This window comes from Heptranchias perlo, chromosome 14, assembly GCF_035084215.1.
Source record: "Heptranchias perlo isolate sHepPer1 chromosome 14, sHepPer1.hap1, whole genome shotgun sequence".
In the NCBI taxonomy this organism is placed as follows: domain Eukaryota; kingdom Metazoa; phylum Chordata; class Chondrichthyes; order Hexanchiformes; family Hexanchidae; genus Heptranchias; species Heptranchias perlo.
In genome coordinates this window covers 30,236,828-30,525,185 of record NC_090338.1, presented here as the reverse complement: position 1 = coordinate 30,525,185, position 288,358 = coordinate 30,236,828, and the positions used below count along the sequence as shown (strand labels likewise).

General features: G+C 43.5%; 1 protein-coding gene across 8 annotated transcripts; it reads right to left on the bottom strand.

Moving 5' to 3' along the window:
• Nucleotides 1–92,877: 92,877 nt before the first annotated feature.
• jade2 (jade family PHD finger 2) lies at nucleotides 92,878–260,224 on the bottom strand. Of its 8 annotated transcripts, none has more exons than XM_067996201.1 (14): nucleotides 259,554–260,212; nucleotides 249,252–249,386; nucleotides 235,924–235,998; nucleotides 234,922–235,007; nucleotides 209,827–209,984; nucleotides 173,160–173,350; nucleotides 164,506–164,717; nucleotides 156,812–156,979; nucleotides 152,758–152,874; nucleotides 143,140–143,658; nucleotides 128,616–128,733; nucleotides 112,143–112,271; nucleotides 104,720–105,489; nucleotides 92,878–100,716 (listed from the first exon to the last, which is right to left on the bottom strand). In XM_067996201.1, the coding sequence occupies exons 3-14, from the start codon at nucleotides 235,988–235,990 to the stop codon at nucleotides 100,681–100,683; spliced, it is 2,571 nt and encodes an 856-aa protein (XP_067852302.1). In that variant the 5' UTR covers nucleotides 235,991–235,998; nucleotides 249,252–249,386; nucleotides 259,554–260,212; the 3' UTR covers nucleotides 92,878–100,680. The 8 variants fall into 8 exon arrangements, with proteins under 8 accessions (XP_067852302.1, XP_067852297.1, XP_067852298.1 ...); XM_067996196.1 differs by lacking the exon at nucleotides 92,878–100,716 and adding an exon at nucleotides 247,623–247,726 and having other exon boundaries at nucleotides 103,603–105,489; nucleotides 259,554–260,211; XM_067996197.1 differs by lacking the exon at nucleotides 92,878–100,716 and having other exon boundaries at nucleotides 103,603–105,489; nucleotides 260,135–260,224.
• Between the last annotated feature and the right edge of the window lie 28,134 nt (nucleotides 260,225–288,358).

Below are 288,358 nucleotides of genomic sequence, written 5' to 3'. Positions count from 1 at the left end.
GATAAAGACAGATGCAAAGTACTCATTTAGTACCTGGGCCATGCCCTCTGCCTCCATGAGTAGATCTCCTTTAGGGACCCTAATTGGCCCCACCCCTCCTCTTACTACCCGTTTACTATTTATATGCCTGTAAAAGACTTTTGGATTCCCTTTTATGTTGGCCGCCAGTCTATTCTCATACTCTCTCTTTGCCCCTCTTATTTCCTTTTTCACTTCCCCTCTGAACTTTCTATATTCTGCCTGGTTCTCACTTGTGTTATCAACCTGACATCTGTCATACGCCCCTTTTTTCCACTTCATTTCTTTTGTCATCCAGGGAGCTCTGGCTTTAGTTGCCCTACCTTTCTCCCTCGTGGGAATGTTCCTAGCCTGTACCCGAACCATCTCCTCTTTAAAGACCGCCCACTGTTCCATTACAGTTTTGCCTGCCAATCTTGATACCAATTTACCCAGGCCAGATCTGTTCTCATCGCACTGAAACTGGCCTTCCTCCAGAGTCTAGCAGCACAGGGGCTGGGTTCCAGGGTCCAGCAGCACTGGGTGGGGGCACTGGAGTCTGAAGGTACTGCCAAGGTGCTGCATCTTGCAGCATAGAGGTGCAGTTGCTACATCTGGCAATAATAAGGGGAGGTATCTGGCAGCACTACAGTGGGGGAGGCAGGACCCCAGTTTTGGCAGCATTGAGGCAGGGACACTCAGAGCCGCTGTGCAGAAGCTAAGCTTTAAACTGGCAACAATGGGTCAGGATCCAGTGCTGGAAGAAGAAAGAAGAAGGAACTTTTATTAATATAGCACCTTTCACATCCTTTAGATTCCCCAAAGCACTTCACAGCTAATGAAGTACTTTTGAAGTGCAGTCACTGTTGTAATGCAGGGAAACATGGCAACCAACTTGGACACAGCAAGGTCCCACAAACAGCAATGAGATAGATGACCAGATAATCTGTTATTGGTAGTGTTGGTTGAGGGATACTTGTTAGACAAAACATCAGAAGAACACCCCTATACTTCTTTGAATTATGCCATGAGATCTTTTGCATCCATCCAAGAGGGCAGACTGGGCCTCAGTTTAACGTCTCATCCAAAAGACAGCACTTCCAGTGTGATGCTCCCTCAGTACTGCGCTGAAGTGCCAGCCTAGATTATATGGTCAAGTTTCCGCAGTGGGGCTTGAATCCATGACCTTCTGACTCAGGCAATGGTGCTACAACTGACACAGAAAAGGCAGAAACATAGAGAATTTACTGGGGTTCTGTGTGGGCCTGAACAAACTTGAGCCACTGGGCCTTGATAAAGGTTAGTCCTGATGGGGCAAAACTTAATCAATTATTGATGGTAGAGTTGCAATTTTATGTGCAAGGTATAGTAATTTTTGCAAATTTTTACACTTTGTTACATTATGAATTATATTTTTTAGCTGAGGCGGGCTGAAGGAAAATAATGGCATGAAAAATTTTTCAAAAAGTATTTTCAGCAATTTTACTGATTCAGTTTCTGTTTTTTATTGATAGATTTTGGTCAGCTTTGTAGTTGTATAATTATGATCGGTTGTGGCCAAAAGGATTTTAAAAACATTTTTGAGTGAATTAATTGGTTCAGGCTCTATTTTGCTTTATTGGTAGATTTTGGTTACATTTCTTAGTTACTGAGTTGTGATTTGTTCATAGAATCATACAGCACATCGTGTCCTTTGAAAGAGCTATCCAATTAATCCCACTCCCCTGCTCTTTCCCCAGAGCCCTACAAATTTCTCAATTTCAAGTATTTATCCAATTCCCTTTTGAAAGTTACTATCGAATCTGCTTCCACCATCCTTTCAGCCATTGCATTCCAGATCATAACAAAAACCTGGGTAAAAAATTTCTCCTCAAGTCCCCCCTGGATTTTTTGCCAATTATCTTAAATCTGTGTCCTCTGGTTACTGACCCTCCTGCCAGTGGAAACAGTTTCTCCCCATCTACTCCACCAACACCCCTCATCATTTTGAAAACCTCAAATCCCTCCTTAACCTTGTCTGCTCGAACGAGAACAATCTCAGTGAGATCAATTTGTTGAAGATGAAAATTAAATGAATCTAAAAGTCTGTTACCAAAGTGGAAGCGAGTTGAAAAGTGTGATAGCCAAGTGTGACTGAATGTGATGCCAATGTCTGACACAGTAAGTGTGATGTTACAAACAGGTAATGCGCATGATCATCCCATTATTAGATTATAGATACTTTGCACCGAGAGGTACATTTTCTGAATACACGCTCCTGGTACAGAGTATCACCTGCCAGGAGCACATATCACGGGAAGAGTCCCTACAATTTTCCATCCAAATGGGTATGTGGGGCTTTGTTCCAGGAGTGCATATTCACTGAGATGAGCTACCGACCATATATCCACTCCATCACCAAGACCGCCTACTTCCACCTCCATAACACAGCCCATCTCTGCCCCTGCCTCAGCTCATCTGTTGCTGAAACCCTCATCCATGCCTCTGTTACCTCCAGACTGAACTATTCCAATGCTTTCCTGGCCAGCCTCCCATCTTCCACCCTCCATAAACTTGAGCTCATCCAAAACTCTGCTGCCCGTATCCTAACTCCCACCTAGTGCCCATGACCCATCGCCCCTGTGCACGCTGACCTACATTGGTTCTCAGTTCGGGAACCCCATAATTTTAAAATTCTCATCTTTGGGTGGAAATTGCGGAAGTACAATCCTCCTTAGACACAGGGGTGGTGCCGGAGGACTGAAGAATTGCAAATGTTTCAACCTTGTTCAAAAAAGATGTAAAGATGACAGGCCAGTCAGTTTAACCTCGGTGGTGAGGAAACTTTTAGAAACATTAATTTGGGACAAAATTAACAGTCACTTGGACAAGTGTGGATTAATAAGGGAAAGCCAGCACGGATTTGTTAAAGGCAAATCGTGTTTGACTAACTTGATTGAGTTTTTTGATGAGGTAACAGAGAGGGTTGAAGAGGGCAATGCGGTTGATGTTGTGTATATGGACTTTCAAAACACGTTTGATAAAGTGCCACATAATAGGCTTGTCAGCAAAATTGAAACCCATGGAATAAAAGGGTCAGTGGCAGCATGGATACGAAATTGGCTATGTAATAGGAAACAGAGGGTAGTGGTGAACGGCTGTTTTTCAGACTGGTGGTGTTCCTCAGGGGTCAGTACTGGGAACACTGCTCTTCTTGATTTATATTAATAACTTGGACTTGGGTGTACAGGGCACTATTTCAAAATTTGCAGATGACACAAAATTTGGAAGTGTAGTAAACAGTGAGGAGGATAGTGATAGACATAAAGAGGACATAGACAGGCTCGTGGAATGGGCGGACACGTGGCAGATGGAATTTAATGCTGATAAGTGTGAGGTGATACATTTTGGTAGGAAGAATGAGGAGAGGCAATATAAACTAAAGGGTACAACTCTAAAGTGGGTGCAGGAACAGCAAGACCTGGGATTATATGTACACAGGTCATCAAAGGTGGCAGGACAGGTTGAGAAAGTGGTTAAGAAAGCATACGAGATCCTAAACTTTATAAATAGATGTGGAGATACCGGTGATGGACTGGGGTTGACAATTGTAAACAATTTTACAACACCAAGTTATAGTCCAGCAATTTTATTTTAAATTCACAAGCTTTCGGAGGCTACCTCCTTCCTCAGGTGAACGATGTGGAAATCGTTCCACATCGTTCACCTGAGGAAGGAGGTAGCCTCCGAAAGCTTGTGAATTTAAAATAAAATTGCTGGACTATAACTTGGTATTGTAAAATTGTTTACAATTTATAAATAGAGGCATGCAGTACAAAAGTGAGGATGTTATGTTGAAACTTTATAAAACACTGGTTCGACCACAATTGGAGTGTTGTGTCCAATTCTGGGCACTACACTTTAGGAAGGCCTTAGAGAGGGTGCAGAAAAGATTTACTAGAATAGTTTCAGGGATGGGGGAACTCAGTTACGAGAATGGAGTGGAAAAGCTGGGATTGTTCTCCTTGGAACAGAGAAGGTTGAGAGGAGATCATGAAGGGTCTAGACAAAGTAAATAAAGAAAAACTGTTCCCAATGGTGGAAGGGTCGCGAACCAGAGGACACAGGTTTAAGGTGATTGGCAAAAGAACCGAAGACGACATGAGGAAAAACTTTTTTATACAGCGAGCGGTTAGGATCTGGAATGCACTGCCTGAAAGGATGGTGGAAGCAGTGTCAATTGTGGTTTTCAAGAAGAAATTAGATAGGTACCTGAAGGAGAAAAATTTGCAGGGCTACAGGGAAAGAGTGGGGGACTGGAACTAGCTGGAATACTTTTGCAGAGAGCTGGCCCAGGCTTGATGGGCTGAATGGCCTCCTTCTGTGCTGTAACCATTCTATGATTCTATGTTTCCAAATCCCTCCATGGCCTCACCCTTCCCTATCTCTGTAACCTCCTCCAGCCCTACAACCCTCCAAAATCTCTGAGCTCCTCCAATTCTTGCCTCTTGCGCATACCTGATTTTAATTGCCTTCAGCTGCCTAGGCTCTCAGCTCTGGAATTCCATCCATAAACCTCTCCATCTCGTTACCTCTTTCTCCTCCTTTAAGACGCTCCTTAAAACCTACCTCTTTGATAAGCTTTTAATCACCTGTCCTAATATCTCCTTATGTGGCTCAGTGTCAAATTTTTTTTGATAATTGCTCCTGTGAAGCACTTTGGGACCTTTTACTACATTAAAGGAGCTACATAAATCCAAGTTGTTGTTGTTACTAATCAGACATTTGCAGCAATCACTACTTCTTTCCTAATCAGTACTTCCTGATTTACTTCATGTCTTTTACTGTTTTGAATCTTGGTGGTGTCTTGCACCATGGACTTGGCTCCTTCTCTTAGGTTTCTCCATTAAAGAAAAGCAAGAGTCTTACACACAGTTGACTTTTACTGTTATTGTTGTCTTGTTGGTAGCGTTGACACTTTTTAAGAGGCAGAAAAACATGAGTCATTACAGAAAATATAAAATGCACCAGGTGGCGCTCTCCCTCCTTCAGAGTGGCTGCAAACTTAGATCCAAAGTAAGTTGTGGGTGGGTTGTAAACAGCCATGTCAATCATGATATTATGGGTCAGTCTCTGCTAAATTCTCCAGTAAATTGACTGAAGAAGCAAATACCATGTTGGATGATAATCGATTTACAGCACATTCTGTTTATGTTTTTTGTGGCTTGTCAAAAGCAGCAAAGGAGAAAAGAACATAAAATGACATCAACCACAAGTCAGCCAAGGGTTTTAAAGGAGCAAGCAGTAATTTGGAATGCACTTTAACTATTGATTTCAGACTGAATTAAACCTTTGTTTGTAAATGCTATCAACAAGGGTCAGAATTCTTTTTTTGAAACAGTAAAAAACCACAATGCATGATGCAATTCTGATTTCCTTATTAAAGGGAAATGGCATCCATCTGAATTGCTTAAAGAGATACTGGTTTTGGAAGAGGTGATTGCATGCCATGATGATAGGGCAAGTAAGTTGTGCAATGTTGTGCTCGTGTTGCTAATGTTGTTTTTGTGCCGCTGATTTTACAGAGCTCCACTGGGTCTGTCCAACAACTTGACATGGATGACAATGTGCCGAGTACAGGGCCGATGATCATTTAAAATGCACTTTGTTCCCTTAAAGTTATTTTCTTTACTTTCTCCATTCTTAGATGTCTCTGTGTTGACCTTGTTTTCTCCACTCTCACCTCTGAGTCAGAAGGTTGTGGGTTCAATTCTCACTCCAGATACTTGAGCATGTAATTTAAGCTGAAGCTTCAGTGCAATACTGCAAAACTGCTGCACTGTCTTTCGAATGAGATGTTAAACTTTAGTGCAGTATTGAGGGAGTGCTGCACTGTCAGACGTGCCATCTTTCGGATGAGACAATAGACCGAGGGTCCCTCTTTCCTCTCAGATAGATGTAAAAGATCACATGGCACTATTCAAAAAGAAGCAGAGGAGTTCTCCCCGGTGTCCTGGCCAATATTTATCCCACACCAACCTCACTAAAAACAGATCTTCGGGTCATTATCTCATTGCTGTTTATGGGACCTTGCTGATCGCAAATTTGCTGTTGCTTTTCCTACATTACAGCAGTGATTACAGTTCAAAAGTAGTTAATTGGCTGTAAAGCGCTTTGGGACATCCTGTGGTCGTGAAAGGTGTTACATAAATGGAAGTTCTTTGTTTCTTTTTAAACTGAGGTCCTGACTGCCAACTCCGGTAGAAGTAAAAGATTCCATGGCACTTTTTGAATAAGAGCAGGAGGGTCCGCCCAGTATCCTGGCCAACATTTATCCCTCAACCAACATCACTAAAACAGGTTATCTGGTAATTATCTCATTGCTGTTTGTGAGACCTTGATGTATGCAAATTGGCTGCCACATCCGCATCAGCAAAGTGATGGAAGGTGTCGTCGACAGTGCTATCAAGCAGCACTTACCAATAACCTGCTCAACGATGCTCAGTTTGGTTTCCGCCAGGACCACTCGGCTCCAGACCTCATTACAGCCTTGGTCCAAACATGGACAAAAGAGCTGAATCCCTGAGGTGAGGTGAGAGTGACTGCCCTTGACATCAAGGCAGCATTTGACCGAGTGTGGCACCAAGGAGCCCTAGTAAAATTGAAGTCAATGGGAATCAGGGGGAAAACTCTCCAGTGGCTGGAGTCATACCTAGCACAAAGGAAGATGGTAGTGGTTGTTGAAGGTCAATCATCTCAGCCCCAGGACATTGCTGCAGGAGTTCCTCAGGGCAGTGTCCTCGGCCCAACCATTCTTCAGCTGCTTCATCAATGACCTTCCCTCCATCATAAGGTCAGAAATGGGGATGTTCGCTGATGATTGCATGGTTTTCAGTTCCATTCGCAACCCCTCAGATAATGAAGCAGTGCGTGCCCGCATGCAGGCTTGGGCTGATAAGTGGCAAGTAACATTCGCGCCAGACAAGTGCCTGGCAATGACCATCTCCAACAAGAGAGAGTCTAACCACCTCCCTTTGACATTCAACGGCATTACCATCACCAAATCCCCCACCATCAACATCCTGGGGGTCACCATTGACCAGAAACTTAACTGGACCAGCCACATAAATACTGTGGCTACGAGAGCAGCTCAGAGGCTGGGTATTCTGCGGCGAGTGACTCACCTCCTGACTCCCCATCTACAAGGCACAAGTCAGGAGTGTGATGGAATACTCTCCAATTGCCTGGATGAGTGCAGCTCCAACAACATTCAAGAAGCTCGACACCATCCAGGACAAAGCAGCCCGCTTGATTGGCACCCCATCCACCAACCTAAACATTCACTCCCTTCACCACTGGCGCACTGTGGCTGCAGTGTGTACCATTCACAGAATGCACTGCAGCAACTCACCAAGGCTTCTTCGACAGCACCTCCCAAGCCCGCGACCTCTACCACTTAGAAGGACAAGTGCAACAGGCATGTGGGAACACCACCTGCACGTTCCCCTCCAAGTCACACACCATCCCCACTTGGAAATATATCGCCGTTCCTTCATCGTCGCTGGGTCAAAATCCTGGAACTCCCTACCTAACAGCACTGTGGGAGAATCTTCACCACACAGACGGCAGCGGTTCAAGAAGGCGGCTCACCACCACCTTCTCAAGGACAATTAGGGATGGGCAATAAATGCTGGCCTTGCCAGCGACACCCACATCCCATGAATGAATAAAAAAAAGACACAAAGTAAAGAAATGCAGAAACAATGGCCCAGAGTTTGCTGGATTACGGCATTTCGTGGCATGCCCCGTTAGTTAGATTTTTTTCCTCACCCTTCAGCTCTAAAATATTTTGCACCACACATTTCTGGAAGTTTGAGCTGATAACGGCAGCGAGTTCACCAGGGCATCTGGGATCTTGGTGACCAACAGTCTACCTCCTTAACCAATGAGATTTAGGATAGAGAAAGAAACAGAGGAATGACGGAGAAGGAAATAGGCTGAATTAGAGTCAAATTAGGTACAGAAAGAGAAATAAAGAAAGGGAAAGAAAGATTGGATTAAGAGAGAGAAAAAAGAGACAAAAAGGATAAGTAAGAAAAAAAATTTAAAATTTAAATTTTTAAAACCTTTAGGAACAATTTACTACCTGCAGGATTGCGACTCCACAGTTTCAATTGTTCCCTTACTTAGCCGGAGAGGTTGCATGGCATTGCAGGAACATAAATCTTGTCATTAAAAGAGTCCTTATGTGGTTAAGTACCAGCTCTAATTTTCTGCAGCAAGTTTAATTTGTTTTAACAGCACAAATGCAACAATTTTTTAAACTCACAGGGAGACCAATGGCGAGCTCCCGTTTTCGCGAAGCTAACAGCACAGCAACACAAATCATCCAGCGATTTGTAGCGATTCGCAACTCACCCGGTATCTCTTCCTCGCCACAAATTGTTGGTTATTTACACATTAATAACGGCGTGCGCAATAAACTCGCTGTTATTTTCCCAGCAAATTCTGGTCCATGGTCACAGTGCAAAAGTTGAGAGAACAGCACAGTTGAGAAAGCAAGTAAGAAAGCAATATAGAACATAGGAATAGGAGTAGGCCGTTCAGCCCCTCGAGACTGCTCCGCCATTCAATTAGAACATGGCTGATCTGTACCTCAACTCCATTTACCCACCATTGCTCCGTATTCTTTGAAACACTTACTAAAATCTATAAATCTCAGTCTTTAAAATTTAAAATGACCCAACAACCACAGCCTTTTGGCAGAAAGAGTTCCAGATTTCCACTACCTTTTGTGTGAAAAAAGTGCTTCCTGATTTCGCTCCTAACTGGCCTAGCACTAATTTTAAGATTACCCCTCCTTGTTCTGGATTCCCCACCAGAGGAAATAATTTCTCTGTATCTACGCTATTGAATCACTTTCTCATTTTAAACACCTCAATTAGATCACCCTTCAATCTTCTAAACTGAAGGGATTACAAACCAAGTTTATGCAACCTTTCCTCATAATTTAAACCTTTTAAGCCCTGGTATCATTATGGTGAATCTGCACTGTACCCCCTCCAAGGTCACTGGGCCAGAATTTGCTGTCAAAATAATGGTAAGGCTAATGGCGCTCGCCGTTATTTATGTATAAATGGTACAGTTGAAGGGCAGATGCGCGGTTAAGTGCGAATATCCAAAAGTTGCTGTCCGAGTTGTGCAAAAACGGTATCTCGCCCTTAGCCTCCCAGTTTTTTTTTAGGAACTTGCTGTAATTGCCCATTAAACTTGCCAAAGAAAGTTAAGTCTTGTCATTTTAATGGACGTGATAAGTGTTAATATTCCCAATCAACCTCTCTGGCACTGAAAATCAACTATTACAAGTGTGGAGTCTCATTCCTTCAGGTTTTTAATTTTTCGGGGAGATTTTAAAAATGTCAAATTTCAAATTTTAAAGTTTTTTTTCTTACTTTTCCTTTCTGTCTCTTTTCTCTCTCTCTCTGACTCCAATCTTTCTTTTCCTATCTTTGTTTCTCTTTCTGTACCTGATTTGACATTGAATTCATCCCCTTTAATTCACCCTCCTTCTCAGTCCTTCCTGTGCTTTTTTCTCAATCCTTAGATCTCATTGGTTAAGGAGATACCCCGTTGATAGCCCTCTTCACTCAGGCCCTGTTTCCCTCGCTGCGCGTTATCACCTCGCACTTTCAGCAACTTAGCGGGCAAATATTTTTTAGCTGAAGGGTGCAGGGGCAAATTTAACTGATGGCAAATGCCGTTTGATGCCCTGCTACAACAAATTCTGGCCCAATAAATCCTTCCTGAGGTTCGGTGCCCAAAACTGAACACATTACTCCAGACGGGGTCTGACCAAGGCTCTGTACAACTGAAGCCTCATTTTATTCCAACCCCTTTGAGATAAAGGTCAACATTTCTTTAGCCTTTTTGATTACTTTTTGTACCAGAGCTCTAGGTTTTAGTGATTTGTGTCTCTTTGCACCTCCATTGTTATTAATCTCTCGCCCTTAAGAAAATATTCCGATTTGCCTTTCTTGGATCCAAAGTGGGTGACCTCGCACTTCCCCACATTAAATTTTATATGCCACTCTTATGCCCACTCATTTAGTCTGTCTATGTCCCTTTGTAATTTTATGCTCTCATCTATGCAAGTTACTGTGCCTCCTAACTTAGTACCATCTGCAAACTTGGATGTACAACTCTCTATTCCTTCATCCAAGTCATTAATATATATGGTGTAAAGCTGAGACTCCAGTACAGAATCCTGGGGTACACCACTTGCTATATCCCACCAATCAGAGTATGTTCTCTTTATCCCTACTCTCCGTTTCCTACCTCCCAGTTAATTACCAACTCTAGTTACCCACAGAAATGGCACAAAGCAGTATACTTATCTGATGCAGAAGCAAAAAGAGAGCAAAGTTTTAGTGAATCAGTCAAATCATAAAGAGCAGTGAGAGCAGACCATGGAATCCAATGTGACATGAGTCAAACCAAATCTTTTTAAAAAGTACCAAACGGAAATGCTACGGAAACACACTATACTAAATGTATCTCGCCAGTTTTACTAGTGAATTCACATCTGTGACCTCCACTCTGAGTTAGAAATCTCAACATTATTCTTGTTAGGTCAGGCAGAGGCCTCTGCTGAGTGCCACTATATTAGAGAAAGTTGTAGGAAGGGTGCCTGCCTACCCTCTTTGCCTGAGGAATGGTGCATGGTAGTCATAAAGAGAGGACAAAAACATATACCTTAAAAAAAATGGCTGTACATATCAGATTATTCAATTATTCTGCAGATAAAATTATGTCAATGAAAAATATTGTCTCATAAAGTTTATTATATGAAACCAATGTCAGCATAAACATAATGCACTTAATGATAATCAACAACAACTTGCATTGATATAATGCCTTTAATGTAGTAAAATGTCCCAAGGCACGTCACAGGAGCGTAATCTGACAAAAATTGACACCGTGCCAAAGAAGGAGACATTAGAATAGGTGACCAAATGCTTGATCAAAGTGTTAAGTTTTAAGGAGCATCTTAAAGGAGGAGAGAGAGATGGAGAGACATTTAGTGAAGGAATTCCAGAGCTTAGGGCCTGGACAGCTGAAGGCAAGGCCGCCAGTGGTGGGGTGAAGAAAGTCGGGGATGCACAGAATTGGAGGAACACAGAGTTCTCGCATGGTTGCGGGGCTGGAGGAGATTACAGAGATAGAGAGGGGCGAGGCCATGGATGGAATTTAACACAAGGATGAGAATTTTAAATTCGGGGCGTTAGTGGACCAGGATCCAATGTAGGTCAGTGAGCTCAGGGGTGATGGGTGAACGGCACTTGGTGCGAGTTAGAATACAGGCAGCAGATAAGCACAATTTCATGGAGGGTGGAAGATGGGAGGCCGGACAGGAGAGCATTAAACAAACTCAGGAAGGATATACTTGCAATCTATTTGCTGGAATTCTTTTAGATAATTAATCTTCCAGTTTGAAGTGAAAGGACACACTTTCATTTTGACTGGAGAAAAAGGAGAAGCTGGGTTCAGCTCCTTTTAATCACTTCCCAGCTGATTATAGTTCCCCAGGGTACAAACCATTCATGCACTTTTCCTCCATTTTAATTCCAGTATCCTCTCAGATCACATCCCATATGAGGTTCTGTGTCATAGCCCACTCTATTTTGAAGCCCCTGTCACAGCCCAGTGTCCTGGGAGTTTTTAACACTATCAAGCACTAATCCATGATATCATAAGAAGTGGCCACCATTGCAAGATTTTTTAAATGTATATAATAAATAGATGAACAATGCTAGATATTTGTCAGAGAATTACCAGCAGTAATTCAATCTCAGGAATCAGCTAACAATGTCATGGTTTTGATGTTATCTGAACCCCTCAATTAAATTACTGCCTTGAAATCCCCTCCATCCAGTAAACTGTGACTATAATTGTCACAGTAGTCAGTAAAAAACACTTTTCCATTGTATGAAACTGCAGTGACAATTTGCCACCAACCCTGTATCTGCATATTAATATGATTATGAATTAATTTAATTATGAATTAAAAGTATTGTACTATTATACAACTAAAGAGGTAAGGGACAGTATAAGACATAAGGAAAGGGCATACAAAAAGGCAAAAAAATGGCACAGATTCTGGCGAATGGGAAAGATACAAAGATCAACAAAGGGTCACAAAACACATAGTAAGAGCTACAAAAAGAGAGTATGAAAAGAAACTTGCAAGGGATATCAAAACCAATACGAAGAACTTTTATAGTTACATTAGGAAAAAGAGGGTGGTCAGGAGCAGTGTTGGCCCCTTAAAAACTGAAAGCGGGGATATTGTCATTGACAATGGGGAAATGGCGGACATGTTGAACGATTACTTTGCGTCAGTATTTACAGTAGAAAAAGAGGATAGCATGCCGGAAATCCCAAGAAAACTAATATTGAATCGGGGACAGGGACACGATAAAATTAATATAAGTAAAGCAACAGTAATGAAGAAAATAATAGCACTAAAGAGTGAAAAATCCCCAGGACCAGATGGTTTCCATCCCAGGATTTTAAAGGAAGTAGGTGAGCACATTGCAGATGCCCTAACTATAATCTTTCAAAGTTCTCTAGATTCAGGAACTGATCCTCTAGATTGGAAAATTGCACATGTCACTCCGCTTTTTAAGAAAGGAGAGAGAGGGAAACCGGGGAATTATAGACCAGTTAGCCTAACATCTGTTGTGGGGAAAATGCTGGAGTCTATAATTAAGGATAAGGTGACTGAACACCTCGAGAATTTTCAGTTAATCAGAGAGAGCCAGCATGGATTTGTGAAAGGTAGGTCGTGCCTGACAAACTTGACTGAATTTTTTGAAGGGATGACTAAAGTAATGGACAGGGGAATGTCAATGGATGTTATTTATATGGACTTTCAAAAGGCATTTGATAAGGTCCCACATAAGAGACTGTTAGCTAAGATAGAAGCCCATGGAATCGAGGGAAAAGTACGGCCTTGGTTAGGAAGTTGGCTGAGCGAAAGGCGACAGAGAGTAGGGATAATGGATAGGTACTCACATTGGCAGTATGTGACTAGTGGAGTCCTGCAGGGATCTGTCTTGGGGCCTCAATTATTCACAATATTTATTATCGACTTAGATGAAGGCATCGAAAGTCTCATATCTAAGTTTGCCGACGACACAAAGATTGGTGGCATTGTAAGCAGTGTAGATGAAAACATAAAATTACAAAGCTATATTGATAGATTAGGTGAATGGGCAAAACTGTGGCAAATGGAATTCAATGTAGATAAATGTGAGGTCATCCACTTTGGATCAAAAAAGGATAAAACAGGGTACTTTCTAAATGGTAAAAAGTTAAAAACTGTGGATGTCCAAAGGGACTTAGGGGTTCAGGTACATAGATCATTGAAGTGTCATGAACAGGTGCAGAAAATCATCAATAAGGCTAATGGAATGCTGGCCTTTATATCTAGAGGACTGGAGTACAAGGGGGCAGAAGTTATGCTGCAGCTATACAAAACCCTGGTTAGACCGCACATGGAGCACCGTGAGCATTTCTGGGCACCGCACCTTCGGAAGGACATATTGGCCTTGGAGGGAGTGCAGCTTAGGTTTACTAGAATGATACCTGGATTTCAAGGGTTAAGTTATGAGGCGAGATTACACAAATTGGGGTTGTATTCTCTGGAGTTTCGAAGGTTAAGGGGTGATCTGATCGAAGTTTATAAGATATTAAGGGGAACGGATAGGGTGGATAGAGAGAGACTGTTTCCGCTGGTTGGGGATTCTAGGAGTAGGGGGCACAGTCTGAAAATTAGATCCAGACCTTTCAGGAGCGAGATTAGAAAACATTTCTACACACAAAGGGTGGTAGAAGTTTGAAACTCTCTTCCGCAAATGGCAATTGATACTAGCTCAATTGCTAAATTTAAATCTGAGATAGATAGCTTTTTGGCAATCAAAGGTATTAAGGGATATGGGCCAAAGGCGGGTATATGGAGTTAGATCACAGATCAGCCATGATCTTATCAAATTGCGGAGCAGGCACGAGGGGCTGAATTGCCTACTCCTGTTCCTATGTTCCTACTTCTTAAAATTCATTTCTTTAATTTAAAGCAAACTGTAAGTGACAGAAATGGGTTCAAACCTTGCTGGTGAGGGCCATCTCGGGACGTACACTATTAGACATTTTCCTGCACCCATCAGCTCAAAGATTTTTTGTGCTGTAACTTGCTAGAAGTGCGAGCTAATAACAGCGTGCCGTTATTTTTCCAGCAAGATTTGGGCCAATATGTCATGACCCCTGGTGAGATAGGAAGGATATCTCCAATCACAAAATGCACTGTCACCCACTCGCGACTTTTTATTTCATGAGTTCTCTAATTAGTCATCTCTGGTAGAGGGTTTTTCACATCATCAGTGCTGAGAGGCTGATTCACAGGCTAACTGTTAATGATCCGATTACAACAATTCAATTTAAAGAACAAAACAAAAATTAACCGTACCATTCATCTTATTATACACCTGTATTAGTTGGAAAATTCCCAAATGATCTGTTACTTCTTGATTTGGTAGCACATGTCAATGGCTGTCATTGATGCAAAGACATGAAGAGGATAAAATAAGGATTTATCTGCTTTCTGTCAAACTAAGAAGTTGAGAAACTAGTTCTTGAGTAGGTGTGAGAACGAGCAGTGTGTTAGCCAGGATAGAAGTCCTTACGTTTACATATACAGCCCAACATTTCATACATACAAAACCCAATCACTATCAGCGGTGAAAAGATCACCAAACCCAAAGAGAGAAGGCCACAGATGAATGCTGTACAGCAGCTTCTACAGCTACTAGAGCATTGGGACTCCTCACTGCCAGCCAGTTCTAGTGCCGTCTCCGGGTTCTGCGCTGACATCTTGCCCTTGCTGCTGTTCGCATCTTTCACTGTTTTTTCTGCAACTGCTTCAATGGTATCACCTGGAAAAAAGGTCCAAGAGGCATTCTTTGTTTCACCACTTTTCTTGCTGCAGTTTGTTGGACAGTCATCAGTCTGATAATTGAAGAAGACACCAGCACTATGGTCTGAGAAGGTGGGAACTCCACCTTGGGTCCTATTAACAACTTCTATTTTCAGCTCAGGTGCAGTGCACAGAGAAGCGATGTCATTCTTTTGATCTGTGACACTGTCTATAGGATCTGGAGCAGTAATTGTGAATTCAGCTGCACTTCCAGGCAGCTCTGTTGAACTGGATTCATCTTGATGGTTATAGGATGGTATTTCACAATCAGTGGGCAAACTCACTCCATTCAATGAAGTAACTTCAATAAAGAAAGGCCTCTTATCCTCCATTTGCATGTTTTTTCCAATTTCCATTTTCACAGGATTAATACCTCTTTAAGAATTTAAGGAGAAATGTTACTATATTTCATCATTTCCAGAAGTTTTCTGTAAACAATTTCTGTTAGAATAAGAACAGTTCTACCAAAAAATAGCCAAATCCAAAATTTCAGCTTTAAATCTATATCAGTTACAGACTGCAATGAATTAAAAATTGCTTAAGATTTATTTGAGTGAACAGTGTTTGCAATAAGGCGAGTGCTTGAGAAACCACTTTTCACATAATGTCCAAACCTGCTGCTTTTGGAAAACAGAGCGATGCGGACTGCGAACATGGTAGCAGTGCAATGAAAACTTCTTCAGCAGGGCCTAAATGAGAGGATGAGGTGGTTGGGTTTGATGGCTTTTAATTATTCCTACCTCCTGATATTATTTTGCCATCCTCACAGCAAGGTTAGAACTAGAAGGTTCACTTCAAATTTTATTAGAGCCGATGGCAGAGCCTGCAGGATTTTGATGTTCTGCAATGGGCCGAATGGCCTCCTTCCGTGCTGTAACCTTTCTATGATTCTATGAAAAAGCTAGTGGGTGCTGTTGCCCTGTATGGAACTGTGGCCTTGGGTGATTCTGGGTTCGTCAGGCCAGGGCTGCATTGACTTGGGAGAGAATGGAGAGGTCAGAATTGAATCTCAGGGCGAAGCCATTGGATCAGTTGAGGTTTGGAGCTATGTGGTTGGGAGTGGTTGAGGGGGAGCCATGATTGGGAATGTTCCAGACACTATTGCACTGTAAGAGTAAAACCAGGAAGCACTTTTTCACACAAAGGGTAGTGGAAATTTGGAACTCTCTCCCAAAAGCCTGTGGATGCTGGGTGAATTGAAATTTTCAAGACTGAAATTGCTAGATTTTTGTTAGGTAGGGTTTCAAGGAATATAGAGTAAATTTGGATAAATGGAGATAAGGTACAGATTAGCCATGATCTAACTGAATGGCGCGACAGGCTTGAGGGGCTGGATGGCCTACTCTTTTTCCTTTGTCCCAGATAGGGCTCTGGAGTGGGGCATGAACCTACAAGCTTCTGAGTTAGAGATGAACGTGCTACCACTGAGCCAAGGTTGACACCAGATGGTCATTGCCACTTGTCCAGGGTTGCTTACTTATCAGAAGATTTGTGTTGAAGCTGAACTCTGTGGAATTGTCAGCAAACAACCGCATTTCACTTATGACGGAGGAAAGATCAGTGATGAAGGAGCTGAAGATGTTTGGGTTGAGGATGCTGCTCTGAAGAGCTCCTGTTGTATTGTTCTGAGACTGTGATGATTGGCCTACAGCAACTGGAGGATTTACATCCAGCTGAGAGGGCAGACAAGACCTCGGTTTAATGTCTCATCCAAACGATGACATGTCCAATAGTGCAGCACTCTCTCAGTAGCACTCCCTCAGTTCTGCACTGGAGTGTCAGTCTAGATTTTTTTGTGCTCAATTCCTTGGAGTGGGACTTGAACCCACAACCTTCTGACTCAGAGGTGAGAGTGCTACCAACTGAAGCGCAGCTGACCCCATCATTTGGCTGACCCCATCATTGTTTCCCAGGCTATTTAAGGAAGCCAGGGAGGAAATAACAGATGCTCTGAGGATCATTTTCCAATCCTCACTATACAGGGGAAGTACCGGAGGATTGGAAGTCTGCAAATGTAGTAACATTATTTAAAAAGGGTACGAGGGAAAGGCCGAACAATTATAGGCCGGTCAGTCTTACCTCAGTGGTGGGCAAACTATTAGAATCAATACTGAGAGATAGGATAAACTGTCACTTGGAAAGGCATGGTTTAATCAGGGATAGTCAGCATGGATTTGTTCAGGGAAGGCCATGCCTTACAAATCTGATTGAATTCTTTGAGGAAGTGACAAGGAGGATTGATGAGGGTAGTGCAATGCATGTTGTCTATATGGATTTTAGTAAGGCATTTGACAAGGTCCCACATGGCATACTGGTCAGAAAGGTAAAAGCCCATGGGATACAGGAAAATGTGGCGAATTGGATCCAAAATTGGCTCAGTAACAGGAAATAAAGGGTAAAAGTGGATGGATGTCTTTGCGAATGGAAATCCATTTCCAGTGGTGTGCCACAGGGCTCAGTGTTGGGTCCCTTGCTGTTTGTGGTATATATTAATGAATTGGACTTGAATGTAGGGGGCATGATTGGCAAATTTGCAGACGACACAAAAATTGGCCATGTAGTTGATAGTAAAGAGGATAGCTGTAGATTCCAAGAAGATATCAATGGGTTGGTGGAGTGGGCGGAAAAGTAGCAAATGGAGTTCAACCCGGAGAAGTGTGAGGTAATGCACTTAGGGAAGGCAAGCAGTAAAAGGGAATACGCAGTAAACGGGAATATATTGAGAGGGGTAGAAGAAGTGATAGACCTTGGAGTGCATGTGCACAGGTCCCTGAAAGTGGCAGTACAGGTAGATAAGGTTGTAAAGAAGGCATATGGAATGCTCTCCGTTATTAGCCGAGGTATAGAATACAAAAGCAGCGATGTAATGATGGAACTGTATAAAACGCTGGTAAGGCCACAGCTGGAGTATTGTGTGCAGTGCTGGTCACCACATTACAGGAAGGACGTAATTGCTCTGGAGAGAGTGCAGAGATTTACAAGAATGTTGCCAGGGCTTGAAAATTGCAGCTACGAGGAGAGATTGGATAGGCTGGGGTTGTTTTCCTTGGAGCAGAGGAGGCTGAGGGGAGACTTGATTGAGGTGTACAAAATTATGAGGGGCCTAGATAGAGTAGACAAGAAATACCTGTTTCCCCTAACGGAGAGTTCAAGAATTAGAGGACATAGATTTAAGCTGATTGGCGGAAGGATTAGAGGGGACATGAGGAAAAACTTTTTTACCCAGAGGATGGTGGGTGTATGGAATTCACTGTCCGAATTGGTGGTAGAGGCAAGGACCCTCAACTCTTTTAAAAAGTACCTGGACCTGCATCTAAAGTGCTGTAAGCTGCAGGGCTATGGACCAGGTGCTGGAAGGTGGGATTAGAATGGGCACCTGGTTGTACTTCGAGCCGGCATGGACACGCTGGGCCGAATGGCCCCCTCTGTGCCGTATCTTTTCTATGGTTCTATGGTTCTATGGCTGCTACATCTGTCCCTAGTCTGTCCTCGATGTAACTCGATGTAGTTTATCCCCAGTCTGTCCTCTCTAGCACAGCAGTCGTGCTACAAGGGGATTATTCAGTTCTTGCAGCACAAGACCCTGTTCTCTGAAAAACTAGATATTTTAAATGATGTTTTCAGAATATAGACAAACCTAATTCCTACAATTTACACCATAGAAACTAATTGAGTTTATCTTATTCAGATTTCAGTAACTCCATTGATTCTAATAGAGCTGCAGCTGGGATCAAGGGAAATCTTTTTGTGACAGTAATTATAACAAAGTTTGTAGTAACAAGATTTCCACTATACTTCTATATCTAGGGTTTTTTTGTCAGGGTACAAATCTTTTTTATTTTCCCTCCAACGCTCCTGCTTTCTCCAGGGATGGCTTGCTCTCTGATTTTTCCTCTCCCCTGTGAGGAAGCAGCTAGCTTCAGCTTAGCCCCTCCGCACAGCAGTGTAATAGAGATGGGGAAAAGTATTTGGGATTACAATGTGATCACCCACCCCTAAAACAGCACCATCAGCACTGCATTCATATTCTTCTGAACATGGGTTACCACCATTTCATACAAAGTTCTGCAACTTTTGAACAAAACTGAATGAATTGGTGTCAATGGCAAACTTCAGCAAAGTTGATTGACTGAAAAACTGGGAGACTGTCCAGTACAGCTACATTTTCACAAGAATACAAAGAGGGGCTTTTTCCTTCAATCTTTCTCTAAAGCAGACAGCTAACAAAGGTAGAAATTGATCAATTTTATTTATATCAAAAAATATACATGAAGCATTAACCACCTTCCTTCAGACTGTACTTTATCATTTGAAAGCTAAAGATAGCATCTCCTGCCAACAGTACTTTGATACCTTGACCAGGTCACCAACTTTCATGTGTGGTGCCAGATAGGGAGGGCTGGCAGCTATTTGACCATGAAAGCATTACTGCTCAGCCTGACCCTGCCGATACATTTCAGTAGGAGTCACTGGATAGCACATAGAAGCAGGAGCACTGGACAATTTTTCCCCTTTCTAGCCCTGGAGTGCTGACACCAAGAAATACTTGTTTTTTTTTACAAAAATAACTTTAATGTTTTGCATATTAAAAATACACAATAACAGTTTAGAAATAATAAATATCTCAAAGTGTTGCATTTTACCTGAATGGTATCCTTAGTTTACAAATATCTTGTGTAAGTCAGCCTACCTGAAAAGTCAAAGAGACAGCTCATTGTGCACAGAGAGCGATGATGCAGGAATAGCTCCAGGGCTGTACTGGCAGACGAAAATGATCTCAAGTGATTTCACTCCTGAACTAGCTGCTGTTATCCAGTTATTGTAAAGCATTGTATGATGACGTTTATTCAAGAGTTCAAATAGAGTCCTACCTTCTCTGTGGTTTTCTGAGTCATTCCATAATTCCCTTGTTATTCAAGTTGAAAATCGTTCTTCCCTCCAATGATTCTTTTCTTTTTCTCACACCAATTTTCTCCTGCTTTCTTTCTTCCTCTCCTGAAGGCATTGAGTTACACTGGGAAATTGATTCCTGGTTGAATGTAACTGCCAAATGGCTATTCTTCATGCTTGACTTCAGAAATGGAATTTTCAGCAAGCTACTTTACTGTGGAAGGCTTCAGAGCCAAGCCTGATTCTGTCCTCACCCGATATCCACTCGTGCACATTTTCCAGCAGTCATGGATAGCATGAGGAATGGGAGGTCTGGCTGAATTTTTCTCTCTCTGGTCCAGTGATGGTGAAGCCAGTTGAGGCGAAAAAAGACCAAGGTCCATGTGGTTCGCCTTCTACCATCCCGGTAGTCGCACGCTACAACGATAATGGAGTTAGTGACTAATCATGGCAATCAATCTCTATTAATTAGTGTACAACAGACCCAGACATGAAGCGAGGAAAACCTACCAGTGTTGGAAAGCTTTGGGAACCATAGGTCCAAAGTGATGTGTTCCTCCCGAGCATGCTGCGCTTACCATATATCCCGTCTCAAATTACTCATATACTGGACAAAGTGAAATAGCTTGACATGGTCCATATTATCTAGACCCTTTAGAATCCTAAAAACAGCAATCATATCACCTCCAGTGAGAACGTGTCTAATTTACAAAATCGCACACCATCATCGAACCTCTCCATCACCTCAATCATTATGGTTTCCCTCTTCTGTAAATTTTACCTACAGTGGTCAAACTCACTGCTCTGTGGTTTCCTGGGAAACTTTCTCTACCTTTTTTAAAAATAGGAACATCTGCCTTTCTCCAGCCCCGAGACACATCTCCAGAATTCAGTGATTTCTGGAAGATTTGTGCCAGAGTTCCTGCAGTTTCTTCCCTTAGTTCCAAGCCTTCACTATAGTAAGGTGATTGATGCAGGAGGGCATCGATTGGCTTCTCTAGATGGAATGGCTCCAGTGAGAGATGCGCGTTTTACAAGATATTTTTCTCTTCAGCCATTTGGGCTTCCGGGGGACTCCACTCTGTCTTACAACAGCGGATCGTCTCAAGGCAGGTGAGCCAACACTAATGTACTCTTGCAGGTGCTGGTGGCCCACCCTGACTCCTTCCCCACAATTTTGGATGGGGTCTTAGGCCTTGGGCAAGATTGGGGGTTCTGCTCTGCTGCACTTACGCCAATGTAACGCGATCCCACGAGTTTCCAGGCCAATTTGTTCAAGAGTGTTACTCAGTAAATGCTTCCCGGTAGTTTTTGCACCACATGGAATGAGCACAAGCATTTACAAGGATGTGGTTTTCAAACTTTAAGTGTATTTATTTCCAGTGCTAAATTACCACTGCTAAATTAAGTCAAATTTAACACAAGAATTGATTCTATTTTAAGCTGGTTGAATGGACAAAGTGTTTATTATGATTCTATTTTTGGAGCTGAAAGAAGTAGTGAGCGTTGTTAGTCATAATGTCATGTCCTATTTATAGCATTCATATCATTTCCAAAAACCAGTTTTTAACCAGTTTAACAAGGTTCGGGCAGCATAGAACAATCTTGTGCAATCCTGTTCAATCATACCCCAGGGGAAGAAGAGGGTTGGACAGGCAGGGTGAATGTCCAGCATTTGGCAAGACTTTCAACCAACCAAATTTTAGAATTCGTTTTGTTTAACTGGTGTGAGAGAAATGAACCAGAATGATCACAGTTGCAAGGAGCAACCAGTAGTCAAGATCTGTAACAAAAAGAAAAATCAATCGACCACAGTAAACTTGGTTGAACTGTAAATGGATAAGCCCACAGCCAAACAGTGGGAAGAATTCAAAGAAGTATTTGGTACAATGCAAAACCAGTACATACACCTAAAAGGCAAAAGCTCCACTTGAGTAGTTAAGCAACCATGGTCAACAAATGAGAAGCAGTATCAAGCTAAAAGAAAAGGCTTACACAAATGAAAGAAAAAGTGGAAATCCAGTGGACTGGGAGAGCTTTAAAAAGCAACAAAAGGATACAAAGAAAGTAATAAGAGATGCAAAAAGGAATGTGAAAAAGCTTGGAAGAGATATCAAAGCTAACAATACAAGTTTTTATAAATATATTAAGAGAAAAGGAGTGGGAAGGGGGAATGCGGACCCATTAAAGACAGTTGCATAATGGACAATAAGGAAATGGCAAATTAGTTAAACGAAAACTTTGTATCCATTTTCACAGTAGAGGACTAGGACAAAATACAAGCAATACAATAGAACCTAAAATCAAGTCAAGAGGAGGAACCTTTTGGATTCAATATAAGTAGAAAAATGATAATGGCGAAAATAATGGAATTTAAGATCCCACCCCAGGGCATTAAAAGAAGTAAGGGACAACATAAAACTAAAAGAAAAAGCATACAAAAATGCAAAAAATAACACAGATCCTGGCAACTTGGAGAGATACAAAGAACTGCAAAGGGTGACAAAATGGAGTAAGACCTACAAAAAGGGAGTGTGAAAAGAAACTTGCAAGGGATATCAAAATCAACACAAAAAATTTTTACTGTTATATTAGGAAATTAGTGATCAAGAGCAATGTGGACCCCTTAAAAGTTGATAATGGTGATATTGTAAATTAAAATAAGGAATGGCAGACGTTAAATAATTACTTTGCATCAGTGTTTATAGTAAAGGAAGAGGAAAGCATGCCAGACACCCCAAGGAAACTAATTTTGAATCAGGAATGACAACTCACATAATTAACATAAGCAAATTAACGGTAATAAAGAATATAATGGCACCAAAGGGTGACAAATCCCCAGGACCAGATTGCTTTCATCCCATGCTTTTAAAGGAAGTAGGTGAGAACATTGCAAATGCCCTAACAATAATCTTCCAAAGTTCTCTCAATTCAGGAACCGTTTCTTTAGAATGGAAAATTGCACATCTCACGCCGTTATTTAAGAAAGGTGAGAGAGGGAAACCAGGGAATTATAGACCAGTTAGTCTAACATCTGTTGTCAGGAAATTACTAGGGTCTATAATTAAGGATAGAGTGACTGAACACCTTGGAAATTTTCAGCTGATCAAAGAGAGCCAGCATGGATTTGTAAAGGGTAGGTCTTGCCTAACGAACCTGATTGAATTTTTTGAAGAAGTGACTAAAGTAGGGGACAGGGTAATGTCTATGGATGTTTTTATATGGACTTCTAGAAGACATTTGATAAAGTCCCTCATAAGAGATCGTTAGCTAAAGTTGAAGCTCATGGAATTGAGGGCAAATTATTGACCTGGTTAGGAAATTGGCTGAGTGGCAGGAGACAGAGAATAGGGATAATGGGCAAGTACACAAATTGGCAGGATGTGACTAGTGGTGTCCCACAGGAATCTGTGTTGGGCTCTCAACTATTGACTGTATTTATTAACGACTTAGACAACGGGATAGAGAGCCAAATATTCATGTTTGCTGATGACACAAAGATAAGCAGCATTGTAAGCAGTGTAGATGGAAGCATAAAATTACAGAGAGATATTAATAGATTAAGTGAATGGGCAAAACTGGCAAATGGATTTCAATGTAGGCAAGTGTGAGGTCATCCACTTTGGACCTAAAAAGGATGGTGAAAAGCTCGAAACAGTGGAGGTCCAAAGAGACTTTGGGGTCCATGTATAAAGATCATTAAAATGTCATGGACAGGTACGGAAAATAATCAAAAAGGCTAATGGAATACTGGCCTTTATATCTAGAGGACTAGAATACACATGGGTAGAAGTTATGCTACAGCTATACAAAGCCCTGGTTAGACCACAACTGGAGTATTGTGTTCAGTTCTGGGCACTGCGCCTTAGGAAGGATATATTGGCCTGGGAGGGAATGCAGCGTAGATTTACTAGAATGATACCAGGACTCCAAGGGTTAAATTACGAGGAGAGATTACACAAACTAGGGTTGTATTATCTGGAATTTAGAAGATTAAGGGGTGATTTGATTGAAGTTTTCAAGATATTAAGGGGAAGTGATAGGGTAGATAGAAAGAAACTATTTCCACTGGACTACGGGACATAGCCGAAAAATTAGAACCAGGACTTTCAGGTGTGAATTTAGGTAGCACAGGAGTGAAGTTAGGTAACACTCTGGACTTGGTTCTAGGGAATGAGACGGGCCAAGTGGAAGAAGTGTCAGTGGGAGAGCATTTAGGGAGCAGCGATCGTAGTATCATAAGGTTTAGATTAGCTATGGAAAAGGACTCTGTCCACTCTAATGTAAAAACACTCAATTGGAGGAGGGCCAATTTCAGTGGGATGAGAACAGATCTGGCTTGGGTAAATTGGAATCATAGATTGGCAGGCAAAACTGTAATTGAACAGTGGGTGGCCTTTAAAGAGGAGATGATTCGGGTACAGACAAGGTACATTCCAACGAGGAAGAAAGGTAGGGCAACTAAAGCCAGAGCTCCCTGGATGACAAAGGAGATAGAGAATAAGATGAAATGGCAAAAAATGGCATATGACAGGTGTGAGGTTGATAACATAAGTGAGAGCCAGGCAGAATATAGAAAGTTCAGAGGGGAAGTGAAAAGGAAATAAGAGGGGCAAAGAGAGAGTATGAGAATAGACCAGCGACCAACATAAAAGGGAATCCAAAAGTCTTCTACAGAAATGTTAACAGTAAGGGTACGGTAGCATAGTAGTTATGTTACTGGGCTAGTAATCCAGAGGCCTGGACTAAAATCCAGAGTCATGAGTTCAAATCCCGCCACGGCAGCTGGCGAATTTAAATAAAAATCTGGAATTAAAATACTAGTATCAGTAATGATGGCCATGAAACTACCGGATTGTCGTAAAAACCCATCTGGTTCACTAATGTCCTTTAGGGAAGGAAGCCTGCCGCCCTTACCCGGTCTGGCCTATATGTGACTCCAGACCCACAGCAATGTGGTTGATTCTTAATTGCCCTCTGAAATGGCCTAGCAAGCCACTCAGTTGTAAAATCTCGCTACGAAAAGTCATAATAAGAATAAAACCGGATGGACCACCCGGCATCGGACCACTAGGCACCGGACACGACAACGGCAAAACACCAAGCCCAGTCGACCCTGCAAGGTCCTCCTTACTAACATCTGGGGACTTGTGCCAAAATTGGGAGAGCTGTCCCACAGACTAGTCAAGCAACAGCCTGACATAGCCATACTCACAGAATCATATCTTTCAGCCAACGTCCCAGACTCTTCCATCACCATCCCTGGGTATGTCCTGTCCCACCGGCAGGACAGACCCACCAGAGGTGGCGGTACAGTGATATACAGTCAGGAGGGAGTGGCCCTGGGAGTCCTCAACATTGACTCTGGACCCCATGAAATCTCATGGCATCAGGTCAAACATGGGCAAGGAAACCTCCTGCTGATTACCACCTACCGTCCTCCCTCAGCTGATGAATCAGTCCTCCTCCATGTTGAACACCACTTGGAGGAAGCACTGAGGGTAGCAAGGGCACAAAATGTACTCTGGGTGGGGGACTTCAATGTCCATCACCAAGAGTGGCTCGGTAGCACCACTACTGACCGAGCTGGCCGAGTCCTGAAGGACATAGCTGCTAGACTGGGCCTGCGGCAGGTGGTGAGCGAACCAACACGAGGGAAAAACTTACTTGACCTCGTCCTCACCAATCTACCTGTCGCAAATGCATCCGTCCAAGACAGTATTGGTAGGAGTGACCACCGCACAGTCCTCGTGGAGATGAAATCCCGTCTTCGCACTGAGGACACCATCCAACATGTTGTGTGGCACGACCACCGTGCTAAATGGGATAGATTCAGAACAGATCTAGCAGCTCAAAACTGGGCATCCATGAGGCGCCATCAGAAGCAGCAGAATTGTATTCCAGCACAATCTGTAACCTCATGGCCCGGCATATTCCTCACTCTACCATTACTAACAAGCCAGGGGATCAACCCTGGTTCAATGAGGAGTGTAGAAGAGCATGCCAGGAGCAGCACCAGGCGTACCTAAAAATGAGGTGCCAACCTGGTGAAGCTACAACTCAGGACTGCATGCATGCTAAACAGTGGAAGCAACATGCTATAGACAGAGCTAAGCGATTCCACAACCAACGGATCAGATCAAAGCTCTGCAGTCCTGCCACATCCAGTTGCGAATGGTGGTGGACAATTAAACAACTAACGGGAGGAGGAGGCTCTGCAAACATCCCCATTCTCAATGATGGCGGAGTCCAGCACGTGAGTGCAAAAGACAAGGCTGAAGCGTTTGCAACCATCTTCAGCCAGAAGTGCCGAGTGGATAATCCATCTCAGCCTCCTCCCGATATCCCCACCATCACGGAAGCCAGTCTGCGGCCAATTCGATTCACTCCACGTGATATCATGAAACGGCTGAGTGCACTGGATACAGCAAAGGCTATGGGCCCCGACAACATCCCAGCTGTAGTGCTGAAGACTTGTGCTCCAGAACTAGCTGCACCTCTAGCCAAGCTGTTCCAGTACAGCTGCAACACTGGCATCCACCCGACAATGTGGAAAATTGCCCAGGTATGTCCTGTCCACAAAAAGCAGGACAAATCCAATCCGGCCAATTACCGCCCCATCAGTCTACTCTCAATCATCAGCAAAGTGATGGAAGGTGTCGTCGACAGTGCTATCAAGCGGCACTTACTCACCAATAACCTGCTCACCGATGCTCAGTTTGGGTTCCGCCAGGACCACTCGGCTCCAGACCTCATTACAGCCTTGGTCCAAACATGGACAAAAGAGCTGAATTCCAGAGGTGAGGTGAGAGTGACTGCCCTTGACATCAAGGCAGCATTTGACCGAGTGTGGCACCAAGGGGCCCTAGTAAAATTGAAGTCAATGGGAATCAGGGGGAAAACTCTCCAGTGGCTGGAGTCATACCTGGCACAAAGGAAGATGGTAGTGGTTGTTGGAGGCCAGTCATCTCAGCCCCAGGGCATTGCTGCAGGAGTTCCTCAGGGCAGTGTCCTTGGCCCAACCATCTTCAGCTGCTTCATCAATGACCTTCCCTCCAGCATAAGGTCAGAAATGGGGATGTTCGCTGATGACTGCACAGTGTTCAGTTCCATTCGCAACCCCTCAGATAATGAAGCAGTCCGAGCCTGCATGCAGCAAGACCTGGACAACATCCAGGCTTGGGCTCATAAGTGGCAAGTAACATTCGCGCCAGGTAGAGTGCCAGGCAATGACCATCTCCAACAAGAGAGAGTCTAACCACCTCCCCTTGACATTCAACGGCATTACCATCGCCGAATCCCCCACCATCAACATCCTGGGGGTCACCATTGACCAGAAACTTAACTGGACCAGCCATATAAATACTGTGGCTACGAGAGCAGCTCAGAGGCTGGGTATTCTGCGGCGAGTGACTCACCTCCTGACTCCCCAAAGCCTTTCCACTATCTACAAGGCACAAGTCAGGAGTGTGATGGAATACTCTCCACTTGCCTGGATGAGTGCAGCTCCAGCAACACTCAAGAAGCTCGACACCATCCAAGATAAAGCAGCCCGCTTGATTGGCACCCCATCCACCACCCTAAACATTCACTCCCTTCACCACCGGCGCACTGTGGCTGCAGTGTGCACCATCCACAGGATGCACTGCAGCAACTCGCCAAGGCTTCTTCGACAGCACCTCCCAAACCCGCGACCTCTACCACCTAGAAGGACAAGGGCAGCAGGCGCATGGGAACAACACCACCTGCACGTTCCCCTCCAAGTCACACACCATCCCGACTTGGAAATTTATCGCCGTTCCTTCATTGTCGCTGGGTCAAAATCCTGGAACTCCCTTCCTAACAGCATTGTGGGAGAACCGTCACCACACGGACTGCAGCGGTTCAAGAAGGCGGCTCACCACCACCTTCTCGAGGGCAATTAGGGATGGGCAATAAATGCCGGCCTTGCCAGCGACGCCCACATCCCGTGAACGAATAAAAAAAAATAAAAAAATGGGTAGTAAGGGGAGGGATGGGGCTGATTAGGGACCATAAAGGAAATCTGCTCATGGAGGCAGTGGGAATGGCTGAGGTACTAAATGAATACTTTGCATCGGTCTTTACCAAGAAAGAAGATGCTGCCAGAGTCTCGGTAAAGGAAGATATAGTTAAGATACTGGATGGGCTAAAAATTGAGAAAGAAGAGGTACTAGAAAGGCTAGAGGTACTAGAAAGGCTAGAGGTACTAGAAAGGCTAGAGGTACTAGAAAGGCTAGCTGTACTTAAAATAGGTAAGTCACCTGGTCCAGTTGGGATGCACCCTAGGTCTGGATGGGATGCACCCTAGGATGCTGAGGGAAGTAAGGGAGGAAATTGTAGAGGTACTGGCCACAATCTTCCAGACATCCTTAGATATGGGGTGGTGCCAGAGGACTGGAGAATTGCAAATGTTAGACCCTTGTTCAAAAAAGGGTGTAAAGATAAACCCAGCAACTATAGGCCAGTCAGTTTAACCTCGGTGGTGAGGAAACTTTTGGAAACAATAATCCGGGACAGAATTAACAGTCACTTGGACGAGTGTGGATTGATTAGGGAAAGCCAGCATGGATTTGTTAAAGGCAAATCATGTTTAACCAACTTGATAGAGTTTTTTGATGAGGTAACAGAGAGGGTAGATGAGGGCAATGCAGTTGATATGGTGTATATGGATTTTCAAAAAGCGTTTGATAAGGTGCCACGGGGTCGGTTTGCTATTAAGATTGTGGCCCATGGAATAAAGGGGACAATAGCAACATGGATACAGAATTGGCTAAATTACAGGAAACAGAGAGTAGTGGTGAACGGTTGTTTTTCAGACTGGAGGGAGGTGTACAGTGTTCCTCAGGGGTCGGTGCTGGGACCACTGCTTTTCTTGATATATATTAGTGACTTGGACTTGGGAGGACAGGGCACAATTTCAACATGTGCGGATGACATAAAACTTGGAGGGATATGAGGGATATAGACTTCAAGAGGATATAGACACTCTGGTGGCATGGGCGGACATGTGATAGATGAAGTTTAACACAGAAAAATGTGATGTGATGCATTTCGGTAGGAAAAATGAGGAGAGGCAATATAAACTAGAGGGCACAATTCTAAAAGGGGTGGAGGAACAGAGAGATCTGGGAGCATATGTGCATAAAACGTTGAAGGTAGCAGGGCAGGTTGAGAAAGCGGTTAAAAAAACATACGGGATCCTGGGCGTTATAAATAGAGGCATAGAATACAAAAGCAAGGAAGTCATGATGAACCTTTATAAAACACTGGTTCAGCCACATCTGGAGTATTGTGTCCAATTCTGGGCACCGCACTTTAGGAAGGATGTGAAGGCCTCAGAGATGGTGTAGAGAAGATTTACTAGAATGATTCCAGGGATGAGGGACTTAATTTACGTGGATAGATGGAGAGGCTGGGATTGTTCTCCTTGGAACAGAGAAGGTTGAGAGGAGATTTGATAGAGGTGTTCAAAATCACGAAGGGTCTAGACGGAGTGAATAGAGAGAAACTGTTGCCATTGGCTTAAAGGTCAAGAATAAGAGGGCATAGATTAAAGGTGATTGGCAAAAGAACCAAAGGTGATATTACGAGAAACATTTTTACACAGCGAGTGGTTATGATCTAGAATGCACTGCCCAAGGGAGTGGTGGAGGCAGATTCAATCATGGCCTTCAAAAGGGAACTGGATAAGTACTTGAAACAAAAATATGTTCAGGGCTACAGGGATAGGGCGGGGCAGTAGGACGAGCTGGATTGCTCATGCATAGAACTGGCGCAGACTCGATGGGCCGAATGGCCTCCTTCCGTGCTGTAACCTTCTATGAAAGGGTGCTAGAAGTTTGGAACTCTCTTCTGCATACAGCAGTTGATGCTAGCTCTACAACCTGATATCAGTGCGGGGTGTTCCTTTTATGCCACTTTTGGGGGTGGGCCCAGGGCCAGTTATAGACAAGGGTCCTTGGCCTATTGGGGTCTCCCAAAAAGGCGAGGTGTCCAATGATGCCTCGAGTTCTTTGTCTCTTTGAGAAAAAGGGGTCAGCCTCCCTATTATCTGTGCCCTACCTCTGGTCTTAACCAATCATGACTTTACACGGTGGCTTGAGACTGTTTTTGCCTCATGTTATCGGGTCTTGCCCCGTGCCAAGGCTTGGAATCCATGGTTCCCACGGCCTCCCCAGACTCCCTCAGATTCCAGACCAGATCCTCACTTGACTCCTTCAAATTCCAAGCCAGGTGTTATGGGCCTCCCTTGTATGGCTCCATTATTTATGGTACCCAGTATCTGATAAGGGTCCCAGCTCCAACTGAATCAAGAATCTTTTAGCCTGTACGCATGAACAAGCCAGAAGGTGGAATACGGAGGCTGGGTGCCTTTCTTGCAAGTTGCTGTAATCCGAGAGTCCCTGCCCTAATATCAGTCCTGCTCGCTTCATGCATTCAGCACCAGAGTTTTTAATTACATGCAATCACATAAAAGAAAAAGATACACGTGCAGACGCCATTATAGCTATTGCACATGCCCACCGTACTATGAGCAAGGGCACAATCTTACACTTCACAGGAGCGTTATCAAAGAAAATTTGACACCAAACCACATAAGGAGGTATTAGGACAGGTGACTAAAAGCTTGGTCAAAGAGGTAGGTTTTAAGGAGCAACTTAAAGGAGGAGAGAGAAGTAAAGAGGCAGAGAGGTTTAGGGAAGGAATTCCAGAGCTTAGGGCCTAGGCAGCTGAAGGCATGGGCGCCAATGGTGGAGCGCTGAAAATCGGGGATGCGCAGGAGGCCAGAATTGAAGGAGTGCAGAGATCTTGGAGGATTGTAGGGTATAGACAGATTAAGTGAGTGGGCAATGTTCAATGCAGGGAAGTGTGAGGTCATCCATTTTGGATTCAAGAAAGACAAATCAGAATGTTTACTTCATGGTGAGAGATTGGAATTGTGGAGGAGCAAAGGGATTTGGGTTTCCGTTTACACAAATCACAAAAAGTAATCAAAAAGGCTAATGAAACATTACCCGTTATCTCAAGGGTCTGGAATACAAAGGGGAGGAAGTTATGCCTCAGTTGTACTAAGCCTTGGTCAGACTCCATCTGGAGTACTGCGTTTAGTTTTGGGCAGTACACCTCAAGAAGGATGTACTGGCCTTGGATGGGGTACAGTGCAGATTCACCAGAATTATTCCAGAGCTTAAATGGTTAAGTTATGAGGACAGGTTGCAAATACCTGCCTTAGAATCATAGAATAGATAGAGCACAGAAGGAGGCCATTTGGCCCGTCAAGTCCGTGCCGGCTCTCTGCAAGAGCAATCCAGCTAGTCCCATTCCCCATAGCCTGTCAATTTTTTTTCTTTCAAGTACTTATCCAATTCCCTTTTGAATCTGCCTCCACCACCCTTTCAAGCAGTGCATTCCAGAACCTAATCACCCGCTGCGTAAAACAATTTTTCCTCATGTCGCCTTTGGTTCTTTTGCCAATCACCTTAAATCTGTGTCCTCTGGTTCTCGACCCTTCCGCCAATGGGAACAGTTTCTCTCTATCTACTCTGTCTAGACCCCTCATGATTTTGAACACCTCTATCAAATCTCTCAACCTTCTCTGCTCTAAGGAGAACAACCCCAGCTTCTCCAGTCTATCCATGTAACTGAAGCCCATCATCCCTGGAACCATTCTAATAAATCTTTTCTGCACCCTCTCCAAGGCCTGCACATTCTTCCTAAAGTGTGGTGCCCAGAACTGGACACAATACTCCAATTGTGGCCAAACCAATGTTTTATAAAGGCTCATCATAACCTCGTTGCTTTTGTACTCTATGCCTCTATTTATAAAGCCCGCGATCCCGTATGCTTTTTTAACCACTTTCTCAACCTGCCCTGCCACCTTCAACAACCTGTGCACAGATACCCCCAGGTCTCTCTGTTTCTGCACCCACTTTAGAATTGTACCCTTTAGTTTATATTGCCTCTCCTTGCTCTCCCTACCAAAATATATCACTTTGTACTTTTCTGCATTAAAGTTCGTCTGCCACATGTCCGCCCATTCCACCAGCCTGGCTATGTCCTCTTGAAGTCTATCACTATCCTCCTCACTGTTTACTACACTTCCAAATTTTGCGTCATCTACAAATTTTGAAATTGTGCCCTGTACACCCAAGTCCAAGTTATTAATATATATTGAGAAAAGCAGTGTCCTGGTACCGACCCCTGGGGAACACCACTGTATTCCTTCCTCCAGCCCGAAAAACAACTGTTCACCACTATTCTCTGTTTCCTGTCACTTAGCCAATTTCGTATCCATGCTGCCACTGCCCCTTTTATCGTATGGGCTTCAACTTTGCTGACAAGCCTGTTATGTGGCACTTTATCAAACACCTTTCGAAAGTCCATATACACGACGTCAACCACATTGCCCTCATCAACCGTTTCTGTTACCTCATCAAAAAACTCAATCAGGTTAGTTAAACAGGATTTGCCTTTAACAAATCCGTGCTGGCTTTCCTTAATTAATCCACACTTGTCCAAGTGACTGTTAATTTTGTCCCAGATTAATGTTTCTAAAAGCTTCCCCACCACCGAGGTTAAACTGACTGGCCTGTAGTTGCTGGGTTTATCCTTACACCCTTTTTTGAACAAGGGTGTAACATTTGCAATTCTCCAGTCCTCTGGCACTATCCCCGTATCTAAGGATGTTTGGAAGATTATGGCCAGAGCCTCTGCAATTTCCACCCTTACTTCCCTCAGCAATCTAGGATGCATCCCATCCAGACCGAGTGACTTATCTACTTTAAGTACAGCCAGTCTATCCGGTACTTCCTCTTAATCAATATTTAGCCCATCCAGTATCTCAACTACCACCTCTTTTACAGTGACTTTGGCAGCATCTTCTTCCTTGGTAAAGACAGATGCAAAGTATTCATTTAGTACCTCAGCCATGCCCTCTGCCTCCATGAGTAAGTCTCCATTTTGGTCCCTAATCGGCTCCACCCCTCCTCTTACTACCCATTTACTATTTATATGCCTGAGACGACTTTTGGATTCCCTTTTATGTTAGTTGCCAATCTATTCTCATACTCTCTCTTTGTCCCTCTTATTTCCTTTCTCACCTCCACTCTGAGCTTTCTATATTCAGCCTGGTTCTCACTTGTATTATCAACCTACCAGCTGTTATGCGCCCCCTTTCTCTGCTTCATCTTACTCTCGATCTCTTTCATCATCCAGGGAGCTCTGGCTTTGGTTACCCTACTTTTCCCCCTCGTGGGAATGTACCTAAACTGTATCCGAACCATTATCTCTTTAAAGGCCCATTGTTCAATTACAGTTTTGCTTGCCAATCTTTGATTCCAATTTACCCGGGCCAGATCCGTTCTCAACCCACTGAAATTGGCCCTCCTCCAATTAAGTATTTTTACTCTAGATTGTGCCTTGTGCTTTTCCATTGCTAATCTAAACCTTATGATATTATGATCACTGTTCCCTAAATGTTCCCCCACTGACACTTGCTCCACTTGATCCATTTCATTCCCCAGAACCAGATCCAGCAATACCTCCTTCCTCGTTGGGCCGGAAACATACTGATCAAGAAAGTTCTCTTGAACACACTTCAGAAACTCCTCCCCCTCTCTGCCCTTTACACTATTACTATCCTAGTCTACATTAGGATAATTGAAGTCCGCCATTGTCACTGCTCTATGGTTCTTTCACCTCTTTGTAATTTCCCTGCAAATTTGTTCATCTATATCCTTCCCACTAGTTGGTGGCCTATAGAATACACCCAGTAATGTAATGGCACCTATATTGTTTCTTAACTCTAACCAAATAGATTCTGTCCTTGACCCCTCCAGGACGTCCTCTCTCTCCAGCATTGCAATATTCTCCTTAATCAACACTGCCACCCCCCACCTCCTTTATTTCCTTCCCTATCTTTCCTGAACACCTTGTATCCAGGAATATTTAGTACCCAATCCTGCCCTTTTTTGAGCCAGGTCTCCGTTATCGCCATGACATCATATTCCCATGTGGTTGTTTGCACCTGCAGTTCACCAACCTTATCTACCATGTTTTGTGCGTTTACACACATGCACTGTAAACCTATCTTATACCTTCTTGTATTCACTCTAAGTCTGATCCCACCTAATACCGTACTATTCCTTACTCTAGTGCTATCTGTCTCTCCCAATCCTTTGTGCACCATGTTTCTCCTTTCCAATGCTACATCCTGTGCCCATCCCTCTGCCAAATTAATTAAACCCTCCCCCACAGCACTAGTGAACCTCCCCGCGAGGACGTTGGTCCCAGCTCTGTTGAGGTGCAACCCGTCGGCCTGTACAGGTCCCAACTCCCCCAGAACCAGTCCCAATGCCCTCGGAATCTAAAGCTCTCTCTCCTACACCATCTGTCCAGCCACGCATTCATCTGCTCTATCCTCCTATTTCCATGCTCACTAGCACTTGGCACCAGGAGTAATCCGGAGATTACTACCTTAGAGGTCCTGCTTATTAATCTCTTTCCTAGTTCCCTAAAGTCTGCCTGCAGATCCTCATCCCTCTTTCTACCTATGTCATTGGTATCTATCTACCTGTTCTATCTAAATGGACCATGACCTCTGGCTGTTCACCCTCCCCCCTCAGAATGTTCTGCATCTGCTCAGCGACATCCTGGACCTAGGCACTAGGGAGGCAGCATACCATCCTGGACTCACATCTGCGGCCACAGGAACGCTTGTCAATTCCCCTAACTATAGAATCCCCTATCACTATTGCTTTCCTGATCTTCCTCCTCCCATCCTGTACAGCTGAACCACCCGTCATGCCGTGGACTTGGTTCTGGCTGTATTCCCCAGAGGAACCTTCGCCTTCACCAGAATACCGGTTAGAGAGTGAGATGCACTCAGGGGACTCCTGCACTATCTGCCTGGTCCTCCTTGTCTGTCTGGCGGTCACCTAGACCCTCTCTGCCTGCACTCTCTTAAGCTGCAGGGTGACCACCTCCTGAAACGTGCTATCCACGTAGCTTTCAGCCTTGCGGATACACTGTAGTGACGCCAGCTGCTGCTCAAGCTCCAAAACCCGGAGCTCGAGCTCCTCCAGCTGACGACACTTCCTGCACCTATGGTTATCCAGGAGACAGGAAGCGTCCTGGGGTTCCCACATGGCACAGGATGTGCATTCGATGGGATTGCGGTGCCCTACCATGCCTCTATTTATTAGATTATTAACTCACGTAACAGAAATAAACTAAAGACTTAAAATACTCTTATTATTAATTTACATACTATTTACTTACCCCGATTAACCTCCCCCTTTTTAGTTTCCCAGCTCTTAGTTTAAACCAATGCCCGAGTTTAGAGAGAAAAAAAAATGGTAATACTCACCAACCAATCACCTACTTGCTGTCTTGAGACGTCACCCCTTGGTTTTCTGTTGTTGTTTTTGATCCCTGCTCAGGTCCACCGCCGCTCTGGTCTCGGGCCTCGGGCCTCGGCTCAGGTCCACCGCTGCTCTGGTCTCGGGCCTCGGGCCTCGGCTCAGGTCCACCGCTGCTCTGGTCTCAGGCCTCCGCTCAGGTCCACCGCTGCTCTGGTCACGGGCCTCGGGCCTCTGCTCAGGTTGCCCACCGCTCCGATCTCGGACCTCAGGCCTCCGCTCAAGTCCACTGCCGTTCTGGTCTCGGGCCTCGGGCCTCCGCTCAGGTCCACTGCCATTCTGGTCTCGGGCCTCGGGCCTCGGGCATCTGCTCAGGTCCACTGCCATTCTGGTCTCGGGCCTCGGGCCTCGGGCATCTGCTCAGGTCCACTGCCATTCTGGTCTTGGGACTCGGGCCTCCGCTCAGGTCCACTGCCATTCTGGTCTTGGGACTCGGGCTTCCGCTCAGGTCCACCGCCGCTCTGGTCTCGGGACTCTGGCCTCCGCTCAGGTCTGCCGCCACTCCGATCTCGGGCCTCGGGTCTCGGGCCTCCGCTCAGGTCCACTGCTGCTCTGGTCTTGGGACTCGGGCCTCCGCTCAGGTCCGCCGCCGCTCTGGTCTCAGGCCTCGGGCTTCGGGCCTCCGCTCCTTATATCCCCGCTCTCGGGCCTCTCGTCTCAGGTCTGCCGCTGCTCTGGTCTCGGGCCTCGGGCCTCGGCTCTTTATATCCCTGCTCTCGGGCCTCTCACCTCCGGTCCCACTTAGGTCTGCCACCTTATATTTTCTTTAACAGTTTGAGGGGTGATCTAATCGAGGTGTTTAAAATGATGAAGGGATTTGATAGAGTAGATGCAAAGAAACTATTTCCCCTGGTGGGGAATCCAGAACAAAGGGGCACAATCTTAAAATTAGAGATGGGCTATTCAGGAGTGAAATCAAAAGGCCCTTTTTCACACAAACGTTTCCTATGTTCCTATGATCCTATTAATGCTGATCCAAGTAAACAAAATATTGTAATCATAAATTATGATAAACGACATAATTACTGACCAAATGAGAGCGTGCTGGTGTTAGGCTCAATGTGTATGTGTACCGTAATGTACTGTTACCTGGAATTTTTTATTAGTGCGTACTTAGCTGAGTGGTGGTACCATTTGCTGTTGCTTGTTATACGTCTTACCATTCAGGCCTCTATGATGGGGGACTTTCTTTACTAGTTACCAGTACTAGTGCATGAAAAATGATTTTGGTTTAATGAATTAATTAATTAATGGTGCACAATCTATTTCAACTTTACATGAAAAATGTTTATGTTTACAAAATTTGATCTTTGACACAATATATCCAGTTCACAGCTGTCACCTGACGAAGGAGAAAGCCTCCGAAAGCTTGTGATTTTCAAATAAAACTGTTGGACTATAACCTGGTGTTGTAAGATTCCTTATATATGGATTTCAGCCACTGTATGTATTAGACACATTTCAGAGATTTTAACATATGCATAAACTATTGGATATATAATATGGTCTAATGCAGCTTTACTAGACTCTTCACTGGAACCATTTAACTAGAAAGTTTGGCAGAGACTGGTGGACTAAGGGTTAAATGGCACAATTTTGAAATAGACAACAATACGGCGCCAAAATAAAATTTAGGTAGCAATGACACCGTTTGCTTTTAATGGAAATTTTTTGGATGAATTTATTTTCTTGTGCTTATCAAAGCAAGAGATGTTGATGCTGCAAAATGGAAATCCTTCTAATGAGCCACCCAATGTCAGCATCAAACATTTCCAGGTCAAATATGACACGGCCACTTTCAGAGTAAAACCTCTTCCTCCATTTCAACAATATGCCTTCGCCTTGGTCTCAGAAAAACACCCTTTACTGCACTAATGTGACACTTGCATTTCCCATATGAGCGATCCTTATGGCTGCTCTGAGTGAGTTTTCCAATTCAGTACTAATTTATGCAAAATTAGAGGCAGCTTTCTGACATGGCCCATGTTGATTAGGCAGTGGTTAGATATATCCCCCAAAATCATTTCACATAGGATGATCCAATGCAGAGCACCAATCAACAAAGCCAGTAGAATGTTAAACTAGATAGCCAAGACAGTAGAATATAAGTCAGAGTAGATGATGATCAAACTTTATAATGCTCTGGTCATTAGATTGTACCTCAAATACTGCATCCAGTTCCGGTCACCAGGAAACAAGAGAGACATTCAAGCACTGGACCCAGTGCAGAGATGAGCCATGAGGCTGATCCCTATTGTCAAGGATCTGACTCATGAGGAAAGACTGGAGAAAAATAGGCTTTTCAGCCTAAAGGAGGAATCTGAGAAGTGATTTTATAGAGGTCTCTAAGATTAAGTATGTAAAAAGTTAATCTGGAATATTACTTTCAATGAAACTACGATGGTAGAATAAAGGGATACAGGTTCAAATTAATAAAAGGGTCATTTTAGGACATATATCAGGAAATTCTTTACACAAAGAGTGATCAATGTATAGAATAGAATCCTAGCTGTTGTAAAACAAAAACTCTAGAGTCATTTAATAAACAATTGGATGCTACAATAGGGTCTTGGGACGTTTTTCTACATTAAAGGCATTTCTCCGGGATTTCCACCGATCTTCCGCCAAAGTTACAGTGCGAACCCCCACACAAATTCTACCCCCAAGAGCTGTGCATACACTGAAACAGGTAAACACAGAAAAAGGAGGAAGAAAGAAACACAAATGTAGAGAGGGATTTAAAAAAAGGAAGAGATACAAAGAGGGAGACACCTGAAAAAGTAGAAATGCAGAGAAAGATGGAATAAGGAGAGGGTGCCTACACAGGAGGTTCATAAAACGGCAGGCTCGCTCAGCTCATTTTTAATAATGGAGTCTAAATTCCAATCTTAAAAGATATTTTGATTCCCTAATGCCGAGTAATGATATTCATAAGTTCTAAAATAATAGCTCTCACCCTTCTCTCTAATCTCCTTACAAACACTCAAACAAAATTTATTTAGCCATGCATCATGTTTTAGAAGTTTCTGCTTTATTATTTTCTGAAATCGATGGTGGAATATTTCTATATATTTTAGGTTCTGAATACCTCAGTTACAGAATTAATTTGAAAAAAAACATGGCACGAAGTTCTGAGTTACTGAAACTAAGAGGATGTCTCTCATTTTTTCTTCAGGAAAGATTAAAGCAAAAAAAAACTCCCTCCCTCAAGGGAAACAAAATTGGCAGGGCTCCCAGAAAACCAATGATTAATTTTCTTTTCTTGTCCTTTAACCTCTCCTAAATCGAATGTATGTGCAGTAGCTGTATTCCTTGTAAAAGAGATTCTTTTTAAATCTTATAATAAGCACATGTTTATTAACAAGTTTTGTTGAGATGAGATATTTTCAAGGGCAATAGTAATAAAGATCTGATTATGAAGTTATTAATCCTGTAAATTCTGCTCTTTTCTTTATAGAAAAGCTATACCCTCAGCATTGTGTGGTTCAGATTCAGGATTTGTACTTGATAACTCTCTTGCTCTCTGGATGGGTCTTTTATTGACATGTTTATGTCTCAGTCTCTACGTACAACCTTTCAATACAGCCTCATTCTGGCTACAATTCTCTCCACTTTTAGGGAAATGATTTTCAATGATCAATTCTCTCTCTCTGTCTCTCTTTTTCTCCCCTTCCCCGTTCCTCATTCATAACTCTGTTTCAAACCTCAATATTTTTCTGTTCCTTTATTGAGCTGTTTCTTTCGACTAGCTTTTATGTTTTGTTCTGGTCTTTTCTCTTCCTTCAAAGTTATCGACTTTGGAAGAATGTCTGCAATGGGATGTATAAACAGCAGAAGTAATAGAGTGACAAAGAATGCAAACTACTTCATGCAAAAATGCATTTACCAACATAACAACGATCCCTACATTTCAAAATGGTTGTGAAGCACTTCGGGATATGATACAGCGCTCACCATTGTTAGTGGCAAAATCAAGGAGCAAGTTCCAGCGATCGTACATGCACAGTGAAACGTGGAAATCCGGAACTTGCTCCTCCTGGTTTGCCGTCAATATGACAGCTTCGCATTAAAGGGATATCGCTGGCTGGAATCAGTTGAAACAAGGGACCAGTGCCAAATTGCTCATCTGCCCAGCTGGAAAGTAATTAATATCGACACAAAACAGGTACACTTACAAATACCAGGTCTAAACTAAGTTTTAACAGTGCAGTAAGTCTAAATGACTGCCAAACAACTAAAAATTAACTTTTAAAAATGTGAAGTCTCATTACTCCTTATCTTAATAATTTTTGGTCATTAAAAAAAATTTTAATAAATTAATAAATGTTTACTTTTTTTTACTTTTTCCTTCTGTCTCTTTTATTAAATTTGATTTCTTACCCTTTCTTTTTTTGCTGTCTGTAACTGTTTTTATGACTGATTTTAATGTTGTACCTTTCACTTCCTGGATTTTACGTTCCAGCTTAAAGAATCTGTTCGCAGCTTGTCAAAAATGCTGCGATCTGATTGGTCGAGGGGAGAGAGTGATCCTCTTGCTTCTCCCATGGGTCCTAGCTTCCCTGGAACTAACGCTGGGCTCTTCTCCACTTCCTATTAGAGGAAGTGCACCCAGTAAAGACCGTGGTAAATTAGTGAGTTAGTATAAACCTATGAAGCAGTGTGCACTGTTGATTCACCACTTCGAGCAATTACTGGGCAACTTCTTTTTTTCTTTCTAGATTTATTTACAGCTTATCTGCTTATTTTAGTAAGAAGTGACTCTTATGTTTTAGGGTTTTATGCTAGATATTCTACTCTGGTTCAGTGTCGTGAGCTACTCCTTTAAGTGACCTCACATCCCTTAGAAACTGGAGTGTATCTTTACTTGCCCAATATCTAGGTAAACAATACTAAGATCTACTGCACTCTGGCTTACTGGAATGTATCATGCGGTGCCATGTAATTAAATGTACACACCATCAAACTAAGGCTCAGGCTATAAACCCACAGACAATTTTATTTATTGGTTTATTTATTCTAATAATCTTCAGTATAAACTGTATATTTACAATAGTTTACAAACCTTGTTATTCTCAATAGACCAAATGCAACAAAAATGCTTCTCCCGAACTATCGCTCCTAAAATTGAATCTTGAATACAGTCACTAACTTCTTACATGGCAAAACACTACCTTGGAGTTGGAATAGCTCAATCTTCCAGCTGGAATCAGACTAACTAGCTGGCCTCAGGCAGACTCAGATAAACCAACACTCAAAGGTTTCTGGCCACATAACTCTCAATCAAAGGACTACAGCTAATCATTGATCCTGCCCCTTCTAATAGGTCTGACCCATGTTTCCACCCTAGGCATAGATAAAATCATTTGCTTAGAAATTCGATCATCCTGAGCACTGCACAGGCCTATTTATGTGGTCTCTGCCAGCTCATTATCATGAGTCAGGCATGCAGCCAGCACTACCAGTGCTACTTATTGGCTGCACGTCTGTTTCGGGACCAGGAAATTGGGCTTGACTGATGCTACTTAAAAGCAGCCAGCACCTCTTAAAGGGAAGGTGCACTCTGGCTGCAGACAGCAGGGAAATGTTCTCCAATGGATAAAATGGCTGGAAAAGGTGCAGAGAGAGCACACAGGTTCTCAGATGCAGCTTTGGTGACCCGGGTCCAGGCTGTAGACAGGAGGAGGGAGATCCTATTCCCTCTGAAGGGCAGAAAGCTCTCCAGGCAACACCTCCACCATCAATGAGTACAGCTCACTGAGGAGATCAATGTCAGGAGCATCGCTCCCAGGACATGGTTGCAATGCAGAAAAAAGTTCAATGACCTCACCAGAGTTGTCAAGAGAAGAATCCTACCTCTCACACCTGCACCATCTGCAGCCATACTATTCACAACACTCCCCGCACCTACTTCCTTTCACTCTCCTACATCACTGCGCCACACTTCGCTCCACCTCCTTCTCCTCATATTCAAACACTACACTTCCTACTCTCACCACTATTGCACTTCACATTTTTCACACAACATATGAATTATTCTGATATGACAAGCAGATTCTCTAAACGCCTCACAAGGTTGTTACTAGCACACTCTCTTCCTTGCAGGAGAAGGTCACGCACAACATGCGACAGCATTTACAAAGCAAAATACTGCAGATGTTGTTAATCTGAAACAAGAGCAGAAAAAGCTAGAAATGCACAGCAGGTAAATCAGCATTTGTGAAGAGGCCATTTGGCCCATTCATTCGTCTAGAATGACACTACACTCTCCTCCACCCTCCCCAACCCCGCCCCCAAATTGCTGTATCTATTTGTTTCTTAAATGATTTCAGTGTTTTCGCCTCTGCCATTCTATCTGGAAGTCTACTCCAAGTGTTGATCATTCTAAGCATGATGAACTTCCTGATATCAATCCGAAAATTTCCTTTATAGTTTGAATCTGTATCCCCTTGTCCTACTCCCACAGTTCAAAGTAGAAGAAAATAAAAGAAAGAACTTGCATTTATATAGCACCTTTCATGATCTCAGGGTGTCCCACAGCACTTTACAGCCAATTAAATACTTTTGAAGTGTAGTGACTTCTGTAATGTAGGAAAGATTTATTTTTTCCATACCATTTATTATCTTATATACCTCTAAAAGATCACCTCTCAGATGCCTGTAAAGCCCAAGTCTTTCCAGTCTTTTGTCATGACAGGCCCCTAACTTTAGGGATCGGCCTCATGGTTCTTCACTGCATTGCAAAGTAACTGCAGAATTTAGAAATCAGAAAACAAATCAGAAAATACCACTCAGCAGGTCAGGCAGCATCCATGGAGAGAACAGGCCAGTTAACATTTTGGATGCAGATATTTTGAAGAAGGAGGTAGGGTGGCCCAGTGGTTATGGTACTAGACTGGCAAAGCAGAGGTCATGACTTTAAATCCCACTATGGCAAATGATATTGGGTTCAGTAAGTCTAGTAATTTGTTGGCTGGCATCAGATAAATAAGCATGAAAGATGTGTCAGATTGTTGTACAAAGCCAACTGGTTCACTAATGTCTTTCAGGGAAAGGAGCCTGTCACCCCTACATGTGACTCTAGTCCCACACTATGTGGTTGACTCTTAATGCCCTCTGAAGTGGCCCACATCACCTTCTCATGGCAACCAGGGATGAGCAATAAATGCAGCCTTGCCATTATCATCCACAACCTGAAAATGAATATTAAAAAGTTGCTGCCTGACCTGCTGATTGGTTGCAGCATTTTCTATTTTTGTCAGACGATATTAGTTCTTAGAATTTTTTGATACTGTAGCAATCCAGTTGTGATTGTTTGCAACAGCAATTTGGAGCACAATGGCCATGGCCATTACCATAGAATTACTAATTAAATATGCATGTCCTATCGATGCCCATGCAGACCTTTTGTTTATCCAAAGGATTGGCCATTGTACGTGAACCTGGATTTTATCCCCTGAAGTGTTGTTACTGGTAATAAAGAATCAATAATGTAATATTGAATAAAATGTTTCATGTTTCTCACAGTGTCGTGCATCAAAGTTTGTCACAATTTTCAACCAAAATAAGTGAATGTCACTCCAAGTGAGTGACAGTTGACAGTTCTGCATTAACTCTGTCTTTTTGCCTTCTTGCTGCTGGACATTTACACTCAGTCATGGTCATGGCCGCGTCCTTTGTCTTTTGATGGTGCTCCAGAGGTACACAACCACTTTCTCTGCTTTCCAGTGCCTTCTCTTGCATTTTTTTTTATTCATTCATGGGATTCATTCAAGGCCAGAATTTATTCCCCATCCCTGATTGCCCTCGAGAAGGTGGTGGTGAGCTGGCTCCTTGAACCGCTGCAGTCCGTGTGGTGAAGGTTCTCCCACAGTGTTGTTAGGTAGGGAGTTCCAGGATTTTGACCCAGTGACAATGAAGGAACGGTGATATATTTCCAAGTCAGGATGGTGTGTGACTTGGAGGGGAACGTGCAGGTGGTGGTGCACCCACGCGACTGCTGCCCTTGTCCTTCTAGGTGGTAGAGGTCATGGGTTTGGGAGGTGCTGTCGAAGAAGCCTTGGCGAGTTGCTGCAATGCATCCTGTGGATGGTATACACTGCAGCCACTGTGCGCCAGTGGTGGAGCGAATGAATGCTTAAGATGGTGGATGGGGTGCCAATCAAGTGGGCTGCTTTGTCCTGGATGGTGTCGAGCTTCTTGAGTATTGTTGGAGTTGCACTCATCCAGGCAAGTGAAGAGTATTCCATCACACTCATGACTCGTGCCTTGTAGATTGTGGAAAGGCTTTGGTGAGTCAGGTGATGAGTCACTCATCGCAGAATACCCAGCCTCTGACCTGCTCTTGTAGCCACAATATTTATGTATCTGATCCAGTTTAGTTTCTGGTCAATGGTGACCCACAGGATGTTGATGGTGGGGGATTCGGCGATGGTAATGCCATTGAATGTCAAGGGGAGGTGGTTAGACTCTCTCTTGTTGGAGATGGTCATTGCCTGGCACTTATCTGGCGCGAATGTTACTTGCCACTTAACAGCCCAAGCCTAGATGTTGTCCAGGTCTTGCTGCATGTGGGCACAGACTGCTTCATTATCTGAGGGGTTGCGAATGGAATTGAACACTGTGCAATCATCAGCGAACATCCCCATTTCTGACCTTATGATGGAGGGAAGTTCTTCGATGAAGCAGCTGAAGATGGTTGGGACTATGATACTGCCCTGAGGAACTCCTGCATGGATGTCCTGGGGCTGAGATGATTGGCCTCCAACAACCACTATCATCTCCTTTTATGCTAGGTATGACTCCAGCCACTGAAGAGATTTCCCCCTGATTCCCATTGACTTCAATTTTACTAGGGTTCCTTGATGCCACACTCGGTCAAATGCTGCCTTGATGTCCAAGGCAGTCACTCTCACCTCACCTCTGGAATTCTGTTCTTTTGTTCATGTTTGGACCACGGCTGTAATGAGGTCTGGAGCAGAGTGGTCCTGGCGGAACCCAAACTGAGCATCGGTGATCAGGTTATTGGTGAGTAAGTGCCACTTGATAGCACTGTCGACGACACCTTCCATCACTTTGCTGATGATTGAGAGTAGACTGATGGGGCGGTAATTGGCCGGATTGGATTTGTCCTGCTTTTTGTGGACAGGACATACCTGGGCAATTTTCTACATTGTCGGGTAGATGCCAGTGTTGTAGCTGTACTGGAACAGCTTGGCTAGAGGCGCAGCTAGTTCTGGAGCACGTCTTCAGCACTACAGCCGGGATGTTGGCGGGGCCCATAGCCTTTGCTGTATCCAGTGCACTCAGCTGTTTCTTGATATCACGTGGAGTGAATCGAATTGGAATGAAGACTGGCTTCTGTGATGGTGGGAATATCGGGAGGAGGCCGAGATGGATCATCCAGTTGACACTTCTGGCTAAAGATGGTTGCAAACGCTTCAGCCTTGTCTTTTGTTCTCACGTGCTGGGCTCTGCCATCATTGAGGATGGGGATGTTCATGGAGCCTCCTCCTCCCATTACTTGTTTAATTGTCCACCACCATTTATGACTGGATGTGGCAGGACTACAGAGCTTTGATCTGATCCGTTGGTTGTGGAATCGCTTAGCTCTAGCTATGGCATGCTGCTTCCAGTGTTCAGCATGCATGCAGTCCTGTGTTGTAGCTTCACCAGGTTGGTACCTCATTTTTAGGTAAACCTGGTGCTGCTCCTGGCATGCTCTTCTACACTCCTCATTGAACCAGGGTTGATCCCCTGGCTTGTCGGTAATGGAAGAGTGAGGAAGATGACGGACCATGAGGTTACAGATTGTGCTGGAATACAATTCTGCTCCTGCTGATGGCCCACAGCGCCTCATGGATGCCGAGTTTTGAGCTGCTTGATCTGTTCTGAATTACCCCATTTAGCACGGTGGTAGTGCCACACAACACGTTGGATGGTGTCCTCAGTGCGAAGACAGGACTTCGTCTCCACAAGGACTATGCATTGGTAACTCCTACCAATACTGTCATGGACAGATGCATCTGCGACAGGTAGGTTGGTGAGGACGAGGTCAAGTCGGTTTTTCCCTTGTGTTGATTCTCTCACCACCTGCCGCAGGCCCAGTCTGGCAGCTATGTCCTTCAGAACTCGGCCAACTTGGTCAGTAGTGGTGCTACCGAGTCCACTCTTGGTGATGGACATTGAAGTCCCCCTCCCAGAGTACATTCTGTGCCCTTGCTACCCTCAGTGCTTCTCAACATGGAGAAGTACTGATTCATCAGCTGAGGGAGGGTGGTAGGTGGTAATCAGCAGGAGATTTCCTTGCCTATGTCTGACCTGATGCCATGAGATTTCATGGGGTCCAGGATCAATGTTGAAGACTCCCAGGACCACTCCCTCCTTACAGTATACCACTGTGCCACCACCTCTGGTCGGTCTGTCCTGCAGGTGGGACAGGACATACCCAGGGATGGTGATGGAGGAGTCTGGGATGTGGGCTGAAAGGTATGATTCTGTGAGTGTAGCTATGTCATACTCACATCTCCCAATTTTGTGGGGAGGACTTTGCAGGGTTGATTGGGCTTGGCTTGCCTTTGCCTGTGTCTAGTGGTCCATCCAGTTTTATTCTTATTATGGCTTTTTGTAGCAGGATTGTACAACTGAGTGGCTTGCTAGGCCATTTCAGAGAACAGTTAAGAATCAACCACATTGCTGTGGGTCTGGAGTCACGTATAGGCCAGATCAGGTAGGTTTCCTTCCCTAAAGGACATTAGTAAACCACATGAGTTTTTTTACACCAATCCGGTAGTTTCATGGTCACTATTACTGATACTAGCTTTTTAATTCCAGATTTTATTTAATTAACTGAATTCAAATTCTCAAGCTGCCATAACAGGATTTGAACTCATGACTCCAGATTATTAGTCTAGGCTTCTGGATTACTAGTCCAGTAACATAACCACTATGCTACCGTACCCATATAACCACTATGCTATTGCATTAATGACAACAACATAACTTTTTATAGAGCTAGCAAAATTGCAACACACCATTGTATCCTGAGTAACTAGATATCACTCTTGAAACACTAGCAGCATTTGCAGTGCTGTAGGACTTAAAACAAGTCCTTAAAACTCACAACCTGTAATCAGGACTCCCATGACAATGAAAAGTCTTGTTTACGTCGCTAAAATTATGAAAGATCCAGTGCAATTATCTTATAACCTGATGGATTAAGGGGTAATGCATTGCATAGTATAGAACTGAGACATACAGAGCAGGAACTTTCTAGCTTCAATCCTTGGCTGTGCTGTTACCTGATCCCAGCTAGAGTGGCAATAATTGGTCTCAAGATCCCAGGTCTAAAGAGAAGAAAAATTAAAGCAAAATACTGCGGATGCTGGAAATCTGAAATAAAAACAGAAAATTAGCTAGGGTTACTGATCATTATCCAGTGACCCTTGCTGCAAAGTGTGTGTATGTTTGTGTGTAATATATGTGTGATACCAGTAAAGACAGGATTTGGCTTGGCTGCAACATTAAGTAGCAATAAAGTAGCATGCCTGCACTCACTAACTCGGCTCACACTTAAAGGATGGCTGCTTGGGCAAGGTATCAAATAGCTTTCAACACTTATATAACCATACCCCTGAGTGAATGTCTGCCTTCAGGAGAGGAGGGGACTAAATTAGAAAAAAAAATTGTAATCGTAACATAGCTTCTATCTTGAGGAATTTACCTCAAAGGAGTGTTCATATCATTAAAAGATAATTAATTGTTTACCGACAATTGGAAAATGTCGGTAAACTTGGAGAACTTCTACCAAAATAACTTTGATGTATGTAATGCATACCAAAGAACAATTAAAAATCTATAGGAAATCTTCTAAAGAGGTGCAGACCTTTCTAATTTCTAATTTTCACCTAGGGGATCTGCAATCAAATCCATCCCAACGTGATGGGATGTAAATTTGCTCTCTCTGCTGCCTATAGGGTCCTACATGAAATAAGTTTGGACATTATCAACCTATTTAGTAGTCAATCAAGGTCATGGCACAAAACTATTTGTCTACTAATGGATAACTACTGGAACTGGACTCCCTGACTACTGAGACTCAAATGACAGTACAGCATTGTTCTCTCTCTTCCTTCTATCCCCACTGACTTACATGCATTAAAATAATAGTGTGAAAAAAATCGATATATTAACAAAACCACCCAGTGTTGGCAGCACTTGAGCATTGTTGACCTGATACATTTAAATCAATTGAAAAAGTCAAGTTTGCCTTGGTAAATATGCAGCTGACAGGGTGCAAATTGTTTTGGACCAAAGATCAGTTCAGATCATTGATAAGATGCTCTAGTAACAGGTTTAAAGCAATTGGCTGTAACAAGATGGTGAGTCATCTATTGAAAACAGGTTGAAGGAGACTGCGGCTGTGGCAGGAAGTGCAGTTACTTGAACGGTGCAGTTTAGTCAACGCAGCCAAAACAGTGAAGGAACAAAACATGTTTTAAACAGCAAATATTAAAAGCAAACATGTTCTGTACCGAGTCTTGGCTAGAGCAGTAGTGGAGCATTCTAATTTACTTCAATGTGCCTGGGCTAAGGAGGAGAAAAATTAGCCAGTGTTCTCAGGGAAAGGGGAGAAAATTTGGAATAACAAGTATGAGAAAAAAGGATCACTTCTCTTACCCCGTTTATCCCAGCAGACATTGCAAAAAGCTGAAACCACATTTCTTCTGATGTGCTCACCAATGTGGCCTCACCAGGGTAGTGTCATCACTACTTAGCTGTCGTTAAAGCTTATTGCCCCAAATGAAGTTCTGGCTCCCTTTTCTCATAGTTACTATCATAGCTGTGAAATATTGAGGCAGAGGTTTAACCCTTACCATCAACTGATGTATACAATAGAGAATAACTCCCAGCCAATGCAAAAATATTTCAATATTATTTACAAAATATAGGTAAAAACTATTCAGTTTGAGCTAACAAATGGTAACCAATGTTTTCTTTCAGCAGTTCTTGGTCTATTCCCACAGGGAATCTCTCTCAACGAAGGAAGCAGAGTTAATTTTTGAGTTGCTCTTATGCAATCCCTGCCAGTGCTTGCCTTTCAACAGCATGTGGGTAAGGAAGAGATGAGTTCTTGCTGCAAAGGTGACTAGAGTCAAGGACGTGCTGGATGGTGGTTGCACAAGCTGGGCGTCGCCAGAAGCCTTCATTGCCCACATGTCCTGGCAACAGGTCTATCCTGCTGCTGATGCCAATCGAGAAATACAACCCACTCTCGGCCCTGACTCTATTAGCTCTATCGAAATTGGTCAAGGATGTGAAGTGATTCCACATGGATGTTTAGAGACTCATACTGAGGAGCAGCTCCATTTGAACAAAGGTGAGAACAGACAAACCTGCTTACAACTTGAACCAACTCTCAGAAATTCCCTCCATGCTATTCCAACTCTACACTGTATTATTTGTACAACTTCCATTTCCTCGCCTTCATCTTCATCAGGACACTTCCTGGCAGAACATTTCACCATCCGGCATAAATAAGCATTCTCAGTGGTAGATTTTGTATTCAAAGAACCTTCCGTGCACTACTGGGAACTTAAGGTGGAGAGAGCAGCATAGCGCACTGTCATCGAATAGTTATTTGAGCCACTTCATGGATCTCCTAGGCGTAAGTCCCTTTCACGGCCAAGATAAAACCATTGTGCCTGCAGTTCCTCTTCCACTATTTTAATGGGCTGCTGCTCAATTTCTAGTTACTCTTTACACCAACCATGTGTACCTTTGGTCACCTGGTGCACAAGGTGAGCAGCTCAAAGGACCTCTGGATGGATCTGCTCCTATGCGTGGTGAAATCCACAGTGTACAGGTCTAGGATGCATAAGATAACCAGGAAGTGTCTCTGACTGCTTGCACATGCTTCAATCTCTGGTATAACACAGAATACAAACACGCAGTGTCTACCAGCTCACTGGAAGCTTTTCGAGACTGGTGGGCACCATAAGATATTGACTGTTTATTGGGCCATACCTCCAAATTATGATCTAAATTTTTATTCACACACATTTGTTTTTTAGTTTGGACAGGGATAACGAGATGCCGAGCTAAAGACGGAGAGATAAAGAGTGGTTATAGGGTTACTAATTCTGGTTGGACGTATTTCTGGAGGCTTGATCATGTGACATTTGATAACGTGGTGTTTGATCACATGGTGTTTGACCATAGTTTGCAACTGTTATTGCACTGAGAATTACTCCCCATTATTGAGCAAGTGTGGACAGTTCTATTGGACAACGTTCCTGCTCCACAGTTCTGGGACCGTTGTATTGGTTCACAAACCTTTCAGAACATTTACATGCTAGTGCAAAGGGAATGCACAGGAGGCTTCAGCCTGATCCCCTAGCAACACCTTAGCTTGAGCTGTGGAGGAGAAAAATTTCAAACTGATGGAGCGAGAAGTCCCACCTGAAACACCATCACCTTCACCTATAACAAATACTGAGTCAGCACTTTATGTTATATCAACAAATGTGTCCATACCTCTCTTTAAACAATTCTTAAATATAATAATAATACAAACCTCAAGCTGTAGCTTCTCATAGATACAACTTATCGATACTCAGCTATACAATGCAATCAATATTAATCAGCAGGTGGTCTGGGACCTGCTCACTCCCACGTCCGACTGTGGAAATCCACCTGTCACAGGGAGGGAAGAAAAGCCAATCAAAATATAAACTTGCTGCTGTTGCCAAGCCGTTCTAATCAATCATAATCAACTAATGAAAATTTTATTGCCTTTGAGGAACGGGGTGGGGGCAGTTTGGTCTTTCTGTCTTGTTGGGTAGTTTTAAAAAACTTTTTCAGGCAATTGCCAGAAGAGAAGCTGTGAGCTAACCTGCATTATATTAAAGTTCAACAAAAACACTAACATTGGCTTGGCACATAATACAACCATTTGCCCAGCACCATGGAATACTTAACAACGGGAAAGCAATATAGGTTAGAGGTCATTCAAAGCATCACCGTGACGCGCGATGGCATGAACCTACTTCTGCATTTTCTCCTGGATTGCTTGCATCAGTACCTGGGAGATTTTACTCCCATTCTGGGAGACTCCCAGACAATACAGGACGGTTAGCAACCTTATGGGGTTAACAAAAACTTTGTCAAACAGGTGGGTTTTAAGGAGGTCTTAAAGGAGGAGAGAGAGATGGAGAGGCTGAAGTATTTCAGGAGGGAATTCCAAAGCATATGGCCTAGAAGGCTGAAAGCACGTCCACAATAGTTGGAACAAAGGTGGGTCAACAGCTCGCTAGTACTTCATCCTAATGACCATTCCTCATGTATCAGCCTAGAAAGTGATCATCAGCCAGCTATTCAATAGAGGTGTGGTGGGTGGGTGGGGGTGGGGGAAGAGAAGGTACTGTACATCCAAATCCATTGTATATCACTCAACATCCATACGCATGCACTCTCCAGTTCAAATCAATGTGCATTTGGACATGAATGATATAGTCCTGTCATATGTTAATAAATGGAAAAAGATTTGCATAAAGGCATTTTGCATCAAGCAAAATTTTATAAAATTAATCAGTGAGATAACAACCAATCAATGAAGCCTAAGGACACATCATAGAGTAAATTTTCTAATCATCTGCACCAGATGTGCAAGTGCAGAAGGGTGCAGAGAATTGGAAAATTGGAAGTGCAGTGGGTAAATGCATCATGCGGTGTGGCACTGAGACACGTGGACTAAAACGGTCCCATATTTGATTCCTGAGTTAACTGATCTCTCTACAGTTGGCCTCAGTGACCCTAGGCAACGAAGAAGGACTGCCCATAGTGTGAAGCTCATCCATATAAACTGGGCTTAGCACAACTGAACAGAACTGGCCTGCTTTAGTAAAAAATATAAACCAACGTTTTTTCATTATCACCATTTGTCTACTTCTGTATTTAAGATCTGGCACACATTTTTAGTCTTCTGCATTAGATCACTAAATCCTTTAGTTTCCTTAGCAACATATTCCAGCAGTCTTGACAATTGGCGCTGCACATATTGGATGAAGGACAAGTTCATGAGGGGCAATATCCTCATGTGCATTGACACGTCGGGCTGTTCATACCCAAGGAGAGGTATCTATAGACCATGCCTGTCCTACCTGTGTGTGCCAGATGAGATCAGTTTTCACTGCAGAGGCAGTGACAGAGCTATACCACCTTCTGCCAGCTGACTTCAGCCAGCCTGAATAACTGGGATGGCTCTTTCCATGACTGTGACAGTCACTATGGCATTATACTTCTGTGCAACAGGATCCTTCCAAGCCATCACTTGGGACCTCAGCCATGAACCCAGTCTACAGTTCACACCTGTATAAAGCAAGTGACTGATATTATGTTTACCAGGGGAAATACCTTTATCACTTGCGCAGTAGAGAAGAGCCAACTGGAGAGGACACAGAATTTGTACCAGCTAGTAGGCTTCTCAATAGTCCAAGGTATTATAGATTCAACCCCCATGACCATCAGGGTTGCCCACATTCAACCCAAATGCATACACAAACAGGAGGGAAATGCTTGGGTGGCTTCTGAACACAGAAATGTGATCTTGCACATTATCCAGAGAGTACCTATGTTGCTTTTATTACTCAGCAATTCATGTTGCTTGAATTATTTGGAGGTTTTGAGAGAATGAACAAATGGTTATTGGCAGACCAGGGCTCACGACCCCAATTGGAAGCACCCTCACAACAGCAGAGCTCAAATACCTGAGTTATTATGGAGCACACCTTAGGAACACTAAAGCTACAATTCTGTTGTTTGGATTATTAGGAGGGGTGCTGCTCTACAGTCCAGCCAAAGTCTCCAAACTCATCACCATCTGCTGCACACTGCACAATTTTGCCATCCAATGAGGAGTAAGCTTGCAGTTGGATCATGAGGAGAACCATGGACCTGCAGGGCCCACAAGAACAGAATGAAGGAGCAGAGGAGGATGACATGGTGGGATAATCGACGGGTAGGCTGGAGACCCTGTCCCAAATCCCAGGGATGGGGTCGTTTGCATATCCTCATTCTCAAATTTACTTCTAGGTCATTATTTAGGGAGCTATAAAGAGACCACAGCAGGCACTGGATGGGACCTTGCGCATACCCCAAGCAATATGGCCTTTATAGGAACATCCAAGGGTCGCTGCAGCTGAGTTCAATGGTACATTAACCTGGTACCACTTAGTTCAGGTGGAACAGACAAGAGACATGTTGTCGTATAATGGATGGCCTACATTAGTGAGGAATATTTGAGAAGGTAGTGCTGAAAGATTCCAGAGGCCAACCAGGCAGGGGATGAGTTCGTTTACAGCTTTGGCTAAGCTTAATAGCTATGCAATCATCAGTTTGCAAGTAACTTCTGCTCATTCATCTCTCCAGCTCTGATCATTGATTATTTCTTTGTTTTCTTGTTGCATTTATGTCCCTAATATGAAGTAGTGCTTTGACTGTATCAAAGGTGGATTTTACTCATTTTAAGGATTAATTTCCCAGGCAAAGTTCAAGTAATAGTGTATGATGAGTGAAAGGCTAATTTGTATTACTCAGCTAGCCGAGTGATGGTTAGCATGTTTACAGCATTGTCACAGGGATCTGGGAATTTTATGGGAATGAGCTTTATTGCCCTTTACAGCTGTTAAATTGGAAACTGATTTTTTCCAACTGGACACAGATGTGTGTGTGGGAACTATAGCCAATAGCTTGCTGCTATTTTCACCCATTATGTGGTTAGAGAGTCAAGCCCACAACATCCTGGCCTGGTGTGGATGTGTCTGGCGTGTGGGTTAGATTCCATTGGATTCAACTATGCATCATGTCTGCCACATAGGTCCGTATCCTGAACGGAATCTTAGAAGGGAATGTTCTGATTGCAGTCCCTGATCATAAATGAACATTGAGCCAATTGATAGATCTGGCTTCATATGGCCTACTTTGGAATCCTGCAATTCATGGTTACGTGGACACTCTTGATTTACATACTCCACCCGATGCTCCTCCACAAATGAGGGAAGGAAAATTGTGGCAACAGAAGTGAGGTGAGAGAGTGTCCCTGATTTACAAGGTTAACACGTGGAGGGAAGAATTCAACAAGATTTTATTTATTGGCTGACCAACATCAAATGGGAGAGATATTGCTGAATTATGAAATTCATGGCAAATTTGCAAAGGAACTGTGATAATAGAATGCTGAGTGAAAATTGATTCTTCGTTCACTTACCACTTAGTGACTGGATCGTTGGAGCTACTGGGCTCTCTTTCTTACAGGGAGGATGAGGACGCGTGCTACTGAAAACAAGTCTTTCTTGCCTTCTTCTGTAATGTGTGGAAAAGTTGCAAGTTTGTATTAGTTGATACTGGACATTACTTGGACTTAAAATGTGCCTGTGTATATTGAAGGTTGCAAGGAGGTTTTCTAGTTGATTCCCCCCTCATAATCTCATGATGTAGTGACCTTATTATAAGCAATTTTTCATTGTCTTGTAGCTCTGGAAGTGATTCTCCATTCTGCTTCCAGATTAATCTTTTCCTTCTACTAACTGATGATTCATCTGTTCCAGGGTGTAGTGGAATCCCTTTGTTGAAAGGGGTTTTTATATTTGTAGGAAGATATGCTCGCTCCCTGTTAATATCAGCCCAGGTCCTCCACCATATGATAATGAAAAGAGGATGACTATGATTAGCAATTTCTCTAGCATATTGCATGCTAATTCAGCCTTGATTCCCCATTTCCCTGCTTCCCAAAGGTCTGGCTACTGTTGTCTTTCATACCTGCACTCTGGGCAATCTGTTCACACTAGTATTTGGGAAATTTACATGTGCAGTGACTTTCACTGATGGAAATGTCAAACTTCCTTTCAGCAATGACATCAGACATTGATTTTTGATGCAAACAAATATTGCTGTCACGTAAACTAATACATATATTTTTGTAGATATTATTGATGATATACATCAAACTTGTACTGCAGTGGGTAGACAAGTTGGCAAGTAACGCAAAGACTGCTGCAAACTTTTTAAAGGGATATGAACACCACTGGAAAATTATTGGTATAATTTCAAACAATAAGAAAGACATATATTTTTATAGCACCTTTCAGGAGTACATTCCAAACGCTTCACAGCCAATTGAGTACTTTTTGAAGTGTAGTCACTGTTATAATGCAGTAAATGCGACAGCCAATTTGCACACAGCAAGGTCCCACAAACATCAATGTGATAAATCACCAGATAATTTGTTTAGTGATGTTTTGGTTGAGGGATGTGGGCGTCGCTAGCAAGGCCAGCATTTATTGCCCATCCCTAATTGCCCTTGAGAAGGTAGTGGTGAGCCGCTTTCTTGAACTGCTGCCGTCCGTGAGGTGAAGGTTCTCCCACAGTGCTGTTAGGTAGGGAGTTCCAGGATTTTGACCCAGTGACGATGAAGGAACGGCGATTTATTTCCAAGTTGGGATGGTGTGTGACTTGGAGGGGAATGTGCAGATGGTGTTGTTCCCATGTGCCTGCTAGCCTTGTCCTTCTAGGTGGTAGAGGTCGCGGGTTTGGGAGGTGCTGTCGAAGAAGCCTTGGCGAGTTGCTGCAGTGCATCCTGTGGATGGTACACACTGCAGCCACTATGCACCGGTGGTGAAGTGAGTGAATGTTTAGGGTGGTGGATGGGGTGCCAATCAAGCGGGCTGCTTTGTCCTGGATGGTGTCGAGCTTCTTGAGTGTTGTTGGAGCTGCACTCATCAGGCAAGTGGAGAGTATTCCATCACACTCCTGACTTGTGACTTGTAGATGGTGGAAAGGCTTTGGGGAGTCAGGAGGTGAGTCACTCGCCACAGAATACCCAGCATCCGACCTGCTCTGGTAGCCACAGTATTTATGTGGCTGGTCCAGTTAAGTTTCTGGTCAATGGTGACCCCCAGGATGTTGATGGTGGGGGATTCGGTGATGGTAATGCCGTTGAATGTCAAGAGGAGGTAGTTTGACTCTCTCTTGTTGGAGATGGTCATTGTGTGGCACTTGTGTGGCGTGAATGTTACTTGCCACTTATCAACCCATGCCTGGATGTTGTCCAGGTCTTGCTGCATGCGGGCACGGACTGGTTCATTATCTGAGGGGTTGCGAATGGAACTGAATGAATTACAGGGTGAATACATCACTTTCAGTCACTCGCAGGTCTGTTCTTTCTCCCCCTGTAGGAGAAGAGAGTGCAAAATGCAAGGTGCAGAACTGGAGGTGGCCCACCAATAGTGAAAGTGACAGATGTGGAGAAGGAGGCCATGACAATAAGTCGGACCATCATATGCCTATCTATCGGAGATGGAGAGACTAACATCCCCCAGATGGGTGGTGACAGAACTTTAACATCTTTCACACACACAATGAACTGATTTTATCAATGACGTAACTGTGCCAGACCTCAGTATGGTCATTGGAAAGATTGTCACTTTTGCGATGAATCATTAATATTGATTTCTGATGTCTTCAAGGGCTTTTACGCCTTCACGAGGTATTAACAGAAATGGAAGAAAGTGATTCCTCAGAGGAGCTCATTCCTTCTGAGGGTGCTCTGTCACTGGACATATAGCCGTGCACCAGCGCAGATACTCACACTTCACTGGGTCCTGTTAGCCAGTTAGTTAGGTTGCCACCTACTGATTCACCACTCACAATTGAGCACGAGCAGACACTGGCAGCAGGGGCAATTGTGGAGAGACCATGTCGGGGGGCACACTCCAATATAAGAACATAAGAAATAGGAGCAGGAGTAGGTCACATGGCCCCTTGAGCCTGCTCTGCCATTCAATAAAATCATGGCTGATCTTCTACCTCAACTCCTTTTTCCTGCCCTATCCCCATATCCTTAGATTGCCTTAGTGTCCAAAAATCTATTGATCTCAGTCTTGAATATACTCAACAACTGAGCATCCACAGCCCTCTGGGGTCGGGAATTCCAAAGATTCTCAACCTTCTGAGTGAAGAAATTCTTCCTCATATCGGTCCTAAATGGTCAACCCATTATCCTGAGACTATGACCCCTAGTTCTAGACTCTCTAGCCAGGGAAAACAGCCTCTCAGCATCTACCCTGTTAAGCCCTTTAACAATTTTGTACGTTTCAATAAGTTTTTATACTTACCTCTCCAAGCTCTGCTCAGCTGGACATAGATGATGAACCCCGAGGACCATCGTTGCGAAGGAAGATGATAGAGGTGCAGCAGCAGCTTCGTGAGGTCATGGAAAAAGTGCCAAGCACACTCTCCAGAATAGCGGAGAGGGTGAAGGAGTCCAACTCCATCGCTGGTGGATTGTCGGTGCAGGTAAGTGTGAGAATGTCTGCGATAGAGAGAATGGTAGCGTCCATTGAGTTTCAAGCATGGCTCTCAAATGAGTCCATGCAGGCCATGACAACGGTCGTGCAGACTCTGGATGCCAACATGTCTGCTGCCTTAAACAGGCAAACAGATATGTTAGCCAGGGCCTTACAATGCGGCACATCTGCTCACCAACCTGCTGGCCAGCAAAGTGGTGGGAGTGATGCTGCGCTGGCCCGGGAGAGGGGTGATGGCAAAAGGGGACATGGAAGTGGGGACTCCACTGAAAGCGCTCCCACATCTCACCCGTTGCCGCCCTCCTCAACCAGTACCTGCAATGCTGTCTCCTCTCCCGATGGCCTAGTCTGCCCCTGCACAGGTGCAGGTGGAGCAATCTTTGGCGGGGCCTTCACGGACTCCAAAACCCAGTGGTTGAGGCCGAGAGCATCTCAGCAGTCAGGGCAGGGATCTGAGCAATCTGCCAATACCTCTGCTGATGCCACGGGGGATGCACCATGTAGAAGTGGTAGAAAGAGAAAGTCTAGGCAATTGTAATTCACCGAGGGCATGCACAAGGGTGTTTGACGAGCTGTCATGTTGGGCGCGTGTGCAATTGGTGTAGGCGTGGTTGAAGGACTGTTTTTGTGCAAAGGGACGGGGAGTGTTGGTGGTGGTGGTTGTTCCGGCGGCCTTAGGATTTCAAAGTCTTCAATTTGCTCATCACATTATGAGAACCTGTTAGAGATGAGGGAATCCCTGGCATCACGGGCAGCAATGCACACAGCTGCTCTGGCAATGGGTTCCTCATCTTCATTTTCCTCCTCCTCAGATGTACTGTGGAATAGATCCATTGCGACCCCTATCTTGATCTTGCCAGTTTGGGGGGCTCCAAAATGTAGGCAAATTTGTCTGAACACAAGAATTCTCAGTCTCAACAATGAAATCTGTCTAAACACAAAGAACTCCGAGTCAAACGTTTGTGTAAGAGAACTCAGTGCCCAGCTACAATACCTCATCTTTCATTGGGATGTGTCAATCACTGGTTTAAAGGGCCAAATGAGCTTTGGCTGCAACTCATCTCCGTTTCAATGGCGTGTTTCAGAAACCATGGGAGACACGTTCAGGAGTAGTTAAATCCGTTTCTGTTGCAGAATCTGCAAAAAGTTAAGTACTTAAAGTGTTCCAGCTACCTGAATTGGCCCTTTAAATATCGGCCCGCCGGCTTTAAGTGGGGATGGGACTTCCGAGTTTCTATTGAGCGCACGCACCCTAACATGCCTGGGTTAAACCCGAAAGTGGGCACATTGGAGCTGAGATGTGGTCCGGCTCCAAAAGGCTGCTATTTTAACCTCCCACCTGCCCCCAACCCACTCGTTCTTGGGGGTTAAAAATTACCCCACTAATGTCGATCAATGGAGGCATGGTGACCTAATTTGTATTATGAGAATATTATTGTGTTGCTCACGTGTGATATTCTTTATTAAGTCAGTGACGTGATTTTTTTCCTCCCTCCATTTTCTGGAAATATTAATAATCCGCCTTTCAAATTTGCTAATGTATCTGTTTCCACAGTACCTATATCAACAGTAGATACATCAATGACCACGGTGACAAAGTGATTGCTTGTTACACAAGGCATAATGGTAACCTTTATTTTTAATTAACTTCCAGATGCAAAGGATTAAATCTTTGTGACTGAGCCACTTATAATCTATATGTTGCCAATAGTGACAGGAAAAAAAATGGTGTTACAATTTTATATTTCATAAACAATATTTCAATGAAATTGACTTCCAATTTACTTGAGTAATAATACATAGTGAAACTGAATTCAATTATAGCTTTTTATTGATTATTTTTAAAATTAAAATGACTGCTCCAAAATATCCCTCACTCCTACAATTTCTCTCCACGGCCACCATGAAACTCATTCTGAACTGACAAAACACCTTTCAAAGTTTTCATTAAAATAACTGCATTATACAATTGACCAGCAAGTAGAAGGCATGTTTGTCTTTAAGTGGATAGTGCACCACGATCACAGTCACAGAGGGTGTCATTTGTGACTTTGGTTTGGGGAAGGGACAGAAACCTGATTGGAGAAATTCAAACATGAAGTTGGAGAAAAGATGGTCATGGATTTGGGAGGCAACAACACGTTCAGAACTTTGCAGTTGAAAAAGAGGTTGGAGATGGAGTGGTAGTTTGCAAGGACAGAGAAGAGGAGGGTGCCACTAGCAGTTTTGAAAGAGAGAGGGACAGTACCTGAGGAAAGGGAAGCATTTACAACATTAGCTAGAATAGTGGTCAGGAAGGGAAGTTGGGTGGTTATCAGTTTAGTGGAAATGAGAACAAGAGAGCAGGGGGTGGGTCTCAGACAAGATGAGCTCAGAGAGGGTATGAGGGGGAAATATGTACTAGAGAAAGACACAGATTCTGAGCTAGGGCAGGGGGAGGTTTGATTTGTTGGGCAAGAGGAGGAAGCAGCAAATTTAGTTAGGGGATAAATGTTCATCTGGACACTGGACAAACTCCCCTGCCAAGAGATCTTTTACATCCATCTGAACAAGCAGGCAGGCCCTTGCATTAACATCTTAGCTGAAGGACAGCACCATCTGACAGTGCAGCACTCCCTCACTAGTGCACATCAGCCTAGATTTTGAGCTCAAGTTGCTGGAGTGCGACGTGAACCCACAACCTTCTAACTCAAAGGCCAGAGTGCTACCCACTGAGGCAAGGTAGACATCTTTTGTTGGTGATGGAGGGACAGGAATCATTTGTTTAAATTACTCACGTAGGCACAGCACACAAATCAGTAATGATCCTCTCCTCTACAATTGGGGTATGGTTCTTGTACACTGCAAGGATCATTGTTAGCTTTCATGCAATATGTACTTTACATGTATGTGACAGTTTTTCCCTTTGATTTTTCTCCTCTTTCTTTCTTTGTACACAGTCTGAGAGAAGAGTTAATAAACAATTGAATTTCACAGGATCCCTGCTGCTGTTTTATCTGCATGTATGAGTAATCCTTCCAGGGCTGTCACTGCCACTGGAGAGCACATCCTCAGGAACTGGTGACTCGCAGACATGGAATTTCCCAGAATGTCCTTTAAAAAATAAACTTGATTTAATTCCCCCCTCCTTTTCTTTTCCATTAGGAGCCCTCCCTCTCTCTGAATTCATGTACTCTCTCTCTTTCATCTTCTACACCCTCTTTTGGCTGAAATATCTTCTCACTCAATCGGTACAGTAGCATAGTGGTGATGTTACTGGGACCAGTAATCCGGAGTCATGCGTTCAAATCCTGCCATGGCAGCTGGGGAATTTAAATTCAATTAATTAAGATTTTAAAAAATCTGGAATTAAAATACTAGTATCAGTAATGGTGGCCACGAAAGTATCTGATTGTCGTAAAAACCCATCTGGTTCACTAATGCCCTTTTGGGGAAGGAAACCTGCCGTCCTTACCTGGTCTGGCCTATATGTGACTCCAGACCCACAGCAATGTGGTTGATTCTTAATTGCCCTCTGAAATGGCCTAGCAAGCCAGTCAGTTGTAAAATCTCGCTTAAAAAAAGTCATAATAAGAATAAAACCGGACAGACCACTGGGCACCGGACAAGACTAAAGGCAAACCAAGCCCAGTCTGACCCTGCAAAGTCCTCCTTACTAACATCTGGGGACTTGTGCCAAAATTGAGAGAGCTGTCCCATGGACTAGTCAAGCAACAGCCTGACAGAGCCATACTCACAGAATCATACCTTTCAGCCAACGTCCCAGACTCTTCCATCACCATCCCTGAGTATGTCCTGTCCCACCTGCAGGACAGACCGACCAGAGGTGATGGTACAGTGATATACAGTCAGGAGGGAGTGGCCCTGGGAGTCCTCAACATTGACTCCAAACTCCATGAAACCTCATGGCATCAGGCCAAACATGGGCAAGGAAACCTCCTGCTGATTATCACCTACCGCCCTCCCTCAGCTGATGAATCAGTCCTCCTCCATGTTGAATACCACTTGGAGGAAGCACTGAGGGTAGCAAGAGCACAGAATGTATTCTGGGTGGGGGACTTCAATGTCCATCACCAAGAGTGGCTCAGTAGCACCACTACTGACTGAGCTGGCCGAGTCCTGAAGGACATAGCTGCCAGACTGGGCCTGTGGCAGGTGGTGAGCGAACCAACACGAGGGAAAAACTGACTTGACCTTGTCCTCACCAATCTACCTGTCGCAAATGCATGACAGTATTGGTAGGAGTTACCACCGCACAGTCCTCGTGGAGACTAAGTCCCGTCTTCGCACTGAGGATACCATCCAACGTGTTGAGTGGCACTATCACTGTGCTAAATGGGATCGATTCAGTACAGATCTAGCAGCTCAAAACTGGGCATCCAGGAGGTGCTGTGGGCCATCAGCAGCAGCAGAATTGTATTCCAGCACAATCTGTAACCTCATGGCCCGGCATATTCCTCATTCTAACATTACCAACGAGCCAGGGGATCAACCCTGGTTCAATAAGGAGTGTAGAAGAGCACGCCAGGAACAGCACCAGGTTGCACCTAAAAATGAGGTGTCAACCTGGTGAAGCTACAACTCAGGACTACATGCATGCTAATCAGCGGAAGCAACATGCAATAGACAGAGCTAAGCGATTCCACAACCAACGGATCAGATCAAAGCTCTGCAGTCCTGCCACATCCAGTCATGAATGGTGGTGGACAATTAAACAACTAATGGGAGGAGGAGGCACTGTAAACATCCCCAACCTCAATGATAGCGGAGTCCAGCACATGAGTGCAAAAGACAAAGCTGAAGCATTTACAACCATCTTCAGCCAGAAGTGCAAAGTGGATGATCCATCTTGGCCTCCTCCAGGTATCCCCACCATCACAGAAGCCAGTCTTCATTCCAATTCGATTCACTCCACGTGATATCAAGAAACGGCTGAGTGCAACAAAGGCTATGGGCCCCGACAACATCCCGGCTGAAGACTTGTGCTCCAGAACTAGCTGTGCTTCTAGCCAAGCTGTTCCAGTACAACTACAACACTGGCATCTACCCGACAATGTGGAAATTTGCTCAGGTATGTCCTGTCCACAAAAAGCAGGACAAATCCAATCCGGCTAATTACCGCCCCATCAGTCTACTCTCAATCATCAGCAAAGTGATGGACGGTGTCGTCGACAGTGCTATCAAGCAGCACTTACTCACCAATAACCTGCTCACCGATGCTCAGTTTGGGTTCCGCCAGGACCACTCAGCTCCAGACCTCATTACAGCCTTGGTCCAAACATGGACAAAAGAGCTAAATTCCAGAGGTGAGGTGAGAGTGACTGCCCTTGACATCAAGGCAGCATTTGACCGAGTGTGGCACCAAGGAGCCCTAGTAAAATTGAAGTCAATGGGAATCAGGGGGGAAACTCTGCAGTGGCTGGAGTCATACCTAGCACAAAGGAAGATGGTAGTGGTTGTTGGAGGCCAATCATCTCAGCCCAAGGACATTGCTGCAGGAGTTCCTCAGGGCGGTGTCCTGAGCCCAACCATCTTCAGCTGCTTTATCAATGACCTTCCCTCCATCATAAGGTCAGAAATGGGGATGTTCGCTGATGATTGCACAGTGTTCAGTTCCATTCACAACCCCTCAAATAATGAAGCAGTCCAAGCCTGCATGCAGATGGTAGTGCAGTTGATGTATGTATTGACTTTCAAAAGGTGCTTGATAAAGTACCACTTAATGGACTTGTTAGCAAAATTGAAGCTTAAAGGGGCAAAGGCTGCATGGATATATAATTGGCTAAGGGACAGAAAGGGACAGTTAGTGGTGAACAGTTGTTTTTCAGATTGAGGGAAGTGTATGGTGGTGTCCCCCAAGGGTCAGTATTAGGACCACTGCTCTTTTGGACATATATTAATGACCTGGACTTGGGTATACAGGGCATAACTTCAAAGTTTGCAGATGACACAAAGCTTGGAAATGTATTAAACAGTGAGGAGGATAGTAATAGACTTCAGGAGGACATAGACAGGCAGGTGAAATGGGCAGGCACATGGCAAATGAAATTTAACGCAGAGAAGTGTGAATTGATTCATTTTGGTAGGAGGAACGAGGGGAGGCAATATTAACTAAATGGTATAATTTTAAAGGGGGTGAAGGAACAGAGAGGCCTGGGGGTATATGTACACAAGTTTTTGAAGGTGGCAGGACAAGTTGAGAAGACTGTTAAAAAGGCATACGGGATCCTTGGGTTTATAAATAGAGGCTTAGAGTACAAAAGCAAGGGAGTTATGCTAAACCTTTATAAAACACTGGTTAGGCCCCACCTGGAGTATTGTGGTCAATTCTGGGCACCACACTTTAGGAAGGATGTCAAAGCCTTAGAGAGGGTGCAGAGGAGATTTACAAGAATGCTACCAGGGATGAAAGACTTCAGTTACATGGAGAGACTGGAGAAACTGGGGTTGTTCTCCTTAGAGCAGAGAAGGTTAAAGGGAGATTTGATACAGGTGTTTAAAATTATGAAGGGTTTTGATAGATTAAATAAGGAGAAACTATTTCCAGTGGCAGAAGGGTCAGTAACCAGAGGACACAGATTGAAGGTAAGTGGCAAAGGATCCAACGGCGACATGAAGACATTTTTTTTTACTCAGCGAGTTGTTATGATTTGGAATGCACCGCCTGAAGGGGTGGTGGAAGCAGATTCAATAGTAACTTTCAAAAGGGAATTGGATAAACACTTGACGTGGAACAATTTGCAGGGCCATGGGGTAAGTTCAGGGGAATGGGACTAACTTGTTAGCTCTTTCAAAGAGCCGGCACAGGCACGATAGACCGAATAGCCTCCTTCTTTGCTGTATCATTCTATGATTCTAGTCACCCTCCACCTCTCCCTCCTTCTTTAGGACCTTCCTTAAAACCTCTTTAACCACACTTTGGTTCACCCCTCCAAATCTTTTCTTCTTCGGCTCAGCATTCGATTTTCCTTATGTTGCTATTAAGTACCTTGAGATGTTTTTCTACATTAAAGGCACTGTATAAATGCAAGTTGTTCTCCTCCTCATCCTTCTCTCCCTCTCAGGGATTCACCCTACTCATCACCGCTATCAACATTGCACCCCCAGATTCAATTCAATAAAAGTGCAGTCAAATAAACCAAATTTTCACTTCAAACTAAATTTTACACATATGTTGAAAAATCTTTTACATAAATTCAAGCCATCAAAAGGATTAACTGATTAACTGGGTGACACTTCATACCTTACAGTCATCCAATCCAATATGGGGTTTCCATATTTCTGTCTCTGCAACTGGGAGATGTGACGTAGGCAGCACCTCAAGTTCAGCTCATGCTGAGTTCGGTGTAGTTGGATCAGCCCCAGGGGAGCACAGACCTTTAGAAGGCCTAGATCGAAAATATTTAACAAAGTATTTTTGGATTCTAAACCCCATTGACAGTATTGTCCCAGAGCTTCCCATAAACATAAGAACATAAGAAATAGGGGAGAAAAACATAAGAAAAACAAATGAAAGTGACACACTCATTCACAGCAACTCAGAGTTCAGTTCAAATGTTTATATTTAAATTGTGGTAAATGTACCAGAAGTTATTGAACCCGTAATAATATAAAATTAAGAAGATGCAGACAAAAAAAATCAACAAAATGTGATGGATTGAATGGTGTCTAATGTGTAAGGCACTACCAGGAAAGGCTAATTATCAGTAAAGATTAGAGGGATGGCCCCTCGCAGAAATATTACCATTTTACTCTCTTATTTTAAATTAAAAGAAACCTTGCATGAACTCTTTTTAAAAACACACTTTTGACCTATCCAGTCATGGCTAGAGAATCTCACCGCAATGACTTCTCTTCCTGCCCCCTCATCGTTACCTCTAGAGTCCACTAAGGATGTATCCTTGGCCCCTTCCCATTTCTCATTTACATGCTGCCCCCAGACATCATCTGCAGACACAACATTAGATTCTACATGTAAGATGACGACACCCAGCTTGACCTCACCACCACCTCTCTCAACCCCTCCAATGACTCTGTTGTCAGACTGCTTCTCTGATATCCAGACTTGGATGAGCCAAAATTTCGTCCAATTAAACATTGGGAAGACTGCAGCCATTGCCTTCGGCCTCGGCCACAAATTCCGTTCCCTAGCCATGGATTCCATCCACCTCCCTGGCCACTGTCTCAGGCTGAACCAAACTGTTCACAACCTGGCGTCCACTTTGACCCAGAGCTGAGCTTCCAACCCCATATCCTCTCCATCACAAAGACCATGGGGTCAATTTTCGGATGGCTGAGCAGGTGCGTTTGTGGCGGGGGGCTCCTAAAATTGGGGTTTCCCGGAGCAGGTCTGGAGCCCGGCTCCAACCCGCCCACTTCCGGGTTCCCCGATGACGCGAATCGGTGCGCGCGCCCTCCGCATGTGGGACTCCCACCAGCAATCAAAGCCGGCGGGATCCCACTTAAGATCATTATCTGGGTACTTGAGGTCATTTACAGACCTCATTAGTTGGAGATTTTAGGAGGATTCGGATTTTGGACTACCCAGAGCATGTTTCCCATGCTGGGGGAAACACTTCCTGTTTAAACAGACGTGTTGCAGCCAGTAGCCAGTGGCAGCTGCAAAGGTCCGTTTAACAGGTGCGGGGTAAACCCTCATTCATTGCAGCAGGGCACTCTGTCACCTCAGACAAAGTTTTGCCTGCCACACAATTGTCTCCACACTCCAAATTATTAAATGATATCCTAAACTCTGCTGTCCAAACACATTTACCTACTTTGTGGACCCCCTCACACTCACACCGTCAGGATGAGCTGGTGGGGGGGTTCCATTGCTGCATTCATCACTCCATTGGAGGACGAGCAACATCACCAGCCTCGCCAGGCACGCCGTCCACCTCCGCCACGTGGAGCTACACAACACAGTGCTGTGCAACAGGCATCTGCACAATGTAGTCGTGTAACTACACATACACCCACTGTAGGGTGACCCAATGGGTGGCATCAAGGGTGTTCATGGAAAACCTCATGACAGGGCATTACTGCACAAGCCAGTCAAGAATGGCCAAGACGTGGCAGTAGTGGTGACAATATAATATATTATGTGAGTTGATCAGAAATCAAATATAAATAAAAACCATGACAAATCCTCGAACGCCCTTGTGCATCCTCTTCATGCTCACGACACGTTTGCCTTACGCTTCGTACTACACATATGTGATGCATGCCCTGTGGCTGCAGCACAGGTCGTGGCAGGTTGGGTGAGGCTGACCGTGAAAGAGATGCACGAGAGGGTGAGTATGAGATAGAGCCATGAGACTGTATGAGGATTAGGTTGAGTGGTAGTGGTGGGATGAGTACTGGCGAGGTGAGTAAGTGCAGGTAAGATGAGGATGAGCTTCGAGTGGCTGTGAGGAGTGATGTGATGGAGTAGTGTTGGCAGTGCAGAAGGAGATGTGGGGTGAGGGCGGTGATGTGGCAGACGGAGTGTAGGGGAATGAGTAAGTGTACTCACTTCGGCTGACCTACTTAGGTCATTGAAGCGCCTCCTGCACTGTATGCAGGTGTACGATATGTTGGTGGTGCAGGTGACCTCCTCTGCCACCTCGAGCCAGGCCTTCGTGGTGGCAGAGGCAGGCCGCTTCCTCCCGCCCGCCGGGGGGAAGATCTCTGTCCTCCCCCTCCTCCTCACCCCATCCAGTAGGACCTGGAGTGAGGCATCATTAAACCTGGGAGCAGCCTTCCCCCTCGGCTGCTTCATGCTGTAATTTTGCCTATTTTCAGCAGCATCAGTCAGTGGAGGACTGCCCCTTTAAATCGGGCTCCTCCAGCTGACAGCCTATGATGCGAGTGCGCAGTCCGCCTGCTGCGCAGCTTTCCAGCGGGAAACCCAGAAGCAAAGGTAAGTGGCTTCAATTTACTTATGATCGCGTGCCAAACCCACCGATTTCACTGGGCGTGTTACCCACGCGCCGTCGACCCCCTGCTGCCAACCCGCCTCCATCCTAATATCGGGCCCCACCTACTTCCAGCTCTATAATATCGCCTATCGCTTCTGCCTCAGGCCATCTGCTGCTGAACATCCATGCATTTGTAACCTCCAGACTCGACTATTCCAATGCTCTCCTGGCCGGCCTTCCATCTTCCACCCTCTATAAACTTAAACTCATCCAAAAACCTGCTGTCCCTATCCTAACTCGCACCAAGTCCCGTTCACCCGTCACCCATGTGCTCACTGACTTACATTGTCTCCCGGTCCACCAACGTCTTAAATTTAAAATTCTCATCCTTGCGTTCAAATGAACTCCATGGCCTCACCCCTCCATATCTCTGTAACCTCCTCAAGCTCTACAACCCTCTGAGAACTCTGCTTTTCTCCAACTCTGGCCTTTTGTGCATCCCTCACTTCTTTCACCCCACCATTGGCAGCAAAGCATTTCAGCCATCTAGGCCCTAAGCTCTGGAATTACAAACCTCTTCGCTTCCCCACCTCTCTCTCCTACTTTAAGATGCTGCTTAAACCTCACTGACCTAGCATTTGGTCACCTGTCCTAATGTCTCCTTCTTTGGTTTGGTGTCAGTTTTTGTCTGATTACGCTTTGGGACGTTTTACTATGTTAAAAACGTTATATTATTGCTAGTTGTTGTTGAGATGACTTTACAATTGAATGTGGGATGAACTGTTATAAGTTGTAAGTAATCAGCACTCCCTTTACAGGTTTCTTTTTCCACCAAGAATCCCAATCAAGTCTTTGAATTTTCTATAAGTTTTCGGCACACTGGGGGCATTCTCGGGGGTGGGCAGGGCTGGAAAGTGGAACAGAATCTGTTAACATCAAGCACTTCTCTCTGTTTGATGTTGGGGTGGGTGGGGGTTCTTGTGACTGTTCCCTTTGCAGCTGTGTTAAGAGAAGGAAATGGGACTGACAGGATGATGTAATCTGGTGGAATTCCTGCCAGTTCTGCCTCTGGTGCTCCCTACATGAAGCTGGTGTATAGGACTATCAGATGGTGGAAATAGGACCCAACAAATTTGGAAAGGAAGTTTTCCTCAAGGCAACTGGTTTGGAAGTGATTGGCTACACTAACCCACCCACTTTAATCAAATAGCCTGACCCTGGGAATTACAATAGTGTCAGGGGTACAAGTTGGCTAGTGGATGGAAGTTTCCCTACAATGATAATGGATTTTCAATCCCTCTATTTCTTGTATATATTAGCAAGTGTCCTATGGCATTGCTCATAATAAGTCAGAGGATGTACTTTTTTTAAAGTTATGAACATTATACCCTGTATGTATATGTCCCTTTAAAGCTACAAAATCTAATTGCTGTTAAATAAAGACTGTTCACACAGATGTCAACTAAGAACAGGTTAATATATAAAAATTACCTTACATAACTTCCCAGCTTTTCTACTCAACAGCAAATAATTGGTGTTTCACTCACCCACAGCAGCTGTATAAACAAATCGTACATAAGTAGCTGGTAGGGTGAAAAGTAAATACAATTGTGAGTACTCATAACTCAAGGTTGACAGTACTAACCAAGTGACACCCAGGCATGACAAAAAAGCATACAAACAAATTGTAACACTGGAAGTAAGTGTGACAAACAGGAAGTACACACAAGATGCCAAACTTTTAAGTTATTACAGATATTATCCTGGGGCTAAGATGATTGGCCTCCAACAACCATCTTTTTCTGTGTTAAGTATAACTCCAGCCACTGGAGAGTATTCCTCTTGATCCCCATTGACTTCAGTTTTACTAGGGCTCCTTAGTGCCACACTCAGTGAAATGCAGCCTTGATGTCAAGGGCAGTTCCTCCCACTTCACTATTAGGAAATTATTTATGTCAGGGAAGGGCTGGACAGCACAACCCAACTGAATGCAGCCGTATGAGATGGATGCTGACTGTGCTTTACATGACTAAAGGCCGTCTCAATCCAACGGGGGAGAGGTAACACCCCTGGTGAGGAGAACTCTGCTGTGATCGCTCATGAAAATGTATTTTTCTTACAATTTTCTCCCCTCTCCTGGAATCCACATTTCTAATAGGGCTTGCTGTAAAACAACCAGAAGCAGGAATTCATAGAATCATAGAATTGTTACAGCACAGAAGGAGGCCATTTGGCCCATTGAGCCTGTGCCGGCTCTTTGTAAGAGCAATCCAGTTAGTCCCATTCCCCCACTCTTGCCCCGTAGCCCTGCAAATTTTTTCTCTTCAAATATTTATCCAATTCCTTTTTGAAAGCCACGATTGAATCTGCATCCACCATTTTTTCAGGCAGCGCATTCCAGATCATAACTACTTGCTGCGTAAAAAAGTTTTTCCTTACGTCACCTTTGGTTCTTTTGCCAATCACCTTGAATCTGTGTCCTCCGGTTCTCGACCCTTCCCCAATGGGAACAGTTTCTGTTTATTTACTTTATCTAAACCCATCATGATTTTAATTCTGGCCAATTTTTCCCCTTCCCTAACCTAGGGGCACTGCAGTCAATGTTAGTGTCCCTACTGTTGCAGTGGCTGGGAATTTATCCCATACAGCACAGAACAGGAATCAAACCTGAGACTTTACTTTGAATCATTTGAGATGGCTTGTCACATCTCAGGGAGCCCTGCAAATACTGATGAATGGGATATAAGATTATTACACTAGCTTGTATTACATAATTCTGCTCAAAATTCCTTATTGATCTGTTGTAAGTATGCTTTGTGTGTAGTTGGAAATCAGTCATAGGAAAATTGCAGACACAGGCAACACTATTGATTTCATAGAGAAAAAGATTGGTAAGACAATCAAAATATAGATTGATGCCATCTGAGGGCCCAATCCTAACGATCCCTCAACTGTGTTGACTTGGTATCCCATGATCACCTTTAATGGGAGGCTCCTGACAGCTGATTAGAATTGAACCTTGGAAACATGCTTCTCAAAATACTCGCTCTTAGCACAAATTAAACTAATCGGTAATATATATTTACACAATTGATCCCAAATTGTACAAACAATAGTAAATTAATCCTTTGCTTTCTAAAAGGAGACACCTGTAATCCAAGACACTTAGCAATCATTTGTTTAACCAAAAAAAAGCAAGTTTATCATACAACTGATAGTTTCACACTTAACAGGCAGGACAGAGGGGGAGGGGGGAGTAATTCGACTTGCATCCAAAACGGGCACCAAACAAGCGTCCCAACGCAGGTTGTGGCCTGACAAATTCCAGCCAGCACTGACGCCAATCCGACCTGCAGGTAGGTTCCGGGGGGTGAGCCTGGGCCGACAGTGGCCTGCAGTATTTTTGTAGACCAAGCAGGAGCACTCCTGCTCCATCTGTCTTCACAAAACTATAACTTTTAAAAAGTTTTGTGGCAGTTTTTTGAGTGGCCTCCGGCGGTCCCTTTAAGGAGCTCTGGTCAGGCCGCACAAGACCTGGTACAACTAGGCGGAGCTTGAATGATGTAAACTCCACCCATTTGTATCTGAATTTAGCATTGGGGTTCTACAACCAGTGTAGGGCCCTGATTTGCATAGCTAAGCGGCCTTACAGCTGTTTCAGGCGGATCGGCTGCTCGCCCATATACGGGCCTGTCTGAATATGGCATCAGCCAGGACTTTAGCTTCAATGGCGCGGCTGAGGTGAAACCATCCCTCCCCCCTCCCCCCAATTTTCCTGCTCCTTCCTGTTCCACAAAGAAATATTGGGCCTTCCCTTCACCGGCCATTGCTCCCCTTCCCCAGCTGTGATTCCCCCCTCCCCTCCAGATGACTTACCTTAGAGCTGGGGATCATTCCCTCGGGTCCCTGGTGTCAGCCTCCAGCCGCCTGAATTCCTGCTGCTGCCCACCAGCCTCCATATCGTTCCTGGCAGGTTTGGGCGAGAGTCAGCATTCCAACATTTAAATGAGGCCCAAAAGTTAAAATGGCCCTGGCTTCACGCCAGCGCAGTTGTATATGCGTGTCATTCACCTGTCGCATGACGCACTTACGCCGCCAATTAAAATTGAGGCTCCCATGTGAAATCCATATTTTCATGGATTTCATCGGTTTATGTTAGGTCTTCAATTAAAACTTGAAAGCCCATACCCTTATTCCCTCCATTTTAGCAATAAGACTCGCAGGTCTCTGTACTTGAAATGCAGCTATGGGTGGATTCAGGGAGGGCCTAGACGGCTGAAGGCACAGCTGCTAATGGCAGGGCAATGGGAGTGGGGGATATTTAGAATCATAGAATCATAGAAGTTACAACATGGAAACAGGCCCTTCGGCCCAACATGTCCATGTCGCCCAGTTTATACCACTAAGCTAGTCCCAATTGCCTGCACTTGGCCCATATCCCTCTATACCCATCTTACCCATGTAACTGTCCAAATGCTTTTTAAAAGACAAAATTGTACCCGCCTCTACTACTGCCTCTGGCAGCTCGTTCCAGACACTCACCACCCTTTGAGTGAAAAAATTGCCCCTCTGGACCCTTTTGTATCTCTCCCCTCTCACCTTAAATCTGTGCCCCCTCGTTATAGACTCCCCTACCTTTGGGAAAAGATTTTGACTATCGACCTTATCTATGCCCCTCATTATTTTATAGACTTCGATAAGATCTCCCCTTAACCTCCTACTCTCCAGGGAAAAAAGTCCCAGTCTGTCTAACCTCTCCCTGTAAGTCAAATCATCAAGTCCCGGTAGCATCCTAGTAAATCTTTTCTGCACTCTTTCTAGTTTAATAATATCCTTTCTATAATAGGGTGACCAGAACTGTACACAGTACTCCAAGTGTGGCCTCACCAATGCCCTGTACAACTTCAACAAGACATCCCAACTCCTGCATTCAATGTTCTGACCAATGAAACCAAGCATGCTGAATGCCTTCTTCACCACCCTATCCACCTGTGACTCCACTTTCAAGGAGCTATGAATCTGTACTCCCAGATCTCTTTGTTCTATAACTCTCCCCAACGCCCTACCATTAACGGAGTAGGTCCTGGCCCGATTCGATCTACCAAAATGCAGCACCTCACATTTATCTAAATTAAACTCCATCTGCCATTCATCGGCCCACTGGCCCAATTTATCAAGATCCCGTTGCAATCCTAGATAACCTTCTTCACTGTCCACAATGCCACCAATCTTGGTGTCATCTGCAAACTTACTAACCATGCCTCCTAAATTCTCATCCAAATCATTAATATAAATAACAAATAACAGCGGACCCAGCACCGATCCCTGAGGCACACCGCTGGACACAGGCATCCAGTTTGAAAAACAACCCTCTACAACCACCCTCTGTCTTCTGTCGTCAAGCCAATTTTGTATCCAATTGGCTACCTCACCTTGGATCCCATGAGATTTAACCTTATGTAACAACCTACCTTGCGGTACCTTGTCAAAGGCTTTGCTGAAGTCCATGTAGACCACGTCTACTGCACAGCCCTCATCTATCTTCTTGGTTACCCCTTCAAAAAACTCAATCAAATTCGTGAGACATGATTTTCCTCTCACAAAACCATGCTGACTGTTCCTAATTAGTCCCTGCCTCTCCAAATGCCTGTAGATCCTGTCCCTCAGAATACCCTCTAACAACTTACCCACTACAGATGTCAGGCTCACTGGTCTGTAGTTCCCAGGCTTTTCCCTGCCGCCCTTCTTAAACAAAGGCACAACATTTGCTACCCTCCAATCTTCAGGCACCTCACCTGTAGCGGTGGATGATTCAAATATCTCTGCTAGGGGACCCGCAATTTCCTCCCTAACCTCCCATAACGTCCTGGGATACATTTCATCAGGTCCCGGAGATTTATCTACCTTGATGCGCGTTAAGACTCCCAGCACCTCCCTCTCTGTAATATATACACTCCTCAAGACATCACTATTTATTTCCCGAAGTTCCCTAACATCCATGCCTTTCTCAACCGTAAATACCGATGTGAAATATTCATTCAGGATCTCACCCATCTCTTGTGGTTCCGCACATAGATGACCTTGTTGATCCTTAAGAGGCCCTACTCTCTCCCTAGTTACCCTTTTGCCCTTTATGTATTTGTAGAAGCTCTTTGGATTCACCTTTGCCTGATCTGCCAAAGCAATCTCATATCCCCTTTTTGCCCTCCTGATTTCTCTCTTAACTCTACTCCGGCAATCTCTATACTCTTCAAGGGATCCACTTGATCCCAGCTGCCTATGCATGTCATATGCCTCCTTCTTCTTTTTGACTAGGGCCTCAATCTCCCGAGTCATCCAAGGTTCCCTACTTCTACCAGCCTTGCCCTTCACTTTATAAGGAATGTGCTTACCCTGAACCCTGGTTAACACACTTTTGAAAGCCTCCCACTTACCAGACGTCCCTTTGCCTGCCAACAGACTCTCCCAATCAACTTCTGAAAGTTCCTGTCTAATACCATCAAAATTGGCCTTTCCCCAATTTAGAATTTTAACTTTTGGGCCAGACCTATCCTTCTCCATAGCTATCTTGAAACTAATGGAATTATGATCACTGGTCCCAAAGTGATCCCTCACTAACACTTCTGTCACCTGCCCTTCCTTATTTCCCAAGAGGAGGTCAAGTTTTGCCCCCTCTCTAGTCGGGCCATCCACATACTGAATGAGAAATTCCTCCTGAATACACTCAACAAATTTCTCTCCATCCAAGCCCCTAATGCTATGGCTGTCCCAGTCAATGTTGGGAAAGTTAAAGTCCCCTACTATTACCACCCTATTTTTCTTGCAGCTGTCTGTAATCTCCTTACATATTTGCTCCTCAATTTCCCGTTGACTATTTGGGGGTCTGTAGTACAATCCGATCAAAGTGATCTCTCCCTTCTTATTTTTCAGTTCTACCCATATAGACTCAGTGGGCGAACCCTCGGATATATCCCCTCTCACTACTGCCGTGATGTTCTCCCTAATCAAGAACGCAACTCCCCCTCCTCTCTTACCTCCTGCTCTATCTTTCCTATAGCATCTGTACCCTGGAACATTGAGCTGCCAGTCCTGCCCCTCCCTTAAGAGGCCAGAGTTGGAGAAACATAGAGTTCTCAGAGTGTTGTAGGACTGAAAGAGGTTACAGAGATAGGGAATGGCGAGGCCATGAAGGGAACTGAACATGGGAACATGAGAATTTTAAAATGGAGGCATTGGACCAGGAGCCAATGCAAGCACATGGGTGAGTGCGACCTGGTGTGGGTTTGGATATGGGCAGCAGAGATTTAGATGAGCTCAAGTTTATGCAGGGTGGAGGATGGGAGGCCGGTCAGGAGAGCATTGGAATAGTCAGGTCTGGAGGTGACAAAAGCATGAATGGGGGTTTCAGCAATTGATCGACTGTGGCTGAATTGGAGATGGGCCATGTTATAGACCTATGCTGTACACTCTCCATGGCTTTGACGTCCTTTCTAAAACATGGTGCCCAAAACTGCCCACAGTACTCTTAACAATGACCGAATCATTGCCTTGTACAAATTTATCATTACCTCTTTACTCTTGTATTCTATGATACTATTTATAAAATACAAAATGCTACAGGCCTTTTATCTGGCTTCATCTACGTGCGCTCACACGTCCAAGAAATTCTATACTGGCACTCCTAGATTTCTCTGTTCCTCCACACCCTTTAGTATCTTTGCATTGATTTTATACTTCCATTCCTTGCTCCTCCTAAAATGTATTACTTCACACTTCTAATTTAGTTGCATCTGCTCAATCTGCAAACCCGTTCGTGTCCTCCTGAAGTTTTTTAGTCCTCCTTGCTGGTTACCAAACCCCTTAATTTTTGGTGTCAGCAAATTTTGACGTGAGCCCTATGCTGAAGTCCAAACCATCTATATGTATATTGAGGACAAAGCTGGACTCAGGTGCCAGAGTTAAAACGTCAGGGCGCTACTACATTTCCACCTAGTCGCTACATTCCAAGCTTTCCATCAGAGTCTGTCACCTCCAGGAATAGCTTGCCATTGCCCAATCTGAGCAACACCCATGTTAACCCTTATCGACGACAACAACTTGCATTTATGTAACTCCTTTAATGTAGTAAAATATCCCAAGGATATCCTTTGTTTCCTGTCTGTCAACTAAATTTCTATCCATGCTGCGAAAGTTTATCTTAAACCATACACCTGAATTTTTGTAACAAGCCTCCTGTGATACCTTATCAAATGAAGTTGGCCCTTGTGAAGATTTTGCCTCAAAGATTATAGATCCCCTTCAAAATACGTAATTATGAGCCTTGGTAGTTCAAGATTGCTAAAAATGCTGTTCACATTCCAAAACAATGAGTAACGTCTGGAAATAAAGTAACAATGTTTAGTAGAACAATGTTTAATAGAAACTGTTAAGGAGCCCTAGTAAAATTGAAGTCAATGGGAATCAGGGGGAAAACTCTCCAGTGGCTGGAGTCATACCTAGCACAAAGGAAGACATTGCTGCAGGAGTTCCTCAGGGCAGTGTCCTAGGCCCAACCATCTTCAGCTGCTTCATCAATGACCTTCCCTCCATCATAAGGTCAGAAGTGGGGATGCTCGCTGATGATTGCAGTGTACAGTTCCATTCGCAACCCCTCAGATAATGAAGCAGTCTGTGCCCGCATGCAGCAAGACCTGGACAACATCCAGGCTTGGGCTGATATGACATTCGCAAGTGACTTTCGTGCCAGATAAGTGCCAGGCAATGACCATAGAATCATAGGATCATAAAAAGTTATGGCACAGAAGGAGACCATTTGGCCCATTGTGTCCGTGCCAGCCGAAAAAGAGCTATCCAGCCTAATCCCACCTTCCAGCACTTGGTACGTAACCCTGAAGGTAATAACACTTCAAGTGCACATCCAAGTACTTTTTAAATGAGTTGAGGGTTTCCGCCTCCACCACCCTTTCAGGCAGTGAGTTCCAGACCTCTACCACACTCTGGGTGAAAAGATTTCTCCTCAGCTCCCCTCTAATCCTTCTACCAATTACTTTAAATCTATACCCCCTGGTCACTGACCCCTCTGCTAAGGGAAATATGTACTCCCTATCCACTCTAGCTAGTCCAGTCATAATTTTATATACCTCAATTAAATCTCCCCTCAGCCTCCTTTGTTCCAAAGAAAACAACCCTAACCTATCCAATCTTTTCTCATGGCTAAAATTCTACAGCCCTGGCAACATCCTCGTAAATCTCTTTTGTACCCTCTCTAGTGCAATCACATCTTTCCTGTAATGTGGTGACCAGAACTGTATGCAGTACACAAGCTGTGGCCTAACCAATGTTTTATACAATTCTAGCCTAACCTCCCTGGTCTTCTATTCTATGCCTTGGCTAATAAAGGAAAGTATCCCATATGCCTTTTTAATCACCTTATTCACCTGTCCTGCTACCTTCAGTGATCTGTGAACATGCATTCCGAGGTCCCTTTGGGAGGGAGAGAGAAAACAGGGAACTACAGGCCAATTAGCCTGACATCAGTTGTCGGGAAAATGTTGGAATCCATTATTAAGGAAGTGGTAAAAGGGCACTTAGAAAATCATAATGTGGTTACGCAGAGTCAACATGGTTTATGAAAGGGAAATTGTGTTTGACAAATCTATTAGAGTTTTTTTGAGGGTGTAACTAGCAGGGTAGATAAGCGGGAAACCAGTGAATGTAGTATATTTGGATTTTCAAAAGGCATTCAATAAGGTGCCACACAAGAGGTTGTTACACAAGGTAAGGGTTCATGGGGTTGGGGGTAATATATTAGCATGAATAGAGGATTGGTTAACGGACAGAAAAGAGTAGGGATAAATGGGTCAGTCTCAGGTTAGCAGGCTGTAACGTGGGGTGCCACAGTGATCGGTGCTTGGGCCTCAGCTATTTAAAATTTATATTAATGACTTAGATGAAGGGACCATATGTAATGTATCCAAGTTTGCTGACGGTACAAAGTTAGGTGGAAAAGTAAGATGTGAGGAGGATGCAAAGAGGGTGCAAAGGGATATAGACAGGTTAAGTGAGTGGGCAAGTAGGAGGCAGATGGAGTTGTGGGGAAATGTGAGGTTATTCACTTTGGTAGGAAAAATAGAAAAATGGAATATTTTTTAAATGGTGAGAAACTATTAAATGTTGATGCTCAGAGGGATTTGGGTGTCCTTGTACACAAAACTCAGAAAATTAACATGCAGGTACAGCAAGCAATTAGGAAGGCAAATGGTATATTGGCCTTTATTGCAAGGGGGTTGGAGTACAAGAGTAAGGAAGTCTTGCTGCAATTGTACAGGGCTTTGGTGAGACCACACCTAGAGTACTGTGTACAGTTTTGGTCTCCTTACCTAAGGAAGGATACACTTGCCTTAGAGGGGGTGCAACGAAGGTTCACTAGCTTGATTCCTGAGATGAGAGGGTTGTCCTATGAGGGAATGTTGAGTAGAATGGGCCTATACTCTCTGGAGTTTAGAAGAATGAGAGGTGATCTTATTGAAACATCTAAGATTCTGAGAGGGCTTGACAGGGTTGATGCTGAGAGGCTGTTTCCCCTGGCTAGAGAGTCTAGAACTAGGGGACAGAGTCTCAGGGTAAGGGGTCGGACATTTAGGACTGAGATGAGGAGGAATTTCTTCACTCAGAGAGTTGTGAATATTTGGAATTCTCTACCCCAACGGGCGATGGATGCTCAGTCGTTGAGTGTATTAAAGACTGAGACTGATAGATTTTTGGACTCTAGGGGAATCAAGGGATATGGGGATCGGAGGGGGAAGTCGAGTTGAGGTCGAAGATCAGCCGTATGGCCTACTCCTGGTCCTATTTCTTATGTTTCTTAAATTGTTCTTGGGGGAATGAAAGGAGACCAGGTATCATGATGGAGGAGAGGAGACTGGCCTGCATTCCATGGGGAATGGAGGTTAAAAAGGGCACTGTACAGATTCGCAATGGGGGAGGGGGAGGAGAGGCAAAAATGGAGGTAAACGTCCAGAGCTGAGGAAAGGAGAAAAGCCCAGGACTGTAGGAGAAGGATTGAGAGAGGAGACGGGTCAGGGTCACAACAGAAGAGAGGAAAAGGAAGGAGAGATGACTGGGCAGGCCTTTGGTAAGTGAGCAGAGGTGTAGGGGGATTCCAGGAGCATGATTAACTCAGCAGTGAAACATTGCAGCACAGTTAGTGTCTGAGTTGCAGAACTGTTTCTTGTAGAATGTCAGGCTATTTTAAATATTTAAAAAGCAGCCGCTTTTATGTCAACTATTTAATATAGTGCAATCTTTTGTAGCTCTTTAGTGGAAAAAAATACATTGCATAATATCCCCAAACCCTTTTATGCTAGTCATTGTTGATATATCTTAACAGTTTTGTATGTATCATCATATATTTGAAGGTTTGTGACAGCATTTCTCTAAGCTGTAAGTCTTATTTTGCATATATTTAATGTACAAAAATGTGTTGAAAAATAATTGTTTGAATTAGTCAAGCACATCCTTCACAATTGGTTTAAATGGTCATTTACTCCTTGAATGATTAATTATGCATCACAACTGTGATTAATTAACTGGACATACGTGAATTGTGGCAGTTTTACCAAAAATAGGGTTAATATCAAAATAATCATTCATCATAAGCACTAAGTGGGTGGTAACAGTACAGCTAACAGGATGATTCCACCCCATGTTTTCCTGTGCAGCTTTGAAATGCTTCCTGTACATTTTCCTGTGCACTGTCAGAATATATATCTATATATATATAGATAGATATATATTTATTTATTCGGATGTGTATTTGCATGTGGATACACACAAGAAATATGTATTTATGAAGTTAAGCAGAGTATTTATGAATTATAGAGTGGTGGAAGACTATTCAACCCCAGTCTTACCTTACCTTAGATATGGGGACGATGCCAGAGGGCTAGAGGATTGCAAATGACACACCCCTGTTCAAAAAATGGGAGAGGGATGAACCCAGCAATTACAGGCCAATCAGCCTAACGTCGGTGGTGGGGAAACTTTTAGAGGCTATAATCCAGGACAAAATTAATTGGCGCTTGGAAAAGTTTGGGCTAATAAATGAAACTCAGCACAGAATTGTTAAAGGAAAATTGTATTTGACTAACTTGATTGAGTTCTTTGATGAAGTAACAGAAAGGGTTGATGAGGGTAGTGCAGTTGATGTTGTCTATGTGGACTTTCAAAGGCCATTTAATAAAGTTGATTTGTTAGCAAAATTAAAGCCCATGGGATTATAGGGACAGTGGCAGCATGGATACAAAATTGGCTAAGGGACTGAAAGCAGAGTGTAGTGGTGAATGGTTGTTTTTCAGACTGGAGTGGTGTTCCACAGGGGTCAGTATTAGGACCACTGCCCTTTTTGATATATATTATTGACCTGGACTTGGGTATAGAGAACTTAATTTCAAAGTTTGCAGATGACATGAAATTCGGAAATGTAGTCAACAATGTGGAGAATAGTAATAGACTTCAGGGGGACGTAGACAGACTGGTGAAATGGGCAGACACATGGCAGATGAAATTTAATGCAGAGAAGTGTGAAGTGATACGTTTTGGTAGGAAGAATGTGGAGAAGCAATATAAACTAAATGGTACAATTTTAAAGGGGGTGCAGGAACACAGACACCTGGGGGTGCACATACACAATTCTTTGAAGGTGGCAAGACAAGTTGAGACGGCTGTTGAAAAAGCATATGGGATCCTGGGTTTTACTAATAGAGGCATAGGGCCCGATTTTAGCACCCAGTCCCGGGTGCGTTCTCGGCGGGGGGGCCTCTAAAATCCCAATTTCGAGGAGCGGGACCGGATCGCGCCTTGATCCCGCCCACTTCCGGGTTCCGCGCTGACGTGCGGGGGTGCGTGCGTTGGCCCCGCTGGTGGGAATCCCGCAGGCAATTAAAGCCAGCGGGGTTCCACTTGAGTGTATTTATCTTGGCATTTCAGGTCATTAAATGACCTGATTGAGCTGTTTATTTAACAGGTGTGGGATTTTACAGTGAAATGAGACTGTTTCCCATACTGGGGGAAACACTCACACTCTCAACGGATGTGTTGCAGCCAGCAGCCTGTGGCAGCTGCCAAGGTGCATTCCACAGGTGGGGGGGGGGAGAGCCTTCACCAACGCAGGAGGACACTCCGTAACATTGGGCAACGCCTGCCCTCCACCACCCTCCTCCAAGCAAGAAGATTCACCGGCGTGGAAGTGCAACCCCTGTGCGAGGACACACTTTTCTAGCGTGCACAACCCCGCAAACCTACACCTGCCAGATGGGTGCTGCGTTGACATCCTCGGAGGACGAACAGCATGACCAGCCTCAGCAGCCTCGCAGTCCACGCCGTCCGCCTCAGAGACGTGTATCCCCACAACACGGTGCTGTGGCACATCCACCTGCACAGCAGGATGGAGGGCATCCGCAGAGAGAGATGCGTCGCAGGAGGCACTACCCTCCGCACAGGGTCTACAGACCGAGGCTCAGCTTCATGGACCTCTCTGAGCAGCAGTGCATACGTAGGCTCAGAGTCACTCGCCAGGTAGTCGCCGACATCTGCAGCCTCCTCAATGACGATCTGCTCCCGGATGGACCAAGCAGCATCTTCTTACCCGTCGCCATCAAAGTCACCACTGCCCTCAACTTCTTCGCCTCCGGATCCTTCCAGGGTGCCACGGGGGACATCACTGGGGTCTGTCAGTCGTCTGCACACAAGTGCATAAGGCAGGTCACCGATGGGTTGTTCCGCAGGGCCTCGACCTACATCAACTTCGCCATGGATGAGCGCAGCCAGACGGAGAGGGCGGTTGGATTCCATGCTGTGGCTGGCTTCCCACGGGTGCAGGGTGTAATCGATTGCACCCACATAGCAATACGGGCACCTCCACATGAGCCAGGGCTGTTCATCAACAGGAAAGGGTATCACTCCATGAACACCCAGCTCATTTGTGACCACCGCCAGAGATTCCTACACGTGTGCGCCAGATACCCTGGCAGCTGCCACGATGCCTTCGTCCTCAGGGAGTCCACCGTCCCGCCCCTCTTCCACGCACCCAACGCCGGCAACGGCTGGCTCCTTGGCGACAAGGGATATCTCCTGCACACGTGGCTTATGACACCTCTGAGGAACCCCATTACCGAGCCGCAGCGTCGGTATAATGACAGCCACATTGCTACCAGGTCTACAATTGAGCAGGCTATAGGGCTGCTCAAGATGCGCTTCAGGTGCCTTGATCGTTCCGGGGGAGCACTCCAATGCACGCCATTCAGAGTGGGACGAATTATAGTTGTCTGCTGTGCCCTGCATAACATGGCACTACAGAGAGGGGTGCCGCTGGAGGAGGCCCCATGCACACCCGCCACCCACATTGAGGACGACAATGAGGAGGAGGAGGAGGAGGAGGAGGAAGAGGAGGAGGAGGAAGAGGAGGGAGAGGAGGAGGAACGACCCATGCGCCGAACACCGGCTCACGGAAGGGACATATTGCACAAGCCGCAGAATTATGGACAAGAGGTGGCTGCATTGGTGAGAAAAAGTGAGTTTATTTTGTGGTGACATTCAAAGAGTGGAAATTAAAAAAAAACAAATAGACAAACACCCTGGTGCAATCCCTGTGTGCTCACGGAACTTTAGGCTTTCGTTTTCGGGACCCCCTACGTGGTGCTACCCCTGTGGCTCCAGCAGAGGTGGTGGCAGGTTGCTCCTGTTCGTGCCCTGACCGGGTAGATGCTTTGGGCCGACGCCCCCTGGGTTTCGGTGCCCGTGAGGGCACCTCCACAGACTGCTCCTCCTGCACTTGTGCAGGGGCAGACTCGGCCACCTGGAGAGGATGGACTATTGCAGGCACTGGTTGAGAGGGGGGCAATGGGTGAGACGTGGGGGCGCCTTGAGTAGCGTCCACACTTCCATTTCCCCGTTCACCATCTTCCCTCTCATGGCCAAGGCCCACATCACCCCTTCCACCCTGCTGGACGGCATTTTGGATGACGTGGGTGAGACCTTGCAAGGCCACCTCCAATGTATCTGTCAACCTGTTGATGGCGGCAGAATGTTGCTCACCCTGAATCCGAACAGCCGTTGTGAGGGCCTGGATGGACTCATTGGTGAGCTGTGCGTGACGCTCGAGGGAGGCTAGCCTGTCCTCCACCGCAGACGTTCCCACACCTACCCGTGACACTATCTCAGAGATGCCTTCACGTCCCTGCGACACTATCTCGGCGATACCCTCCTGCACCTGTGCCACCATTCCCCTCATGCAGGAGTTGGACTCCTCCATCCTCCGTGCGATTGTGGAGAGTGCGCGTGGCACCTCTCCCAGTACCTCAGCAATGTTCTGGTGCCCCTCGACGACTCTCCTTTTGACAGGTGGCCCCCTGGGTTCAGCATCTGGGTCCGGCTGAGCAAAGCCTGGAGAAGAGTGCTCCCACCGACGCGGACCCTCCATGTGCGCGGTGACTCACCATGTGCAATCCCAACTAACTGAGGGGGGGGACCCACCGAGGTGTGTGTATCTGCGCTGGTGGATGCAAGGCTCACGTGTGACGATGCACCCTCAGAGACGGGCATGTCCTCTGAGGAATCGCCCTCAACCGAAACGTCGATCGCAGACGGCCCTGCAAGAGAACAGAGGGAAATATCAGGCATGTGACCAAATGTGGCGGTGCGGCATATGCCATGTGATGCTAAGATCATTCGCGATCATGAGTGATGAGTGCCAGCTTTCCCTTACCAGCCGTTTCGCCAGAACCAGACTCGCCATCCGCCATCGACAGGCAATGCAGCGTGCGGCTGATCTCCAGTGCCTCGACCTCGGCGTCTGTCAGGGCCACCTTGTGTGGCGGGCCCCCTCCGGTGCGTGCCCTATCGCGTGCGTTCCTGGCCCTCTTCTCCTGTGAGGGCAAAACACAAAAACGTTATTGAGTGATGATTACAATGTGAGACGCTTCAAGCATTGGTGTGAGTGGGTTGAGCGTGTGCCAGATGGATGGGAGGATGCGTGTGCCACATGGCCATCCCATTGTATGGGCATTGGGGTGTGTGGTAGTGGTCGAGTGGGGACAGGGACGGTGGGTACGTGCAGGCACTGTGAGGATGATAGTTGGGTGGATGTGAGGATTGGTGCGGGAGCGCAGTGCTGTCAGTGGAGATGGGGTTGTGAGGTGTTTGAGGTGATGTGGAAGACGGAGTGACGAAGAGTGCGTTAGTGTACTCACTTTCCCGGACCTGGTGAGGTAATTGAATCTCTTGCGGCACTGAATCCAAGTGCGGGTGGTGTTTCCCCTGCTTGTGACCTCAGCGGCCACCTCCTCCCATGCCCTCTTGGTGGCGCTGGCAGGGCACCTCCTTCCATCTGTGGGGAACAGCGTCTCCCTCCTCATGCGGACCCCGTCCAGCAGCACCTGGAGGGCGTGGTCTGTGAAACGGGGAGCAGCCTTACCCCTGTGCTCCTCCATCCTTCATGGAGTATACTTTGTGGCTGGAGGGGCTTTGGTGGACTGCCCCTTTAAATAGAGCGCCACCATTGCTCAGACGTCAATGCGCATGCGCAGGCCGCCGGCACGCAGCTGAGAAGCGCGGAACCCGTAACTGCCGGCTAATTACATCAATCATCCCGCGATCGCGCGCGCAACGCACTCAATTTGGACGGCGCGTTTTCCTCGAGCCCGACTGACCACCTGCTGCCAACCCGCACCCCTGGTAAAATCGGGCCCATAGAGTACAAAAGCAAGGAAGTTATTCTAAACCTTTATAAAACACTGGTTAGGCGTCAGCTGGAGTACTGTGTACAATTCTGGGCACCACACTTTAGGAAGGATGTCAAGGCCTTAGAGAGGGTGCAGAAGAGATTTACTAGAATGGTGCCAGGAATGAGGGACTTCAGTTAGGTGGAGATACTGGAGAAGCTGAGGTTGTTCTCCTTAGAACAGAGAAGATTAGAGGAGATTTGATAGAGGTGGTCAAAACCATGAATGGTTTTTGATAGAGTAAATAAGGAGAAACTGTTTCCTGTGGCAGAAGGGTCGGCAATCAGAGGACACAGATTTAAAGTGATTGGCAGAAGAGCCAGAGACGACATCAGGAAACATTTTTTTACACATCTGAATTTTTATGATCTGGAATGCACTGCCTGATAGGGTGGTGGAAGCAGATTCAATAATAACTTTCAAAAGGGAATCTGATAAACACTTGAAGGGAAAAAATTTAGGGCTATGGGGAAAGAGCAGGGGAATGGGACTAATCGGATAGCTCTTTCAAAGAGCTGGCAAAGGCACGATGGGCCGAATGGCCTCCTCCTGTGCTGTGCCTACTATGATACTATGATACATGCACTATTCAGTAGGGATCACTTCATAGTGATCAGGTCTCATTTTTTCTTCTCAGTACCTCTGGGACACTGAGGACAACCATAGTACAGATGAGGGATTGAACTTGCAATCTGCCTGTCTTAACATAATAGTGCAGTACATGCTGCAGTTATCCAATAATCCATCAGTGGATCCTGGTGGTTATTAGTTTTAAGCTAACAGTCTTAGGCTTTGCTGAACACCTCCGCTCTGTCCTCAAGTGTGACCCTGACCTTTGGTCACTTGCCATTTTAATTCCCTTTCCCACTCCTACTCTGACCTCTCTGTCCTCGGCCTCTTACACTGTTCCAATGAAGCTCAATGTAAGCTTGAGGAACAGCACCTCATCTTTTGTTTAGGCACTTTACAACCTTCTGGACTCAACATTGATTTCAATAACTTCAGATCATAACCACTGCTCCTATTTTTTCGGTCAGCTAGTGCTGGTAATGGTTCTGCTGCTGCCATTTACAGCTACTCCTGATCAATCTTTTGTTTCTTAACCTGTCCCATTACCACCTTCCTCGCCTTCCACCATCATCCCTTTTGTCATTTAATCACTCATGCCCTCCACCCTATCAGGGACCTTCCCTTTTGTTCTTTGCTCCCTCACCCCATTTCCCTGGCTCTGTACTTGCTCAAAAACTTTAACTCTTTTAACATCTTCCAGTTCTGACAAAAGGTCTTCGACCTGAAACATTAACTCTATTTCTTTCTCCACAGATGCTGCCTGACTTGCTGAGCTTCTCCAGCATTTTCTGTTTTTATTGCATTAATATAGCATCCTTAGGAACATAGGAACATAGGAACAGGAGTAGGCCATTCAGCCCCTCGTGCCTGCTCCGCCATTTGATAAGATCATGGCTGATCTGTGATCTAGCTCCATATACCTGCCTTTGGTTGCCAAAAAGCTATCTATCTCACATTTAAATTTAGCAATTGAGCTAGTATCAATTGCCGTTTGCGGAAGAGAGTTCCAAACTTCTACCACCCTTTGTGTGCAGAAAAGTTTTCTAATCTCACTCCTGAAAGGTCTGGCTCTAATTTTCAGACTGTGCCCCCTACAACTAGAATCCCCAACCAGCGGAAATAGTTTCTCTCTATCCACCCTATCCGTTCCCCTTAATATCTTATAAACTTCGATCAGATCACCCCTTAACCTTCGAAACTCTAGAGAATACAACCCCAATTTGTGTAATCTTGCCTCGTAACTTAACCCTTGAAGTTCGGGTATCATTCTAGTAAACCTACGCTGCACTCCCTCCAAGGCCAATATGTCCTTCCGAAGGTGCGGTGCCCAGAACTGCTCACAGTAACCAGGGTTTTGTATGGCTGCAGCATAACTTCTGCCCCCTTGTACTCCAGTCCTCTGGATATAAAGGCCAGCATTCCATTAGCCTTCTTGATTATTTTCTGCACCTGTTCATGACACTTAAGCTCATCTCACTATGCTACAGCTTCAAAGCTCTGTTCAACTCCAGTAGAATGATGTGGTGAGTTCCCTCCATCTATGCAATGAAAATGGAGCTTGTCAGACTTCTTTAGAAGCAACCACTGTGACGGGACGGAGATCATCAGTGGTGACATTATCCCCGATACCGTCATTGCTTTGTGATTTGGGACCTCAATGAAAATGTACCTCCTCTCTGTTTATTTACACAGCGCACAATAAGGTTCCATTCTGATTTTCAGTGACTTGGGGCCCGATGTTACCAGGGCTGTGGGTTCTCGGCGGGGGGGTTATCGGGTGCGTGGGTAACGCGCCCGGTGAAATCAGTCAGCATGCGCAGTAAGATCTGTCAGCTGAAGGAGCTCTATTTAAAGGGGCAGTCCTCCACTGACAGATGCTGCAACAAACAGAAAAAATTACAGCATGGAGCAGCCCAGGGGGAAGGCTGCTCCCAGTTTAATGATGCCTCACTCCAGGTATCAATACATGGGGTGAGGAGGAGGGGGAGGACAGAGATCTTCCCCCCAGCGGGCGGGAGGAAGCGGCCTGCCTCTGCCACCAGGAAGGCCTGGCTCGAGGTGGCAGAGGAGGTCACCAGCACCACCAACATATCACGCACCTGCATACAGTGCAGGAGGCGTTCCAATGACCTCAGTAGGTCAGCCAAAGTGAGTACACTTACTCATTCCCCTACACTCCGTCTGCAACATCACCGCCCCCACCTCACATCTCCGTAAGGCAAACGTGTCGTGAGCATGAAGGGGATGCACAAGGGTGTTTGAAGGTTTGTCATGGTTGTTACTTATATTGAATTTCTGACCAACTCACATTACATATATTGGCACCACTGCTGCCATGTCTTCGCGAATCTTGTCTGGTTTGTGCAATAATGCCCTTTCCTGAGGATCACTATGATGACCCACAACTGATATCACCCATTGTGTCACTGCAGAGTGGGTGTAGGTGTATTTGCAGGGCTCTTTTGTGCAGACGGCTGAGAGACGTCGGCGATGTCCCCGGTTGCACCCTGGAAGGATGCGGAGGAGAAGTTGTTGAGGGCAGTGGTGACTTTGACAGCGACAGGTAAGAAGATGGTGCTCGGGCCAGCCAGGAGCAGCTGGGCATGAAGGAAGCTGCAGATGTCCATGACTACATGTCGAGTGACTCTGAGCCTCCGTGTGCACTGCTGCTCAGAGAGGTCCAGGAAGCTGAGCCTCGGTCTGTGGACCCTGTAGCGAGGGTAGTGCCCTCTGCGACGCATCTCTCTCTGCGGTTGCCCTCCCTCCTGCTGTACAGGTGGATGTGTCACAGCACTCTGTTGTTGAGCTCCACATGTCAGAGGTGGACAGCGTGGATGGCGAGGCTGGCGAGGCTGGTGATACTGTTCGCCCTCCGAGGAGGTCATGACTGCAGCTACGGCGGCCCCCATCCGGAAGATGTACATCTGAGGGGGTCCGCAAGGTAGGTACATGTCTCTGGACCCCGGGGTAAGTGTCCAAGTTGGTGACTTTGATTGTCAGGAGGAGGGTGGTGGAGGCCAAACTTTGTCCCAAGTGACAGAGTGGCCTCCTGCAATGGGTAAGGGTCTCCCCCTCCCCCCACCTGTCAAATGGACCTTTGCAGCTGCCACAGGCTGACAGCTGCAACAGGTCCATTTGAACTGGGAGTGTTTCCCCCAGTGTGGGAAACAGTCCCAGTTTGCTCTAAAATCCCACCCCTACTCACATAATCCCTTAATCAGGTCAGTTAATGACCTGAAATAGCAAAATAAATACCTTCAAGTGGCATCCCGCTGGCTTTAATTGCCTGCGGGATTCCCACCAGCGGGGGCTGCGCGCGCACGCCGGCGCGTCAGTGGGGAACCCGGAAGTGCGTAGGTTCGAGGCGGGCTCCGGTCCCGCTCTGGGATTTCCCGATTTTCGGGGCTCCCCCGCCAGGAACGCACCCGATAGCGGGTGCTAAAATCATGCCCCTGAACTCAGTTGTTTTGCCCAGGTGTTTTAAAGTTGATTAGCGCCAACTTTAGCAAAATAATGTAAAGGGTATTCTGGCATTAAACTGGTGGTGTAAACCTTATTGATCGAAATGATTCCACTCGCCTTCCCATGTGTAGTCTCAAGTTTTAGGTCAGTTTTGCAGTGGCATGACAATTCAAGTCACATCAACGCAGCCATAATTATTCTGTTTCTCAAATAAAGCATAGTTAAGTAAAGAAAGAACTTGCATTTATATAGCACCTTTCACGACCTCAGGACGTCCCAAAGCGCTTTACAGCCAATTAAGTACTTTTAAAGTTCAATCTGAGGGTCATATATTCAGAATACGTTCGAATCGAATGGGAACTTCTCCCCTCCCACACTTTCTCCAGCTTCCTTCCCTAGGCCTCTTACTATTGCTGGTACTAACAGTGGCTTCTGCCAGGCTAATAATTACAAAAGGAGTGGATGGTATCATCCCTTCCAGTAACCTGGCAGCATGAAAGATACATGTGTTCAGCCTTTTTAAAATTGAGGCTGCCACTCATCATTTCCAAAATTATTTTCTGCTCCCCAGTAGCTCAGTGACCTTATCTAGTAAGTAGCTAAGTCACACTGAGCAGAAAGGTCCCAGGTTAAATCCTTGATCTGTGCTGAGTTAGGTAATCTCTTGCCCTCAGCACAACTGGGAGAAGAAAAATCAGACAGTTCCTGCTCCTGATTGATAACCTGTGACCCCTTCCTGGAAGTGCACATGTGGACTTTTAGTGAGGACATGGCTTGAGTTTGTCGGTGGTGTCTCCTAGAGTTAAATAGCCTGCTGATATTCATCATTAGGCTTCATACATGAATAATGGTCATTTGGGTGAGTTCACTGAGGATGGCCAGCACTTTGCTCTGTATCAATGAGCGGAAGGGAGAGGTAAAGAGACATCAAGTTGTGGATAAGCAGCAACTTCTTCCAGCTTAACAGTGAAGATATGCTTTTTTGGCTCTCCCAGAAACTCTGCAATCTGACAGTGTGCAAGCTCAGTGTCTTGTTTAACCCTGAGCTGAACTTCGATGCCCACATCCTATCCATCACCAAGACATTCTATTTTCACTTGTCCCTGTCTTCTCTCACAACCACTGAAACTCTCATCACCTCTGGGCTTAAATTCTCCAACATTCTGCTTGCTGGCCTCCCAAGCCTCAGCTTACAGACACTCTAACTTGTCCAAGATTTTGTTGTTTCTATCCAAATCCTAAGTTCAGTTCACATGTGACTCCACTAACTCCCTGTCCCCTGACATATTGATTTCAAGATCTAAAATTTCATCCCACAATACCTCTACAGCCTTGGCCAGGCCAACAACCCCACTCACACTGTTCTTCTGACACCGGCCTATCTCCCTCCCTCCCTTCCACCTTGATGGAAGTCTTCAGTCATCACACATTTGCACTTTGGAATTATTTTCCTAAACTTTCCTGCTTTGCTACATCATTCCCCTCTCTTAAAAACCCTCAAAATCAATCTATTTGAACACTCCTTTGGTCATCTCCCTTAACTCCCTTAACTCGTTTCCATTCCTCGCCCATCCTTCCCGCCATATGAGGTAAATCACGGAGATATTTCACTATGTTAAATGTGCTTTATAAGTATAAGTTGTAATTTTTTACCTTTTTTCTCCTAATTGGGTTTTCCATGTTGCATGCAAACCCTGGCCAGGGCAGCAGCCAGGTGTCCTGCTGAACCTCCCCTCTGCCAATTCTGCTCTGAAGCTGGCTCATGGGAGGTGTGCATGAACAGCCAGGATAACTCTTTCAATTTTCCTTCCGTCCCTGTGAGAAAGCGTATCACCTCCATCTTCTATAGCCCCTGAACTGTACAACTTGGCAACTCTTTCATGTGGAAGGTGCACTACCACTCCATCACAAAGCAAAGATCACCACTAGCACTACAAACACATTGGGCATATTTTTTACTTGGAGCCGGGCATCTCACACATCCGCAGATATTCACATGGGGAACCCGGAAGTGAATTGAGTGTCACAATCTGCGGTTGCAACTCAATTGAAGGTAAGTATTTGAGCTTCCGCGTTTCCCATGCGCCAGGCAGCCAGATTGACAGGCTGGCTGTCTGTTGACAGTGAAAGGAGCTGCAAATCATGGGGGGGTGGGAGGGAGCGAGAGCTCATCGGGCTTGGAAAAAATCAGAGCTGGGAGGAGGGGACGTGGCCGACAATGGAGCGGGGGGGCGGGGGTTGTGGTTAGCCAGCATTGGACATCGGTGGGGGGGGGTCCAGCCAGCAATGGAGATCAGGGGGATTGCGGGGTTCCTGTTGACCAGGTGAGCTTGTTGGGTCTGGATGAAGCACTCCTGCTCCTCCGGCCCACAAGCAGTTCAATAGGGGCACTCAACTCATGGATCCAGCCCTTCCTGCACGCTTTCACCTGATGTGAATCGGAAGCGATGAGCAACTCGAACAGGTAAGGTTAAATTTATTTTAAGTGTCCAATACACAAAATATTAAGTACCTCAAGTATTTCAGTAAGGTACATTGGCCCTTTTAAGTATCGGCCCGCTGGCTTTAAGTGGGGGCGGGACTTCCTGGTTTGTGCTGTGCACACAAATCTGCCTGTGTTAAACCCAGAAGTGGGCGAGTTGGAGCCGGGATGTGGTCCTGCTCCAAAGATCTGTTGTTTTAACCTCCCACCCTCCCCCTACCCACCCATACCATAAGGCCATAATAGATAGGAGCAGGAGTAGGCCATTCGGCCCCTCGAGCCTGCTCCGCCATTTAATGAGATCATGGCTGATCTGATTTTTACCTCAACTCCACTTTCCGTCCTTTCCCCATATCCTTTGACTCCCTTGCTGATCAAAAATTTGTCCAACTCAGCCTTGAATGTATTCAATGACTCAGCCTCCACAGCTTTTTGGGGTAAAGAATTCCAAAGATTCACAACCCTATGGGAGAAGAAATTCCTCCTTATTTCTGTCTTAAATGGGCGATCTCTTATTCTGAGACTATGCCCCCTAGTTTTAGATTCCCCATGAGGGGTAACATCCTCTCAGCATCTACCCTATCGAGTCCCCTCAGAATCTTGTATGTTTCAATAAGTCCTCCTCTCATTCTTCTAAACTCCAATGAGTAAAGACGCAACCTGTTCAATCTTTCCTCATAAGACAACCCTTCCATACCCGGAATCAACCTAATGAACCTTCTCTGAACTGCCGCCAATGCAAGTATGTCCTTCCTTAAATAAGGGCACCAGAACTGTACGCAGTACTCCAGGTGTGGTCTCACCAGCACCCTGTACAATTGTAGCATGACTTCCCTGTTTTTATGCTCCATCCCCCTAGAAATAAAGGCTGATATTCTGTTTGCCTTATGGATTATCTGCTGCACCTGTCTGTTGACTTCTTGTGTTTCATGTACGAGGGCAGCATTTTGTAGTATTTCTCCATTCAAATAATATTTTGCTTTTTTATTTTTCCTCCCAAAGTGGATGACTTCACATTTTCCCACATTATATTCCATCTGCCAAATGTTTGCCCATTCGCTTAACCTGTCAATATCCCTTTGCAGACACTTTGTGTCCTCATCACAACTTGCTTTTCCACCTATCTTTGTATCATCAGCAAATTTGGCCACAAGATACTCTATTCCTTCATCCAAGTCATTGATATATATTGTAAATAGTTGAGGCCCCAGCACTGAGCCCTGGGGCACCCCACTAGTTACAGATTGCCATTTTGAAAATGACCCTTTTATCCCGACTCTGTTTTCTGTTAGTTAGCCAATCCTCTATCCATGCCAGTATATTACCCCCAACACCATGAGCTCTTATCTTGTGCAGTAATCTTTTATGTGGCACCTTTATCGAATGCCTTTTGGAAATCCAAATCTACTGCATCCATTGGTTCCCCTTTATCCACCCTGCCCGTTACTTCCTCAAAGAACTCTAATAAATTTGTCAGACATGATTTCCCCTTCATAAAACCATGTTGACTCTCCTTGATTGTATTATGAGTCTCCGAATGTCCTGCTACTACTTCCTTAATAATGGATTCTAGCATTTCCCCAATGACAGATGTTAGGCTAACTGGTCTATACTTACCTGCTTTCTGTCTCACTTCCTTCTTGAATAGGGGTGTGACGTTTGTGGTTTTCCAATCTGCTGGGACCTTTCCAGAATCTAGTGACCCGTTCTTGGGGATTAGAATTTACTCCATTGTATTGTACATGACTCCCCAAAGCTCAATGAATATCAGGGCACTCTGTGGAACGATACTGAGCCATACTGATCAGGAAGGTTACAGGTTCAATCTTTGGTCTACATACAAACATACGAATTAAGAGGAGGAGTAGGCCATTCGGCCCCTCAAGCCTGCTCTGCCATTTGATAAGATCATGGCTAATCTGATTGTGACCTCAATCCTACTTTCCTGTCTACCTACTATAACCTTTGACACCCTTGTTAATCAGGAATCTATCTGACACAGCCTTAAAAATATTCAATGACCCTGCCTCCACCACTCTCTGGGGAAGGGAGTTCCACAGACTCATGACTCTCTGAGAGAAAAAAATTCTTCTCATCTCCATCTTAAATGGGAGACCCCTTATTTTTAAACTGTGGCCCCTCGTTCTAGTCTCTCCCACAAGGGGAAACATCCCCTCAGCATCTACCTCTTCTAGTCCCCTCAGGATCTTATATGTTTCAATGAGATCACCTTTCATTCTTCTAAACTCCAGTGTATAAAGGCCCAACTTGTCCAATCTTTCCTCATAAGATAACCCCCTCATCCCAGGAATCAGTTGAATGAACCTTCTCTGAACTGCCTCCAAAGCAATTATGTCCTTTCTTAAACAAGACCAAAACTGCACACAGTATTCTAGATGTGGTCTCACCAATGCCCTGTACAACTGTAGCAAAACATCTCTACTTTTATATTCCATTCCCCTTGCAATAAATGACATTCCATTTGCCTTCCTAATCACTTGCTGTACCTGCATACTAACGTTTTGTGATTCATATATTAGAACACCCAGATCCCTCTGTACCTCAGAGTTCAGCAATCTCTCTCCATTTAAATAATGTACTGCTTTTCTATTCCACCTGCCAAAGTGGACAAGTTCACATTTTCTGTGTTAATCATTGATCCTTGCTGGAAAGTGCGTACACATGGGTGCTGACTGATGCCAGGGCTGAACTCGGCTGTGATTTTTAAAAATTTGTTCATGGGATGTGGGCGTCGCTAGCGAGGCCAGCATTTATTGCCCATTCCTAATTGTCCTTGAGAAGGTGGTGGTGAGCCGCCTTCTTGAACTGCAGCCTCCCAGGCTGAGGCTGTCACTCAGTGTCTCACCTCCCAGCTGAAGAACTTCTTCTTGGATGAGTTGTTGGTACACGTACAATTGGAATCCAGCTTGATTCATCGGCTTCAGGAGAAGAAGGAAAAGAAGTGGGAGAAAAAAAAGGAAAGACGACTGTTTATTTGTAAAACACTGCTTTATTGATTGTATGCTGCCAATGAACTGACAAATGCCAAGTTGTCAAACTCAGTAATCAGCGATTTCTTTCTCTTTGTGTACAGGGTCCCTCTCTGTACAGAGTCTTTTTCTCTCTCTCTCTCTACAAGATCTTTCTGTGTCTCTGTAGAGGGTCTCACTCTCTCAGGGCTCTGAAGTGCAACTTTGCTCCAATTGAGATCCAAAATGGAATAATTAGAGAACTTGGCGATTCCAAGTCGACACTAACAGCAATGCAATTACACAAAGTAACACAACTTCTGGTACATCATATTGCTTTAAAGGTCGCTGACATGGAAAATGTACAAAAGATTAATAGGTCTGCAGTTTATACGATTTCTTTTGCACTAATGGAAAATACATTTCTTCTCTACAAAGGATTTATAAGTACTCTAATACAAGAAAATAAATATTGCAAAAAAAAGCCAAAAATAATTTAAAATAGCATTTCTTCTTTATATATATCATCTCCATTATTCTCTTTATTATTAACAAATGGCACATTGCTTTTCCTTGAAACAAAAGACACACAAGGCCTCCCACTTGCCATAGTTGTGTGACCTCCAGGAGCTCACACTGAGTTTTAATATTTTACATACAGCGCAGACAGCAACTTAACTTGGACAACAGACGCGATTCCTCTTTCTTTTGCGTTTTCTGTAATGAGTACATATGATGGAAGAAACTACTCAGCAGGCAGTATGGTCTAGGATTGGAATACAGTATCAGCAAACAGCGTATGTGGATATATTGTAACTAGTTAAGCACATTGAAACAAGCACTGGTAGAAGGCAGTGTGTTCAGTAAGGTCTGGAGTTCCTATGGTACATACTGTTGCTACAGTCTAACAAAATCTGAATATGGAAAACTTATTTTCTCTTAATGTTGTCTATATCTCTGTTTACACTACATTACCGAATCTATATGTTCTTTACATTAATACGGCAAGCACAAGTAATCTACAGAGTCTAAATCTGACTCCATTCAAGAAACTGATTCAGAATTTCCTTTCTGAAACTCTTGTAATTTTATCAGTTTCTTCAGTATGTTAGTATCAGTCATGAGCTGAGCATTCAATAGGCTTGTGTAATGACTCCAAATCAATGATCAAGTGTGAAATATTTGTATTAGTCTATGTATCCTATATCTGGGAAATTATATCAAGCAATCACCAGGTTAGACACACTGGCTACCCTTTCTTAATCAAGCACTGTTGTATCCTTTTTTATATTTATTACACTGTTCTTAGAATTTCTTAGTTGCAAGCTATTTCTCAATAAAAAGGCAGTGATACCTTCAGAATCAGTAATCCTGAGTTGCGAACACTATCTGACATCAACGATGCACTGGCAGATATTGTCTGCACTCAGATCTGCCAGTTCAAAAATAAATTTCATGAATAAAATCACATCCTAAAATTAAAAGACCACATATCATTAAAAAGTAACAGATAGGGAGCAACTTCAAGGCTAGAATATAATCAAGAGTCGGGTGACAGCTATACATTGCTCAAGCTCACTTACAAACCCCTGAGCCTGTGATGCACTCCTGAATGCCTGTTATTACAGATGCAAACCAACAGAAATCTCTGTATTAGATTCCGGTCTGTAACGCACTCCTGGATATCTGTCATTACACACACAAACAATGAGAACCACTCAATTAGATTATTGGTTACAACTTGCTCCCAGAATTCCTCATTCTCCACATAAACCACCTAAACCCCTTGTTTAGAGTCCACTCTGCAACTCACTCTTGTACGTTCATCATTTTGTGCACAGCAGAGACTCTTATCAACCAGACTGTTTTTCTAAACACAGCATTCCCTCTCTACACCCCAAGAGCTTGAGAAATAGCAAAGACCAGAAGAGTGCCTACATCTCAGCTATATCTGATAGGAATGCATAGAGGACAGTCATGCCATTCCAGGAACACACACTGGGAATGTAACAACCACATCAGAATGGGAAAAGGTAAACCAGGCTGGAGTAAATCACACAGGTGCTTGAAGGGAACATTACCATCTTTTCAAAGAAAAAAGTTTCAGAAACTGTAAGGTACGTGTCAGTACCATGATTCATGGTAGCCCAGTGTGACAGATATTTCTGAAAATGTATTTTTGACCTCTACAGTGTCACATTCAGAAAAAAAAATTACTTCTTTGGTGAGCTCTTCATTAATCAACGTAAGCCTGAAACATTTTCCAATTTTTGACAATTTAGCTGCTCCCAGGTCAGGTACAGTTTAAATTAAGATGTAGCATAGAGCTCTCTCCCAGCCTCAACCCCAACTTACTCCTAGCTTTTCCATTTCCCACACCAGTTATCAATATGACTGACAGGAAGATTGCAAATTTTATGACCAATTAGGGTTAGTTTTTCTTTATGTATCTGCACCTACTAAGAACTGAGTTGAGATTGCCTATGCTAATTTCACTTAGGCCCTTACAGGCAGCAGAGAGAAAAGACCATCATTCCATCAGTCCAAACTCAATTCAAACCCAGGTCCCAGACATGAAAAGACAGTGTGCTAACTGACTGTATACTGAGGTCCCTCATTTTTTTCTTCTCTTAAAATGTTTATTTTCCCACATTTAATTATCCTAGAATAACATCTACACTTAGGTCGGTCCACATTACTTATGAGAATATGGTCTACCTGCAACATTCACATGGGACCTAACTGTGTTAATATGTTTATAATAAAATATAGCTTTGGAATTTATCAAAGCCACATTCAGAAGTTGTTTGGATAAATCATACAATGTATTTGTAAATAAGCATCTTAGGAAGATCTTGAATGTTTACACCAGGCAAATTTTTTAAAAGTTGAGGTATTTACTCCAAAAACAGTCCATTGCTTTGACCTCATCTATGGTGCCATAAACTGGATTACTGCGTTTTTAGAGCCCTGGGATAGGATTTCCACGAGAAAAGGCCTTGATAAGAAGAAGCTAGGAGAAGAAAAGGCCATTCAGCTCACCTTTCTATCAATCTAACTCTCCCATTGCATCTAGCTGTATTTTTCTGTTTCTCCCATCCTGAACAGAAGGTTAATAAAACATGAATCACTCTTTGACTAAAGAAATTCTTCCTACCCTATTTGTTTTCAGTAACTGTATACATTTCACCAATTTTACTTCCTAAATAAAATAGATGGATGTGTGACTTCTACACTAGATTTCACTTGCACCCTCTCGCCTCCTCAATTTATTTTTTATTACAAATAAACTCTCAAACCCTATGCTTGGAATCATATCCATTTCAAGACCTAAAAAAATGATACATTAACCTTGATAGCCATAGATCCTTTAAACCATACCTGAAGTGTCAAATTGATTAGAATCTTATATTAATCCTGCTAATAAACACAATTTTTATTCTAGATGTGAATAATTATTTAGCTGAGAGGAAGGTACGGAACAAATGGCAGATAAATGGAAACAGATCTACATCGAGAAATCTGAAAGGATATAAACTGTACCAATAAATAGCATTTAACTCAGACATATTTTGGTTGTTTTACTTTTGTTGCAGGGCTTTGTGGATGAAAAGGTCCAGGGTGAAAACTATTGGGACAAGCAGGAGTCCATAAAGCACCACTGTTGCAGGTTTGCCAAGTAACTGAACAGTTGGCGCACTTGTGCTCCACAGGAATTTAGATCAGCCTGTGATTTTCCCAGAACACAATCACCATGCTTTTTCTCCCTCTCAACTGTTCTTTTGGTCTTAAGTGCGTAGCCACGTGATCTCTACCGTCAGTTTTAGATTGCATTGGTTGTGAGAGCAAATCATTGCATGGGATAATGAGATTCATAGTGGGACATGAACAGCATTGACTGAGAGATGAAGCGAGAGTAATTGTAATATGGGACCTCCTCCAACATCATGGTGCGTTTGATAGGTTAACTGGTAATTCATTCAACTGTATGCGTATCAAGTTAAAGTGAGACGTGCACACTTTACAGACTGAGATTTCACTCTAACAATCACCAATTTCTAATGACACGTTGCACAATGGCTAGGTATTAGTAAATGCAAAACCAACTGTTTTAGGTGCATGAATGCAATAGAAGAGCATTGCACAATTCTATAACAGTGAGGAACACTGGACTGATTCCTCCTACACTGAATATCTCAGCTGTGGGGAGATGGTCAATGGCCTCCCCAGGAGAGGAGAAGCGAGAAAATCAGAGGACCAGTCATGCCTGGGTCATTTTCATGTATCCCTTGTGGTGAGCTCAGAGCAATATCAGGCAGTAGATCATTTTCCTCTCAACTGCAGGTAATGTTTAGTCCAGGGAAACTGACGAGGTGCCTGGGGACTAATAGAAAATACAGGGCCTTGTATGCTCACAATAAAAGGATTTTTACTTCAGTGATGGCTTCATCTAACGTCTTTTTGGCAACATACGGATCACATATATTTTCTATGTTTTAAAGGCATTATTGACTATGGGCCAATGCAAATACATTACTGATTGATGGCTTTAGTACTCCTAAGATGATTCATTACATGGGAATTCCTGGGGAGCTGATATATCATTCCTTTGGAAGGTAACTGTCAAAAGCACCAGAATACTTAAATAGCTGACAAGTATTGCAAATACTAGCTGCCAGCAACCCTGCTTCTCTAGAAAGGACCAAGTGGTCTTTATACAGCCTAGGAATCATTACCCTTTCTAATAAGTTAACCTAACAGTGCAGGAATCAAAAAGAAAATGCTGCTTAGTTGGATATGAATATCCAGTTAAGCTTTTTCTTATCTTCTCTGACCCTTTCTGGAGTCCCCATGCTCTATGCTTTGGCTAAGAGGTTGTATGATCTGCTCCCAACAAAACCAATTGCTAGGAGGTGAGTAAGGGTGGTCCCAAGGGGCTGAACTTTCCTCCGATTTCCTTTCGCCTCCAATTTCTACTCCCTCTCTGTGCAGAGGCAGCCGGCCTCCGATGACTCCTGAACATATCACCAGCTCAACATGTTGGGCCCAATACTGCATGTTATCACATCAGGTTTTTGACTGGCCCATTACAGAGTCCGAAGTAAAAGACACACCCAGTTACCCCAGATTACATTCTTGTCTTACGACATTCCTGGCTCATATTCTTATCGAAATCAGACAAGGCACTGTATCTATATTGAACTCCTTATTGTGATACTAACATCCTCTTGCAGTGTGAGCGATTACAATTGTCAGGTTTCACTAAAGTACAAATTACACGTTAATGATACAGTAATCACTGGTTTATAGTGTACTAAATCCTGATTATTGCATCATCAGGACATTCCTATATTATTATGTTGTTTCTTACCTATTTTAAATGGAATTTCACACCAAGTATAATCTATGTACCTCCTTTTCACTAAAACACAGGCTCCTTGCAGAAGCGTCACTATTTCCTTCTAACTTCTTAGTAAGGAATTCAATTCTAACCCTTTCACGACTTAAGTGACACTACCTCAGAGAAACTGATGCTTTCCATCGCATTTTTTTGAACCAGAAGTTCTCTTTGTAATAATGTGTCAGCTTTTGTTTTTGAGGGTTCAGTTTGCTGGTCCTGGTGGCCGGATTATGTGTCTCATTCTTTCCAGACTGCCTCAGTTGGTAATGTAATGAAGTAACACATCAGGATCAATTTGGGATTTCAGCACCTTGCCACATTTAATTGTTAATGTGACAACAATTAAATTCTCACTTAGGGTTTTAAGGTATATAGTGTGTTCAGGGAGTCCAATCTCTACAGGAAGCAATCAATGCCAATATTCTCAATCAGGTTCAATGAAACCTACAACCAATACCTGAATCTCTGCAGCAGTACAGTACATGCACTAGCTAATTTGCTGTCACTATATGTCATAGTAAAGTATCTCTTTAAGTAACAAAGTGCAGAAACAGTCAGACTTTTTAAAATTAGTGATATCCATGTAGAAGGACACTGACACTTTTACTGATGCCCCTTTCCCCAATTCTCTCCTCTTTTCTACCCCTCCTCTCCTAAAGGTTCATACTGGGGATCACTTCCCGGACACCGTCCATGCCCAAGTGGCCAATCCACATATGTGAGCTTAGACAGCGAGTACTATGACAATTTGACTGGGGTAGGCTTAACAGCTGAGCCCTGTCCTCCCTCAATGTTTACACACATTAGACAGCAATCAGGAATGACAACACTAACTGAGTTTGCCCCCCCCCCCCACTCCCTAGCTCAGAGACACTAAGGCTAATTGTAACATATCTGCAGCTACTCTGGCTAAGATCAGCATAAACCAAGGAATCAAACCTGGAACTTTCCTGGTCTGCGTGGCTCAATAGCACACTATGGATTTACCGACTAAACCATATGAAGTCCCATGAAATACCCATGTTCAAGGGCACTAGCATCAATTCAACTATATTAGATGGTCAAAGACACTGCTATTGGTTTAAATATACTCATAAAACAGCCCTGGCATTGGTCAATTGTTGGAGGATCTAACATCTTGTCTTGCCTATTTCAACTTTCATTTATTTGGTGTCATTTTCACATATGAATCAAATGTTCATGAGCTGTAGAACATCAATATAGCTCATAATAAGCTGGAATGGTAAACTTCAGATGAAATGTATAAATTACCTTTTTTTTGTACTTTGTTGAAGTATTGTTATTGGTACAGAAGCGTATTTGTAGAGACACTGGTAGCCTTGACAACATCACACTACAGTTACATAGGGATCACCCTAAACTAAATGGGATGCCCAGAGAGAAGCAAAAGTGGGAGAATGAGGCTTCCTTGTTATGGACGGTAGTGGTTCTTCCAGTCTTACTCTGCTCACTGTGGCGCCTCATGTGGCACAATACAGGTGCTGACATCTTCAGTTTTCCAAACAAGAAACCTCTTAACCAGAACAGGTACCCTCACATGTAATTTACACGCTTTTTTCAAGATATCCATGTCCGAGGAGAGATGCTGGTGGCAGTTTAAAAGGCATCCCAATTATTTTAGAGAGAACCCAGCTCCAGGTGTGAAAGTAATGCAGCTACTCAACGGACTGACCCACGTGACAGCAATGCTAAACATTTTAGACAATGCAAAGGAGTCAACACCTGTTGACAGTTTACTTCAAGGCAAGAAATAACAACTCTAGTTTAACATAAAGAGTTAAATCAATGAACCCTGTTTTATCATTTCTCGCAATTCTAAGGTGTATTTTTAACTGGCGAGTTTCACAGCAATGCGTTTTGAAACAGGCCCAGGATTAAGACCATTTTAGACCGGTTATGTTATCTGGTGCAGCAGGAGTGGTTTATTTGAGACGGAGTTCAAGGTTTCAACACGATACAATGCTGCGAAACCCAGACTTAATCCTGAGCCACAGCAGATCTGACCTAGAAGTGTTTATTACTGCCAGTGAATACAAAAATGGAAAAAGTAGTTTTGCTGCTCTTGTGAATATATAGAACTTATTTAACTTGAGATTGAGTGCATCAAAATGGACTGCGAGTAGGTTCTATATTGTGCATTTTAATGGAGTCTGTTGAAGTTTTAATCACTGAGGAACTCAATTATTCATCATGGTCATGCTCTACTTTGTGGCCAGATCTACAAAGCTGCTGGTGCTAAAAACCACAAGCAACCACGCCTCAAGATTAGGGCCCAGTCATAGTGGTTTCTTATTGACAAGTAGTGCTGTAACTTTGGATTAGATACCTCTGGTTAACAACACGTCTTGTGAGTTTTCAGGAAGTCCCAGATGTTGTCAGGAAGTTCTTCTTGTAAGCACTTCCTATTGTTGACAGGAAGTTCCTGGCACAAAAGCCTTCTGTGCAAGGTATATATTCCAAGAAAAAAAATGGAAAAAATAGTTAGACCACACCTTTATTAAGATACCCGATGATTAACATGATTAAGAAAAAATAAGGACCAGACCTTATTTCTTATATCGGACTTGTTTTTAAGTGAACATTAAAAGCTGCCCAAAACAATTTGTAACATTTCAGCTTACAATTAAATTTGAGTTGTCTTCTTTCTTGGGCACCTGAAAAGCCTTCTTTGAACTTTCTCACCATAAACTTGATTGTGGTTGTGAAGCTTAAGGGCTATAACTGTTGAAGTTTGAAATTATTATTACCATACCACAGAGTGCTAACAGCAAACTTTATAAAATCTTTATTCAATGTGAATACTTTAACCTAATTGTCTAAAGATTTCTCCTGAATTTCCAGTGTCATATAACGGAGATTAGGGAGGGAGTTCCAGAGTATAACATTGATTTGGCTGATGGTGCTGCCACCAAAGAGAGAGGGGGGATACACAAAAGGCCAGAGCTGGAGAGCTGAAGGGTGTGGGAAGTGATATAAGGCTGGAGGAAGTTGCAGAGATAGAGTGGAGTGAGGCCATGGAGAAATTTGATGACAAAGAACAAAGATTTTACATTTAATATGCTGGGGGACAGCAATGTAGGTCAGCAAGGACAAGATGATGGACAGGTGAGGCCGAAGCCAGGAAATTCCTCGGAGCTGCTTCAGCTTCTCTCGCGTTACTTTGTCGGAGGTGTGGCAGAAACTCCAATTTGGCGTTAAAAAAAAGGGGTTTCTGCTGCACTTCTGGCTAAGTAACGCCGGTGGCGCGTAAGCAGCTCCGAGGAACTTTCCGGCTTTAGTGTGAGATAGGTGGCCCACACTGATCCATTTTAGACCAGTTGGAATTTATGGGGCCAGTGAAGAGGACATTAGAGAAATCAAGCCTAGAGGAGTCAAAGGCATGATTAAGGGTTTTGCAGCAGAAGGGATGAGGTGGGGTGGAGGCAGGCAAGATGGTGGAAATAAGCAACCTTGGTAATGGACAATCTTGCATTGGGGTTTGAAGTTCAGTTCAGTTTCGAATAGGACGCCAGGGTTTTGCACAGCCTGAGCAAGTGGCTGGGGTGGAGAATAAAGTTAATGATAATGGTGCAGACTTGTGGGGGCTGAAATTGATGCCTTCCCAATGTTCAGTTGGTGGAAGTTGCGTTTCACCCATGACTTGATGTCAGATAGACAGTCTGATAGCACAGAGGTGATAACAGGGTCAAGAGAAATAGTGCAGAGGTAGAGCTGGGTGTCATCAGCATACACATGGAAGCTGACCCCATGCTTGTCGATGACATCCCTAAGGGGCACGGACTAACTGTGCTGGACCATATGTATCCTGCCTTTCCAAACTGAGGAAATTTTGGAGTATTGAGGTTTGTCCTTTGGATTTAGCTTTCATTCACCCAATTGTCCTTAAAAATGTACAATAGTGAGTTGGGTGCTGATCATAGCATTAAAATGCCATTAGAAAGTTCGATACTTGAGAGGGTTTTACCAAGTAACACACTAGTGTATAGGGGTATAACAGTCCTGTGTACATATTATACAATACTCTGTGTGTTACTGGGTAGAACACACCTGAATATACAATAAATTACAGTCTGTGTTACTAGATTTAGCATTCATCTGTGTAATACATTGTGTGTTACCTGGGTATGTCATACATAATAGGGCTGATTTTAACTCCAGCCATGAAACATGCGGGCAGCAGGCAGTACTTGTGCCCAATGAGACCTGGATTGAGGTGCATGCTCCGAATGGACATCCTTGCCGCAGCGTGCCAGCTCTGGGCCAGCACAGTATCTGTAGTCCTGGAGGCTGACCTGGCTGGCAGGCAAGCAGGTGGGAGGGGAGGGAAGGGGAGGAGAAAGGAGCCTGGGGCAGCAGTGGCCCACATTATTTGTGTGGATCCCTGAGTAGCACTCCTGCTCCTCCTGAAATGATTATTTATTTATATTTTTGGGGCCTCTTCCTCTTCACTACATGGTTCAACTGGGCGTAGTGAGCACAGCGCACGCTCCACCCAGTTGTCCCTTTTAATTGCAGTGGGTTCCTATGTACCATCATAGGACCCCATTTTGCATACAGTAATGAGGCTGCCGACTGATTCAGGTGAGCGCCCATGGAAGACCCTAGCAAACATGGCAACAGAGCAGTAATGGGGTAGTAAGTGGGCCACAGCCATTTTAACTCCATCACCGCCCCCGTTACTGCGGACGGAGTTAAAATTAGCCCTAATAATCATGTTATGTCACTCCTGTACACATATACATTGTGTGTTATTGGGCATATACTCTAGTACATATCATAATACACACTGGCCCTGAAATTGTGCCTTGGGATACCAGTGTATGGATGCTAATGTGTTTGTCTGAAATTCCTCTTTGTTATTTTAGTGGAGGTGTTAACCTATTTATTTTTAAACAGGTTAGTTTGTTTGTTAAAATAGTGGAGAGTTGACTTTCAAACAGGTTAACATTCATACTCTTATGGCATAACTTCAAAGCCTATATATGTGTTACTGGGTATAACACTCAGATGTATTACATCATAATACACTGTAATAGGGTGTAACACTCCTATATTATATCATAATACAGTGTGTAAGTGTATATCACACCTATAGCATTATATAATAAACTGTGTTACTGGGTATGACACTCCGGTCGGTATATGTTGTATCAGATACTGGTGCAGTTTTCTTTTTAACACCTGGCTACTTTCTAAAATGTACAAAAAAAATTCCCTTTTGCTTTGCAACTCTTGTACGGCCTATGAAGTCAGCACTTTACTTAATATGACAGACTTCCAAAAAGTGCATTTTGTGCTTTTTTTATTATAAGATGAATGCCACAAAAAATCTAAGCATCTTTATTTTTCTACAAGTCTTTCCTTGCACTTTTATCTGATCACCTAATGGGAATTTTTTTTGTTGAAAATCTTAATCACAGGTGCATGACATCTCTCACCAGACTGCCAACTTGTCAGTATGATGCAGTCAGACTGCAAAGTGGGATACAGCAATGAACGCTCCCCACCCCCAAAATATTAAGTAGGGTGACTGTTTAGACCCTTACTTCTTTATGACCGTGCAGAATAAGAAACTAAACTCGGCATTGTTTCTACATCATATGTAGGATAACAGACGGCTGGTGGTGAGTTACGAGGCAGCAATTCAATCGAGAACTCCTGACGATGCCACAAACCATGAGACTAAAGCTTGAAGGGTTTATGGATGGTAGCATACCTCTTTCAAAGACTGAATCCCTGCCTTAAACTTATTGTCAACCATTTTGCTTTATAATATATAGTGTATAGTTTCTTCTGTTTTTTTAAGTAAGACTTCTTTTTTGACTTCTCCTGCTGTAACGCAGCAATTGAATAGAAGCAGCACAATGCAGAAGGGAAATAAAAATGACAGTGATGTAATACCTGAAGGTACATGGCATCACGAGTAGCACACTAGTAACATGAAAATATTTCTTCGCAGATCACCAGGGCATAAACTACACACTATATACTATATTTAGTAACTTTGACTGCATGCTGGTTTATTATAAGGGCTTCTACTGACTAGAATTTTAAAAGTTCACTACACGCAGAGATATTCTTGTTAGGCTGGCAGCTGTAGGGCAAAGAAAAGAGAGGCAGTGACACTGAAACTTTAACCATTAAGTTGGAACTTGCAGAGTAAGCATTTCATAGGTCAGAATACCAACAGAAATGAGTGCGAGAGTAGTAACTAGGGATTTGACCCCACTGACTTATTCTTTATCCAATTACTCTGGATACTTAGGAAGCCAGAATGCTCCTTCTGACAACCTCTCCACCGCATTTTCGGTGTACAACCACGCTTTCTGAATTCAGCCGCTGAAGCCGTTGCGGCCGGTCAGCCATAGATTCTGTGTCTGAGTCACTCATTTCAGCATCAGAAAAATAGCCATCAGTCTCATTGTCGAAGAGCAGCTTCACCTTTGATGTCTCTTTGGGCTTTTTTTCTCTGTCTGGGCTCATCTGCTGGTATCCGTTTCCCAGATCCTGCTTCTGCACTTGTGACTTCCTGCTGCTTTCTCTTGGTTTTGGAATCTTGAAAGTTACCCAAGATTTGGGATTTGTGGATGTGTTAGGCACTTTAACTGAAGAACAGGGTTTAGGTGAAGCAGATTCAAAATAGTCCAACGTTTCACCAATTTGACTGATATTCCTTATCGGTGATGTACTGGGGAGAGCTGCCTTGGAACTGGAATGATGTGAGGCCTGCTTTTTGCTGGTCTTTCGCACTTCGTTGGCCCTTTTGTGACTTCCATTGGCCTTTGACCCTAGTCCTTTTGACCCATTTGTGCAAATGTCCTGGGTGGAAAGTTCATTTGGGTTATCAGGCCAGGATGAGCTGTCTAGCGGATAGTCCAGCTGCTTCTTATGTTGGTTCTTTGTGTGAATGATGCCTGCTCGATCTCTCAGAGATTTAGGCTTTCCGTCTTCCCCTGCTTTGTGCCTGGATTTTTTTTCCAGTGCATAGGATGGTTCCGACTGAGGATCTCCGGCACGGTTCATTGAGCCTATGCTCAATAATGACTGCTCATCGTGCAGAAGTTTATCTGACAGGAAGCTTGTTGTCTCCTCATTTCCTGAAGTGCTGTGTAAAGACCAGTGGCTCAGGAGATTTTCTGTTTTAACCTGAACAGTCTGGGCCAGCCAACTCTGCAAAAGTTCCCCATCCAATGAAATAGAGGACGACAAACCTGGAAAAGAAATGGCATAATAAGCAAGAACTAAGTTTTATACTTTATTGTGGTCAACATACACATGCATAGAATAAAGATTCTGCTCTCCGCTACTTCTCAACTACAATTCAGAATTATTCAATTTCAGGTCAAAATCTTATCACACTCACCTCAGAGTAAAAATTCATGAATTTCAACATGACAGCAAAGCAGATTATTTTGCTTATTTACAGGGCCACATCCAACAACAAATTCATGAATTCATTTTATTTATTATTTGGCTCCCAACGAACAAGTTATTGCAACAATATTTTTTCTCCTCCAAATTCCCCCCCTACTCCTGAATGTGGAGATTTATTTTAGGATAGGAGGGCTGATTCTGCAACAAAGCAGAAAATAGCTTTTGCTCCCAGTGTTCAAGTGTGCACCCCATGCTAATAGAGGGACAGCCCCCGCCCACCAGATCCCACAGAGTCAGCTAATTTACATCATTTAAATAAGCTACCCATGCAGTTTTCCTATGCATGGAAAGAGATGAATCATCCTGGGGAGGGGAGGGGGCTAGGAAAATTGGGATGGTGGTAAGACTTAATGGGAACCAGCAGTTTCTTAGTGGAGACTTACTAACAAGACAGAAAGGCTGGAGAAGCTCCCAGAAATGAATCCGTTAGCGAAGAGAGCTTGGAGGTTTTGTTGGAGGAGATGCTCTTGAGGAAAGTGGCAATTTTGGGGCAGAGGAAATCCTCCAAATATAGCCAGTGTGCAGCAAAATGGCAGGGGTGGCAAATCACGTGAATGCTATCTCCTCAGTGCATCACTTATGGGGGCAAATAAGAAAAAAGTTCTCCGGACTGAGGAAGAATACCAAGGTACAGAAGACTATCAGGTGCTCACTAAAAATGAGGAGAGGGTTGTATATGCATGTGCCTAGTCCACCATCTGCTGTCACATCTGCAATGCAGCTTGCAAAATAATGGTCCCACATCTCACTTTTTCAATCTCCTAAATATCTGAAGCAGCACCTCCAAACTGATGGCTACAAAAGAGACAAGGTATCCTTTCATTCACACAGTGCTGGCATGTTTCACTGTTATGACTAATCCTTTACAAAAGAAAAATCAAGCCATGGTACCCAAGATATTGAGGTAACAGAGCTGGAGCAATGGAGAATATAGATTTGATCACAGTTCCTACATCCCCCTCACCAAGACCACCAGTTCTTGATCATAGCCATGTTGCTTTGTGGTGACCCTGAAAGGAGGCCGACACTTCTGCACAAGGCATGGGAGAATCAAAATGATTGCTCTCTGAGATAGGGCTGTTCATGTAAGACCTTTTAATGTCAATGACTTCTTGATGCACCAGTCAGCCTGGCTGTGCATCAGCTTCAGCCACCGCATTTGAAACTTTCTACTAAACCGTCCTCATTTCTGTCATTTGAAGTCAGTGCACTTGCTATGTGCTGGAGGCAATGTTATTTTTCTAAAACACACTTTTGCCATTCGGAATTTTTTTTTGGCTTGCAATCTGAAATTCCTGTCTACAAATAGCAGATGTTTTGGAGAACCAAAGGAGACTGTGGGCATGTGAACTCATTACAACAATTTCCACGAGTGACTTGTTTTGATGGTTCTAAAAGGTGCAATGTCTGTGCTCCTGTAAAATCTTTCCTATGAAAATCTCACTTTAACTGGTCTGGTTGGTTGAAATTGCTGTCATGCCCTTCTGTTGCTAGCTTATTTCCTTCCTGCCAGCCTCCTTCTCCACCTGGGAAGTGGTTTAGACATTGGGGGTGGGTTAGGTCTCAGATTGCTTGGTATTTCCTCAGTCAGAGCAACAGTTGTTTGAATAGGTGCTTCAGCTATGTATTTGTGGTGAGGAGTGCTACACTTAGCAATGGGATGCATCTTCTTGCAGCTAGTAGCAAAGCCTGTGCTAGCTGGTGGAGATCTCTCACTCTACAGTGAGTAGGCCCACTTGTTCCTTGACACAACTGAACTCTAGGGACCAAAAAGAATCAACCTGCTTCAGCCCTTAAAACATATTCCAAGTTCAAGCAAACCAATGTTGGAAAATTCCCCCCATTGTGTTTGCAGGGAGGGCATACAAATGGTGGAATATTTTCATCATTTACACCTTAGCAACACTGGCCACTAGGAACTCCTATATGTTCCAGGCATCCGGCATTGCTATGGCATACGGAGGGGGATTTTAATATTTAAAGGGCCCCGCGGCGAGTTAAGTTGGTCACAGGGCAATCGATTCAATTCTGCAAAATCTAAAACATCCTCTCAGTTGTCCAGAAATAAGTGACCCTGATGCATTGTGGCAAAGGCCTGCTGCAGGCATTTATCATTTTCATCCGCAGATAGGTGTCCCAATAAATGTGCGAATCCCCTTGGGAACCCATCTAAAATATGGCAATTATCCTGACCCCAGAAAATTCGCTGAGGTCAGGGCGGGCCATTGGAGTGGGTGAAGCCCTGTGCCGGAATTCCACTAAGATGGGAAATCCTAGACTATGTGACCAAAATATACAAAGAACATACAATAATATATATATGTGAATGTAAACTCTTGAAAGTACAATACGTACTAAAACAAAATCCCACTTCTGAAACATCAAAAGAATCATGAATGATAGACAAATACCAGAGACACAGGACAGTGACATGCAGTGCACATGCGGGTCAATCGATGTGTGATTGTGCCTGTGGCTTCTTATGTGGTGAGTTCCCAGGTTTGGCTGGTGATCAGAGGAAGATGCTCCCCTCAGAGAGAGGTGTTTACTCTGGCCATTCCTACTTGGTTCTTAGTGGCTTTTTACACTGGACGGAAAAAAAACATATAACTGATTTTCACATACATCACCATCTTTGATTTGCTCACATGTCAAGGTATTATTGACTCTGCAAAAGCAGCAACAAAACAATACCAAGAGCAGTTCCATTTTATTAATGAGCGCAGTACATTAAGCTCAGCAACCCCCTGCAAGAAGGCTGCATGTAGATGGTGGCAGTACAACATAAATCAGTGGGGCTTCTATCAATATACTGTTTGTGGAGGTTGAGGGTAAATTTGCATTAGCTGACCTCAGATAGAGTGGTGGTGGGGAAACAAATGGCTACAGCATCCCTGGGCTGAGCGGATGGGTATCCCCTGGGCTTCCATTCCTGTTTGCCATCTTGTGACCCTTTCAGATTCCGCGCCCATGGCCAAGCTTTTGCTAACATTCACTGTCCAGGTTCACAAGTGAAGAACAGCTAGTTGGGCAAGATACCAGTGAGCTTGTAGGAAGAAAATCGTGGGGAAAAAGCAGCCTACCAAAGGTTATGGTTCTGACACTCTGCACCACAGTAGTAGAATATGGGTTGACACTTGCAACACAGGAGTTCCCAAAGAACTGTTAGATGGAGATTGGGGAGCATAATGTCCTTTCACCTCTACGATTCTTAATTTCCAAACCAGACTGATGGAATGAAAGTTTCCATAACCCCTGCTGTTCGTAAGGACACTCAACCCAGTTGCTTGTGGGCAACACAAAACAGCCCATAGCTTGGTATAAATCTGGAATTCTCAATTAAGAGGTTACAACGATGGATGGTTGGTAAACGGAACACACGATATCACACTTTTGCAGTAAAGGGTGCTTTTCTGTTGCGGGAGAGTAGAGGAAGCTTTATTCTGCACCTGCACTTTACCTATTGAATCTTTTCCCTGGGAGAGTTTAATGGAGCTTTACTTTGCACCTATGTTATATCATTTACTGTAAAGCACATGGTAACTCCCACCCTCCTGTGTAAAATGTCATATGTTACATAGGAAACATAGGAACAGGAGTAGGCCATTTAGCCTCTTGAGCCTGTTCCGCCATTCAATGAGATCATGGCTGATCTGTGACCTAACTCCATATACCTGGCTTAGCCCCATATCCCTTAATACCTTTGGTTAACAAAAATCTATCAATCTCAGATTTAAAGTTAACAATTGAGCTAGCATCAACTGCCATTTGCAGAAGAGAGTTCCAAATTTCTACCACCCTTTGCGTGTAGAAGTGTTCCCTAACATCACTCTTGAAAGTCCTGCCTCTAATTTTTAGGCTATGTTCCCTAGGCCTAGACTCCCTAACCAGCGGAAATAGTTTCTCTCTATCTACCCTATCAGTTCCCCTTAATATCCTGAAAACTTTGATCAAATCACCCCGTAATCTTCTAAATTCCAGGAAATACAACCCTAGTTTGTGTAATCTCTCCTGGTAATTTAACCCTTGGACTCCAGGGTATCATTCTAGTAAATCTACGCTGCACTCCCGCCAAGGCCAATATATCCTTCCTAAGGTGAGGTGCCCAGAACTGAACACAGTATTCCAGGTGTAATCTCACCAGGGCTTTGTATAGCTGTAGCATAGCTTCTACCCCCTTCTATTCTAGTCCTCTAGATATAAAGACCAGCAATCCATTAGCCTTTTTCATTGTGTTGTTGGATTTTCCCTCTATGATTAGGGATCCAATTCAAATGCACCAGGTTTCTCTCCACTCCCACTCCCTTTCAATGTGTACTGTTTCACCAATGCATTACAAAATCAACACACCATCCCTGGACATGCTCACATTCTGTTGCCTTGTATATCGCCATCTCACACTCGAAATATTTTAAAGATTTCCTCTCCTCTAATCCCTTTCCTCCGCAAGTTTCATCTTAGTACATTGACTGGAAACAAACTTATTATTTTTCACACTTGCATGTGTTGCTTAGCACTTATCCATTTTAAAAGGTATTTTCCATCCATTAGTGGAACCGCTGAAGCACTCTAAATGTCGCTGAATAATATTTATCTCTGTTACCTCCCATACAGAGCTAGTTCAATGGGAAATACAATTCTCCTAATCAAGGTTGTTTATAGAAATAATAACACTATCAGTGCAAGGCCCACTACTTTTGTACAGATCTGACAATATCCATTTGTTATGATCTCACTTTCTAATTGTCGGACCAGTCTTTGATTCACTTCACTAATTCCGTAAGCCCTATCCGCTTCACTAGCGGTCTCTTACGACTTTCTTTGTCATATGCCTTTGAAAGGCATCATATACAGCTACTAAATTGCTATCATTTACTGAGTCGCAACCCTCAGTAAAGTACAGTAGACAGACTGAACAACCCTGTGGGTAAACTACACTGGCTTTTTATCTCTGTGGTATGAGTTCCAATCTTATCCAAATTGACTCCTGGCTCTGCTGGCTATAAAGATCCTAGATACAATAGCTCCAAAATTCAGTTCAGGCCCAAAACATAGGAGGGACTGCAAAATAGAATGGAACCCATCCAAGGAATTCCAGTGGTGACACATGGGTGAACCTTCCGCTCAAACCTCCACATCAAAGGAGCCTGTCTGGGAGGGGTTCCCGGACTATCCCAGAATTCCACCTATTACACCCTCAGTAAGCCTCAACGGAAGTCTTGGTTAAGAGTTGGAAAGAGTTCCATGAAAGTTCCAAGAAAGGCTTTTGAAGTCTCCGAAACATAATTGATCTTGAAGGGGGACTGATTATTTTTGTTATGCTGGGAATTGGCTCCTTTAGAAGAAGAATTTTTAAACTCCTCTTTGTCTTTGGCCCTGAAAAGGCCTCGGGCACCTCAGGCGGAGTGGCTGTAGGCCTTTGAAGGGTGGGTCAGGGTGGGTGAAACTGAAGTTACCTTGAAAGTATTGGCGGTCCGCCCCAACTATGCTAATGACCCCGTTCCTGAAATTTGGAAAGGGATCTGCATCTTTGGGGATCAGTAGCCTTATGGTCCACTTTCACCAATGGAGCAGGCCGATTGGATTTTCAATCCCAATGAATTTAAGTCTCAGTTCAGTGTCTAGGGAATCTCACTCAGACAGCCTATAAGGATTAGTTAGAATGGGAAGTGAAAAGATCTACTGAGGTGCACAAATATAGCCATGTAGAGCAATTTATTCCTTTCTTTCCTCCTTGCAAATTATCTTCCTATATCCATGATCCTCTTCGGTCTAGTTCATTGATTTTTTTTTTAGAGATGCCATAAATTCATTGCACATCTTCCAGGAGTAACACTACAGTAGTGTAGACGAGGATTCTTCCTTCCGTCCTTTCCCCCTGCTCTAGGCTGGTCTCTCTCCCTTCCTAAGTTAGAAGGGTAGAAGACATATTTATTTTGGCCTTGCTATCAGTGGCATGCAAGATGTAATTTAGAATGCTGTGTCACTCAAAGCTCTCAAATCAAGCTCACCAAGAGGCCTGCTAAAGTCATGTGCGTCGTCTCATACAAAGACGTCACATCAATGTTACACAACATGTACAAAGGATTTGACATTCTGAATATCTTGCATCAATACTGCTTCAAGTGCTGAGAAAAAATTCATATATTAAAAGTGAGCAGATGATCCCTCCCTGTTTAGAGTTGGCTGCCAGGGAATGTGAGATATTACCTGGTTTACCTCCCTTCTTCTGGGGAAGAAATGGGCTTGGTGGCTCCCCTGGCAAAAGATAATGTCTTTGACACGTAGGGAATCTTATGAACAAAGATCTCCCACCGCCACGCACCCCCCCACCCTCCAACTAAGACGCACATGGCACTGGACTACTAGCATGTTGCTGTTCCTTATTTTTCTTTTGTTTTAAACAACAATGAGCACCTAGATGACTTACCAAGTTGCTTCAATAAGGACCGTGTTTCACTCTTTAACTTGCCTTTCTTCTCAAGACTGCCCTTTGATCGGTTCTTCCCACGCTCCTTTGGATCACTCAGTTTTCCTTTTATTTTTTTTCCAGAATATCCTAGGACAGAGAATCCAACACAGAATTTCCCAAATCTGGTAACATGGATGGCTGCTGTATTTATTTAATGGAGAAAAGACTGTGGGAGCAGGGTGAAGATCTTGTGTGAATGTTGCAGAATCAGATCCAGGTAAAACATCTGAAATCTGAGTTTAGACAAATAGTGCCCAGGCAACAAAGTGGTGCAGCTCACTGGAGCACTGATGTGCAACATTACTGAGCAGGACATTAAATATCATGACTGCAATCGTCCAGATGATCTTAGTCACAATGCTGTAGGGAAGTACTGAGCGAAGCCAGAGAGGGAGTCATCCTTATGGACAGTCTCACAAACCTCTTAGTACCCAATTCCGATTGGAGAAACTCAGGAGCAGGTTGCTTGTCCATCTGTTTTCTTGGCTATAGTTAGTGGGAGAAAAATAAATGGAATTTTTTTTTCAATTCTTTTATTTAAAAATAAGAAGCATTCCCTGATGGTTGTAACAAGAGCAGTGTTATTCAAACATAATATGCTTGAAAGTGGGTTATTGTGATGTCAGCCAGTCCCAGCTACCTAGAAAAACATAAGCTCAGAGATGAAAGTACAGAGGAAGCTGGTTTGTCAGACAATCACAAAGGCACATAACAGATGACCGGGGTTCCTTATTTATGGCTCTATTACCCATCTTCTGGAACTTCAAATGTAGGTGGATTTTACAGCTTCATCAGAAAGCAGCCTTCAGTTCCTGTTTTTGAATAGCCCACTTCCTATACTTTACTCACATCAGAAATTCATAATTGATCAGTAATAATATTCTGTTGTGCAATTACTTGCAGATTTTTATCTACAGTGGAAGTTTGTCCAGGGTGTAAAATATTTCAGATTGTTATTATGTTTGATCTGCTGTAATTCAGTAAATTATTAAAATAAAAAGCATCATAGAACAAGCAACTGCACACAGTTTAGGATGCAAGCATGGTGATGTCTAATCTGGACAAACTGTCAATTAACAGGAGTGAATATAATGGCTGTGTATAGAGGACTGTTCAGACGTTTCAATTTTTATTCACCCATTGGAGTTCCTCGATGAGTCAGTTGGTAAATGTAATGTCTGATGTAGAACTGTGCTACAAGTGTGTGCATGTTTGCCTGGCTCAACTATGGCTGGTTAAATAGCCTGCTGATGCCTGAAGAATAGATGCTTGGGCAGGGTACCCCTCAGCTGTTGGTGCCCATGGAGTTGTACTTCAGCAGAAAAGGGGCGAGTAGAGAAAATCAGAGGGGTTAGTGGAAAAGAAAAAAAATGATTAGGTAGCACAGCTGACTGCTGTATTAACACAAAAGGACAGACAACCTGCTCCTACGATGCTCTGAAATCAGCTACAGATACAAATGCAGGAGCCGCCCTGAGGCTGACTTTCCCTCCCTCCCTTTAGTGTTTCCGTACAGCTGACATTAGGAAGTTCACCTATCTCACCATTCCTTGACACAACCCCATGATACCACCTTCCCCTCAAAAAAAAGTTTTTGAAGAAAGCTTTCTCTTAAATAGTACCTTTCACGTCCTCAGGACATCCCAGAATGCTGCACAGTCAATTTTGAAATGTATTCACTGCTGTAATGCAGGGAAACACAGCAGCCAATTTGTGCGCAGCAAGGTTCCACAATTAGATAAATGACCAGATACTCTGTTTTTGGCGGTGTAGGTTGAGGGATAAATTTTGGCCAGGATACCAGAAGAACTCCCCTCCCACTTCTTCGAACAGTGCTATGGGATCTTTTATATCCACTTGAGAGTGTGGACGGGACCTTGGTTTAACATCTCATCTGAAAGACGACATCTCTGACAGTGCAGCATTCCTTCGGTACTGCACTGAAATGTCAGCCTAGATTATGTGCTCAAGTCTTTGGAATGGGGCTTGAACCCATGACCTTCTGACTCCGACATGAGGGTGCTCATCACTGAACCATGGCCGACACCATCAATAACGAATAATATCAACACAGAAACTTATTCAAAAGAAAAATAAAGTTGTGGTGAAAACTATCCCATGTTAGAGCTGTTTACATGTCCAGCAGAGAGTTAGCATTCCAAACAGACAGCACAAAGAGTGCCCAAATTCAAAAGACTCTAGCCCCGATGTTAACTCAAGGTAGGAATCGGGCAGGCGTGGGGCAAACCTGGATATTGGAACTCCCAGGCCTCATCTGCATGCCACCGGCCAGTTTCCCCACCCGAAACCAGCGGGAAATCGGAAGCTGGCCGGTGAGGGGCGATGTCAGGTGGCCACTGCCGGGGACCATAGGAACGGTTACTGGCAGTTAGATATTTTCAAAGAAGGACCCCATCGGTTTCCGGCAGCTGTCCCTTTCGGCGGGTGAGGTGTGCATTTTACTAGATGTTACTAGCACATTTAGAAAACTGAATATAATACATTCAGCATACCATCCCCACAAGCGATCCACACATAACACCCTTCCCAAGGGATGCACTCAGAAGGAAGCACATTCTGGTCATCCCCTTGCATTCAACTGTTCAGGGTGGCAGTCACCATACCACAAAAGAATAAAACAGACTTCACTGTCCCCGGACGTCTGGGCCTATCCAATGGTGAGTGAGCCCCCCCAACCCCCAAAACTCACAGCCGAGCACCATTATAACTGCTATCAGTACCATCTCCCATACAAACGCCCAGACTACTCTCCAAGAAAGAAAAAAAACTTGTATTCATACAGCACCTCATCACATCTTCAAGAACAGCAAGGTCCCAGGCCTGCAGTAGAGCTTGGGGTTTTACCCCCACGTGCAGGCTTAAACCCCTGCCAAGTGATCGGCCTGCACATGGAGTATGTTGGGCCAGTTAAAATGACTTGAACCCTGAAATAGAGGCAGCTTCAGGCCAGGTTAGCCGGAGCACTCTGCTTGACGTGCACCCAGGGGAGGGGAGGAAAACTGTTCCCTATATATCATATCATACCTAAGCACTACATCAACACTGCAGCAATATTTTCCCAACAGGTTTATTCCTTGGAAATTAAATACAAGAATCTGAACTGACTTCAACAGTGAGGTTGTCCATTTCACACAACTCTTAAGCAGTTTTGAATGGGGTGCTCAATTCATCCAGCAGCGTTTTAATGACATCATCTGGGATTGGGTATCTTTATGATGACACATGAAAGAAGACTCATAGTGAGGGAATCAATGGAGCAATTACTCTTAACAAGATATTCTAATGAACATCAGATGCTTATCAAATCTCTTCACAGACTCACTTTTGTGCTGCTGCGGGATGCTAGTAAGCACCGTCAGTCTATCAATTAGTTTCAGTCCAGACCGGGATCTACGAACCCTAACAACATCAATTACAAAGTTCGACATTTTTCTTAAGCGTGAAATCAACGAAAGCAGATAACAAACTTTCCGGACTCAATACTGATTTCAATAACTTCAGATCATAACCACTGCTCCCATTTTTTCGGTCAGCTAGTGCTGGCAATGGTTCTGCTGCTGCCATTTACAGCTACTCCTGATCGATCTTTTGTTTCTTAACCTGTCCCATTACCACCATCCTTGCCTTGCACCAATATCCTTTTTTGGCATTTAATCACTCGTGCCCTCTACCCAACACAGACCTTCCCTTTTGTTCTTTCCTCCCCTCCTCTCCCTCCTCCTTTTCCCTGGCTCTGTACTTGCTCAAAAACTTTAACTCTTTTAACATCTTCCAGTTCAGACGAAAGGTCTTCGACCTGAAACGTTAACTCTGTTTCTTTCTCCACAGATGCTGCCTGATTTGCTGAGCTTCTTCAGCATTTTCTGTTTTTATTTCAGATAACAAACACTGTCTATTAATACTGAGTCCCAAGGTACCATGTTTCGATTGCTGAAAATTCAAAAGGAGTAGGTCCTCTGAGTGCTTGGTGGCAGAATGGTTCAAACACAGAGATGCTGATATTTCAACCAAATAGATTTTCAACAGCCTAAAAAGGTACAACAAAGCAGCTTGCAGTAAACTTGGTGAGATTATCAAATTTCTGCAAATCAATGTAGAGTACTGGCAGCAGGTTGTGTTTTTGTAAGTTAGAACAAGGTGCCGCAGGTTCTCAATTGTCTTGTGGCTAAGTTCAAAGATTGGTGTGATACTGAATCACAGAGAGCAGGAAGGTCACAGATCTATGCTGAGTTAGTTAACTTTAAGACAAAAATAAAACAAAATTATATAAATACCACAAATCATTATGGTCTATAAATAGGCAATATCCTTCATGCAAGTAAAATAAAAAATGACTATTTTTCCCAGTTTCCTGTTAGTCGGTCATGGATATCAGGATAATTATCTCACAGGCAGGAAAAGATATTTATTATTATTTGTACTAGCATATCAAAATACTGACCTAATTATCATACAGAATTCATATTCCAAAGTGTTAATTATACTGTTGCATAGCAAATACAGGTAACCCTGATTGGGCTGCAGCACAGGTGTATTGGGTGGAAAGAATTCTAGTGACCAGCTAATCAAACGCAAACACATCAGCCAAGAATATCTTTATTGAAACTAGTGATCGGATGGTTTATAACTCTAGGACATACCATCAATGGACAACTGATGAGTGAAAATGAAGATGACTTCCCCATTAGCTCAGCTGGTTAGTGCAGTAAGCACCTAAACCATATAGACTAGGACATCCTTCGATACTATTCTCCACTCTGTCCCGAGTTAGCTAACCTTACCTGGGACAGCAGTAGAAGCATTCTAATTGGCCTCATTGAGTCATGGAGGGTAAAGTCGGTCAATATTCCTGCTTCTAACCGTTATCTAGTGATCCCTGCTAGAAGTGGACAGTTGGTGAGGACAGGAATGGGCTCAGCTGTGACGCCTGCCGGTGGCTAAATAGCCTGCTGACACTCGCTATCAAGATTCACACACATAATAATAGCCTTAGGGGTTAGGTACTGTGTGGAACTGTGCTGCAGTGAAGAGCAGATACCTTCAGGGAGGAAGGAGAGAAAAAAATGAAGATGACTTTCCATCATTGCCAGAGGAAGGATTTTGAGTCTTGGAGTCCATTCAGACGCAAAGTCCATTGCTTAGGAACCCAATACTGGAATCCAGGTTTCAAACTAAATTGAACAATAGTGTCTGCTCTTAAATATTACAGGAGAGTGTTTACTAACAAATGTTTACATCTAGTGCAGATCATCAATATTACACTAACTATTTATATTTGTTCCAACTTGGATATCTTAGGATAGATTTTCCAATCGTGCATTTATTTGTTCTGCAGTGAGTTATGAGCACCAACCTCACCGTTAGTGTGCTCACCCTGCTTGATTTTTCAAATGTCCCCTTCATTTACATAATGTGGGTGAGCTCCCAGGTCACACTGGGTCTGTCGTTGCGAGCTCACTGGGGGAGGAGATGGAAAATTGCTGTCACAAATTCAGGTAGGTCATAGATACCTCCTCTGATTCTGTATGTCAGTCACACCCTTACGCAGCCTGAGCATCTTACTTTTATGGAAGTTGACTCAGACTGCCCTATATCTACTTGTATGAAAGCATAACCCAGGAATGTAACAATAGAATTGCTTTGTGATCTGGACTGGATACATGTATCTTTTGCACATGTAGTTCTTCAAAATCTCTGAAGGTGGACAGAGTGGCTACTTAGACAAGACTTGATATGAATTGTTAAACAGCATTATTTTCCATCAAATGAACAAGGAAAACAGTTATGATTCGATTCACTTATTTCCATCAATACAACTTGTCTTTGCATAATATAAAAATAATGCTATTCTACGCCACTTTAATGGCTCATATTGCTAGACTTAAAGCTAATTTTCTAACTTCTCTCTTGTATTCCATCCTTTTCACTCTCCCTTGCTACCTGCCTGTTCACATATCGGTCTTAGTTTCACCTCCTTGTCCCCACAGGAAGCTGGGGCCTGGTTCCCAAACCCTCCCTCTCCAGGGATTGGCCAGAAGAGCTGCTAATGAAACCTGCTACTGCGCTCCGTCCATTTGAAACTAGCTTCACACGAAGATCAACAGGGAGGGACATCCCATTGAATGTTTATTGGGAACCCCTGTTAGAACAACTCCCCTGTTGTTTCCCCATCATCCTGGGTAAAGGTGTCAGTGTTTATCTATAATTCAGCAAATGGTTGTAGCCTGTGACCTTCCTTTTTCAACTTGTGCAAATCCACATTTATTTTAAAACCCAACACTTAAAAGTAACTTATTCTCAAATCTTTTCAGGGAAAAATAATCAGATTACCCTAAAGCATGACACACTTAAATGAACTTGGAAAGAACAAAAAGCGACATTCTGCAGATGCTAAAAATCTGAAACAAAAACAGAAAATGGTAGAAAGACTCAACAGGTCTTTCAGCATCTGTTCAAAGAACAGATAAGTTAACGTTTCAGGTGCAGACACTTTAAATAAACATGGAGGCAGGAAACAGAGTCTTTGGCCAAGAAATGGAGCAGTGCAACTACTTTGTTTGGTGACTGGCGAAGTGGAGGTGGTGTTACACGAGGTGACAGTGAGGAGGGTGGCTTTGTTTACTATTCCAGTCTCTGGTAGCTTTATGATACATGTTGGTCACAGGTGCTTGCAGTAGATTGCACTGCTCTGTCACTTCCTCTTTGATGATCTAAACCACCTGCAGAGCTCCTCTACCAAATGCAGATAGATGTTCCTCTGCCTGGAAATGCAGTACAAGGATACTGGTAGATGGGCATAGTCTATCTGTGTAGCCTGACATGTGTTGACATCCCTATGTTGCTCCTCCTCTACTTCCTCCGAAAAGCATAAAGGGAAGTCCCTTGGGGCAACCCCACTGTACCAACATTGCAGATGTCCAAACAATGGGAGTGCCAAGACACTTGACATAAAGCAGCCTCAGCTGCTAAGCACTGAGAAGGAAAAATTGAACATAAAAGCTGGAAAATCAGGCTCAAAACAGCAATAAATCGTTCAGTCCTACAGTACAGCCCCTAGCAACTCACTAGGCCCATTTTATATGGGCAAGTCTGTGACTCAGTGCTTTTCTATTGCAAACTCCTGAAAGCGCGTTGACAGCTAAATTATGTCATTGAAGCCTTATTAAAATGATGGAACTGGGAAACTGATGAGCACTTCCAACGTCACTTGAAAAGACAACTGGAAAATTAAGTAGTGTGCTAAATGAGAGGACATCTGGTGTAATAAATCTCCTTCCATATTTCTGATTGATTCCACCTGATAAATAGTAACCAATCAGAAATTCTACCATCTTGTATTCTTTTTTTTGTGTGTAACAGGAATGCCAACCATCCAATGGACGTTTGGGCACATGAATGGATCTAACATTGGTTTCCACCATGTCATTAATATTAAAGTAGTAGATTGTTGGTAAGGTCAAAGTTCACATAAACCAGGCAGCATCTGAGATAGACAACCAAACACTGAAGGCCAAACTGACTACTGGTTTTTATCATGTAGAAATGCCTAAGATAATGGTAATCAATTGGAAATATGGGTGGAGATTGGTTATGACAGATCTCTGCCCATTTAGTGCTTCATCTGATTTTCTAGTGACAGTGAATGTGGAGACTGTTGAGTGGAATTCAACCAAGAATAATGCTTATCATAAAATGAAGATTGGAGGCAACACAGCTGTGGCAGCTTTTTAAAAATTGCAATGGTAATTTCAAAATGGAGGTTCAAAGTCAGCTATGTCTGAAAACCAAACTTGACACTCCCCTTATATTGATGAATCAACAAAATGAGATCGGTATGCAGCCAAGCACCATTACAAAAGACTTACTGCAACATTTTAAGTTTGGGCATATTCCAGTGAGATCGGGAGGATACTTGAGCGTAATTTGACATCGGCCAAACAGGCGCAACATTAGGTGCATTTTCAGGTCTAACCTCTGGGTTGTTCTCATGGAGGAAACTCCAGGTCTATTTTTATTTCACACATTTCTGCCGCTCTACTCTTTACCTCTCGTGCTGTTTGATTTGCCTAACCTCTCTTGCTTCTCTCTGGCATGGTCCCTCTCCTGCTTTTCCCTCAAACGCTAGTAAAGCTCGTTTATATTCCATTTGCCACAGCTACCATATCGTAGAAAGCTAATCGTCCGACTGTAGAATTAGTGCTACTCCTCAAAAATAAACAAAAAACTCAAACAAAAAAAATCACAGCAAAATGAAAACACTGGCCCTTAGGCTTTTTTCCTGAGGGTAAGACTTCTTTTATAGAAGACATTTTCTTTGTTTCCACTTTCTTCGGTCCCCTTGTATCACCTACACTGTCAATGCTGCCCTGAAAGCAGCCACTAGGAGGTCTACAAGAGCAGCCCAGCTCTACTTTCAGTTTTTATTCCTTCCTCACTGGGAAGCATTTGGCTCAGTCTAAGGTCAACTTTCAATTTAATTTCCTTGCTGCAGGAAAAACCTTCTGATTACCAGTAGCTGCACTCACCTGGCACCATGGATTCTCTTCCCAAAGCCTTGATTTCGGTCAGTTGCTGCTTCTCCTGCAGAGTGCAAGTGCGCAATTCCACAAACTAGCTTCCCTTCACGACCTGCTGCTCTGATCCCCAAGGCAACTGCTTCCCCTCTCCCAGTGCAGCCACTATTGCCATTCCTTTTCCTAGAGACAGCTGCTGCTGTCTCTCTATTGTAGATCATTGCTAAGGTCCGTCTCTTAAGGCTGCCACCATATCACCTTTCTACAGCACTGCGACCACTGTTTCTTTCTTTAGCCATCACTAACACTTCACCATTCCTGGACCACCGCTATATTTTTTCTCCTCAAGCCGCCACTTCTGCCAGAAAATGACAACATCTTCCGCCAAGGGCGATGGTGGCACCATAATACATAAAATCCAACCTCCGGGCACAAATTCACATCACTGCCTGCAGAGGTTAGTCAACACAAAACTGATGGAGAACACAAATTTCAAGTTACAAATTATTTTTAAACTGGTTATGCAATCAGAAGATTGCGCAGTCAGCTGCTTAATAAGGATCTTACTCCACTCACCAGACTGACCAGTATCTGGTCAGCCTTACTTGTGAACTAAAAACATCAAGCTGTCTGGTGTTCACTGTGTGGATTTCAAACGCTGATAAGGCAAACTTTAAAATAACAAACACCCACACAAGAACAAGATTAGACAGCCCCACGTCACTCTTTGCAATTAGTCTCAACCCTGTTGTAACAAAATGTACAACTGGAATTGTACAGCAATCACAGGAAGTGCCCGACGTCATCCAAATTTTCCAGCTATGAACTGGCACATATACAATAATAACACAAAAATGGAGTTAACTCATTCAGCGCTTTCAGCAGCATGTGGTGAAGCAGCACAGTTAGGAGAACCCCCCCCCCCCCCACCATTTCACAAAGAGCAGGATTTTTAATTTTGCAAGCTCTCCGCTACATATTAAATACATGAAGTTGTAACCATGAGTTAGTGCTTTTAGGAGAGGAAAAACACTCGTCCTACACACACATTCATACACAAACCAAAGCTAGGGCAGTGGATCACAGATGTCAACCTTATGTCAGCAGTAGCACTCTTGCCTCGGAGTCAGAAGGTCATGGGTTCAAGCCCCACTCCAGTGAATTAAGCACATATCTAGGCTGGCACTTCAAGAGTGCTGCACTGTCAGAGGTGCAGTCTTTCGGATGAGACGTTAACTGAGGCCCGATCTGCCATCTCGGGTGGATGTAAAAATGCCATTGCGCTTTTCAAAGAAGAGCAGGGGAGTCCTCCTAGTATCGTATCCTGGCTAACATTTATCCCTCACTCAAATAAAACAGATTATCTGGTAATTTATCTAATTGCTGTTTGTGGGATCTTGCTGTGTAAAACTGCCTGCCACGATTCCCTACATTACAACAGTGACTACACTTCAAAAGGTGCTTTGGAACGTCTTGAAAAGTACTACATAAGTGCAAGTTCTTGTTACAGCCAAGAGTTTACTACTGATTACACTGCCCTGTGGAGTTATTTGCACCTTTAAGATAATGGCAGCGTTGTTCATAGAATCATAGAAAGGTTACAGCACGGAAGGAGACCATCTGGCCCATCGAGTCTGTGCCGGCTTTAAGAGCAATCCAGCTAGTCACACTCCCCCGCCCTATCCCCATAGACCTGCACTTTTTTCTTTCTTTCATGTACTTATCCAGTTCCCCATGATTGAATCTGCCTCCACTACCCACTCCATCAGTGCATTCCAGATCATAACCACTCGCTGTGTAAAAAAGTTTTTCCTCATGTCACCTTTGGCTCTTTTGCCAATCACCTTAAATCTATGTCCTCTGGTTCTTGACCCTTCTGCCAATGGGAACAGTTTCTCTCTATCTATTCTATCTAGACCCTTCATGATTTTGAATACCTCTATCAAATCTCCTCTCAATCTTCTCTGTTCCAAGGAGAACAACCCCAGCTTCTCCAGTCTATTCATGTAACTAAAGTCCCTCATCCCCGGAACTATTCTAGTAAATCTTTTCTGCACCCTCTTTAAGGCCTTCGCATCTTTCCTAAAGTGCGGTGCCCAGAACTGGACACAATGTTCCGGTTGTGGTCAAACCAGTGTTTTATAAAGGTTCATCATGACTTTTGTCTTTGTACTTTATGCCTCTATTTATAAAGCCCAGGATCCCGTATGCGTTTTTAACCGCTTTCTCAACCTGCCCTGCCACCTTCAATGATTTGTGCACATATACCCCCAGATCTCTCTGTTCCTGTACTCCTTTTAGAATTATGCCCTCTAGTTTATATTGCCGCTCCTCGGTCTTCCTACCAAAATGTATCACCTTGCATTTTTCTGCGTTAAATTTCATCTGCTACGTATCCGCTCATTTCACCAGCCTGTTTATATCCTCTTGAAGTCTATCACTAACCTCCTCACTGTTCACTACATTTCTAAGTTTTGTGTCATCTGCAAATTTGGAAATTGTGCCCTGTACACCCAAGATGAAGTCATTAATATATATCAAGAAAAGCAGTGGTCCCAGCACCGACCACTGCACACCCCTCTCCAGTCCAAAAAATAACCATTCACCATTGTTGGGCAATATAAGGGTAAACATGTATTTGTTTTAGTCTCATTTCACCACCTAATAATCTAGGGTAAAACAGCTATGTCCTGATTGGATTATGGTGTCTGAACATCACTGCTGCTTAATCACTGAGTGGCATCAAAGATGATGCTTGAGCCTGTAGACTAATTCTACTAGCAAAACCTGACAATTATAGGTGCCATGAGCAGCATCTTTCAAACAGCCTGGGGCACAGAACAGAGCTTCCTCAAAAAATTGTTCTGTCAAAATAGAGAGAGTCCTGAGTATTCCTTAATAATACCACTGCTTCAAACAGGACGATCTGGTGACATGATGAGGCTAATACCCATGTGCAGTTTTATTAATCTGTCTTCAGCGAGGATGTCACCACTTGTCAACTGCATGGAGCATCAGAGAGTTTGATGTTCACCATCACACTTGCTAACAGCAAAATATTTTCAGCGATCTTTTTAAGAATAGTATCTCATATATGAGGTACAACGGTGTTAGCTAAAGGCGCTTTTATATTTGGCACTTTGTAGTTTGGATCGAGGCAGAGTGAAGTCTGTGTGCTGTCTCCATGCATTTATATCGCTAAAGTCAGGTCCCTTGTCCTGACAGCAGCATCGTAAACCCATGAAAATGTGAGCCAAACTTCAAGAGAATCAAATAGGAAGGAATCTTAAAGATTTTCTTCTTTTACCCCTCACTCCATCAATTAAAACAATGCACTAGTTGCTAAAGCTTGGGAGGAAGAGGAAGATAAACTCTGGACAATAACAACTGAATTTTGAAGACTGAGTGATTCCTACACTTCCTGTTGAGCAGTTCTCTTCCACCCTCTCCACTGAGAAATTAGAAGAAATAAAGGACGATATCTGCACAAGAAAAGACCTTTTGCCAACACTGGCAAATGACTGCAGAGGAATGAAAACGCTCAGCCAAACCACATCTGGCTTTGGGAATGACGAGGCAAAAGGTAAACTGGGTAAGTCAATGAGTTATGTTACAACTATGTACAAATGGTGCCTTGCGCCCAACACCAACCTTGAAGTTGCTGTCCCAGCACTTGTCTTTTTCCCCAAGTTCTGTTCTATTTTTCTAAATGACTTTTGTTGCAAGGAAATGCAACTTGTGGTTATAATGGGGGCCACCCCTTCGGTTATCAATTTGAGTCATAAGTACTGTGCAGTTCGAAATCTATTAAGCATTTTATTTAATCACTTCTATTTTATGCTTTATATCTTTTTCTTTTTTAGCAGGGTCAAGCAGCTAGCAAGCTGTTCCAGTACAGTTACAACACTGGCATCTACCTGACAAAGTGGAAAATTGCCCAGGTATGTCCTGTCCACAAAAAGCAGGACAAATACAATCCGGCCAATTACTGCCACAACAGTCCACTTTCAATCATCAGCAAAGTGATGGAAGGTGTCGTCGACAGTGCTATCAAGCGGCATTTACTCACCAATAACCTGCTCACCGATGCTCAGTTTGGGTTCCGCCAGGACCACTCGGCTCCAGACCTCATTACAGCCTTGGTCCAAACATGGACAAAAAAGCTGAATTCCAGAGGTGAGGTGAGAGTGACTACCCTTGACATCAAGGTAGCATTTGACCGAGTGTGGCATCAAGGAGCCCTCATAAAACTGAAGTCAATAGACCCAACCATCTTCAGCTGCTTCACCAATGACCTTCCCTCCATCATAAGGTCAGAAATGGGGATGTTCGCTGATGATTGCAGAGTGTTCAGTTCCATTCGCAACTCCTCAAATAATGAAGCAGTCCGTGTCCGCATGCAGCAAGACCTGGACAACATCCAGGCTTGGGCTCATAAGTGGCAAGTAACATTTGCACCAGGCAAGTGCCAGGCGATGACCATCTCCAACAAGAGAGAATCTAACCACTTCCCCTTGACATTCAACGGCATTATCATCACCGAATCCCCCACTATCAACATCCTGGGGGTCACCATTGACCAGAAACTAAACTGGATCAGCCATATAAATATTGTGGCTACAAGAGCAGGTCAGAGGCTGGGTATTCTGTGGCGAGTGACTCACCTCCTGACTCCTCAAAGCCTTTTCACCATCTACAAGGCACAAGTCAGGAGTGTGATGGAATACTCTCCACTTGCCTGGAAAAGTGCAGCTCCAACAACACTCAAGAAGCTCGACACCGTCCAGGACAAAGCAGCAGGCTTCATTGGCACCCCATCCGCCACCCTAAACATTCATTCCCTCCACCACTGGTGCACCGTGGCTGCAGTGTGTACCATCTACAGGATGCACTGCAGCAACTCGCCAAGGCCTCTTTAAAAGCACCTCCCAAACCTGCGACATCTACCACCTAGAAGGATAAGGGCAACAGGCGCATGGGAACACCACCACCTACACGTTCCCCTCCAAGTCACACACCATCCCGACTTGGAAATATATCGCCGTTCCTTCGTCGTCGGTGGGTCAAAATCCTAGAACTCCCTTCCTAACAGCACTGCGGGAGTACCATCACCACACGGACTGCAGTGGTTCAAGAAGGCAGCTCACCACCACCTTCTCAAGGGCAATTAGGGATGGACAATAAATGCTGGCCTTGCTAGCGACGCCCACATCCCATGAATGAATAATAAAAACATTTTTTTACTGGATGTACCTGATCCTTCTTTAACATCTGGTTAGAGTGCAAGTCCATCTGGTCAAGTTAGGTGCATGTCCAAGAATCTTCTGTAGGCGGGACATCCCAACTAAGAAGAGCTGGGGAGTTCTCCCCAGTGTCATGACCATTATTTATCCCTCAACCAACATCAGTAGAAAAAAAGATTATCTGGTCATTATCAAATTGCTGTTTGCGCACAATTTGGCTGCCACATTTCTTACATTACAACTGACTACACTTCAAAAAGTACTTCATTGGCTGTAAAGCACTTTGGAATGTCCTGAAGTCGTTATATAAATGCAAGTCTTTAATGCTAAAGAAAGTTCTGAGCCATTCACACAGTCCAATGTGTAATTAAGAAAAGTCAGAGTAGTGCTGATGTTCTGTCACTAGCTGTTTCAGAAAGGACTCAAAAAGTTATGGGAACTTAAAAAAAAACCCAGGTACAGAAACTTAGCATAAACAGATATGGCGGGCAATTCCCTGAACAAAGTTTGAGTGTGCCACAGTAACGAGAAGAAGGATGGTTATGAGTGTAGTCATCAGGCCCAGGATTTTATCGCTGACAGATTTGAATTGCAACTAACTGCAGTGCTCATCTTTTCTTTCCCTGAATGTCCTATGAAATCTAGAAATGTATCTTGAAACCTAAATCACTGTAAATGTGCTGACTGCTAAACTAGCCCAAACAGACCAGCTCAGTCCCACATTCTATCTCTAGTCAGTGCTGAGTTAGCTGACTCCAAATGGTGTGGTGGTGAGACAACTACAATTAGTCTTAGAATCCCCAGAGAGCTGGGGAAGAGAAGAAGAAGAATCAGCCAGGGGCCCTGGACCCAATCTCTATCTATAGTGGCCACTACTGGAAAGTTTGCATTTGTATGGAAATTAAGAGCAGACAGGGATGGGGTTGGCTATGATGCACGCAGTCACTCGTTGTGCTAAAAGCTGCAGTCTAGGCTCACACAAAAAGAATGGTCTCCTGGGGGAAGTAGCAAACGGCTGCCTGTGAACAACATCCTAGCATACCAAGGAGAAAAAAAAACTGGGAGAAAAGAAAGCTGACATCCCAATCTGATGTCAGAAACGTAATCTTCTGGCTTTGCTAACAAGACACTTTAAACAATGCTTCAAACTGTTATGTGAACAAATGCCATTCTCCAACAATATCCCAAAAATAGCAATGAGATAAATGACAGTTGACTTTTTTTTCTTTTTGTTTAGCATAGGTTGACTAGTCAGAAGATTATGGGAGGAGAACCCACATAATCGGGGTTTGAGCTCCTAATCTAGACTGACATTTCAGTGCATCACTGAGGAACCCGCAGCATTGTCAGAGATGCTGCCCTTCTGAGGAGACATAAACCAAGGCCCCACTGGTCGGTTCTAGTGGCTCAGGTGGACGTTAATGATCCAATGGCACTTTTTCGAAAAAAAACAGGGAATTCTCCTGGTGCCATGGCCAACATACAGCCCTAAGCCCATACCATGAAACAAACACATTAACTGGTCTCATTGCTGCTTGTGGGACATAGCTGGCAAGAAATGGCTGCAGTGTTTACCTGTACAACAGTTACGTGCTTCAAAAGTAATTCATTATGATACAAAGTGATACACTACTATACAAATGCAAGTTTTATTTATCTATTATTAGATCAGTCATTGTGACACCGCCGTGCCTGAGGTGGATAAATCTGAGGATGAGTGAGTAGTCTGCTGAGAGGAATATCCCATTTCATAAAAATGACACATAGAAATTCAACCTACAATCCTGTCCAATACAGTTACTGTCGATCCACATTCAGGTACACTGGCAGCTGTAACACCTTCTCATTTGAGTTTAGATCCTAGACATATTGTGGGTGTTCATTCAAAGAAGTCACAAATTCCGATTCAGATCGACAATGCTATGGGTTGTTGGTATTTAAAGCCTTTTTGTTTTCAATGGTTGTCTCAACACATTGACATGGCACATTCCACTCAGCCACTACTGCATTAGTAAGACACTCCCATTTGGATTCCAATGGTTTTACATCAGTTTTAATCAAAATTGTAACAAAAGAGTCATAATTACAATGTGCAACTAAAATTCTTTTATTGACTGCTTTAATTGTCGCTGCACCACTTCATGTTACACGTTCTGTGAGACTTGAAAAAGGGCTAGAAAAGTAACAAAATATACTTACCAGGACAAAAAAGGTACAAACACACTCATGTCAGCCTTGACTCAGTGGCATCTAAATCAGAAGGCTGTGGGTTCAAGCCAAAGATCCCATGGCAATGCTCAAAGGAGAACAGGGAAGTTCTTTTGATGTCCCGGTCAGCACTTTTCTATCCCTCAACCAATAGCACCAAAACAAATTTTCTGGTCCTTTTTCTTTCTGTTTGTGGGATCTTGCTGTGCACAAATTGGCTGCTGTGTTTGCCTAAATAACAACAGTGACTACACTTCAAAAGTATTTAATTGAAGTCAATGGAAAGGATAATTGGGTGGGGTGTATGACGAGCGGCTGATCCGATATCTCCAGTTTTACACCATCACCGAAAATTAGCCTCTGGCTGTTTTAAACCAGACAGCACCTTGTGGCCAAGAAAAGGGAATTAAGGTAGAATAAAGAGGCTTGATTCAGCAGAGCCCTACCTCGATGGAGATTCTCTTCTATCAGTTTGGTTTGATGGTGGAATATTTGTTCCTGGAGTCTGCAGACTGATCGTTTCATTTTCTCCCTCCGTGTCACCATGTAGCACAGATTTCTAACCTGTTAAAACAAGCACATTTTTGCCCTTTTGAACACTTCACACTGGAGCATATCAAAACTCCATTAACTCTCAATGTCACATGGAATGCTCATAGACTGCAGAGTCAATTTAACTCCTGATTGTTAGGATCGATAAACACATAACAGGCCCTCACACATCCCAAAACAGTAGAATTAGTTATACAGGGACACTAACAGACCCATCTTTTGTTTCTTTACTTGTCCCATTACCACCCTCCTTGCCTTGCACCATCATCCCTTTTGTCATTTAATCACTCCTGCCCTCCACCCTATCACAGGCCTTCCCTTTTGTTTTTTCCTCCCCTCTCTCCTTTCCGTGGCTCTGTATCATACTATCATAGTAGATACAGCGCAGGAGGAGGCCATTCGTGCCTGTGCCAGCCCTTTGAAAGAGCTATCCAATTAGTCTCACCCCCATGCTCTTTCCCCATAGCCTTGTAAATTTTTTCCCTTCCAGTATTTATTCAATTCTCTTTTGAAAGTTATTACTGAATCTGCTTTCACTACCGGATTTCGTGTCATCTGCAAACTTTGAAATTATACCCTCAATACCCAAGTTCAGGTCATTAATATATATCAAAAAGAGCAGTGGTCCTAATACAGACCCCTGGGGAACACCACTACATACTTCCCTCCAGTCTGAAAAACAACTGTTCACCACTACTCTCTACTTTCTGTCCCTCTGCCAATTCTGTATCCATGCTACCACTGTCCCTATAATCCCACGGCTTTAATTTTGCTAACAAATCTTTATGTGGTACTTTATCAAATGCCTTTTGAAAGTCCATATACACAATATCAACCATACTACCCTCATCAACCATCTCCATTACTTCATCAAAGAACTCAATCAAGTTAGTCAAACACTATTTTTCTTTAACAAATCCATGTTGACTTTCATTTATTAACCCATACTTTTCCAAATGCAAATTAATTTTGTCCCGGATTATTGTCTCTTAAAAAAGTTTCCCCACCACCAACGTTAGGCTGACTGGCCTGTAATTGCAGGGATTATCCCTCTCCCCTTTTTTGAACATTTGCAATCCTCCAGCACCGACCCCATATCTAAGGAGGATTAGAAGATTGTGGCCACAGCCTCCGCAATTTCCACCCATACTTCTCTCAGTAGCCTAGGATGCATCCTATCTGGTCCGGGTGACTTTTCTACTTTGAGTACTGCCTCTTTATCTATTTTTCTCCTATCCAATACTGATACTACCTCCTCCTTTACTGCTTGCTTAAAAACTTAAATCTCAAACTTTTTCCAGTTCTGACAAAAGGTCATCGACCTGAAACATGAACTGTTTCTCTATCCACAGATACTGCTTGACCTGCTGAGTATTTCCAGCATTTTCTGTTTTTATAATAGAATTTCTGAAATGGTTCAATGATGGGGGCTTTGGAGTAGTGTCACATGAAAACTCCCAACCGACCTCATTTCCTAAGTAAACACATGATACTGACGTGACAGATTTATCGTTGTACCAGTCGCTGTAACTGCTCTGGAAAGAGCATGTAGGGAGCAATAGAAAATATACTGACATAATCAATGTTAAACAAACAGATGTAAAAGTTAAATCTACTAAAATAACTATGACCTTTAGGACACCCTTGAACGGAGCTTTTTCTTACTTTACAGAACTTTGGGGTAATCTGAGGGGAGTTTCTTTTTTGCTTTATATTTGCTGGTGAATTTTGTGTTCATTAAGCTGAGGAATGACACTTTTCCATTTTGGGCCTGTAGTGTCAACATCAGAAACTCCCAGGTCAGGTATAACACAAATTAGATGAACAGTAAAGCTCTCTCTACATCAAGCTCAAAGGTCAGGTTTAGTATGAGCTTCAAACCACCTGCTCCAATCACAACAGAATTACCAATGAGACAATTATTTTGTCACAGGCACTTGATGGTTACACCGTGATGACTTGCTACGTGAAATAATGAGACTCCATCAGTACTACTTAACAAAAGATCAGTCATATAGACCCATTATTAAGGGATAATATATTTAATGTGATGTACTTTCTACCACTTTGTTAACACAAAACTAAAAACGTTTTTAATATTCTCTTCCCTGATAAAAAATATTCCGTTGTCCCTCTTGATTGGCTACTGAGCTGACGTCAGCCATGGACATGACAGTGAACAGCTCGAATATAATCAGCTCAAGTTGGCATCTTTTGTATATAGGAGTAGTTTGTTGTCGACATTCAAACAAAAAAAGTACTTGAAAGGAAAACATTTTCAGGGCTACGGGGAAAGGGCAGGAGAGTAGGACTAGCTGGATTGCTTTTGCATAGAGCCGGTGCGGACTCGATGGGCCGAATGCTGTAACCTTTCTATGATTCTATGAAAAATGTTGGATCCATTTAACACCATAAGGAAATATAAAAAGGACAATGGGGTAATTTTCACTTTGGCAACCTGTTACACATCCCAGCCGATTTCAGTTGAAGTCAATACAAAAGGAAAATTGGGCAGGGTGTACAACGAGCAGCCTATCCACTATTGCCAGTTTTCTGCCCAGGCCCAAAGTGAAAATTACCCCCAATATTCTTATCGGGTAGGGGAATCTGCTTTTCTTGGCAAATGGCTCCACCACTCTATTTCTGATTTACTTTCTATCTTTACCCACATATTCCTGGTCACCATGGGCCATGCACCACCTGCTGCCGAGAGGGTCGGTAGCTTACCTGTTTCCAGGCTTTTAGCAATGGCATTCTTCAGCATGCCACAATATAAAAACTAGACTCAATCTTATTTTCCCCCTGCCACACCCAGCAGAGGAGCATCTGGTCTTTGTCTGAGGTTTCTATACAGAAGCACAGGGAGAGGTCAGCAACTCAACAGTTATGGGATACTGTAAGTGCAAGGACACATCCCACTGTTCCCTGGTTCCAGATATTGTAGTAGTGTAAACAGAGGTCTGGAAGCAGATCCCCTTCCTGCCCCTTGACTGGGGAAGTTGTGTGACAGAAAAGTGAAGTATGGAAGAGGGGGAAAGAAAATAAAATAATTCACAGAAAAAGTACCATAATGGCAATACTTGGTCTCAATTTGGCATCTACTATAAAACAGCTCTCAATGTTTAACCAAGATTGAACACTAGCTCTAAAAGCATACAGCTGTTTAATAACAATGCAACAACACTGCTATAAATAAGCAGCATGTGTAATAAAAATAAAACCTGTTACACCATCATAATAATTAACTGTAATTCAGTAAAGCTGTAATTACAGAACTGCAATGATTTATAAATGTCTGGCAGTATTGTGTAATGCAAAATCTGTGGTACCAACCTTAAAAGGAAACAGTGATTCTGGTGAGCAGTGGTGTGACTGTTAAAGGAGATGGTAACTCTGGTGGGCAGTGGTGTGACTGTTAAAGGAGATGGTAACTCTGGTGGGCAGTGGTGTGACTGTTAAAGGAGATGGTAACTCTGGTGGGCAGTGGTGTGAATGTTCAAGGAGATGGTAACTCTGGTGGGCAGTGGTGTGAATGTTCAAGGAGATGGTAACTCTGGTGGGCAGTGGTGTGAATGCTAAAAGAGATGGTAACTCTGGTGGGCAGTGGTGTGAATGTTCAAGGAGATGGTAACTCTGGTGGGCAGTGGTGTGGATGTTAAAGGAGATGGTAACTCTGGTGGGCAGTGGTGTGAATGCTAAAAGAGATAGTAACTCTGGTGGGCAGTGGTGTGAATGTTCAAGGAGATGGTAACTCTGGTGGGTAGTGGTGTGAATGTTCAAGGAGATGGTAACTCTGGTGGGTAGTGGTGTGAATGCTAAAAGAGATGGTAACTCTGGTGGGCAGTGGTGTGAATGCTAAAAGAGATGGTAACTCTGGTGGGCAGTGGTGTGAATGCTAAAAGAGATGGTAGGGGAGATTTTCCCCGAGTCTGTGCCCTCCCACACTGGGTCACCTGGGAACAGCAAATATGTGAAAATTGGGCAGGTCATAGCACATGCCTGTAAAGGAACCCACCCAATTTTCTCCCTTAATCAGGCGAGCTCCTTTACTGGCGTATGTTCTGAACTGCCCGATCATTCGATATTCATTGCGTCCAGTCCTTTCAGTGCACCTCAGCGTAGAACCAGTAAAATCTCCCCTAGTAACTAAGATTCGGTGCTGTAGGTATTAAAAGGAGACGGTATTGCCGGTGGTCAGTGCATGGATATTACTGTGCTGTTACTCCAGATTAGAAAGTTTATGTATGTAGGGCTTATTGCAGTTAGATTTAAAAGCCTCTACTTAAGGAGATCAGCTGCATCTGTGATCATCTACTTTTAACTGTGTCCACTCAGTAACTTGATCCCAGTGAGGCAGAAACCACAAGTGAGCCCAGATTGAGAGTTAACATTGCCCAAGTTGTCACAAGCACGATAATCAGGTCATATGTGGATGTGTGGGGGGGGGAGGGGGGAGAAATGAGATGGTGAGAAGGTTGTCTGTAGGGGTTTACAATTCACTGTAATCATCGTGATATGCTTTTAATTGCTTTTGTGAGGAGATCTACAGTCAGTAAACATTAGTGAGCGGCTCAGTTTGTTTAAGATAAGTCCTTTGGTTCATGGTGCTGAATAATTATTTGAAGGAGAGTTGTATGATGCTGATCTCGCGATATATGTTTGTTATTTTGATTACAACATAAAATATTAACAATTTACTGTAAACTTTGCATCTGTGATCAGATCTATTGACTGAGTGCTGCTGAACTAACTACCATCAAATTTATAAAAACCTTTATAACTTAAAAAACAAACAAATTATATATTATTGTGAATCCGGTATTCATCAAGGTAAGGGATGTCAGTGTTAGGAAATAGAACATTTTCTAACGAAAGGCATTAAAAACTCTCAGGCCAAGTTTAGCATAATTTGGATGCGTCGTAAAATTACTTCTACTTTTGTCTCAGAAGTGAGGTAAGATTTCCTCAGCATGTTGCAGGATGAATTAAGTGAGGCTGCACCCCCGCTGAGCCTGGCTTACAGCAGTCATGGGCTGAAGAATGGTGGCTATAATATAATAGCTCAATCTCTGACCTATGCTCCAGTCTAACGACGCTCTCCACTTGGAGCACAGCCTTGCTGAGTTTGTCCTTCTGTGTAGCAAAAATGTAAATGTGCCCCTTATAAATAAGTTTATGATTTTGTGAGACAAAGCACAGAAACAAACCTTCCCTAATGTGCCTAACAGCCAGACAGTTTGGTTTCCCACGTGAGGACTCCTCGTGACACCTCTCAGTGGGTTGCCAAATTAGCTCCAATTTTGTGCTGTAGGGCACGCCGATTGAGAATTGGGTTGAAATGGCCCAACTTATTTCAGATAGAACCAGCACGATCAGCGGAGAAAGGAGGCTTTCCTTCCATCAGCCTGGTTGGATTTCAAATGCAGACCTCAGACGTGAAGGCAAAATGCAGTACGGTATTTTGCCCTTCCCCCTAGGTCCTGCAGTTGAATGCCGACCGGTTAAGTACTGATGAAACACTTGTGTTTGGGATTTAATATACGATTTCAAAGCCTCAGAGCTTGCTAGACACTAAATGTAAAGGGGCCCTCAAACTTTGCCTGGCCACTGGAGCCTCAGTACACATTGTGTGATTTTCAATTCTCCCTTCCTCTGCCTCTTCCAAGAAACCTGACTTCAATTTGGCACATCCCGACATAGCACTGTTCATATTGGAACTTAGCAGAGTGTGGGATCCAATCCGTGTCCTTGCACACAGTGGCACTGGGGACCAATGCACCGCCTTCTCATTAAATAGCAATTTGTAGGACTTATTAAAGATAACTCAGCAGCTAAAGTCAACCTTAACACATGCTCATATCATCAAACAAAATGGATTTCAATGAGAATTTTAATACACTACATGACATTTCTTTTCCACTTCCTACTCTCCCTATTGTCAGAAGAATTTGGAGAAATTTACAGAGGCCAGCTTGTACTTTAGTGAATGGTGTTGGCCAGGGGCAGCAGAAAACTACTGAGTTTAATTCGAATTGCGAACAAAGAGACTGACTTTTGAACTGAAGTGACCTGGAGTTCAGTCACTGGTTTGAACTGGCCAGAACCGGTTTGAATTCGTTCGACTTCTTAGAGGGACAAAGGAGCTTTGATGAGACACCAGTCCTAATATTTAGAAAAGGAGTAATGAGGTGATGCTACCTCGCCCCTTGGAACAGAGCCAATCAGGGGATGACACCGACCACTCGAGGAACTTTAAGCCAACCGGAGAAGACAGCATCATTCGAAAAGACAGGCTTGAAGTTAAAACTGAAGAATTGCAGGCTTGGTGCCAGTGTTTTTGAGGAAAACTCCGGAGACTAACCATTGCGGAAGTAGGGACCCTACATCAGGGACGTAGAGACTACGTCAGGGACATAGAGACGACGTCGAGAGAGAGAGAACGAATCGCCTGGCCAGCGTTATCTCTCCTTTCCGGGTAATGTAATATCCTTTCTATTCTGTGACCACTCAGGGAGTGTTAGTCAGAGAAACCTAGTGGGTGTGCGTTTAAATCCTAGTTTGAGTATAAAACTGTATAACCTGCTGTAAACTGCATGCCTATATCTAACCAGACGTATAAGCGGTATGTACATGATCTAATAACGTTAATAAAGCGAATTGAGAATTAAGAGAGAATTGACTCTTCTGCTCTGTGTATTAAGCCAATAATTGTAACTGGTGACTTCCGGTCAACACTTCGTTGGGTAATATTACTTTCAAGCCATAACTTCTTCAAAAAGCACATTATCAATGGAACTTATTCTAGTCTTCAATTCAAAGGGTCAATTATTACGTTCACGAGCACTAAAACATCTCTGTGCTTCCAATGGCAGTAAATCAAAGATGACCTTTTATACAATGTGTGTGGCAAAGCTAATGATTGCCCAATGCTCCTTAGCGTCACATTACTCTGCTGCTTGGTATCCAAGGCATTGGCTGTTTACATTGCTCCACCACTCCACTTCAGAATCATACTTGCACTCAGTGCCAGCTCTCCTAATGCATTAACTGATGTGCTTTTTCTACATTCAATAGTTTCCAAATAACTGTTTTGTAAGTGACATCAAAAGCAACGAGATTTGCTTTTCATTATAGCGTCTCCAATCAAATGTAACAAGGCACTACTTTCTGTGTCTGGTCTGAAGCACCACATGTATAATAAAGGATGACATAAGGACAGTAGTGAGAAAGGATCTTGGCCCGGAGGATCAGGAAGTAGAATCAGTATGGATGGAAATAAGAAATAACAAGGGGCAGAAAACACTGGTGGGAGTAGTTTATAGATCCCCTAATAGTAGCTATACCATTGGACAGAATATTAATCATGAAATAATAGGAGCTTGTAACAAAAGTAATGCAGTCATCATGGGAGACTTTAATCTGCATATAGACTAGGCAAATCAAATTGGCAAAGGTAGTTTAGAAGACGAGTTCATGGAATGTATTCGAGACGGTTTCCTAGAGCCATACGTCATGGAACCAACCAGGGAACAGACTATTTTAGATCTTGTATTGTGTAATGAGATAGGGTTAATTAGTAATCTCACAGTAAAAGAACCTCTGGGGAAGAGCGATCATAATATGATGAATTTCACATTGAGTTTGAAAGTAACGTATTTAAGTCAGAAACTATAGTCTTGAACTTAAATAAAGCCAATTACATAGGTATGAGTTGTCAAGGTACATTGGGAAAATAAATTAAAGGGTTTGACAGTTGAAAAGCAATGGCAAACATTTGAAGAAATATTTCAATACTCTCAACAAATATACATTCCATTGAGAAATAAAAACTCCACGGGAAAAGTGATCCACCCTAACTAAAGAAGTTAAGGAGAGTATTAGATTGAAAGAAGAGGCTTATAATGTTGCCAAGCAGAGTAATAAGCCTGGGGATTGGGAGAGTTTTAGAAACCAACAAAGGACGGCCAAAAAATTGATAAAGAGGGAGAAAATAGAATATGAAAGTAAACTAGCAAGAAATATAAAAACGGATTGTATGAGCTTCTACAAGTATGTAAGAAGGAAGAGAGTAGCAAAAGTAAATGTTGGTCCCTTAGAGGCCGAGACAGGAGAAATTATAATGGGGAATCAGGAAATGGCAGATGCGTTAAACAAATATTTTGTATCTGCCTTCACAGTAGAAGACACAAAAAGCATACCAAAAATAGTGGGGAACCAAGGAGTAAATGAGAATGAGGAACTTAAAACAATTAATAGCACTAGAGAAAAAGTACCGGACAAACCAATGGGATTAAAAGCTGACAAATCCCCTGGACCTGATGGCTTACACTCTAGGGTTCTAAAAGAGGTAGCTGCAGCGATAGTGGGTGCATTGGTTATGATCTTCCAAAATTCTCTAGATTCTGGAATGGTCCCGGTGGATTGGAAGGTAGCAAATGTTACCCCGCTAATCAAGAAGGGAGGGAGAGAGTAAACAGGGAACTACAGGCCAGTTAGCCTGACGTCGGTCGTTGAGAAAATGCTGGAATCCATTATTAAGGAAGTGGTAACAGGGCACTTAGAAAATCATAACATGATTAGGCAGAGTCAACATGGTTTTATGAAAGGGAAATAATGTTTGGCAAATTTATTAGAGATTTTTGAGGATGTAACTAGCAGGGTAGATAAGGAGGAACCAGTGGATGTAGTATATTTGGATTTTCGAAAGGCATTCGATAAGGTGCCACATAAAATTGGTTGTTACACAAGGTAAGGGCTCATGGGATTGGGGGTAATATATTAGCATGGATGGAAGATTGGTTAAAAGGACAGAAAACAGAGAGTAGGGATAAACGGGTCATTCTCAGGTTATAGAATCATAGAAGTTTACAACATGGAAACAGGCCCTTCGGCCCAACATGTCCATGTCGCCCAGTTTATACCACTAAGCTAGTACCAATTGCCTGCACTTGGCCCATATCCCTCTATACCCATCTTACCCATGTAACTGTCCAAATGCTTTTTAAAAGACAAAATTGTACCCGCCTCTACTACTGCCTCTGGCAGCTCATTCCAGACACTCACCACCCTTTGAGTGAAAAAATTGCCCCTCTGGACCCTTTTGTATCTCTCCCCTCTCACCTTAAATCTATGCCCCCTCGTTATAGACTCCCCTACATTTGGGAAAAGATTTTGACTATCGACCTTATCTATGCCCCTCATTATTTTATAGACTTCTTTAAGATCACCCCTAAACCTCCTACTCTCCAGGAAAAAAAGTCTCAGTCTATCCAACCTCTCCCTAGAAGTCAAACCATCAAGTCCCGGTAGCATCCTAGTAAATCTTTTCTGCACTCTTTCTAGTTTAATAATATCTTTTCTGTAATAGGGTGACCAGAACTGTACACAATATTCCAAGTGTGGCCTTACTAATGTCTTGTACAACTTCAACAAGACATCCCAACTCCTGTATTCAATGTTCTGACCAATGAAACCAAGCATGCTGAATGCCTTCTTCACCACCCTATCCACCTGTGACTCCACTTTCAAGCAGCTATGAACCTGTACTCCTAGATCTCTTTGTTCTATAACTCTCCCCAACGTCCTACCATTAACGGAGTAGGTCCTGGCCCGATTCGATCTACCAAAATGCATCACCTCACATTTATCTAAATTAAACTCCATCTGCCATTCATCGGCCCACTGGCCCAATTTATCAAGATCCCGTTGCAATCTTAGATAACCTTCTTCACTGTCCACAATGCCACCAATCTTGGTGTCATCTGCAAACTTACTAACCATGCCTCCTAAATTCTCATCCAAATCATTAATATAAATAACAAATAACAGCGGACCCAGCACCGATCCCTGAGGCACACTGCTGGTCACAGGCCTCCAATTTGAAAAACAACCCTCTACAACCACCCTCTGTCTTCTGTCGTCAAGCCAATTTTGTATCCAATTGGCTACCTCACCTTGGATTCCGTGAGATCTAACCTTATGTAACAACCTACCATGCGGTACCTTGTCAAAGGCTTTGCTAAAGTCCATGTACACCATGTCTACTGCACAGCCCTCATCTATCTTCTTGGTTACCCCTTCAAAAAACTCAATCAAATTTGTGAGACATGATTTTCCTCTCACAAAACCATGCTGACTGTTCCTAATCAGTCCATGCCTCTCCAAATGCCCGTAGATCCTGTCTTTCAGAATACCCTCTAACAACTTACCCACTACAGATGTCAGGCTCACCGGTCTGTAGTTCCCAGGCTTTTCCCTGCCGCCCTTCTTAAACAAAGGCACAACATTTGCTACCCTCCAATCTTCAGGCACCTCACCTGTAGCTGTCGATGATTCAAATATCTCTGCTAGGGGACCCGCAATTTCCTCCCTGACCTCCCATAACGTCTTGGGATACATTTCATCAGGTCCCGGAGATTTATCTACCTTGATGCGTGTTAAGACTTCCAGCACTTCCCTCTCTGTAATATGTACACTCCTCAAGACATTACTATTTATTTCCCCAAGTTCCCTAACATCCATGCCTTTCTCAACCGTAAATACCGATGCGAAATATTCATTTATGATCTCACCCATCTCTTGTGGTTCCGCACATAGATGACCTTGTTGATCCTTAAGAGGCCCTACTCTCTCCCTAGTTACTCTTTTGCCCTTTATGTATTTGTAGAAGCTCTTTGGTTGGCAGGCTGTAACTAGTGGGGAACTGCAAGGATCGGTGCTTGGGCCTCAGCTATTTACAATCTATATTAATGACTTCGATGAAGGGACCGAGTGTAACGTATCCAAGTTTGCTGACGATACAAAGCTTGGTGGGAAAGTAAGCTGTGAGGAGGACACAAAGAGTCTGCAAAGGGATATAGACAGATTAAGTGAGTGGGCAAGAAGGTGGCAGATGGAGTATAATGTGGGGAAATGTGAGATTATTCACTTTGGTAGGAAGAACAAAGAAAGAGTATTTTTTAAATGGTGAGAAACTACTAAATGTTGGTGTTCTCAGAGACTTGGGTGTCCTCGTACAAGAACCACAAAAAGTTAGTATGCAGGTACAACAGGCAATTAGGAAAGCAAATGGCATGTTGGCCTTTATTGCAAGGGGGTTGAGTACAAGAGTAAGGAAGTCTTACTACAGTTGCACAGGGCTTTGGTAAGACCTCACCTGGAGTACTGGGTACAGTTTTGGTCTCCCTATCTAAGGAAACATATACTTGCCTTAGAGGCAGTGCATTGAAGGTTCACTAGATTAATTCCTGGGATGAGAGGGCTGTCCTATGAAGAGAGGTTGAGTAGAATGGGCCTAAACTTTCTGGAGTTTAGAAGAATGAGAGGTGATCTCATTGAAACATATAAGATTCTGAGGGGGCTTGACAGGGTAGATGCTGAGAGATTGTTTTCCCTGGCTGGAGAGTCTAGAACTAGGGGGCATAACCGCAGGATACGGGGTTGGCCATTCAAGACTGAGATAAGGAGGCATTTCTTCATGCAGAGGGTTGTGAATCTTTGGAATTCTCTACCCCAAAGGGCTGTGGATGCTGAATCGTTGAATATATTCAAGGCTGAAATTGATAGATTTTTGGACTCTAGGGGAATCAAGGGATATGGGAATCGGGCTGGAAAGTGGAGTTGAGGTCAAAGATCAGCCAAGATCTGATTGAATGGCAGGGCAGTCTCGAGGCTGCCGTATGACCTACTCCTGCTCCTATGTCTTGTGTTCTTATGTAATATCATTTAAAAGGTTCTCGCCCAAGCATTTTTTTGAATTATGTGAGGCTGACAAACCACTCTTAAGAATAATTTTTCTGATTTTATGTTAATCTATGTTAGGGTCTTACACAAAATAATTTCTGCAGTGGGCAGCGGGGTAGGTCATGAGTTCATACTCCCAGATTTCCTGCAGAGTTGGAACGTGGGTGGGAAGAGGGAAGAGCATGATGTCACGCAAAGGCCATTCACTTCCTCTCTTCCCCCATCTCCACTCCAACAAAGAGGGAAAAATCAAGGTGCAGAGGGGGGAAGTGACTCCCAGTTGTGGTCTCACGTAACAATCTAGTGGCTGGGTGGTGAGCAGCACTGGGCTGGAGAGACTGCATGGTCTGGGATGTCTTCAAAGAATGGATGAAAATTAAAATACAATTTGATGATCAAGTGATTTCTTGTTAATTGAGAAACAGGGTAAAGAACCAAGGGCCATAGTTCACAACGTCAGAAAAGTTGTAACGAGTAGGGGAGAAGATGAGATGAATCAGAAAGTTAGGTGATGCCAAGATTGTAGGAGAAATGGTAAACTGAGGAAGGCAAGGAAATCTACAAAAAGATAAGGGATATTACTATGATAGGTATTTAAACACCAATACAATTTAACCAGATATTTCCACTTTCTCCACATTCCCTCTTTGATTTTCTCTCCTTAATCCTCCTGTTTTGAAGTTAGTGACCAAGACCAGGGTCTACATTTGCAGATGCCAGCAGTCCTCTGGTTCTTTGTCAAATTACCATTCTTTACATATGAGCCTGGACATTTAAGTGTTGGCAGGCTCTTCCACTATGGGAGCATTGCAACCCAGCCAGATCCTGTCCTTCACTCAATGCTCACATGCGTACACTTTCAAGCAGGAGACCCTGCAGATCTTTTTGTAACCCTTTGCCAGGAACACTGGTTATGATTGTAATGCTCCCACTGTTGTCCAGGCTGAAATCAGCTAATTCTACATTGAGCAGGGATTGCACCCTGGGCTTTCTTGCTTTATGTGGCTCACTGGCGCTCTACACTTTGAGAGTGTTTTTGAACACTGACATCAGAAATGTTTCAAAGTCAGGAATTTACGAATGACTTGCAAAGCAGTTTCACTTTTGCTATGGAGCAAGGGCAAGTTCCACCTCTCATTGTGCAAATCTAATTCTCCAGCACATAGAAATCAAGCAAGAAAGCAAGTGCAAGAAATAGGGTCAGGAATAAGAATGTGAATGCAAACCATTTTAAATGGGAGTAACTTGGAAAAATTTCCTAACAAGCTCAGAGCAGTAGGTAGGACTGTGACAGATTTCACAGGCAGCCCATAAACAGAGCTTTCTGTCAAAGAATATACTGTGAAAAAGTCAACGTGTGTCAGTGTATCGGTGAGTTATCATTCCCCTGCCTCAGGACATACTTAGTTGACCAATACTTCAATGTAAAAAAATTTTTACACAATATACTCATCAGTCAGATACAGGGTATTTAGCGATATTGTGTAGCCAACCACAGACAAATAATGTCTTTGGAGCTGCTCCCGCACCACCGCCGTAACTTTGCCGGAAGTGCGGAGGAAACCCCACCTGTGTGTGTAAAACGGGTTTCCGACGCACTACCGGCAGCGCAGCTCTGAGGAAATTCCCTGGTCGAAGAAATGAGACAGAGATGGAGAGAGAGACATAATCAAGGAGAGAGATATGGGTTGGGAAACACATATGAAGAGAGAGAGAGCAAGAGAGAAAAAGGGACAGGCATGCAGAGGCAGCGGGAAATACAGTCAACGTGATAGACAAAAAAAAATGAGTCAAGAAAATACAAAGGAGAACATGACAAGTGAACAAAAAAAATCAAATTAAAAAAAGGAAAAGCAAAGAAAGGAAGAGGAAAAGTGTATACTAATGTGTAGAGCCACAGAATGATGAGGCAGATTCAGTGGGAGGAGTTTTAATCCACCTCATGGGCACAGGAAAAGCTCACAGTTAAAATAGGCTGGAAGTACTTACCACCCTGTTCCCGCTCAATTACTGCCCAACGCTGTTTTAACCATACACCTTTTCTTTAAAAAAAAGGTAGCCAAGGTGCCTGCTAGAAACATCTCATGGGCACGTGCAATTCAGGGTCCTATGATGTCATTAGCACCACAACACGTTTTTTTACACCAAGTAGCCTAGGTGGGGGGGGCGGTTTCAGAGGGCTACTGGAAGTAGAAGCAAAAAAATCTCTTTTGGGGAGCTAGAGCCACAGGAGATTATTTTAATGTATTAACATGGAATGGGATAACAAGGGATCATTTCACCATTTCCACATGCACCAGCTTTCAATTTCAGCCAGGCAGACAACAAAGGTGTAAGTTATCCCAGACCACCACTGCATTTCCCCTAGAGTTACGTTACAGAACGTGATTGTGTGTGTTGTGTCTGTGTGTATGAAGCCACAGTGTTGGAATCAATCACTGATATTAATTATTATTTTCTATTAAATTTTACAGGGGTGGGTTCAATTTGTTTTATGTTGGCAGTTGCAATCAGTACCAACTATTGAGCCTCTGCACATTCTTAATGCACAAAACAATCCACACCAGTGTTAAAGACTATGGCGGTTGTTACTGTAAGGTTCAATAAAGAAACAGGTAACTACTGATTTCATAGTGATCTGTATGAAGTGTAATTAACTTTAAAGCTCATACCCACCCTCTCCAAATCTTGACGAAGGTGCGTGAAGAGCCGCAGGCGTCGGTATAAAATGTCCTGCTCCTGCTGGGCGAGATTGTCCACTTCATCCGTTTTTGGAGCCAGGAGTGGCTGGTTGAAATTTGACTTTCTCTTGAGCCTCCAGTACTGGTAGAAAAAATCCACCAGGACGTCAGACATTTGCAGCTGCTGTGCCACGTCTGAGGGCTTCACCAGTTCGTAGAACTCCTCCTCAAGTTGTTGCAGCTTCTGTTTTCTCAGGCTCGCCTTCTCCAGGTCACGCTCACTTGGATTCACCTCAGCTGTCCCATCAGTGGTTATGGTGAGCTGCCGTGCCTCGCTCAGTTTGCTTATTGCCTCATCCCGTTTGGCAGAGGAGTTGGTGATAGTGCTGCTGTGCTCCAGGCAGTAGGACTTGAACTTGACTTCATCATTCTCTGCAAGAATAGTCCTCATTTCCAAGTTGTGGTCAAATGCACATGTCACATGGAATGCCGTTATACAGGAAGCCATTGAGCACTAGAGGGGAGAGCAAAGGTAAATCTCCATCAATGTAATGCTACTCCTCTTAAGTAGATCTCAATTTGAACAAAACTACCTGCAGGATTTTTTTCAGTTTATGATTTTCAATTCTGCAATGGTTTCACCTCCCATTCACCAGGTAAATCCATTTTCCTGATGGTGCCCTCACACTGGCAGTGCAGCCCCATCATGGACAAGTGTCTAAAACAGAGCTTAAAATACTAACTCACAGCCTATAAGGAAACAACATTCAGTCTTTGTGGGGTTTGAATTATCTCACTCTTTTGCACCTACATTTGACTATATCAGGAGCAAACAGTTTGAGCATGATGATTTGCTAATTTGATGAAATGCAAAAAGCAGCTTCAAACATTGGCATGAAATTGCTCCATTTATGAGACTGATTTAAATGCTCTCTAATCCAATGGACGTGCTCCAATTTCTGCTTTTTCAGTTAATAAGTCTGATCAGGAACTGTTTCTCTTAAATCAACTTTAAAAAGCCTTCATTCAACTACAAGAAACGGTCAATCTGAGTATCAATTCTGCAGAAGCAGAATAGGTTCAAGATTGGTTTCCTCTAATTGAACTAGAATGAAAGGTTTTAATAAGTAGAATTAAATAATGATAATACTTTTGATAGCACCGTATCACATCAAAGTGTCCCAAAAGTCCTTTACAGAGCTATTGAAGCATAGTAACCATCGTTACATAAGCAAAAACTGCAAGCCATTCCAACACAGCAACATTCCACAGACAACAAGAAGATTGACAAATTATTTGATTTATTTGGTGGTATTGACAGGAAAGAATGATGGCCAAATATAAGAACTCCCTTTTTAGAAAAGTCCTGTGGAATCTCTAATGCCTACCTGAATAACCAGACAGCATCTTGGTATAACATGCCATTTTAAAGATTGAGAACTTCCTTAGTACTGCATTGGAATATCAACCCAGATTTTGAATTGAAACGCAGGTATAGGGCTCGGAGTAAATAATTCAGATAACTGACTATTGTATTGTATTGAACAATGCCAATTCAATATGGAATCTAATATTATTATACAAGTTAAAATAATTATATAAATAGTGAATGCTAACAGGTCCAACTAGTTTGGATATCCTGTCAGTTTAAACAAGAGGTGTTTGGATGAATGGCTATCTACTGCATGAACTATAAAATATTTATGTTTCTTATCAGTTACTGGAGCCATTATGAACGAGTTCCTGTCATAAAGTCCAGCAGTACAAGTCCGATCAAGTACTATTGTAGATGACTAATATATTAGTCTAGTATTGTAAGACTTTCAAGCAACATTATTGGGCACCTGTTATAAGCAGCAGTGAAGGTGGCAATTGTTGATGGTAGACAACACACACACACACACACTCAGACTTTAATTTGTCTCTGTGGGAGAACTCAGCTGAAATGTGTTTCTGAAGTTGTTTAAAGGAAATGAATGGAAAACTGCAGGTTCCAAACAACTTCTATTTAATACCCAGCAAGATTCTGATGTCTGTACCAGGCCTCCACAGGGTAATAAAATCCATTTATGTGGTTCTTTCAAAGCAATTATTGTTCCTATTTCTAACATATCAGTAGGAGACAACCCACTAACCAAATATTGAATGTGAAAATTAATTTTTTCTAAAGGTTTTCTTTAAAGTTTTTGTTTGGCTTCCAATGGCCCAGAAAGTTAAATGCACCACCTGGTGTGCTACTTAGCCAAATAGAGGAGTAGGGTCTCAGGTTCGAACCCTTCTTTGTGTTGTGCTATCTAGTTTAAGCCAGGCCAGTCGGGGGCTAAAATTGCTCTCGGTATTCTTCAATTCAGCATGGGAAAAATAACGCATAATAATGGCAAGAAAGCAGAGGGTTGGGCAGTGTCTGTGGACATATGCTCAACAATCAGCATATTCAGGAAAGGAAGGGCTAAAAGTGGTGAGAATGTGGAACTCGCTATCACATGGGGTGGTTGAGGCGATTAGCATAGATGCATTTAAGGGGAAGCTTGATAAGTACGTGAGGAAGAAAGGAATAGAAGGATATGCTGATAGGGTGAGATGAGGTAAAGTGGGAGGAGTTTCGAGTGGAGCATAAACATTGACATTGACCTGTTGGGCTGAATGGCCTGTTTCTGTGCTGTAAAATTCTAGGTAATAGAAAAAAAATTTAAAAAGTGAATGCATCCAAAACTATTACAATTCATTAAAACAGGAAATTTCCTTAACGTGAAAATATTCAAACCAAGCCGCAGTAACAAGGTGAGCACGTTCTAAATTAGCCCATGTTTTACAGGTACGTATGCCTTTTTCTCTCCATTTTTTTCTGGCAATGTTGTCTCCACCCCCCTCCCCTCCAAGTGTTGACTCCTAGATGGGTTACAGTTCCACAGGTAATGGTCAACTTCAGGTACCTCGCCAAAGTGACCATTCTTCACGTATGAGCCTAGACAGTGACTATAATTAGACTGTTCATCTACAGGTGGCATAACACGCAAACCTGATCCTGGCTTCACTCAATGTCTACGTATCTGCACTTTCTAGGAAGAGTCACTGGACAGAGATCGGGGTGGGGGTGAGGGGACAATGGGCATGTGACAAACTCGAAAAATAAATCCTTACTGTTCCCCACGCGATAATTGATGGCCCATAACGTGGCTTCCAGTTTTGGCATCTGAAAGCTGCGCAGCAGGCAGACTGTTCATCCACATTACCTCCTGTCAGCTCAAGTGTCTGTATTTAAAGGGCCACTGCATCAATGGCTTTTGCTGGACAAAGGAGCAAACAGGCATAATGGCGTGGCAGAGGGCCAAGCCAGTTCCACGATTCAGAGGCGCCTCACTTGAGGTGCTGCAGGCAGGGGTGAGGAGGAGGAGGGAGACGCTGTACCCAACGGACAGAAGGAAGTGTCCTGCCTCTGCCACCAAGAAGGCCTGGCTCGAGGTGGCAGATGATGTCACCAGCAGAAGTAACATCTCCCGCACTTGGGTCCAGTGCAGGAAGTGCTTCAATGACCTAACTAGGACAGCCAAAGTGAGTATACTTACTGATTCTCCCGCATTCCGTGGTGCACATCACACCCCCGGACGGGTTGCACCTCAGCAGATCCAGGACTAATATCCTCGCAGGGGGATTTGCTACTGCTGTTGGGGAGGGTTTAAACTGGTGGCAGGGGGATGGGAACTTGTGCGGGGAGTCAGAAGAGAGTAAAGTTGAAAGGAGCAAGAGAGGGGAGGACCCAGGGGAAATTTACAATACAAATAGTACAAATAGTTGTTAAAGAACAAGTGAAAGGGAAAAGCGTAGAGCAGCAGAAAGAGAGTGTACTTTAGGCACTATAGAGAAAGTGAAAACTAGAAGGTGTAAAGCGATTAACCCAGCATCAAAGCTGAAGGATAGGCTAGTGTGTGTGGCCCAACTAAGAGTTCTATATACAAACGCATGGAGTATAAGCAATAAATTAAATGAACTACAGGCACAAATTCAAATTGGAGGGTATGACATGATAGCTATTACTGAGACATGGCTGCAGGATGGTCAGGATTGGGAACTAAATATACCAGGTTATAAGGTCTACAGGAGAGATAGGGAAAATGGAAGTTTGGAACTCTCTTCCGCAAATGGCAATTGATACTAGCTCAATTGCTAATTTTAAATCTGAGATAGATAGCTTTTTGCCAACCAAAGGTATTAAGGGATATGGGCCAAAGTCAGGTATATGGAGCTAGATCACAGATCAGCCATGATCTTATCAAATGGCGGAGCAGGCTCGAGGGGCTGAATGGCCTTCTCCTGTTCCTATGTTTCTACGTTCCACCCCCCACACTCATTCTGCACTGCCAAGCCTACTCCATCACATCACTCCTCACACCCACTTAATGCTCATCGTCAACTTACCTTCACTTCCTCAGTACTTGCTCACCTCCCCATTTGTGAACCCACCACTACCACTCACCCCAATCCTGATCCAATGTGATGTCTTGTCTGATAGTCACCCTCTGATGCATCTCTTTCAAGGTCAGCTTTTCCCAAAACAATACATTCACCGGCTGACCACTTCACCCTCACTCACTCACACGTCTGTACTTTCTCCCCTTGTAGGAGAAGAGAGCGCAAAATGCACGGGAGAGGGCGAGGACGAGGACTGCAGGGGGGACACAACAAATAGTGGTCCTCACAGAGACAGAGGAGGAGGCCCTGCAGATCAGCCGGACGCTGGAACGCCTAGCTGTTGGGGATGCCGAGACTGGCACCCCACAACTTTAACATTCATCACACGTAACGTGAATTGATGTTATTAATGATTGGCATGTTGAATACCTCAGTATGCTCATTGCAACATTAGACATCTGTGATGATTCTTAATATTGCCTTCTGTTCTCTTCCAGGCCCTTCAACAACCAAAATGACGGGAGAGGGCGATTCCTCAGAGAAGCTCCCGGCCTCTGAGAGCGCACCATCACGTCTTAGCGAGCCATCCACCAGCGCAGATACTCACACCTCGGTGGGTCCTAGCAGTCAGTTAGTTGGTTGGCACCTGGTGAGTGACCACACACAAGTGAGCAAGAGCAGACAGTGGTGGCAGGTTCAGCTGTGGAGAGTCCACGTCGGTGGGCGCACTCCTCTCCTAGCTCTGCTCAGCTGGACGCAGATGCTGAACCCCAGGGGCCATCCTTTAAAAGGAGAATGATCAAGGGACGGCAGCACATTTGCGAGGTACTGGAACAGGTGCCATGCACACTCTCCACAATAGCGCAGAGGATGGAGGAGTCCAACTCCTGCTTTAGTGGAATGGTGGCACAGGTAAGTGCGGGAATGTCTGCGATGAAGAGAAGGCTAGCCTCCGTTGAGCTTCAAGCACGGCTCACAAATGAGTCCATTCAGGCCCTGATAATGGCCGTGCGGACTCAGGGTGAACAACATTCTGCCGCCTTAAACAGGCAGACAGATACTTTACAGGTGGGCTTCCTAGGTATCACACATGTCCTCCAAACTGTCCTCCAGCAGGGTGTTAGGAGAGATGTGGCCCTGGCCCAGGAGAGGGATGATGGCAAAAGGGGACATGGAAGTGGGGAGCCACTGAAAGCACTCCCACGTTTCACCCGTTGCCCCCCCCAAACCAGAACCCACAATGCTGCCCCCCCTCCAGGTGGCCGAGTCTACCCCTGCCCCGGTGCAGGTGGAGCAGTCTTTGGCGGGGCCCTCACGAGCTCCAAAACCCAGAGGGCGTAGGCCAAAAGCATCTCAACAGTCAGGGCATGAACATGAGCAACCTGCTCTGACAGCCTGTCATGTTTTTCATTTGTATTTGGTTTTTGTTAAATTCACATTAAATGTTAGCATTCTCACCACTACTGCCACGTCTTGCCCATTCTTGACTGCCTTTTGTGATAGTGCCCTTTCATGTGCTTCATTATGAAGGCGAGCCTTGATGCCACCCAGTGGGTGCGTTTACAATGGGTGTATGTGTAGTTGTAGGACTGTTTTGTGTGGTGGGGGTGGGGGGTGGTGTTGGTGTTGGCGCTGCTCTTTGCAGGTGGTCTGAAGACTGGACTTTCCTCACTTTGCAGATGTCCTTATGAGAATCGATCATATATTAGTGACTCCCTGGCCTCACGAGCAGCCAGGGGAGCAGCTGCTCTGCCAATGGGTTCCTCCTCGTCCTCGTCCCTCTCCTCAATGTTGATGGCAGATGTGGATGCTGGATGAGGGCATGGGGCCTCATCAGCCGGTAACTCTCATTGTTGCACCATGTTGTGCAGGACACAACAGACAACTATAATTCTACCCACTCTCACTGGTGCATATTGAAGCGCTCCTCCAGACCGATTGAGGCACCTAAATCGCATCTTCAGCAGTTCTATCGCATGTTCAATGACCGATCTGGTGGTGATGTGACTGTCGTATCAACGCTGTGCCTCGCTGATGGGATTTATCACAGGTGTCATGAGCCATATGTGCAGGGGGTATCCCTTGCCCCGAGGAGCCAGCCCTTAAGGCTGTTTGGTGCGTGGAAGAGGGCCAGGATGTTGGAATCCCTCAGAATGAAGGAATCATGGCAGCTGTCGGGGAATCTGGCACACACGTGAAAAAATCTTTTCCGGTGGTCACAAACGAGCTGCACGTTGATGGAGTGATACCCCACTTTCTGTTGATGAATGGTCCTGGCTCATGTAGAAGTGCTCAGATTGCTACATGTGTGCAACCAATTGCACCCTGTACCCGTGGGAAGCCAGCCTGACAGTGGAAACCCACTGCCCTCTCCGTCTGGCTGAGGTTGTCCATGGGGAAGTTAACGGCATGGGACGCCCTGCGAAACAAACCATCGGTGACCTATCTTATGCACTTGTGGGCAGATGACTGAGAGACCCCAGCGATGTCACCAGTGGCGCCCTGGAAAGATCCAGAGGCGAAGAAGTTGAGAGCAGTGGTGACTTTAACTGCCATTGGCAATGCGATGCCACCAGGCCCAGCCGGGAGCAGCTCTCTATGTAGGAGGGTCACTCTCAGCCTTCGTAGGCAGTGCTTCTCAGAAAGGTCTAGGAAGCTCAGCCTCGGTCTATAGACCCTCTCACAAAGGTAGTGCACCTGTGACATCGGTCCCTCTGTTGTTGCCCTCTCTGCTCTTCTGCAGGTCCCTGTGGTGCAACTCTGTGTTGTGGAGCTGCAAGTGGTGGAAGTGCACGCCGTGCCTAGTGAGGATGCTGAGGTCCCCCTCCTTGGATGTACTGGTGAATGCATCCATTGCGCCCCCCCCATCCTGATGATGTCAGTTTGAGGGGGTCCAAAAAGTAGGTAAATATGTGTAAACAGAACAATTCTGAGTGTGAACCAAGAATTTTCAGTCTAAACACAAAGAACTCCCAGCCAAAAGTTTATCTAAGAGAATTGAGTGCCCTGCTGCAATCACCTTTTATCTCACCTTTTATCCCCATCTGTCAAACAGGAATTTAAATGTCCAAATGGCTGCCAGTTGCAACCCACCTAGTTTCCCACGGCGTGCTTCACACAGTATGGGAAACACGTTGAGGCAGCGTTGAAATCACTACCCAGCATGATTAACAACATTAGTGAAGATTCTAACAACTTTAAGTACTTTAATTCCAGGTTTAAATATCGTCCCGCTGGCTTTAATTGCCGGCAGGACTTCCGGGTTCGTGAACCGCACACACCCAGATGGGTCTGTGTCGTGCGCATTTTTCGGCGGGTTGGAGCCAGGATTCCTTCCCGCTCTGGAAATGCCCGATTTTGTTTGCCGCCCCCGCCCCCAACGCACCTGGACTTCAAAGTTAAAATCGTGCCCCAGGAGTGGGAACCCAGACCAATTTTCCTCTTGCTAACCCAGGAGTACTGTGGCAACCTGTAAAACTCCTACCATTACCCAGGCTAAGATCAGCTAATTCACCGCAGACTGGGATCTAACTTGGAGCATTCATGGTTTGTATTGTAGTAGGTACAGCACAGGAGGTGGCCACTGGCCCATCGTGCCTGTGCTGGCTCTTTGAAAAAGCTATCCAGTTAGTCCCATTCCCCTGCTCTTTCCCATTGCCCTGTAATTTTTTTCCCTTCAAGTATTTATCCAATTCCTTTTTGAAAGTTACTATTGAATCTGCTTCCACCCACCTTTCAGGTAGTGCATTCCAGATCATTACAACTCGCTGTGTAAAAAAATGTTTCCTTATGTCACCTCTGGCTCTTTTGCCGATCACCTTAAATCTGTGTCCTCTGGTTATCGACCCTTCTGTCGCTGGAAACAGTTTCTCCTTACTCTATCAAATCTCCCCTTAACCTTCTCTGTTCTAAGAAGAACAACCCCAGCTTCTCCAGTCTCTCCACATAACTGAAGTCCATCATCCCTGGTACCATTCTTGTAAATCTCTTCTGCACCCTAAGGTCTTGACATCCTTCCTAAATTGTGGTGCCCAGAATTGAACACAATATTCCAGCTGGGGCCTAACCAGTGTTTTATAAAGGTTTAGAATAACTTCCTTGCTTTTGTACTCTATGCCTCTATTAATAAAGCCCAAGATCCCATATGCTTTTTTTAACAGTCTTCTCAACTTGACCTGCCACCTTCAAAGATTTGTGTATTTGCACCCCCAGGTCTCTCTGTTCCTGCAACCCCTTTAAAATTGTTCCATTTAGTTTATATTGCCTCTCCTCATTCTCCTTACCAAAATGCATCACTTCATACTTCTCTGTGTTAAATTTCATCTGCCATGTGTCTGCCCATTTCACCAGTCTATGTCCTCCTGATGTCTGTAACTATCTTCCACATTGTTTACTACATTTCCGAGTTTCGAGTCATCTGCAAACTTTGAAATTATACCCTCTATACCCATGTCCAGATCATTAATATATATCAAAAAGAGCAATGGTCCTAATACTGACCCCTGGTGAACACCATTGTATGCTTCCCCCCAGTCTGAAAAACAACTGTTCACCACTACTCTCTGCTTTCTGTCCTCTAGCTAATTTTGTATCCATGCTGCCACTGTCCCTTTAATCCCATGGGCTTTAATTTTGCTAACAATTACATTATGTTGTACTTTATCAAATGTCTTTTGAAAGTCCATTTACATAACATCAATTCCACTACCCTCATCAACCTGCTCCGTTACTTCATCACCATCACCTTCTCAAGGGGCAATTAGGGATGGGCAATAAATGCCCACATCCCATGAACGAGTAAAAAAAAACTCAATCAAGCTAGTCAAACACGATTTTCCTTTAACAAATCCGTGCTGATTTTCATTTATTAGCCCATACTTTTCCAAGTGCCAATTTATTTTGTTCCAGATTATTGTCTCTAAAAGTATGAGTCAGCTATTCAATGCCTTAATAAGCTGTCACCATCAGGAGTGCCCAACACAGTTACATTCTCTTAAATTTTAACAAAGATGTAAATTCTCCTGTCCACTATCAGTTGGAATGAAGGTTCATGCTGAGGTAGGAAGCAGGGAGTTAATTAATGCACAAGGCACTAATCTGGGGCTTTCATCACTTCTTTGTCCCCTATCAGCACAAAATACACTGCAGTTCTGATTGTAGTCACGGAACAATTCTGCAAATGAATAAACTTGTTCATACTGACCTGAATACATGTCCCAGTCCGTTCACTGCATAGGCTACAAGCCAGAGCCCATCTGCTAGCAGGAATGTGTGACACCTTCGTAATGGGTTCCATCTTCTCAGGGCAACCTATACTTACCTAAAAATATTGAAACACAGTAAATCTTAAGGCTTAGTCATTTAATTAAACAGACAATGTAATTTTGGGGAGTATTTATCCTCAAACGCCACCCATCCTTGACTTTCTTCCCATTTATACACCTTGGTCCTACCAGGCCAAACGTCCCTGCCACCATGAGGACAAACAGCAGAACTTTTTCAAGGCCTCTGCCTATGTCGCATTTGACTGGCCACTAAAATACTCTCGCCTGATTCATGGAGATACTGTAGCCTCAGCCCAATCGACAGCTAAATAGTCAGAATTGGGCTTTGAACCTGACTAGTCCCAGTCTGTGGTTCAATGCAATGGTGTTCCAATGCTGTACGTATATTTTATAAATTAATTTCTACCCTACTCCATTCCTCAACCAGAAGGGCGGCTGTCATCGGCTCTCAAGTATTGGGAATGTGACTCTTAAAATGGGCATTGGAAAGGTGCGGAGAGCGCCGTGAGTTCATTGGCCTCTGACAAAAGGGTGAAAAGGAGAGGGAATTAAAAAAGAAATCACGATCAGTCTTCTCTCCCAAAGCTAGCAACGTGCAAACAAAGAGCAGCACATTTAACAGACTGTGTGGTGTTTAAGAGACAAAATAAAGCAGATACTAGAAATTTGAAATTAAAACAGTAAAGCTGGAAACACAGAGGCAGGCTGATTATTTAGATTCTATTCAACTTGTTGCACATTTCCATCACATTCTGGATTTATTACTGTAAAATTTGATTTGTGTGGATTTAATAGACTTTCATTATATAGAACTGTGGCAACTAATTACTTTGTTGAAGCATACACTAATTTTGGTGGGAAAAACAGCACCCATCGAAGTGAGGCATTAACATCAGTGCTGTGAACTTGAATATTCTTCTACTAATGCCAGTTCTGAGCACTACTAGGTTGATCATAATACAGGTTAATATAGAGTAATATTTCCATATTTGCAGAGGAAGCAGTTCCAGAGCAGGTATCACACAGGTTAGATGCAGGGTATAGCTCCCTCTACTGCCCCAACTTTGTTCCTTAATTCCAGCCCCAAACTTGTGACACGATTATCCTTTTGATCATTTAAAACTTGCAGCTGAAGTGCTTTCAGGTGAAGCCAAACTGCTCTTAATGGCAACAGCTGTACGGTAACCAGGAAATGGCACGAGCTCACTTAGCTCATTTGTGTCACCTTTCTAGCCAATGTACACGAGCCAACTACCCTACTAATAGCAAAAGCAAAATACTGCGGATGCTGGAAATCTGAAATAATCTGAAAACAAAACACCAGTATCTTTCAGCAATTATTGTAATTAGAATCGGCGGAACTTAATTTCAACAGAAAGATTACGTTAATTTGGAGTAATGCCTTGTGCGATGCAGACACGTCTGCTTTATGTGTTACACATGATCGTCCTGACTCACAGTCTGAGAAACTGTGCAATGGCAAATATGTAGAAGTTAGGCCTCGTCCTTTGCCTATTCTAAGTAAAATGAGTAAGAGCCCCAAGCATTGATCAGATTCTGCTTTCACAGAATCGTAGAAAGATTACAGCACCAAAGGAGGCCATTCGGCCCTTCGAGTCTGCACCGGCTCCATGCAAGAGCAATCCAGCTAGTCCCACTCCTCCGCCCTATCCCCGTAGCCCTGCAAATTTTTTTCTTTCAAGTACTTATCTAGTTCCCTTTTGAAGGCCATGATTGAATCTGCCTCCACCACCCCCGCGGACAGTGCATTCCAGATCCTAACCACTCGCTGTGTCAAAAAGTTTTTCTTCATGTCACCTTTGATTCTTTTGCCTCTGGTTCTAAATCTATGTCCTCTGGTTCTTGATCCTTCCATCAATAGGAACAGTTTCTCTCTATCTACTCTATCTGGACCCTTCATGATTTTGAATACCTCTATCAAATCTCCTTGCAACCTTCTCTGTGCTAAGGAGAACAATCCCAGCTTCTCCAGTCTATCCACGTAACTAAAGTCCCTCATCCCTGGAATCATTCTAGTAAATCTCTTCTGCACCCTCTCTAAGACATTCACATCTTTCCTGAAATGCGGTGCCCAGAACTGGACACAATACTCTAATTGTGACCGAACCAGTGTTTTATAAAAGCTCAGCATGACTTCCATATTTTCGTACTCTATGCCTCTATTTATAAAGCCCAAGATCCCGTATGCTTTTTTAACCGCTTTCTCAACCTGCCCTGCCACCTTCAACGATTTGTGCATATATACACGCAGATCTCTTTGTTCCTGTACCCCTTTTAGAGTTGTGCCCTCTAGTTTATATTGCCTCTCCTTGTTCTTCTTACCGAAATGTATCACTTCGCCTTTTTCTGCGATAAATTTCATCTGCCACATGTCCGCCCATGCCACCAGCCTGTCTATATCCTCTTGAAGTCTATCACTATCCTCCTCACTGTTTATTACCCTTCTAAGTTTTGTGTCATCTGCAAATTTTGAAATTGTGCCCTGTACACCCAAGTCCAAATCATTAATATATATCAAGAAAAGCAGTGGTCCCAGCACTGACCCCTGGGGAACATCACTGTACACCTCCCTCCAGTCCGAAAAAAAACCGTTCACCGCTACACCCTGTTTTCTGTCACTTAGCCAATTCTGTATCCATGTTGCTACTGCCCACTTTATTCCATGGGCCGTCTTGATGATAAGCCTACCGTGCGGCACTTTATCAAACGCCTTTCGAAAGTCCATATACACCACATCAACTGCGTTGCCCTCATCTACCCTCTCTGTGATCACATCAAAAAACTCCACCAAATTAGTTAAACACGATTTGCCTTTAACATATCTGCGCTGGCTTTCCCTAATCAATCCACACTCGTCCAAGTGACTGTTAATTCTGTCCCAGATTATAGTTTCTAAAAGTTTCCCCACCACTGAGGTTAAACTGACTGGCCCATAGTTGCTGGGTTTATCCTTACACCCTTTTTTGAACAACCTATCCCAACCAGCGTCCCATCCTCTTTCTCCCTGAAATGAACAGGTTTGCCTATGTTTAGTTGTGTACAAGGCTAAATTATAGTAACTTTATTCTTTTCTTTTTTAGGTGATTTTTTGTGTTCACCAAGATAAGGGATGCTAGTGCTATGAAAAGGAATACTTACTAATTTCAGGGTGCCTAGTGTCAACACCAAGCACTCCAAAATAAGGTATTGCATAAGATAGATTCAGAATAAGGCTTCTTCTACTCTCCCCCAACAATGAGCCTTAACAGAGAACCTTAAGAGCATGCCATACTGCACCAATATGATGTTTACATTTCCTACCCTGGCCATTCTTATGGCCTCTGAGTAAGATTGCTAGTTCAGTACCAAATTAAGCACAGTTCTGTTGCATTGGCCCACTCATGAGAAAGGAGGGTTGAGACAGTCCCCATTCATTTCACATAGGACCCTTGCAACCAGCTGAGAGAAAAGACTTTCTTCTTATCATTTTCCGCTGCATTCAGATCCCAGAGGTGAGAGAGTTGTGTCTGACCCATTACAGCATCTAATTCTCATGTGTAATTGTTATCCAAGTAACCGGGCTGTTAAAAAAATGTCCGTAAGTTATCCAGAACAGTATCGTTGCAACATTAACCGTTCCTACGTTACAACAGTGACTACACGTCAAAAGTGCTTAATTGGCTGTAAAGCGCTTTGGGAAGTCCTGAGGTCGTGAAAGGCCCTAGATAAATGCAAGTCTTATTTATCTATATTGACTTGCGATCCTCTGAATATATGATTCTAGCCAACTGTAGCACGATCAAATCTTTAGCAACAAAGACAAACCACTCATCTAGTTTTCTACCAATCCATGAATTTATTCTGTTTGGTTAATTGGAAGAGCAGTTGACAGCCCCTTCTCTGAAAGTTTGATTATGATCATGTGTTCATTGAGACCCCTGTTGTTAATCTCCCCACAGATGGATGTCTTACTTCAGGTATCCATAAGGCACAGCTAACATGGACCCACTTCGTGCCACTGCGAGTTGGCTTCAAAGCTCCTCCTCTCTTGGGACACAGCAAACACTTTGGCTGAACGCCCAGGGCACACGTCCGACACAACCAGCTGCCAAGGGGCACCTTCAGGATTCCATAACAAGCCTGTCGTGATTTAAAAATAGCAAATGGTCAGATGTCTCCTGCAAGAACCCAAGCGAGTAAACTCTTTTGTGCAGACACCTGCGAGCCAAACTGTCAGCTGTTGCAATCCAGTCAGCATTGAGCTGAAATGCTTAAAAAAGTAACCGTCTTAACCAATGATGGAATCAATAAGCAAATGAGACATGTAAAACTAATTGGGATTTTATTCTCATACACCACGGACCTCATTTAAATGCTTCTCTCCTGGAAACACACAACAGTTACAGTTAAGATAACCAATTACTTATAATAACTAAATACTTGGGGGGGGGGGGGTAGAATTTCTGCTTCGTTCTCCTGATCTCCTGCAGTAACGTTGGAGGAAAATTGTCGGAAATAGCATAAACGGCTGCTTCCGCTGTCTCTCCGGAGTTTTTGCTGACATTCTGCTGAAGTTATGGCAGGAGATCTGAAAAACTCCCACCCTGGAAATTCAAGGATGGGTGCTGAGTCAGTGATATCACAAGAATCAGCACCATTACAGTCAGCTTCTTTATGAGAAATACCGACCTCAGGCCACAACGTCCTGGTTCCGATGGTTTACTTTCACACGCTCAAAGGTTTACCAAGCGGTGATCTCGATGTGTACTGGCTGATGTTGAAGCTGAACCATTTAGCAGTTGGTCATCCCAGTGGGATTTAAGGTAAAAGCATAAGCCTATACCCTGAATATACATGTTTGAAACCTGATAATTCCTGAGCTGCTAGGGCAAGGCAAATGTTCTTTTAAGTTTGACAAAAATGAAGCATTTTATCCATGTAGGATTATTTATTGAATTCTTGCTTGCCAGTCACAGCACATGCAGGGGCAAAATTGCTAATTATTAGCCATTTCTGCAAACAACAACAGTTTGCATTTATATGGCACCTTCAATGTGAAGCATCGTAAAATCATAAGGGAAACAGATGTCAAATTGGAAATGGAGAGATTAGGAGGGAGTGGCTAAATGCTTGGTCAAAGTGATGGGTCTTGAAGAGGTTTTTAAAAGGTGGAGAGAGAGAGTTTGAGGGGCAGAGAGGTTTAGGAAGGGAGTTCCAAAGAAGAGGATTGAGGCTGCTGAAAGCTGTAGAAAAGACACATCCTAAGACCAGGTGAATTACAAGAATCGATTGTTGCCACTTTCCTTGGTTGGGGATCTGTCTAACAGGTCATTCAAAGTGTTTGGAACTGATCAGTTAAGTCATTCCATTCAGTTACGAACATCTTGTGGAGCTGAGTACAGTACAGGTTTATTTGGCAGCTGTATTTGTTGGGCAAACTCCATTTAGAATCCTCTGAATGACTGATTAGTTAATGTAGTCTTAAAGTCCTTTTGTTCTGGCTTATCTTCAAATAAATCTAGAACTATATCTGGGCTTTATTGAAACCAGACAGCAGTCTGAAATCAGCAGAGAAAAGGGGCAGGTCTGTGACTCTGGTAATGTAGAACCAACCTAAGAAGTAAAAGGGACTGTGTCATAGGTTAGTTTTATGGTGAGAACTAGCATGGGGAAGTACCTGTTGTTTGGGAACTTTGAGGAGATTAGTGGTTTGTAATTACTGTAAATATACCTTTTGTACTGAGTACTGTTCAAGTACCTGTTTAATGCTCAGTAAGTTTGTCTAGTGGTTTATAGCCTGAGCCACACTCTGATAAAGTTCATATTCATCCACCCACCAAAGTCAAAGACCATGTAGTGGCACGTGATATATTCCAGTAAGTCCGAGTATAGTGACAAGGATTCTTTGTTTGACCCCTGGGTCTTGCTACATTTAACTAAATATTGACAAGTAAAGGCACACTCTGGTTCATAGATGACTTGAGGTTCACTTAACCAAGTGGCCAAAGTCTCTAAACTCAAGGAAATATTGAGCGTAAAAACCCCAAAACATAACAGCAAAGATGTACAATGCAGGATGCAAGGTCAGATAGATATTTGTTTGATGGTAGAAACTCTGTAGAACCTTTCCCTAGCAGTGTTTGACATGAGACTAAATGGGTATGGTGCAGTCCATGACACAGAGACAGAGACAGACACACACACACACAGACAGAGATGGAGACAGAGAGTGAAAAAGAGAGAGACACACATACACACAGACAGAGAGACACATAGACCGAGACACACATACAAAGACACAGAGAGAGACACACACACACAGACACTGAGAGAGAGACAGAGAGAGAAAGAGAGAGAGAGACACACACACAGGTAGAGACAGAGAGAGAGAGAGAGAAAAACACAGACACAGAGAGAGACACACAGACAGACAGACAGACACACACACACACGTAAAGACAGAGAGAGAGACAAAAAAACACAGACACAGAGAGAGACACACACAGACAGACAGAGGGACAGAGACACACAGACAGACAGAAAGAGACACACACACACAGACAGAGAGAGAGACACAGACAGAGAGACACAGAGAGAGAGACACACACGGACATCCATGGACACACAGAGACAGAGACACACGCACATACACACAGACAGAGAGACACACACACAGACACAGAGAGAGACAAACAAAGAGAGAGAGAGAGACACACACACACACATACACAGAGAGGTAGAGAGACACAGACACACACACACAGAGAGAGAGAGACAAACACACACAGACACAGAGACAGAGAGAGGAGTGAGAAAGACAGACAGAGAGGCAGAAAGACAGAGACAGCAAGAGAGAGACAGAGAGAGAGAGAAAGACAGAGACTGAGAGAGACAGAGACACACACACGCACAGACACATACACAGAGAGAGAGACACACACACAAACACACACACAGATAGAGAGACAGACACACACACACACACACACACACACACACAGAGACAGAGACACAGACAGGGAGAGACAGGCAGACAGAGAGAGACAGAGAGAGAGAAAGATAGATAGAGAGAAAAAGACAGAGAGAGATGGAGAGAGACACACATGGAGAGAGACAGACAGAGAGAGAGACAGAGAAAGAAAGACAGAGAGAGACAAATTAGAGAGAGACAGAGAGAAAGAGAGGGACAGAGATAGAGAGAGAGACAGCGATAGAAAGGCAGAGAGACAGAGAGAGAGAAAGAGAGAGACAGATAGACAGAGAGAGACAGTCACGCAGAGAGAGAGACACACAGATACAGAGAGAGAGACAGACAGACACGCACAGAGAGAAAGAGAGAGAGACAGGCAGAGAGAGAGAGATAGACAGACACTCACGAAGAGAGAGAGTGACAAGACACGCAGAAACAGTGAGACACAGACATGGAGAGACAGATAGGCATGCAGAGTGAGACAGACAAACAGACAGACACGCAGAGAGAGAGACACACACAGACACATGCAGAGAGAGAGAGAGACAGATAGACAGGCAGTGAGTGAGAGAGGGATAGACAAATGCAGAGAGACAGACAGACATGCAGGGAGAGGGAGAGACAGACACGCAGAGAGAGACAGACAGACACACAGAGAGAGACAGACAGACATGCAGAAAGACAAACACACAGAAAGAGATAGACAGACATACATGCAGAGAGAGACAAACAGATATGCAGAATGAGACAGACACGCAAAGACAGAAAGAGACAGACAGACACACAGAGACAGACAGAAACACAGACATGCAGAGAGAGACATGCAGACAGACAGAGACACAGACAGACAGATATGCAGAGAGAGAGAAAGACAGGCAGAAAGAGGGGAGAGACAGACACGCAGAAAGAGAGGGTGAGTGGTAGAGACAGACAGATAGACCCAGAGAGAGAGACAGACAGACACGGAGGGCGAGAGAGAGACAGACACAGAGAGAGAGAGAGAGACAGACAGACAGATGGACAGACAGACAGGGAGAGAGAGACAGACAGACACATGCAAAGAGAGAGACAGACAGACAGACACGCAGAGAGAGCGAGACAGACATGCAGAGAGAGAGAGACAGACAAACGCAGAGAGAGACAGACAGACAGGCAGTGAGAGAGAGAGAGACAGACACATGCAGAGAGAGAGAGAGAGACACAGACAGACATGTAGAGAGCGAGACAGGCACACAGAGCGAGGGAGAGACAGACAGACAGGCAGTGAGAGAGAGAGACAGTCACACACACAGAGAAAGAGACAGACAGACAGAGAAAGAGAGACAGACACGCAGAGAGAGAGAGAGAAAGAGACAGATAGACACGCAGAGAGAAAAAGAGACAGACACGCAGAAAAAGAGAGACAGAAAGACAGACACGCAGAGGGAGACACAGACAGACACGCAGAGAGAGACAGACAGACAGACAGTCAGGCAGTGAAAGAGAGAGAAACAGACAAGCAGAGAGAGAGACGGACAGAAAAGCAGAGAAAGAGAAAAAGAGAGAGAGAGACAGGCACGCAGAAAGAGAGAGAGCGACAGACTCAAGAAAGAGAGAGAGACATAGACAGTGGGCCCGATATTAGGGGGGAGGCGGGTTGCCAGCGGGGGGTTGACTGGGCGAGTGGGTAACCCGCCCAGTAAAAGCGATTGTAAATAAAATTAAGCCATTTACCTTGGCTTCTGGGTTTCGCGCTGGAAAGCTGCGCAGCGGGCGGACTGCGCACCCGCATCATAGGCTGTCAGCTGGAGGAACCCTATTTAAAGGGGCAGTCCTCCACTGACTGATGCTGCAGAAAGGAGCCAAAATTACAACATGGAGCAGCCCAGGGGGAAGGCTGCTCCCAGATTTAATGATGCCTCACTCCAGGTCCTACTGGATGGGGTGAGGAGGAGGGGGAGGACAGAGATCTTCTCCCCGGCGGACGGGAGGAAGTGGCCTGCCTCTGCCACCAAGAAGGCCTGGCTCGAGGTGGCAGAGGTGGTCACCAGCACCACCAACATATCACGCACCTGCATACAGTGCAGGAGGCACTGCAATGACCTAACTAGGTCAGCCGAAGTGAGTACACTTACTCATTCCCCTACACTCTGTCTGCCACATCACCGCCCCCACTCCACATCTCCTCTGCACTGCCAACACTACTCTATCACATCACTCCTCACACCCACTCAAAGCTCATCCTCATCTTCCCTGCACTTACTCACCTCACCAGTACTCATCCCACCACTACCACTCAACCCAATCCTCAATCTCTTGGCTCCATCTCATACTCACCCTCTGATGCATCTCTTTCACACTCAGCCTCACCCCACCTGCCACTATCTGTGCTGCAGCCACAGGGCATGCAACACGTATGTGTAGTACGAAGCGTAAGGCAAACGTGTCGTGAGCATGAAGGGGATGCTCAAGGGTGTTTGAGGGTTTGTCATGGTTTTTACTTATATTTGATTTCTGATCAACTCACATTACATATTATATTGTCACCACTACTGCCACATCTTGGCCATTCTTGACTGGCTTGTGCAGTAATGCCCTGTCTTGAGGTTCTCCATGAACACCCCTGATGCCACCCATTGGGTCACCCTATAGTGGGTGTATGTGTAGTTACACGACTACTTTGTGCAGGTGCCTGTTGCGCAGCACTGTGTTGTGTAGCTCCACGTGGCGGAGGTGGACGGCGTGCCTGGCGAGGCTGGTGATGTTGCTCGTCCTCCAATGGAGTGATGAATGCAGCAATGGAACCCCCCCTCCAGCTCATCCTGACGGTGTGAGTATGAGGGGGTCCACAAAGTAGGTAAATGTGCTTGGGCAGCAGAGTTTAGGGTATGATTTAATAATTTGGAGTGTGGAGACAATGGTGTGGCAGGCAAAACTTTGTCTGAGGTGACAAGAGTGCCCTACTGCAATGAATGAGGGTTTACCCCGCACCTGTTAAATGGACCTTTGCAGCTGCCACTGGCACATCTGTTTGAAAAGGGAGTGTTTCCCCCAGCATGGGAAACACGCTCTGGGTAGTCTGAAATCCAAATCCTCCTAAAATCTCCAACTAATGAGGTCTGTAAACGACCTCAAGTACCCAGATAATGATCTTAAGTGGGATCCCGCCGGCTTTGATTGCCGGTGGGAGTCCCGCATGCGGGGGCTGCGCACGCACCGATTCGCGTCAACTGGGAACCTGGAAGTCGGCGGGTTGGAGCCGGGCTCCGGACCCGCTCCAGAAATCCCCAATTTTAGGAGCCACGAACGCAACCGCTCGGCCATCCAAAAATTGACCCCAGTATGTTGAAATGATGGGCTTGACGGGCTAAATGGCTTTCCGTGCTTTCTATCATTCTGCCAATGCATCATCATCATCAAGCATTCTCATGTCAGGTGCAGCATGAGTTGGATGCAGAGTAAAGATCCATTTACTCGGCCCCAATAATTTTATTTAACCCCAATCTCAGAACAGCATTCTCTGTTCCCACATCAGCTATCCTTATGTGTTATGCAGCCAAGTCTTTTTATTCCCTGTGTATTCTTTCCCCTGTTAGTTAAACATAGAGAAGACCGAAGCTATCTTATTTGGCCCCTGCCGCAATCTTTGCATCCAGACTGTTCACAACCTCAGCGTCCTATTCAACCCTGGACTGAGCTTCTGACTCCGTCAAAAAGGCCACCTCCATAACCGCTCGCCTCCGTCTCCATGCCTAATTCAGCCCATCTGCTGCTAAAATGCTCGCCTATGCATTGGTCACCTCTAAATGTGACTATTCCAATGTTCCGCTCGCCGGCCTCCATCCTCCACCCTCCGTAAAAATCAGCTCATCTAAAACTCTTATCCCGCAGCAAGCCTCACTCACCTATGTCCTTGCTGACGTACTTTGGATCCTGGGCCAGCAACACCTCCAATTTAAAATTCTCATCCTCGTGTTTAAATCCATTCATGGTCTCGCCGCCTCCCTATAACCTCCTCCAGCACTAAAATTCCCCACCTTGAACTCTGCATTGCTCCAATCCTGGCCTCTTGTCCCTTCCTTCGCTGTACCATTGGCGACTGTGCCTTCAGCCATCTAGGCCCTATGGTCAGGAATTTCCTCCCTAAACCTCTCTGTCTCTCCACCTCCCTCTCTTCCTTTAAGACCTTCTTTAAATCCCACCTCATTGACCAAGCTTTTGGTCACCACACCTAATATCGCCTTCTTCGGCTCAGCATCCATTTTTGTTTGGTTATGCTTCTGTGAAATGTCTTGCAATGTTTTTCTACATTAAAGGCACTACATGAACGCAGTTGTTGTTACTGGTGTTCCTTCTTAAAATCGTTGCTGCTGCCTCCTGCTGAGGATTACAACCACATCCAAAGTGGCTCTTACTCCCTCAATCAGATTGGCAACAAGCAGACATTTCTACAAACCAGTGACAGGTCTAAATTCTCTGCTCGCAGCCACCTTCCCAAGATAATATTATTCATATTCATCGTTTAAACATTTTTTTAAAAATCAACAGAAAAACAGAATATAAAGAATGTTAACCACAATTATTTGCAAGTGTTTTCTAAGGGGGATATGTTATCCTTAACTTTATATTAGGTGCACCTGGGGCATCAACCACAACACAAGTTTCATATATAAACATCTATGGAATACCAGGACATGAACAAACTGTGGCTATTTACCTGGTGAACGCAGATGTTGCATTTGTCACAGAAAACCATCTCATTACCATCCTCCCCTTCCGGGGAGCGGCACACATCACACACCACATCCTCATCGTATTCAATCCCGAGTCCCTCTTCCGTCTCAATTGCCAGGTTCATGTTCTCCTGGCACTGATTTTCCAGCTCCTCAACGATCCTTTCCATCATCAGCTCATCAACTTCAAGCATTCCTGGGAAAAAACAACACAATTTCAGCCTCTTTAAAACGATGTGGACTTTAGCAAATATCTTTTTTTTATAAAATCTATTTTAATAAAATCAGAAAAAGGCCATTTAGTCCATCAAGCATAGCCCATCGATTAAGTGTATTTCTGGCACCAGAGCAAACCATTTTAAATCACTAAGTTATATTAATAGTACTTAATACAGGGTTCATAATTCTATCGCTGCTACAATTGTTTGGAGTGAGTTTCAAATGGTGTCTGAGGAGACACGTAATTGAATTGGGTGTCCTGCCTTCCTGTCACTAGCATCAACACATTAATATATCTCTCCCTGAGGAGTTTACAGTGTGGTTTAATCACAGAAAGCTGTTAAGTATTAAATCAAAAAATATGTCTGCAGAAAATTAAAACATCTACATTTTAGAATATTCAAATCCTAACACTGATGGTGCAGTCTTATTCTTCTATTACACGCCCTTGATTAGAATTTTCTTTCAATTCCACCTCCTGACACCAAGGTGTAGATTTTCCACCTTTCCTCTACTGATTTTTCAGCAGAACGGGAGTGGGTGGGAGCGAGAGATGGATTAGGGGCCCATTCAGATCACCTCCCATTTTTACAGATGTCCAAATTCCCACTGGAAATGACAGGCGACATACAATACATCTATCCCTATACGGTTGGGTATGCTGCAATGGTATGCAAATAACAGAAATACATCATCGAATATCATTTCTGTCATTTCATCATAGCAACACTGGGCTCCAGGAATGCCTGTGGTTAGATTTTAATAAGGCTAAAATGGCCATGCAATCGATTGCATGGTATATATTTTTTTGAAAATGTTCATTTTTTGAAAAAAACTTTTAAAAGGCCGTAGAGACACCCCTGGCCACACCATGCTGCAGCAAGTCTGAGGCTTTCAACAGCTATTCCTTGCATCACCTCAGGTTCATTCCCTAGTTAAGACCAGGGTGCCCCAACATCGTCTAAATGACCTGACCTCAGAAATTCAACCAAGGTCAGTTTTTTTTTTATTCGTTCACGGGATGTGGGCGTCGCTGGCAAGGCCGGCATTTATTGCCCATCCCTAATTGCCCTCGAGAAGGTGGTGGTGAGCCGCCTTCTTGAACCGCTGCAGTCCGTGTGGTGACGGTTCTCCCACTGTGCTGTTAGGAAGGGAGTTCCAGGATTTTGACCCAGCGACAATGAAGGAACGGCGATATATTTCCAAGTCGGGATGGTGTGTGACTTGGAGGGGAACGTGCAGGTGGTGTTGTTCCCATGCGCCTGCTGCCCTTGTCCTTCTAGGTGGTAGAGGTCATGGGTTTGGGAGGTGCTGTCGAAGAAGCCTTGGCGAGTTGCTGCAGTGCATCCTGTGGATGGTGCACACTGCAGCCACAGTGCACCGGTGGTGAAGGGAGTGAATGTTTAGGGTGGTGGATGGGGTGCCAATCAAGCGGGCTGCTTTATCTTGGATGGTGTCGAGCTTCTTGAGTGTTGTTGGAGCTGCGCTCATCCAGGCAAGTGGAGAGTATTCCATCACACTCCTGACTTGTGCCTTGTAGATGGTGGAAAGGCTTTGGGGAGTCAGGAGGTGAGTCACTCACCGCAGAATACCCAGCCTCTGACCTGCTCTCGTAGCCACAGTATTTATATGGCTGGTCCAGTTAAGTTTCTGGTCAATGGTGACCCCCAGGATGTTGATGGTGGGGGATTCGGCGATGGTAATGCCGTTGAATGTCAAGGGGAGGTGGTTAGACTCTCTCTTGTTGGAGATGGTCATTGCCTGGCACTTATCTGGCGCGAATGTTACTTGCCACTTATCAGCCCAAGCCTGGATGTTGTCCAGGTCTTGCTGCATGCGGGCTCGGACTGCTTCATTATCTGAGGGGTTGCGAATGGAACTGAACACTGTGCAGTCATCAGCGAACATCCCCATTTCTGACCTTATGATGGAGGGAAGGTCATTGATGAAGCAGCTGAAGATGGTTGGGCCTAGGACACTGCCCTGAGGAACTCCTGCAGCAATGCCCTGGGGCTGAGATGCTTGGCCTCCAACAACCACTACCATCTTCCTTCCAGCAGCAGAAGCTCTGCCCTGCCCCACTTCCACCTGCTTTACAGCCGAGCAGAAATCAAGTGCAAAATACCTGCATACAATTTATTTTAAAAATAATAATGATTGCATTGAAGTACTACATACAAGAATTTAATGCAAATGATTAACAAGTGCACTAATAACACACAGAGGGGACACAGCACACTTACTGTTACTCGATGGCTCTAGTGGATTTTAGGGGCAACCAGTGTCCAAAGGGAAAGAAGTTAAATTCTCATTCCTATACATAACCAGCATCCTCTGCAGCATTCAATATTATTGCAGTTTCCAATGGAAACTTTAGTCTTTCTGATAAGTAGAACATTGCACAACTGGAAGCGATTAGAAGGCAGTAACTTTTTTTTATATTCATTCACGGGAAGTAGGCGTCGCTGGCAAGGCCAGCATTTATTGCCCATCCCTAATTACCCTTGAGAAGGTGGTAGTGAGCTGCCTTCTTGAACCGCTGCAGTCCGTGTGGGGAAGGCTCTCCCATCGTGCTTTTAGGTAGGGTTCCAGGATTTTGACCCAGTGACGATGAAGGAACGGCAATATATTTCCAAGTCAGGATGGTGTATGACTTGGAGGGGAACGTGCAGGTGGTGTTGTTCCCATGAGCCTGCTGCCTTTGTCCATCTAGGTGGTAGAGGTCGCGGGTTTGGGAGGTGCTGTCTAAGAAGCCTTGGCGAGTTGCTGCAGTGCATTTTGTAGATGGTACACACTGCAGCCATGGTGCACCGGTGGTGAAGGGAGTGAATGTTTAAGGTGGTGGATCAGTGGAATTTTCTGAACTTATCTTCTATGATCTCTAACCAAGAAATAGCCTATATTTATAACAGCAGGATAATATAAGCAGGAAAGTTCTAACAAGGCAAAGCACCCTCACCCAATCACATGAATGATTTTCCTGTGATACACTTGGGACTAACTTTATAATCTTGTGGTTTTGATGAAAGGTCTTCGACCTGAAACATTAACTCTGTTCCTTTCTCCACAGATGCTGCCTCACTTGCTGAGCTTCTCCAGCGTTTTTATTTCAGATTTTCAGCATCGGCAGTATTTTGCTTTTGTGATAATCTTGCAATCCCTCCCCCTTCTATGCGATGCAAACCTCAGTCAGAAACACAGAGTATGAGTATTTAGTGGGGCGCTCTGCAGCATAAATGCAGACAGCTCCAATATATACTCCCACACACATCTGAACTCCGAGAAAGTACAGAGCTCACTGTGCTTTCAGCTCATTGGGTCGTCTCCTCTTCCTCAACAATAGAGAAAAGCTACGCAACAGAAACCCACACCCGTGTCGATCTGTATCCAGCACTCCCACGGTAACAAATCAAACAGTGAAAGAAAGGGATCACTCTATGAAATCCCCCCTTGCAAAGGGTATTTGTGCAGAGGGGCAATTACTTAATTGGAACTGTAACAGCTGAGAAACATCATTCTTTAACTGTTACCAATTAACTAATTGTGCCTCACTATCACTGTTTTCTGCTACAGTAGTTCCACAGAATAATATGTAATTAACACAACGAAGTGCAAACTGGTCAATTACCTTACAGTTACTCATTAGAAGGATGTGGCCATCAACAATCTAGTTAATGGTTAGATAGGTGTCTGGTGGGCTTTCTCTTTTAGTTTAAATATATCATATAAAAGCAGTATTTTGTAAGTCAATTCAAATGAAGCACAATGGCAGAGGTGTGAAATTTTTGTACATTGTCACTTGAACTGTGAAAAGCACTGAGCTTTAAAACTTGTGTCAGGAGAGCATTTTGAATTATACATCAGGTGACGTCCTTGTAGTTACAGATCAGTCACTGTGGCAGTGAAGAGACCTAATTGAAGTGAGGAGTAACATAGGGTGTTTTGGGACTACATTAAACATACTGACTTAAGTGCAATTTTTTTCCTATAGCACATTAATACTAATGCAATAAATATGCCCAATGAAAAAAATATTCCAGCTAAAAAGTTTTGGTGATTTTTTTGGTCAATGTAGGTGATGAATTTTAGTGCTAGGGAATGGACATTTTCCACTACTTGCACCCATTATCAGCATTAAGCACTCTCAGGTTGTGTATAGGACAAGGTAGTTGCAGAGAAAGTCCTCTGCTTTGCCCCCATAATGCTCCTTTACAATCTTGAAAGAGCATATCCGTATTGCATCATTGTGATCCATCTATTTCCCCACCAGCCAACCATTGTGGCTTCTTTGAATGGGAATAACAAGTTAATGCCAATTAATACTGAACTGTGGGTAGTTTGCACCTGGGCATTTACACCCACTAGGAAAACTGCCCAACTTAATTTTACCCAGAACCATTACACTTGGCAGAGAGACTTTCATGATCAACAGTTTGGTCTGCAATGGAGCCCAGGTCCCAAAGATAAAACGACAGTGTGAAAATACACCATCCTAGATTTTCTGAACAGCCTTATTTTAACACCAATGTTACTCTATCCATTTTAAGTGGGTTACTGCAGTAGTTAAAATATTGCTGATTAGAAAATCCACAGTGCTAGGCCATCTCCACCTCCCCCACAGAGTTGGACACTGTAATCATGTAAACATTCCCAAGTACATGGACACATCCTGTACGCAGCTGACACTTCAGGTTTTGTTCTAAAGGCATTGTATAGTATTTATAGAGCAGGAAAAATATTGTGTTGCTCTCATTCATAATGTACATTTTCAGGAGCCTTGAAATCTACACTGACAAGTTTAGACTAAGATGTTTTTATTTAAAGGGGCTGTACCATCATTGTGCAAAAGAAGGACTTCCCAGGAGCTAATCAAGTATGCCTTTTCTTCAAATGGCCTTTCCTAATTTCAATATGACAGTGTGTTGGATGGAGGTAGAAGGTCTCACGAGTCATAGACCCAGTTAGTGCCACCAATAGCAGCACTTCTGCTTATCACTAACAAAGAAACCACACTCTTTGCCATTCCCACCAACAGTACAGATTACAAAACAAGCAAGCACCAAAACTCAAAGATTTTGGGCTCTATTTTCGCACCCGCGATCGGGTGCGTTCGTGGCGGGGGGGTTGCAAAAATGCAGGATTCCCGGGGCGGGTCAGGAGCCCGGCTCCAACCTGCCCCATTTCCGGGTTCCCCAGTGACGCGCTCACATGCGCCCGCATGTGGGACTCCCGCCAGCAGTTAAAGCCAGCGGAGTGCCACTTAAAGTACTTGAACAGGTATTTCAGGTTGTTTACAGACCTGATTGACCTGATATTTTAGGAGGGATCGGATTTTGCAATTAACTGAGACTGTTTCCCGTACTGGGGAAAACACTCGCAGTTGAAATGGACGTGTTGCAGCCACCAGCCTGTGGGAGCTGCAAAGGTCCATTTGACAGGTGGGGGGGCGAGACCCTCACTCATTGCAGGAGGCCACCCTGTCACTTTAGACAAAATTTGGCCTCCACCACCCTCCTCCTAACAATCAAATGCATAAACTTGCACACTTACCCCAGTGTCCAAACACATTTATCGACCTTGCGGATCCCCTCAAATGCACATCTTCCGGATGGGGGCTGCCATAGCTGCAGTCATGACCTCCTCGGAGGGCGAACAGCATCACCAGCCTCGCCGGCCACCTCTGACACGTGGAGCTCCACAACACAGTGCTGTGACACATCTACCTGCACAGCAGGAGGGAGGGTATACCGCAGAGAAAGATGCTTCGCAGAGGGCACTACCCTCGCCACAGGGTCTACAGACCGAGGCTCAGCTTCCGTGGACATGTAGTCGTGGACATCTGCAGCCTCCTTCATGCTGAGCTGCTCCCGGCTGGCCCAAGCACTATCTTCTTACCTGTCGCTGTCAAAGTCACCACTGCCCTCAACAACTTCTCCTCCGCATCCTTCCAGGGTGCCACCGGGGACATTGCCGACGTCTCTCAGTCGTCTGTACAAAAGAGCCCTGCAAATAAACCTACACCCACTCTGCAGTGACACAATGGGTGGCATGAGTTGTGGGTCTTCATAGTGATCCTCAGGAAAGGGCATTATTGCACAAACCAGACAAGATTCACAAAGAAGTGGCAGTAGTGGTGACAATATAATATGTTATGTGAGTTGATCAGAAATTAAGTATAGGTAAACAGCATGACAAACCCTCAAACACACCTTCATGCTCACGACACGTTTACCTTACGCTTCCTACTGCACATATGTGATGCATGCCCTGTAGCTGCAACACAGGTAGTGGCAGGTTGAGTGAGGCCGACCGTGAAAGAGATGTATGAGAGGGTGAGAATGAAATAGAGCCATAAGATTGCATGAGGATTGGATTGAGTGGTAGTGGTGGGATGAGTACTGGCAAGGTGAGTAAGTGCAGGTAAGATGAGGATGAGCTTTGAGTGGGTGTGAGGAGAGACGTGATAGAGTAGTGCTGGCAGTGCAGAAGGAGATGTTTGGTGGGGGCGGTGATGTGGCAGACAGAATGTAGGGGAATGAGTAAGTGTACTCACTTCGGCTGACCTACTTAGGTGATTGAAGCGCCTCCTGCACTGTATGCAGGTGCGCGATATGTTGGTGGTGCTGGTGACCTCCTCTACCACCTCGAGCCAGGCTTTCTTGGTTGCAGAGGCAGGCCGCTTCCTCCCGCCCGCCTGGGGGAAGATCTCTGTCCTCCCCCTCCTCCTCACCCCATCCAATGATACCTGGAGTGAGGCATCATTTAACCTGGGAGCAGCCTTCCCCCTGGGCTGCTCCATGCTGTAATTATTCCTATTTTCTGCAGCATCAGTCAGTGGAGGACTGCCCCTTTAAATAGGGCTCCTCCAGCTGACAGACCTTGCTGCGCGAGCACAGTCCACCCGCCGTGCAGCTTTCCAGCGGGAAACCCGGAAGCACAGGTAAGTGGCTCCAATTATCCTGTAATTGCGTGCGGAGCACCCCGATTTCACCGGGCGCGTTACCCACGCGCCCAGTCGACCCCCCGCTGAGAACTTGCCGCCCTGCTAATATCGAGCCCTTTGTATCAGAATAACCTGTATACATTGGACCTCTTTAAAAGCTGACAAGCACTTAAGTCATGATAAGTATGCGAGGTTCAGACTGTGCTCCAGTGCAGTGAAGAGAATCCAAATTCTACAACATACCAGATTTTATCAATGAGTTCCACTCCCCAAAGCAGAATTTCAGATTATCAGAAACTCAAAGATTTTTTTTTCACCATCCAATCCTTAAATGCTGGGGATTGCATCATAAGTACAGTAACAGTTCAATGGTCTCTTGAAAGTCCATGTTACGTCTCTATATAAAACTGTACTGTGCATACCCCTGTAGAAAGATAAGATATTATAGTTGAGCAAGAAAAGTACATACTGTACTGACTCTTTTGAGTGTTCTGTGTGTATCAGTGTTAGTATTAGTGTGTGCGTGAGCTTGGGGAAGGGAATCTCAGCTCCCTTGGGACTTTATGTGTGTGTAATTTCTTTTATTCATTCATGGGGTGTGGGCATCGTTGGCAAGGCCAGCATTTATTGCCCATCCCTAACTGCCCTTGAGAAGGTGGTGGTGAGCCACCTTCTTGACAACTGAGTGGCTTGCTAGGCCATTTCAGAGGGCAGTTAAGAATCAACCACATTGCTGTGGGTCTGGAGTCACTTGTAGGTCAGGCTGGGAAAGAATGGCAGGTTTCCTTCCCTAAAGGACATTAGTGAAGCAGATGGGTTTTTACGACAATCCGGTAGTTTCATGGTCACCATTACTGATACTAGCTCTTTATTCCAGATTTTATTTTAATTAACTGAATTTAAATTCCCCAGCTGCTGTGATTTGAACTCATGTCTCCGGATTATTAGTCCAGACCTCTGGATTATTAGTCCAGTAACTTAACCACTATGCTACTGTACCCTGTAATTTAAACTTCAAGAATAAAAAGTCCCAGGCATGGTTGGTAAAGCAATAATGCTGTTTTGTTTCCAATTATGGCACTACTTCACCCTTAAGCAGCAATTCCTTTTTAAAGAATATCCAACTTGCTTACTTTTAGCACAGGCAGGGATGGTTTTCCTGCGCCTATAAACGATTTGTATTCACAATGTACTTGAGAGATCTATAGTTGATTCCTCTCAAGAGCGAGGTTGAGTTTTTCAGCCCATTCAACCACAGAGCTGCATGCAGAAAGAGTAAATCCCAGAATGCTGAGCCATGGCAGTTTGTGAACCTTATCAACAAATTGATGGCTGAAAAAGCAACAAGAAACTGAAGGAAATCTACTAACAGAGTGCCAATCTGTTAGTGTTACATTTGAATATCATTTGGCACCGATGGATGAACACTACTTCTGAGCTACCACCTTCGCTGGTACGAAAAGGCAAAAACAATACCTGCTTCTCGAAATTCCGCATTCACCAGTTCCAACCAGTAGACATCAACCTCGTCAAGGTCATAGCGACATGTGCTCCTTGGAGGCAACTTCATGTCCACATAGCCAGACTCGGAGGACTCGCAGCCAGTTAGAGTTTCCAACATGTGTTCTGTTGGAGCCAAAAGTGTTTTCTCAGATTCTGGTAAAACCCTATAGAAGAAGCAAATGAGGTCAAAAATTAAATGGCATTCTATAAACGGCATTCTATCACAAACAATCTCATCAGGCCACAATTCCAATCTTGTCTTTCCTTGATGCTTATATGTGGAAAAAGTCCAACATGAACCTTGCTAATTTAGAACGGTCTATTGCGATTGACATACATGTGATTTGGGACCAGTTTGTTGATGTTCAATCTGGCATTGAAAGGAACCACAGCACTGCACCACACTGGGACTGCTTCAGCCAGGCCAGTATCACCCCTAGAAGGCATACCCCTGTGCCAGTAATAATACTGGAATCCATCAACACCCAGTTCACTGGCTTGCTGCAACACTCAAGTTATTTGCTCCTGCAAGATGATGCGCTTCCTTCCTCTGTTCATTCTTGTAACTGGACAGATCAGGATTCTTTCAAGAGAACTTGTTTACCCAATCATATTCTATATTGGCAGTCTGAATGCAGCACTGGTCCCAGTGTATTTTGGCGCACTTGCACACACTGCACTCAAATACTCAGCAACACACTGCGTGATCTCCCTGCCGGTACGACAAAGTAATGCCACCGCAAGTTATAGCCAGAGATTAGCCAGCAATGGCTTTTTCTCAGTCCCCTGCACTGTCACCTCCAGAGTATCCCAGGTTTCCATCCTTGTCTATATGTTGCCCCTCCGTAACATTATCCAATGACATGATGTCAGCTTCCACATGTATACTGACAACATCTAGCTCTACCTAACTGCCACCAACCTCAACTCCACAATCACCACTGTACTAACAGACTGCTTGTCTTACATCAAGTCATGGATCAGTCAGAATTTTCTCCCACTTCACACTTGCAAAATTGAGGCTTTCCTATTTGACTCCCACTAAAAATTCCATCCCCTTGTCCCTGAAGTTCGCTCAGACTGAACCCAATGGTATGCAACCTTGGTGTCCTGTTTGACCCTGAGCTAAGCTTCAAACTCCATTTGCGTTACATCACCAATGTTGCTTATTTCCATTTCTACATCACCTGTCTCAGCCTTTAACTCACCCTCACCAATACTGAAACTCTGATCCACGCTTTTGTGATTTCCAGGCTTGACTTCTCCAATACGCTCCTCACTAGCCTCCCAAGTTCTACTCTACATTAACTCCAATTTGTCTAAAGTTCCATTGCCTGCAACCTGTCCAACATCCCTGTTCTCACCGACCTCCAATGGCTCCCTGTCCCCCAACATAGTAAATTCAAAATTTTCATCGACAAATCCCCAGCCTATCTCTGCAACTTTCTTTAGGCTCTGACCTCCTGTCTTTTGACACTGGTCTCCTGTGCATCCACTTCCTTCCCCCCCACATTAATGGTAGAGTTCTTCAGCCACCTATTACCTGGAACTCTCCCTAAACTCTCCGTCTTGCTACCTCTCCTCCTTCAAAAATCACGCCATCAATCATCTGTCCTAACTCTCCTATCTGCTCAGTGTCCATTTCTTCACTGTGAAGCACCTTGGAACACTTGCTGCATTAAAGGTGCTGTGAGAATGCAAGTTGTTGTTGGTTATGCCAATCAGTCGCAGTAAGAGTTCATAACTGCTATCCATCCTGGTTTCAAAGAGTCAATGTTCAAGAAGGGAACTGGCTAAGCCCATCAATAAGAGCGTGAACTTTGTAATATTTTCCAAGCTGGCATCTGATATTCAACTTCTGTGATTGATGTTACTGGTGATGGAGGTATGGTCAGCAGAAGTTTATCCTCAACAGTGATAAGATAATATAATAAGATAATCCTTGGGCAGCTAGAGTAAGAATTGTGGCCTGGAGGCTAGTCCTCAATAGGAGAGCTACAGAGTCAAATGTTTGGGATATCTTAAAGACAAATACCCTCCTTCAGAAAACAAAATGAGCACTTAAAATATGGAAGCCAATCAAAATGTCTTCTATATGACAGAGAACCCTGTTCCTCCCAGTCACGTTGAGAAGTTTAGTTTAGATTCTGGCGTTTAAAATTTTTAATAGAGACTAAAATTATAAAGAATGATATTACTTGCAATAAATTAGAACAAGGGCATCTTAACCTGTAAACACATCACATCCTATTCATCTGCACAGCTGGAACCCTGGATTCACAGCAGTGCTGTAGAAGTTGCAGTGGAGAGGGTGCAATCTTGCATATCTTTTGGGTGTGACCAAAAATCCAGTCCTACCTATATAAGGTACTTCATGACATCAAAAAGATCACTAGCTGAGCCACAGCCAGCTCACTGCCTCCACAATCTCTTTCTGAGAAAATCATGTGTTTCCTAAGGCTGAACCAGAAGAAATTTTCCAATGTGTGGACCCTGTTCCTGGTAAGCAACATTCACCGTGTAACTTTGGCACCACCCAGAAACACACGGCTCACACCACCCAAATGTGTCATAAAGTTATGATGGTACAACCAAAAAAGCCATTGGATGACAGCTCAGTTGGTAAGCAGTACATCATAACACAGCAACAGCTCCCCAAAATCAGTTGCCAGGGTCATCCACTAGCCAAGGCACACTGTGATGTTTACTTATTGCCACCCTGCACCATATAAACTGGATTTTGTATATTGTATACTAGGGATGTCTAAACTGTAGCCCATGGGCGACATGTAGACCCTGAGCCCTGACAATCTGGCCCTCAAGTCCAAAGAAGTTCAGTCCTATTTACAATTATTTCTTAGTCGCTGTTTTGTCCTGTTTGAAATTTGTAGGGATGATGTTTGGAGAAGGGCTGTTCATAGCGCTGATCCCTCATTGATGGATAAATCCGAAAACAGAGGACCTGTATCTGTTAGTATCAGCAACTTAAGATATGTGCAACTTAATGGGAACTTTATATGTAGGCGCAAGACTCCATAATATGCATCCATGTTGTCCACAAAGACAAAATGTTTGCACGCTCCCACTATATACTATAAGAACATAAGAAATAGGAGCAGGAGTAGGCCAATCGGCCCCTCGAGCCTGCTCCGCCATTCAATAAGATCATGGCTGATCTGATCCTAACCTCAAATCTAAATTCATGTCCAATTTCCTGCCCGCTCCCCGTAACCCATAATTCCCTTTACTTCCAGGAAACTGTCTATTTCTGTTTTAAATGTATTTAATGATGTAGCTTCCACAGCTTCCTGGGGCAGCAAATTCCACAGACCTACTACCCTCTGAGTGAAGAAGTTTCTCCTCATCTCAGTTTTGAAAGAGCAGCCCCTCATTCTAAGATTATGCCCCCTAGTTCTAGTTTCACCCATCCTTGGGAACATCCTTACCGCATCCACCCGATCAAGCCCCTTCACAATCTTATATGTTTCAATAAGATCGCCTCTCATTCTTCTGAACTCCAATGAGTAGAGTCCCAATCTACTCAACCTCTCCTCATATGTCCGCCCCCTCATCCCCGGGATTAACCGAGTGAACCTTCTTTGTACTGCCTCGAGAGCAAGTATGTCTTTTCTTAAGTATGGACACCAAAACTGTATGCAGTATTCCAGGTGCGGTCTCACCAATACCTTATATAACTGCAGCAATACCTCCCTGTTTTTATATTCTATCCCCCTAGCAATAAAAGCCAACATTCCGTTGGCCTTCTTGATCACCTGCTGCACCTGCATACTAACTTTTTGATTTTCTTGCACTAGGACTCCCAGATCCCTTTGTACTGCAGTACTTTCCAGTTTCTCGCCATTAAGATAATAACTTGCTCTCTGATTTTTCCTGCCAAAGTGCATAACCTCACATTTTCCAATATTGTATTGCATCTGCCAAATCTCCGCCCACTCACCCAGCCTGTCTATATCCCCTTGTAGGTTTTTTATGTCCTCCTCACTCTCTACTTTCCCTCCCATCTTTGTATCATCTGCAAACTTTGATATGTTACACTCGGTCCCCTCCTCCAAATCATTAATATAGATTATAAAGAGTTGGGGACCCAGCACCGACCCCTGCGGAACACCACTGGCTACTGGTTGCCAGTCTGAGAATGAACCATTTATCCCAACTCTCTGCTTCCTGTTAGATAACCAATCCTCCACCCATGCCAGAATATTAGCCCCAATCCAGTGATTCTTAATCTTGAGCAATAATCTTTTATGTGGCACTTTGTCGAATGCCTTCTGGAAGTCTAAATACACTACGTCCACTGCTTCCCCTTTATCCACCCTGTACGTTATATCCTCAAAGAACTCAAGCAAATTTGTCAGACATGACTTCCCCTTCATAAAGCCATGCTGACTTTGTCCTATTAAATTATGTTTATCCAAATGTTCCGCCACTGTCTCCTTAATAATAGACTCCAAAATTTTACCCACCACAGATGTTAGGCTAACTGGTCTATAATTTCCAGCCTTCTGCCTACTACCCTTTTTAAATAAGGGTGTTACATTAGCAGTTTTCCAATCTGCCGAGGCCTTTGCCGAGTCCAGAGAATTTTGGAAAATCATTACCAACGCATCCACAATCCCTTCTGCCACTTCCCTCAAGACCCTGGGATGTAAGCCATCAGGTCCAGGGGATTTATCCGCCTTGAGTCCCATTAATTTACTGAGTACCAATTCCTTAGTGATTTTAATCGTATTTAGCTCCTCCCCCCTAGAGCCCCCTGTTTGTCCAGTGTTGGGATAGTCTTAGTGTCCTCTACCTATGCATGTAACATTTTATGCATTGCAATTATTGTAATTGAAGAACAATTTTAATTTAAAAAAATATAAAATTACATTGGAAAAAGGGTGAAAAATAACTATGGACCCAAGATGGGAATAAAAGTAACACCCCTCTCCCAAAATATAAGTAGTTACGATATTTTATGGGTCAGAGTTTCAACAATTTGAGGCGTGGTGTTCCAGGGACATCATGTAAAAGTCAGTCTTTCAGGAGGAACTCCGAGACTTCCTGTCGCTGATACCATTTCCTTCTTTATCCACAACACTCCGATTGCTTGCCCTGATAGAACTGATAGTCAACAGTGTCCCTGCCAAGTGTTTAATCCCCAGGCAGTTTAATCTGTGAAACTTCAGAGGGTTTATGAAATAAATTCACATCTACCAGTAGCCTGTATAGGTTAAAGCTTGGAGTAAGGCTGCCCACCCTCCTTCTTGGGTGGCCAGCAACATGGACAGCTCACAAGGGGAAGAGCAGAAAATAAATAAGTACTGTTTAAAATAAAAAAAGAGAAAAAAGCTGCAAATGAATACTAAACCTTGGACGATGGCTATAAAGCTCTCAAGCTTCACTCTCATGAGTTGCAATATATTTTGAAACCTAGATTGGATTAAGATGTGTAATTAATTCTTGGATATCCATTATTCTATATAGAATCATAGAAAATTTATGGCACAGAAGGAGGCCATTTGGCCCATTGTGTCCGCTCCGGCTAAAAATGAGCCACCCAGCCTAATCCCACTTTCCAGCACTTGGTCCGTAGCCTTGAAGGTTACGGCACTTTAGGTACATATCCAGATACTTCTTAAGTGAGATGAAGGTTTCTGCTTCTACCACCCTTTCAGGCAGTGAGTTCCAGACCCCCCACCACCCTCTGGGTGAAAACATTTTTCCTCAGCTCCCCTCTAATCCATCCACTTTAAATCTGTGTCCCCTGGTTATTGACCTCTCTGCTAAGGGAAATAGGTCCTTCCTATTCATTCTATCTAGGCCCATCATGATTTTATACACCTCAATTAAATCTCCCCTCAGCATCTTCTGTTCAAAGAAAACAACCCCAGCCTGTCCAATCTTTCCTCATAGCTAAAATTCTCCAGTCCTGGCAACATCCTCATAAATCTCCTCTGTACCTTCTCCAGTACAATTACATCCTTCCTGTAAAGTGGTGACCAGAACTGTACGCAGTACTCAAGCTGTGACCTAACTATTGTTTTACACAGTTCTAACATATCCTCCCTACTCTTATATTCTATGCCTCGGCTAATAAAGGGAAGTATCCCGTATGCGTTCTTAACCACCTTATCCACCTGTCCAGCTACCTTCAGGGATCTGTGGACATGCACGACAAGGTCCCTCACTTCCTCTACACCTCTCAGTATCCTCCCATTTATTGTGTATTCCCTTGCCTTGTTTACCCTCCCCAAATGCATTACCTCACACTTCTCCGGATTGAATTCTATTTGCCACTTTTCTGCCCACCTGACCAGTCCATTGATATCTTCCTGCAGTCTACAGCTTTCCTCCTCACTATCAACCACACAGCCAATTTTTGTATCATCTGCAAACTTCTTAATCATTCTCCTTACATTTAAGTCCAAATCATTAATATATATCACAAAAAGCAAGGGACCTAGTAATGAGCCCTGCCGAACCCCACTGAAAACAGCCTTCCAGTCACATAAACACCCGTTGACCTTTCCTTCCTGCCACTGAGCCAATTTTGGATCCAACTTGCTACTTTCCCTTGGATCCCATGGGCTTGTACTTTTTTGACCAGTCTGTCATGTGGGACCTTGTCAAAAGCCTTGCTAAAATCCATGTAGACTACATCAAATGCTCTAGTCTCATCGACCCTCCTATATATAAACAAACTGAAGATGAAACTCTTGATTTATATAAGTAGCATAACAATGGATTTCCAGGTGAGAATCTGCAGCTCCCTCCTAGTTACTTATTATTCGACATATACATGGGCCCCAAATTTCCTTAGCATACATGGGGCAGAAGAGTATAAGACAGCGACTGGTAGGGGCGGAAAATGGAAATGACAGGTCTCCCTGAAGATCTGGCAATGCAAGTTTCTTGTGAGCGCAGAGGAAGGTGAAACTTCCATCACTTCCCTCCCACCCCAGACATCTGGCAATCAAAGAGAAAGTAGGACCAGCAGCATGGTGTCATCTGTCAAATTTCCAGCTGCTCCTCCCTCCTGAGTGCCACTTGTACTGGACCCTGGCAAGATACCAACGTCCAGTACAAAGGAATGGTGAAGTGAGGCCGATATCATGGCCTGGAACATCCTAGACAGTTGATGCCTGAACACTTTAAATCAGCCCTCTTATAAAGGGGGCCAATTTCAAGAAACCCTAAAACTTTTTAGCTGGTCCTGCCTGCTACACGTGTACATTCTGGGAAATCATCATACATCATGCCACGATGCATCTATTGTATGCTGGTCAACAGTGCCACCATTATTTAATGGCATTTTTCAACCTAGATAGATGGATGGATCCTGGGCGAGCAGAGATATCGAGGCAGAGTTTCAATTTACCGCCTCGGTATAAAACTGGAGTTGTGGATGGGCCACTCATTATCAAAACTGTCTGTTTTTTATTTCCATCGATTCGCTGGGTGGACAATCTGCAGCTCCCGTTTTACGCCCAGGTGGCAAGTTGAAATCTACTCCATCCTCTGGAACGGTGTTTGATCACACCAGTGTGGAATCCATGAACTGCAGCAGAAAGAAAATATAACGAGGCAGGTACCTCTGCAAGGATACAAATTAAGCATACAACATGTTGAAACAAAGATCCCACGGTCTGGAGAGGTCCATTAGTGCTTTAATGTATAGCTCCAGAAGAGTGTACTGTATGTTGTACACTTACGCTATCAGGAGAGAGTAACCATGCAGCAGATTCAAGAAGAGGGTCAGAGGAAACCAGAGGATGACAAAAAGAATGAACCCGAGGCTTAGGAGTTGCCAGCTCTACAGAAGCTTCAGTGAGGAAGATAAATTTAACAACATTTAATGGCGAGCTATTTCACTTGAACTTTGAAGTTACCCCAGCACTAGCATTCCTGGATCGTGTTCCCAATGAAATGATGCACCAAACCCAAATTACATAACAATCCGATACTTCATCTCACCACCATGCATTCACATCCATTCATCTCCTTCTGCAGAAATGTGGCCCGTGTGTCTCTGCACAAGGTCCAAATCCAAATCCAAAGATTTATTAGTGCAATAGAGTTTGTTGTGCTGTCAGTGTCTCTTACTCCAATGCTTTCCCTTTGCAACCGTGCATGTAGATTGTATCCAATTGCCCAATTTAATGCTCCTTCTAGTTGTTATCTTTGTGGGGGAAGGAGAGGTGGCTGGCTGCTGGATGCACGAGTGATTCCTGGGTTGGTGGTAGCTCTGTAACTTCTTCTGCTGGGTCGTAAGATGGTCCTTCAATTGCAGGTTTCACTTCTGCTACTGCGGTGACTGCCTGGGTGCGCTCGCTTTCATTTGAGTGGAATGGCTGAGTGGCATGAATGTACAGTCACTCTGAAAGACAACATCTTCATCCATGCCTACTCCTATTGTGTCCTTGCTACTGGGAACTCCCTCAGAATTTTCTGTGACCTATGAGGGAATAGGGATGAAATGAGGTCATTAAAGCCCCATGTCAGGGTACAGACCAGATGGTTTCCCAGCACAGTGAATCTGGACAAAACAGTCTCACAGATATTGGAGCCCAAAGTCTCTATAGCCTCACTACAAGTGTGCTTAGGACTTCTGTTAAAGGGAGCTCCACTGCAGATGACCCTGGAGGTGCCACGAGTTCCAGGGTAGACTGCAGTTCCATGAAGTGGTCAATCATCATAGGACAGATACTGGTAGTGGACTCCTCGTTACTATTGGTCACTCCTTGCTGGGTGCTTAGCACACTTTCAAAGGACTTGATGAGTTGACTGCGCTCAGAGAGTAACATTCTCTTGTACACAGATGGCATCAATCCCAGAACTCAGAAGCTGAGGAAGGCTTTGAGTCGGCCCTCTGGCCTACTCATTCCTGCTCCTCTGCTGCCATTTGTACATGCTCCTTCCCAATCATGCTGTGTGTTTCCCTGCTCTAACACTAACTCAAAACCGGAGTAGATAACCCTAGGCTGGAGTTTGCTGCAGGTGGTGTGATTATCACTGAGTGGAAGGCACTGCATCTTCAGGCCTTGCAATTTGATGGCCATCAACATACATATGGAAATGCAATAGGAAAAAGCGTTTAATCCGATCAAAACTTTATCCTCGTGAAAAATGTCACTTGCTAATACATGCCATGCTACAATGTTGGTGCCAGTTACGTTTCCTATTGACAAAATGAGCGTCTGCGACAAATTCATGGCAGGAAGAAAAGGCAGCAGAGATAGGTAACCAGCCTGGAGATTCAGGTTGGCCATCTTCATGGCCCTCTACAAAGGGCTCTATAAGACCTGCAACTGAAGAGTCACTTCCTCATATGCCCCGGGGCTTTAGGCTGGAGGGGCTGCAGCCAGTTGTTTGATTCTCTCTTCTGGGGGTTTCCTTTGTCAGCAATCATTTTCTGCAAGCGATTGGTGACGAATGTTTAATGAGCCCTGTCACTGTTGTACAATTGGCCACTCTGCCTGCCAAAACAAAAGTGCAAGAATACGCAGCATACAAGTGGGTGTTGGTGGGATCAGTTTAGGTCTTAATTTTTCTGATGATTCAACAACATCACTGAAAGGTTTACTTGGAATTTATGTGTTTGTATGCAAAAGGCTAAACGTTTCCCAAATGATCAGCTTTCGTCCAATGTGAGATTGCAGCTGGCTGTGATGACAGTGTGTTGCTGTCATGCCATATCATAGCACTGGAAACAGAAACATTCAGTGGGCACATACCTTGACAAATGTGTAAACTTCCTCCACATATCAGCCAAGGTTCTTCTCACTGAAGAAACTGCTCTGCCACCTCTCCCCACACAGCCCGGACAGCTGCCTTGAGGAGAATGCCGCAACTCTCCTCTCCTTCTCCTTGGAGAATGCAACTCTCCTTTGCTTCACTTCTTGCAACATTATCTCCAGTTACTCTGCCTGTAATGGGGGAGTTACCCCTCCTCCTGGTCCCCTGCACTCTCCTCGGCCAGCTTTAATATACCAGCAGAAACAATTTCAAAACACTGTCATTGCAAAGCACAGAAAGTGCAGGCGATTTTTAACACGCACACCAGATCCCACCATCCTCCCCTTCAGGAAACCAGCGCATGGACCAATCCGCGCTGGGAGGGCTGCATAATTATCAAAAATTAGGGGACTCAATATATCGGGAGGTCTCCCACACCCCGTGATGCGAGATGCGCTCACACACTTCCAGGTGCACTGCCGCTGTGCCACAAGCAGCAAATCTCCCCTCGAATCTCATGGGAAGCTGGTGTCTTAAGGGTTAACTCATTTTTTTATGTAAAACAAAATAAGCCGATGCTTGGAGCTATTGGGAAATCAACATTACACAAGATCCATGAGAGAGAGCGAGAGAGAGACTGAAAGAAAGAAAAAGACTTGCATTTATTTAGCGCCTTTCACAATCTCAGAACGTCCCAAAGCACTTTACAGACAATGAAATACTTTTGAAGTGTAGTCACTGTGGTAATGTAGGAAATGTGGCAGCCAAGCTGCGCACAGCAAGATCCCACAAACAGCAATGTCATAATGGTAGAGGCTTTCAAGATCATGAAGGGTTATGATAAGGTAAACAGTGAAAGATTATTTCCACTGGTCAGTGAGACAGTAACAAGAGGACAATAATTTAAGATTATCACAAAAAAAATCAGAGTTTAGAGAAAGGGTGGTTACAATTTGATATTGTCTGCCACCAACCAGTGATTATGAATGGAGTATATGTAGTATGTAAATTATTTTAACGAGTTAGCTAGTTGCTCGAAAAAGAGGAATGGGGAGCAAGTAGGAGGGTGGGAAAAAAATACCAGGTCAGAACTGAGGGCCTGAATGGCCTGTTTCTGTGCTGTAAAATTCTGTGATTCTATGTGCACTTCTTCAGGGTCATTGAAAAGCAATCAGAAGATAAACCCTATCCGGGCTGATTTTTCTGCTAAGGTCAATTCTTAGCTGACAGCAACTACATCAGCATACACAAAAAAAATCAATTCTGGGACCTTCTTGATCTCTATTGCTTAGTTCCACATTGCAACTCACAAAGCCAGTAGGAGAGCTCTTAGATCTAACTTTTAAACAGAGCGTCCATTCGCCAGAGACACAGAGATTTTCTGTGATAGCTCTCCTCTCTTTCTCAATATAAAATCATCAATGGTTTACATTGTTAGTGGCTGTTCTTAAAGGAAAATTCCATGTAAACTGCATAAAAATCATAAATATGAGACTTATCTGTTATCTGAACATTCTTAATGAAAAGAAAAATGCTGATTAAAATCACACCATATTTTGACATTTAGTCTTTTACTCCAGAAACAACCATCCTGTAGCCTAGGATGACTTTGGGCATCCTTTCAACACCTAGGTGCTTGTAAATGGTACGGGACCATGAGGGAGTGCTGGACTTCAAGCTGGCATTCCATTAGTTTCCATTCGTTTCAGCACTGGAATTAAATTTAATAACAGTAGAAGGAAGATGAAAAATGTAAAGGGATTGCCTACCGAGATGGCACAAGACAGTTAAAATATAATTATATTTCACTACAGCGTTTTTCTGAAGTCAAGGAGGTGCTAGGCATCGACACATCACATTTCTAAAATGCGGAGATAAATGGATAATATATATCCAAGCAGGTTATGTAACCTGAACTGTGAGTGCACAATAAGATGAGTAGAATATTAATAAGCAAGGCTTGAGATTGGAAAGAATTTTTCCTCATAGGCCAGTGAGTATGTAGAAAAAGCGCCCAGTTAATATTGTTAAAACTGTATCAATTATCTCCTCTAATATAGCTAGATGAATATCTGGTTCGAACAGGATTGAGGATAAGAAGGAAAATTAACATTGAGATAACTGAATACTCTGTGGAACATAATGGTTCCTGAATCAAAAGCAAAATACTGCGGACGCTGGAAATCTGAAATAAAAACAAAAAATGCTGGAGAAGCTCAGCAAGTCAGGCAGAACCTGTGGAGAAAGAAACAGAGTTAATGTTCGACCTGAAACGTTAACTCTATTTCTTTCTTCACAGATGCTGCCTGACTTGCTGAGCTTCTCCAGCATTTCCTGTTTTTGTTATAATGGTTCCTGAGCTGCTGGTGTCACAGAAATCTTATACAATGCAAGGCAACTAATCAAGAACCAATTTGTTTTTATTTTTCATTATCGGGATCTGGGTGTCGCTGGCAAGGCCAGCCTTTATTGCCCATCCCTAATCACCCTGAGAAAGTGGTGGTGGACTTTCTTCAACCGCTGCATTCCATGTGATGAAGGTGCTCTCAGACTGATGTTAGGTAGGAAGTTCATAGCCATTTGATACAACTGAGTTGCTTGCTCGGCCACTTCAGAGGGCAGTTAAGAGTCAACCACATTGGTGTGGGACCGTAGCCACATGTAGACCAGACCAGGTAAGGACGGCGGACTTCCTTCCCTAAAGGTCTTTAGTAAACTAGTTGGGTTTTTACAACAATCCAACAGCTTCCTGATCACTTTTTTACTGATACCAGCTTTTTATTTCCAGATTTTAAAACACTGAATTCAAATTCTTAAACTGCCATGGTGGAATTTGAATTTACGTTCTCTGGATTATTAGTCCATGACTCTAGATTACTCATCCAGTAACATAACCACCACACTACCGTACCCATTATGGTAATCTAGTGCTTATGTAGAATGTAAAATCAGACAGATATTCTGAAAATTTGCTTTACTTACCTTTGGGTAGGAGAAACTTTACAAAACCTTTCCTTGGAAAATGAAAAATGGTTGGGTAAAGTTCACAATAAAATGGATTGTATGTAGTCTGTGATAGGAATGGGCTTGATGAGTAAAATAGCCTTTTCTCATTTCAATCTTAAGTTCCTTTGCAATGTTTGAGGACCATGTAGACCAAAAATACAAGGACTACAATACTGCCAATGAACAAGGCATGATGTGGAGATGCCGGTGATGGACTGGGGTGTACAAATGTAAGGAATCTTACAACACCAGGTTATAGTCCAACAGTTTTATTTGAAAATCACAAGCTTTCGGAGGCTTTCTCCTTCGTCAGGTGAGTGTCGGATTCCTTGAAAATTACTGCATATATAGTCACAGAACAATGCCTGGTGATTACATATAATCTTTCCAACTGCCCATTATCAAGGCAATCAAAGGAATTGAAAAGTGTTCAGACAGAGAAACATTAGATACCAGACTACTGAATATACAAACGGCCAGAACCAAAGACAGGGAGGGGGAGAGAGAGAGAGAAACATCCGAAAGGAAGAGAGAGAGAATGACCAGTTGTATTAAAAACAGATAACTTTTTTTTCGCTGGTGGGGTTACATGTCGCGCTACACGTAACCCCACCAGCGAAAAAAAAGTTATCTGTTTTTAATACAACTGGTCATTCTCTCTCTTTCTCTTCCTTTCGGATGTTTCTCTCTCTCTCTCTCCCCCTCCCTGTCTTTGGTTCTGGCTGTTTGTATATTCAGTAGTCTGGTATCTAATGTTTCTCTGTCTGAACACTATTCAATTCCTTTGATTGCCTTGATAACGGGCAGTTGGAAAGATTATCTGTAATCACCAGGCATTGTTCTGTGACTATATATGCGGTAATTTTCAAGGAATCCGACACTCACCTGACGAAGGAGAAAGCCTCCGAAAGCTTGTGATTTTCAAAAAAAACTGTTGGACTATAACCTGGTGTTGTAAGATTCCTTACAAATGAACAAGGCAAGCATTTCTGAATGTAAAAATTTCATATCAATTGCAGGCATGTTTAAAATCTTTTTTTTTACTGTTGCAAATCTTCCTCAGAGAGTTTAACAGCTGGAACTGCAAGAGTTCAAGTCTTGTACATTAACTTGGTTCATTCACCAAGGACTCAATGCTTAGTGCCAGTAAGGGAAACCAGAACTCTCTACACAAGGCATATTGGAATCACAGTTCATAGTATTGTATATGGCAAAGAGTATGGCAGATACTCATATCTTTAATGCAATGCAGCTAAATAAAATTTCAGTAAAAGATTTTTAGCATCAATCAACAATAAGTCTGGAACTAAGTCACAGATCGGAACCTGGATAAAGTAAACTAATGTGGTCTAGCTCGGTTGATGCAAATTTGGAAATATGCCAACTTTTCACTCTGGCACCACAATGGATGGGGGAGAGGCCAGCAAAATTCAGATCCTAGACTCAATTATCTTGGCTCAGTTTGGATCAATGTTTCTAGTTGTCAGACATTTACAAGAGTTTAAAAATCTTATTCCAAATTTTCATGAGTCCCATTAAATATTGCCAACAATAATGCTAAAGGGCAGTATCCAGAATCACACATACCACCCATCAACCTTTCCACCTCCTCTTCTTCCTCCTCTGCCGACATCGGAAGCACTGCATCAACATTCTGATGATATGTTCCACCAGAATTTGGATAGAGACACAATTTTCTTTCGGCCTCTGCACAGGAGTCAAAAGCTTTTGCAACAAAGGGTACCCCTGATTTCCCAGCAGTCATCCTTTAAACAGTTGTAGCACCGTAGATTTTTCGCAAGATTAAAGCTTCATGGCTGCTGCTGGGGAATCTTGCAGTCACTTGCATTGTTTGGTTGTGATGGTCCCAGACCATTTGGATTGACTGAATGAAATCCTCTGCAGTACATATATGCTATGGGTTTGATGTTTGGCACCCTAATGGCAACATGGGGCTATCAATGTTGCCCTGCACTTCTGGGAACCCTGCCACCAGGTAGAAGTGTTGGGCCCTCTCAAGTTGTTCTCTTCTTTCCTTTGGGAAAATGACAAACGTGTTGCTACTGGCAAACAAACACTGACCTGTTTGATGCATCAGTGTACAACAACTTGACTGATCTAACAAATATGAACAGTATTGATTTGAAATAGTCAGTAGTATAAAAGTTCAATGCGGTGTTGACTTCACATACAACAGGCAGGGCTATCCCTGTGTCGTCTGAAGGTCAATGCTCCAGTTGATCACACAACCAGGTTACCACCTCTCTACTGAATCACAGTTGGCAAAGGCAGCTCTCATCTGACTCAACCAAGTAGTTGTGCCTGGGTTGTATGACATAATTCCTGGGCCACCTGCAGATCAATGCCAGGTGCCTGCCGCTGGGTAACGGGCGCCTGCCATGGCAGTGCTCCCGTGTCTCCTCCCTCCACGGGAATTCCTCCTCCAAATCCAGCAGCGCTATTGGCAAGCCCAATGAAATGCTCATGGTCAGCACAGCTGGCCTGATGCAAGGATGAACTGCTGGCAGCAGGAATAATACTGTGGGAGGTGTTCAGCAAAGAAGTGCTGAATCGAAGGACAACAGCAAGCAGTCATGAAAGCAATGTAGTAGCTTAAATACACAAAGTTCAGCTTGTCAAGTCAAAAACAGCAGTCGGAATGCAAGTCTCAAAAACATGGCAACTTAGCCCTACACGGGATCAACAGGTTGCAGGTCTCCCAGCACCGGATTAATGCGGGCTTTCAGTGAATCAAGAGCTGCACTGCAAAGCAGCACCGGAAACTTGGCGTTCGACCACTTCCCAACATTTTACATAATTTTGTATGGGCTAATGAGGCCACCAGACACACAAAGCGCTGCCCCAAAATCTTAAAATACTTCTGCTCCATGGAATCAAGAACTTAGTACTAAGTGTACTAAGGCCTAGGCACTTGACTCTGCAGGCCATGTACATTGTTAGCGAGGGGCCATTCCCCAAGCACAACACTGTGGAATTGGTCCTGTAGTTATGTGACAAATGGTGTAGCCCATGTACACTGGAGCCTCAGCTTTTCTCCATAGATATCAATGACTTGGATGTAGGAATAGAGAGCTGTATATCCAAGTCTGCAGATGACTCTAAGTTAGAGGGCACAATAAGTTGCATGAATGGCTGCAGGGAGTTACAAAGGGACACAGACAAAGTGAGTGGCCAAAGCTATGGCAGATGGAGTTCAATGTGGGAAAGTGCGAGGCCATTAACTTTGGATCTGAGAAAGACAAATCGGAATATTATCTTAATGGTAGAAGACTAGGAGCTGTGGAGATTAGCAAAGAGATTTAGTTGTCCAAGTACACAAATCATAAAAGCTAGTGCACAAGTACAAAAATGAATCAAAAAAGCTAATGGAGTGTTGGCCTTTATCTCAAGAGGATTGGAATACAAAAGTGAAGAAGTGATGCTTCAATTGTACAAAGCTTTGGTAAGAACCCATCTGGGGTACTGCGTTCAGTTATGGGCACCAAACTTCAGGAAAGATAAATTAGCCTTGGAAGGGGTACAGCACAGATTCACCAGAATGTTATATGGGGGTAAAGGGTTAAATTATAAGGCCAGGTTGCATAAACTTGGCTTGTATTCACTTAAGTTTAGAAGGCTGAGGGTGATCTAATCAAGGCATTTAAAATGATTAAGGGATCCGATTGGGTAGATACAGAGAAACTATTTCTTCTGGTGGGGGAATCCAGAACAAGAGGGCATAATCTTAAAATTAGAGCCTGGCCATTTAGAAGTGAAATCAGGAAGCATTTTGTTACACAAAGGGTAGTGGAAATCTGGACCTCGCTGCCCCAAAAGGCTATAGAGTCTGGGTCAATTGACATTTTCAAGACTGGGATTGATAAATTTTTGTTAGGTAAGGATATCAAGGCGAGTAAATGGAATGATGTACTGAAAGCCATGATCTAATTGAATGGCGGAACAGGTTTGATGGCCCAAATGGCCTTCTCCTGTTCCTATTTCCTAATGCATTCACAAATTATCAAGTATTCACTTCCATCTGACAGACTTGTGAAAGTCCCATGTAGAGCAACAACCAACCTTGTGAGATCGCCAATGCAGCCAGACTCTTGGACCTGAGAGGCATGACCACATTATCCTGAGCTCCAAACCTTTACCAACAACATCAGTGTGTCAATGTATTCTCCAGTACATACTGTCTAACAAAACTGTACTACAACTTCACAAATGCATTTGAATTAACTTCCTCTCTACTTAATTATGGTGAATGGTTTCTTACAAGTTTTTAAAGCACCGTTGGGCATTTGTAGAATCCAGTATTATTTCTGCACAAGGTATTAAAAAAATATAAGAACTTTCTGAGGTCCCTGGTCCTTTCCACCTAGAAGGCAAGGTTGTTTCTATCATCCACGCTGTGTATCATCTTTCCCTTGTCTAGCCGGTGAGATGCTTGTTGGAAAAAGGATAATAGTAAAAGTTGAAAGCAGTAAAACTATAACACCACCCTGGCCAAAGAATATGGGTTTAGATGAAAGACTGTTTATCCTTATGCCTGATGAGGTGGGAGGCTTCAGTTACTAAGGTCTGCACGTTCCCCTCCAAGTCACACACCATCCCGACTTGGAAATATATCGCCGTTCCTTCATTGTCGCTGGGTCAAAATCCTGGAACTCCCTTCCTAACAGCACTGTGGGAGAACCGTCACCACACGGACTGCAGCGGTTCAAGAAGGCGGCTCACCACCACCTTCTCGAGGGCAATTAGGGATGGGCAATAAATGCTGGCCTTGCCAGCGACGCCCACATCCCGTGAACGAATTTTTAAAAAGTACAATATTTTTCCTGGTTGAAACCAAGCTAAGATCAATAAATGCATTAAGTCTACAGAAACCATAAAGGCAAGGGGCGGTAATTTTGACAGCTGGCATGGCGCTATCAGAATGTCCGTACTCTTGGTTCTGTCTCTTCTGGTCTTGAATGGGTTCTATCAACAACAACTTACATTATCACATGATGAATTTCAAAATTAGCTGGTACACTTCATTGTTGAATAATACAGACAAGGAATGACAGAATAAAAAAATAATTTTTTGCCTGTGATAGCTGTCACCTCTGAATACGCAGAGGTTAAATGGTGAAACTAGTGGAACTACTTTCTCACGAGCAAAAGCCAATATTGGCTCAGATTTTGGTGCTTTCTCAGTATCTGTCTTATTATTTGAGAGGAAAATGGTTTTTTTTCTAAAGGTACATAATTTTCTAAAGCCATTGTATACTTTGATTGTACAGTGCTCATGGGAAAGTACAACGGATTTGTTATTCACCCAGACTGGCGGTGGCAAGGGGTCCTGTCTCGATCAGCTAGTGCTCCTGTTGGTTGGGTGGTGTCTTTTCCCAGCTTTAGATGGGTCGCTATCGCTGGCTTAATCTGCCTCCCACATTATTTAATTGATTTTTCCTTGGTAGGTAGTTTAAGTGTGGAGGGGCAGAGGAGAGGAGCAGGGCTTGATCCAGTATTCTTCCAGGAAAGTACCCAAGGCTACTTGGGAGTTCCTATATCTCTGAACTTAAAAACCAGGGACACTTTTCAATATGTAGCACCACGAATGTTCAAATAATCTAATATTTTATCTTGTACCATCATTTACATGCTTCTGATGAGTTTAATGCATTATTATGGTTTCCACAAATCCAAATCCAAATTAAGGGAGTTTTGATCTGGTATGTACTTGATTAATTTTTTCAAGCCTCTCGTCTGAGGGATTAACATGCTTCAATGTGCATTTTGATGACAATTAATTTAAGCCCTAAACTATACAATATATAACACAAACTGCAAATAAACATTGGGAAGACCAAAGCCATCATTTTCAGCACCCATCTGAAGTTCCACACCCTTCACTCTATTCCCCTCCCTGGCTGCTCACTCAGGCTGAAGCAGGCTGCACATAACCTCTGTTTGACCAAGATGTGAACTTCAAATCCCATATCCTATCCATTATCAAGACCACTTACTTCCAACACTTCATCACTGTTTAACTATGCTCCTACTTTACCTGCCACTGAATCCCTTATCCACGCTTTCATCACCTCTAGACTCAATTTCTCCAACACCCTCCTTGCCAACCTCCCAACCTCTACCTTCCACTGGGACAAATTGAGAAGGCTATTAAAAAAGCATATGGGATCCTGGGCTTTATTAGTCGAGGCATAGAGTACCAAAGCAAGGATGTTATGCTAAACCTTTATAAAACACTAGTTAGGCCTCAGCTAGAGTATTATGTTCAATTCTGGACACCACACTTTAGGAAGAATGTCAAGGCCTTAGAGAGGATGCAGAAGAGATTTACTAGAATGGTGCCTGGGATGAGGGGCTTCAATTATGTGGAGAGACTGGCGAAGCTGGGGTTGTTCTCCTTAGAAGATAGAAGGTTAAGGGGAGATTTGATAGAGGTGTTCAAAATCATTGATGGTTTTGACAGAGCAAAAAAGGAGAAACTGCTTCCTGTGGCAGAAGGGGCGGTAACCAGAGGACACAGATTTAAAGTGATTGGCAAAAGAGCCAGAGGTGACATGAGGAAACTTTTTTTTACGCAGCGAGTAGTAATGATCTGGAATGCGCTGCCTGAAAGGGTGGTTGAAGCAGATTCAGTAATAACTTTCAAAAGAGAATTGGATAAATACTTGAAGGGAAAAAATTTACATGGCTACGGGGAAAGAGCAGGGGAGTGGGACTAATTGGATAGCTCTTTCAAAAAGCCGGCAAAGGCATGATGGGCTGAATGGCCTCCTCCTGTGCTGTACCTACTATGATACTACGAACTCCAAGTTATCAAAAATTCTGCCTCTCGCACCCTGTCCTCCACTAAGCGCACTTCACCCTTGTCCTCGCTGACCTACACTGGCTGCCCATCTCTCAATGGATTCAAAATCTTTGCCCTCATCTACAAATCCCTCCATGACCGCACACTACTGCAACTTTCTCCAACTATGACCTCCTTTGCACACCCCCCCACCTTAATTCCATCTTCAGTGGCTGAGTCTTCAGCCATCTCTGCTCTACTCCCTGGAATTCCCTCCTTTTCTACCTCCTTTTAAAAGCCTTCTCAAAGCATATCTCTTCTGCCAAGCTTTCAGTCACCTCTCCTATCCCTCTCACTAAAGCTCACAACCCACTCCTTTTCGCCTTTCTGAAGTACCTTAGGATCATCTTTCTACATTAATAACACTATATAGATGCATGTTGCTTTCGAGAAGTGTTTAATAAATTAAGCATTTCAAACATCCCCCAATTCCTGAAACTCCAAAAACAAGTCTTTGGACCAATGGTTTGAGGTCCAGAAGACATTTTGAAGTTCAGGGAAGAGGGTCTAGTCAGGATAGTGGCATAAGATTGAAATCCACCCACAAAATTGGGGGCAGTTAAGGGTTACAGATATTCCCCAGTTCCAGGCTGAAGCCTTGGCACATAAATCTATGTATAAAGTGTCTTTCACAACTTCAGGGTGTCCCAAAGCATTTTACAGCCAATGAAGTACTTTTGAAGTGTAGTCTCTCTTATAATGTAGAGAAATGGGGCAGACAATTTGTACACAACAATTTCCCATAAACAACATCAAGATAAATAACCAGATAATATGCTTTAGTGATTTGATTGAAGAATAAATGTTGGCCGGACACCAGAACTCCGCTGCTCTTCTGCGATTGGTACATGGGGTCTTTTACATCCACCTGAAAGAGCAGATGGGGTCTTCTCATCCAAAAGATGACATCTCTGACAGTGCAGCACTCCCTAGTACTGCACTGGAGTGTCAGCCTAGATTATGTGCTCTAGTCTCCAGAGTGGGGCTTGAACCCACAACCTTCTGACTCAGATACAAGAGCACTATGACTGAGCCAAGGCTGATACCTTGAAATATGAAATAAACACCTTCTGCAAAAGAATTTTTAAGTTACACAGATCATTTTCTTCCACAGGTCTATGGTTTTTTTCCCCTTTTATTAGATTCACATTATTCACAATACCGCTCTGTATCAGCTGATTACAACAATAACAACAATATGCATTTGTTTGGCACCCAAGCCAGGAGATTGCTTCGGGCATTTAACAAGAAGAAAGAGGATGGGAGGGATGAAAGATCATCAACCTGAAACATTAACTCTGTTTCTCTCTCTATAGATGCTGCCTGACCTGCTAAGTGTTTCCAGCATTTTCTGTTTTCATTTCAGATTTCCAGCTTGTGCTGTATTTTGCTTTCGTATTATGGGAGAGACTTGGGCTGGGGATAGGGAGACGAAAGCACGGTTGAGGAAGCTGTTGAAGAAAGTCAGAGAGGTAGCGAGGCGGATTGCTGTAGGGAGAGAGTTTCAACGAGCAGGGGCGTGGTGACTGATGAATTTGTCATGAATGGGTAGGGCAACGGAAGCTGGGGACAAGCAGTAAGCCAGACTTAGAGGAACAGAGAGTGCGGAGAGGCTAGAGGGCCGGAGAAAAGGGAGCAGTGATGCCATGAAAGGATTTAAAAACATGAGCAAGGACCTTGAGATCAAAATTCTGGATGATGGGAGGCCAGTGGAGCTTGGCAAAGACAAGGATAGATTTGTGGGAATTTATCTGCGAATGGACATGGATTAAATGGGAGTTTGGGAAGGATGGAGATATGGAGGCTGATGAGAAGGGCATTTGAGAAACCAATGCACTCTATGAGAAAGCATCAATTAGGCTTTCAGCAGTGGAGGTAGAAGCGTAAGCAGGTAATGGTCCCGAGAAAATGCAGTTCTCGTGACTGACCAAACCTGGGGCATATAGGTCAGCTCAGGCTCAAGCCAAACACTGAAGTTCTGCATCTAGCCTGAGTGGGCAGCCAGAGAGGTTGATGGAAGCTGTGTGGGTGCTGGGGGAAAACAAAAGGATAGCATTAGTTTTGCTGCTGTTGAGAAGGTGGACATTTTAACAGACGCACTTAGTGGGAAGGGAGTGATTCCTAACATTCTTTTCTCCCAGCTGGAGTGTTCTGCCACTAAAGGCATTTCTGTTTGCCCCAGGAACACAGTGAAGCATAGCCAGTCAACGGAAACCAAGACCATTCATCAAATCATGAGCCGGTAACTCCGACTGAGGAGGTCATTTGAATGGGAATCCAACACGCTACTGAATGAGGGAAGGAGGGGGAGGCGAGGAAAAGGTTTCTTATTTATGCTAAAGTAGGGTTCAATTTACTCATCGTACTGTCAACTAGAGGAAACAAAACAAGAAAAAAGTACGGTTTTAGACCTGAATGAAGTCGGAAAATAAAACGCCTCCATTTTATCAAATGTCAAGTGTGATATGGGATACACAGCGATAACTATTATAGTTCCGATCACATCTTCCCACACCACCCATGGCTCATGTTTTCAAAACACTGGCAGGTGTCATTGCTGCCTCTTCAACCAAGACTGCTCCCCTGAATCTGAACAAAAAACAAGTAAACTCTAAAACTAGGACGCATTACCCTCAATGATCACAAGTCAAGCTGTGACAGCTATTACTTTAATTTACTTTGAAATGCTGTCAAGTGCAGAACGCAACAATATATATGTTTTGCCAGTGAGTATGAAGAGCAGAGTCAAAAATCTCTTGTAATTGTTCCAGCACTTTCTCAAAAAAATTCAAAGCAGTCAGTGGATTATTTTATTATACGTTCATAAAGTACAAATGACGATGATAAAATTATATTTCAAAATAAAAGGTATGTCTTGTAAATGTCTGCAAGGCTGGTGAAATTAAAGGTCGTTTGATAAACGGTATGTAATATGTGCAGGACTGAATGGCTGCTAAAAGGATTCCATTTTGTGCTGCTTCCGACTGTAACATGCCAGTGTGGTCTGATGAAGTATGTTGAATATGTTGCTGAGGAAACATGTGGCTTCTCTTGGACACTTATTGAGGTTACCTACAAAAATTATTCCCCCAATTCAACATATTCAAGTAGATATTGATGCTATTAATCAAACAAAGAGTGCAATCGAGATAGAATTCATTCACATTTTCCACTGACTCAGTCATAAGCCACAAAGACCTCTGAAGGCAGGCATACAAAATCTTGGCAGCTGTCCAGTGCCTTGTTCTGCATCTTGACTATGCTTCAAAACAGTAAAACACTCTTCCACACTGTTGAGAAAAAGAATCAGACGGCCATCGGTGTAAGCTTCTGGCAGACCCGTCAGCTTCTGCTAGGCTGAGGTTATCGCTGTTAGTGTGCGTCAAGTGGTTAAAAAGAAAACGGTACAAAAATTACAGTCAGTGGCTTGAGGAGTGCTATTGGACGTGGGTGTTGCAGTCTGAGTCAGGGCAAAGCCATTATGACTCACTGCTTTCTGGGAAGGTTAAAATTAGAGAAAGGATAGGAGGATCAGGCTTACAATATAAATCGAAGAGTTAGTAAATACTGTAAGAAATCCAGCTGGAGGAGTTCCAGAAAACACATAATGCAAAGAAAAGATACTTAATTATCACAAAGTAACTGTATAAATTACCAATTTCATAAAACAATTTATCTTCTGTGGGTAACAGAATTGATTTAGGCAGAATATGAGAACAGCTTTTAAATTGAATATACCCTACCATTGGCTGTATTTTTATTTCTCCCTGCTTCTTACATCCTCCACCCCATCCCTTTAAATGTAAAAACAATACAAGAGGCTGCTCTCGAAAAACTAACAATCCTTTTCCTTGATTCCTCGATTCAGGCATCCAGCTGAGATGGGGAGGTCACTATAGGAGCTATATCGTGATGGACATTGAAGTCCCCCACCAAAGTATGTTCTGTGTCCTTGCTACCCTCAGTGCTTCCTTCAAGTGGTGCTCAACATGGAGGAGGACTGATTCATCAGCTGAGGGAGGGCGCAAAGTGGTAATCAACAAGAGGTTTCGTTGCCCATGTTTGACCTGAAGCCTTGAGATTTCATGGGGTCCAAAGCCAATATTGAGGACTCCCAGGGTCACTCCCACCCGACTGTATACCACTGTGCCCCCACCTCTGTTGGGTCTGTTCTACTGGTGGGATAGAACATACCCAGGGGTGGTGATGGAGGAGTCTGGGATGTTAGCTCATAGGTAGGATTCCGTGAGTATGAATATGCCAGGCTGTTGCTTGACTTGTCTGTGGGACAGCTCTCCCAACTTCAGCACCAGTCCCCAGATGTTAGTGAGGAGAACTTTGCAGGATCTACTGGGCTAGGTGTGCCTTTGACATTGTCAATGCCTAGGATGTAGAAGAGTGGTCCGTCTAGTTTTATTCTTATTCTTTTTTGCAGCAGTTTGATACAACTGAGTGCTTGCTAGGCCATTTCAGAGGGCTTTTGGAGGCCCGGCCATTTTGGGAGCCGCCTTGGAGAATGTTTGCGGCGTAGTGAATGGGGGGGGGGGGGGATAAAGACCGAAGCAGTCCTGTCCCAAGTGGGGGCCCCCCGCTTAACATGGAGCAAGAGAGTTGAGGCCTTTGAACAGTTCACCCGCTGTTGTTGATCTGAAGATTGAAGTTGGAAGAGTCAACCACGATGATGTGGTACTGGAGTCAGTAGTGTCCATAGAATACAAAGGGGAAAAAAACAGGGTTTCTATTCCTGAAATGATGCTGCAGGTATGCGAATGTTGGAATAGGACAGAATCTGGCACACGTGTGATGCCCCCACAGTTGAATAGCCAACTGAAGGGCCCTGTCTTAGTTCATGCATAAAAAGGCCTCCTGTGCAGGGGAGAAAATTGGGGGTGGGAGAAGGAAGAGGCCCTTGTATTGGGAAGTCTAAAGAACTGGAAATGGTATAGTACATGAGAATTTTGTGTCTGAAGTAGGCCTTTGTTTTCTCTGGAGTCAACTATAGTCCCTGGATACAAGGCTAGAAATGGAAAAAGATCCCCTGACCTCCTGCTCCTTTAATATCAAAGCTGTTTGTGCAGCTCAGGGGTTTTCAAACAAATCAACAATAATAAATCCAGCTGTTCTATCCAATAGAGTGTGTATAGAACATCAAATGGGCTCTTTCAATAACTAAGAGTTCTTTTTGAAAACTGCAAATTCAAAAATTAAACCCAGCAATGAAGTCATTCCTATTATTATATTATCCTTCTTTCCACTTAACTACTCTGAATGCTTGTCAGCTGTTTCTTATTTCTTTGGTTGCAGCATTCTGTACTCACTTACTTAGGCCACCTGGGTTGCCATGATATATTTCTGCTGCCAAGGACTGTGGGTAAATAATGTCACTTGCAGACTCTGTTCCTGTGTAACACTTACCCCTCCCCCCGCCACTGACAGTAGCATCTAATTTAATAAGAGATACCACAGGATGGAGCTGACACGCATGAACTGTACCTCCATCATTAATGCAGCAATACAAATACAGTATGTTGTGGCCTAAGTAAGTGAGCAATAGTATTCTGACCAGAGGAACAAGAAGTAGTTGAGATCAGTAAATAAATGCAGAATGATGCAATGAAAAAAACGACAGCTCTACGAAGGTTCTCTTTGTTAAAGATACATAGTTGTAAATCTTCCGCTAATGACAGTCAAATACTGAGCGACCTGGAAATTGGAATTCTTTGACTGAGATGTGGCCGTGTGATCTGCTCACAGGTCTCTCTCAACACTGATTTTATTAGCAGGTGCATGACAACAATCTGGGGGAAAGAGCATTCTCTCCTCCTCCCCAACTTTCCCTCTCTGAAGTAATTTGCTCTATTCACTCCGTCCCCTACAATGGCATGGTAAATACTAGGAAGATATAATCACCATGAGAGTAATCGCAAGTGTGAACCGATGTCCTATGCCTCAGTGGCGCAGAGTGCCAGAGCACCAAACTGCTATGCCAGCATGCTGCCAGGTTTGGCAAGCCACATGCTACTGGTGCCATTGAAAGTACTACATACTTGGCTTCAGCATGACGAGAGAATCTCAATCATATTCCAATTTAGGGGTTTATCAAACCGTTTATCAGATCTCTGAATCTGCCAAGTTGATCTAAATGTATCCCAAAATGTCAAGTATACATAGGGGTAACAATCAGATTGGACTTTAAGGGCTCACTCTTCCTATCTAGTCCTGGATGAAAGCCCTGTTTTCTAGCTAATACAAAATCTAGTTGCCAACAGTTGGAATTCTACCCTCTCTTTTGCCTAATTCACAAAAAAGTGAAGTTTTTAAGAAGTCAGGCAAGGAGCTACTGTGAACACCTAGCAAGGCAAATTTCACTTACCTAACTGGCTTCAGGATCTACACGCATGCAGCATTTTTTCTAGTTTACTTTATTGCTTCCTCCCTCTCCTTTGAATCTCCCAATGGCGCTCAACTTTTGGCCTGCTTCCAACCATAGCCAATGCCACTCTATAGCTGGCTGCGAGAAGGTGCACAAAAGCAGCTATGGGTGACTCACCGTTCAGACCTTTCCCTCCCTCCTGTGGAGAATCATCCAACCTCCACTCAATCCATGGCTGCAATTGGTCACCATACCATCATAATAGAAAATAATCACATTGCACCCAGAACTTAAGTTAAGTAAAAACAAGTTGGCAATGCTTCTGTACATAATTAATTCCATTACTAACCCTTCCTTTTGCAGTTCATCACAAAAGAGACACGGCTGCACATATATGTGCACTGATGCTCACACAAAATGAAATGGAACAGAATTCACATGTCGCTTTTTGGAAGTTACCTTAAAGACCACCATGTCATTTTGAAACACATCTGCCACTTGAAGAATGTGGTCTGCTGCCTCAGCCTGACTTTTCAAGATCTCCTAACCTCCCTTCGTGAAATAATCAAAGTAAGGATGGAGGGCAAACCTCTTAACAAACAATTTGCAAACCACGAATGGCATCCATGAATTAAAGGATTTGCATCCTACAAATAAACCACTGCTCTTACTTTGATTTGTTGGGAAAGACACACAGATGCCAAAACACCAGTGAAGTAATCCTAACAAAGAAATCCCAACTACCTCAAACAAAATCAAGAGCCCATTTACAATCCTGCAGTTGTTGCTCAAGCTAATTTCTCCATGAGGAAGTCATTTTACCTACTGAGTCTTGCTGATTTCTCTGGATCTTCTCACTGAAAATAGTGTTGTCCAATGTGTTAAATGTTAGCTAAAATTGTGAAGAACTCTACATCATCACAAAGAACTCATTGGGAATTTGGTTCCAAATTCATTTTGGAAAGAGCCCTGCAGGCAGCAGAGAGAGAGGACTTTTATCCTGACAGTTTGGGTTGAATTCGAATCCAGGCTCCAGCAGTAAAGGCTAACCTGCTGTACCACCAAGTTAACTAAATGTGCAGTCCTCTTTCTGGGAGTTTGGATTTCTTTAACTGAATCCTTTCATTGACAAGTCTCCCTATTATATTCTGTTATTATATTCTGCTATATATCACAGTTCCACCCAATCCAGCACGTAAGCAAGACAGGAATATCACAATGTGTAATTTGCCATAATATTTTTTTTCAATGTAAAAGTTTTGGTTGGGGAAATGTGTCATTAATGATCAATATGTAAATGTCTGACCAACTCCATAGGATTCACCAATAACTTATGACTTTTTTCCTAGTCATTGTCAATGGTGGGGGGGGGAGAAGACTTGTGTAAAGGCTGAACTCAATCCACAATAAGGTGCACATATCAGAATTCAGATGTGATCGTCTGATTGGATGAATCCATTAGCAACTAAGTTCTTATCAAACTTTTCAGATCTATGAACTATCCCATAAAAGTTATCCCATGTAACAGCATGGGATACCTCCTAATTAGGGAGAATCAGTAAACATATCAACAGTCAGTGTTTCATGCTGACAGTCATTGTTTTGGGGACCCAGTCAGCATGTCAGACTCTGCTGACATAAATCAGCTCAATTAGCCCTGTCTGCTAATGCATTTTATAGTCTTTGGTGAATTATTGTGCTCCTAAAGGCAAGCAAGTACGCACTGACGTTCATACGAACGTACGAATTAAGAGCACGAGTAGGAAATTCGGCCCCTCGAGCCTGCTCTGCCATTTGATAAGGTCATGGCTGATCTGATTGCGACCTCAACCCTACTTTCACATCTGCCTACTATAACCTTTGACTCTCTTTTTAATCAGGAATCTATCTAACTCTCTGTCCTCTTCACAACTTACTTTCCTACCTACCTTTGTGTCATCAGCAAATTTAGCAACCATACATTCGGTGCCTTCATCCAAGCCATTGATATAGACTGTAAATAGTTGAGGCCCAAGCACATATCCCTGTGACACTCCACTCGTTACATCTTGCCATCCTGAAAATGACCCATTTATGCCTACTCTCTGTTTCCTGGTAGCTAACTAATCCTTTATCAATGCTAATATGTTACCCCCTACACCATGAGCACTTATTTTGTGTAGTAGCCTTTGATGTGGCACCTTGTCAAAAGCCTTCTGGAAATCCAAGTACACCACATCCAAAGGATCCCCTTTATCCACGTTGCTTGTTATTTCCTCAAAGAACCCTAATAAATTAGTCAAACACGATTTCCCTTTCACAAAGCCGTGTTGATGCTGCCTGATTGCATTGAGATTTTCTAAGTGCCCTGCTATAACCTCCTTAATAATAGATTCTAGCATTTTCCCTATGACAGATGTTAAGCTAACTGGCCTGTAGTTTCCTGCTTTCTGTCTCCCTTCTTTCTTAATAGAAGAGTTACATTCACTATTTTCCAATCTGATGGGACCCTTCCAGAATCTAGGGAATTTTGGAAAATTAATTCCAATGCATCTACTATCTCTGCAGCCACTTCTTTTACACCCCTAGGATGAAGTCCATCAGGACCTGGGGACTTGTCAGCTTTTAGTTCTAATATTTTTTTCAGAACCCTTTCCCTGGTGATTGTAAATGTTTTAAGTTCCTCCCTCCCTTTCACCTCTTCATTCACAATTAGGGACACACTTCTGACATGCAGTGCCAGCACCAAGAAAAACATTCACAGTGAAATTCTACTCTGCCCCAACCTGATGCCTCAGGCCAATCAGAAGAGCATTCACTACTGCACCGTACAGCATTTCAAATTCTCACACCTTCCTTGTGGCCTCCTTAGCTGAATGAGTGAGATTGCTAAATTAGTGCTGAACTGTAGATAGTTTGTGATGTGTGCCCACGCTCACTAGAAATTGGGTAAAGTCTGTCCCAAATAAGTCTTTCATCTTACTACTTTGGGTTAGATTCAAATGCAGGCTTTGATTGTGAAACAATAGTCTCCCTATTGTATTCTATTATATTCTGGTATACATCACAGTTCCTCTCCCACCACAATGAACTGCTCTACCCAGTGCCCACTACAAGGTGCATTCACTGCTTAGAGGAAAATTCAAGGCCGATGTTAAGCAAGTTGTTTTCATTTCTCTCAAAATCAATCAGAAGAGCATCCCCTACTTTGGTTTATTTTGAAATGTGTTATGTACAGACATTGCTGTTTTCCAGTTTTCTCTACCCCCCACCCCCCACCTCACATCCACCCATTATCTCCTGAAGGCAGTGGCTAATGATGCTGTATGATTATACTGGTGTCAGCAATCCTTCAGGTTCTGGTCCCTGTGGTCATTCATTATATGTGAGTCCAGAGACCAGAGAGAGAGAGAGAGAGAGAGAGAAAGAAAGAAAGACTTGTATTTATATAGCACCTTTCATGACCTCAAGACATCCTAAAGCGCTTTACAATCAATGAAGTATTTTTCGAAGTGTTCACTGTTGTAATGTAGGAGCAGCAGATATTTTAACAGTGGAAGCGATCATAGGAACATAGGAACAGGAGTAGGCCATTCAGCCCCTCGTGCCTGCTCCGCCATTTGATAAGATCATGGCTGATCTGTGATCTAACTCCATATACCCACCTTTGGCCCATATCCCTTAATACCTTTGGTTGCCAAAAAGCTATCTATCTCAGATTTAAATTTAGCAATTGAGCTAGTATCAATTGTCGTTTGCGGAAGAGAGTTCCAAACTTCTACCACTCTTTGTGTGTAGAAATGTTTTCTAATCTCGCTCCTGAAAGGTCTGGCTCTAATTTTTAGACTGTGCCCCCTACTCCTAGAATCCCCAACCAGCGGAAACAGTCTCTTTCTATCCACCCTATCTGTTCCCCTTAATATCTTATAAACTTCGATCAGATCACCCCATAACCTTCGAAACTCTAGAGAATACAACCTCAATTTGTGTAATCTCTCCTTGTAACTTAACCCTTGAAGTCCGGATCAGTGCAAAAACCCAATTCTAACCTCACTGAAAAGTCCTTCCAAATGACTTGCAACAATACTGGATGTGACTAATTCTGATGTGAATTTCAGGCACTTTGTGACAGGTGCTCAGGGTCTGATCTACTGCTCAGGGTGGGAAAATTTCCCTCTCCCAATTTTAGTGAAAAAGTCAACAACTTTTTTGATAAAACTATTGACGGAATTTCAACCTCTGGGCCTTTTGTCCGTCAATGCTTCTAAACTGGGCACAGCAATTCAAATCTCACATAACAATACTTTCAGATACACTATGTCAGCAAGACAAGAGGGCACAGGTTCAGTAAGGGCTGTAGGATAAACGTCAGGAACGCAAGCATGGATTAACAGCTGGGACAAGTTGCCAGGAGGGGAGGTTGAAGCCAAGGCACTGGCCATTGAAGAAACAAACATATGCTGCAATGGAATGATGGTAGGAGTTGGTACTCTAGAAGGATGAGATCAAATAGGCAGAAGAACCTTCTTCACCTGAACCTGTCATACAACTCCACACACAGCGACTCAAAAGCTTTGCAGTGACTCCAATACAGCAACTCACAGAGCTTCATAGTGACTCCTAACATAATGAACGATGGAACTTCAAAGTGGTTCGTGGAACTTCAGTGATTCCTGATTTAGTAGTTTATACAGCTTCACAGCAACTCTGAAAACAGTGACGTACAGTTTCACAGAGTCTCCCAACACAATGATCAACATTCACTTCAAACAGAGTGGGGTCAACTTTCGCACCCCCCCCCAATGTATCGATTCTGCCCCAAGTTAAAATCAACCCCAGTGATTCACAGAACCTCTCAGTGTCTCCCAGCACTGTCTTGACACCGTCCCACCAATTCCCAGCACGGTAATTCCCAGCTTTCCAGCACAGTAATTCAGAACATCCTAACACTCAACAAACCAATTCATAGCTTTCTTCAGCATCCCATTACACTGATTCCCACAGCTTTCTAACACTTCCTCATCTCCTCAGGAGGCAGACATCATTGCATTTCCCCTATAGTAAATCAATTGAAAGTTCCCAATCAGGGTAATATTGTCACAGAGGTGCAAGTCGTCTTTAAACATTTTGGCTACCATCCATTCAAACATCTGCTTCCATCAGGCAACATTTAAAAAAAACATTTGAAATGTTGGCTGAAGAGTTCCTCCGATTGATGTAGTTCCAACAAGTAATTGGAAAATCCAAAAAGCTCCATTAATTGTTCTTTATAAGCATGTATACAATTTCCCTACACCTAGTGCACAAAGGAAATCTCCCCCTTTCTGGAATAGAGTTACAGATGGAATTCTGTCTTGGGAAATATTAGAATTCTGGTTGAAGCAAACTTCGGAGCTACGGAGAAATAAACTGCAGGCATGGTACCACTTTTACCGAGTAGAAATTAAAGCAGCAGAATGCCTGGTGGTTATGCTCATGTCACCAATGTTTGCAGAGTGGGGTTCCAAGTTATATATTTGTATCCATGCAGGAATCAATTGTTTTCTAAATCTAACCAGCGATGAAAAAAGTTCGAGGAACTTGAACCCTTTTAAAAAAAATATGTACTTCAATTTCAATTTTTTTCACTTGAGGTTAGAGATATCAATGGTAGGGAATGGACCATCAGCATTGAATACTCACAGGTCAGGTGTAGGTCAGTAAAGTTCCATCTACAGTAGCCCCTCAAGCAATCCCAGTCCAAGTATAACAAGGATTAGCTGCAGAATAAAGCTCCATCTACTCTGCTCTAACAGAATGTCTTAATCTTAGTTTTAGATATGTCCATTGCTCACACATCCTACCCTAATGACCCTCTAAGTGAAATGACCAATTTAGTGCCAAAGTGTGGCCAGTTTTGTGCTGATGGCCTGTACCTACTGGCACTTGAATTGATACTGTCTCATACTCAATTTATATGACAGTCAGCAGAATGAAAAGGCTTATCAGTCAGAGCTAGATTTGAATTCAGATCCCAGAGATGAAAGATGCATTGGTAACTAAATGCATCATCCAGTCCCGTCCTCCTCATCCTAAATTATGGATCACAATCCCCTTCTAAAAGGAAGTAGCGAACACTGTTAAAAAACTTGTTGGCCAATTTTAGTGGCACCTGCAAAACTCTTTTAATTGTGGTGGTGAGTCAATCAAATAGAGAGCATTGTTACTGATGGTGTGACATCATCACAAAAAAAATATAATGTCCAGGAAAATTAAAAAGCACAAACGGTGCAGTGGAAAAGCTGTCCTGCCCCCCACCACAGTAGCACGGTAGCTGAATATTTGGATCAGTCTCTTTCTCAAGAACTAAGCCTCTCAAGAAATTCATCAATTTGAAGATTTGAACAGGGGGCAATCACAGTTTTACTGAATTATTTCCAATGCAAATCATTACAGTTTCTTGTGGCAACCTAAAGGGGTCCTCATGGAATGGCACCTCTTCAAAACAAGTCCTGATGGTAAGACTCCCTCTTAAAAAGTAGTTCTGATGGCGAGGCTTCAGCCTTTGAAACTTGTTTTAATTGTGAGACTATCTTCCCCTATCTTCCAATTTTCTCTCTAATTTCCTCCCCTTCCCCTACTCTGAAGATGGAGTACAGTTTTGAAGGTGGCAGCACACTGCGATACTTCACACAAATGCCCATTCTTCAAGTACTACCCTTAATGGTGCATTGTCCTGTGGGGAGCATTACAACCCTATTCTAACCGCAGCATCTTTACACACACACTTCTAGCAAAAAGAGAATCATGTTGAATTTTTTTTCCTAGCTTGGAGATGCTGTAGCCAACTGTAGCATCCTACAGCTGCCCCAGCTGAGATTAGCTAACCAAGGACTGACCACAAATTGAACATGGTTCTGTACATCTTGGTCTCTTCCCCTATCTTCTCCTCCGAGCACCTCATCTTCTTCCAGCCCTTTGCCTCTCCTTTAAAATCCTTGTTCTTTATTGCCCCCTCAAACCTCAATTTATGAGTTTCTCCCTGAGATATTGCCCCTTTCTGCACTGAGCAATGACAACCTCAGTGATTTTAATATCCATCCTCGTTGCCCTTGCCTTCCTGCCTCTGATTTCAACGACGCACTGTCCTCTCTTGACCTCTGCCTCCATATAAATTCTCCTAACCATATTCCCGACCAGCCCATCGAACTGACCATTTCATGTGGCATGTTACACAAGGTAAGGGCTCATGGGGTTGGGGGTAACATATTAGCATGGACAGAGGATTGGTTAAAGGACAGAAAATAGAGAGTAGGGATAAACAGGTCATTCTCAGGTTGGCGGGCTGTAACTGGGTGGGGTGCCACAAGGAGCAATGCTTGGGCCTCAGCTATTTACAATCTATATTAATTACTTGGATGAAGGGACTGAGTGTAATGTATCCAAGTTTGCTAATGATACAAAGCTTGGTGGGAAAGTAAGCTGTGAGGAGGACCACAAAAAGTCTGCAAAGGGGTATAGACAGGTTAAGTGAGTGGGCAAGAAGATGTCAGATGGAGTATAATGTGGGAAATGTGAGGTTAATCACTTTGGTAGGAAGAATAAAAAAACAGAATATTTTTTTAAACGGTGAGAAACTATCAAATGTTGGTGTTCAGAGAGACTTGGGTGTCCTCGTACAAGAAACACAAAATGTTAGTATGCAAGTACAGCAGGCAATTAGGAAAGCAAATGGCATGTTGGCCTTTATTGCAAGGGGGTTGGTGTATAAGAGTAGGGAAGTCTTACTACAGTTGTACAGGGCTTTAGTGAGACCTCAACAGGAGTACTACGTACAGTTTTGGTCTCCTTAACTAAGGAAGAATATACTTGCCTTAGAGATGGTGCAACGAGGGTTCACTAGATTAACTCCTGGGATGAGAGGGTTGTCCTATGAGGAGAGGTTGAGTAGAATGGGCCTATACTCTCTGGAGTTTAGAAGAATGAGAGGTGATCTCATTGAAACATATAACATAACAAGAGGAGGAGGCTCTGTAACGGGAGGAAGAGGCTCTGTGAACATCCCCATCCTCAATAATGGCGGAGTCCAGCACGTGAGTGCAAAAGTCAAGGCTGAAGCGTTTGCAACCATCTTCAGCCAGATGTGCCGAGTGAATGATCCATCTCGGCCTCCTCCCAATATCCCCACCATCACAGAAACCAGTCTTCAGCCAATTCGATTCACTCCACATGATATCAAGAAACGGCTGAGTGCACTGGATACAGCAAGGGCAATGGGCCCCTACAGCATCCCGGCTGTAGTGCTGAAGACTTGTGCTCCAGAACTAGCTGCGCCTCTAGCCAAACTGTTCCAGTACAGCTACAACACTGGCATCTACCCGACAAGGCAGCATTTGACCGAGTGTGGCACCAAGGAGTCCTAGTAAAATTGAAGTCAATGGGAATACAAGGGAAAACTCTTCAGTGGCTGGAGTCATACCTAGCACAAAGGAAGATGGTAGTGGTTGTTGGAGGCCAATCATCTCAGCCCCAGGACATTGCTGCAGGAGTTCCTCAGGGCTGTGTCCTGGGCCCAACCATCTTCAGCTGCTTCATCAATGAACTTCCCTCCATCATAAGGTCAGAAATGGGGACGTTCGCTGATGACTGCACAGTGTTCAGTTCTATTCGCAACCCCTCAGATAATGAAGCAGTCCGTGCCTGCATGCAGCAAGACCTGGACAACATCCAGGCTTGGGCTCATAAGTGGCAAGTAACATTCGCGCCAGATAAGTGCCAGGCAATGACCATCTCCAACAAGAGAGAGTCTAACCACCCCCCCTTGACATTCAACAGCATTACCATCGCCGAATCCCCCACCATCAACATCCTGGGGGTTACCACTGACCAGAAACTTAACTGGACCAGCCACATAAATACTGTGGCTACGAGAGCAGGTCAGAGGCTGGGTATTCTGCGGCGAGTGACTCACCTCCTGACTCCCCAAAGCCTTTCCACCATCTACAAGGCACAAGTCAGGAGTGTGATGGAATACTCTCCACTTGCCTGGATGAGTGCAGCTCCAACAACACTCAAGAAGCTCGATACCATCCAGGACAAAGCAGCCCGCTTGATTGGCACCCCATCCACCACCCTAAACATTCATTCCCTTCACCACCGGCGCACTGTGGCTGCAGTGTGTACCATCCACAGGATGCACTGCAGCAACTCGCCAAGGCTTCTTTGACAGCACCTCCCAAACCCGCGACCTCCACCACCTAAAAGGACAAGGGCAGCAGGCACATGGGAACAACACCACCTACACGTTCTCCTCCAAGTCACATACCATCCCGACTTGGAAATATATCGCTGTTCCTTCATCATCGCTGGGTCAAAATCCTGGAACTCCCTTCCTAACAGCACTGTGGGTGAACCTTCACCACATGGACTGCAGCGGTTCAAGAAGGCGGCTGACCACCACCTTCTCAAGGGCAATTAGGGATGGGCAGTGATGCCCACATCCCATGAATGAATAAAAAAAAAGTCTGAGGGGGCTTAACAGAGTAGATGCTGAGAGATTGTTTCCCCGGCTAGAGAGTCTAGAACTATGGGGCATAGTCGCAGGATAAGGGGTCGACCGTTCGAGACTGAGATGAGGAGGAATTTCTTCACTCAGAGGGTTGTGAATTTTTGGAATTCTCTGCCCCAGAGGGCTGTAGATGCTGAGTCGTTGAGTATATTCAAGGCTGAGATGGATAGATTTTTGGACTCTAGGGGAATCAAGAGACATGGGGATCGGGCGGGAAAGTGGAGTTGAGGTCGAAGATCAGCCATGATCTGATTGAATGGCGGAGCAGAATCGAGGGGCCGTATGGCCTACTCCTGCTCCTATTTCTTATGTTCTTATGTAGCATCTCTACCCTTATGATTTCGATCACAGACAAAGCCATCTCTGACCACTTCCTTGTATCCCTCACCATCCACATCTACCTATCCCCTTCCAACCCTTCCGCATCCACTCCTGGAAAAAACTCTCCCCCAGGTCATTTATAATTGCACTTTCAACCTGCCTACTGCCTAGCCTTTGGCCCTCCATTCACCATGATACTACTGCAGCTGTCAATCTCCTCAACCACTCCCTCTCCTCCACCTCTGATGCCCTCTCCTATCCTGGTTGTTTCCCCTGATATGGCCACCATCATCACCCTACTCAATATCCAAGAGGCATGCCTCCCAAATCCGTACCCATCTTTCCCACATCCCCATGTTTGAATTTCCTCAATCATGTTTCCGTCCCTGCTCCCACAGCATTGAAATGGTCCTAATTAAAGTCCCAAAGACATCCTCTGTGACTGTGACCATGGTGTCCTATCCCTCCTCAACCTCTCTGTAGCCTTTGACTCGTCCACACCATCCTCCTCCAATGCCTCTTCTCAACTGTCCAGTTCAGTGGGACTGCCCTCGCTTTGTTCCACTCTTACCTATCCAACCATAGCCAGAGCATCTCCAGCAATGGCTTCTCTTCCCACATTAAAGGCAATATATAAATGCAAGTTGTTGTTGTTGCTACCTTTACATCCTAATACCAAAACAATGTACTCTAACAGATTATCTAATTAAACCACGCGACAAGTTCTGTGCATTGTTTTATCTGTTTGCCCAAACCTCATCGGTACTGATCACTCAGGAGTTCCAGGGAGTAAACAAAGCCGACTGTGACCTACCTCACCACTGGTTCAGGGATAGACTCAGTATTAGCTGGAACCTGAACGCCCTTTTCCCATTCCTGTCGCCATGAGTCAGCTAGTATGTAGTACTCATCCACATTTAGTTGATATGACTCGGGGAGCTTCATGGCAGTGATCAGGTCCGTTCGAAAAACCTTTTGGAAAAAAGCAAGAGGCAAAGTGTTAAGTTTTTATTGTTTCCCCTTATGGTCTCTTTATAGCATACAGCTATCTCTGTATGAAAGGGCGAGGCATTGCAATCTGCTGCTATGCCTGCTGCCACACCATTCTGACACCAGTTACAAGCCCAGGAGGTGGCTTCCTTTGATTTTTCCCTTCCTTTATGGAAAGGATGGGGGCGGAGGAAGAAGAGGATCTGGCTCTCCACTCAAACTGTTGCATGGCATACGATCTCACAGCGAAGTTACTAATGTCAACCGTCCACCTCATACTAACTACTGGTATCACCATTATATAAATTACATAAAGAAACCTGAGCTGAAAATCCATGGGGGTGGGGAGGGAGGACATCCCAGTTTAAGTGCCAGGATGTGCCCACCCAGGTGTTCCACCCTTGACTTGCACAAAGTTTACGAGGTATGGGGAAGTTCCCTAATGTAGCACCACTGGCAGGTGCCTGTTCAACTAGAGGCACATCTAGCCTGCCTGCCTGCCTCATCCCACAGCGGAAAGATTGCCAGTTCCTGGGGAGGGGAGTGCCGAGTCCCCTTCTTGGATAGCATTTTACTTGGTCTTTTGTAAAGGGACTGCATTTAAATACTTTTTTAAAATTGCACTCCATTGCTTCAGGATCCCAGCCTAATTGCCAGCCCTTCCACCACACTCCTGTCGAAATTACGATGGGAGTGTGCCAGAAGAGCAGTGAATTATCACCCCTGGAGACAAGAAGAGGCGGCGATTTAACGTAGATCTTAAACTAATACTCAGGATAAATTAGTGACATAATGTCAAAACTTCAAACCCTGTATTACCACAACCTCTGGAACGTAAGATTCAGTTCAATATTTTCTGAACACCCACCTAACATTTGAATCATTTTGAGAATTAACAGATGTTGTATTTAGTTTGAAGTTTAACTGAAAATTAAATATAATTTTTTTCTTAATAAATTGTCATAAGGGATCAGCTTTAGGAAATCTGAATTTTATGGAAGATTATTGGGTCTGAGAGTCAGCTCTCCTAACATTGCCAGTAAGAGGAATACAGAGCCTAGATTTCATGCCACATTCTGCACAACTTGGGGCAGTAATCAGGTAGGCAGGGACAGGAAATAGACAGGGATCCATCACGCCTGATCCCTGATCATGTTAACGCCCCTCTAACTTTGCACTGTCATTTTCAGCAGGTGGTGAAATGCCCACATTTAAATTAGCCAGTAATGACTAACACATCTGGCAGCTGCATTAACAGTCCTGTCTACATCCCCCTTCCCACCACAAATATGCCATCATCTACAGACCCTTCTCTGTGCACATCAATTTTCACAGCTACCATTCATTTCACCTCATCAAAGCTGCTTCCAAACATTGCCAAGAACAATATCTGTATGCACAACTTTAGTGCCATCATCATTTTATTGACAGCCACATTGCATGTGTGCATGCCTAATTCTTCTTACCACCATGCTTCCCCTTCATGATAGAGTGTGCTGTATAAACCAAATCTAATGCTTCTACAAGGTGGCAGGCTGTTGTGCTGGTGCAGATGCCTCTTGGGACAAGGGGGACTTTATCTCAGGGCAGCTGGATCCCGAGATGAACCCGCTACAGGCAGCACCTATTGTTACATCGGTAGCTTGGCCTTGTGCCATTTTGGCCACAAGTGCAGGCAATGCAGAGAGCTGATGGAAGGACACCTCGTTGCCATCCTGAGAATGAGCAGCATCATGCACACCTATTCTTACCATGCCACTTGTACCGAGCACTGAATCCATGTGGCCACTGATCTGTGGGAAAACAGGTCTAACGGTACCAATGAGATTTAGTAAAACTCAGGTGTCAGCATGCAGGCCATAATGGAGGTCAGGACAGGTGAAAGCAGCATGCAATTAAAAACCGTGTACGGCTTATAATGGGGTGAATGCATTTAAGGCTGAGAGTGAACAAACACTTCCAGTTGAAGGCTGGCGATGTCTCCTATACATTTCTGGTAAGCAATTTAAGCATTTCACTACTTTGTGAGGGGGAGATCATTGCCAGTGGCAGACGTGCTTAGTACAGTGTATTCTTGGAGGGTATGGCTGGCTCACTTTACCTTACCTGCCCTGATAAGGTCATTAAACTTTTTCCAGCACTCAGTTGCTGTGCATGGGGCATTGGGAATTGGCACCGACTGCCTTTGCTACCTCCTGCCACTGCTGCTGTGCTGTTCTTCTTGCCTACCTGTGTGGCTCCATGTCACATGGTACCTCCTTCCTCCACCTGGCTTTATGTAAAATAATTTCTAGACCTTCAGCACTGAACCTGGCGACTCTGTGCCCTCCTACAGACCTCACATACATTCCTGAGGAGTGTAAATTTTAGTTTTGCTTCCAAAACCATTTTTGTTGGTGTTGCTTTTTTAAGTTGCTGCAAAAACACATTAGTTTCCACCTCCCACCCCCCCCCCACTCCCCCACTAATCGTGAGCTCCCAATGACTGCCGTCCATAATGCTGGGAGCTCACTAACAATATTTAAATTTAGGCTGCCGCTGGAAACTGTGACAGGGTCGGGCCACTTCTGGTCAGGTGGGTGGATTCCCACTGTGCCATATTTCCATTTGAGATTTCGCCATAGTGGAAAATCTAGCCACAGATATAATACAAGGTCTCATTATTCCTAAATGTAAATATTTGATTTGATGTTGATATCTAAATAGCAGTGTTTTGTATCCGCTTATTTTGTATAAGCAAATCCCCACTTAGTTGGACTTGCCCACCTCCTGAAATTCTCATGTTTGCCAACCTAAAAAAAGCTGGCAGCTCTTGGCCAATATGCCAAAGTAAATATAAATACAGCTCACCACCCCCCACCCCCACCCCGACAAGAGTACAAATTTATTTTTTCTGGCTGTGCAACATGTCCATCATGTATAGTGGCATGTTATACTCAGCGCAGTTTTTCTTTCTCAGAACAGAAACAATAAAGCAGGCAAGGGTCACCTCATTTACATGGTGCTAAATGCAATTACAACAGTCAGAGTAAGTCGGATATCACACATTCAACAACCCCCCAACTACATCACAAAACCGGTCGGAAGGTGTACGTCATTCCACAGCCAGAAAGGTAAGCAACCTGAATATGAAAATAACTAAATAAAAATATTTTTACAATATTACATACAAGTCCTCCATTTAAAAACACATGTGCCGTATGGATTTTATAAACAAAATAAGCACCAGGGGCTTGTGATTTATGAAGATTAAATCGCTCATGTCATAGCCATCATAACTCATTTACTCTTTAGTTATGTGGTTAGCATTCCTCAGAGGTTTATTTTCAGAGAAGCACTGCTCAACAACATCTATCAACATCTCAGTTTTATTCCCTTTATTTGTTAGCTATCTTCTCTTCTCCGTTCAATATCTTTGCACCATGCACATGCACATTACAACATTATGCAGCAATAGAAAAATCTCAGCTATCCCAATGGCTCAGTAGGCAAAGACACTGTGTGGTGTGTTCTTGAGTTATGAAGAGCAAAAAGGCCTCAGGTTCCATCTCTACTCTGTGCTGAGTTATCCGATCTCATCTAGGACAATATTGGGTCAGGTTCCACTGTGATGTCCCTTACAGTTGAATATCTTGCTAACTCTTACTATCAAGGCTACACATGAAGAATAGTAACTTGGGTTGAGTACTGGAGAGCCGCTGGTGCCCATGGATCCAAACCTCAAAGGCATTAGTCACTGCCTTTGAGAAGGGGGAAAAAAAATGAGAGGAGAAAAGAAAAAGTAAAAAAACTAAATCTACTTGGAATATGCTGAGCAAATGTCAAATATCCATCACACCTTCATTACTTTACCAGAGACTTGCAGCAATGCTTTTCTAAATGATGAATTTCACTGCAATGTGATTATGCCACTGAACCAAACCTAATTAATGCCTACGAGCTGGGACAGAACAGCCTTATTACACAGGCACGTTGCATAAAGATTGCTTTTCTTCACTTCACAACATCAAGTCTGAAGCAACTCACTTTTTCCAAGACTACAATACCTAAAAAAAACCCAGTTAGAAGTCTAGTCAGACTTAACTTTTAAATTTTAACTTTTAAAATCCCTAATATTTTCAAAACCTACACAGAAAACCACTGTCTGATCATTATTTTGGGTGGGGGGGGGGGAGTGGGAAGAGAGAACGTCTGTTTGTCAATGGAAGCTCTACACATTTTGGTCCCAATTTTAACTTGTTGCGTGAATCAGGCGGGCAAGCAGGTGGCAGGGCAAGCAGGAAGTCCCCATGATGTCACCAGCATGAGGCCACAGCAATTTTAACTCTCAGGCCTCATTTCAACATGATTGACAGGCTGCCCACCCAATCACCTCGGGAATCGGACAGCCGCCCCACCGGATGTGCGCAATTTCCGGCAGGCCTCTGGAGGCCTATTTAAAGCAGGAATGCATCTCTTAAAGCAAGGCTGCATACGCTGCTTTGAATTACATTTCAATAGGGCTGGATACAAATGCAATACAACTGATATATCACTACATTATACCAAGGGGTTGTTAGTTTATTTACAAAGTTATTGCTTAAGTACAGTAGTATAATATTACTTCTGTTTATCAAATACAATGAAGTATTAGAGTAAAGCCTGTTCTGTCAACAGGAGTAATGTCACTATAAGCCCTGCCCAATAACAGAGAGGGGGATGTCAATTATTTAAAGATATGTAGATTATTGAATGCTGAGTTGTTCAAAAAGCTATCTTTGCAGCAACTTTACAAGCTTTACTAAATCTTCTTATTCACCATAGATCACAAGGTAGAACTGAATCCTGGATTTAACCAGGAACTTACTATAAGAAATACAGTAACACAGGTAAGACATCATTATTCAGCTAAGCTGGGGAAAAAAACACAAAAGCTGGAAATATTAATAAGTCACTGGTAACTCCATCAGATACTGTAGAGCCCAATTATTTCACACAGTAAGCTAGGTTTTTTTGTAACTTTTCTCCCTTTTATTGGTCCAGCTTCTTCGTTCCCTGTACCATATGGCATTTCCTGATCAAAACGGCGGCCAGACAATCTGTTCCCAGGCCTATATGCGTGGAGAAGCACAGACGTGACACTCCAGATGGCTCAACCTCTGGTTTCCCCTCTCCCCTAGTTTTCATTTGACATCACACAATGGAGTATGGCTGATATCTGAGAGTTGACAGTCACAAAGAGTTGTTCTATTATTCCATGGCACAGCATGTTGGGAGATCCAAAACATTGCGCTATCATGCTAACCTTACGTGTACATCTTTATCTGCAGCCTTTTTTCCAAAAGCTTTGAATTGCAGAAAGACCTTGACACAATAACAGTGTCTGTGTGAGTGAGAGGGCGAGAACAAATTTTTACCAATGTCTGAAATATTAACATTTTTCAAAAAACCTCCATGTGATTGCCATGCTGCAGTTCCCACCACTAAGTTTCTCAATCTTTGGTCGTGTTTTTGCTGCTAATTTGCTGGAATTCATCCATTTTTCCACAAAGGAGGGAGAGAAAACTGTCAGGTGACTGTTGGAGAGGGAGACTAAAAAGAGGGAGAGTAAATTAAAAATGGAACTAAAATGTGGCACAGCATGAAACCCAAATGCTGTCCACCATTGAATGGTAAAACACTTGCAATCCTTACCTCAGTGGTACCGCTGTAAGACGAGCTAAGCAGCGATCAGGAATTTCCACAGAGGGAAAAGGAAATCAAAGGGAGGGTGGTCCCCTTCCACATTCTCGTACTGGCCAGTTTCAGAGAAGTAGGGAGGGGATTTTAATCCCAAAGAACAGGTGGGTTGGGGGCAAATTTAAGTAACAGCTTTTTGAAGCACGACCGCAACCCGGTTCTAATGAGCTCACTTCCGGGTTTAACATGGGATTGTTAAAGGGCCAATTTACCTCATTGAAATAGTTGTGGCACTTAAATTTTTGTTGATTCCAAGTCTGAAACGAATTTTACTTCACCTGCACAGGTTTCCCACGGCTTCTGAATCTCGCCATTGAAATGGAGGCGAGATGCAGCCAAAGATTGGCCCTATAAATTTGTGATTGACACATCTAAATAACAGCTCAGGTATTGCATCAGGTCTCTCATTTCTCTCAAGCAAATGTTTGGCTGAGAGTTCTTTGTGTTGGGTCTCTAATTGAGTGATGGCTGGAAGAGTGAATAAAGATTCAGAAAATAATCAATTGTTAACATCCGGAATCAATCTTGAGTATGTGCACAAGTTTCTATTTTCAAGAACGACGACAAGATTGGAAATATTGGAATATTCTGCAGTGAAGTTGAAAGAATCAGAACTTAGCTACTTTGGTAATAGAAATTCCTGCAATCCAAATATTTTTCCAATTCTCATCCATTCTTTATCCTTGTGTGGTCCATCTCATCCCTTCTTTTTCTGTCTTTCTCTCTCTCCATCTTTGACAATAAGAACATAATAGGAGCAGGAGCAGGAGTAGGCCATATGGCCCCTCAAGCCTGCTCTGCCATTCAATAAGATCATGGATGATCTTCTACCTCAACTCCACTTTCCCACCCTGTCCCCATATCCCTTGATTCCCATAGTGTCCAAAAATCTATCGCTATCAGTCTTGAATATAATCAACGACTGAGCATCCACAGCGCTCTGGGGTAGAGAATTCCAAAGATTCACAACCCTCTGAGTGAAGAAATTTTTCCTCATCTCGGGCCTAAATGGCCGACCCCTTATCTTGAGACTATGACCCCTAATTCTAGACTGTCCAGCAGGGGAAGCAGCCCCTCAGCATCTACCCTACCAAGTCCTCTAAGAATTCTTCTAAACTCCAGAGAATATTGGCCTATTTGACTCAATCTCTCCTCAAAGGACAACCCTCTCATCCAAGGAGTCAATCTAGTGAACCTTCGTTGCATCCCCTCTAAGGCAAGTACATCCTTCCTTAGGTAAGGAGACCAAAACTGTACACAGTACTCCAGGTGTGATCTCACCAGAGTCCTATATAATTGCAGCAAGACCTCCTTGCTCTTATACTCCAGCCCCCCTTGCAATAAAGGCTAACCTACCTTTTGCCTTCCTAATTGTTGTACCTGCATGTTAACTTTCTGTGGTTCGTGTACAAGGACACCCAAATCCCTCAGACTACTAACATTTCTTAGTTTCTCACCTTTTAAAAAATATTCTGCTTTTCTATTCTTCCTACCAAATTGGATAAATTCACATTTCCCCACATTATACTCCATCTGCCACCTTCTCGCCCACTCACTCAACCTGTCTATATCCCTTTGCAGCCTCTTTATGTCCTCCTCACAGCTTACTTTCCTACCTAGCTTTGTATCGTCAGCAAACTTGCAATTACACTCGGTCCCTTCATCTAAGTCATTGAACTATATTTTAAACAGCTGAGGCCCAAGCATCAATCCTTGCAGCACCCCATTAGTTACAACCTGCCAATCCGAAAATGACCCGTTTATTCTTATTCTGTTTTCTGTCCATCGACCAATTGTCAATCCATGCTAATATATTACCCCCAATCACATGAGCCCTAATCTTGAGTAACAACCTCTTGTTAGGCACGTCATCGAATACCTTTTGAAAATCCAAATATGCTACATTCACTGGATTCCCCCTTATCTACCCTGCTAGTTACACGCTCAAAAAAACTCTAATAGATTTGTCAAACACGATCTCCCTTTCATAAAACAGTGTTGACTCTGCCTAGTCATATAATGATTTTCTAAATACCCTGTTACTACGTCCTTAACAATAGATTCTAGCATTTTCTCTACTACTGACGTCAGGCTAACTGGCCTATAGTTCTCTGTTTTCTCTCTCCCTCCTTTCTTGAATAGTGGGGTTCCAATCCATGGGGACTGTTCTAGAATCTAGGGAATTTTGGAAGAGCAAAACCAATGCATCCACTATCTCTGCAGCCACCTCTTTTAAAGCCCTAGAATGTAGACCATCAGGTCCAGGGAATTTGTCAGTTTTTAGTCCCATTAATTTCTCCAGTACTTTTTCTTTACTAATATTAATTACTTTGAGTTCCTCACTCTCATTAGACCTTTGGTTCCCCACTATTTCCGGTATTTTTTTGTGTCTTCTACTGTGAAGACAGATACAAAATATTTGTTTAACCTCTCTGCCATTTCCTTATTCCCCATTATAATTTCTCCTATCTCTGCCCACGTTTACTTTCTCTAATCTATTCCTTTTTACATAATTGTAGAAACTCTTACAATCTGTTTTTATATTTCTTGCCAGTTTACTCTCATATTCAATTTTCTCCCAATTTAACAATTTCTTGGTCATCCTTTGCTGATTTCTAAAGCCCTCCCAATCCTCAGGCTTACTACTCTTTTTGGCAACATTGTAAGCCTCTTCTTTTAATCTAATGCTATCCTTAACTTCTCTAGTTAGCCACGGTCGGATCACTTTTCCCATGGAGTTTTTATTCCTAATAATTATGAATTATTTCTTTAAATGTTCGCCATTGCTTATCTGCCGTCATATTTTCTAATCTAATTTCCTAATCGACCTTAGCCAAGTCGCCCCTCATACCTATGTAATTGGCATTGTGTAAATTTAAGACCCTAGTTTCAGACTTAACTACATCACTCACAAACTCAATATGAAATTCTATCATATTATGATCACTCCTCCCCAGAGGATCCTTGACTATAAGATTACTAATTAACTCTGTCTCAATACACAATAATAGATCTAAATGAGCCTGTTCCCTAGTTGGTTCCTCAACATATTGTTCTAGAAAACTGTTTCGAATGCATTCCATGAACTCGTCCTCCAAACTACTTTTGCCAATTTGGTTTGCCCAGTCTATAAGATTAAAGCTCCCCATGATTATTGCATTACCCTTGTTACATGCTCCTCTAATTTCCTGATTTATATTCTGTCCAACACTATAACTTCTGTTAAGGGGCCTATAAACACCTCCCACCAGTGTTTTCTGCCCCATGTGATTTCTTAGCTCCACCTATATTGACTCTAAATTCTGATTTTCTGAGCTAAGATCCTTTCTTACTACTGCCTTTAACTCATCCTTTATTATCAGGGCAATGGCCCCCCTCTCCCCCTCCTTTTCCATTTTGCCTATCTTTTCTAAAAGTCAAGTACCCTGGAATATTTAGTTCCCAAACTTGGTCACCCTGCAACAACGTCTCAGTAATGGCTACTAGATCAAACCCATTTATCTCTATTTGTGCCATTAATTCATCTATCTTGTTACGAATGCTTCCTGCATTCATGTATAGCGCCTTTAATTTTAACTTTTTACTATTTTTTCCTCATGTGACCTTAGTCACTAATGCCATATTACCTTTGTTAAACTCTCTGTCCCTTCCTGACAGACACTGCTTATTTTTACCCAAATCGTTACTCTCCTCTACAGTCTTGACTTTTCTCTTTAGACTTATAAACTTACCCTTACCTCAACGCTCCCCCCACTTATTAGGCTTTCCATAGATTTTTATTACAAGCTCGGACTCCCACAACTATCTGGATTGTGTTTCCTCACTCCCCACTTCCAGTAAATACTTAATCCCTTTCTCTAATTTTCTCCTTTTCTGTCATATCTGCTCTAATAAATCTGCTTTCCACACCAGAGTTCCTTCTTTTTCCTCAGCTGAATCTTCCCTCAGCAGCAGTTGACAGACCCTTTGATTGAATCCACCATATTTCCCATAAGCAACAGAAAATAACTGCCAGGGACATCCGTTATGCTTTTCATCTTTTAATGCTAGTGCTGGTTCTGTTAGGAATTTGAAAATATGAATGTTACTTATATTCACTGAGCATCAAAGCATTTCTCTGCTGCTCACCCTGGAATAATGTTCCTTATTCCTGGCCTGAAACAACATGCCCTCCTCCCCGTGCAGTCTCTATGCAGTGGGTACTGCAGTGGGTGCGAGATGCTGATGGCTCCCAGTGACTCCCTGCTCAACTTCAGTACATTGGCTGCAGGTCTTTCCTTGTTTAATATTGGTATGTGTTGTCTGATGGCTTCTCCCCACCAATATACAGTCAGTAATAAAAAACCTAAAGTTCTCTGTAAACATAAGGAAGTGTAAAGTACCTTAGAAGTACAGCAAGATGTGTAACCTGCAAAGACAATTTTTTTAAAAATTCGTTCATGGGATGTGAGCGGCGCTGGCATTTATTGCCCATCCCGAATTGCCCTTGAGAAGGTGGTGGTGAGCCGCCTTCTTGAACCGCTGCAGTCCGTGTGATGAAGGTTCTCCCACAGTGCTGTTAGATAGGGAGTTCGAGGATTTTGACCTTTGTGCTAGGTATGACTCCAGCCACTGGAGAGTTTTCCCCGATTCCCATTGACTTCAATTTTACTAGGGTTCCTTGGTGCCACACTCGGTCAAATGCTGCCTTGATGTCAAGGGCAGTCACTCTCACCTCACCTCTGGAATTCAGCTCTTTTGTCCATGTTTGGACCAAGGCTGTAATGAGGTCTGGAGCCGAGTGGTCCTAGCGGAACCCAAACTGAACATCGGTGAGCAGGTTATTGGTGAGTAAGTGCCGCTTGATAGCACTGTCGACGACACCTTCCATCACTTTGCTGATTGTAAACAATTTTACAACACCAAGTTATAGTCCAACGATTTTATTTTTAATCCCACAAGCTTTCGGGGGCTTTCCCAATTAAAAATAAAATCATTGGACTATAACTTGGTGTTGTAAAATTGTTTACAATTGTTAACCCCAGTCCATCACCGGCATCTCCACATCACTTTGCTGATGATTGAGAGTAGGCTGATGGGGCGGTAATTGGCCAGATTGGATTTGTCCTGCTTTTTGTGGACAGGACATACCTGGGCAATTTTCCCCATTGTCAGATAAATGCCAGTGTTGTAGCTGTACTGCAACAGTTTGGCTAGAGGCGCGGCTAGTTCTGGAGCAGAAATCTTCAGCACTACAGCCGGGACGCTGTCGGGGCCCATAGCCTTTGCTGTATCCAGTGCATTCAGCTGTTTCTTGATATCATGTGGAGTGAATCGAATTGGCTGAAGACTGGCTTCTGTGATGGTGGGGATATCGGGAGGAGGCCGAGATGGATCATCTATTCGGCACTTCTGGGTGAAGATGGTTGCAAACGCTTCAGCCTTGTCTTTTGCACAAAGAGGTTGGAGATTGGAAGACGAGATCGGAGGTCGCTCGAAGGTGTTGAAGAGATCGGAAGTCGGGTGGGCCACCATCGGGGTCGGGGGGTTGGGTCCAGCATCGGTGGGGGGAAGGGAGGGATCGGCAGATTGCAGGGCCATGTTGTGCCAGGTGAGCTTGTTGGGCCTAGATGAAGCACTGCTACTCTTCCGAGCCCACAAGCAGTGCAATAAAGGCACTCACCCATGGATCTGGCCCTTCCCTCCTTCTTTCACCTGACGTGAATTGGAAGCGATGGGAAACCCTAACAAGTAAGGTTGAAGTTGTTTTACTTTTGTAATACACAAAAAATTAAGTACCTCAACTACTGCAATGAGGTACGTTACCCTTTTAAGTATTGGCCCGCCGGTTTTAAGTGGGAGTGGGACTTCCAGGTGTCAGTTGTGTGTGTGCATCGAAACGCACCTGGGTCAAATCCGGAAGTGGGCGAGTTGGAGCTGGGATGCGGTCCTGCTCCAAAAATCCACTATTTTTACTGCCCACCCGTCCTTGGGGGTTAAAATTACCCCTCATGTATCAGTGAGCCTTGGTATCCCTGTGGTGGATGCATTTCAACCTCAAGGTTAGATGAGCTGTGCATTGCTGATGTAGAAGATACAGAGTGGGAGACAGTAGAATACAAGTTTATTCCATGGACAACCTAAAAACACAAGAATTACTAAATTATGAGTGAATAACAAAGGCATTCTTAAACTAAGTATTTCTGTGCCATCCTCCACTTCTGGATTTTTTTTCACCATCTGATTTTGTTTCTGGATGCTAATCTACTGTGAATTAGAATCCAGAAACAAAATGGTTGACAAATGCCACTTGCTAACTCAGGTGCCCGCTGACTGAGGAAGTAGCTCACATCCACTTAAGTGGGTGTCAATCTGATACCCAACTTGAAATGTTAGATCTCTAAGGACAGAGGAAAAGGAAGTACAGGGCTGTGAATCAAGGGAAAGAAGAAAACAAATGGACTTGTTGAGTCAACCCACAGTAATTCACTACAGCCAAGTCACGTCCAGTGTTGTGTAAATTCTACATTCTGCATACCGGGTGAAAGAAACTGTTACAATGCCGAAATTACTTTGCCAAGACCTGGTGGCTAAAACTAATTTGCGGTGGGCTAATATCTTTTTTGACAGCTCAACCCACAAGCCACAATTGTGAAGTTCAGGAACCCACCCCCTACCTCTACAAATCATCTGACTCACCCGAGAGACATGGAGTTTGTAATTCGTATTTAATTGACTCATGTAAGAAAATATCCTTTGCCTGGTAACTCGACTGAAAGCCAAGACTATGCAGTCTGAACTGATGAATCATTCCCTATTGGTATTGGCCCAGTTCTACTTAATTCTTCACAAGTTGTGAGTCTAGTAAAATAAGATCTTATTTATTTTTTACTTTCTTTATTTTGAAGAGGAGAGACATTTTTTTAGGATATTTCCCCCTTTCCGGTTTCCCTGCATTATACACCATCTCTTCATCGCTCCACCATTGGCAACCGTGTCTTCAGCTGCCTAGGCCCTAAGCTCTGGAATTCCCTCCCTACGCCTCTCCACCTCTCTCTCCTCTTTGAAGGCCCTCCTTAAAACCTACCTCTTTAACCAAGGTTTTGGTCACCTGCCCTAATATCTCCTTTTGTGGCTCGGTGTCAAATTTTGTATGATAACAATCCTGTGAAGCGCCTTGGGACTTTTTACTACATTAAAGGTGCTATATAAATGCAAGTTGCTGTTGTTGTTGATGATAGACAAAACCGATGGATGTAAAAGATCCCATTTCGAAGAGAGGGGACGTCGCCCCGGCATCTTCGCCCATATTTATCCCTCAACCAACTTAAAACAGATTATCTGGTCATTATCACATTGTTGTTTGTGAAACCTTGCTGTGTGCAAGTTGGCTGCCACGTTTCCTACATTAAAACAGTGACTACACTTCAGAAAGTACTTCACTGCCTGTAAAGTGCTTTGGGATGTCCGGAGGTCGTGAAAGGCACTATATAAATGCAAGGCTTTCTTTTTCTTTCATGCTATTCCAGAACAGCATATGAGGGCAGCACACAGTAACTTGGCTCTCCCTGGCTCTTCTCTGATTTCTGTTTTGGTTCTCCTTTCTCCCTGTACTTCACATAACTGTCAATCCTAGGAATGTAGCATTTTCACTTTGCTCTGCACACTGTCATTAAGTGTTTCCACAACAGGGAAATAGATTTCTAATGATTTCTGGAGCAATCTCCTTGTAGTAGAAGTGCCGACCCATATGCAGTGCATGGCACAAGATGAAGCCACTCTCGCCCTCAGTCAGCATGGGCACACAGCTGAAACGAACTAGGTTAGCCTAATATTTGATAAATGAAGGCCTGCTGATCCAGTCAATTAACTTTTTCTGGCCAGATTCAATGTTGAGGTGCAATCTGTCTATGCTCTATAGCCCATAAGATCCAGCACACAAGTTGCACCTTAACAGAACTTGTTGCGACCCATGACATAACTCCACCACCTGCGTACCACGGCTGCAGTGTGTACTATCTACAGGTTGCACTGTAGCAACTCCCCAAGGCTTCTTCGGCAGAACCTCCCAAACCCGCAACCTCCAACACCTAGAAGGACAAGGGCAGCAGGTGCATGGGAACAGCATTATCTTTAAATTCCCCTCCAAGTCACACACCATCCTGACTTGGACATATATCGGCGTTCTTCCATCGTCGCTGGGTCTAAAATCCTGGAACACCTTCCACAACAGCACTGTGAGAATAGTTTCACCACATGGACTACAGCGGTTCAAGAAAAAGGCTCACCACCACCTTCTCAAGAGCAACTAAGGATGGGCAATAAATGCTGGCCTTGCCAGTGGCGGCCACATCCCCAGAATGAATTTACAAAATGAATCAAAGGGTGCACTGGTGTGATTACTGCTGCTCCAAACACGAGTGCAATTTCTACAGCAGTTTGACCAATACTTTGGCTTTTATAAGAACAGAAACTGCTGGCAGTACACAGCATATCCATCAGCAACCAAAAAGGAGAAGAGTCAGGTTAATGTTTCCCCTTCGTTAGAACCGTTTACCTTTCTTTTCCATTTTTTTTAAGATGCTGATGGACTTTGTGTGTATTTCCAGCAGTTTCTTTTTTGATTTCAGGTTCCCAGCATTTGTATCTTTTTTTAAATCCACAACAGCTTTTAGGATGCAACATGCCTACTCTGTAATGCAATTCTGTAGCCTACAAATAACAACAGTGGACAAGCATCTTTATATGGGATGGAAAACAAAATTTCTACATGAAAGTGACATACAACCCTGCATTAGCCCTGATGCAGCTGACTGATCCTGTGCTGTTGTAGATAGGCTAACTGTTGTTGTTTGCAGTGTTGTTTCTTAGCAACATTGATTACTTCTCATTATGATGAAACCCAAACGGTCTCCTCATCAATTAATGCCATAGAAACTGCTTGTCACAAAAAATACTCAATATAATAATGACAACAATGTTTAGAGTTTGGAAGGGGAAAAAAATTGAATGTTTATCTATATGAAGATAAATAAGTTATTCCACTACAGTATTATTACATAATTTTCTTGTCAGTATCTTTAAACCTGTAATTAGTCAGAAGTTATGGATTTTATATTGAAAACAGCATGTGGGGATTAAAGGTCCAAAAAGAACTGGAAAGCCTATGACGGTTGCTGTTGAATAAATACATTGAGAAATTGGAATAGATTCAAAGAAGGACAACAAGAATGGCAGCAACTCTTAAATCAATGAATGGTGAGGTGCTGAGAAAGATTAATCTGTTTTCTTTAACTAAAAGATGCAGGAGGGACATGATCCAAGTTTTAAAATCACAAGAGCAATCAGTGAGGTGATTACAGAGAGATTCTTTGTATTGAACCAGAAGAAAGAGAGGCCAGGATTATACGGTATGGGAAAATTTTGATAAGTATGACTTACGTAGTAATTGCTTCACCTTTGAAGTCAATTAAGGAATAGAATGCCTCTTTGCATGGTGAGCATGAACTCGGGTGCAGTTGGCAAAAAATCAAATGGGCACATTCCTGCTTCAACAGGGAGGGAAAGGCTATGTATGGGCTTTGTGTCAATGCAGGAGGACTATAAGATGTCACTTGCACTACATCTGCAGTGTCGCTGCAAAGAAGGTTATTGTTGCACCAATGCTGTATTTGCAGTGTAAATGTAGCCTGATTCTGCAGTCAGGGCCCAACCTGTCACCAGGGCAAAGAGGATTGAGATGTCCTAGAGGTGGTATCCTGCTCCACTTTACTTCGGAGTTAGTTTAGGCCTTGATATTTGTTTTACACTTCATTCGTTTAGCACCAATGCTAAACTTGTAGTGTGAATACATCAGTCTGAGAGAGTCGAGAACAGACTTGAAGCTGGGTGGGCTGAATGCTTTTCTTGTTCCTATTTTCTTATGCTTTAATATCAGCTCTTCTTATCTGTCGCATGAATACGACCATGGAAGTCAAGAATATAATGATGTGATTATTGATGTGTTAACTGACCAGAATCCCACACAAATGAGCTACTGCTGGATTATGAACCCTTTCCACAGATATGATGATGCAGAACCTCTTGGCAAATTAGAAGCTCTTGGCACAGTGCTACGTTCCAGTTGCTCTAAAGCAATTCCCATTTGTTTTTCTTTGAGGAAAATACTCAATCTAATTAAAAAAATTATGCTGACATTTTTTGCTGTAAATATTATCATGAAATGGTTAACACCCTATTTGAAGATACCATCTATGCATGGTTTCTAAGGATGGGCCTGGAAATATATTACATATCTTTGCTTAGCTAGGCCCCTGACTCCATTGAAAGCAGTAAGTAGTGGACTGGGCCATATGCCAACATCCTTCCTCATTGCTATAGGAGATCAAATATTTCCTTATCTGACTCATGAGCACCCTACAGCAGGTGAGTCAAACACAAGGTATTAGTCCTTTCATTACTGATCATCCTTCATATCAGTCAAAATATGCACAGATTCTTGGAGTGATAAAATGATTTTCCCATAACTTCATACTGGATTGAACAAATGAATGGTTTGTAAATCCTTCACTCACAACATTTTATTAAGTAACATTTTTCAGAGGAAGAAACCTGTAGGGAGAGAAAATGGTGAGATAAATGTGGATGGCCCCAGCAAAATCTATCAGATAATGCTATGGTGCGGTATTCAACCATGTGATTCCCACAAGAACGAGTTCCCAATCCCTGGTGAGTCACCATTGGAAACTGATGAGGCAAAGCACCTCTTAGATAATGAAGCAGTCCGTGCCCACATGCAACAAGACCTGGACAACATCCAGGCTTGGGCTGATAAGTGGCAAGTAACATTCACGCCACACAAGTGCCAAGCAATGACCATCTCCAACAAGAGAGAGTCTAACCACCTCCCCATGACATTCAACGGCATTACCATTGCCGAATCCCCCACCATCAACATCCTGGTGGTCACCATTGACCAGAAACTTAACTGGACCAGCCATATAAATATTGTGGCGACAAGAGCAGGTCAGAGGCTGGGTATTCTGCAGCGAGTGACTCACCTCCTGATTCCCCAAAGCCTTTCCACCATCTACAAGGTACAAGACAGGAGTGTGATGGAATACTCTCCACTTGCCTGGATGGGTGCAGCTCCAACAACACTCAAGAAGCTCGACACCATCCAGGACAAAGCAGCCCGCTTGATTGGCACCCCATTCACTACCTTAAACATCTACTCCTTTCACCACCGGCGCACTGTGGCTGCAGTGTGTACCATCCACAGGATGCACTGCAGCAACTCGCCAAGGCTTCTTCGACAGCACCTCCCAAACCCGCGACCTCTGCCACCTAGGACAGGGCAGCAGGTGCATGGGAACACCATCACCTGCACGTTCCCCACCAAGTCACACACCATCCTGACTTGGAAATATATCGCTGTTTCTTCATCGTCGCTGGGTCAAAATCCTGGAGCTCCCTACCTAACAGCACTGTGGGAGAACCTTCACCACACGGACTGCAGCGGTTCAAGAAGGCAGCTCACCAACACCTTCTCAAGGGCAATTAGGGATGGGCAATAAATGCTGGCCTTGCCAGCGACGCCCACATCCCATGAATGATTAAAAGAAAAGCTACAAACAGGGAGTGAGAGAAGAACAAGAGAGTCAAGCAGTCGAATCGCCCTATACTCAAACTAGCACCAGCTCAGCAGTGGCACTGGTAAAGAGGCTTTGGGGAACTTACCTTTGCACTCCTATCATGTAGAGTTTAATGGACCAAATCAATTTCCATTCATTCCCATTTGGAAGGACCCAATTCAAGTACAATAATGATATTTCTTGGCATACTAATTATAGATTTATTAGCATACTTTTTTTAAACTATAAATCACTTTATCACGTCAATAACTTTGCTCAGGCCTGTAGCATAAGACAACTTTGAAGACAGTGGCTGGTCATTCACTGGTCTTACAAAGACCTCTTGTGAAATCTGAGAAACCAGCAGCCTGTTACTGGGGAAGCACAGCCCTGTGCACCTTCAATTGCCTGATAATGTGCTTTCAGAAAAAAGTCATACTATTACAGCACCGGATCCAGTAATGCTACATTAAACCTAGCCCCACCTGCACAATTCACTGTGCTACCCTTTCACGTATGTAATAGCAGCACCACAGTGCTCGGCACCCCATGCACAGTTAGAAAAGTTTAAAACCTAATGTCATTATACTGAAAGTAGGTGATGTATTATGCAAAATAATGTTACTTGGCAAAGAGTTTAAGGCTGTATTTCAATCTCGGACATTTGCTGATGCTCAAAAATCACTTGAGTTTCTTGTCTTCTGGTTTGTGATGTCATGTAGGCTACTAAAAGTGTTTGTTGTCTACAATCTATTGCCTTTTATTTAACCGATTCTCTGTACAATATTATTGTGCACTCACTTGTTACAGCCCACATTCATTCTGCACGCTTGCAGTATCATAAGACTTTGTTCCAGTATCTGTAACAGCTGCTCAGCAACATCAACCAGAGTCTTCAATCAAAAACCCCCCAATTCTGAACAATATTAGGATTTTTTGGGGGAGGGAGTTAATTATTTATAGATTAATAACTTTATTCAGATCTCACCACCTCCTCACTTTCAGGTTTATAATGGCTATACTTATCTCTCATCCTCCAATGATTGTGGTGTACATGGAGGGGCGTTGAAGGCAAAAAACAGTTCCTCCCATCACACAATAATGTGGAAAAATAAACAGAATCCTTTAGAAATTGGGACTATCGAGATAACAGTTGTGATCTGTGAAGGACGAAGCTCATTGTTTAACTGGACAAACCAAGGAGATAAATATTTTGTGGTAGGGACACGCGTTCTCCAAGGCGGCCTTCGAGACACACGACAACGCAAAATCATCGAGCAGAAGTTGATAGCCAAGTTCCGCACCCATGAGGACGGCCTCAACCGGGATCTTGGGTTCATGTCACGCTACACGTAACCCCACCAGCAAAAAGGGGGAAAAAATTTATATGTTTTTTAAAATTCTCTCTCTCTCTCTCTCTGCCATTTTGAGTTTCTTTCTGCCTGCCTGTGTAATAGACACAATGTATATCGAGTGTACTGGGATGTGCTGTTCTCCGTGACTGGCCTGTTTGAATAACAACGACACCTTTTGATTGGTGTGATGCTGTCCCAACATAGTATAAGACATGCGATTTGAGAACCTTTTCATTCATTCATCTGACGAAGGAGATAATCTCCGAAAGCTTGTGATTTTAAAATAAATTTGTTGGACTATAACCTGGTGTTGTAAGATTCCTTACATTTGTCCACCCCAGTCCATCACCGGCATCTCCACAATAATTAGAGGCAGGAAATGCACCATAAAATCCAGATCTATATGTCACACCTTTACATGAGGTTTCATGATCCGTGACTGGTCAGATTTTGTTAATCAGCCAGCAATCAATGTAGAAGTCACTAATACAATCAATAAACCAGATTTCTGGTCAAGTATATACCTATATTGTGATGCACGTATCATACTGAAAGCCACAAAAGATTAAGCATGCCTTATCCTTGTAGACAAGATTTGTAAGTCTGGGAATAGTCTAGAAAATAAATATCAAACAGCTTGTGAAGGATTAGAAATATATTAAATATCAAGCTGTATTTCTGGCTGCTAATCTCAGTTCATTCGTCCTTACATACTGGAAGCATGGCACACTGTTTGTTTTCTTCTCAGGAGAAAGGCGTGTCCCTACCACAAAATATTTATCTCCTTGGTTTGTCCAGTTAAACAATGAGCTTCGTCCTTCACAGATCACAACTGTTATCTCGATAGTCCCAATTTCTAAAGGATTCTGTTTATTTTTCCAAAGTTCAAACTTGACAAATAGAAATAAAAGGTATTTTAGAACTGCATGATTCAGTTCTGTACTATACTGTCAGGAAGGGGTCGAAGTGCGCACACCACAGACATTTACTATGACCGGGAAATCAGATATGGGTGTGGTATCATCCTGCTCTTAAACATATCAGTGAATGACGTCCCTTGGGGAATTAGCAAACCATTATCACAGAACAGTGGACTAGATCATGAGAGAGTAGACCGTTTTCAGAATACTCTACCCGATTACTGTCACAGCAGAGCAATGATAAATGCAACCCGTGATGGACAAAATGCTCAGCTGCGCAGATTGAAAATGAACAAGACTGTTGCTTCTAACTCAGGAGATGTTTCACAGAGTGAGTCACCTCTGGCATTTAGAACAAATCTACATCTAGCTTATTCAATAAAGCTTCTCAGCACAACCTTAGTCGCATTACCTCTGCTGTAACAAGGATGGTGACAGAACATGGTTTTCTCATGCCACATTTACTTCACTGCACTAGTCAACGGTAACCCCAATTTCAATGCCAGCACTGTGCAGTAAAATGAGGTAATGCAACTGGACTCTGCTTCAACAATAGTTCATGGATTAAAATTGCACATTCTAACCGCCACCTGTGTAAAGACTTCTTTCTAACCTCCCCTTTAATTCTTTTTGTGCCCTCTTGTCATTGACTTATTGACCACTAGGAACAATCTATTACTATTTACTATACCTGATCAACACCTTTTATAATCGCAATAGGGTTGCCAACCCTCCCAGATTGTCCAGGAGTCTCCCGCAATTGAGGATTGGTCGCTCGGGTACTGCTGCAAGTAACCCAGGAGAGAAATCTGCAAAGTCAGCAAAACTCGCCTGGTGGCTGCCACTGCTGTATCTGGTGAATCTGCTCCATGACATCGACAGACTGAGGGGACAGTTCGGCTTCATACCGTAAAACTGGGGAGCTTTCGTGGGAAACTGACTAAGCGGGCCATTTCACCAACCCCCCCCCCCACCCCAACGGGAGAGCAGCTCCTGGAAAGAGGCAGTGAGAGGAGAGAAGAGGACTGTTGTCTTGTGGCTGTGACCAGCTTCAACACGAGCACTGAGCTGAGAAACCATGGGCTTGGACCCGATTCCGGAAGCAGTGTCACTTTTACAACATGTACAAGAGAATGGCGAACTTCGGTTGTGAATCCAGAGGGAGAGTGAAGGTAAGCGTGCCTTAAAAGGACCGCGCTGCCAGACATATCTGGCATGCAAGCCCGAAATTGTTCCTTCTGTGAACAAAAAAGCGAGTTTTAATTTCTCATGTAAGGTAACCATAGAGTTGTAATTAATTACCAGCGGTTCAAGAAGGCGGCTCACCACCACCACCTCAAGGGCAATTAGGGATGGGCAATAAATGCCGGCCTCGCCAGCAACGCCCACATCCCATGAACGAATAAAAAAAAATATGACAGGAGTAGCATTGCAAACAGCAATACAGCATCTACTTTTGTTGAAAATCAGATAACGTTGCAAATGGAATAATGTTGGAGCTTCCAAAGGCAGGATGGGCCAAATGACATCCATCTGTACTGTACATTCTACAGAACTACTTTTAATCTGCAATGTTCTGTTCCTCTATGCAGAAATACAGAGTATGGGGGATGGGGGAAGGGAGAAAAGAGATATAGTTCCAGAGAATACCTCCTGAATAAAGGTGGTATCACTATACAATTGAATTTGATATTAAGTTTGAGAGGGAGAAGTGAGAGTCACTAAGCAGAGTTTTAAAATTAAGTAAGGCAAACTTCGAAGGGTGGCCTTCCGGTTCTCAGAACTTCTCACGAGACAACAGCTCGCACAAAACCATGACCAAAAGCAATCAACAACAGGGGACCCAACCATTATAAGGTTAAATGTAATAAAATTTGCAAACTGCAGCCAAGTGTAAAATGGTCAGACATCATGCGATCAAACCTGGAGGAATATGTCCAACGAGAGTTGGCAACCCTAAATCTTAAAGATTTCTATCAGGTCACTCCTTATCTTTCTCAGTTTCAGTTCAAAAAAAGCCGTAACGTCTCAAATCTCTCTTCACAACTGTAACCCCCTCATCCAAGGTGACATCCTAAAGAATAAACTTACTGCATATATCCACGATAGTGCAGATTGTACCTGGCCTGCAAAAGTAACAGGCTTGATGGGCAAACAACCTTTTTTCATTCCATACTTAATGAGATTCTTACTCTAATTCATTAATTGTCTCACAGATGAGAGATAGCTGTGACTCGAATTTCTCTAATAACCTTTGAATAAACAATGGGGTGTTTAATGAGAACCACTGTGGCTGAGCAATGAAGGTCATAGAAATCATAATTCAGGTCTGAAATCAAAGAACCCCTTACATTTGTCAGTCACCCATGCTGTGAGATCCTAGTCAGCACTTCATCGATTAAAGTGCCAAAGCAACAATGCATGGACTTAAAAACCAAAATGTAAATTATCAGTGATTATCAGTGAATATTGTATAGATCTGACAAGTTAAGTGATGCACAAGATATACTCCACATAAATTCTCAGTCTTCTGACAGACTTCTCCAACTCCTTGATTCAAAGACTTATCTCTGAAATCACCTTTAAGCCTATTTGGCTTTACCCAATGAGTACATTTCGGGCCTACAACATCACCACACAAATCACACAAAGGCTTGTTTCGTGTTCAGGCCTGTTGGCTTTTAAAACCTCATCTAATGTTTTCTGGCATGATGTACACTGAACGAATGCCAATGGGATTTACAATGTTTTAAATACTTTAGTGAATGTCTTTTTCTCTTTTGCAAATCTGTATAAATTTAATCCTTTGAAAACTGGAAGAGTATCTCAAACTGGATCACTGCTCCTTCTTCTACTTTCTTTTGATAAAAGTAATAATATTTTATCTTACACTATGTTTGTCAATAAACAGATTTAGTAACTGTTATACTGATCATGGTTTGCATTGTTCAGCACAATCTAAGCTTTTAACATTTCCTCAAAATATTATCTCTCCCACGGTTTAGAGATTACTCAGATCAATTTGATCCAAATTATTTTCATTATTTTGCAAATTAGCTCTCACGCCCCACTGATAAAGCAACAGCACACTTTTCTCAAGGGTTTCAGAATCTTGTTCTATGTGATTGGGGGAATTAGTGATCAAGCTAATCACTGTTTATGTTACAGACAGCAAATGGAGGCACATGGACAAGTTAACAGGCAAAATGCATCGAGGGATTATCACACACAATCACATTTTACCAGGCACACTTTCTCTCCAATTAGGAAACTTATCAATGCTGGTATAGGTAGTACACTGCGTACCATTGACAAATTGTGCTAATGGCACCTAGTGGTAGTTAACAGATACTGTAAGCACTTCTTAGGTGACTGAATGGACTATTGATTGCTAGGCAAGAAGCATTATATATACACCTTTTCCTCTCCTATGTGCTAGCTTCTTTAAATAAATAATTCATTTATTAAAGCAGTAGGCAATCTTCCTTCTCTAAGAGGCATGCCAGGAAATGTTGGACTTCTGGGGGTTACAGGCCATTTAAATTGCACTTGAGAAGTGGTGCTAATTAAAGGGATGGCTCTCATGGAGGTGTGGGGTAAACAGAGGCATGGAACAGAGAATCAGAAGAAGGAGAACTAACTAGATGGATGAGAAGTAGGAAAACAGGGAAAAGGCACTGAACCATCAAGAAGCACCAGGCCACTAGGAACACAGGGATCAGAGGCATCAAGCAGGGAAGTCACAGGGTTAAATCAAGGACAGAATTAAGTACCATGTATAAATATGATTACTGCATGACAGAGATCACCTTAATTATGCAAATCATCGTACCACTGATGGAAATCATTAAAAAAAAATAGCAGTCCCAAAACAACACTTAAATCTCATTCTTTCTGCTGATATCAATGGGCCTTGCAAATACAAGTTACTGCTGGGGTCTTCCCCACTAAAATGAGAGCAGGACAGGATAATAACATAAATCACATCCCAAACTGGGCCAGGATGGCTGGACAGCCATGTGCGGCCTCTACTCATTATCACATTATGCCCCTATGATTAGATTTGTAGCCTTTAAATCCTCTTCAAACAGCAATTTGATTGAGTACTAGGAAGGTAGTGAGTGTGATCAGAACCATTTAAACATTGCACTACTGCACTGCAGCTGGCATCCTGTTACTCTGTACCGCCATCTGTGAAACCATCACGAGGAAAACAAAAAAAAAACTCACTGAGTTTCACCCAGAATTGTTATGTACTTTTTAACAAACAAACTGAAAAGCATCAAAGGTGGCCTATGACAAAATTATTTCCCCTCATGACAATTCAGTGAGGTTGTACTGAATTCTCCTGGACCACATAGTAGAAACTCCACTGTACACACAAACAGTTTAACATTCATTTTTCAAAAGACTTACTTTTTTTTAGAAGTAGAAAGTGTTGTTATTATTTTTATATATAAAAATGGGCAATTATTAGTTGATATTACATAAACCATGCTGATATTTTACCTTTGTTTTTTTAGAAGTGCTCTGAATAGGTATCTTTGCATCACTTCCTGTGGTGCACAGAAAGTTGCACAGTAACACACCCATACAAAGTAAAGCATTCCCTTTACCCAAAACGTCCAAAGACACGAGAGGCAAGGGGGTGAAATTGGTCTTCAGAGAAAGCGCAAAATGGGCCATGGCGAATCAGCAGCCCATTTTACAACACGTCAGATTTTTCTTTTCCAGTTCAGTCAATGAGAAAGAACATCGGGCGCAGTGTGAAATGGGCAGCAGATTCACTATCGTCGAAGACCAATCTCATCCCCAAGATCTTGAACCTAGGAGTCCATCCAGACTCCCAGGTCCAAGGAGTCTACTATTGAATTCAATGAATTCACATGGAGCGATGATGATGTTCTGCTTTACTGATATGAAATGATACTTACTATTTGTCCTAGTGACATCCAATTGCAGGACATCAAAACTGCAGAAACTGTTATTTTTAATGTGTTGACAGCTGTTCAATTTGTATCATTTTTGAAGCGTACATATTGTACGGATATCAACCGGCAAGAACGTCTGAAAGAACTATTCATTAATTCAACCCAAAAATCAAACTGCATTGGGTCATAAATGTGTTTTAAATCAAACCAATGAGCTCCTTTGGATGAAGTTTAAAAGTAAATTCCTGACCCTCCCTGCTAATTGAATGAAAAGCAGTGCTGATGATAGACAAGAAGTCCATGCCTGACCATTGCGTTGAAATGGATATATGCTGAAGTAATAAGAGGAATTGACAAGAGAACTGTAAAACAGACTAACATACCTCTGAAGGTTTCTTCTCTTCCTGTCTTGTCCAGGGGTGCTTTGTATTTGCTGTTTTAGAACTTCGAGACCATAATGTTATGTGACCTTGGGAAAGGAGGTCAGAGAGAAAAAGTTACTCTGGTGATGACAGTGAAAGAGAATTGTGCACATTAATCTACGCCATTGGATCAATAAAACAGAGCAATGCAAACCAATTGATTTAGGAGGTGCTACAGATCTATGGTAAAAGCCCTTGCTCAAATAAAAAACAATGGAGAATCGCTGGCATCATCTCAGAGACTGTCTGCCTCAGTTAGTGATGATACAATACAGCTGCACTATGTGAGCAACTGAGAACACTTTCAGGATTATGTCCCATTTCATAGTTCACCTCTCATTTCCTGGCCAAGAGGATGGGCGGGTGACCTGTTCCCAAGCCTCTGCCAACATTGCTCTGCAATCATGAGGGTGAAAGAGAGAGGCCATCTTCTCCTTCTTCGGTGTAAGGGATAGCTCAGTCTCAGCCAGATACCTCTCTCCAACAGCTCAGCAAAGATCAGAAACACGTTGTCCCAGAACTGCAATGCAAAGCATTGTTCTATCACTCTGTAGCGCAGAACATTACAGTACCAACTCAATGAACTGGAGCACCAATTCCTAAAAAGTCTTCAACTAGAGTACCAACTTCTAATTGAAGACACTTTTTAATTAAATTATCACTTTATCTTCTGGTGTTAAATTCTTATGTATTTAAAGATAATAATGACATTACAGCTTGTTTTATGCCAGGATAGGCAGCATTGTTGAGCTGATTATAACATTTAGATGTGGCTCATGATTGAATCACGAGAAGGGTACATTTGCAAGTTTCCACATCCATAATCGGAGTCTTGCTAGATAGGAGCATGGATTTAAAAACAAATTTGAAAATTCTTGAACCGCCAATTCTTAGAAAAACGATCTGTGACATTTCACTTTGTTTCCTACAAAGGACTTCAAGTTCCCGGATCGAGCTTCTTACTGTCAGTGGTGTCTGAGTCCTCACTGCTGGTGGAAAACTTCCTCCGTTTCATTATTTCATTATCCATCCGGAGATCTGCAGTAATTACAAACAATCTTTGTCAATTCCAAACGAAGGTTGCAAGATGTTACCAAAGTGACAGTTTTGGGATGAAACACCACATTGAAACAGGATTCAGACTAGAGCTGGGTTTAGACCCAATGGGAATATGCATTCTAGAGATTTATAACAACAACAGCAACTAGCACTTATATTGAGCCTTTAATGTAAAAAAAACCCAAGGCACATCACAGAAGCCTAATCAGACAAAAATGAATGCTAAGTCAAAGGAGATATTAGGAAGGGTGACCAAAAGATAGGTCAAAGTGTGGGTTTTAATCAGGGTTTTAAAGGAGAAGGAGGTGGAGAGAGTTCAGGGAAAAGCTACCAAAACCTGGGGCCTCGATGGCTGAAGGCACGGCTGCCACGGTGCGGTGAAGGGAGGGGGGATACACAAAAGGGTAGAATCAGAAAAACGGAGAGTTTGAGGGTGTTGTAGGGCTGCAGGAGGTTACAGAGATTAGTGGGGGGGGGTAAAGTCATGAAGGGATTTAAACACGAGGAAGAGAATTTTAAATCTGAAACATTAGGGAACCTGTAGGTCAGCAAGGACATAGTTGATGGGAGAGTGGGCTTGGTGCAGAGTAGGTTACGGGTAGCAGAGTTTTGAATAAGCTGAAGTTTATGGAGGATGGCAGGCCGACCAGGAGAGCATTTGAATATTTGAGTCTAAAGGCTCTAGAGGATTTCGGCAGCAGATGTCAGGGCAGAGGCAGGGATGGAGACGGGCGATGTTATGGAGGTGAGAATAGGCAGTCCTTGTGATGGAGAGAATTTGGGGGGGGGGGGGGGGGTGCTGGAATCTCAGCTAAGGGTCGAATAGAACACCGAGGTTGTGAACAGTCTCGTTCAATCTGAGACTGTGGCCGGGGAGGGGATGGAATCGGTGGCGAGGGTACGCAGTTTGTGCTGGGGGTCGAAGACAATAGCTTCAATCTTCCCAATGCTTAACTGGAAGAATTTGTGGCTCATCCTAAGACTGGCAGTAGGAGAGAAAACAGACAGAAACCTGCATACCAGCTTTCAGGTACTTGGGGCCAGAATGCAGATCATTGAAGTCTTTCAGGGTTTTCATGGCTATCATTAGACCAGCTATTCCGCTGATTAATGGAAAAATAGATCCAGGGCCCCGTACAATGGTGACACTTGCATGAGGCTACCATTTCTCAGAATAGCAGCACATGCCATGATTCTGACTTATTCCCTCAGAGTACCACGCAAGTGGCAAAGTGGCACATAGGAGGCAGGACCAGGCTGTCCAGGTGGATGCTCAAGAGATGCAGCCTGCAGCAGGTCCTTCCCAGGACCAAGCTGGCATGAGAGGAGGGCCATCTCAGTGCCATGAGCCTTTTGAACCTCATGAGTAACCAAACACATTTCATGATATTAGCCTGCAGGTTTCACCAAGTAGAAACACTATAATAGGAAAAAGGCACATTTAGACATCCAGGGAAGCACAGTGTGAACAAGGAGTACCATGGCTATTGATCACTCTGAAATTGGTTACATTTAAAGAGAAGGTGCATTTATCTCATGCTCATGCATTCACAGAGATGTCAAATAAGAGTGAAGGCATTCATCTTGTGCTCATGCATTCATGGGGATTGCAAAGGTTTGCAAGGTCAGTGAGAAGCAAAGATCTGAGATGCTATGAGGTTTCAGGATATGTACTGCATTGAAGTAATTGTCATTTCTCTGCAGCCATCAATGCGGAGCCCTCCAAGTGAGGGTCCTTCTGATGATTTACTTCACACTCCTCCTCCTTCAAAGCAACTGATTACCTTCCCAGGAATCTCCATATGCAGGCCTTTTTGAATGGCAAAGTTGCACATGGCACATTAAGCAACAGCTATGTGAGATACACATTTGCAGAGCTCCTCCTATTCTTTCAAGGCAACAAAAATGTCCCTTTAAGTCCCCAATGGACCTTTCAATGATAACTCTGATAGAGGCATGTATCTCGTTGTAGCGCCCCTCAGCTGCTGTTCTTGCCACATGCAGATGGATCATTAGCTAAGGTGGCAAAGGTTACACTTTGTCACCCACAAGCTATTCAGTCACTTGACTATTATCAGGGAACAGCTCAGGGATGGCAGAATTCCTGAGGATGAAGGCATCATGGCAACTTCCAGCATTAATGTGCGGGATTCTTTACAATCAGTGGTTAATTGTAGGAGCTTGCAATGTTATATGCATGCCATCTCTTGCGCCCTGCACTTTGGAAAACCCCACAGCATGATAGAACTGGATTGCCCTCTCACGCTGCTACCTCGCTGTCATGCCAAGCTGGATGAATTCTGCCGCTCTCCTAAAAAATTTGTGCCAGTTACCCGACAAATGTATGTCTGGATGGCAGCTTGGGTGATATACAGATCTCCTGTGATTGCTTGAAATGAGCCAGTAACATAAAATTGAGTGCAGTGGTAACTTTCACAGCCACTCTGCAGTGCAGCCATTACAGAACGGAAATCCAGCGTAAATGGGTCCTGCCCCAATTTTTGAGCCTCATAAAGCAAGAGTGCCATTCCAGCACTAATGATGCACCACAAGTGGCATTTAAAATCAAGTCCATTGTCTTTATTTTTATTGTTATTTGTGTTAGGTTCTTTCCTTTGGCTTAGCTAATTTTCCTTTCCACTGGTTATTTTTCTTTTCCTGTTTTAGCTGTTCTTCCATCACATCCCCATCCCATTCCCAAGTTGAAATGACAGTCATGTAATCTGCTCCCCTACGTTCCTGTCAATGTCGTTATCAAGCTTGTCAGTATGAGGGTGCCCTATGTGACTTCCAAACCAATTTTCTTTCTCTTCCTGTGACAAAAGTTGTTAGATCTCTGCTCCTGCCTTTCTGCCTTTTTTGAATCAATGCCACAACCCCACCCCAATTCAGTACTTCATCTCCATCACCACCTCTGCTCAATACTTAAGCTCAAAAATGATTATTGGTCATAACAATGGACAAATTCTTAATGCATTCATATGACAGTCCTCTGTTATTTTAACAGAAAAAGGAGGTTTATGACAAATATTTATGACAAAAGTAAGTTTATGACAGAGAATACAGTAGAAAACCAGGCAGACTAGAGTGCAGGGGGAAATTGAAAAAGGAGATAAGAAGGGCAAAGAGAGATTATGAGACAAGATTAATGGGTAACATAAAAGGGAACCCAAAAATCTTTTAGAAACATATAAAAAGTAAAAGGATAGTTAAAGGAATGGAGGGACCAATGAGGGGCAAAAAAGGAAATCTTCTTGTGGAGGCAGAGGGCATGACTGAGGTACTGAATGAGTACTTTGCATTTGTCTTCATAAAAGCAGAAGATGAAGTTATTGTTGCAGTAGAGGGGAGGAAGTAGCGATATTGGATAGGATAAAAATAGATAGAAAAGAGGTGCTAAATAGGTTGGCATCACTCAAGTTAACAAGTCACCCGGTCCAGATGGGGTGCATCCTAGGTTGCTGAGGGAAGCAAGGGTGAAGATAGCGGAAGCTCTGACCACAATCTTTCAATCCTTCTTGGATATGGGAGTAGTGCCAGAGGACTGGAGGATTGCAAATGTTACACCTCTGTTCAAAAAAGGGGAGAGGGATAAACCTGATAACTACAGGCCAATCAGTCTAACATCAGTGGTGGAAAAACTACTAGAGACCAGTGTCAAGGACAAAATTAATTCTCACTTGGAGAAGCATGAGTTAATAAGGGACAGCCAACATAGATTTGTTAAAGGCAAATCGTCTCTGACTAACCTGATTGAGTTCTTTGATGAAGTAACAGAGATGGTTGATGAAGGTAGTGCAGTAAGAAAGAGAAAGAACTTGTATTTATATAGCACTTTTCACGACCTCAGGACGTCCCAAAGCGCTGTACAGTCAATAAAGTACTTTTGAAGTGTAGTCACCATTGTAATGTAGGAAATATTACATGTTGTATATATGGACTTGCAAATTGCATTTGATAAAGTACCACATAACAGACTTATTCGGAAAATAGAAGCAAATGGTATTAAAAGGATGGTGGTAACTTGGGTTCATAACTGGTTAAGGGATAGGAAGCAGAGAGTAGTGGGGAACGGATGTTTTTCTGACTGGAGAGAAGAATGTATCCCCCAGGGGTCGGTATTAGGACCATTGCTTTGCTTGTTATATATCAATGATCTAGACTTGGGTATAGGGAGTATAATTTTGAAGTTTGCGGATGATACAAAACTTGGCAACGTAGTAAATAGTGGCAGACTTCAGGAGGGCATAGACAGACTGGTGAAATGGGCAGACACACAACAGATGCAATTTAATGCGGATAAGTATGAAGTGATGCACTTTGGGAGGAACAACATGGAGAGACAGTATTATCTAAATAGTATTATTTTGAGGGGGGTGCAAGAGCAGAGGGACCTGGGGGTGCATGTTCACAAATCTTTGAAGGTAGTAGGGCAAGTTTATAAGGTGGTTAAGAAAGTGTATGGGATACTTGGCTTTGTAAATGGGGCACTGAATACAAAAACAAGGAACTCATGCTAAACCTTTACAAATCACTGGATAGGCCTCAGCTGAAGTATTGTGTACAATTCTGGGCACTGCACTTTAGGAAGGATATCAAGGCCTTGGACAGGGTGCAGAGGAGATTTACCAGAATGATACAAGGGGTGAGGGATTTCAGTTATATGGAGAGATTGGAGAAGCTAGGATTGTTCTCCTTAGAGCAGAGAAGGTTTAGGGGAGACCTAATAGAGATATTCAAATTATGAGGAGTTTTGATAAGAGCAAGTAGAGAGAAACTGTTTCCTCTGGCAAGTGGGTCGGTAACAGATTTAAAATAATTCACAAACGAACTAGAAGAGAAATGAGAAATTTTTTCACACAGAGGGTTGTTAAGATCTGGAATGCACTTCCTGAAAGGGTGGTGGAATCAGATTCCATAGGAACTTTCAAAGGCAATTCGACATGTATTTGAAGAGGACTAATTTGCAGGTTTTGGGGAAAAAGCTGGGGCGTGGGACTAAATTGGACAGCTGTTTCAAAGTGCCAGCACAAGCACGATGGACCAAATGGCCTCTTTCTGTGCTGTAAGATTCTAGGGCCAGGGTTTTAATATGCTGGCAGGATGTCAGCTTGCGGTGGTGGGGTGGGGGGGGGGGGGGTCAATGGGCGCGAGGGAGATCCAAAAAAAAATCCCTACCTTTCCCCACGCGATCACGACTTAATTGATGGCCCTTAACTTGACAACTAGGGTTGCCATCAGAAAGCTGCGCAGCAGATGGACTGCGCACCCGCATGACCTGCTGTCGGATGGAGTATTTAAAAGGCCATTGATGCAATGGCTTTTGTTGGAGAAAGGAGGATTTGCAAATAATGGAGCATCATTGGAGCAAGCCTGCCCGAAGCATCATTGGAGCAGGCCTGGCTCGAAGTGGCAGAGGAGGTGACCAGCAACGGCAACGTCTCCTGCAGTTGGGTACTTTAGGAGTGTCCTCACAAGGCATCACACATGTCCTCCAAACTGTTGTCAAGCAGGGTGGTAGGAGTGATGTGTGCCTGGCCCAGGAGAGGGATGATGGCGAAAGGGGACATGGAATTGGAGACGCCATTCAAAGTGCCCTCCCCACCACCCCAACCAGTACCTGCAATACTGCCTCCTCTCCAGGTAGCCGAGACTGCCCCTGCACAGGTGCAGGTGGAGCAGTCTTTGGCGGGGCCCTCACGGGCTCCAAAACCCAGAGGGTGTAGGCCGAAAGCATCTCAACAGTCAGGGCATGAACATGATGGACCTGGTACTACCTCTGCCGCAGACACAGGGGATGTACCTCGTAGAATTAGTAGGAAGCGAAAGGCGAAGTTTTTGTGATCACAAAGGGTATGCACAAGGGTGTTTGACAGATTGTCATGTTTTTCATTTCTCTTTGTTTTTTGTTCCATGCATATTAAATTTTATAATTCTCACCACCACTGCCATGTCTTGCCCATTCTTGAGTCCCTTTGGTGAAAGCGCCCTTTCACGTGCTTCATTATGAACAGCGAGCATTGATGCCACGCAATGGATGCGTTTACAGTGGGTGTATGTGTGGTTGTAGGAATGTTTTGTGTGGGGTGGGGGTCTGGTGTTGACCGTGCTCGTTCTGAGAACTTGACCATCCTCACTTTGCATATCTCCTTAGGAGAACATATCAAATATTAGTGCCTCCCTGGCATGACAAGCAGCCAGGTGAACCACTGTTATGCCAATGAGTTATTCCTCCTCCTCCTCCTCTGCAATGTTAAAGGCAGATGTGGATGCTTCATGAGGGCAAGGGCCCACATCCACTGGTAATCCTCTCTGTTGAACGATGTTACGTAGGACGCAAAAGACGACTATAATTCTACCCACTCTCGCTGGTGCGTACTGAAGGGCTCCCCCAGATCGATCCAGGCACCGAAACTGCATCTTGAGCATTCCTATGGCAAGTTCAACGTCAGACCTGGTGGTGATGTGACTATAGTTGTACCACTGCTGTGCCTCGCTGGTGGGGTTTCTCAGAGGTGTCATGAGCCACGTCTGCAGGGGGTTTCCCTTGTCTCCAAGGAGTCAGCCCTTAAGTCTGTTTGGTGAGTCGAAGAGGGCCGGGATGTTGGATTCTCGCAGAATGAAGGAATCATGGTAGCTGCCAGGGAATTTGGCATACACCTGCAGAAATCTCTTCTGGTGGTCGCAAATGAGTTGCACATTGATGGAGTGATAACCCTTTCCGTTGACGAACAGTCCTGGATCATGTGGAGGTGCTCGGATTGCCACGAGGATGAAATCAATTGCACCCTGTACCCATGGGAAGCCAGCCACAGAGTTGGAACCCACTGCCCTCTCCGTCTGGCTGATGTCGTCCATGGGGAAGTTGATGCATTGGGATGCCATGCGAAACAATCCATCCATCACCTGTCGTACATACTTGTGAGCAGACGACTGAGAGACCCCGGCAATGTCACCGGTAGCGCCCTAGAAGGATCCAAAGGAGAAGAAGTTGAGAGCAGTGGTGACTTTAACTGCCACGGCCACGCGATGACATCAGGTCCAGCCGGGAGCAGCTCAGCATGAAGGAGCGTGCAGATGTCTGCGACCACCTGGCGGCTCACTCTCAGCCTTTATTGGCACTGCTCTTCAGAAAGGTCCAGGAAACTGAGCCTCTATCTGTAGACCCTCTCACGTGGATAGTGCCTCCTGCACGTTGGGCCCTCGGTTGTTCCCCTCTCTGCTCTTGTGCAGGTTCCTGTGGCGCACCTGTGTCATGTGGAGCTGCAAGCGCCGGAACTGCACGCCGTGCCTGGTGAGGATGCTGATGTTCCTCCTCCTCAGATGTACTGGTGAGTGCATCCATTGCAACCCCCATCCTGATGTCAGTTTGAGGGGGTCCAAAATGAAGGTAAATATGTCTGAACACAAGAATTCTTAGTGTTAACAAAGGAGTCTAAACAGAAAGAACTCCCAGCCAAAGTTTTGTCTGAGAGAACTGCTGCAAAAACTCACCTTTTATCCCCATCTATCAAACAGTGATTTAAATGGCCAAATGGCTGCCGGCTGGAATCCGCCTTCATTTCCATGGCGTCTTTCAGACACCACGGGAAACACGTTGAGGCAGGGTTAAAATCATGTCCCAGCCTCAATACACAAAATATAAACTAGTTAAAGTATTTTAATTCATTATTTAAATATCTGCCCGCTGGCACTTCCGGCTTCCTGATCCGTGCGCGCACCCAGACGTATCTGGGTCATACGTGTTTTTCAGCGGGTTGGAGCCGGAATTCCCTCCCGCTCCATAAAAATGCGATTTTGTTTGCCCCACCCCCCCGCCCTGAATCCACCCAGACTTGGCAGTTAAAATCCTGCCCTATGATTCTAACAGAGTTAAACTGTTTATTTTAAATAGCTCAATGTCTCCATTTCAATAGCAATCTCATGCAAACGCATTAATAATTCAAACACTATTGTCACCAACAATAACTTCTACCCTCTAATTGCCATATCCACTCCACTGAGCATCTCAGTCTCTTCCCCGCTTAGCACCTCGTATCATCTCCATTCCAACCTCTGGTCAGCACCTTGTCTCTCCCCATTTTGACTCGTCTCTCCTCGTTTGGCACCTCCAACAAATAATTGTTCATTTCAAATTGCCTCTAAGATTTCACCTTATCAACAGTCAAATAAACGCTAAACCACTTTATTTCGGTAATATTAACTATATATTATACATATACAAAGATTTACAACTGCTTGCTCTCCTTTCTTCCCTGCATTCTCTATCTTTGCTAGTTTAACTTTAATTTTATATATTTTGGGGTAGAAATTCATTTTAGGTGATAGTGCTAACCGGGCGTTATCACATGAGCCGACCGTTCTACGCCCCAGGTAATATTCAGTTCTACTGAAGTCAGTGGAACTGAATATTAAGCGGAAAGTATAACGGGCAGACAACACCATACTGTCCGTTTTGCACCACTGCCAAAGATGAATTTCTGCTCTTTTGTTTCTAATTATAGATTATGGAACAGTTCCTGCAGATTGGAGGGTGGCAAATGTAACCCCAGTATTTAACAGGAGGGAGAGAAAACAGGGAACTTCAGACCAGTTAGCCTAACATCAGTAGTAGGGAAAATGCTAGAGTCTATTATAAAGGATGTGATAACAGGAATCTTAGAAAATATCAACGGGACTAGACAAAGTCAACATGGATTTATGAAAGGGAAATTGTGTTTGACAAACCTACTGGAGTTTTTTGAGGATGTAACTGGTAGAATAGATAAGGGAGAACCAGTGGATGTGGTTTATTTGGATAAAGTCCCACATAAGAGGTTAGTGTGCAAAATTAAAGCACATGGGATTGGTGGTAATATACTGGCATGGATTGAAAATTGGTTAACAGACAGGAAACAGAGAGTAGGAATAAATTAGTCTTTTTTGGGGTGGCAGGCAGTGACGAGTGGGTCTCCTTACCTAAGAAAGGATATACTTGCCATAGAGGGAGTGCAGCGAAGGTTCACCAGACTGATTCCTAGGATGGCAGGACTGTCATATGAAGAGAGATTGGGTCGACTCAGCCTGTATTCATCCGAATTTAGTAGAATGAGAGGGGATCTCATTGAAACATATAAAATTCTGACAGGGCTAGACAGACTGGATGCAGGGAGTATGTTTCCCCTGGCTAGGGGGTCCAGAACGAGGAGTCACAGTCTCAGGATACAGGGTAGGATGTTTAGGACTGAGATGAGGAGAAATTTCTTTACTCAGAGGGTGGTGGACCTGTGGAATTCTCTATCACAGAAGGCTGTGGAGGCCAAATCTCTGAATATATTTAAGAAGGAGCTAGATAGATTTCTAGACACAAAAAGCATCAAGGGGTATGGGGAGAGAGCGGGAATATGGTATTGAGATAGAGGATCAGCCATGATCATATTGAATGGCGGAGCAGGCTCAAAGGACTGAATGGCCTACTCCTGCTCATATTTTCTATGTTTCTAATTCCTTACAGGGCCACAATTTCCAGATAAACGCAGCCAGCGGGTGAGGCACCACACTGGCCATATGAACTCAGAACAGCTGACCTAACACGTCAACTATTTTTTGAATACTGTACTCACTTTGTTTTATCTCTGCTTATACAATTCCACCATCTACCCTGGAGCTGTGTCCGGCGTCTTCAACTAAATGGGCTTTGATAGGCTGCACAACAACTCTTTAGTGGCTTAGCGGAATAGACACCACTAAATCAGATTGTGTTTAATTTGTTCTGTGCCTTAGAGTTAGCACACACGTTAAGTGTGTGTTAAAGTCTAGTCAATTTTATGTTAGCATGAACAGATGTCACCCCAGTCCTGCTAAACCTCAGGACCATTCCTTAGTTCTACCAAATCCCAGAATCATCCCCTGTGCTACCGAGCCTAAGACTGCCATCTGAGCAGCTAAACCCCACACCCTAGTAATCCTAACTAACACATACTTACCTTCAATTGGTGCATCTTAATAGCATCTGGTTGTTTTTCCTCAGCTTTGAAAATGGGTAAGGAATAAAAGTTAAATACACATGTACATTAAAATATATATAAAAAAGGCCACTTATCTATGTTTTTCACATAATAATGTAGTTGTGAATTTAATGCCCAAAGCACCAGTAAAAATCCTATAATGCCATATAATATAAACAGAATTCAATGTATTCAGTTACCGCAAGTCATGGCCCTGATGTTATCCCCTTTGTGGCATAAACACCCCAACTGTTGTAAAAAATCAAGTAAGAAAGAACTTACATTTATATAGCACCTTTCACGACCTCAGGATGTCCTTAAGTGCTTCACAGCTAATGAAGTACTTTTGAAGGACATTCATTGTTGTTTTGTAGGCAATCCTCAGCCTCACTGTAAGCAATGCCACAGGAGATCAGCTAGCTTTCCTTAAAATTGCTATGTGCTTTTCTTATATATCAAACAATTCAGCTTTATTTTTACATTAATTGTACTCTGAAAGGTACTGATTGCAAACTTTACTGTGTTCAACATTTACTTTCATTAACGTGAGTGCAAGTGTGCTGTGCTGTCCCATTATTCATCGTGTACTAGTGCACCATGTTCTTTCTCATATATTGCTTCCGGTGCGATACTCTATTGGAAGGAGTAGGTGTGAAAGATTCATGAGAAGCTGTTTGCGATTCCACTTGCTGCCTACCTCCAAACCATCCTTCCTGTTGCCAGGTTCCGGCTGTGTGGGCCTGCATTTTCTGGGGTGCTTCTCCTGTCACTTGCAGTGACTTGCGAGCCACCCATCTCTTCTTGTGGTTTTCCACTTATGCTGCTACCAGAGGTCAAGCCTTGAGTGCAACTACAGACCTCTAGAAGCAGAGACAGTTGCGCTGCACAAGGTCTCTGAATCCCTAGTGTGTTAATAAGCGCGCCAAAACAAGTCATTATTACATCTTGGCCAACAGATCTCAGTATCATCAGAGCCTGAATTGATAAGAGATGCTCACCCTCCCCTGCAGATGTCAATAATGCTGTATAATGCTCAACTGCAATCTGCAAACATGGCTACACAACTCTGCCCAAATGGATGGTGGAATTTGCAACTCTATCCAGTCCAGCTTTCATCTTCTAGTTCAATTAAAAAAGTAAGTTGCTCACCAGCTTAGGCTTGTGAAGGTTCCTCAGTTTTATCAGTGGTCCGCACAGCAACATCCAGTCCTTCATAACCAATCAACCAAAAACCTCAATCTCTTCCTCATAAGCCATAAGCAGTGACTCACCCTGTGTTCCCTCTTCCAAACTCACCGATGCCCTCCAAAGTGTCTGCTTCAATGGATGTGTGTGATGCAGAGTGCAGAAGTGTGTCTGGTGATCCTGCAATACCAGCTTGCTCCCCCTGGGCCTGTGGTCTTTCTATAGAAAGAGCCACAAGAAGAGCGTGTGGGCATTGCTACGCATGCTGTTCTTGCAATGACAGTACATGTTTCATGGCAAAACACAAACAATGCTCTGAACCTGATGCAAGTGAAAATCATCGCCACAGAAAGTACATGTGATTATCATTGCACAAACCATGTGTCATCTGCACAGACTTCAGTATCTCCCAGACCCTACACCATCACCCACCCTAGGATTTCCATAATGACGTCCTCTAAGTGGGTAAAATGTTCTGTTTGCTTTGTGACACCACCAATCCTCACACAGTAGTGACTGTTGAATGCCATCTTCTTCTGCAAAAAAAAACAGTAGGCATTGCTTGAGATGTAATCTTAGAGAAAGAGGAAATGCTGCACAACAGTGTATAAAACTGCCAGGTCCAATAAAATGAAATGAAAAAAAAAACATGCTGGTTGAAGATGGAAAAGGAGATTCCGTTCTTTGTGCAGTTAATTCTATCTGTGTAATAATACTAGTAAGCAGGTCTCCCTTTTCTGGCCTGTTGTAATAGTTCCGCCTAGTTACCTCTTTTTTATGCTGAACTTACAACAACGAACTGACTAAATTTGATTTAACAATACTCTTGTATGGAACAATTCAGGCAAACATGACTGACACCAACACCCACCTTGGATAGCATTTCTACCAATGTTATATACACTCTTGCCCATATATAGCAATGTGAAATAATTGACACTCATTTCCATATCTAGCAGTGTGATAGATGTGATAGTGATTCTTATTGCTTACCTGAGCAATTTCCTTCAAACTGGACACCTTCTTCCATAAATCCATCCAAGCATGGCAGGTTGTAAAGACCTAGTTGAACTTGTACATGATTGCTTCCCTCACCTGCTGCACCTTCTGTTTAGTGGTGGTTTACCCTTCTGGTCCATAGAAGGCATTTTTCCATTCCCTCATGCTGTTCACAATAATCCATAGTGCAAGATCATAAAGCAACCTCTCTTCACCTTACTCTCTTCATCAATCCTGCAATTTGCGTACTCCACAGCTGGATTGATGCACTGAGCATTGTTTAGAATCATAGAATGATACAGCACAGAAGGAGGCCATTTGGCCCATCGTGCCGGTTTATAGTAATTACATGTATATTGAGCGGATTAATAGGTGATACAGCACCAACATTGTGGGTTTTTACCTGCTCAGTTGTGCATTTGTTATAGAGCCAAGAATGCACTTTCATGTAACACAATGTGCTAGGGTTAAAATTCCAAAACATAAGATTTCATCAAACCCTGAATTTAAAGAAAAACTTTGCAGACTTTGTAACTTAACATTTTGAAGGCTCTATCATCAAGAAATTACAGATGACACACATCTTCTGTCTGAAACTCTCTGGCTAGAAGCTTGCAGTATTTCTTTTTAAAGTTTGAGTTCAGTATGGCACTGCTACAAAACACACTGGACTTTGGGGCAGCAGAACGCTGGTTCACACCTGCAATTCCGCTCACAGTGTGTTACCAATCTCAGCCATGGAACCAAGCAGAGGCCAAGCACCTCCCAGAAGTGAAGGAGGGAGAGTCGCTCTGTGGGGACTCTCACACAAACTCCTTACAACTGGGTCCAAAGGCACACCAGTATCTTGAAAAGGTTGCTGAGTGCCACAAAAAAGCCACAAGGACAGCAAGCAAATAAAATCAAGAATAGATGTAATAAAATAAATCTGAATTTAATAATGCAATCTTCCAGAGGTATCGATCCAACCTAATATTTGAACAGGAAGAGAATCATTCCTCAGGTGCTGTACAGTAAGAACTACGGTTAATAATCAGATACAGTAAGCTAGGGAGTGCTCACCTGGTGATACAATCTTCTGGTCTTTTCAAAGAATTTGTCTCTTTTCCCAGATTATTTGCCCAGTAGCTACATCTTGTATTGCGAATTGTAACAGCATTTCCAACCAATCAGATGCTTCCAAGGGTGTTAAAACAGCTAAACATGAACAGAAATGTTACCACATTGCCTTCATTCAAAACCCAGGTGTGAAAAAAGTACAAGTCCAAGCAACAGATACAAGCAATTTTGGGATGGTCTTTTGTGACATTGAAAGAACATCTGTAATGTTTCTGTTTTACTTATTGTGTTTATAAAAAGTGGTAGTGTGGGTAGCGCAGTGAGCTGAACAAAGTTTTTTCACCTGTGCGTATGCAATCAAATCCAAACCTGAGTTTGGGGCAGTCATAACCTCGATTCCTGTGTGTATGAGTCCACAGCACAAAACTGCCCATAGTTCATCACTAATTGACAATATCGCTCAAATAGGCAATAAGGATGTTTGATGAGGAAATGGAAATGTCACCCTGACGCAAGGTGGGGTGTGGGGGTGCTATGAGGTTGGGTTTTAAGGCACGTTGAGCAGAAATTTCCTGTGGGCTTGATGCGGCAAAATTGTAAACTAGCTTTTTATGTGAACATTTACAATTTCCCTACATTTAGTACGTAGAGGAAATCTCTTATATACAGGTGTGGTAAAATCCACCTGCAGGCAATTCAAATAGAGTAAAAATTGTAGCGCTGTCATAATACACGCAAATTAATTCAAAGTCTAAATTTTTCTCTCTTGCATAGTAGTGTTGTAATGTGGGGGTGGGGACTCAATTAAATTTTAGTAGAATTTCCTAACTGACTGAGATTCTTATGAGAGTGTTTATCCAAGATCCACAACTGTTCTTATTATGGATTTGTTGTGTCAGCATCTATTAATGAGTCCTTTAAACTCAGCAGTAAGTTTGACAGGAAAAATACATTATTAGGAACAATGTGCATTCCCTCCCAGCACTTGAATCTTTGTAAGCAGAGGTAAGAAAGCATGAAATTAAGTTTACAAAAGATTTATGTTAATTGAACTCTAAAGAAATACTAGCAATGCATGTTTTGACACATGTCCATCATTTTGTACACCACCTAGGTACAGTAGTGCTGATGACCTGAGCACAAGAGTTAGCTGCTCACCTAGCCAAGCTGTTCCAGTACAGGTATGACACTGGCATCTAACTGACAATGTGGAAAATCCCCCAGGTATATCCTATCTACAAAAAGCAGAACAAATATAACCCAACCAATTACCACTCTATCAGCCTTCTCCAATCAACAGCAAATCAAAAGCAAAAAACTGCAGATGCTGGAAATCTGAAATAAAAACAGAAAATGCTGGAAATACTCAGCAAGTCAGGCAGCATCTGTGCAGAAAGAAACAGAATTAACGTATTAGTTTATATCAGACACTGAGAGCTCAATACTGCAGAAAGCCTAGAGGAGTATAGAAAGTGCAGGGGTGAAACTAAAAAGGAAATTAGGAAAGCAAAGAGAGGGCATGAAAAAATATTGGCAAGTAAAATCAAGGAAAATCCAAAGATGTTTTATAAATACGTTAAGAGCAAGAGTATAACTAAGGAAAGAGAAGGGCCTATTAAAGACCAAAAAGGTAACCTATGTGTGGAGGCAGAAGATGTGGGTATGGTTCTTAGTGAATACTTTGCGTCTGTCTTCACAAAAGAGAAGGACGATACAGACATTGTAGTTAAGGAGGGGGAGTGTGAAATATTGGATGGGATAAATGTGGTGAGAGAGGAATTATTAAGGGGATTAGCATCTTTGAAAGTAGATAAATCCCAAGGCCCGGATGAAATGTATCCAAGGCTGTTAAAAGAAGCAAGGGAGGAAATAGCAGAGGCTCTGACCATCATTTTCCAATCCTCACTGGATAAAGGCGTGGTGCCGGAGAATTGGAGGACTGCTAACATTGGGTACTGTTATTTAAAAATTTCAGGCCAGTCAGTCTAACCTTGGTGGTGGGCAAATTATTGGAAACAATTCTGAGGGACAGGATAAACCGTCACTTAGGAAGGAACGGATTAATCAAGGATAGTCAGCATGGATTTGTTGAGGGAAGGTCGTGTCTGACTAACTTGACTGAATTTTTTGAGGAGGTAACTAGGAGGGTCGATGAGGGTAGTGCAAATGATGAAGTCTACATGGATTTTAGCAAGGCTTTTGACAAGGTCCCGCATGGCAGACCGGTCAAAAAAGTACAAGCCCATGGGATCCAAGAGAAAGTGGCAAATTGAATCCAAAATTGGCTCAGTGGCAGGAAGCAAAGGGTAATGGTCGATGGGTGTTTTTGTGACTGGAAGGCTGTTTCCAGTGGGGTTCCACAGGGCTCAGTACTAGGTCCCTTGCTTTTTGTGGTATATATTAATGATTTGGACTTAAATGTAGGGGGCATGATTTAGAAGTTTGCAGATGATACAAAAATTGGCCGTGTGGTTGATAGTGAGGAGGAAAGCTGTAGACTGCAGGAAGATATCAATGGACTGGTCAGATGGGCAGAAAAGTGGCAAATAGAATTCAATCCGGAAAAGCGTGAGGTAATGCACTTGGGGAGGGCAAACAAGGCAAGGGAATACACAATAAATGGGAGGATATGAGGGACCTTGGAGTGCATGTTCACAGATCCCTAAAGGTAGCAGGACTGGTGGATAAGGTGGTTAAGAATGCATACGGGATACTTTCCTTTATTAGTCGAGGCAGAGAATATAAGAGCAAGAAAGTTATGCTAGAACTGAGGTTAGATTTGAGGTTAGGATCAGATCAGCCATGATCTTATTAAATGGCGGAGCAGGCTCGAAGGGCCGATTGGCCTACTCCTGCTCCTATTTCTTTTGTTCTTATGTTCTTTAACTGTATAAAACACTAGTCAGGCCACAGCTTGAGTACTGCATACAGTTCCGGTCACCACATCACAGGAAGAACGTAATTGCATGAGAGAGGGTACAGAGGAGATTTACAAGGATGTTGCCAGGACTGGAGAATTTTGGCTATGAAGAAAGATTGGATGGGCTGGGGTTGTTTTCTTTGGAACAGAGGTGGTTGAGGGGTGATTTAATTGAGGTGTACAAAATTATAAAGGGCCTAGATAGAGTGGATAGGAAGGATCTATTTCCCCTAGCAGAGAGGTCAATAACCAGGGGGCATAGATTTCAAGTGATTGGTAGAAGGATTAGAGGGGAGCTGAGGAAAACATTTTACACCCAGAGGATGGTGGGGTTCTGGAACTCACTGCCCGAAAGGATGGTAGAGGCAGAAACCCTCCACTCATTTAAAAAGCACTTGGATATGCACTTGAAGTGCCGTAACCTACAAAGCTACAAACCAAGTTCTGGAAAATGGGATTAGGCTGGGTGACTCATTTTCGGCCGGCGAAGACATGATGGGCCGAATGGCCTCCTTCTGCGCCATAAATTTTCTATGATTCTAATATTTCAGTTCTGACGAAAGGTTATCGACATGAAACGTTAACGCTCTTTCTCCACAGATGCTGCCTGACTTGCTGAGTATTTCCAGCATTTTCTGTTGTTATTTCCAATCAACAGCAACGTGATGGAAGAAGTAATCAATAGTGCCATCAAGTGACACCTACTCACCAATCAGTTGCTTAACGGTGCACAGTCTGGGTTCTGCCAGAACCACTCAGTTCCAGACCTCATTACAGTCTTGAATGAAACACTGACACAAGAGCTGAATGTCAGAGGAGAGGTAAGAGTAACCTCTGAACATCAAGGAAGCATTCCACTGAGTATATCATCAAGGAGCCTTAGCAAAACTGAAGTCAATGAGGGTCAAGAGTAAAACCCTGCAGTGGCTTGAGACATACCTGACACAAAGGAAGATGGTCATGGTTGTCAGATGCCAATCAATGCAGCCCCATTGCTACATGATATTGCTACAAGAATTACTCAGGGCAGTGCCCTCGGCCCAACCATTTTCAGATGCTTCATCAAAGACTTTCCATCATAAGGGCAGGAGTGGAATTATTCTTTGATGATTTCACAATGTTCATCACCATTCACAACTCCTCCAATAACTACGCATCCAATGCCAGCCTACAGCAGGACCTGGACAACATCCAGGCTTGAGCTGGCAAGTGCCAGGCAACATTCACACCACACAAGTGCCAGGCAAAGACCACCTCCAACAAAAAAGTCCAACCACTTCCCCCTGACCTTTAACGGCACCACCATCACTGTGTCCTCCACTATCAACCTCTTGGGGGTCACCACTTCCCTTATCAACACTAACTAAAAAAATCAGGGCCGAAGCTAGGTAGTCTGCAACAAATAATTCATCTTCTAACCCCTCTAAACTTCTCCATGATCTACAAGGCTCAAGTCCGCAGTGTGATGGAATATTCACCAGTCGCCTGGAAGGGTGCAGCTACAACAACACTCAAGAAGCTTGGCACCATCCAGGACAGAGCAGTTTGTTTGATTGGTGTTCCTTCCCGTGGACTCAATATCCACACTTCCACCACCGGCACACTGTGGCTGTATGCAGTATGTACGATCTATAGGATGCACTGCACCAGCTCACCAAGATTACTTCAATAGTACATCCCTCCCCTGCAAGCTCTGCCACAAAGAAGGACAAGAGCAGCAATGTTGTAGGAGCATCATCACCTCCAAGTTCCCTCCAGGTCACACACGCTCCTAACTTGGACATATAGTGCCGTTCCTTCATTGTCACTGGGTCAATATCCTGAAATTCCCTACCTAACGCCATTGTGGGGATACCAACACCACAAGGACTGCAGTGGTTCAAGGAGAAGGCTTCTCAGGGCCACTAGGAATAACAACAAGGGATGGGCAATAAATGTGGCCTTACCAGTATCACCCTCAACCCAAGAGCAAATTTTTTAAAGTCATTTTTAAATATCATTTTTTTTGTCTGTCTTAATCCATTGCACATAAAAGGATTTATTAAACTGCGAATGTCCAGTCAAAATCTGCTATTAATTATAGGGGTCAATAATATGGCAAGTTTATTCCAATTAGACCCAGCTACCTGCTTTAACAATTAGTTTGAGAATAATCCTACCTACAGGCTTCTCTGGCAGCACTCAATTCATCCATTGATTGTAGAATGGACACCCAGGGTGATGCATGCCGAGCAAGATTTGCTTAAAATCCACCTGCTTCCTCACAGTTGTGCAAGTTCAATTAGTTTGCTTTCAGACCAATCACAGACTGTTTTTATTTGAAGGTAAATGGTCTTTATTGTTGAATTTTTCCTAACCTGGTCTCCTCAGGTCAAAACTAATTGTGGACACAAGAACAGGTGGTCAATACGCTACCTGGCTTCCAACAATACCAGTCTGAAACCCATCATTAGGACGCGTGCAAAAGCCACCCAGGAACAACTATGGGATAGAAATTAGCTTGCTTCGGTATGCCTTCGCAAACTGGGTACAGGAATCAATCCTTACACTTGAACAGGTAGGCCTAACACGCATCCGATATTGGGTTTCGGGCCTCATTTATGACATTGGCAAACTGTGGACACCTACTGTGCGTCCCCAGGCAGCTCGCCGGCAGCGGTCTTTGGTAACTCCTTAAAGGGAAACGATCAGGAGGGGGGCAGTCGGAATTGGAGGGCGATTGGGAGGGAGGTGGAGGTCATGATGGGGGTGGGGGAGGTCACGATTGGGGTGGGGGGGAGGGTAAGTGGGGGCTGGTAGTGCCCCGTAGTTTGAATGTGGAACTGGGAGAAGCACTCCTGCTTCTGTTCCATCGGCTCCACATTCAGGTAAGTATTTTTTTTAAACTTACCTTTTTGGTGGCACCCTTAAGGACTGTTGGTTAGGCCGCAAGTAGACCTGATTTTCCTGAACGTAGCCGGCCCGGTGCAGGGAGCCCCAAATGGGCGTTAGCCTCCTTATTTGCATATGCAAAGGACTTACCGCCTGTTTCAGGCATGGACCCCACTTTCTTTGCCTATACTAATATGGCGAGCAGTGCACTTCTGACATGTAATAAATGTGGACTTCCTGTCCACCATATTGTAGGCTTAGGTTGCCCATTTAGCGCCCAAAAATCAGGCGCCGCACCAAGAAATTTCTAGGCCTTTGATTTTCCCTCTCCCTCCAATGGCAGATTGCCTATCACAGCATCTCCCCACAACAATATAGCTGAGTTCAGAAAATCAGCGGTGTGGGAACATCAAAATTGCAACTTCAGTGCTCCTGCACATTATGCTACCATGTCACTTCATGCATTATCTTCACGCCATCTCTCCATTGCAATCGATTTCAAAATAGACCAACGACTGCAAGTACTCCAAGGAAATGCCCCTTTTGGCTTGCTGCTCATAGACAAATACAAGGCTTTGCAAAGGATAAAGTAACTGATTATTATGGACAATTCATTGTTAACCTGTGTCACATCTAGGAGTAAGCTCAGGCATAATATTGACCTCTAGAGCTTCCTCTTCCTCTTAACTCATATATGTGATCACAGCTTAGAAAAAAAAAACAAAAGCCTTTGCCCTTCACCAAAGCAATGAAGCAAGGGAGGAACACAATACACAAACCACAAGAACACCGGTGTGCAAAGTGATGCAAAGCCAAGAGATGCTCAAAGAAAGGGGGAGGGGGAACCACAGTACAACTGTCATATTTCCCTCTCCACATTTAAATACTTTGTAAAAAAAAATTTAAATTTTGACACATTTATACAAATCCTAAAACCTTCACAGTAGAAGACACAAAAAACATACCAGAAATAGTGGGGAAACCAAGGGTCGAATGAGAGTGAGGAACTTAAAGTAATTAAGATTAGTAAAGAAAAAGTACTGGAGAAATTAATGGGACTAAAGGCCGACAAATCCCCTGGACCTGATGGCTTACATCCTAGGGTTTTAAGAGTGGTTGCAGAGATAGTGGATGCATTGGTTTTCATCTACCAGAATTCCCCAGATTCTAGAACGGTCCCCATGGATTGGAAGGTAGCGAATGTAACCCCGCTATTCAAGAATGGAAGGAGAGAGAAAACAGGGAACTATAGACCAGTTAGACTGACATCAGTATTAGGGAAAATGCTAGAATCTATTATTAAGGACATAGTAACAGGGCACTTAGAAAATCCTAATATGATTAGGCAGTGTCAACATGGTTTTATGAAAGGGAAATCGTGTTTGACAAATCTATTAGAGTTTTTTGAGGGTGTAACTAGCAGGGCAGATAAGGGGGAGCCAGTGGATGTAGTATATTTGGATTTTCAAAAGGCTTTCAAAAAGATGCCACACAAGAGGCTGTTACACAAGATTAGGGGTCATGAGATTGGGGGTAATATATTAGCATGGATTGAGGATTGGTTAATGGACAGAAAAGAGAGTAGGAATAAACGGGTAATTTTTGGATTGGCACGATGTAATTAGTGGGGTGCTGCAAGGATCAGTGCTTGGGCCTAAGCTGTTTACAATATATACCAATGACTTAGCTGAGGGGAACGAGTGTAATGTATCCAAATTTGCTGACAATACAAAGCTAGGTTGGAAAATAAGCTGTGAGGAGGACGCAAAGAGGCTGCAAAGGGATATAGGCAGGTTAAGTGAGTGGGCAGATGGAGCATAATGTGGGGAAATGTGAAATTATCCACTTTGGTAGGAAGAATAGAAAAGCAAAATATTTTTTTTAAAAGGTGAGAGACTAAGAAATGTTGGTAGTCAGAGGGATTTGGGTGTCCTTGTACACGAATCACATAAAGTTAACATGCAGGTACATCAAGCAATTAGGAAGGCAAATGATATGTTAGCCTTTGTTGCAAAGAGGTTGGAGTATAAGAGTGCAAAGGTCTTGCTGCAATTATATAGGGCTCTGGAGTACTGTGTACAGTTTTGTCTCCTTACCTAAGGAAGGATACACTTGCCTTAGAGGGGGTGCAACGAAGGTTCACTAGATTGATTCCTGGGATGAGAAGGTTGTCCTCTGAGGAGAGATTGAGTAGAATGGGCCTATATTCTCTGGAGTTTGGAAGAATGAGAGGTGATCTCATTAAAACATATAAAATTCTTAAGAGGGCTTGACAGGGTAGATGCTGAGAGACTGTTTCCCCTGGACGGAGAGTCTAGAACTAGGGATCATAGTCTCTAGACTATGCCATTTAGGACCGAGATGAGGAAAAATTTCTTTACTCAGAGGGTTGTGAATCTTTGGAATTCTCTACCCCAGAGGGCTGAGGATGCTCAATCGTTCAGTATATTCAAGACTGAGATCAATAGATTTTTGGACACTACAGGAATCAAGGGATCTGGGGTTAGGGCAGGAAAGTGGAGCTGAGGTAGATCAGCCATGATGTTACTGAATGGCGGAGCAAGCTCAAAGGGCCGTACGGCCTATACCTTCTCCTATTTCTTTTGTTCTTATTTTGACAACATAGAAGAAAAGTCCAATTATATGTCTTTACAAACCCCCATTCACTGGCTTAAAACACAAGTTATTTACAAGCACAGCCTGCAACAACAACTTGCATTTATATAGCGCCTTTAACGTAGTAAAAGGTCCCATAGCGCTTCACAGGAGTAATATCAAACAAAATTTGAAACCAAACCACATAAGGAGATATTAGGACCAGTCACCAAAAGCTTGGTCAAAGAGGTAGGTTTTAAGGAGCATCTTAAAGGAGGAGAAAGAGGTAGCGAGGCGGAGAGGTTTAGGGAGGGAATTCCAGAGCTTAGGGTCTAGGCAACTGAATGCACAGCGCCAACAGTGGAGCTATTAAAATCGGAGATGCGCAAGAGGCCAGAATTGGAGGAGTGCAGAGATCTAGGAGGGTTGTAGGGCTGGAGGAGGTTACAGAGATAGGGAGGGGCGAGGCCATGGAGGGATTTAAAAACAAGGTGTCAGAGGACAGGAAATATTAAGATTTTTCGATCCTTAATCTATCTATTACAATTGCTTCTGGTACCACCTATAATGTGGTATAGTATGAAATGCATTTGTTTTACCTTACTAAAAATGTGTACAAGTTAGAAATATCATCTTCCTTTCCCAATAAAAAAATTGAGCATGGCACTTTAAAATAAAGTTGCACTGCAATGCGAGAATACTTTTTTTTCCTGGAGTACAATTTGATTTTGAATGTGAATAATCGGACAGTAATTTTTCAACTTGCTTTGCACTGAATTTAGTGCTGGTACAAAAAAAAATGTTTATAACTGGTGTTTTAATGCTCGCATTTTGCAAATCGGATGATGAAAGTCTTCCACCCCAAAAGGTGCCGGCATAGGAAGGGTTAATATAGGTCAACGGCCCTCCTCTTCCTCCTGCTTCCCCCCCCCCTCCAACCCCGTTCCTCCCAATCTGTGGGCTTTCACTGAGTGCGTGATGCAGTTACAGGTCAAGTGATTGCCACACGGCATCATGCACAACACGTGTACATCTGTCATAAAGTTGTGCATCCAGGCCTTACTGTCGGCAGTAAAAAAAAAGTATTTTTTTTTTGGGGGGGGGGGGGAGGGGGTAAAACAAAAATATAGGAGTTTGGAGTTTGCATTGATAGTTTTAAAACGAGCTGGAAGTTATACCTGCGTGTAGAATTCAGCAACTTTTTTTCCTTTTTTTTTCTCCTTTCGGTTGTGTTGTTGCTGGAAGGAGGGAGGGAGGGAGGGAGGAGAGGAGAGGAGAGAGGAGGGAGGGAGGGGGGGGGGGGAGATATATGAAATTGACGAGCCACGCCTCCCCCCCGGTGAACCTGAGCGCAGCGAATTCGGGATAAACAAGAGCCACGCCCCCTAGAGTCAGCAGCGCAGCTTGCAACTCAGGAACCACCAAACCGACATGTACACAGAGACACACAATTTATTAAACGTATTTTCAAAAAAAAAAAATCAGCTCCTACGTTTCAAACGGCTGTCCCAACACCCCCCGGATCACGCAAATTCAAAATTATGCAACTAAATAAAGACGATGCATTTTCTAAAAAAAAAATACACCCCCCCCCCCTTTTCCTCTCCTGTGAGATCTACATATGCACACAAACCCCTCTCAAAAAACGCAAACAGCACCCCCCCACCACCACCACCACCACCCCAATCTCTGCTCACAGGGGTGCAAAAAATGTAAACATTTTTTTGAGTACTGAACTGCAGTAATTGGTATACAGATAAGCGATATAATATTATCTATAATAGAAAAAAAGTTGAGCCTTGCACTTCTGATCACAAAAAGTAAAAAAAAATAAGGATTTCTGCACGCGTGGGGTGCGGATCTGATTTCCCCAAAACAGTTACTCAGCCTTCTAGTTATAAACGATCAATAATAATTACCATGCAATTTTTTTTTTTGCTTGCTTGTTAGCTTCGGATCTAGTCTCTTTTTTTGCGGTGACTGTCCTCAGGCTACGATGGTGATGATGGTGTTGTAATATAAATGCGATGGTGCTGATATATGTTAAAAGCGGCTCAGGAGGAAACGCACATCGATCCGATGCACATTAATACATTTAAATCTCTCTCTCTGCCCCCCCCCCCTCTCTCTCTCTCTCTGTAAAAAAAAACATGCAGTTACACAGTGCTGAGATGGCTGCCAATGAAATGCAATGGGCGCTCTCTCTCTCACACACACACTTTGCAGCTCCTTTCCTCCCTCTCTCTCTCTCGCTCGCATTCCCACCTTCCAGATCACTTTAATGCAGTCCTGTTGCGTTTCTTATCCTTTCGCCCCGATCCTTTTTGCAAACTGCATCTTGTGTTTTTTTTCTACTTATTTTTTTTAAAAAATCTTCCCTCCTTGTTTTTTTTTTGCAGTACGATCCCTTCCCGGTTATAGTATTAATTTGGTTGTGCAAAAAAAAAATAAGAGCCCGGACGGTCGGATCGCAGGAGGAGACTCACTTTGGGAAATTTACCTCCAGAAAACAACGCGATTTTTTTTTCTTTTTTGGCACGGGCGTACACTACAGGACCTAGCAACGAAATAGCTCATACTTCAAAATCTTTTGGCGCCATATTAATGACGTACTTAAAATTGCCTCTTGAAAAAGACAAGATCTCCCTGCGTCAAAACCGGCGTCTTTTACTTAAATATTGCAACGCACAGAGCAAACTAAAAAGACTCGTGCCGCAAAAAAAAAGATGCGCGTTTTATTTATATTTTATTTTTTATTTGCAGTTATTTATCACACAGCACTTGTCAGTTATCATTTTCCGATTGCTTGCATTTTTATTTAAATTGTCCAGTGGTGTTGCAAGGAAAACACCTTACTTTTTACGGTTAGGGTTTGACCCACATTACACCGCAAGGTATTGACGGCAAGATGCAATTAACAGATATGGAATAATTGTTGTTCCAATCCACATTAATCTCCAAGGTGTATTTAAGCGATAGTAAGTTATCAACAACCTTGCACTCAAGTGCATTCGTGAGGTCAACTGCCCACTTTTGGGGGAGTTATTCTAATTGTTAAATTTCAGAAATATGAACTAATCAATAGCAATATATATGCACAAACGTGGATACGGGGAAGGTGTTATGATTATCTACGAGAAATGTGCGGTGCTGAACATTAAAGTAAAGAATAACAATGGAAATACAATCATAATCGAGTGGAGAAAACAGAAATCCATTAAGTTTCTCAGTTTCATTATCCAAACTCAACAAGTTCGGAAAGTTTTACTTACTATTTATTCTCCTTGTTTTAAACATAAGCAATGGGAGAAAAACACGAACATATTTCACATGAGCGTAGAAAAGTTGATCTTTACGCATTTCAGTTTATATATATATATATATAGTATAGGGCCTAGGGTTACATTCGCCCTCAAAGTGAACTGAGATGCAGCGTCTCTTTCGTTCAAGTGCACTAATAGAAACTGCTTTTCATTGTGTGCAAGGTATTCAAGGACTTTGCTTTTAACTGGCATTGTGGCCTGGAAAAAGAGAGTCCCGTGCTCTTTAGGATAATATAATATCATCAAAACTCCAGGTTGACCCAAAATTTCCTTTTCAAACTTTTTAAGGTATATTCCAGATATACAGAAAAAACCACAGCTTGAAAATACATAGCAAACATATCTCAATTGGTAGAAAAGGTTTATCTCTCGATGTTCAATCTGAACTGATAGTTGCATTAAGATCAATTATAATCTTGTCAGTGCAAATGTTGCATTGTTCCATAATTTCAAGTAAGGTCCTGTTACCAGATATTGTTTTATTTTTATCATTGTGCAATGAGTACATTTCGTCAACAACTTTTTGGTATGAATTATAGAATCTATATCTATATAAACCTCTATAATATTATAAAACAGTAAGTGTAGCATTCAATTGATGCCCATCACACTTAAAGTGTCACACTCAACTTTTTGTGCCATAGTTCAAAGATTAAGTTCTTTCTTAAAGATAAGTATAAAGAAACTCTCCAGGAACACATAATATTGAAGCCAACACGTCTGCAGTCTCTTAATTGACTCACTCAATGCTTACTAACAGTAGCAGATTTTTAATTGTCCTCTACACAATCTCAGTGTTTAATTAACAACAATTAGACTTTGCATCCTTACAGGGATATACATTTACAAGTTTGCAAAGAATAATATGTTGTGTTTTTCATAATATAATACTTCTGTCCTTATAATACATTGTATCCTCTGACGTACTGTGAACAGTGCCATGGGTGATTCACTAGTGCATATATACCAATAAAAATGGTACATCTGGTGTATATTTTGTCTGTCGTGCCTGTCAATACACAAATTTTTGCATTAAACCTCAAACGGTATTGAAAAAAAGAGAAAGAAAGCCAATCACTTGCAAACTTCTTTGACATCAGAAAATACCTTTTTACACAGAAGTGCTAACTATCTGCAACTTTTGACTGACCTTGGAAGTCCACTTATTTAAAAAAGGAAAGATAGGCAGGATTCTGCTTTGAAATTTGCAAGAAGATTCTATCAGTTTCCCTCACAAAAGTAAAATTAAACACTGATCTCACCCTGTGATTACTTAACAGCAATTAGATTGTTTGATAGTAAAGGGACACAACATTACCATGGCAGCAGAATTGTGCATTACATGGTATAATGCTGCTATCCTTGTAAAACAGCTTATCATCTGGCTTACCGTGAGCAAAACCACACAGGAGATCCACTAATAGATATATAAAGTTGCACCTATCTCACCTTTTGCCTGTAATATTTTAGTGTTGCATCTGTTAATAAGCAAATTTCTGTGCAACACTTGCACCTGATTGCCTCAAATTTCATCTCCTACCATACCACTGTCCAGGGCCTCAAACATTCCTTCCGGGTGAAATAGCAATTTACTTGTACTTCTTCCAACCTAGTATATTGTACTCGCTGCTCACAGTGCAGTCTCCTCTACATCATGGAGACCAAATGCAGATTGGGTGATCACTTTGCTGAACACCTCAATTCTATCCGCAAGTGCGACACTGAGCTCCTGGTCACTTGCCACTTTAATTCTCCGTCCCACTTCTACTCTGTCCTCTCCATCCTTGGCCTTTTTTTAATTCATTCTTGGGATGTGGGCATTGCTGGCAAGACTGGCATTTATTGACCGTCCCTAGTTGCCCAGAGAAGATGGTGGTGGGCCGCTTTCTTGAACCACTGCAGTCCTTGTGGTGAAAGAGCTCCCACAATGCTATTTGGTAGGGAGTTCCAGGATTCTGACCCAGCAATGATGAAGGAACGGCGATATGTGTTCAAATCAGGATGGCACTTGGAGGAGAACATGGAGATGATAGTGCTGCCCTTGTCCTTCCAGGTGATGGAAGTCATGGATTTGGGAGGTGCTGCTGAAGAATCCTTGGCGTGTTGCTGCAGTGTATCCTAAAGATAGAACACACTGCAGCCATAATACACCATTGGTGGATCAGATGGATGTTTAGGCTAATCAAGTGGACTGCTTTGTCCAGGATGGTATCAAGCTTCTTGAGTGTTGCAGCTGCAGCCATCCAGGCAAGAGGAGAATATTCTATCACACTCCTGACTTGTGCCTAGTAGGTGATGGAGAGACTTTGCGGATTCAGAAGCTGTGCCACCTGCCAGCCTTTAACCTGCTCTAGTACCCACGGCATTATGTGACTCACCCAGTTGAGTTTCTAGTCAATGGTGACCCTCAGGATGTCGATGGTGGGGGACTCAGCAATGGTAATGCCATTGAATGTCAAAGGAATCTTGTTGGAGATTCTACAACAAAGTTCAATGCAAGCTCGAGGAATGGCACTTTGCAGCCCTCTGACCATAACATTGACTTTAACAACTTCAGGCCTTAACCACAGTTCCCATTTTTTTCCAGCAGCAGGTGCTGGTAATGTAGGATGAGTGCACCAGCACTTCCAGGATGGGGTGGGGTTCTGGGTTGGTGCTTGGGATGGGGATCCTGTATTGGTACATGGCCAGCAGGGTGGTCTGAACCCCTGGTATCTACCTGTCTTTTTCTTCCACCACAGTCCCAGACCATTGGAGGCTGCTCCACTTTGCCAGTTTTCCCATGCTTCCATCCCCCTCTGCTATTCTGCTTTAATCCTTCACATCCTCTGGGTCTTGTATATATCTTTTATGTCTCTAATTTCTCTCATCATGCCTCTTTTTGCCTTACACTATTATAGGAACATAGGAACAGGAGTAGGCCATTCAGCCCCTCTTGCTTGCTCCGCCATTTGATAAGATCATGGCTGATCTGTGATCCAGCTCCATATACCTGACTTTGGCCCATATCCCTTAATACCTTTGGTTGCCAAAAAGCTATCTATCTCAGATTTAAATTTAGCAATTGAGCTAGTATCAATTGCCGTTTGCAGAAGAGAGTTCCAAACTTCTACCACCCTTTGTGTGTAGAAATGTTTTCTAATCTCACTCCTGAAAGGTCTGGCTCTAATTTTTAGGCTGTGCCCCCTACTACTGGAATCCCCAACCAGCGGAAATAGTTTCTCTCTATCCACCCTATCAGTTCCCCTTAATATCGTATAAACTTCGATCAGATCACCCCTTACCCTTCTAAACTCTAGAGAATACAACCCCAATTTGTGTAATCTCGCCTCGTAACTTAACCCTTGAAGTCCGGGTATCATTCTATTAAACCTACGCTGCACTCCCTCCAAGGCCAATATGTCCTTCCGAAGGTGCAGTGCCCAGAACTGCTCACAGTGCTCCAGGTGCGGTCTAACCAGGGTTTTGTATAGCTGCAGCATAACTTCTGCCCCCTTGTACTCCAGTCCTCTAGATATAAAGGCCAGCATTCCATTAGCCTTATTGATTATTTTCTGCACCTGTTCATAACACTTCAATAATCTATGTACCTCAACCCCTAAGTCCCTTTGGACATCCACTGTTTTTAACTTTTTACCATTTAGAAAGTACCCTGTTCTATCCTTTTTTGATCCAAAGTGGATGACCTCACATTTGTCTACATTGAATTCCATTTGCCACAGTTTTGCCCATTCACCTAATCTATCAATATCCCTTTGTAATTTTATGTCTTCATCTCCACTGCTTACAATGCCACCAATCTTTGTGTCATCGGCAAACTTAGATATGAGACTTTCTATGCCTTCATCTAAGTCGTTAATAAATATTGTGAATAATTGAGGCCCCAAGACAGATCCCTGTGGGACTCCACTAGTCACATCCTGCCAATGTGAATACTTACCCATTATCCCTACTCTCTGTCGCCTTTCGCTCAGCCAATTTCCTAACCAAGTCCGTACTTTTCCCTCGATTCCATGGGCTTCTATCTTAGCTAACAGTCTCTTATGTGGGACCTTATCAAATGCCTTCTGGAAATCTATATAAATAACATCCATTGACATTCCCCTGTCCACTACTTTAGTCACCTCTTCAAAAAATTCAATCAGGTTTGTCAGGCACGATCTACCTTTCACAAATCCATGCTGGCTCTCTCTGATTAACTGAAAATTCTCGAGGTGTTCAGTCACCTTATCCTTAATTATAGACTCCAGCAATTTCCCCACAGCAGATGTTAGGCTAACTGGTCTATAATTCCCCATTTTCCCTATCTCTCCTTTCTTAAAAAGCGAAGTGACATGTGCAATTTTCCAATCTAGAGGATCAGTTCCTGAATCTAGAGAACTTTGAAAGATTATAGTTAGGGCATCTGCAATGTGCTCACCTACTTCCTTTAAAACCCTGGGATGGAAACCATCTCGTCCTGGGGATTTGTCACTCTTTAGTGCTCTTATTTTCTTCATTTCTGTTGCTTTACTTATGTTAATTTTATCGAGTCCCTGTCCCCGATTCAATATTAGTTTTCTTGGGATTTCCGGCATGCTATCCTCTTTTTCTACTGTAAATACTGACGCAAAGTAATTATTCAACATGTCCGCCATTTCCCCATTGTCAATGACAATATCCCCACTTTCAGTTTTTAAGGGGCCAACACTGCTCCAGACCACCCTCTTTTTCCTAATATAACTATAAGAGCTCTTCGTATTGGTTTTGATATCCCTTGCAAGTTTCTTTTCATACTCTCTTTTTGTAGCTCATACTCTCTTTTTGTAGCATTATCACTACTCTCATTTAACCATCTCCTAATCACTTTACAAATCATCCTTTTTATTCTCTTATGTATGTGGTTATTTATGTTTTTTTCTCTGCCCCTTTTTCACTTGCTTTGTTTCTCCCAATACGTTGTTCATCTGTAATATCTTCTGGTTCTGACAAAAGGTCATACACCTGAAACATTAACCTAACTTTTTTCACTTCTTCGCAGATGCTGCGAGACCTGCTGAGTGTTTCCAGCACTTCCTGTTTTATTTCAGGTTTCCAGCATCTGCAGTATGTTGCTTTTTATTTTAAGTGTTGTCAATTTTGGGACCTTACAGCTAAGCCCAATCATGGTATAACCTGATGACCTTGTTGTTGCCTCCAGCTTTCCTAGAACTCCCTGTTTGAATCTCTCCAATCAGTTTCCTACCCCTTCCACGCCACTGAAACATCCCTAACCAAAGTCACCAACAACATTTTCTACGACTGGCCGTTATCTCTCCTCAGCCTCTCTGCAGCCTTTGACATGGTCGACTATACCATCCTCCTCCAACGTCTCTTCTCGGTTGTCCAGTTTAGTGTGACTGCTCTCGCCTGTTTCCATTCTTGCCTATCTGATCATAGCCAGAGGATCTCTACCAAGGGCTTCTTTTCCCACCCCTCATGCACAGTCACCTCAAAGAGTCTCCCAAGGATCCATCCTTAGCCCCTTCTCTTCCTCATCTACACGTTGTCCCTTGGTACCATCACCCGAAACCATGGGGTCAACTTCCACATGTACACTGATGTCGCCTCTCCACGACCTCTCTCGACCCCTCCACTGCCACTCTGTTGTCAGACTGCTTGTCCGACGTCCAGTCTTGAATGAGCTGCAATCTCTTCAGCTAAATACTGGGAACAACAAAGCCAGTATTTTCGGCCCTCGCCACTGACTCCATCCCTCTCCTCAGCCATTGTCTCAGGCTGAACCAAACTGTTCGCAACCTCATGTCCTAGTCAACTCTGATCTGAGTTTCCAACTCCATATCCTTTCCATCACAAAGACCGCTTCCTTCCATTTCTATAACTGTGTCTGCCTCCACCTCTCCCTCAGCCCATCTGCTGCTGGAACCTTCATTCATGTCTTTGTCATTTCCAAACTTGACTATTCTAATGTTCCCCTAGCCGGCCTTCCATGCTCCACCCGCCATAAAGTTCAGCATCCAAAGCTCTGCAGCCTGAATCCTATCACACAAGTCCTGCTTACCCATTACCCCTGTCCTTGCTGGCCTTCATTGGCTCCCAGTTCCCCAGTGCTTCACGTTTAAAATTCTCATCCTCGTATTTAAATCCCTTTCACAGTGTCACCTGCTCCTGTCTCTGTAACCTCCTCCAGTGCTAAATCCGCACCCCCTCCAAAACTCGCTATTCTTGTGACTCCAACCTCTTGTTTGCCCCTTCTCCCTTCACCACACCTAAAATATTTATGTTTATTTTTTCTATCCTATTACATTTTGCCGTTCTGGTACAACGTTCTCATATTCTATGTTGCAATTTTTAGCCATTCTCAAGAGTTTGCAGAGGCTTAATCTAAGCTAGTGATAGTTTTCTCATCATGGATGCTGGACCAAAGAAGGAAATATTAGGAGGGGTGACCAAACCCATCTTTTTGACCAAGCTTTTGGTCACCCCTCCTAATAGTTCCTTCTTTGGCCCAGCTTCCATTTCTTTCCTCACAACTCTCTGAAGTGCCTTGGGACATTTTTGTACGTTAAAGGTGCAAGTTGTTGTTATTGTCCACGTACATGCCCTTTCCAGCAGGATTCACTGGACAGCAGAATGGGAGCCCTAGTTGGTATTTTCTCCTTAACTAGCCAGTTGTAGTTTACCCACTGCCACCACAATTGAGATTACCATGTCCCTCTTTTGAGGGACAATACCAGCCCAAATGACCGGAACTGTTTACATCACAATGAAAGAGCCATATTTTATTTTTGCCACGATGATGTTCAAAGGAGGAGGTGGGATGATTTTTTTGGCAATTTTGTGATATGTTTCAGTGCAGACTGGGGGATGTGCTTGGAAAACAGATGAGAAAAGATTCACAAACATTCCAGTATGAAGACAGTGCCCAATCACTTCAGCTTCTATGTTATTTCATAACTGCTACTGCAAGGAATACAAAAGAAGCACATGATCCAGCTGACATTCATCAATGAAGGAAAACAAAGAAAGCTTCAGGTAATGAAAACATTAATATGCATTCTCAGGCTTTTGAACTCTACAATTTAAATTGAAAAAAAACATCTGAAAGGATTATTCTACACGATGACTCAATCCTTAAACCCTTAATCATTTTTTCTTACAGGACAGAATTGTACAGGATGTCACATTGATTTTGTTTGCCAACTTGTTTAAGTTTCAATGTTTTAATTCTGATATCAAAAATTAGAAGAATAGGAGGTCCAATATTGTTATAACATATTGCTACTCCAATGTAGTGTGCCACAGAGTTTTAGGTACCTCCAATTCCCCACCTCTGCAAATTCACAATCTAGGCCATGCTGAAGAATAAACAAATACTTATTTATAAGCAAGTTGAGAAAATGAATAGGAAAACTAACCCAGGGCAAATTCAGTCAGCATTGGCAGTGGGCTTGGGAGCAGTTTGGCTGGTGAAAATGGAGCATGAACTGGGTGGCGGTGGGGGGGGAACTAAGAAAGATAACATTTAAAACCTGGGAAGAAAATGAACTGTAAGATGAGCTTCAAAATAATTTATAAATCTACATTTTCCCAGTTCAGATCCATTTGGAGTTTGTGTGCCACCTGTGCCCATTCCAGATAAGTGAATGAGGACAGTTTTTACTCCTGAGATTTTGCTCCCAAATTCAGACACACTGGGGGCCATTTTTGGTTTGGATATACATCGGGTGGTGGCACAGTTGCACCGCCTGCCCAATGGCACTAGCGGGTGATAGGAACCATTTCCCTGGTAGGATCTCATTACAGTACTAGTGGCAAGCTGCCAGCACTTAATGAGCTGTGACAGGCAGCTCACGATAGGGGAGGCCGGTAATCCGGTGGCTCCTCCACAAGGCCTAACCAGAAGTAGTAGGCCATTTAAAGCGGGGGTGGGGGTGGCAATCCCGGGGAGGGCACGGAGATACTGGCAGCAGGTGGGAAGATTTTTGTGAGGCCAGGAGGAGCACTGGGTGAAGCACTCGCTTTGCCTATTGGTACTTGAAAATTTAATCTGTGTCCTACATACAGAGTGAGACCCAAATTTGCTTACAGAGGTAGCCTCCTACTGTTTTGAGTGCTGCTCGCATGCTTTCTGGCCTGCTTCAAAACCACGGTTGCCAGCCGTCACGGAAACGGAGTGCACTGTGATTTTTGGCTCGCTACCACCCGTTCCCACCTGAAAATGGGGACATTTGTGGTCCCCAATGAGGCACATTAGAGCCCCACTGTGCTGTGCCATAGGGAGACATGTTTACCACCATCACACCCACATTTCCTGATCTCAGCCACATCATTGTGGGAGGTGGCAAGAATTCGCCAAGTGCTTCTCCACAAGGAAATAAAAACAGGATCAACGTAGTTCGATCCCCCACACCTGCGAGTGAATGCTTACAGAACAGAATTTGTGGAAACGTGACAGCAACACACCTCCTCCCTTGACCGCAGTTGGTGCATTATGCAGTGAGACCCATTGAAAAAAGAGGAGAATATAATATGAGAAGAGAGAATGTTACACTCACAAATGAAAAGATACTCGGGTAAGTTTCAGATTTTCTTTAAGACGACCCTTCCGAATAGGCTTGTTATTTTTCTCCCCTTCTTCAGATTCTTTATACAGCATAGGGGGGCAGCCCATTAAGAGCTCAGCTGAGCTGCCTTGCTCAGTAATTCTCCCCTTCTCTCCGGAAAACAACTGACTACTACTCTGCACTTCCTCTGGTGGTACATCCACTCCCGTTAGTCTACGACTCTGTACATTGGTCCAGGAACTCAAATTTCTGAAGAACAGGGAACGGAATCTGAATCAGATTGACTTTTCACAACCTGAAATATAATACTGGTGGAAATGCATTGATGGGTACAATATACTAGTGGTTATACTATTGAACTAGCAACCCATAGGTCACAAGTTCAAATGCCACCATGGCAAGTTGTGAAATTGAATTCAATAAATCTGTTAATTTATCGTCATAAAAACCCAATTGCTTCACTAATATCCTTAAGGAAAAGAAACCTGCATCCCTGCCTGGTCTGGCCTACATGGGACACCAGTCACATAATGTGTGGTTGAGTCTAAATGCCCCCCTAAGTGGGCTGGCAAACCATTCAGTAGTAGTAAAATAATCACTGCGAAACAGAATCTTAAGAGAAATATCAGATGGACCTTGTAGCAATGATTTAGGCATTCGATCAGGACAAGACTCAGCAAAGTTCTCCTCAATGACATCTGGGGACTGGAGTCTAATTTGGGAGAGCTGTCCCACAGATTAGTCAAGAAACAGCCCAACATAGTGGTACTCACAGTCATAGCTACCAACTAATATCTATGACTCCTCCATCATCATTCCGCCAGCAGGATAGGCCCACTAGAAGAGGGGAGACAATGATATACAGTTGGGTGGGCATGGTCCTGAGAGTTCTCATGACTTCAGGTCAAACAAAATCAAACAAACCTGCTGATTATACCCCTTCCTCCCTTTAACTGATGAATCAGTACTCCACCATGCTGAATTCTACTTGGAAGAAACACTGAGGGAAGCAAGGGCACAAGTGTACTCTGAGTGGGGGACTTCAATATCCACTACTGTCAGTGGCTCAGATGTACCATCATTGATCGAGCTGGGAAATAGCCTTCCTGCCAGGAAATCAGTTGTAGAGCAGCCATTAGAGTTTGACTGATACTTGGACAACAGGAGATATTTGAAGGCCTATTCTCAGAGAGCACAAGAGATCCAGCCCTAGGAAACAAGTCTGCTAAGGATCAGACTCATCTGACCCTCAGATGTTGCCAGTAATTGAACACATACATATCCTAAAATGTTTTTTTGTTGCGTTGTTTTCTTTCTCTCTTGTCAGAGGACTGCATTTAATTCCTGGCTATTCAGTGAAGGGTATGCATTCCATCATATAGATCTTCAATGATATGCATCCTATCCATGTCAATCTAGTGAGGGCATATTTAACCTAATTTCGAGCATTGAGCAAATGATGGATATATGTATCCAATCCCCGGAAGTCTAATGAGTGGATAATCATCTATTTTCTGAGGTATATGTATTGGATCTAAAGCAGCCGAATCCCAGTAAATGTATTTTGTTCAATATCTTGCCTTAACACCAACAGAAGCGCATTATCGTTACACTAATGTGAATTTTCTATTTCGCACATTAGCAATCCCTGTATAGAGTTATTGTCAAGTTGTTGTAAGTTATGGACAGTTTTGTGCTTTGAACTCACACTGACTAGCAAACTTATTTCAGGTTGCAGTTATATTACACTACTGGTCTGAGCCCAGTAGCTGTAGAGTGCAAAGCACAGCCAGTAAGATCCGAGTTATACTATGGAGAGCAATTTGCAGTCTGCTTTAGAATAGACAGGAAACCTCCTGCTGATTACCACCTACCGCCCTCCCTCAGCTGGTGAATCAGTCCTCCTCCATGTTGAGCACCACTTGGAGGAAGCACTGAGGGTAGCAAGGGCACAGAAAGTACTCTGGATGGGGGACTTCATTGTTGATCACCAAGAGTGGCTCGGTAGCACCACTACTGACTGAGCTGGCCGAGACCTGAAGGACATAGCTGCCAGACTGGGCCTGCGGCAGGCGGTGAGCGAACCAACACGAGGGAAAAGCCTACTTGACCTCATCTTCACCAATCTACCTGTCGCAGATGCATCTGTCCATGACAGTATTGGTAGAAGTGACCACCGCACAGTCTTTGTGGAGACGAAGTCCCGTCTTCGCACTGTGGACACCATCCAACGTGTCGTGTGGCACTATCACTGTGCTAAATGGGATAGATTCAGAACCGATCTAGCAGCTCAAAACTGGGCATCCATGAGGCGCTGTGGGCCATCAGCAGCAGCAGGATTGTATTCCAACACAATCTGTAACCTCATGGCCCGGCATATTCCTCACTCTACCATTACCAACAAGCCAGGGGATCAACCTGGTTCAATGAGGAATGTAGAAGAGCATGCCAGGAGCAGCACCAGGCGTACCTAAAAATGAGGTGCCAACCTGGTGAAGCTACAACACAGGTCTACATTCATGCTAAACAGCGGAAGCAACATGCTATAGACAGAGCTAAATGATTGCACAACCAACGGATCAGATCAAAGCTCTGCAGTCCTGCCACATCCAGTCGTGAATGGTGGTGGACAATTAAACAACTAACGGGAGGAGGAGGCTCTGCAGACATCCCCATCCTCAATGATGGCAGAGTCCAGCACGTGAGTGCAAAAGACAAGGCGAAGCATTTGCAACCATCTTCAGTCAGGAGTGCCGAGTGGATGATCCATCTCGGCCTCCTCCCGATATCCCCACCATCATAGAAGCCAGTCTTCAGCCAATTTGATTCACTCCACGTGATATCAAGAAACGGCTGAGTGCACTGGATACAACAAAGGCTATGGGCCTCGAAACATCCCAGCTGTCGTGCTGAAGACTTGTGCTCCAGAACTAGCCGCGCCTCTAGCCAAACTGTTCCAGTACAGCTACAACACTGGCATCTACCCGACAATGTGGAAAATTGCCCAGGTATGTCCTGATAACAAAAAGCAGGACAAATCCAATCCGGCCAATTACCGCCCCCTCAGTATACTCTCAATCATCAGCAAAGTGATGGAAGGTGTCATCGACAGTGCTATCAAGCAGCACTTACTCACCAATAACCTGCTCACCGATGCTCAGTTTGGGTTCCGCCAGGACCACTCGGCTCCAGACCTCATCACAGCCTTGGTCCGAACATGGACAAAAGAGCTGAATTTCAGAGGTGAGGTGAGAGTGACTGCCCTTAATATCAAGGCAGCATTTGACCAAGTGTGGCACCAAGAAGCCCTAGTAAAATTGAAGACAATGGGAATCAGGGAAAACTCTCCAGTGGCTGGAGTCATTCCTAGCACAAAGGAAGATGGTAGTGGTTGTTGGAGGCCAATCATCTCAGCCCCAGGACATTACTGCAGGAGTTCCTCAGGGCAGTCCTAGGCCCAACTATCTTCAGCTGCTTCATCAATGACCTTTCCTCCATCATAAGGTCAGACATGGGGATGTTCGCTGATGATTGCACAGTGTTCAGTTCCATTCGCTACCCTTCAGATAATGAAGCAGTCCGTGCCCGCAAGCAGCAAGACCCGGACAACATCCAGGCATGGGCTGATAAGTGGCAAGTAACACTCGCGCCACACAAGTGCCAGGCAATGACCATCTTCAGCAAGAGAGAGTCTAACCACCTCCCTTTGACATTCAACGGTATTACCATCGCCGAATTCCCCACCATCAACATCCTGGGGGTCACCATTGACCAGAAACTTAACTGAACCAGCCACATAAATACTGTGGCTACAACAGCAGGTCAGAGACTGGGTATTCTGTGGTGAGTGACTCACCTCCTGACTCCCCAAAGCTCTTCCACAATCTACAAGGCACAAGTCAGGATTGTGATGGAATACTCTACACTTGCCTGGATGAGGGCAGCTCCAACAACACTCAAGAAACTCAACACCATCCAGGTCAAAGCAGCCCGCTTGATTGTCACCCCATCCACCACCCTAAACATTCACTCCCTTCACCACCGACGCAGTGGGCTGCAGTGTGTACCATCCACAGGATGCACTGCAGCAACTTGCCAAGGCTTCTTCGACAGCACCTCCCAAACCCGCGACCTCTACCACCTAGAAGGACAAGGGCTGCAGGCACATTGGAACAACACCACCTGCACGTTCCCCTCCAAGTCACACATCATCCCGACTTGGAAATATATCACCGTTCCTTCATCGTCACTGGGCCAAAATCCTGAAACTCCCTTTCTAACAGCACTGTGGGAGAACCTTCACCACACGGACTGCAGCGGTTCAAGAAGGCGGCTCATCACCAACTTCTCAAGGGCAATTAGGGATGGGCAATAAATGCTGGCCTTGCCAGCGATGCCCACCTCCCATGAATGATTATAAAAAAGAGAGCTCTGTGCATCAGTGCTTGCATGCACAACCAGCGCTCTGCTGTCCCAGCAGCAGATTTAATTTCTAGGAGAGAGCAGTCAGCAGTATCCACTTTCTCATAACATTAAAAGACACAATATTAAGTTTATAAAGTGCATAGAAGATCTAACTGTCTGAGCACATTTTAAGCCTGGTTTCACTCCGGACTAAAGTTATACTCTACACAGTGCAAAACTCACAAGGTGTCGTCCAGCCTTCTGAAGGCGTGTCATACCACTTGACTTCATAATCCGATTGGGACCTGACTTCCAAGTTCCGCCATTTCAAGTAAATGTGCACCGAAAATCACTTTGTATTGACCCATATCTTGGTACACTGTAGCTTTAGTTAGAACATTTACAGTTGGAAGGGTGAGATGTATGGGTATGGTAGCATAGTGGTTATGTTACTGGACTAGTAATCCAGTAGGCCTAGACTAATAATCTGGAGTAATGCGTTCAAATTCTGCCATGGTAGCTGGAGAATTTAAATTCAATTAATTAATTAAATAAAATCTGGAATAAAAAAAACTAGTATTAGTAATGGTAGCCCATGAATCTACTGGATTGTCATAAAAATCCATTTGGTTCACTAATGCCCTTTAGGGACGGAAACCTGCTGTCCTTACCCAGTCTGGCCTATATGTGACTCCAGACCCACAGCAATGTGGTTGATTCTTAATTGCCCTCTGAAATGGCCTAGCAAGCCATTCAGTTGTTCAAGAAGGCAACTCACCACCACCTTCTCAAGGGCAATAAATGCTGGCCTTGCCAGCAATGCCCACATCCCATGAATGAATAAAAAAAAAGTCTTACTTTATCCAGAGTATGAATTCATACCCAAATCCTTAAGATGAAAGGGCTTTAATTATAGTAAACTATGGCATTATCCAATCTACTCTCAAACATTTTGAGTTGTATTTCCTCCAATTGTTAGGGCAACCTATGTGAGTCTACCCACTTATGTGAATCTGCCATAACCCCATTGAAGTGTCCTGGATTGTCCCTAATTATTTATTTGGGGCACAATGGCAGTGGTAAACCTGCTGCCTAATGGTCAACCGCCACTGGGAAGGAGGAAATCTGATTAAAGGCACATGTTTTTTAGGCAGGGAGCACTAGAACTATGTAGCAATCAACGAGGAAAGGTTGAGGGTGGGGGGGTTGGGGGGTGGGGGGGGGTTGGTCAGCAACTGTAAAGGCCCCCAGATTTGCTGATGCATTGTGGATGTCCTTTTAGCAGAAATAAAATCCAGAAAATAAAGAGTCCTGCTGATGTAGGGCAGGAAGTTCATGAAATGGTGGTCCAGACTTTATGGATAGAGGTGTCAGAGGCAGTAAGTGCAACTTCCGCCACCCTATAAACTGCCACACATTGCAGTGAGTTGCTGAATTACCTGACAAGATTAGCTAAGATAATTGAAGACACTATTCTCCATGCACATGGCTATGTCGAGAGAGCAGGGCAAGGGAGTCATTTTGGTTTGCTCCAACAAAGAGCCACCAATGTGCCAAATAATCTTCTCTGCGCTAAATTTATATGGCTCTATTATGCAAAATGTTAGCACATTTATCGTGTTAATCTTGCTTAATCCAGAAAATGCCTTCCTGATCTATTCTTAGGTTCAAGCTGCAGGTGAAATAGCATTAACTCTCTCTGTCACCTCCTTCCAAGCTGCTCTGGTTGTTGGGTATCCCACTGCTCTAAAAAGATCCACCTTTCCTCTTAAGTATGTGCCCTCTCATTACTGTCTAACATAAGTTTGAGTAACGTATTTAGTACCATCCTTCTTTGGACAATTAACTCCACTAACTATTCAACACCTGCTCCCGGTGGTTCCGCTATTCTGCCTCTGCTCTTTGCTTCTGCCAAGTTGTAAATTTGCAGTGAATTCCCTTTGAGAGCAACCAGTAGCACTTTAAGGGTTGCTGGGACTGGACATCCGACCTACTGACCTCTGCAAGCTCCCAGTGTGCCATGTCCTGTGTGCCAGGTGGGCCAGAAATGTAATTAAATGAGACTATCTAGCATGAGGTCATATCAGTGGAGGGAAGGTGCACGCAGTGCCTGAAGAGCAGTAGTCTTGGTGCCACTGCACCCTGACCACATTATCAACCTTACTGATTTTAAATTACGATGATAAAGACTTTTACATAAATGCGCTGCATTATGTCATATCTTTGAATTTTCTCCAGCAAAATTTTTTAAACTGTATAAAATTCACCTATGTTCAACAAATATAGGTCCCAACCCCAAACCTCTTAATGTATCTCTACCCTGTAGTATTGTAGATTGTGTTTTATCTTACGTGTGCACAGATGACAGCGAAACTTGTTAATCACACAAACCCCTTTTCGAAATAACTCACCAAGTGAATCATGTGGATCTGTCTTGGAATGGATCAGAGCTAATCGGCCATGTTTGAATCTTGCTAAAACTTTTTAGATGTCAATAATGTCTCCAAGAAACAATGAAAAAGCAGCAGATTTTGAAGTTTTTCCTTCAGTGTGAGGGAAGACCTTGGTATTTTAGAGAATGAGCACTTTCACTGGGGTAATCACAGTGATATTGTTTGTGAATTCTGTTGGACTAGGCTTGGTGCAATTAGGCAATCCAAATCGAGAGCTACATTAACAGCTTTGTTAGCTCTTGTAACATATTGACTGCCCATTTTGATAGATTACTGTTTATATACGATGGGTTGTACTGTTCCATTATTCCAAACAGATTACATGTTTTGCAAAGTTATGTAGCTTGTACTCTGTTCAACAAGGATTTGTCATATGCGACCAAAGAAATATATCAATAATTAAAATGGTCAACAATCCCAAATTGAGTGAAGCACCATCGGTCTTAATGTTGATGTAATTCAAGGCTGGACTAATGCCTGATTATGTTGAAGATTTTGAGGCCTCATTTGACTGCATTGGTTGGCACAACACAAGGACTCATGGCATTCTGCCTCTACGGTGCATGCAATAGCGATGAAAATATCTCAGGAACAAATATTTTAAAGGAGAATTCTATCCCAACAAAGCACTTTTCAAATTTTAAGAAGTTTATTCACACACTAAACCCTCTGCTGAATATTCTGAACTATGGGCACAGAGGAAATCTAGCTTATAATATTGCATTATTTAGGGAGTTGAGTGGCTCTGTGGGTTGGACATTAGCCTTTCACTTCTGGGACTTGGGCTGAAATTCAGATTGATGGGACAAAAGCCTGCCACTAATTTGGCCCTACTTGGCAATCTCACTGAGAAGTTGATGTGGAAAACAGAAAAATGCCAAACTGCTGCAGTAGATACCCTTCTTCTGAAGTTGGGGCCGAAGCTCTTCATTTCAATGTGCCTATACCTGACCTGAGAATTCTTGATGCTGAGATTAGATCCCCAAAATGGAAAACGCTCCATTCCTCAGGACTAATTCCCTCACTTTGATGAGCACAACATTCACAAATTTAAAAAGAATCAATTCACTGTCTCACCACTGGGAAAGGGGATGCAACTGTTTACTTTGTGCAATGCATCCAAGGCTGCATGCTATAGTTGCAGCTAAATTGCCTTCTGTAGCTTTGCTGTAAAATATTGGGAGAATTTTGGCTTCTTGGGAGGGATAGTAAGTAGTGCAGATGAGAGCAGGAAATGGCAAAGGGACACAGACAGATTAAGTCAGTGGGCAAAACTATGGCAGATGGAGTTTAATGTGGGCAAATGTGAGGTCATCCACTTTGGACCTAAGGAAGATAAATCAGAGTATTTTCTAAATGGTGAGATACTAGGAACTGTAGAGGAGCAAAGAGATTTGGTAGTCCAAGTACATCCATCATTTAAAGCTAGTAGGTACAAAAAGCAATCAAAAAGACTAATGGAATGTTGACCTTTATCTCAAGGAGACTGGACTATAAATGAGAGGAAATTATGCTTCAGTTGTATAAAGCCTGGATCAGACCCCATCTGGAGTACTGCATTCAGTTTTGGGCACTGCATCTCAGGAAGGATATGTTGGCCTTCGAGGCGGTGCTGTGCAGATTCACCAGAATAATTCTGGGGCTTACCCAGTCAAATTATGAGAACCGGTTGCATATTCCCTTGAGTATAGAAGATTGAGGGGTGATCTGATTGAGGTGTTTAAAATGTTAAAAGGATTCGATAGGGTAGATGCAGAGAAACCATTTCCTCTGATGGGGAAATCAAGAACGAGGGGACATAATCTCAAAATTAGAGCTAGGCTATTTAGGAGGGAAATCAGGAGGCCCTTTTTCACACAAAGCGTAGTAAATATCTGGCATTCTTTCCTCCAAAAGGCTGCGGATATTGGGACAATTGGAGTTTTCAAGACCTAGATTGATAGATTTTTGTTAGGTAAAGGTATAAAAGGGATTATGGAACTAAAGTGGGTAAAATGGATTTGAGGTACAGATCAGCCATGCCCTAATTGAATGGCAGAGAAAGTTTAAGGAGCTGAATGGCATACTCATGTTCCAATGTTACCATAATCACAACACATTTTTCTTTTTTTGCATGATTTTATTTTAAATAAAGCAAAATTGTGCAGAAAGTTTTACAGTAACAAGTGTCAAACACAGAGTGGAACAGTGGTGTTATCGTTTTTGTAATACACTGCAGGAAGGAGCAACAATAGTGTTTCCCTGGAGTTGAAACTATTTTGTTATAGCACAGCAGTACTTTTGCAAATACACTCAGCAGAAGAAAGATTTTGTTTGTAAGTACACTCCTGAAATGTATTATTTTAAAACTGTTGTATTTGGGAAAATAATACTTGCATCACATCTTATCTCATCAAAACATCTCAAAGTGTTTCACATAATAAATTACTTTTGGAATGCATGATTTTCTTGGAAAAAAGTGTTTGCTAAACAACTTGCTTTTTAATAGCACTTTTAATGTAGAAAATCCAAGTCCCAGGGCACTCCACAGAAGAATAAAAACAAATTAAAAACAGACACTGAGCATAAGTGGGGAAATTAAAAGAGGAGACCAAAGGCAAGGTTTGGAGAAGGCATTTAAAAGAGAGGAAGTGAAGCAGAGTGTTTTGGGAAAGAATTCCAGAGAGTAGTGTAGGGCCATGACAGATAAAAATTCAGCTACCAATGGTAGAATGAAGAGAACTGGGATGCGGAGAAGGTGAGGGTTAGAGGAATAAAATGCTCGAGTTTGGGCATTAGGGTGGAAGAGGTCACTGAGGTAGTTTGGATCAAAGTTTAGAGATGATGATGATGATTTTGAGAATTATTAATTGGGGACAAGGGCCTAATATAGGCACCAACGATGTGAGCGGTAGGCAAATGAGACTTAATGTGGGAAAGGTTGTGGGCACAGAAGTTTGGACTAGTTGGGTAGAATTTGGAAAGCCAGTGTGGAGGCCATTACAGAAAACAAATTTGGAAGTGACAATAATGTGGGTTAGGGTTTCAGTTGTGATGGGAGTGAGGTAGGGGTAGAAGCAGGTGTTGTTCCAGATGTTCCTCCGTGACACCCTGGTCCACTTCTACATCACCCCCAACAACTGCTCTCCTTCTCCCGACACCTTTCCATGCAAGTACAGGAGATGCAACACCTACCCTTTTACCTCCTCCCTTACCACCGTCCAGGGCCCCAAACACCCCTTCTGGGTGACGCAGCAATTTACTTTTACTTCTTCCAACCTAGTATACTGTATTCACTGCTCACGATATGGGCTCCTCTACATTGGGGAGATCAAACGCAGATTGGGTGATCGTTTTGCTGAACACCTCTGTTCTGTCCGCAAGTGTGACTCTGACCACCTCATTTTTCTACTAGGCACTCTACAGCTTTCTAGCCTTAACACTGACATCAGCAATTTCAGACCTTAACTACTGTTCCCGTTTTCTCTCCCACAACAGGTGCAGCTAATGTAGGATTGGCGCACCAGAATTAATGGGAATGGGGGAAATGTGGACTGGTGTTTGGGATGGAGATCCCCTAATGGTACACGGCCAGCGGGATGGTCCGTACCCCTGGTGTCTATCTGCCTTTCTATCACCACATTCCTGGGCTGCAGGAGCATTCTCCACTTTGCCAGATTTCCCATGCTTCACTCCCCCTCTGCTATTCTGCTATAGCCATCCACGCATTCTCTGGACACATCTTTTGTTTCTTTAATTTCTCTCATTATCACCTTTTGCCTTGCACTATCATCACTTCTGTCATTTAATCATCCCCTGCCCTCCACCCAATTACAGAGCTCTCTTTTTTTCTCTTCCTGTCCCCTTTTCCCTGGCTCTGTACCTGCATTTAAGATGTTCATCTATAATATCTTCCAATTCTGATGAAGGGTAATCGATCTGAAACGTTAACTCTGTTTCTCTCTCCACAGATGTTGCCTGACCTGCTGAGTGTTTCCAGCATCTTCTGTTTTTATTTCTGGTACAAGGACCGAATAGTAGGTTTTGTGTTATATGAAACAGTCCTGTGGATGCAACCCAGAACCCTATTTGCTTTATATATAGCTTCACTGCATTGGTCGTGAACCCTTAAAGAATTATGAAATATGACACCCAGATCTTCTTCTTTCACCACTGGCTTCAGTTCCGCTCACTGTCGGGTATATTTAGCGTTAGTCCTGCCCATGTGCGTAACTCTGCATTTATCTAAGTTAAATACTATTTGCCAAACGCAGGTCCACTCTTCCAACATATCTAGATCTGCTTGCAGTAATTTGGTCTCCTGCAAACCTATAGATCATTTCTCCAATTCTTACATCTAAGTTATTAATAAAGATAGTAAACAGCAAAGGTCCTAACATCGATCCCTGCGGGACACCATTGGTAACCGGTCTCCAAGCAGTTCCACTGCCATTAACAACAACATTTTGCCTACGGTCATGCAGCCAATTCTTGATCCATTGTAGTAGCTTCCCAGTAATTCCACAAGGTTCTATCTTTTAGAGTAATCTATTTTGACATACCTTATTAAAGGTTTTCTAAAAGTCCAGGTAAACAATGCCTACTGGGTTACCCTCATCCACTAACCTAGTGACTTCTTCAAAAATTATATCAAATTCATAAGACACAACCTTCTTTTCCAGAAGCCGTGTTGAGTGTCCCTGATGACTCCTTCTCTGTCTAGGTGATCATAGGTAGCACCTGTTATGATCCGTTCGAGCATTTTACCTATAATTGAAGTCAAACTAATAGGTGTATAGTTTCCTGGTTCTGCCTTGTCACCCTTTTTAAAAATTGGAACTATATTAGCATCTTTCCAATCTGTCAATGCAGAACGGTTTGATTTCTAATTTTACTAAAAGTATCTTGTCAAAGAAACCCAAATTACCTTATAGACTCTTAAGTACCTCTTTGTATAGAATCACTTAACATCATTTTTGTCCTCTCCTTTAGAGTAGACTAGTTGGTACGCCTCATCTTTCCGACATCCTTCCATTATATTTAACTTAGATCTAAAACATTTAAGTTCATTATTTCTATCTATTCTAATGGATTTTTCCCTCTGGTACAAGGTTTTCATGTTCAATGTTGCAATTTTTAGCTTAATCTTAGTTGATAGTTTTCTCATCATGTGCAGACCTACTTTCTCTGCTGTATCCATTTTCAGTCTGTGGAGCCTGGGGGGTGGGGAAGGGGGGAGGGCTTGTTCCCCGGGCCGTTATCAGGATTATTAATATTAATTTGTTGTTTTAACATCATGAGTACTCATGGTTGACAAGGGAGAAATGCACAGTGAGTTCCCTTATTTTCCTTCTGCAGTGCCCTGGAGTATTTACAGAACTAAAACAATGTGGGGGAGCTGAATTAACATTGATAGATCCAATCAGAGTGCTTCAGTCCCCATGCCATTTCAACGGTGTATGTTAATACAGTCTCACCAACTCCTCAGAGCATTACACTATAGATGCTTGTAGGGTCACCCATGTCCATCCTATATATCCTCACATTCAAGAAAATACCAGAAATCCTGTGATCTGTGAAATCCTGTTGCTGTCTTGAATAGGATGCCTTTTTTCTTTGTGGTCGCTACTCATAAGAAACATAAGAAATAGGAGCAGGAGTAGGCCATACAGCCCCTCGAGCCTGCTCTGCCATTTAATAAGATCATAGAATCATAGAAGTTTACAACATGGAAACAGGCCCTTCAGCCCAACATGTCCATGTCGCCCAGTTTATACCACTAAGCTAGTCCCAATTGCCTGCACTTGGCCCATATCCCTCTATACCCATCTTACCCATGTAACTGTTCAAATGCTTTTTAAAAGACAAAATTGTATCCGCCTGTACTACTGCCTCTGGCAGCTCGTTCCAGACACTCACCACCCTTTGAGTGAAAAAATTGCCCCTCTGGACCCTTTTGTATCTCTCCCCTCTCACCTTAAATCTATGCCCCCTCGTTATAGACTCCCCTACCTTTGGGAAAAGATTTTGACTATCTACCTTATCTATGCCCCTCATTATTTTATAGACTGCTATAAGATCACCCCTTAACCTCCTACTCTCCAGGGAAAAAAGTCTCAGTCTATCCAACCTCTCCCTATAAGTCAAACCATCAAGTCCCGGTAGCATCCTAGTAAATATTTTCTGCACTCTTTCTAGTTTAATAATATCCTTTCTATAATCGGGTGACCAGAACTGTACACAGTATTCCAAGTGTGGCCTTACTAATGTCTTGTACAACTTCAACAAGACATCCCAACTCCTGTATTCAATGTTCTGACCAATGAAACCAAGCATGCCGAATGCCTTCTTCACCACCCTATCCACCTGTGACTCCACTTTCAAGGAGCTATGAACCTGTACTCCTAGATCTCTTTGTTCTATAACTCTCCCCAACGCCTTACCATTAACGGAGTAGGTCCTGGCCCGATTTGATCTACCAAAATGCATCACCTCACATTTATCTAAATTAAACTCCATCTGCCATTCATCGGCCCACTGGCCCAATTTATCAAGATCCCGTTGCAATCCTAGATAACCTCATGGCTGATCTTCGACCTCAACTCCACTTTCCTGCCCAATCCTCATATCCCTTGATTTCCTTAGAGTCCAAAAATCCATTGATCTCAGTTTTGAATATACTCAACAACTGAGCATCCACAGCCCTCTGGGGTAGAGGATTCCAGAGATTCACCACCCTTTGAGTGAAGAAATTCCTCCTCACCTCAGTTCTAAATCACCCTCTCTTTAACCTGAAACTATGTCCCCTAGTTCTAGATTCTCCAGCCAGGGGAAACAGCGTCTCTGCATCTACCATGTCAAGCCCTCTAAGAATTTTATACGTTTCAATGAGATCACCTCTCATTCTTCTAAACTCCAGAGAATATAGGCCCATACTCCCACCTTCATTAGTGCCAATGCTGACAGCAAGCAGTGCTCAACCACAAATATTGGAAGCACTGACTGGGTTACTCATACAATTTGTTTGGACTTAACACTAAACCTTACATGGATGGCAGGTACTGTTGGTTAATTTACCTTCAGTGCACTGTCGTGTGAGGGTACAGCAAGAAAACAAAAGCGAGATAGACAAGGGCAAAGGAAAGTGGATGGCAGAGATGGAAAAATTTAAACTTCAAACTTGGGAAAGAATTATTTTTAAAATTAAAACTTTATATTTTAGTTTTTCAGCTATCATGTCCCTGTATTCTGGAATTCTAAACCCATCACATTGTTCCATCAATACAGGCCAGAAAGATTCTAGCTCCAATCAACGGTCTGTGTTGATTTAATTCATTCCAGCTGGGGCAGCGATGATAGCAGAACATTCACCATAGCTTCCTTGGGCTAGAGATGGAAAAAAAACAGTCACGATTCCTGTTCCTGTTCATTGGGATAATGTCAGGATCTTGTGTGGCTGTGATTCTTCTGCAGTTAAATAGTCTATTGGCTCTCAATGTCTAAACTCACACATGAAAAATGGCCATTAGGGTAAGAAAGCAGAGGACTGCAAACGCTGGTAGAACTGCACCTCAACATGAAAAGAGGATGAGAAGGGGAATTATGGATGTCTGCAGGACATTGCATTTGAATAATTTAAATATTTATATGTACAGCGGCATATAAATTGATGAATTTTTTGCATACCAAATAAGGAATGTCAGTGCTGAGATTGGAACACAGTTCTACTTTTTGAACCCAGTGTTAGCATTCAGCACTTCCAGGACAGGTATGTAACAGGCTAGAGTAAAGCAGCAATCAACTTGACTCCTAAACTCAGATGAGCAGCCAACTGCAGCTATATGAGATTTCCATTTCCCACAGGCCCCATTCTTGTGGCCTCTCTGAGTGAGATTGCCAGTTTAGTGACAGTTGGTGCCAAATTATGAGCAGTTTTTTTGTTGGGACTTATGCACGCAGGGAACCGGGCTGGGACTGCTCCAAACTCATTTCCCTTATGACTATTATAGGCTGAGGAATTGGGAGACCTTCATTCTATCAGCCTGGGCTGCATTCATATCCAGCTCTCAAAGATGAAACGTCAATGTGCTATCAATGAGTCATGCAGTCTCTGATGCTTCTGTACTATCTAAGAGGCCAACAGGTATCACCCTCTACCCACTTTGATAGGTTACATTTACAGTGGGCATTGATCACATTATTCCTGACTACAGTAAGGCCCAGAAAAGAGGAGGAAATGTGTCATGCTGTGCTGTAGCTTAAGACATTCAGACAGAGACCAGTTTGGTTTTCCTGTGACTATACTGCAGCTTCCGTATAAGATAACCACAATGCAACAGCTACGGTTTGGGCTCCGATGAATAATGACACACATCATGACTGCATTCGACAACCTACGGTGTCACGAGAGGGAGCTACTGTTGCAGTATAGTCTGCACACGGCACAATGATTAATGAAAATGAATTTAAAGGGTATTGTTGAAACAATCATCCATATGATCTCTAGTGAATGCACCTTTTTAATATAAAACATTAGTGCATTACTTTTTTCTTACTTTTTTTGTTCAGGGTGACAAGGCTGTGTTTTTTAAAGCATTTTCTTTCATTTTTTTCCCTTGGGTCTCCCTACCTAAGCACTATATCTGACCGAGAGGCCAGGTGGATGATACTCTCCCACCCCTCCACCAACGCCACCCTGAAAATAGATGCTGGAAGGTGTAAGAATTGTATGAGATCAGTAACTCAGCAATTGGGAACATGATGGCTGTGAATCTACATCCCGTCATCCCCAGCACAGTATTTTTGCATTAATATGATAGGTGCTTTGCAAACTTGTTTTGAGGATATTTACCCATTAATTTTTTCCCCTTGATTTTGCTCATTTGTGATGTCCTTGGGTGAAATGCATCCTTTGGCCACAAGGACAGATGGACAACCTGTTCCCAAGCCTTTGCCAGTGTTGCTGTTGAACTAGTCAATAAGAAGCAGAGAAGAGTGGCCCTCTCTTTTATTTTGTTTCTATTCCTATGTAAAGGCCATTGGCTTCCTCTCTGCCTTCTAGCAGTAGCAGGGCTGAGATGAAATCCCAATGAAATGGGGAGGGGGAAGATGGTAAACCTAGCCTGCATTCACCATTCTGTCAAGGTCAGTGAGGTTAAATCCTGGCAGGGTTCACTCAGCCTTTCAGCATTTCAAGCTGCATAGAATGAGTATATGTCTTAGGATGTGTGAAGATTTCCAGACATTGTAGTTCCTGCTATAGTTGCAGTGTATCTTGCAATGAATGTCAGCACTGCACCCAATTGGCATTTCTGCTCAAAAGAGACCAATCTCTGGTCCCATGCACTGGTGCTACAAATTCCCTGGCAGGATGGACTATACATATTTGTTCTGAATGGTGAATGAACGGTGCCCGCTGCTCAATAGATTTAAACTTACCCACAAACGATCCACGTGCTTTAGTGCGGGAACTTCCTCTAATGGTGAGCTGCAAATAGTGCACCGTCCTCTCCGGGGCATCTATGAGCAGTGTGAACAGGGAAAGGATCTCTCTGTCCCCTTAACCAGTCAGATTGAAGCATCCTTGACAAGCCGTGCAGATGCAGAATCAGGAAGTGAAAGATACAACAGTAAATTCAATCTAAAATCAGTTAGAGAAAGCGAAATAAAGAGAGGGTAAGAAATATTGAACTAAGACAGATATAAAAGAGACAGAAAGAAAAAGTAAAACATTTAAAATTTAAAAGCTGCTCTTCCATTTGCCCTTAAACAACAGTGAGCGCTGTTTGGCTCTCCATTATTTTTGGAGCAAATTACAGGCCAATGTCTTTGAAATATAGCAATTAATTTTCTGAATGAACTGGGCTTCAATATCTTACTACTGGATTTTTTTGTCCCTTTCTTTTTTGCAATGTATTTTATATTTGGCTTCTCTGCTTGCTTAAACTGTTCACTTGCAACCTGGACCTCTGAACAATGTAACACTGCCAACAACATTAAAATGTCACAGCACAAGAGGATGTGCCAATAGCTGGTGTTAATTCTGAGCTGTCTTTGACACTGTTTAGGATTAAAGTATTTAAAGGGGCATTGTCTTCATCAAAAAGTGTTTTTTTGAGGAAGAGAGGATATCATATGATGCAATTTGATGGCACAATTTACATCATCATGTCATGTATTTGAAAAGAAACAATAAAAAGTTTGCCAAACATTCCTTTTAATGAAAAAGTGGTCCTTTAAGGAAAAAAAGACTAAGAAAATGAAACTGCTCCTGTCAATATTCTTACTAGAATATATAGTGTAAATATAAATGAGGAAATCTTGTTTTATACTCATATTAATTTTTTCACTAAAATTATCGACAGGAGGAATTTTACCCACCAGTAGCTTCGGTAAGAAGCAGCAGCATGTTTATCTTGCACCCCCCGATGGCATGGCCCCAGAGTCTGACATTTTCACGCATAACATTTATTATCCTTCATAAGTTCCTATTGACATGCAAATGAGATAGCGCTCCCTTAAAGGGGACCATGGCATTGGCGCAGATAAGGATAAAAAGGTGACAGAGCTAATTGGAGACCTGGCTGAGTTACAAAGAGAAACTGAAACAGCAGAGAATCGGAGGAAGTGGAACAGATGAACAGAAGAAATGCTTCAGGCACATTTGAAATTGTTACTGAAGTATTTAATGACTGAGTTAGTAAAAGAGCTTCACCTTCCAAACAATTTACAGAATCTATAAAATACCTCAAGTTTAGTTTACAATCTGACAGTAAGAGAACATCTAGCTAATAGTGACCATGATATGATTGAATTTGATATTAGGTTTGAGAGTGAAAATGGGAGTCTCAAACTAAGGTTTTAAATTTCAGTAATGCAAATTTCAAGGGGACGAGAAATGAATTGACCACAGTAAACTGGGTTGAATTGTTAATCATAGAATCATAGAATGGTTATGGCACAGAAGGAGGCCATTCGGCCATCGAGACCATGCTGGCTCTTTGTAACAACAATCCAGTTAGTCCCATTCCCCCGCTCTTTCCCCATAGCCTTGCAAATTTTTTCCCTTCAAGTATTTATCCAATTCCTTTTCGAAAGCCACGATTGAATCTGTTTCCAGCACCATTACAGGCAGCGCATTCCAGATCATAACTACTCGCTGTGCAAAAAAGATTTTCCTCATGTCGCATTTGGTTCTTTTGCAATCACCTTAAATCTGTGTCCTCTGGTTCTCAACCCTTCTGCCAATGGGAACAGTTTCTCTTTAGTTACTTTATCCAAACCCTTCATGATTTTGAACACTTCTATCAAATCTCCTCTTAACCTTCTCTGCTCTAAGGAGAACAACACCAGCTTCTCCAGTCTATGCACGTAACTGAAGGCCCTCATCCCTGGAACCATTCTAGTAAATCTTTACTGCACCCTCTCTAAGGCCTTCACATCCTCCCTAAAGTGCAGTGCCCAGAATTGGACACAATACTCCAGCTGTGGCCGAACCAGTGTTTTATAAAGGTTCAACATAACTTCATTGCTTTTGTACTCCATGCCTTTATTAATAAAGCCCAGGATCCCATTTGCTTTTTTAACCACTTTCTCAACCAGTCCTGCCACCTTCAAAGAATTGTGCACATATACGCTCAGGTCTCTCTATTCCTGCACCCCATTTAGAATTGTACCATTTAGTTTATATTGCCTCTCCTCATTTTTCCTGCCAAAATGTATCACTTCGCACTTCTCTGCATTAAATTTCATCTGCCATGTGTCCGCCCATTTCACCAGCCTGTGTCCTCTTAAAGTCTGTGACTATCCTCCTCATTGTTTACTATACTTCCAAGTTTTGAGTCATTTGCAAATTTTGAAATTGTGCCCTGTCCACCCAAGTCCAAGTCATTAATATATATCAAAAATAGCATCAAACTCTGGGGAACACTACTGTATACCGTCCTCCAGTCTGAAAAACAACCGTTTACCACTACTCTCTGTTTCCTGTCACTTAGCCAATTTTGTATCCTTGCTGCCA

Excerpts from the sequence above, each read along its gene's own strand:
- jade2 (XM_067996197.1), bottom strand. The coding sequence starts at position 235,990 with ATGGATAATGAAATAATGAAACGGAGGAAGTTTTCCACCAGCAGTGAG. Across the intron at positions 209,985-234,921 it reads AAGAGAAGAAACCTTCAGAG|GTTTTTCGAACGGACCTGAT; the intron begins GTATGTTAGTCT and ends TTTTTCCAAAAG. Across the intron at positions 105,490-112,142 it reads GTCCTTATTGAAGCAACTTG|GTTTGTCGTCCTCTATTTCA; the intron begins GTAAGTCATCTA and ends TTTCTTTTCCAG.